Source organism: Enoplosus armatus, chromosome 19, assembly GCF_043641665.1.
Source record: "Enoplosus armatus isolate fEnoArm2 chromosome 19, fEnoArm2.hap1, whole genome shotgun sequence".
Taxonomy (NCBI): domain Eukaryota; kingdom Metazoa; phylum Chordata; class Actinopteri; order Centrarchiformes; family Enoplosidae; genus Enoplosus; species Enoplosus armatus.
Genome location: NC_092198.1, coordinates 5,430,397 through 5,718,754, shown reverse-complemented (window position 1 = coordinate 5,718,754; position 288,358 = coordinate 5,430,397). Strand labels below are relative to the sequence as shown.

Here is a 288,358-nt window from a genome sequence, read left to right as displayed (position 1 = left end):
CAAGGAAACGACACGAAGCATGTTGTTGAAATGAGGTGTCCTTTCCTCACAGCACAGATGGCGCACAGCTGGATCAGCTGCCAGACGGCTTCAACTGCTCTGCAGCGTCTTTTGATGCCTTGGAGTCTGTATTTGCACAGATAATGTGATAATGCTGTCCAAATAATAATAAGGGGCGCACAGTAACACACAGCCTGTGCTATTAGCTTTTTAAAAATATATATATATTGATGTCCTCCCACATGACTTAACAAAATGTGAAGCCTCTGCAAGCATCCACACATGCATGAAAAAACTCCTATATTTATTCGACGATCAGTGCTCAGCCGTTGAATGCACAGGAGCCATTTCTACTGACATGTTTTTTAACTTATCGATTATTTGTATCTGCATGTATGGCTGTTGTGTTTGTAAAATCAGGATTTAATAATCCAGGTTGTCTTATAATTTGTAGATTTCTCAGTCTAAATATTTTAGAGAAATGTTAATATATCTCACATAAAAATATAGTTACCCGGGGCACAGTGAATTCAGCATGTGAGTGAAAAGAAAGGACGCCGATGGACAGTTTGTTAGTTGCTGAATAACAAAAACACCTCCCCCTCTGTCTGACTATAATATTATCCACGTGACAGAGACAAAACATGCACTTTTGCCTCTTGCTGCTTGTTGCATATTATTTGTGTTTATGAATAATTAGGGTCTCGTCCGGCCCGGCAGGCTCAGCCCTCTGCTATATAACCTTTAACTAAGTACAAAAAAAAAAAAGAGTGCTGCATCCTTGTGACTCAGCAGGTTAAAAAGCGCACAAGTCATGTGGCCGGTCGAGGCAGAGGACCTCCCACCCAGGGCCCGATTCTGTTCAAGGTTTCTGCCTGTTAAAAAGAAGTTTTTCCTTGCCACAAGTGCTTGCTCATGGTGGGAACTGTTGGGTCTCTGTGAATAACATAACAAAGAGTACGGTCTGCTCTATATGAAAAGTTCCCTCTTATTCGCATCATTGCAGAGAGTTGAGAGATGAGAAGATCAATACCACTCTCATGTCTGTATGCTAAATACGCTGGTACGCTGATTCTGTTACCTTCGACCAGGCTAGCTGTTTCCCCTGTTGTCAGGCTCAATGTTCAGCATACAGACCTGAGAGAGGTATCGATGTTCTCATCGAACTCATACCAAGAAAGGCAATAAAGTTATCTCCCAGAACATCAAACTATTCCTTTAAAAAATAATGATGATGATCAAAAAAGATTACTAATTCTTTTAAGAGGTCTCGCTGTGAATACAAATTTGAGAATCCATTTAGCTTTATTCCAAGATTACCTCGATGATCTCCAGCATCTCCACCCGTGTGATCTTGCCGTCTCCGTCCAGGTCGTACATGTTGAAGGCCCAGTTGAGTTTCTGCTCGAAGCTGCCTCGTGATGTGATGGACAACGCACAGATGAACTCTCTGAAGTCGATGGTGCCGTCGCTGTTCTTGTCGAAGGTCCTGAAGGCGTGCTGGGCGAACTTGGACGCGTCGCCGTAAGGAAAGAACTGTAGCGAGAAAAGAAGATAAACATGAGTATAGTCTTCCAAAGTTAGCTTGTTTTAATAATAAATAAAACATTTCACTTTGCCAGCAGTTTTAGGTCAGTAAAACCCGTCTCCCACCCTCCCACCCTCCATTTGAGTGATTCATTGGGGATTAGAGCCTCAGATTTCTGGTGCGGCAAAAACCATCAAAGATCATGTTTCATATATAAAACCTTAATAAAAATGAGTGAGGCCACTACCAGATTTTGCTAGATTGGTGTGGTAATTTGCACTGAAAGGGCAGATGAATTAAAACAGATGGTGTTATTTGGGATCATAATGACAAAGAATGATTTTCATTTAAAATCGTTGGACATTCGTTACCTGCAGTAATTGAGAGAAGAGATTCTCATTCAGTGCTATTAAGCTCCACCTTTGCAAACGTTATCACTTGTCTGTGTGTTCATGTGTTCGCCATACCATCCATACTGCAAGGTGGATTAAAGTCTTTGCCTTATGGTTTACAGTTGCCTTGGGAACCCGTCTACAGTCTGCCCTTATAGATGCATATGAAATTCTAGTTACTAGTCTATTACATTGTGGTCTTTATTGATCCCTGAAGGGACGTTGTCTATTCCTTCAGGCCCATACACAGGAAGGTCAGGGTCACTGACACACAGCAGCCAGGAGCTGGTGGAGCCATTCATTTGCTCCGAGAAACTTTAACACACCAGTCGCGTCCTGACACGTGACTTGAATGTCCCCCAGTCCTCCAGTTACAGGACATCCTCCCTCACAACTTCACTTTGCAGTAATTTCCTGCTGCGTCCGTATGCAGATCTGAATCATTTTATATCCCTTCAAAACTGTTAAAAATATTTTCTGACACTTACACGGGTGTCACCTTGAGGCTAAATAAACTCTCGGCTTTAATGGGTCCTGTGGGTCTTAGCAGCCCATATTCTCACAGCGTTGCTTACTTTCATCTAGTGCCATCACCAGGTCAAATTTTCCATTTGTCCAGTACTTTGGTTTATGACCAAATGCCTGCAAAACGAATGACATTCACCTCAGCCTCAGCTGTACTTTGTGTCAATTAGCAAATGTTAGTAGTAAACTAAGATGGCGAACATGGTTAACATCATACCTGCTTAACATCATCATTTTAGCACTGTCATTTTGAGCATGTTAGCATGTTAGCTTTCTACTCAAAGCACAGCTGTGCCACAGAGCTGCTAGCAAGGCTAAAGACTTGGCTCTTGTCACATTTATTTTTAATTCAAGTAAACACGAGATTTTGCCAAGCATAGCAAATACTCATGATAAAATACATATTCCCTGTGATGTGATTCGCCAGACCAATACCAGGATTTAATAGGACAGCAGTTCTGGTGAAACAAGAAGCTAAAATCAAGCCTAAACCATGTAACAACTGTCACAGATTAACAGTGAAAAAGGTAAAGGTAAAACTTTTTTCCCCTTTGCACATGTAGAAGGATGTTGCCAAAATGGATTGTACTCGACCTTAATCTTTTTTTGTCCAACGACGCCAAAGTCTACGGCCCTGCGACTCTGTATAATGTGCTAAATACTATGGATCAGCTCTTTTCTTGGTATTGGCTAAAACTTAAAGCCCCTCTGCGTGTCGGCACTCCAAGCCATCCATGTCATCACTGCATCACTGCGCTACATGTACACAAGGTCAGAGGTTAATGCAGTGGATGACCGCTGAGCCCCCGCTTGGCTCGTCATCTACTGTAGACCGTGAACCCAATTGTTAGCCGTGAGAAGCTGAGCGATTCATTAGACATAACCTTCCACTTGACCTCTCTGGTAAAAACTCGATGGGTAATCCAAGCTGAGCGAGGCCGCTCTCCGAGGACTTGTGTAAACAAAAGAGGGCTGGTGTTGCAGTCGCAGCCGTCATTAAGGAAAAGGAACAAACTGGAAGAAATATTCCACCCTGTTTTATTATTGGAGGGAATATTTTGTAGTTTATTTTGTGCAGTTCTGATGCTGATCTCACAAAAATAACTGGTTGGATCTATATGAAATATAAATTCAGACAGAAGCAAAAGTATCACTGAAAAAAAAGAGTCAGATACTCTTGACCTTTTTCGTTAGCTCTTTGGCTTTTGTTTGCTCATATTCAGTGAACGCTACACTGCATGAATAAAGGTTAATCAACTCAGAAGAATTGTACCCTCACACTTAAAATATTCATTTACTGACATCTGCGGGGCTAAATGATTAAAAGTAGTGTACTCTTTCAGAAGAAAGCCACGTTTTAGGAGTAAGACAGGCTGAAGGTTTAAACCTGCAATAACTTATATTTTTGGCCACTTGGGGGCAGCGGAAACAAGTTGTGAACAAAACATTGACAAAACATATCATCACCTTTTAAGTATGTCCAACATTTACTCTCTTTTAGCTCCGTCTCCACCAACTCCTGAGGGAAATATCTGGCTCCTTATTTGCTAAATGCTACACTATGTTCACAACAGTTAGCTAGCTGCTAACTTTGTTTGTCTGCTGTTTAGTACTGAACAGGTAACGTAGAATGAGCTTTTTAGAACTTTTTTTGCTGCCTGCTAGAGGCGACGTTGACGAGAGCGGTGAGAATGAATCAAAACAGAACGTTTGCTGGCTGTAAAACCAAAACAATGAGTTTAAAGACGCTAAAAAAACGTTGGTAAAGCTGAGTCATTTCATCCATTATTAATATGAAAAAAATGTGATTTTAGCAGCTTTAAAGTTTCAAAGCAGTTGGGGAAAAAAAATGCTGCAGTTTCACACGGCAAGAGATCAGGAGACACGTGTACTTTTCGTTCTACACTGTGTCCTTGCCCATGTGCGCTGCACATAGTTATACAGATGGGAAGAAAAAGACGAGGACGCTGCCCTGGCCTCTACTGAGAGTAACCACCCCAGCACGCACAAACTGTCTGGAGTCACGGGGGGGTGTAAGTCGAGGCCGTGAATCCTAATGAGAGAGATAAAAAGAGAGAGGAGGGAGGGAGAGAAAGAAACAGAGAAGAAAAAGAGGAGGAGGATAACTAAAGACGGGGTTTGACAGTGAGAATCATGTCAATTTTTACTGCAGCAGCAAACTGATCAGACTGCAGTGAGAAGTTAACAGACAGAAGAGGGTGGGGAATGTCAACGAGCAAAGAGAAGAGGAGAGTCAGGAGAAAACAGGGAAGAAAAGATGGAGGAGAAGACTAAAATGAGTGTGACAGCCATAGAGTCCGCTCCCCGCCCTCTGATCCAGGTCCCTATCTGCCCTTCTGCTCCAGAGAAGCCAAACTAATTTGAGGAAGGAAGCCCCCTCGGGACAGGGGGCTGCCAGAATGAACGCCAGCCTGGCGCTTTCTGCACAAACACGGCGTGGCTTCCCTTCCCACGAGCGCTGCCTCCTGCCCCCGTATGGCCCCGCCTCGGCTCGTCTGCCCAGGCCCTGGAGGAACAGGGTGCGGCACGTGGATGGACGGGACGGTGTGGGAAGGAAGAGAAGAGTTGAGGGAGGGGAGGGAGAGGGAAAGCGAGAGAGAAGGAGGAAAGGTGTCGGGGAAGCGATGCGGGAGAGATGATGATGGGGAGGAGGTGGGGGAGAGAAAGCCACTGCGGCTCCTCGACAATCTGGCAAGTTATGAAACACTTTGTTATGTAAAAACTGGAGAAAAGAAAGAAACTGGGACAGGGTGATGAGGCTGTGAAATTCCTCCAGTTTCTCTGGTCCATCTTATCAGTCTTTGTCTTTGACGTCAGGCGAAAAACAAAACCTTCACTAGATGGCACACAATTACCAACGTGACCCAGTCAGGACTTGAAGCGACTGTTCCCTCACCTTTTACAGCTATGGATATTAGGCTGTTAACATTTCCATTAAGTCTTATTCCGGTCCTGATTTGGCGCCCATTTGCCGTCACGGCTGTTTGATACGGCTGTTTGAAGTCGGCCATCAAAGGACAGGCTGAATGCCAGACAGTTTCTGTCCACTCAGGGAAGAGCCAGGCGGACGGCCACAGCTGGCTTAATAAAGGCTAATGTCGTCGTGTTAGCGTGTGTCAATGAGTGTGCGTGGCGAGGCCCATTCTGTGAAATGGATACCTTACCCTTACACCCAACCTCCACACACACATACACACAACCCAAAACATGCTGCTGTTAAATGGAACATTAAAGCCTTCATAATCAGCCTGCAAGCTGGCACTGGTGCCGATCCAAAAACCCGGAGAGGGAAAGCCAGAGAGGTAGGGGGGGAGAAGGGAGGATAGAAACACAGGAAGAGGGAGGAAAGAGAAAGAGAGAGAGAGCATGAAACTCCAATGAAGGCCGCTTCACACTAACCGAACAGTGACTGACTGATCACAGATGAATAATACAGCTCAAAACACCGAAACAGCACAAGGAAGTGACTCAGCAGCGATCCTCAAATGAGAAAGCGACAAATGACTTTGTGTTGGGTTTGAAAATAACTTCAGAGTTAGGTAACAGCAACGTTCGATCCAGATCCACCCCCCCCCCCTCCGAGCTCTTCAGATAACAGCTAAGCTGGACAGACATCTTGTAGCTTAAAAGCTTCCAGTGATGAGCTCTGCGAGGGTCAGGATTTAAATGCGATGAAGATTTATTTATTTACTATATGCACATTCTGTTGCTGTTTGGGGAGCGGCAGATTGCATGTAACTGGATTACCGTTATCTGAGTACTAAAAAAATATTAAAACATTGTAAATGTAAGCCTTTATAAGTGTAACTGATCTGAGGCAGCCTACAGTAAGTAGTTCTGGGATCTTTCTGGCTCTCTGCAGCATCACATCGATGTAGTTTGAGGACATCCCCCCACCTACAGGGACCCTGCTGTCATAAAGCATTTATATACTCTTTGGACCATTAACTGAGATTTACTGTCACTTGATATGTTGATTGTTTTATCAGTTAATTCACTTGACACTTAGTTATATAACATCAATGTCAAAACTTAGCTTAGCCATAAGGTTTATGTAGACATGTCTTCCGTCAAGGTCCACTTACTAGCTTTTTCCAAAGCTTTCAACTACATTTCACAGTCTTCCTAATGGAGGTACCTAGATTATTCCCAAATATCTGTTTCCAAGGGCAAGAATGAACTTTCACTCCAAAAGACTTTATTACGTAATGAGACAGAAGCAAACTATCTATTGTCTATTGTAAAAGTCTTATTTTGATCATTTTCACAGGATTCCTATTCCCATTGTGTCTTCTGATGCTAGTGGTAAACATGTATGGACAAAGATGGACCACTTCCTCCTACACCCAGCGGTGCAGGAAGAAGGCCAAGAGGATAATCAAAGACCCCGACCACCGCAGCCACAAACTGTTCTGCCTGCTGCCGTCCGGCGACGGTACCACAGCATCCAGACCCCTGGGGTTCAGGGACAGTTTCATCCCTCAGGCAGTAAGACTGTTTAACTCTTGAGCTCTCAAGCTCATTACTGACACTTAACTCGCACCTTATTGACAGATGTCACTTTGCTTTATGATATACCGTATATACATTAAGCCTTATACATACTGTTTGAGCATTGTTGGAGGGAGAATTAAGAATTTCATTGCCGTGACTGCTTCACTGTTGCATGACAATAAAGAGCTTGAACTTGGGAGACTCTTTGTATTAGAAAGAGGAAGAAACTCTACTTTTTGGAAGCCTTGCTAGCTTAGTCTTTTGTTTTTCAACAGACAAAATTATGTTTTTATTTGGTTTGTACAAAGTTGTATAATCCCCTGTGCGTGGGTATACAGTTTTATTGCCACACAGGAAAGGCGGACTCCGCCAGTAACGAATGTAACTACTATACAGAGAGGCAATTGTAAATGTAAATACACTGAATCGCTATTGCTGAAAAAAATGATCCAAAATTGGGTTTGATGTCATATTAAATCTTAAGTATCGTAACTTTTATTGTAAGTTTTGATCCATTTATTCTATCTTGATCAAATAATAAATTTAAGACCCAGAGCCTCCTCCGTATATGTCGGCTGCAGTTAATCACACCGGACAAAGCCAGTAGAAAGGAAAGCTGACAAGCTGCCAAAACAGACCTCTCCCTGTCCACACTATCTCCCAGAAGATGACCCAACGGGTGATCATTCATGCACTCGCTGTCCCATAATGCCTGCCCTGGACTGCTGCCATGGCGATGCCATGCTCGGTCGTGTGTACCTCTATTTTCCACTGACAGGGTCTGATTCAAGATCTATCTGTCTCCACATCTTTCTGCTCTCCTTGCTGCTTCCATAGTCCAGAGACACATGCTAACAGGGCACACACACACTCACATGTACACACTTTTGGGAGCCTCGGAGCTCATTTGTGTTCGGGTTCCCTCTCCCTAAGCAATAAGGATGGCTCAATATCATTTTTCTCCATGGATAAATGTTATCATTACCTGCAGGACTGGGACCAAAAGAAAAATGAATCCCTCACTGTAACTGCTCAGTGACCACCTAAATTGGAACATCAGAGAATAGAATACAATAGATCTGAGCTGCTCATATGATAAGACTTTATGGTCTAAAACCTATTAATATTTCCATGCAGCTTTCACGAAGCCCACAAGGTCATCTCTCCTCGCTTAAGGGTCCTACAGGAACTGCCTCTAATGTTATCAATAATATGTAGCAGGTTTGCCATTGGCTATTTTATCTCCCCAGCATACAAGCACAGGTTTTAGAGGTCAGTCTGAGACTGTAATTTGCCCTTCAAAGCACTTGAGATCTGTATTTTCCCGTTAGTGATACACTCAAAAATGAGGCTTTAGCTTTGACTTGTTTCTTATGGTTTCCGTCATTCCACTGTGGCACCAGAGGGCTACGTAAATAATGCCTCATGTTTCATGCAGCCCCTTTTGCTAACATTATCACATGCAGCCTAGCCTATCTGGAGAGACTAGCAGGACCTTGGCTTGACATCACTGGCTGTTGCTGCATATGGCTGTTTACATTGCTTCATCCAAGCATCGCTTAGATGCTTCTTCACTGAGCACAACGCAATGGCTTGAGAAGGAGAGAGAAAATACATGCATAATCCATCGCAGGGGTATTTACAGTGTGTGTGTGTGTGTGTGTGTTTGTCTGCATGAGACGGAGCCTGCGTGTGCTCTTACATAAACCCTCAGTGACATGCCAGGCAGCAACAGAAACTCAGCTAGTGCTGTAGCTGCTACTGCTTCCAAGCCTCCAGGGTCTGCACAGATAGAAAACACACACACACACACACACACACACCCACCCACGCACGCACGCACGCACAGTCTCAATCCCCTCTGCTCTGTAAAAAACATTTTTAATCATCCTCTTGTTACTATCAGATGGGTGTCTGCTGTGATATCAGTGTCACCAAAGGAAAACAAGTTAGCAGTAATTCTTCCCTGAGAATATTTTTAACAATAACTGCTGAAATAAGCACTTCAGTTTGCTCTAATCTTATTAAAACCATAATCCTTAAAATTCCATGAAGTCAAACCCCATTTTTGATATAATTTATGGCATTTTTTCCTGCAGTAGCCATTCAGTGCGTTTACATTCTGTAATTATTCTGCCTTTCCCGCACTGGATTGAAATTGCCTCCACATGCGCAGGGGATTCACAGGGAATGATGCATGTGTGCAATCCAATCTCATTGATAGAGCTGTATTAAGTTACTAGCTAATGCTAACCCGCACTTCCTACTGCCGCTGCATCACATTAAAAGCACTGAACTGACGAAACAGTGGTTGGTTTTTATTGTAAAGCAGCCACAGGAAACGTGATGTGTTCGCTGACCGTGATTGTTCATCAAAAATACAGCTACGGTAATTTTTTCATCAGCGAATCACTTTTTATGTATTTTTTTGCAAAGCAGTAATGAACTGTCAGAATTCAGAGTCAGCGCAGCCACAGTGAGTAAGATGAAGAGCTGCACACCTCCAACTCCTCAGCAAGGGGACAAACTTCACTGTGTCCTGCTGCTGTGCGGAAAACTACTCCCGCTGTGTGCAGCATGAAATCAGATTGCTGTTGCTCATGGCATGATGGAAAAAGACAGACTGTAAACAGATACACTAGTTGCTCTCCTGCTGTATTTCTGACAACGTCGCTGACCAATATTTGCTGTAGTATTAAACTGCACTTGCTGTTACCACAGTAACCATGGGTATGTGTGTGTATGGGTGCGAATGCATTTTTTTGAATATGTGAAGGACACGTTGTTCAAGATCTTGATGAGATTTGCTTGCTCGTCCATGTCTGATGCTGCATTCAGACAATGTCGGCAGAATGAGAAAGAACAGGAAACACCCCTTATTCCCACTTGGGAGTGTTCACGCATTATTCCAAGGTGGTAGTTCCACCTATTTGTAGCAGTTTGATACCAAATGAAACCTGATACAAACAAACTGTGTATAGCTCCTATAAAAATTAGCCGATTGTATGAGCGTTAATATTGAATTATATTTTGATGTGACTGCCAACAGTTTGTTGACATGTCTATAATCTTTTCACCAAAGGGCAGAAATTCCAGATCTCTCTGACTCGGACGTACATGTTGAGGGCTGATATGAAAGGTTTTAGTCACTCGACTGCTCGTAATTTTAAACAATATACCGTGAAAGCGACATGACTGCAGACACAATCAAGATGGCAGGCATCTATCTCTGGCTACGGCGGTGTAATCAGACTGCATTATTACATGTGTGACCTGTGTTTGTGGTCAGTGTTTGTAAGATTGCTTTGGTCTTGTGGGACGAGCCTTTGATTCAGTGAGACAATAGGCTTTCAAGAAGAGGGGCCACTTGAGTAAAACATGAACATCCGGATGAGAAGTACAACGAGTACTGGCTGTGTATGTTGAAGGTGGGGAGCAGATATTTAATGGTCTGACACCACATGCAAAACCATGTGTAGATTGAAGGATAGGAGGATATTTAACCTGCTCTGAATGAACCTGACTGGATGTCCAGGAATCAGACTGCACACAATCATTCAGCTTGTGATTTAAGAGGAATTTGGAACAGACCTGTCCCTGACCCTGGTTTATCTGTGGTTACAAAACACCCATCTGGCAGCACTAACTCGCATTAGGGGTGTAAGTGACAGCACAACAGCAGATGGCACTATTGAGTGTGAAAATGTATTTCATGCCTCAGGGGGACGGTGAGGAGAATAGTTATTGGCGGAGTGGGAAGGCTGCAGTGAGGGGTAAATACATAAATACACAGCGATACCCCCTACCAATAGCCCCAGATCAGTAACTATCCATTCTGATGCTAAAATAGGCTTAAAAAAGGTATTTATCAACCTATCAGCGCAAAAAAAATGTCATGTCTCGTGCATTCCACCAGTGCCGTTTTTCTGCCTGTTCGGTACCGACTCTGATCTAAATCAGATACAGAGAAGCAGCCAAGCAGGGCAGGAAGCAGAGTGTGACTCACTGCTGGCTGCCAGGTTTGGCAGGTAGACCTGAGGGCTACCCTCTGCTCCTTGTGACGCAATTCAACGCGAGGCAGAATAACAGAGAGAGAGGGAGGAGGACTCGCTCGCTTTATCTTCACTTGCCAGTGGTGCGTCCAGAATGGCCAGCCTCTAAAGTGCTTGGCAAGATAAATCCACAGCAGCTTGTGCAGTTTGAAGCCACCTTTTAAAAAGCTCATAATCGGCCCGCAAAGCTTCTGTGGCTCAGCCACAGAAGAAAGACAGCACCACAGGAAAAGGGAGGAAGAGGAAAAAGAAGAACAACACACATCCTCTTCCCCGTTTGCTCTAGATGTCTACAGTATGCTTCATTATTTACACCGTGCCTCCGTTCTACATGACTCATCAAACCTTCTTGGCAACCCCTCCTCAAGCATGAATTCATCACTGATGGCTGCTCAATCATGTCTGAGTCTGTGCGTGTGACGTGCATGTGCATGAAAAACCCTCATGCGTCTGAATCTGCATGCAAACATTCATGTGTTTGTACTCCGTGCTGCCTCAAAATGATTTCCATCTGACTTAGAGAGAGCTAAAATACCCACAAGGTGTCTGAAAGGTTTATATAATCTCCCTCATATTTGAGTCAATTTGATTAAAATCAAGGATCTAAATTTAATACGCATTTATTCCAGCCCTGAGGTGCATGCAAATATAGATGCTAGCTGTATTCCCATGACACGGGGACTCAAAGGTAACCGACAGGCCTGTGACCCATTTAAAGAGCAGACAGCTGACTGCTGCAAGTAACTGGCAGTGCTCTGGTTTTTGGAGAACAGTGTATTAATGTGTTGCATTAACATGAACAGCACCAACCTGTCTCTTGCCCTTCCTCTCTATCCACTTGTCACAGGTATCGGCACCTTGCCCACTCTCTGGTGACTGTTTGAGTTTGCCTGAGGGGGTAACTGGGCACAAAATGCTTCTCTTTTCCCATAACCTCCTCGTCTCTTTCACTTTAGATTTCTCATTTTTGATTTTTAAGTCCAGTCAAATGCTTTCTCACTTGCACTAAGCATTTATGACACCATTTTTGACATTAAGATGATAAAAAAAAGAATGTATTCACTAATCACTGAAAAGTTAAACCTCTTCAGTTCGTGATGTATTTTTAGCCATGCAAGCTGCATGGCTCTAGAGATGGCAAAGTCGGCCGGTCACTGTCCTGCCATAAAATGTTGTACAGACATTCATGGTCCTTCTCCTCTAGCACCACGAGCAGATCAGAATTTCACTGTGTCCAATACTTTGATTTATGGCCAAATATCTGCAAAACTATTGACGTTCTCATCAATCTCAGCTGCTGATTAGCTAATGTTAGCATGCTAAGATGACGAACATCATACATGCTAAATATCAGCACTTTAGCATGGTCGTTTTGTCAAATCGCGCCTACCTCAGGAGCCCAACACCAGCTTTCTCTGACCAACATTTAACACGGCGAACAGATAGAAATGGCCATAAATTTAGATATTGGACTACACAAAACACACCCAATTTAAAATAAGTCAATTCTTCCATCAGATTCTTTCATTGAGGTGCAAGGAACTCAATAATAACTGCTACTCTCGTAGATTGGTGCTTGAGTGGGCATCTGTGCATTAACAAGGAGGGTCCTTGCATTTGCATGAAGAGAAAAATGCCCCCATCTATCTCCTTGAACATTTTAAATGCTTGTTTGGTGATCAGGTTAACAGTGAGAAACTACAACAACTTAAGAAATCCAGTCTTTTCTCTAATCGTCCACACTAAAATGAGGTAAATGTATTTATTGATTATCTCATAGGTTATCTGTTCTGATCTTCACAAAGCTCTCGGGAAGTGTTGAATGGTAAAATGTCTCTATAGGTATGTATACATTTCAAGTTGCTCCAGTTGTTACAACATACAGCCTTATAAAATAATAAATAATGTTACCAAAGTCATATTTTTCAATGCTGATGCAGTTCACAACACTTGTTTTTTCAAAGGTGGTTGTGTTCAGATTAGCCTCCATAATTAAATGTTTTTGATCAACTGCATTTGGAAAAACAAGCTCCCTGTATAACTTCATTTCGGGAATCTGGCAGCCATATTAGCTGACACACTGTACCCATGGGGAATGAAATTCAGATGCCGCTGATTAAGAGACACTCTCTACACAACCACGAATGGCTTTACACAACTTTACTAATGCGTTTATCTAACTGTTCAAATCATATAGATGCAATTACGACACTATCTCAACCGTAACAAGAACTGTAATGTTGTTAGTATCATTTTGTGGCAGAACAAGCGTTTGGCTCTCGTCTCTCTAATGGTTTCGCCTCCATAGCGGTCCTGCTTTCCTGTCCTTCAGTTTTGAGAATAGTTTCACACTGTTAAGCAGTTAAGTCATGTTAAGTTATGCTGATCAGACAGCTGGGTCAGTGAGGACAAATGACAAGACTGCAAAGGACAAAATATCTGAACAAAATCTGAACAAAATCAGCACCCTGTGCCTGTTGTTAATGTGCACATGTAAATATAGCAGGATCTGGTTCCCCAAAAATTGGAATAAGTGAGAGGTTTAACTGATTTATTTCCTTTGTCTCTCAGAGTGTCAAAACACAAACATTACTTGGCTTTGGTGAACGGGCCTGATGCAACGTTTAAATGACTCCCTGACTCCCAAGAGTCAATCTCTCTCGTTTAAACATGAGACAGGATCAGAACGGCAGAAGCACAGACGTTTACAATCCTGGGGCATGAAAGTCAAAATAAGAGTGGACCCAAAGCTGAACCCTGATGAACACCTAAATATAACAGTCAGAGGTGTAACTACGTAGAATACCTTAGCGAGTATTGGTGGGATCTAAGTGAAACCAGTCAAAAGTAATGCTGTAAACATTTTTAACCCTAACCCTTATTCTAATTCCCTTTAAAGGACTAGTTCCACAGTTTGGAAAATAATGATACCACTCCCCTGTCTGTACTCTAAATATGAAGCTACAACCAGAAGGTGGTTGGCTTAGCCTAGCATAGAGAGTTGAAACAGGGGGGAAAACAGCTAGCCTGGCTCTGTCTGAAAGTCGGCCCAACAGCATCTTAGTTTTACCAATTAAGAAGTTATGTCTAATTTGTTTCATCTTAATTGGTGTCCCCAGGAGGTCAGTGGTTGGCCAAGAAGCAGTTCCAGCTCTTAACTCCCCGTAAAACCACAACCGCAACTCGACACTAACTCATTTTTACATTTCTGTTTGTATACAGATTAAACAGACAAGATCTAACTTGTTAATTAGTAATATTTAGAGGTGCTGAGAGGTGGATATTTTTAAACTTTGGACAGAGCCAGGCTAGCTGTTTCCAGTCCTTATGCTAAGCTTGGCTGTGGATTGGCGTTGATATTCTCATCTAACTCCAAATTTCCCAAAAATGTCAAGCCATTCCTTTGACTGTCCACATGTTGGGACATACGTTAGATCGAAAATACAACAGAATATTAGACAGCGAGGAAGACAAGAGAGACAAGGAATTAACAGCAAACAAATGAGAATGATTACAAATGGCAAGACACAGAGAGAGAGAAACCAAGGGAGTAAATATGACACACGAGATAAGGGGAGCGGGAGGGAAAGAAAGGGAAAGCCAGGCTCCTAACCTAATAATGTCCTACTCCACAGCACTGCAAGCTGGGAAGAGGAGGGCCACTCCATTGATTAACAAGGCCCATTTTATTTACAAAGTACTTTGACGAATGCAAGACAGCCTGACTTGACCTTGAGTGCATATCTGAATCCACAACACAACAATATCTTGGCATCATTTATTTTCAATAAAACTTTTTTTGTCATAATCTTTCTGTTCATACGTAATAGAAATGGAAATGATATACGGCTAGTCATCAGATTCCTGTGGGGGCTATCCTCTCCTTGCTTGTCTCCCTCCACATGAAGGTCAGAAGTCAGACTGATGGGGGCTCAGGGTCTTTGTCATGGGTGGATGCTTGCTGGCCTGAACCCTTCTTAACCAGCTGAAGGTCATTCTCACTACCACCCCTCTGCATGGTCATAGCTTTGTGGCCTGCTGCCTCCATCATTCGACCAAGATAACTGATTTATCCAAGCAGAGGCTGTGCTAATGGTTTCACAGCTCAATCTGAATAAGATTTCCCCCCCAAGAACAGGCCCAATTATCTTACTTTCTGCATCTAAAGGCATTCACTAGCTTCCGTTTTCCTCTTCTCGCTGAAAGTTGCAGAATAATTCAATTACAACTTCACGGTCCGTGAAGTGAGACATTGCAGAGAGGCCAGAGAGCAGCTGATAGGTCAAAAGCAATTCATTATTAGAAATGTTTCCCTCTCTCTGTCTCTTATGTGTCTATCGTTCTGCCTTCCTTTCGGCCTCTCCGCATGTATTTATGTGTCAGTTTCCTACCTTACAGCTCACTCCGGATGCATCTCATCCGCAAACACTGACACAAACGCTCTCGGCAATTAACACCAATTTTCTGTTCCGAAAGACTGGAGAGAATTCACAGTGGAAAAGAAACTACTGTTTGTCTTTGTGAAAATTACAGTCTGCTAAGTCAGTGTCAGATTCCCCTCCCTCTGCGCTTTCTAAACATTGTAAACGACTCACTATCATAATGAGTGAGTCATTTTGTCCAGAGTTTATCGTCACCATTCATGGGACGGGAATTTGGGATTAGAACAAAGAGTCGGGATCGTTTCTATATTTGAGCACAGTGCAGCCCATAAAAAGAGGTCTTTTCAAGTGAACACAAAGCGTTTCTTGTTGCTAAACCATATAAACAGAATTTTCCTGCCCTTCAGGAGTCGTCGTGTGCAGCGTTCAGCTCCGTGTGTGTGTGTTGTGACAGCAATGGAGGATGGCATAAGAGCTTCTGAGATGACAAAAGCTATTTTTAGTGTGTGGCAGCCACAAGCCCACTTGGACGAAGAGGAAGGGAGATGAGAGAGGAAGTGGGTAAAGGGAGAGACGAGAAAGGAGGTTGGGAAGAGGAAGAGTGACATATAGTGAGAGAGAAGAGGGAGAGGAACCGATGTTAGGAAATATTATGAGGGCATTAGCAGTTATACGCAAGCTTTGCCGTGCATGTACACAGACACCATGAGCTGCCTCGTATCCGTGTAAAAGGGAAAACCCTAGCTTGCCACGTTATTACGCCACTTTTCAGACAGTAAAGAGAGAGACAGGGAAGGCAGGGGAGAGAGAGTGTGCTACCGGGGTGCCCCCTATATTGTGTACTGTTAATGGGATTGGAACATTAAGTCAGTAATGGACCAGTCTGAAATGTCGCTCTACGATGGGAGCCATGCACCATGATGTTGTGATCTGGATCTTTAAGTAAAGCCCTCATTTGACCTTTTTCCTGCCTAAGTAGCTTTCATATTTGGAATACAGTAAAACTGCAAATATGACGTACATATCAAGTATTGTTTCACAAGATTCTGTTGTACAATTTAGTAATTCCAAGCACCTTGTATTTAATAAATGGGCAAAATTTGATAATTCATTATTCGTTTTCAAGTAGAGCCCAAACAATATATTAAATTGCAGTTAGGAAATGTCAAAATGATGTTGGAGTAAATTTACAAATGTTTCACAATTACATAGTTTGCTTCCCCAAGAGTTTTTTACCATAACCATATTGCCCAGCTCTAAACTGTGTGGGAGTCAATGATATTAGCATACGCACCAAACTTTCTTTCATCTGTATTTCATGTGGCAGCCACTGCAGAGGCCTGGCTCCACTGTGTGTCTCACCTATCCAAATTATCACAAAAGGATTTTCCAAACAACACCTCCTGTAAAAATGCAGGCGTTTGCAGCCAGCGTTCCAGTCAATCTAACGCTGCATCTCCATCTCTATCCTGTCTGTCTTTGTCTCCTGTGATAAGGCGACATATGTTTCCTCACAGAAACAGGCTGTTGGCCAGATGATGTCAGTGTCCGTCTGTCGCTCCATTTACCTTCCTATCTGTCTGTCTGTCTGTCTGGGGAGGCGATAGGGAGTCTCGCAGTCAGCGCTACTGAATGGTCAGTGATGCACACACACACACACACACTCACACACACACTCCACACCCGTCAACAGGAAAAGCCTTCAGGCTATGAAAGCGAGACGCAACAGAGCGGAATCCATCCATACAGTGCATCTATATTCAGGTCAGCATCTGTGTGTGTGCGCACGTTGGCCAGTGTCACAACAAAGCTTCCAATCAACAGCACGGCTTTCCTCTTTCCCCTTCATATTGCCTCTCATCTAAAGCAACAAAACCTGGACTTAAATATTCACATGTTTCATTTCAAAATGTCATATTCTTTCCCAGCTTTATGTACGACGGTGACAACTAAATAAAACACATTTTCCAAACATTTCAAGTTCAAAATATAAAGTTGAAATATCAGCTGGTTTCTCTTTGTTTGTTTTTTCTCCATAGAAACAATAACAGAGTGCTGTGAGTAGAAGAGACAGAGACAGAGACAGAGAGTTGCTGTGTAGCAGGAACCATAATGAAGTCCATTATAACGTTGAATGCTACGTCATCAAAATAACAACAGAACACCAACTGGCAGGAGACCAACAGCATTGATGCTCATTTCATGTTACTGTCAACCAACACACGAACACACTGGATAGACAGACACAGAACATATACGACAGGATGCTAACAGGATTTCAATTCTAACAGTGATTTCCTGCTTTACAGAGCGAAATAAAAGAGCGAATTATGTGTTGCGGATGTGTGTATGGATCACTGTTAAACGTATGTGTGTGTTGGTGGCTGTCTCTGCATGCATCAAGCGCAAGAAAAAAAGAAAAAAAAACATCTAGTGACAGAATCTATCACCTTAACATCTCAGGGAGTGTCGTTACCCTGTTACAAATGGCTCCCAGAGCGGCTGCCGTGTCAGGGATGAGAAATTTCACACGCCGTGGCATGCGAGCGCTTGAGTGTGAACTGTCACGCAAGCCTGTCTTCCATTTTTATATCACTGTCTGGCTTTGGCAATGCAACTAAACGTGAAAATTCACTGGGAACAAAACAACCTGCGGGAGGTCAATTTAATGATCCGACGTAGTTTGACCAGGATTTATGAGTAGTGACACTCAAAAACGAGACGGACGAGGAGCCGTCACACTGAACTTGAGCGTGTCAAGTGACATTTTCTTGTTTTGAACTCCGTATTACAATGAAATCATGCCTGTATATAAACTAGAAACAATTAGTCCATTAATCAGTCCATCGATTGACAGAAAATGAACTATACACTTGATGACTGAAGCCTTTTATCAAGATCAGAAGTATGTATATCTGTATAAGGTATATCTGAATATCTGAATATTTAGACTGTTGGTAAAACAATACAAGCAATCCGAAAACGTACCTAAATACCTTACATACCTTATGACACGGTCACAAAAGAATGTAAAACAATGACATTTTGTGGTGAAGTGAATTGATATTAATGGAAATGATGCCATTAGTGGACTCCCAAGTAACTCTGTGAAAAATCCTCACACTGACATCATCTTTACTGACATTTAAATTGTGCTGTTATCATCTGGAAACCATTTCAGCTTTTTCTAATTTCATAAACTTCATTTCTTTATCAATACTAGTACTAGTACTTTTGAATCCAGCAATTGATATAGAAGCAATCTGACTGTTTGAAAGAACTGAGATTCATTACTTTTAATGAGTTATTTCATAATGATATACCAAGTAATTCATGACCCCCCACCCCCCAGCCACGATCAAATGAAACTGGTTACGGTATGCAAAGAAACTCTGTAGATGATATACCACAGCACAGCATCGGATGTGAATATCACAGACTGCCCTGAGATACGCACACCTATTATTTCCAGCCGACATGCTGCACCTGCTTTCTCTGCCTGTTTCTTCCTCTCTTCCCCCTCAGCTCTCCCTCTTCCTCACCCCCCCCCCCCTGCTTTTCACAGCCTAAAAGATGATTACCTCCACAAAGCCAGTGGGAATTAAAGGGGTGAGAGACAGAGTGCAAAAGGAGAAAGAAGCAGGAGAACAGCTCGTCTATGTCTAACCAAGAACAGTACATTAAGTCCAGACGGGCAGCCGGGTGGAGGTAACACTGCATTTAGCACCCTGGAAGGGAGCTCTTCTGGACAACTGTCGCAGGTGCAGATCTGTGCAAATACGGGGGTGCAGGAGTGTAGAAAAATAAAGATCTTGGAGCTCAGCTGTAAGTCGAACCCTGCCTATCTCATGCATGCATGCACAGCGAGGACACGGGCTCACACACACACACATTCACACACAACTCTTATCGTACATTTCTCATGTCTCTGTTGCATGACTCCATCAGAGCTAATGACTAATACATAATGTATACACACTTTCGTTCACTCGCTTACTTTTTGCCCATCTCCGCCCCTCTCTGTTTCTCGCTTTCAACTGACGCAAACACACTGTTCTGTCTCCCTCTCCCTCCCACTAAACATATGAGCCCCCCACCACACACACACACACACACACACGCACACACACACACACACACACACACAGACACACACACACACAGACTTACAGACACACACACACACACACACACAGAGTCACTCTTCACAGGAACAATCTGTCCCGTTAATGTGAGGTCGCAGCAGACCGTTTTTCTACTTATCAGCCCTCTGGATTTAAATAAAGCCCCTATCACTGTTGCCTGGAAACACAATAGGATGCATCAATAATAGGATTTACCCAGAAGCCTACAAGACCCCTTTGGATGTGAGCTGTGTTGCCCCCTTTGTGCAGCTGCAGATTTCCCTGCCACTGTTGCCCGTCTGCCATCACATTGTGCTGCGAAGAGATTTAGGGGATATTCCATCCGATTTCTTTTGTGTTCGTATCCCCCCCCTCTCCCCCATCAGAGCTGCCAACTTTACCTTATTTCCCAGGAGCCCAGGTTATTTCTGTAGTTCAATCTTAAAAGGATTTTGATGCTTCTGAGTAGGTCTGAACGGCACAAATTGGGAATGTAATTTTGCTTTGTTCAGATTCTTTAAATCACGGCAGACATACCTTCACTACTTTCTCCTCTAGTCTCAGCGGATGCATGAGCTCCGATGGCATTTAGAGGAAGTGCACCCATGACCTTAGTGCCCAGGCGTATCTTATGTAAGACACCCCCCTCACACACACACACATCCCTCTGGTTATGAGGCATTTCCTGGCATCACTGATAAAAGATTAATGCCTATTCTTGCACTACTCAGAGCGCTCTCTTCCATGAGAACTCTTAGGATAAGATGCTGAGATAAGCCTCATAGGAAAATAGGGACATGTAGTATTATCATGTACACAGTATTATGAATCAGACTTCACAGCACTGATAGTACATAGGACCTGCCACATGTGTACATTTATTTTTCTATAAAAAATAAATATATTAGGTTCACAGTCACAGCTCAGGTATAACATTTACCTCATTTTGAGCCAGGAAAACCCTCCATCCACTTGATCTATTCCTTTATTATTAGCAGCAGACAGTAGTATTAGTTATAGTAGTAGAAACACTCCTAATAGTAGTGAATATTTGTCTATACAAGTCTATATTTATAGCCACTTATTGCGCTATTTTATCACTAGTTCTCTCTCATCGTGAGATCATCATTGTTTCCATGAATGTGTTCCTGCTGGTTTTATAAGACTAAATGAATAAATCATGGAATAAATTCACACTGCTCTGTCAGAGGTAATGAGATACGGTAGGCTACATATTAGCATGAGAAGATAATCATCTAAGTGCCTCCGATATCTGCCTCTCTGTTGGTTTTCTGCCCAGATACAGGAGCGGCGAATGGGAACGTGGCAGGATGCCTGCTAAACTCTTGCAGGGTTTATGATGGGAATGCAGTTTCCCTCACTGATTCACAATGTATTCATGTGACCCCCCAACCAACCCTGCTAATTTAAAAAGTGAAATTAACAAACAGCTAATAACTGACACTGATGCCTCTGCTGGTGATGCTAAGACACCATTACTAATGCTACTAATGCATCTTCTGCTATTACTTCTACAGCTACTACTAGTGTTACTACTACCACTATGACTATTACTCTGGTTACAAATACTACTACTGGAGGCTGTCCTCATGTACAATTTGTATTAGTGCTATAAGGAAATGTGAATTGTATGACAGCTACACTAATCAACATTTTTATATTAACAATGGATTGATAAAGTGGAAGGGGTCACTTGTAGTGACAAACCCATGTAACTATGTAGTTTTAGCATCTTTTACCGTTTCGGTTCACTCTCACTGCGCTCATCAACCTTGTTTTGTTTTCATTGAAAAAGGTCTAATGTACCTACTGTACGTTACCTGCCCAACACCAAAAAGCAGACAGACAAAGCTAATAACTAGCTAGCCAACATAGCGTAGCATTTAGCCCATAAAAGAGCCAGATATTTCCCTCCAGAGTTGGAGAGTTAAAAGGAGAGTGAATATTGGACTTATATTTGTCAGGCGCCCTGAGAAACACAACTTTAAATGAACGCTAATGCTTCTCTGCGTCTGCTGGATGTCTAATATTTTCTGTTCTCGGACCACTTTCTCCTGTTTTTCTCCTCTGCTGAACTCTTAACAAGCTTAACCCGCTCTATTGAACTCCTCTCTGCTTTGTTCTATTCATAATGTACCATTTAATCTATCCATCCTCATGGTTAGCTGCTGAACATCTATTGCTTTATGGAACTCTGCTCTACTCAAATTCAGATGTACTCAGAGGTGGCGAGCACATACAAATGAGTGTGAGTGTTGAAGCATTCAACAGTGTGTGAAAGTAAGTCAGTGGAGTCTCACCTTGACGTAGAGCTGCTGGAACTCCTCCAGGTTGAGTCGGCCGGTGGGACAGTCCTTCAGGAAACCCTTGTACCACTGCTTCAGCTCATGTTCGTTAAACTCTGTGTTCTTCACCAGGTCCTCCATCACTTCAGGGGTCAGCTTGCTGTTCTGTTTCCCCATTTTGCCTGGAAAAAAAGCATGCACACACACACACACACACACACATACACACACACACATACAAAATGAATGATCTTGAGCGTCTTTCAATTAATGCAGAACACAAAGAAGTGCCTCTTTATAAAGTGCAAGTCAAGAACCTAAAAGTCTGAGGGGCGTTTGGGAGAGTGATTTATCAAGGCTGAAGAGATTTCCAGAGAAATGTGAGAGTGCAAACCAAAGCTCCATCTAAAAATACGCTTTTAAACAAATGGAGTGTAAAATGAGGAAGTGGAATAGTGTCACATGTTTGTCACAAATTTGTCCTGCGCTTTTTTTTTTCTTTTTTTAATGGGGTCAGTTTGTAAGGCGAGCAACTTTTCTTTTCTGTCTTTCCTTTGAGCAGCTGCTTGTCCTAGTTTTCTTTTTTTTTTTTTGGTTTCATTTTTAGAGGAACTCTGAACCCTTCCAGAGTTTTTGCTTTACAATAATAAACTGTCTTATCTCCAAAATATGGACTGAGGGATGATGGTAGGTTTTCATCCTACCCTGTTGAATCCGAAAAGAACCTCCACTAAAAGTAAAAATGAGAAATGATTTCCTGCCCTTCCTTAGCCACATCCTATTAAAATGTTATTTTTCCAAAAAGGTTTTTAGCTATTTACTCTCCAAATGCTATCTCACTTTCAACTGAGACTCTTTGGGTTTTGAAAAGGGTAATAATGACATCTTAAAGTAGTTGGCCCTCTGTGAATTGTTAGGAAAACTCAAGTGTGTTTTTTATGTGTTTAATGTCCCATAATCTCTCCACTGTAGCTGTTTGCACTCGGCTGCCTCTGTAGATAGCTGATGTATCTGCACAGTGCTGATGCTGCCACTTTACTGCCTTGATTAGTTCATTAACCAACCCGCAATTATCATAATTTGCAAAAGATGGTTAGAGTTTTGGAACATTTCTACCCTTACTCTCTGCTGAGATGTTTCATTAGACCTCTTTAGCTTGAAAAGACCGACGGAGGAACGAGGCAGCAACAGTGTGTGTGCTGCCAATCTGTCTCTGTGTGCACAGGGTCGAGGAAAGGAAACTCAGGCAAGCGTCCAAGAGGTGCTGCAGTCGAATGCCGAGGCCTGCCGTGCTGCATTGGTTCTTGCAAAGCTCCGTTTAAGGGTGGTTCTTTAAAGTGACCATTTTTCAAAAGCATACCATAAGTTTTTAGATTGGGTTGCAACTGGTTTATTTCATTTATTTCAATACGCTGTGAAAATCTACAACGCAGAGGCCTGAAGCTCACCTGGGACTGACAACGCAACACTTTACTGCCTTTTCTGAATGCCAAAATGACATTACTGATGTGTGGTAACACCCTTGCGAGCAGGGACTATTTTCAAAAACTCTCTCTGTGGTGCTTTCGAAGAAGCTCTCTAAAGTTGGCTGCCAAACAGCAACCTCTTTACTGCAAGCAGCTACTTAAGTCACATTTTCTTTTTCAAAGCGTCCAAGTTTGCTGATGGTTCATTTTCTGGCCTTGAGTGTGTCACAGGCTCAGGAATGCAGTGCATTTCAGCAGCCAACTATCATACCCTAGACGTCAGATTGTCTTGAACGCACCACCAAGGCAAGTTTACAAAATGGTTCATGCTGAAATAAATGGAAACCAAAGGATATCAAAATAAAATCAAGAGTAAAATGTATCATATGCTATTTGTCATTTGTCATTAATTAGCTATAACATGCAATACCACTACTCTGGTGCTTTAAAGGAAGAGTTCGACATTTTGGGAAGTACCCTTACTCGCTTTCTTGATGAAGAATGGAAGATCAAAACCACTGTCATGTCTGTACACTATATGAAGCTAACCAGCAGTCTTTATGTTTAGCATACAGACTGGAAACAGAGGGAAAGAGTTAGCTTGGCTCTGTCCAAATGTAAACAAAAACAAACCCTCTAAAGCTCACTAATGAACACATTATATATTTAGTCAGTTAAAAATCCAAGTTTAAAAATAACACAGGGTCTTAAGCTAAGCTAACTTGCTGCTGGCGTTATATCTAATGTACAGATATGACAGTGGTATCAATTTTCTCATCTAATGAAAGAACGCAAATAAGTGTATTTCCCAAAATGCAGAACCATTTCTTTAAGGGTTCGTATTGGTTTATTATGACAGCGAGATGTGTACGTCTTTTTCCATTCAGGCCTCGATATACACAGGGGTCAAATTATTTTAGGAAGTTGTGAAAAGGAGGAGTGAGGAAGGTCTGTGTGTATCTATGTACGTGTGTGTTGATCTGATTTGGGTGTTGACGTTGTTGACGGAGAGGGAGAACAGTGGAGAGAGAGACACATCGATCAGACAAGATATTCTTAGTGAATTGAGAAAGAAGTCCCCTCAGAACCAGAACCCAGCAGCTCAGGCGGTCCCTGCACCACAATTTGGAAATCATTTGTCTGAGGAAGATAGATGTACTTTGCCCAGAAATCCGATTTGGAAAAATGCTTTCAGCCAAGCTCAGCATGACCCAAGTTCACCAGGAACTCGTTGTTCCAAAGTGAAATTCAAGTTATGACTAATCATGCTCCCACACTGCCTGTAAATTAAACACAACAAGTAAATTAATTTATTACAAATTAAACTCCTGCAGGTATGACAAAGGCTACACTGCCCATATGGTAATAGGACACGAAGTTAGTTAATGACAGTAAACAGAAGATGCTATATAATTATTGAAACACTGCAACGATATCATAAAAAGAAGAAACAATAACAGCGTATAAAGCTCAATAGCTTATGTGAGGTGGAAATGAGAATCCACACTTCCACAACCAAAATGTCACACACACACACACACACACACACACAGCGGCCCAACATGGCTGATGCTCTCTGTGAAATGTCACTTCTGGCAGATCCTTGATGAATTCGTTAGGGATAGGCAGCATTTTGGACCTGTGTTTGGCTGAATGCCACATCAGCTACTCATCATTAGTTTTCAAAAAGGCTATTTGATCACCTGCGTTTGTGCAAATCAACAGCCTACTCTTTTTGCTTTGTGACTCCCAAATACAGGAAAATGGAGGGAGGGTGGGGGGGGGCAGTCTCAGGCAGTGACTCCATTTAGGATCCTAGTGGCCTGAGGGTAGAAGCTCTCCCTGAGCCTCTAAGTGTACCTTCTTTCCCACCGCAGCAGGGAGAAAGGGCCATGCAACTCAAAGGAATCTTTTCTTTACGTCCAACTGAAATCACATTCATTCATCCCTTCTTGTTGTAAAAAAATGTATTGTTAATAGTTTTTTTATTATTAAAAGGAAGAAAAAAGGTCTATCAGAATACAAATATCAGAAATCTATTGGCTGGCGGGCATCAACCCAATGATGCCCAGAAATGTCCCGAACACAGCAAAATAAGAACAGACAGGCAGTGGTACCACACATTGTTTCTTAGGAAAATACTTCTCATTCAAATTGTTGACAGATATTTTGTTACTACAGTGAGCGCAACAGAAACAGCACATTTCTAAAGAAAGAAATGTCCATGCGCATTGTGTGCACTTTGCATCCCAGGACCACAGATATCATTAACAATTATGCTTAATAAGTGCAGCACTTCAGGGCGTCACGAGCACATGATGAGCATGCTGTCAGCATATATGACGCTGCAGCACACACAGCACATGGAAAACCTTCTGGGGAATTAATACACGTTCAATGAAAGATACAAACTTCTGATGTGACACTAATTGTTCGTTCACCTCCAGTATGCTCACAGTGTGTTTACAATGGCTCACACCGCATCATAATGCAAGTGTTACTCATTACTCTGAACGTCTCCCTTCATTCATGCAACAAGCAGCAGAGCTAAATCTGCATCTGCGTCAGTGTGTTGCCCTTCTTTACATCCCACCGTGAGCTCTTTTTCTATATCATACAGTAATATATCTATTAATCAATGCCAGAAAGTTAGCTAATGTCAAATCAGCCGCAGGAAAGAATTTATCTGTTTAATTTATGGTGTACAAAAAACTATCACACATCACAAATCACACCTTTTTTAATACTGCCCCCTCAGCTCACTTTATATAAAACCTGCAACTGCACAACCTTTAAAGTGACGCAAGTGGCAACATGGTGTGCAATTTCAAAACATCATCTTCCTACATATTTTTAAATAGACTTTTTAAAGACCTCCGTTCTGTGCTGTGAGTTATATGACAGTCCATCTGGCCATAAGAAAACACACATTTCTGTGCAGTTTTGCCACATACCAGGGATTTATGATCACATTTGTCCTCCATACCTGTCATTCTCATGTCAACGCCTCCACTAATTGTCATTTCCCAGCACTGTGCTAAGAGCCTTGTCACCCTTTCGTCTGTTCCGTTAATGTTCACCGTCAACCTTGCACTGCAATCAAAGAGGCATGGAATGAAAACTATCTTTAAATGTCAGATAACCGAGCGAAACAAAAAGTCATAATGATGAAATTCCCTCTACATTCTCAGCTACATTTTAACTCTCTACAACAGATAAACGCAGGAGGGAAGTGCATCAGCAGCGATGGCATAACACACAGTAAAAAGGACAAATGCAAGGAAAGTGCTACAGAAGTAATCAGGGTGCAATTAGAGACGGATACAGAGGCATGACACCCTTGTTAGCACAAAACACTGAACACACCCCGCCCCCCCTGTTAGCTCTCGTCTATGCATGGTAATGTTTTTCACCCGTTACTCATGTCTATGGGGAAAAAAAGGCTGCATGGTGCATAATCAGCAAATGTCAGTGCTTTATTTTAGCTGGGACCCAGTCTGGGACAAGACGCTCTGGGTCAGTCTGCATTGCAATGCAGAGCATGAGCACCATGCTGACTCCAAACCTGAGTCATAGCCCCTTTGTCTTCTGGTCCAACGGGGCCCTCGTCGGAGCCAAAGAAAAAATCATAGCTGTGGTTACACATCAGCAAACAGGTACAGACTGACACAGAGATATATTGTCACATTAGTCATTTTACAGTCCTGTGGCAACCAGCAGACCTGCCCCGGAGCCAGGCGGTGTAGGCTATTACATAACACTGTCCCTTTACCATCATTTGCCAACAGGGAATGACCTTGAGAGGCAGGCAGAGCCCCAGCCAAGAGAAAGCAACACCAGATAGGAACAATGCGGTTCAAGCTGTTTGATTCAGGCAAATCTGCTAGATTTCTGTGTAATCCTGCTGCACCTATTGTTTAGAAATCTGTGAGAGCGTGTGGCACGGTGTGGTGTGATGTATCCTGGTGTAGTTTGGCACTGGTGCTGATGTTGCAAGGGTGTGTGTGTGTGTGTGTGTGCAGGAGAGGTGGGGGTTACAATAAGCATAGAGGGGCTGGTGGATGAGATGTGGTACATGCCTGCATTGATTTGCAAAAAAAAGTAGCTTCATGGTGAGGATTAAGGAGACACACCACACCCCCAGCTTCCTCTTGCACACACACACACACACACCCTTGCAACATCAGCACCAGTGCCAAACTACACCAGGATACATCACACCACACCGTGCCACGTCGTGCCAAGCGCAGACATCCCACGCAAAGTCACAATTGTAATCGACAAAATTCACACAGTCTGCATTGATCAGGAGGGTTGCATAAACCGGTCGTCACCGGTGCTGATTTGTCTCCGTCTTCACACTTTTGTTGTTGAATCGAAAGCCTGGTGTGTGTGTGTGTGTGTGTGTGTGTGTGTGTGTGTGTGTAGGCAGTCAGAGTAAATCCAAGCAAGACACAACCATGTTAATCTGATGCTGACAAGTAGCGGGGTTTGCGTGAAAAACATACAAACGACATCGATAAAACAGCTGTGGGGGCTATATTGCCATCTCATTAATATGGACCTAACTCGCCAATAAATCCATAAATTAGTCTCGTGAAGCCCAAAGGATGACGCACCGGGTTGCATCATGTGGGTCAACGTGCAAAAACAGTATATATAATTTTCTCCTTGCACAAAATGAATCCTTCAACACATGACGCTGAACAGACATCCTACCTTGCGAGAGTCAACGGGAGAAGTCCGGTCTGATGTCTGGGCTGGTCAAAGAAAACCCTGCGAGGACGGAGGGAGAGGGGGGGGAGAAAACGTCTGAAGCTGCTCTTCTGTCGAGCCGCTGGTACCGTAAGATTTCTGTCGTGCGATTTTGTTTTGTTCTATGACGTTTTAATATTATTATTCTTTTTTTTTTTTTGCGGGAGTAAAGTCAGCCTCGAAGGAAAGTAAGCGGTGCGGGTCCGTAGGTTGATGCTGCTGAACGCACTGCTGCTGATGGACTGAGAGGAGGAGGCAGATGCCCGCACAGAGAGAGAGAGAGAGAGAGGGAGAGGGAGAGAGAGAGAGCCGCACATCTCTGTCTCTCTTGCTCACAGTGCGTGTGTGTGGTTGGGTGTTATTATGGGGTGATTCTGCGAACAATAAAGAAAGATAAAGGCAGCAAGAAATTACAAACACAAGCACGAGTTTTCATATTTGATATTAAAGTTAAGCTATTTCTCAACGCGACGAACTAGTTAAGTAACGTATTTCTAACGTTATAATCTGGTAAAAACGAGACGCAAATCCACGCAATGTATTTTAGCTAGCTAGTTAGCTAAACCAGTAACGTAAAGTTACGTTTCGCGCCACTCACAGAAAACAGGAAATGACGGTAACATTAGCTAGCTATCCAACAACCCCCCCCCCCCCAAAAAAAATGGCTAGGTCTGCCAGACTTGATGTTTAAATAGGTAAACAAGAAGGTGAGTAACTTGGGAGTAACTAATCATATCTGGATAGAGAAGTAAAAGATATTATAAGTCAATGGTGGAAAGTAAGATACTGAGACTGGCCAAAGCTACCATGCAATGTCAAGTAAAGCTAACAGCAGCTAGCTAGCTAACTTCAAACCTTAGCTAGTAATTTAAAGTCTAGTCTGCTGCAAAGCATAGATATGACAGCGGGAACATCATGGTTTTGTTTGGTGTATTATCTTTGTTATGTTATACTGTATAGTGCTTGATTGATCCATTATCTATTACCGCTTATCCTTAGAGGGTTGAGGGGGGCTGGAGTCCATCCTATTTGACATTGGGCGAGAGGTGGGGTACACCCTAGACAGGTCGCCAGTCAATCACAGGGCTTCTGCAAATCTCATACTGTAAATAAAAAATATAGTATTTGAACATGAATAAACATGCCTGTATATGACAGGGTTTATCAATCACATATTTGATGCTAGCACCTTGGTGTCCTAAAATCCCTCCCTCTAATGTTTTTTTTTATTTGAACAGAACAGAGCCATCGTTAATGTTAAGAGTAACACGTGCTCTTTTCCTACTACGACAAGTCAAAATGTCTGCTGTGAAAAAGGCCTATTGTGTTCATTGTAACAGTGCTAGCATTGTAAGAGACTGATGCACAGCAGTTCCTGATTTGGGTGTTAAAGTAGGGGAGCAGCAGAACCGACAGTGCTATAGTGCCATTTCTGTATTCTGTACAGTGAATCAGCATCATGCTGTGTAACAATCTGTTCTGGTATAGGAAACCCACTCACTGAGTATTGTGTTTGTCTGTATATTTTCTTCAAAGGTTTGCTGTGGGATTACGTCCATGTGTTTTGAACTGCAGGTACTGTAACTTTCATACAACAGAACACTCGTAATACAGACGAAAATATAGACCTATAGTACAGATTTACAAGGCCATCATCTACCAACCTGTTTTGAATCACTAGATTGAGTCTGTATTTATCTACCAAAATTTTCCTTTTGATAGAGTAACAATTTTATTGATCTGAGCATTGTGGCCTTCAGGTGCAGTGTTCACACTCAAGCTGTTTTTATTTTAGGTTTAGTTGTTCGCAGAAAATGGATAAAATCACACTAGAAGATATCATCCCACAAACTGAGAGAGAGCTACCGTCACCACTCTCCCCCAAACGGCCAAGGACAGATTGTACAATGACAAACAATCGCTGTGGGGAAGGCAGGTTGGACTTTCCAGAGCTTTTGAGATTTCGGAAAGCCAATGGCTCCCCATCACCAACAAATACGTTGCAGAAGAATGCGGGCCTAGCATGCACAGCAGAATGTCAGGATACAGAAGATGAAAAACCTCATGAGCAACTGCAAGACACTAAATTAATTGTCAGCCCTATTACTAAGTTGACTGCTTCACACACTGACGATGCAATCACAGGATCATCTGAAGTCTGTTTCATCGCTGCTGAGAGACGCTTTCTGCTTCTGGTGAAAGATGAGCAGCCTCCAATTACTGAAACTGACAAGCTCAGCTCGTACCCAGTAGATGATGCAGGTGGGGCATTAGCAGAGTCTCACACTTCAAAAGACGCCAGCAGTGACATGTCCAGCCATCCTGATTGTGAACGGCTGGGGAAATCACTTGAAGACGAGCCCCCTGGTGGCTGCAATCTTCCCGCTGGAGATGATGAAGATGGGAGACAGGTGCAAAATAGTGTCAGTCAAATCCAAGCATTCACCCTTAGTTCCTGTGATGAGGAGGTCAGGTGTTGGTCTGATTGCACTTGCGAAGATACGCAACATGACACAGGTTTCCGGAATACGTGGAGCCAATCTGCTGAAGTTGAAGAGAGTAATCAGAGGAGGGATGAGCGTGGATTTAGTGAGAATATCCTTTTAGGCAATGAGGCAACTGGGAATTTAGAAGGTGTAAAAAGTGAGGGAAAAGTATTAGAATTGCAGATTTGCGAGAATGAAAATGTTGTCTGTGATGGGGAAACAAAAGGCCAAGTTAATGAGAAAGGCATGAGCACAAACTTCATCCCTTCTGCTGCTGAATGCGCTGAGGGATCAATTGTTTCTTATGATGCGGTCTTAGCCAGAAATATTTCTATTGAGAATGTGAGTCTTGAAGCTGATGACTTCTGTGGGGCAAAAGGAGAGCACACTGCATGCAAGATGATAGCCCAAGTTTGGAGTGAAACGGCTCATCACACAACAGAGACTCCAATGCCTGCAAGAATCAGTCAAAAGCCTGCTGAAGTAGATAATGATGCAGGCCCTTTCAGTGTAATTGACCCTGCAATCTGGAGTGAAACTGACAGGGAGGCTGAAGAGAAACGCTGTCACTTAGAGAGCACTGCAGGTGTAAAATTAAATCCATCAGTAAAAGTCTGTGAGATGGAAATGCGTTGTCCTCTCTGTTCTGACGTCAGGCCATCGTGGGAGGTCTCAGCTCCCTACCAGACCAGGCAGTTTAATCACCAAAGCACAACACAGCGGTGCAAAGATGAAAAAGAGGACTTTCCGGTTTGTCAGTCATACACAGAACGACAGGCTAGTTCCATCATTACCAACGAAACACACGACAAGACTGGCAATGAGGGCAGCTGTCACTGGAAATCCAGTCCCAGCAGCAGTCCGCGCAGGCCTGCAAAGCCTCCTCCTGCTGGGGATGGAAGACAAGAAAGCCATGATACTGTGGGACATCAGTTGAAAGAGGAGGATCAGTCTGGCTGTTTTCCTGTCAGTCTTGACCACCTGCAGACACAGGAGGTTGAATATTTACAAACTGAAATCGCCAGAATGGATGGGGCAAGTGCGATAAAAGGAGAAATGAGAACTGATGAACGTGGGGAATCAGAAAACCCAATGGACTTAGAGGAAGAACTTGTGCAACAAAATGAAAAACACAAAGAAGACACAACTGAAATATCAACTGGTGATTGCGTCAATGACTGGGCAGAGGACAAAATAAGTAAATATGGCAACGAATTAACACATATTGAGGAATTGGGAAACAACCTCAAATGCTTGTCTGATCATCCATACAGTGCTGTAATTCCAACGATGGAAGGGACAACAGAGGGAAAGGAAAGAAAAGAAGAAGCAAGTGTTGGAGAAGTAGCTGATGTGCATGGTAACTCAGAGATATTAGTGAAATCAGAGGTTGGTCACCAGCAACATGAATGGATGGAGGGCAACTTTAGTAAAAGTGGCAACACATTAACCCTAGTTAGTCAACATGAACAAGGAAGCAAGATCAGTTTGTTCTCTGATTACCAACACAGCGCCGAGACATTCATGGTTGAAAACAAAGATGACCTTTTGACTTTCACTTTTCCTCCAACTAGTGATGCAGTTGTTCCAGGTCCACATGAATTCATTCTTTCACAAAATGCCGACAACAACCCCACAGCCCTAAACTGTAGTGACAGATTTTCCCCAGTGCCATCTGCCTTCACTTTCTACGCCCGTGTGCCGGGGGCTTTTGACACTTTCGAAAAGATGCAGCTCTCACTACATGATGAGGATGATGATGAGGATGATGCTGGCCTGAGCAACAGCCCTCTCCTTACCAGCCTGCCCGGGCAGCTGTTGAAAACACCCCAGCGACAACTTTACCACCCCAAGCCAGAGGCAGAGAGCAATGAGCATGAGGAGGTACCAGAAGAGGAGGAGGAGGAGGAGGAGGAAATGGAAAGATTTGAGTCTCACAGTGAGAACATGGCAAATGGATTTTTAAGCAGCGATTACAGTTATAATGAACTCCCAAACTTTATCTCAGCTCACGTTATTGCTCTTGGATGGCCAGAGCAACAGCCGAACTGTGAATCAGCCTGTAATTCCTCCGAGTGCTTCCAGGGTGACTTAAACCCACAGTCAATGTCCTCCGCTGTTTCCTCTGAGAGCGACAGTCCAGCCTCAAATGTGAACGACAGCCTTAAGTTCGAGATGAAAGAACAATTCGACATGGTACTGAAAGAGCTGAGCTTGTATTTTGACATCAGTATAAGTGATTTTGCAAGAGGCAGTAGAGAATCGTCACCGGAGCGGTGTAGTGGTACAACTGAGGCCTTGGAGAGCAACGCTTCAAACTGCAAAGAACATGTCAGCAGCCCAGATCTAGGACGCCATAGAGACACATCATCAGGTAACTACAATTAATACATTCAGTCACTTGATGTTATTAGTAAAAGACTGGTTCCTGTAGGATTGACATCTCCCAATGTTCCTCCTAATCTATACAGTTTAGTACTTATAATAGGCAATAGGTACTGAAACTGAAAAAGTTCTTTGAGCAAGTCACTTATTTGCTTTCTCCTCTGGTTGCATAGCAACCTCACGGTCACGACAAGTCACAGGAAGCGACTGACCAAAAAATATTCCAGCAAATAACCCCCCAGAAAACCCACCAATTATTTTTATTTACACTTGTTTGAATGGAAAAAGATACAAGGTGTTCATTAGTGAGCCCAAGAGGTGTTTTTAGGCTGATGGTTATCACAGCTCTTTCTCCCTGCCACCTGTGTCAACGCTAAAATAAGCTAATGGGCTGCTGGCTGTAGCCTCGTATGTAGCAAACAGATAGGAGAGTGGTATCTACCTTGTCATCTAATTCGCAGCAAGAAAGTGAATAAGCGTGTTTTCCAAAAAAATATTCTTTTAACCATCTGAGCTATGTAAACTATTCTATCTCTACACCATGCTGCTAAGAAAAAGTGCATTTTAAATTCAGTCAATGCAGGATTTTTCTTCAGATTTCCAAATATTGAAAAACAGTTTAGACAGAGACTGAGAAGTCAGTTTTTAAATAATCTTTATTGACACCATGATTATGTTCAAACAATGATGCCAAAAAAAAAACAAAGACCAAACACAGCTAGTAATATATTCTGACTGCATTGTGTGTTGTATGTCTATTATTTTGATGATGCTGATGAAGACCGCAGCCTGGATATGTGTGGAGGTGATCCAGTGGTTTCTTGTACCTCTGTCAGTGGTGACGGCGAGCAGGAGGTGCCCCACGGTAGCCACCTGTGCCAGGGAGCATTAATGAACGCTGCAGAGAAACACAAAGGTACATAGTTTTCTTTTTAAAAAGGCAACAAAAAAGCTTATTATTATCATGAGGAACAAAAGAACCAAACACCAACAAAGTGCCCCGGTAAACAGTGTTGATAACAAGGGTGAAACTCAATTTGAATTAAAATTATGGTTTGCTCAACCTGAAAACTTCTTCAGAAGCAACATTTTCAACAACTAAGATGATGCGTCTGAAAAACATTACATGGAAATAATTCCATTGTTCTTAGTGTTGCATGGTTTACACTGTTTTTCCAGAGCGTTGGGTGATAGACTAAGAGGTCAGCTAAGTTAATTCATTGAGAAAATGCAATTACTTTTATTGATTTGTCTTTTCAAATTGACAGCTTCCTCTCATGAATGCTCAAATATTCGTTTCCCTTTCCTAATAAGCAGCAGTGGAGCGATAACACCACCATGAATGCAAAAACGTTGTTTAAGGGTAAACAGAGCAACAAATAAGGCAGAATTAGCCTGTCGCTCCTGGCTGTCTCTGACTGTCAATATGTTCTTTTCAGAGACCCGGGAAACGGAGCAGAAAAGGAAAATGTGGTCTCCATCCTTCATTTGTCGACCATTCTTGGAACATCTGAGCCAGAGTGAGTGTCGTATTGTAATGGCAGATAAAAGACACATTACACATTGTCATGAGTGGTGTACAATAGCATGGATCAGTCATTTTGTTTTAGACTAATTGTGAATCATTTTTGGCTTCATTTTTTACCACATAAGAGCAACTGAAAATGACATCGAAAAAACAAACAAAGAATAAAGAAAAAGACAAACAGTATAAGCATAGAAGTGTGACACTTTATCCCGCTGCACCTAGTCTCACCCTTTCTTTCCCCCTCCTCATTTTGCTGGTCTCCACTGCATTACGAACCCAAGTGTGTCTGCTGGCCTTCAAATACTAAGAAGAGAGTCAGTCTAACAACCTGCCTAGCTGGACATGCAACGTGTTCACCTTGTCAGTTTGAGGGGGAAAGTCTAATAGCAATGCTACTCTCTCTGCACATTGAGAAGCATTATGTTAATCTTGTCAGCTTTGGTTAAATGAAAAAAAGCTGAAAACAGCAGGAAAGGCAATATGTCAATTTTTTTGTGCTCACTGTGGTGTCTTTGCAACCATTAACAGAAAACAAAAGCCAGAATGTTCTGTGGAGCTTTTGGCCTGAACAAATGCATACCCAATGCACAATATAGAAAAAGTATATAGGGCTTGCGGGACTGGTGCATACTGTGTTGTTATATTTTTGTATTGTGTTGTTGTGCGCAGGACCACCAGAGCAGCACAGGAGACTGCAGCCTCTGAGAACATGCACACGGCCACTACGGGTTGGACTTTCAAAGAGAGCCAAGACCAAACACCTACACCGTCCTCACCCCTACAAATGAACATCGCAATCAAGGTGATGTGCATGACTGTTAATGTAGCTCTTAAAAGCCTTCTGTGTTGCCACGTTCGATAACTGAAATGTTGTTGTCTGATTAGTGTATCGTTCATAGTTTTCTTGAGCTTCTTCTCTTTCTTGGTGTTTGCTGGTTGGCGAGTGGTTCTGGTTCCTGCTCATTTTAACTGCCCCCTTTATCCAGGGAAGGCTGAATCCACAAAATGTCCTGTTACATTTGCATGCATGCTGTCACTGGAGGTTCCCATGTAATCACAGTCTGCTGCTGTTTGCCTACTGAGCAGCTCAGCTGCAGCAGCTGGGGAGTAAGTGCCTTGCCTAAGGACACCTTGACAGCATTTGTTGATAAAAGAAAACCTGCTTCCTGTCCACATTTGCCCAGCTGGAAAAATATTCTGGTTTTTAAGATATTTTCCCCAATATTTATTTATTTATTTATTTATTTATTTGCTTCTTTCCAACAAAATGAATACATTCTTGCTGGTCTTGGTTTGTTACATATAATTGGTCCTTATGTGTTTCACTGTAGGTGTACTGATGCAGTATGCTACTCGTTCCTGTTATGTGTGGGTGTATTCAGTGAGGGTAAATGAGCGGAGTATGTTCTGTTACTGTTGTGCTCTGTTTTATACCATTAAATGGGTTCACGTGTACTGTATGCAATATATCCGTGAGCAGTCCTGTGGGAGGTTAGCTGGAGTTTAGATTTAAAAATCGCCAGATCACCATTTAATTAAATAATATAACTGCATATAAAATGTGTTTTTCTTGTATATGCATCACTCTACCTTTAGGCAAAACATGCTCATTATTGTGACAAACATGGAGCATGTACTTACTTTTCTTTACAATTTTAGTAACATCCTGCAACTACTGGAACACAACATAACAATAAATAATAATGAGCGGATTACAAATTCATTCCTCCATATCTCTCTGATAAGACTATTGGCTGTATTAGAGTGTTTGCTGAAAAACTGCTAGTGTCACAGAAATGCAGTTTAGCTCATTAATGCTTAACGGGTTTCCAGATCCAACAGGTAGTCACATACCGAATTGATTTCAACATGGACTCAGCACTTGCCGTAGTGGCTGTAGGCGGTGGAAGTGATACCTCTGCTCAAGTTATAACGAAGGTATCAGGGGAGCTGTTTGTTTTTTTTTACCTGCCATCCGCAGCTCTCTAAATGTGAAGTGAATAGGGTTGTTTTCAGTCTTAAGGCAGGCTGTTTTTTCTACGATATGGAGTGCATGTTGGAGACGGATCCAGTGGGTAGAGGCAAGGAAAACAATGACTGCACCTGCTTAAATTAATATCATAGCCATATTGACAGCGCTTACGTTTCTTCACTGTGTACTGTTCAATGCAGCATTGTTCCAAACTGTTAAAACAAAAGTTAAAACAGAATTAAGGACAATTTGCCTTACTGGCCAACTGGCTTCAGTTGCGAGTAGCCTGCTTGCTGTTTTGTGATCTGAAACTTACTTTGGTTCATTCCCTTAAGTCCTCTTTGCAAATGAGCAGAATGAAAAAATAGAAATTACATGACACATTTTTTAAATAAAAGATTTTTCTCTTAAATCTGGCTACAATTGTTCCTTTGGAGTTGATTCCCCTCGGCATATTTTATCAAAGCAATTTGACCAATATTGTATTCACTGATGTTTTTCAGGACTTTGGAATAACATTTTTTTTTCATGTTCTGATCACATCTCTGAATCAAAATGGTATGATTTGTTGTCAGTAAATATAAGAGTTTTTTGGGGGAGCATTTTGTTTCAATGAGCAAGGTGCCTCAGCTGGCAGACAGGCAAGTGCAAATCAAAAAGAAACAATGCCACGGTATGGCTTTCCAAAAATAATTGGATTCAGACGCTACACATTCAATCTGCCTTTTTAATCAGGCACAGTCTGTGAAGGCTGGAGGAGTTGAATTAGATTTTTTTTCCGATTGATAATGACTTTGTCAGTGCTAGTTGTGTCTGAGCTGTATTTGTTGAGTTTGTTTACTGATTTGCTGCAGGGCTTAATCTTCACATGGATATTGATATTTTTTCCCCCTTTAGCTGAAAACGTATTCTCCTCAGTCGTTGGTAATGACAGTTCTTTATTCCTACAAACTGCCAACTTCTTCATACATTATTAATGTATGAAATTCTATTATTCTAACAACTTAATGTTCCATTCATCGTCTTTAATGAGATCAAGTTTCCATCTGCAGTTGCTGGAACAGTATTTCATCCATTGTTATTTCTTAATGATTGCACACAGGTTGGTAATCTTCTGGTTTTAGTTATACTTCACTTGAAGTGTAGTGGACTGTGTTACCTATGTACTATTCTTACATAATTGTCACATTTCAAAATGAAAGCATGATGAGCATTGTAATGAGGGTGGGGAATTAATTCCAGACAGTTTTACAGTTAATGAACCAGACTATTATTATTAGGAAGGCTGTTCTGTTCTAAAAATGCATTTGGCCTACATACTGTAGGTACATTTGAAAATAGACTTTTGTGAATTTGGAAACACACCAACTGCTGCAGCTACCGGATGAAAAAATGTGTCTATAATAGGATTTATGATAAAAGTTTTTTATGAGATCACATATATGGTTGTTTTATAAAGCATATTATTATCAGTCCTCGTGTGTAATGTTGACCATGTTCACCATCTTAGTTTAGGATGTCAGCTTGCTAACATTTGCTAATTTGCGCTAAGTAGGGCCAGAAGAAAAGTTGGGGGATCACCAGAGTCATTCGGATTCATCCTCTGGGGACCACGACAGTTTTACAAAATTTCATGACAAAGCCATCCAATAGTGGTTGAGATATTTCATACTGGGGCCAAGTGGCTGACCTACAGGCCGGCGGGCTGACATAAAGTCTAAGTAGTAAAAATACAACAATGTGCTTGAATATTTAATATTTGAATATTTAATTTAATATTTAGATATGTTTTATTATTATATGTATGTGTTCCATGTGTTGTCTTAAGGCAACATTGTGCAGTTAGGCTGCTTGTTAGGATAATATTAAGCTCAACTATGGAGATGTATTATGATGTAAAATGATAGCTCTGGTTTATATTCTAGTTATCTACTAATACTGACTGACAATAATAGAAACAGAAATAGAAACCTGAGCAAGTGGTATGAGGTTGATCAGTTTTTTGATTGAAGACCCCAATTATCGAGAAAAAATATCATATTTCCCAATATATTTTTTTTTCCCTTTTACATTAGATGTGATGTTAGGTTTCCTTAATAAACTTGTATCGGCTGCCTCTCTATGTTAACATGAAAGAGACATTACAGTTTTAGAAACAGCGAGGAGACTTCAAAGGCTGCAGCGGAACCAGAAGTTATCTCTTTTTTTTCTTTTAAATTCTTACAAAATTACTCCTCCCCCTTCTCACAAAAGCTTCACTGCATAATTTACTTACCACAAATGATGATCTCCTAGCGTAACCCAGGGATCCAAGATGTCAGACAATAGCAGAAATGAAACCTGGCAGTGATTTACATTCCCGTGTTTTTAATTCCCTCCCCACCACCAAAATTAAAGGGATTAGGCATGCACACATTTGTTTATTTTCATTAGGCGGAATGGAAGACGGGCATTATCCCAGCGTGAGGGTCCAAGTGACGTTATTATGCTCGTGGAGAGACCTTGAAAATGTGGAATACACACACTTCCGCCTCCCTTTATGCCCTTTGCATAGTTCTTCGGTGTAGGAAGAACCACTGAGGCCTATACTTAGAAAGCTTATTACTGGAAAGCTAGAGGATAATTAATGGGCATCAGCCAATATGCCTTCAATATTTCAACGGCTAGTGAAAGCAGTTATTATACAGCTCTGAAATTACTTCTTCTTTGGCTCGGGCTGCTCGCACATTGTGAATAAAGAGAAAATGTGAGTGGTGCAAAGATTAACAAGCAAAAAATTTGGAAATGAAGGCTTGTTTCTCCTGTGCAAGCAAAACATTGCGGCTTTATTTTTTTCTTATTTTCACTGTTATATGGAGTACACACTGGGCCCTTAAGGTACCTGTCTGTATCAAAGGCTTGTTTACATTGTTGACTGTGTTACAGTACAGCAGCTGATGCATCTATGCGTTATTATCAAAGGAGAAGCTGTGGTGTCAAACTATCTGCAGCAGACTACAGCATCTCTCCAAAGCAAACAAGCAGGGCTTAAGCTAGGGGTTTGCCTTTCACACACATTACAGCACTGTACTCACTCACACACTCTCACACAAACTAAGCCTGCATGTATTTGTTGCCTTTTTCAGATCAATAGCAATCACTGGGCCACAGTAGCAGAATCAGATGATCGACTCGGAGACTAAAAATACACTGGAATATCCATTGCCTCTGCACACTATTGAGTTCACTGCTGGACAGTAATGCCATGAAAGTGACCAGAACTAAACACTTTTGTCATGTCATTTAATGGATACTTACTATCATAAGTGCATGATACACCACATTTTTAATCAGATGGTGATATCACTGAAAAGCAACTCTGGCACAGAGCCTGTAGTGGACCAGGACAAAAATAGTGTTCAGGGGAGATTTCATAAATTTAAAGTAGTTGAATGTCACTTGATTTATCTCGCCCCAACATCTAAATATCCTCAAAAGTGGACCATTTGTGAACACTCGAAATATATCCCAGTGCCGTTTTCGCTCAGGTCAACCCGCACAGTAATCTCTACTTTGGAACAGAGCAGAATGAAGGGTAGCGGGCCGAGAGAAAGGACAATAAGAGGATTTCACAGTCGAGTGTTATGACACAACTTTGCATTATTGTTTTGTCCGCTCCTGAAAAGCTCTAATTAAATTGCCTGGACAGGAGACCTGTCTGAGCGCCACAAACAGCAGTGTCGGGTTGAATACACAGAATCCTCGCTGACTTATGACAGAGCCAAGAAGAACTAAAACCACACACAGAATGGTAAACAACACAGCTTTACGAATGCTTCACACATGTCAATGCAAACAAATTTCACACCATATGGTGCCTGGAGATTTAAGAGATTACTGTAACCTTTAAACTATGCTGTGTCCGTAATCACTACTATGTTTCCTCATTTAGTACTCCATATATAAAAGACCCTGAATAGTTCACTCTATAGTGAGCAGTAAATTGAATCTTCGTGTACTTAATTATCATCCTTTTGCGTCATCACTGACGAATGTTAAGACCCATAACGGAAATTGTTGCATCTCTAAAATGTGACGCATTGTATAGGGGGATTGTTGGCAGAAACTACTATACTATACTATACTACTATATAGTGGATAAACTGACACACTCAGAAGTTAGACACCCAAATAAAATGGCGGACAGAAAATATAGGTCACTATATAGTAAATAAGAACTTTGGACATAAAGTTAGTGCCTGATACATTAAGACAAAGTGAGTGGCAAAACATTTTCCCCAAACCATCCAGATGAGTGACAAAAAAGAAAAAACAACATAAAGTGTCTTAGTGCACCTTGTTGTGTAATAACATTTTCACTGTATTAGTTCATTGCATGTCAGACTTTGGGAGATGGCGCTTGCAGAGTCTTGGTCACAATTTGTGTGATATCTGTGTGCGATATCAGTTTTAAAGCATTTCAGATGCTGACATGAATGCCTGGAGAACCGTAGCTCTACGATATAAATAGAAAAAGAACAAGCAGAGGCTTGTCATCATTTTGCGACATCAATCAGCGCCACTCTCATGTTTTGAAAATGTAGTGCAAAAATAACAAAGCTTTGGCCATAGCCCTGGCACTTCTGTGCAGTGAAAAACCTCAAAATAGAAGGACAAAAAATGTAGAAGCCAGCCACGGACAGGAAAACGAAGGGCAACATGATGTTTTTAACAGTACTATTATGCTAGCTCCCCAGTGTATCCTGCGTCATTTCAATAGCTATTTTGATATGTTGGTTTGTACATTTTTTATTTTATTCAATCTTTATTTAATCAGACAGTGTCATTAAGATCTCTTTTCCAAGAGAGACCTGAGAACAAGAAACATTCACAAGAACACAATCAGTAAAACAGACACAACACAACTAAACAAGGAATTAATAAAATCAGTTACAAGAATCATGAAAAACATCAAATAATGAAGCTTTAAAATCTCCAAGGGGAACGTAAGACTCTAGTTTGAGGGCAGTTTGTAGTTCATTCCATTTAAAAGGTGCATAGTACCTGAAACCTGTTCTGCCATCATTAGTACGTACAGGAGGGATATCTAAGGTTAAGTAGTTACTGGACTGTGTACTAGAATTAAATGAGAGAAGAGATGTGAGGTAGTTTGGAGGCTTCAACAGTAGATCTTTATAAATGAATAACATGAGATGGAAGAAGGACAGACATGAAGGTTGACTGCACAATAGCTTTACGGTTGGAAGAAGACAGACATCCTTTAATTAAATACAAGAAGCCTATTGAGTCTTGGAAGCCAGATTCCTGAGTATCTGTATCTGTAAGAGTAGTATGGGTGCCATTTAAAGTTTTAATGGCAGGATAGTCCTAGTCACTGGTGGAGGGTTAGAATACCATGCACTTGGTCTTTACCGCATTTAAAACTAGTCTGTGATTAAGGAGTGGTGATCGGAAAGCATCAAAGGCAGACTGAAGACGTGTCAGGGCCTGGCCTGGAGTGGAGCCTGAGGCATATAAAATTGTATCATCAGCAAAACAAAAATGGACATGACCAATGATTCTAGGATTTTTGCTAAGAAAGCAAGTTTAGATATTAAATGGTAGTTGTTGAGATCGGAGACATCACCACTTTTGTGTAAGGGGCTTTTCCCGAAGCTGGAATCATGCCTGTTAAAAAGGTTTGGTTAAAAGTATGTGCTAAATGTGGACAGATTAAGGGGACACTTAGATGAAGAAGATATGGATCAAAATAATCTGCAATCTGTGTTTTTGCATGCTTTTAACCTAAGCAGAGCTTTGTAAACATCTGCACTGCTGACCAAACTAAGAGAATATTTGCAGTCAGAAGAAGCTGAGGCACTGGGGACTCCCTCTGGTGGACAGATATGGTAATTGTCTACGGTGGAGTCGAGGAAATGGTGATTAAAACCTTAAACCGTGGATGATTCGTAATATGACGTGATACCAGTTTGATTTGAGGTGGGAGGTGTGACCGTGATGAGTTCTTATATTTCAGTTAGAACAAGGACGTCTGGGGAGGTCTCATGTATCAAAACGTGGATATAGCCAATTTTTGGGAGCAGGCTTCTTTAATTGCCTTGAATGACAGATGTTGGCTGATATGAGTTGCTGGGTTTTCAGACACGTTTCACAGTCGTAAATATGACTTTGATATTGACGTGAATGCTATTTATAAGATGGAAACTGGTAATAACAACTCTGATATGAGGTGAAAGTGGCACAAGGCAGCTTGTAATTCACGTCACTTTTATTCTCAACAAATCGTTCAGAGAGCCCTCTTTCCCTGTATGGAAACATCTACATTTGTTTTGTTTCTTCAGTTTTTACCATTAATTTACCTGTCTGTAATTTGCTGATGCAAAATTGTATTATATGAAAGTAATTTGCTAGAAATGCGGTTGCCAATCATGCAGTTGTAGATGGTAATGACATGAAAAGAATTAGACTAGTTTTACCTGCATCTGAAGCCAATGTAAGAGACACACCTGCCAAACTGTAGTGCTTATTCAGTCAAGCGAGTGGCTAAAATGTCAAAGGTCATGACTAGTGTTAAGATTTCCTTCTGTGCCGCTAAAATCACTGCTATAACTGCTATTAAGTTATATACCTTACCTCAGGAGTTAAATTGTGACTTATCTCTCACAGTTACAGTGTTTTGACTTTGTAGGTCAAACAGAACAGCTTCTGCCACACAATAAATCATCATTAGGGTCCATAACATCAAGTGCTGTTGTGGGCATTGGTAAAATCTGCTGCTGAGCGATGAGGCGGATGGTTATTTTAGTGAGGCAAAGTCCAGATGAGTGTGTGCAGCCCGAATCAGGGCCGGGGCCTATCAGCTAAAACAACGTAGGTGGGGCCATTTAGTGATTGCCTGAATAAACAAGTGCCAAAATCTCTCATAATTCCATTATGGTACTTCATTACGTCCATGCTGCAGTACCATTTTAATCCACCCACACTCTGAACACTGGCCTTTTGTATCCCAGCTGTCTCCAGAGTTCAGGTTTGAGGCTAAATACTGCACATTTTGCTGTTCCCATATGCAAAATGTAAAAATAATCATGCTGTTATACATTAGCATTTGTAAGGATTCAAAAAGGAAGTCATGGCTTCGATTGGCATTTAAGGTCTGCAAACTACGCAAATATAGATTTTATAACACGCTCACATTGGGCTGATTGAACAAGACGATATTCAAAGTGTGTGTTAGCGCTAAAGCACAGTCACTGAGCTGACATGAAAATGAGGGGCTGTCATAAATTCACCGCACCCTGTGACTAATCGCTGTCAGCCCTCTCCGCTAACCCCACAGGCATGATGGGAGAGGGCATTAATCTGCAGAGGACTAGCCGGGGAATTTGTTCCCTCATCTTAGATAACTGCAGTTTGTGCCCGTTAACCTGTTTAAAACGAACAACTGTTTTAATGAGCTGCCGATATTAAATGATATTAAAAGAGAAGTCACTTATGATAAATAAAACAGGGACACATCCTGGAGAGTCAATCTGTTTCACAACAGCTCCTGTGGACTGACTGCCATAGAAATTTGACAATGTTTTAAATGGGATGAGCTTTGCTTCTTCTTCGTTCGGCACAACTGCGACCGGATTGAACAGAAAACGGAGGCTTTTTCTAAGCAGATATGCCAGCTTTCTGAACATCATGCACTGTAGCAATGAACATTTCCAAGACAGTATTAACAAATATTTCATGGCTGCCATTTCACTGTACCAGTCAAATGACAATTAATCTGTTTATTGTAGTTCTGAAGAAATGCTGCAGAGCAGAAGCTTAGCAGTGCAAGCAAAGACAGAAGACGTGTTGTTTTCTTTCAGCACTTAATCAGATTTATGATTTGTCTCCTCAGACACTGGGAAGCATTATTTTTTTCCAAGTGGATACTCTTTGAAATGGCTCAGCACTGTCCTCATGAATATGCCAAGCACGCTCCACATTTCTGCTGAACAGTGTTGGGACTTTTTGTGTTCATGACCCTAACAGCACTCAGCTGTGTGCTGTGGCCTCTGTGATAGAGGAAATTACAGTATTTGGTCTGAATTCAAACTCTTGTGCACTTTTTTGGGGGACATTAGGTCATTCCAGCGATAAAATGGTAATAGGCTTCAGCAGGAAACAAATATAAGATAACAGAAAAAAGTACCCAAAATAAAATAATATATAAATAAAGCAAGAAAACCAGTCAAGAGAAGTTCAACTCCCTTTGCAGCTTTAATGTGGGATTTTTAGCCATGCTAGTGGTTGGACTGTAGGGGTGCCAATGTTGGTCCACCAATTTGGTGCAGAGTGAAATCTCTTGACAATTGGAACAAATATTCATGGTTCCCAGACAATGAATCCTAATGATGTTGTGACTTCATCTAGCGCCACAACAAACTGTGCAGTTCACGTTGAATTCATGGGAATACAACCGGATTAAATCGAAGATTAAATGACAATCAATGTATGGTCAAATGGTTTGCTTTGGTGGGTTAATGCAAAGCCAAAATCCACACAACAGGCATTTTGACATGTAACAGCAGGTAAAGCACAAGTGTGAGTAATAAAATTGAATAATGACTGAACTCTTATTTAGTGGCTTCAGTTTCAGGGTCCTGGTGTTGTGGATGATGGCTCATTGTCACACTCTCATGGCTCACTTGAATTGAACAGAGCCCTTGTTAATGTTATTAGCAACACCTGTGCTTTCCCTCCTATGACGAGACAAAATGTTGTGAAAAAGGACCAAATGCAGGTAGAAACAAGATGATTCTGTCAATGTACAAAATCGAAAATATTCAGCGTTAAGGTGTATATATGAAAGCATCAAGTGTATTAAGTAGGAAATCTAGACCTCGAGGGACAGACATTTAACAAGTATTAGAGGGGTGATTGACTGTAAAAGTGTTTCGTAACGTTTCTAGATGTGGCCTCTGCTGATAGGCTGTCAGGACATGCTGCTTACACTCAACAGTAGAAGCAGAATAGATGCCTTGCTGCCATCAGTGTCGCTGCATGAGTCACGTCAAAGAAAAGTTACCTTCTCTTATTTTTCGGTGGCATCAGTGCTGAGGTAGCACAAGTAAGAAACACGTGCTAAAGCAGCGAAACAGTATTGATCTGAATCAATGATTTGTTCAGACCTATACTACACAGTATCTGTTGCTCTGTTTAAATGTGTCTGGCTGGGGGTCTTGGAGTCAGCGTTCCCTCTGGTGCTTAATTAGGTGTATTTATTTCAGCTGTGGGAGGGGGGGGGGGTGGCTGCGGGTGTTGTCAGTGAAATTGTTTATAGCGCATTGATCCTCCAGACTAATTCTCATTCCACACAACCCCCCCTGATTCGCATGACGCTGATTCCATCATTGATCTCCAGGGTGCTGTTCCACCAGCAGTCATGATGAAATGACTCTGGACACTGCTGCAGTTGTTGCTGCTGCTTGCTGCTTTTTCTACCATTGACAACACAGAAAAATGATGCATGTATTTTCCCGCAAACTGCTGGGTGATTGGTGGTGGCAAGCGGAGACGGATGAGATAGAGGTGGAAATGACCGATTGCATGTAAGAATAGGGACATTGCTGATGTGTTATTGGATCAGTCTGGGAGATCTTTTTCGTCTGACACCAAGAATAAATCTATGCACTGAGTGGATAATTTAACATTTGCACTGCAGAATTTATAACTGAAGTGTTATCTCTGGCTGCTGCACAAACTGATGCTGCCTTTTATTTGAGGGACAGACAATTGGGCAATACAGCTGGATCACACTTTCCATAACCAGGCTATTTCACTAAAATCCCAAAGGTCTAAGCTGCTCTGCAAGGCCTGATCCAGACTGTCTCTTGTCTTTTGATTATGACAAAGCACTTTGCAGCATCCTGACAGCCTAGAACCAACATCAAGACATCCAAGCCCTTCATTTACAGACTGAGGCTGTTGTCAGTGTCCAGTTTGGATCATTATTTCTGCAGCTGCATTTACATTACATATTTTTTTCTTTTGATGTATATTGATTGATGGTAAAACATAATGACAATAAAATGATTTGGCAGAGGTAAAAACAAATACAAGCTATATTAAAGGCTACAAGTAATAAAAACACTAGAGCCAATATGCAGAGTGGAAAAAATTACTTTTCAGTCGTCAGAGCTGGAATTTGAAGTTAGTTCATATTGTTACCAGTGGTCACAATTTTGGGACTTATCCGCTCTCTTGCAGAGAGTTAGATGAGAACATTGATACCACACTTACGTCTGTGCATTACGTATGGAACAACCTAGGAGACAGTTAGCTTAGCTTAGCATAATGACAGAGGGTAAGGGGAAACAGCTAGCATAGCTCTGTCCAAAGTTAAAAGATCTGCCTACCAACACCTCTAAAGCTCATGAATTAACATTGTATTTAAAAAAAATTAACCATAAGAATTTGCTGTAATGTGCGAACTAGCAAGCTTTAAAGAAGTTATTACGTGTATATTAGAACTTTGGACAGAGCCAGGCTAGCTGTTTCCCTATGCTTCCAGTCTCTATGCTAAGCTAGGCTAACTGCCTCCTAGCTCTAGCTCTGTACTTAATGCACAGACGTGAGAGTGGTATCAATCTTCTCATCTAACTCGCACAAATCAGTTTATTTCCCAAAATGTCACCTTCCACAGAATAATATTGATGTTTTTGAAATAGATGTCTGTGTTGGCACAGAGGCTAATAAATGGCTTTGATCTGGTCAGAGAAATGAAAGTGGTGTTAGTGCTACTGATGAAATAATGAGAAATAAGGAAGGTTTTATTGATTGGAAATCATTAAAATATGAAAGATAAAACAAAAGATGGATGAGAGTTGATGGATGAGCAGAAAAGCAGCCTCTTTTGCAACCCAGCGAGAGCAAAAAACAAAGCAACAACTGTGGGATCATCTCAACGTTTGTATTTCTTCAGAATGAGAACAACAGATCAATCCAGCTTTAGAGAGCAAGAGAGTGATGTGTTTTAATGCGAGGAGTTGAACTGAGATTTAGACTGCCATGTTTTCTTTTTCTTTTTTTTTTAAACTCTCCCTCCTTTCCAGAGAGAGGGCCAAGAGGGAACCACTGCTGCAATGCAGCAAAACAAATCGCGAGAATCTATTAAGTGTGTGTGATTGCGAGACGTAGCCTCTCCCTTGTTTCGCTTTCTCATTTTCACTTTGATCCCTCTCTGGCTGGCTCTCTTCTGTGGTCAGACATTAAAAATAAATGAACTCTCTTGTTAAATAAGAAGATTGGAAGATAAAATAAAAACTATTTATCTGTGTTTATGGATGATGAGGGACCTGTAGATTGTAATTGATTTAAAAAACACACTAGAAAATCAATTTTGCCACTTCATGTTATCACGTATCTTTGTAGCTTCCTTATTTTTTTCTATTATATAAGGAACTGATTTTAGAAACAAAGAGTAACATCGGGGTACATTCAAAAGCCCATTATTGACATATAGAATTGACCTTGACACCATTTCAAATCACTGCACTGTTGCGCTGATGTATAGTACAGCCTAAGCTGCGGTACAGATTGTGGTTGTCCTTTGTTCCCTTCAAGGTTCAAGCTTTACATCTGCCACCTACAGAACTCACTTCCAGAGGTATTGTACAAACACAACCTTCTCTGATGCTTTCAAATGCACTGTGCATACAAAATACAACCATAGTTTACTTTATCCACAGGCCAAGCTAAAATGCTGAATGCATACCTCATATTGTAAACTATGTCATGATGAGAAGCGTAAAGCAGATTTAGGTATGTAAATCAGGTTCTTATAAGGTGGAAAAAACATGCTTTTCTGAATAAATACCAGACCTTGAGTTGGATTAGCGGCTGTTTGCCTCATGATGATCACTGAGCAGAAAGCATAGCTTCCTAATTTCTTTATTTTCTGCTTGGTCGCTGCCTAAGCCATTCTACTGTCTATTGTATAAAATAATACAATCTGCTATAAACACGTCACGCTAGACTATGGGATAATGAAACACGTGCGCGTCCTGCCCCTCAGTCCTCAATCCGTAAAACATTTGAGCTTGCTAAAGACTCCAAAACAACCTCCTCTCCACAAACTAGGCTGACATTTCCAGCAGTTAGGAGGGCGGGAGAATTAGACCGCATGTAAAAATCAGTTGCTCTTTCCTTGACCCCAGTCAGCTGAGGCTGCTGCGCCTACATGTGCCACGCAGAGATAGTCAATATTTCTCTCCTCCTGCTCAACGTTCGCTGTTGCATCAGTCCACACGGCGATGGCAAGCAGAGATTAGAAACACCCAGAGTTGTAGTGGTGCATACACACAGTATACTCACCTCTGGCCAGGGGGATTTACTGTATACACTCTGAAAAATAGCTATGCTGTATATGTGTGTCCATCCTTATATATATAAAAATACCAACTTGAGGAACAAAATTGTTTTGTTTGAAAAAGCGACAACTCAATTGTTCTACTGCACATATCCTGTATATCATGTCCTGATATACAGTCGTCTTATCGTCAAGACTGACGGCTGAGGAATTGTCTGTCTACAATTTGGTGCTGTGGTCTGCCTTTGTGTCCCTCTTTCTCTGTCTCCTTGTTCCTCGCCACCTGCAGAGGTCTTTCATCTCCTAAACATCGGCATCAATTTTTCACCACCATAAATCACAGCCACCAACCTGTCAGACACATCAAGGCGCATTATGCAATGGAAATCTTGTCAGCACGTTTTTAACAGCGCCGAAACAAGTTTCTTCCAACAGTACAGGATCCTACTTTGTGTCTATGAGCATAAGTTACAGCAGTATGAATATAAATGAGTGCTATGACTAAGCGTTATCTCACTGTCGGCATACAGTATACAGCAGATCTCAAAGCGTTGTTGTTCCTATTATTTGGCAGCATAAATCCGCCTCACTAAGCGGGTGAGAGGTCCAGGATGACAAAGATGAGCGACTAAGAAGAGCCGCAGAGAGAGGAGAGAGGAATTTTCATGTCAAACCACAAGAAAAACTGGAATTAATTTATGATCTGCAGGTCGACATGGGACTCATTGCCATGGTAACAGGCCATGTGCCACACCACCTTCCATCTCCACCTCCTCCCTCTCTCCCTCTCCTCTTTCCTACTCCCCTCCCGCAGCCATCACTCGTCTAAGGGAGATGACACTAGTTCCTTCTCATCCGTCACCGCTGCTGTCGGAAAATTAGCCCAATTGGATGTTGAAAATTCACAAGGTGACAGACCCGCTCGGCCCTCCCACCACCCACCACAACATCCAGGGGACACGTCACACTCTCCTCCGTCTCTCTATTTGTCTCACTTTTTATCCACCCCTCACTTGTTATCTGCCACGGTATCTCTCTCTTTCTCACCCTCTTTCAGCAAAAACAAACTATGTGTTGACACAGGGAGGAAACAGGGCCGAGCTGAACTGCGCTGCGCTGGATGCTTATTTCCCCACTGGGTACTTGAATGATCACAGTGTGGTTTGTTGATTATTTGGCCTGTTTGCCTCTAAAGCATCTAATAAAACCGTCAGGGGGAGTGCTTCTAATTTCAACAGGATGGATTTGATAGGATGTGGTTTCCAGAAACCGTGTGAGTTAATGTGGGCTCAGAGTAATTGCTAGTAGTCACAATTATTTTCACATTTTGTCTCTGGTGACCAGTGTAAACAAGGCATGACATACATGAATATATGGTCAAGGAGTTTCTGTGGGAAACTGTGGGAACTACAGTATCAGAAGACATTCCTTTGAAGGCACTGACACTTTGATCTGAAAAAGAAAAGACATATGATAAAGAATTAAATCAACATATGTACTTGTTCTCATTTATATAGAGGCATTTCCAGCAAAATGATGTAACAGCAGTAGAATATGCTTATATTCCTGCACTGACATCAAAATTGCTCAGCCTGAGGAATTTAAAGGTCACCATGAAGCTTTTTCGGACCAAACTGTTCTGGGGACTCCCTGAGAGGAACTGCCCACTGGGGAGCTCCCCCAAGAACTACATACCTCCAACTCTGAATGTTGTGTATACAACCCGCAACCGACAGATCCTAGTTATTCTGCCTTTAAGAGAGAAAGGAGTACGGAAAATCGTGTGTTTGAAACCATTATTATAGGTATGCCAAAAATAATAGTTGTGTCACATTGTCGCCATGGTCACAGTGGGCTGTCGAGCAAAAATATTTGAATTGAATTTATTTTACGCTCTGCAGGGTTTCAAGGTTTTTTAATAGAAGTAGGCACAAAAGGTAGACACAAAATAAATTCCCCATGTCCCTCATTATGCTGCATATCCTGTGTTACAAATGTAACATCTAATTTAAAGTTAACCATCAGAAGGAAACATCACTGTAGTGCTACGAGTAGTAACAGCATTATTAGCAGAATATAACAGAGTGCATACGGCAGTGAAAAGCAAAATCAACACATAATAATCAAATATAATGAAATAAAGGCTTTCACTGCCAACTTCACTGACAGCAAGTAAAAAAAGGCACTTAAAAATAGAGCAGTGAATCTCTTGATGCTTGACTTAACTGCAGCTTCAAAAGCTATGATACACTGGGCAAGTAAAAACAATAACACTTTCAGGAGAGAGAAATATTGACACCTGGTTCAAAATTACTGCAAACAATAAACGTGATCTCATAAAAAAACGTTTGCTGAAATATGGCGAGCAAAATATGCCCTGCTCCTGCTCCCGAAAATCTCCCAGTAGCTGCTGTTGACTCAGAGGATATTCAGCGGCTGAAATAAAACCCCATTTGCAGCAAATGCACACAGAGAGTGAGCAGCTATATAAACCCTCTGCTACAAATCCAGCCACAAGCAAGCCCAATTGATTCCAGACTGCATTTACCAAAGGATCCTTTCAAGGCCATCGACAGATTGACTTGGTGCATACACACCCACTGCTGGGAAGCTCCAGAAAAAAGCTGCAGTGGCGCTAATGTCGTACTCAGGGAATGTCACACAAGATAAAAGCATCAGATGACTGCCTAAATCTAAAATGTGGTTCTTCCCCTATACATGTCCTCAGCTGAATTTCTAAAGGCAAAGAAAGAAAGGTCTCTTACTCTGGTATATGTTCTCAGTATGGCGATAACTGCTTGCTTCATGTGTTCCTTACATTTCTCTCCTTAATGGCAACTCAAATACCAGAAGAGACAGCTATAAGTGAGCAAGTGAGTCCTCTGGCCCATCTGCTCAACCACGGGCTTAAAGGCAAATCTCAGGGGGCTCCATGTTATTTAACAAGCGCTCGGCTTGACCAGAGAGGAAAGCAAGACGGAGAGACGAAGAGAGTCTGAGGAAGAGAGGAGTGAGTCAGAGAGAGGAGCGCTTGTACTCCCAGTCAGCGGTTGCACGCAGGCAGGCAGCTTAGAGCTCCCGTCAAGCTTGCTCCAAGACACAATGAAACTTTAATGAAGTTATGCTGCTGCCGCATGGCTATGCACAGTCTCAGGGGGCTCGGAGATAGGGATTGGCTGGAGCATGCCTGGAGGTGTGCGTTTCAACTGTCAGTCAGCTAACGCAGAGAAACAGCAGAGAAGTGGGCCCTGGTCACACAGTTTAAACTCGTGGCCTTTAGCAGCCCGTGTAGTCCACGCTCAAACCAAGGGTCTCGTTTCCTAGTGGAGCCGAAGATAAAGCAAGGTGCCATGTCAGATTTGTCCCCGTCTTGATTTAACTGATGAGCTTGTCGTTTGCTGGTTAAATAATTTAGTGAGGGAGGAAGAGGAAGGGCAGCGCACTGTTAACCTCTGTCTTCTGCAGAGCTCCTGGAACTGCGAGCCAAACCTTTATCTAAGAGTAAGATGCAAGAGTGCTGGAAACATGCAATGAGAAAGGCAGAGGGGGGAAATTTTAATTTAGATGATGCAAGAGGGGAAACAAGTGCTGTCTAAAGTTTAGAAGAATGTCTTAATGAGAAAAACAACCTATGTTCAAGGTTTCCTGACAAGGGACCTCTTGTTGATGGGGATGGGTCCACATGGGTAGTATCTATCAGTTAGTCATATCAACATTTTAAGCCAAGCCAAGTACACCAACTAGCCCACGAGTCCACATCAACAAGTTTGCAGCTTCCACATGCACCATATTCATATGCGTTCCACGACACCAATGCTGTAAATCATCATAATTTCTCCTCATCGCTGACGGGTGAAGTGTCACATAACTGTAATTTTTTTACATCTATAAAATCCAACAGATTGTATTGTTATATTATTAGCACAAAGTAGTGTACATGCCATGGACACTACTTTTTGTTCCATTGTGGAGGCACTCTTTAGAGTATACATTTTACATTTAGCATTTGGACACTCAAATGAAATGGTAGAAGGTAAACATAGCACACTATATACTAACTAATTAGCGATTTCGGACAGCCCAAGCCACAAAATGTCTTAGGAAAGGGTGGATATCTGAAAGCGTGGCTTTAAGATGGTAGACGTTTAGCAAAGAAGGGGACTTCTTTGAACATCATCTTTTACATTAATGCTGCCATGAAATGAATTCAGTTCATCAACTGACCAAAGTTTTTCACCTGTAACTCAACCAGACGCCCTTGGAAAGATGTGGAGAGAGATTGTAGCGCCTAAAGGTCTTTGTCAGCTCTTGTCTCCTCTCCATTACTTCCCCCTTTAGCGTTCACCTTTCTTCCACTGTCTTTGCTCTCCTTTCTCCTTTCTTTTTTTCTTCTGTAGAGGTATTCTTGGCTTGTGCTCAGAGGTCACCTCTTGATCTGTTTGTTAGGGTCGGCTAACCATCGATCCGTCCCCCTCCTGCTCCCTCTTTCGTCTTCACTCTCTTCCAGCAATCCCTCTGGGCCGGCACAAGATCGTCAGTCAGCTCGCAGCCTAAAGAAACACAATCGCCTTGCATCTCTAGGCTCTGATCTTCAGCCAGAAGTTGAGGCAAATGAGCTTCTCCACTTAACAGAAAGTCTCAGTGGTACACTTGTTGGGGAAGAAAGGCGCTGATGGCTTCAAGCCTTTTCAGCTATTTCTGCAAGAAACGCATAAACTATTGAATTTTTCCTGCTAGAACGGCCTGATTGACTCGTCTGTCCATCGCATGGGTAATTGTGAATGTGACTTGCTGAAAAGAGTCCACACAGATGTTTATAAACCGTGGAATATCCTTCGAAGCCCATGTAACATATTTGTCATTTCCATGCCCCTATACAAGTAGTCAAACAATCAGCATTTGTTTCATGGCCAATTTGCTTTGCATCGTGCATTTCTACCAAACAACTTTTTAAACTTATCTCACGAGCCAGAGCCTGGGAACTTCTCACAGAGAAATTACATTCACTGTATTCACTTCGACAGTACTTGAAACCCAGAATGTAACATCAAAACACACCAGTAAAAGTCTGATAGGAGGGTCAATTTATCTGACATGATACACTGAACATATTGTACAGCAGAGGTTGCTGAACTGGAATCTCCAGATAATGGGCTTTTTCTGCCCGGCACAGTAGCTGCTGTGAAAAGATTTAAACTCACAGTTAATGGGTTTTACACTCCGAACTGCTGCTATCACTCTGCAGCATAGTGCTCAGTTGAATTTAGGGATATGCCTGAGAAAAAAAACATTGAGTTCATTTAATTTCAAACACGTAACAAATAATAAGAAACATGGCAAGAAAGACTAAGTTTTACTTGTGTGGAATAGAAACTAAAAACGTATTCATGTTACTTCTTGTTCTTTCAGGAATAGTTCAACATTTTGAGAGACATGCTCATATGCGTTCTTGCTGAAAATTTGATTAAAAGATTGATACCACTCTCATGTCTGTGCATTAAGTACAGAGCTGGGGCCAGGAGCAAATTAGCTTAGCTTAAAGACGAAGCGCTGAAAGCTAGCAAAAAAATATGTCTACTAGCACCTCTAAAGCTGATTGAGAACACATTATATAACGTTTGTGAAATGTAAAAAAAACAAACAAACAAATAAAAAACAATATGTGGTTTTATGTTGTAGTTCAAGAAATAGATCCACCACGTAACTAGCTTTCAGTTTGTGTACGGATTTAAACATGTGAGACACAACGTGTTAATTAATGCATTTTGAAGAGAGCCAAACTTGGTATCATCAGCATTTATATGCATATACCATATGTATATATGTATTTTACCATGTACCCGTTCAGCATTCACTCCGTGACTAAAAGTATTTAAATCTTCAGCCCTTTTGCAATCACTTTTTCAGCTTAGTCTGAATATAATTGAGACAAATGAGCAAATATCGTAGCAGCAGCTTTTTTTCCAGAGATTTATTTGCCTCTGTGTCTTGAGAATATAACATAATGCTACCTGAGGGACATTTGCAACGTATTATCTCATTACACTGTGAGTGCAAATAGTCTTAATATGGAGTTAATGTTCAGTTTATTCCATTCAGACACAAGTTATTTTACATATACTGTGAATAAAAATAATACATTTACAGTGGTTTATTTTGCAGCTGTATTCAGATCCAACAATCTAAGTACATATGAATGCAGGGTCAAGGGACTGACAGGCCCATTGGCAGCAGTACAGCTGGATTTATTTTGTTACGTTTAGTTAAAGCCTAATTACAGTGTAACAGCAGGAAGACGGAGCCAAGATGAGTCAATCACACCCGAAAACACAACAGCATTTTAAAATGTGGTAGAGCTGTTGCCATGGATCCCACACCCCATCTGGGCAAGGCAACCATTCATCTTGGATGGCTGACAGTTGTTAGGGAGGCACAGTTGAGGCACAAACAATTTACAATTTGCACTGTGGCTGTATTTGTGATCAGTGTGGGCTTTTGTACTTAGGTTGTTATCTGTGCTTTTTGTGGCAGTATGCACTGAGGAGTGATAGTAAAGGTGGATGGGGGCTAATTAGACTGAAGTCATGGGGTGGACTTGATGTAGCAATGTACACAGTATACACACTTCAGCACACTGAGATGCTTAGCTGTTGCCTTTTATTCAACATAATGCTGTTTTCAAAAGCTGGTAGAGTGGAATTGTGGATTTTTAAAGGACGAAATTATCCTTAAAAAAGTAATAGTTAATAAATATAATAGTTTTTTCATCTGCCCTTAAAAATAATGACATGCACACAGAAAGTTACCTTACCTGAGGCATGTTTCCAGATAACCAGAGAAGCAAAGGCTGGTTTTGTTGGTATTACATTCAAATCCAAAGCAAAATGTGACTTGAATGAAAAATTACTTTCGAGTGATACTTTTACTGGTACGCACTGCCTCCAGGAAATAGGCATATGCGCGCACTCTAAAATGTGACACAGACAAAGGCTAATGGAAGCATATGCAACCTTAAATAGCATTACAAAGTCACTTGTACTGTGTGACACAGTTTAACTTGCTTTAAGCAGTGCAAGAGGTGATAGACGGATACATGTGTTCCCCTTGGGGCTTTCCATAGTATTTTCTTCTGTAAACATATCACTTTTTGTGCAGCAGAGAAAAGATAAACCTATTTCATAGGTGTCAAGAACAACACCCTTACTGCTGGCTTTCATGAACCTGCTTTTCCTGGAAGTTGTATCACTGCTGATTGGTGTCAGTCAGGGATAAAGAGTAGAAAAACAGACATTTATTCATATGAAGATTGAAGATTTATAATCACAACAACGACGTGCTAAGGGGTTGTGAAATGGTTCGTCCAGCTCTTTGGATCATTTTCCTCTGTGCGTCACGTGTGACTTTCCAACAAGTGCTCTTTTGAATATAACGCATGCTGATTACGTGATGCATCTTATAGCTGAAACATCATTGCCAACATCACATTTACAGCTCTGTTTTCTCGATGACGCTTGGTGGAGCGGCGTGGCTTTGCATTTTCATCTGTCACACGTGTTTCTCTCTTGCCTGCGTCAGTTTCATATTTGGATGACTCACCGTGAACTGGACAACACCGAAGTGGGAGGAGAGAGGGAGTGATTTAGCCTGTGTAAATAATGATACTTCTTCTTACCTCCAGTTATAATGTTTGTTCCTTCTGAGGCATGTTTTCTCACGTCTCTCAAAAAGAGTGAGACAGCACAATCCACTACACCTCCTGACCTGCAGCCTGTCAGCCAAGCTCCCAGCGCTATTTTCATCGCCTAACTGTCCAAACCTCACTTTTGAAACTTTTGCATGTATGTAAAAATACTACATTTTTGTGGTTTTTGGAAATATTTCCTTTTGGTTAATTAGTAAACATTGTATTCAGCAAGTTAGTTACTGACATCCCGGAATGCAGAAACAACACTAAAATGATCAAGAAAGTAGAGAAGTTTCTACCAACTTCCAACTTCCTGTAAGATTTCCAATAGAAATAGAAATGATCCAAGCTGTAGTTAACTAGAATTTTCTCTTAACTTTTGATTTGTTTACAATATGGGATGAATATGCCTCCCAGTCAAATATGCAGAGATGCTGTACCTCATTGTTTTGGGAGCAGTGCTGTAATTTAATAATCCCATATAAGCTTTGCAGTGTTCAGTGGAGTGAACCACATTTGAGTGCTATGAAAAGCAGACAAATCAGAAAAGCAGCAAAAAACCTCAAACATGGAGACAAATACACCAGTGCACACACAAAGATACAGACACCCATATAATATGAATGTATAGACTGCGGTGCAGAGACAGGATGACGCCAAAGCAAATTACGAGTCAGCCAGCGTTCACAGTGCTAGTGGAAATTTATGACAGCCGAGTAGGCAAACTTCTTCCCTGCCTTCTGTTCTTCCTCTCAAAGCATAAAATCCCCTCTGGTCCGTGTTCACAGCTTTTGGCAGCAGGTGAGTTTGCCCAAGGCCAGCGCTTCATCAGATCTAGCAGCGAATCAGTGGGTGCTGTTGTGGGTGGCAGACTGGTAGCCTGCTAGGCCGAGCATCTTCCGTCAGTTACAGCCTCAGATTAAAGACCAGGAGGGAAGTTGACAGAATCGAAGTGGATACAAATACATTTCTCCAATTTTCAGCTCAGACATTGCCAACTACCTGGGTTTATTCTGACATGTTAGAGATTTTCCCATTAAAAGACTTTCTCCTGACACACATACAGTGAGCAAATTAGATCTGATGTGAGTTTCCGGTAATATTACTAATCTGGATAAAATGTGAGCACAGATTGCAAACAGCTCTGACAGCATATTACTCATGTAAATGAAGGCAGGGATATCTCCTGGGACCACTAAATTAAAAGTGCACTAATGGTAATCAATAGCAAAGGAGGAATTTGTGTGAAAAATCAATTAGTCATTCAGGCCCTCCAGCAAGGCCCCCAGTGCCATTTCCATCAATGGCTAATGCATGCATACTTTACGACAAACTTCATTAGGAACCAACTCGTCTGCCGGGCTCATACGTTTCCTTTTAGTTACAAGCTCACATCCTCGCCTGATGAGCTTTTAATGATCAGTGATGATGTTGTGCTACGCTGGCGGATGTCAAACATACAAACACTGTGTTGGACGCTGGTGACTAAAGCTCACACGAGTGTTTGATCTGAGCTGGGATCAGCTCCTAAACAGTTTGAATTGCAAAGGCTGATGCGGAGATATTTTTAGGCTGAAGTTGCTGCTTTCCAATAATTTTCAATATCTTTAAATTTGACAGTTTACAAGCCATTACGATATGTCTCTGAAAGAACTGTTAAATGGAGCCATGTCATGTTTATTAACAAGGAGGGACTGGAGCTGCCTAATGTTCCTCATAATCACTGTAATATATTAAACATAATCAGTAGTGCTGATGAGGCCTTTAATTGCACGAATTAGTGTGCTAATTACCAAATATTTCTATGTCAGTGTCCTGGTTACTCTGGATAATCCACAAACCTTGCTGTGATCAGTTTTTATTGGAACTACTGTATACTGAGCAAATACTCCCAATGAAATCTGTTGTGTGTTTATTAAGCAGGCACCTGGCCGGAGGCCCAAAACCTTCAAGGCCCTAAAGGTCCTGGATTCACTGCGTGCCACATGGTTTGTGGTTATTTCATTAATCGCAAATTTGTTTGAGAATACGTATCACAAAAAGCACAATGTCAAATGAAATGATCGTGGCCTTGAAGCTGCACTTATTAATATTAGTGCCTGTGATAACATTTGCATGGTGCTGATTCCTAAATATATTTGTGTGTCAGTAAATTACCACAAATTGCCACAAACAGGGGGTCAGTAACCCACCCCCTGGTGGGTTAAACAGGCCATGGTGTGCTGTGGATTTCAGAAAGTCTGATGATACATTGCTGCTGAATTTTTTAAATGTAATTTTTCAATCATGTGAGCACCACAAATAATCTATCTCAATACTTGGGCAAATAAAACCAAAACTATCTGCACAGCTAGAAATCACTAGGGTAGGTGAGAAAATATGATGGAAGATATGGAAGATTTTGAAACATCACTAGCATGTCAGTCTCCATGCTGTCTTCTCTTTGCCACAGCCGCATGACTACACTAGGTAATAGTCTTGAGTTCTCTGTTTCAGCCTGCTCTCATGTCCTTTTCTCAAGGGGTATTGAACAGGCTTAGCATAATACCTTGACGTGGACTCAGCAGTCATTTATATTCTGAGCCGCTTCACTGAATATTGCTGCATAAAAGTCTGTTGGGGCCTTTTCTTCTTAAGGGAAATCAGGTTAAGGTCCAACAACAATTCAGTATGAAAAAGATTTGCAGCCCATTTTCACAATAAAAGGAGAAATTTTATGTTTGGCCCCCTGGCAGCAAACACAAACCTGGGGGATACACACGTAAATAGCATTAAATGGACGATAGATGAAAACAATGTATCTTAATTAAGTCACATTTTCTGGAATAAAGAAGTCTTTTATTGCTTAAATGGATGTACAGACATGAAAGCAAAATGGACTGGTATCCTCTGACTGCAGTGGATGGAGTACTCTTCAGAATTTTGCAGAGAGGAAAGCTGTTGTCTAGATATTATACGATATGAGATCACACACACACACACTCATATATATATATATATATATATATATATATATATATATATATACACACACAGTAAAGAAAGTCTCTCTTCTCTGATAAGGCAGAAAAGCACTGCTGTATACCAGGTATACCAGGAGTGCTGAACTAAGAGGACAAGACTTTGAAGTGAAGAATCTTTCAGGCTACCAGTACAGCTGCTCCCTGCTCAGTGAAGCTGAGTTACTGCAGTTTGAAATGAAGGGAGTAGAGAAGCCAAGCTGATACTCTGCAATGAAGGAATAACAGCACATATTGTGTCACAGTTCAGTTTGATTCTTACTCTTTTTTTCCTGTGGCCAAAATGCCATTGTGAGGCTGCAGCGACTGAGGAGGTTTGCTGAGCTAAGCTGTAATGAAAGCGAAGTACTAGCAATCAGATCTGCATGTGAAATGACTCCAGAGATTTGTGAGGTGAAATAACATGATCACAACTCCACGCTTGCTGAAACAGGAGATTCTCGGGTACGACGGGACATCTTTTGTCATCAAGAGGTTGTAATTGCTTGAGTTAGGATAGTTGGGTTCGTGACACACTGGCTTTGGATTTCCAATTAAAATGCAGAAGAAAAGACACACGCAGAGATGTAGCGGGGTTTAGATAGATAGACCATGAAGATTATGTCATGTAAAACTGAGACACATGATGATTAAAGATGTTAACTAGAGCTGCAAAATAGTGTTGTAATTAACCACAGTACAGATGACTATGGTGGCCTTGAGTAAAACACAAAAGCGTTTCTGAAAACAGAAACATATATTATGTTTTTTTATGATGATTCTCTGAAGTGTTGTTTTGGTCATTTGGTTATTTTCTGCTTTGTAAAATGTTTTGTTTTGTACTTCAGTTTAAGCCAATGTTGTGCTATGGACATGCATGGACTCAAAAATCTTCCAGTAGAGACTAATGAAAACCTGTGGAGCACCCCAGGGAACAATGCTGGGGCACTGCTTCTTTCTTGTACAATTATATTTGCCAAACAGAAATACAGTACATGTGGCATTTTTTTCTGTTGTGAAATGTTAGTTAGATTTTTTGTTTTCTGTTCTGTTTTGACTTTTGGTTTCTGTTCTTTAAAACCCCGGGTTCTCCTACCAGTTGGACGTGCCCAGAAAACCTCCAAACCACTCCAACTACTGTTTCCACATCATGATTATTGTACATGTTGGCACACAGATAAATACACAGACCTGTGCACCATTGAAAGGAAGTTACAACCTTTCTCTTCCGTTTTCATTGGCTGAACAGAACCCTTATAAATCTAAAAAGAGAGAAATTCTCTTCATACCATAAAACAATAAAGCAGAGACTGACTTACCTATAATTGGGACGACAACGTTTTTGCCAGCTCAGCGAGGTTCTGGTGATTATACTTCAACAGACTTCAACCCAAAGGAAGAGCACTTCCTGCTATCTGAGCCATGCTTGGCTAAAAGCGGACTTTGAACTGGGACAGTGCTTGGGCTGTGACTGTTTTACAAGTCCACGAGAACACAAGTACAGACAAGAACACAGATTGAGAAAACCCTCTAGCGAACAGAAGGGCTTAAATAAGGGAGAGTGAGAAAGAACTGTGAGTGAGAGGACAAGAATATTGATGAGACAGGCAAAAACAATCTCCACATATAAATTGTTTAATATGATATGAAGGCCATGATGTATCTATCGAATGTATTCTCTTATTGAATTCACACCCACCTTTCTTCACCCTACGGACAGACCAGCAGTGCAGGTTGAACTGAAATCACGATACAAGGCCCCCAGCTGGATCCACTCACATATAAATCTAAGTACTGAAGAGTAACATAGACTCTGTTGTCCTTCTGAATAAAAACACAGCGGCCTATAGCCCCAGTATGGATCTACTTCACCGCCTGTGTTCATGTCCTTCATGTAAATTTATGATTGAGATTCATTTTTTTTACCACTCCAGTCAGGGTTGTCTTTTGTATGTGATGTGTTCAATGAATATTAATGATCTCCTGGAGATCTCGGCGTGATCGTTGCTGTTGTGCGAGGTAATTTCCATCCCCTCGCTAACATCAGCCCTGTCAGGCACCTCTCCGGCACTGCCCACCCACAACCCCATTACAGCCCTACAAGTAATAAAAATAAGCGCCCTGCCAATTACATACAAGGGCATCTTGGAGAAAACAGAGGGGTGATGCATAAACAAACAATGTTTTGCAGAGACCTCTTCAAAGGTGCATTATATCGCCCACCTCCTGTAAGACGTGACATAAAAAATGCGAGAAAAATGTTTTATTTTGGGCAGTGAACAAGCCCCAGGTTTATAAAGTGTTGTGTGTGTGAAGAAAAAAAAATCACTGAGTTTATTTTGTCTTTAACTTGCCTTGACTAAAAGTCTATTTGAAGGTGCAGCAGGGAGAATTTATTAGGCTTTCAGTAATCTGAAGTATGTGAAAGAAGCCAAGTCCATACTTTTGACAGCTGTAATGTATCATAATAATGTGTAAAGAAAATAGGGCCACACAACCTACTTCAGTGCTGCCGGGTCCCTCAGCAAATCCTTCAGTTTTTACTCAAACTATAATGTCTTGACGCCTTCATGGATATTGATTAAGCCACATCTTTTATTAAAGTATATCTAAGTCCATCTTAATACAGTCATTCAGTCATTCCTCCTCTCCATATTAACCGTGAAGTTCAGCTAGATTACGCACTACTCTAAAACAAGACCCAAATTCACCCAATCCGAATGACCCCGACAGGGGCTGCCAAATTTGAGACCCAAACCCAACCCAAAAAACCCTAATCTATATTTTTTTCCTTTATTCGGTCCATTACTGTTAGCTTGCAAGCAGCTAGCTTGTTAGCTTGCATGCTATTAACTTTCCCTCTTCCTGCCAGGCATCGCGTATCTACTTGTGACACGGATGACACACATGGCTGCAGATGATTGGCACAGTCAGATAGAGAAACAGGGACATTTCTTGACAAATTAGATGTGAAAGCAAACCCAAACCCAACTCGAGCCAGAAGCTTTCACAACAAAATGGGTAGCTGAAGTCTACTGTGGGAGGAGATCTCTTCACAGCCAGTATGGACAAGAGGAATGATTAAAGCAACCAATAACTCTTTCAATGTACATATTGCATGTGAGTATTGTATTAAAACAGACTTGAAAGAATCATTTATAATCCTATAACGAGGTTTTCTTGTGTAATTTTAATGAAATAAGTCACACTTGTGAAAAACTCCCCCATCTTCTTAGTTTGTGTTAGTAGGTGTTGACAGTCAATACAAAACATACAGTCACATACTCATATTGATTTGAGTAACAGCATGATAGATTAAGGACCATCTTAAAATACAGTAATACAGAGGCACAATTCGGTGCTAACATGCAATATCTGCATTACTCTTTGCAGTCCACTGGTGGTGGCACCTTTCGTCACACCGCATATATGGTCATGCTTGCAACTCTTGTTTTCCTTTGGTCAAATTGCAGTAGCTGCAGCCACAAAGCAGAAGACGCATCACTGCTTGTACTGTGGAGGATTATGAAACTTTGTGCTTGGAATAGCAAATGTTCAAGCTTTAATGAACTCAGGATACAGCAGGATGAATCATGATTGTGTAACATCAATCAGCAGCAGAGTATGAAAAATGGACATTTATTTTTGAAGATGTGTTTTGGAATTTTGGATTCATAGTGGAGAGAAGGATTTAGAAAGAGAGAGTGGAGGATGACAACCCAAAACACTGTTTACATCTGTTTACATCTGCCGTAACATGTGACTTGGATACAGATAACACTTGCAACAGTACTTGCACTTGAGTAGTGAACTGAGATGAGCGAGTGGTTATGGAAGTATTTTTAAAATGTTATTAAGATATGGTGAAGGTTGTTGTTGCTGGGTCTTCATGATTAAAGGCACCCGGCATTGACTGTTGGTAGAAGGCTGGACACAAACCCTAGTCTACAAGTCCAAAGCTTTGTACACCCACCTACCACCCCAACATCCTCCCTGTACCTTCCACTGTGCATGTGATTGCTGTGAATATGAATATGTGAACAATAAATATTAGATTAATGATAAATATGTTTTTTCCATCAGTGTGGCAGCACTAAGACAATACTAAGACAACCACGAACCAATGCTTTGTCGTTGAAATTGGGAACAAAAATAATGCACCAAAATATCTGAATTCATCCAAAAGTAATACAGAATCAGAAAATGATTTCATGTAAGCTGCTGAATATGAGGTTTCTAAAATAACTAATGCATTGCCAGAATTTAGAGCTTGGTGATGGGATGTTTCTTACCAAAATGCACATTGGGAGTTGTAGTTTACGTCACCCCTTACATTTTTACGTATACAAGCCTGCAACTTTGACTTCTGAATATTTTCTGACACAGGTGCTCAACTTTTGTACTGATGATTAATCCAGGGAGAGTTTCATGTTGTTTTAATTAATACACGAAACAAACATAAATGCCTTGTTTCCACCATGTTTTCCACCATTTGAGGTTTGACTGGCACTCTTTTAATTTACGTCATCTTGCAGAGCCCTCATCTTTAACAATGGCACCCAACTGAAGAATCAGAGCCACCAGCTGTCTATCTTCATGCACCCAACTCCTAATATTCGCATAACAGTAGTAAATGGAAATGTGCATTAATTTGCATTGTCTTTTGACAGATTTTCTGGAGATTTGTTAAAATTTGTGCTACATTTGGATAGAAACCTAAGTAATTACCTGGCTGGCTAAAGGTAAAGCACTGTGTAATGTAGTGGGAAAAACAGAAGATATTGTCACATACTTGGTATTTTTTAGCATCTTCCATCATAATAAATTTCTTTTCTTGCTTCATCTGTCAATGAGACTGTGACATTTTGAAAAAGTACACTGGCAAACAAGGCGATGAAAGAAAGAAAGTTGGGGGTGGGGGTGGGGGTGGCGGCGGTGCACAGCTGCTCCTGGCTGTTTGCACATGGTTATGAAACATGGCTGAAACCTACAAGGACACACAGAGACGCTGTGCTCTTTACTGTGAGCTGCTGACAGCCTCACAGTTGTGCCCATAATCACAATAACAAATGCCCTCGCAGGTATTATTTTTTATATCATATCTTCCTATTTCAATAAAAAAATAATGCTCCAGAGCAAACAGGAAGACTGATCAGCAGGGAGATTAGAAAGACAATATAAATATGCTTAAACACAACAACAGGTGGTACAGTAGGAGTGACTAAGTAAATGACTATGTAGTAGTGAGCCCCTATTTGTTCAGCTTAATAATGCTGCAGCAGAATAATCTGGAACATCAAAAGCCAAAATGGCTAATCATTTATGGTGTAAAACTAATTACAGCGAATTCTGGTTTTCCCCAAAATGTTTAAATATTACTAGAACAAAGCAGACAAATGTACATATCACACACAAAACCCAGCAGAATTGAGTCATCACTGTATGGATTTTTCTGTTAAATGTCACTTCCAGTATTTCTCCTTGGGTGCTGCAGCTATGGGTCTAAAAACAAACCCCAAACCACCAATAAGAATGTGTTCCTCACTGACTCATGTATTTAAGTAACTTAAATCAACTGTAAAAGTGCCACCCACTGGTGGCCGTGCCAGCTTCCTGGGTGTCTGCTACTGTAGACTTTTCAGAATAAACAGTGTGTTATTAAAGGGGTCAAATCGATGAGAGCTATTTTAAATGTGTCTTGTCTGGGGAAAAAGGGCCCCACTGTGTGGCCTTCACACTGAGGTGAGGTATTATTCTTGGGCCTTTTGGACGGCAGAGCCAGGGGACAGGTGTTAAGGGTAAATGAAAAAAAGAGTCTTGATGCTGACATAGTCTAATGTCTAACGATGTCTGCAGAAATGACAGCGTCTGTCACCAGAGACATTGGCAAAACATAAAGTCTCTTTTAGTACACAAGACATGAAGGAGGAGTAGAGGGTTGTGAAAGTTCTCAAAGCCAATGTAGACCATGACGACCCAAAACTGATGACTTTGTTTTTGTAGACGGTCTTCTATTTTACAAGCCAGAAAAGCACAGTTGTACTTAAGTGGGGTTATATAAGAGACTTTATTTTCATATTAATTATTTTGCTATAAACCGGAGCCCCTGAAAAAAGTAATTCATTCCCACGTTTTTGTGAAATATTTTAAATCCTGTTGATCAACCATTGTGCTCAAGTTTTCAATTGCATTCTGCTGATTTTGACCTGTTGGTGGTGCTAGATGTAAAATCAAGTGGTCTCTAAAGTAATTATTAGAGGTGTACAGAGACGTCATTATCTGTATTTATATTCGGATTGAAGACCAGAAGTGGACGTGGTTTATACCAGAAGTCACATTAAATCAGGCAAATGTTGTATTTTCTAACCTAATATTCATTGGCAATACAATTGTTGTGCCTTCAAAGCATCAAATTGATTTAATATTGGCATGTAATTCATTCTGAAATATATTTCCACATGCTCATACTCTACTTTTCATCTCTCCCCCTCTCTTTTTTCCAAATAATAATGAGCAACTTATTACTTACTTTCCAAAATTTCATGGCAGTCCCTCACATAATTGTTGAGATATTTCAGTCTGGACCAAAGTGGTGACCCACTGATGAACCGACCGACCTACATTTCCATCCTAATAAAAGAGGAGGGGCCCCAGGAGCATTCCCTGGGGTTCTCCACATTTTGTCATTAGTCTCTAATGGAATTTTTTTGGGTCCTGCCCTTTTGCCTTGAACAGGAATATTTCTTGACTGGAGTTAGTACTTTCGTTTGTACTCAAGAACAACCTGATTATTGTGATAACACCTGGGAAATCAATATGGACCTGAACAGGTGACCCCTACATTGTCCCTCACAAATCTGGCAGGAATCTTCAGAACATCCAACAGTTTTATCACCATTTCCTCAGTCAATGGAGGATTCAGATGAAATGTACTAAAATTCCATGTGGTTGATTGATTTTGACTGTATGTTATAGCATTTAAATAATAGTGAAACTTTGCTTCATCCACTTTGCATTTGACTTGATTTCTCAGCTTTATAAACCCATTCTAGTCACAAAATAGAGGGTTCTTTTGAACTTTTCAGCTTGTTGAAAAACTGATCCATCATCAGTTCAAAACTTTCACTATTGCTATCATGCTGTGGATCCTCACTTGTTTTAATAGGGCAACCCGTGAAAAACAAAGATGAAACCTCACTTTAAAAAGACTTAATGGTGCGTTAACAACATCATGCTCCAATATGTCAGAGCAGTTTTCATCAGTGGAGTTTGTGTGAAAAGTTTGGCTTGTGTATCTTTCCACACATCCCACTTGTACAAAGTCTTTACTCGGATTAACGAGGTACTTTGGTTTGCTTGTACAATTAATCCTTTCCATATAATTAATTCTAACATTTCATACCAGTCTGAGCTCCTTTCTCGAGTTCAAACACAAAAAATGTAATCTTGTATTGATTACCTCTTTGGGCATGCCCTTGTTCTTGGTTGTACAATGAGATGTTTCCAGCCCAGTATACTGTTAACGTGCTGTAGCCTTCAATTGCAACTTTGTTTGCATCTCCACGTCTGTATCAGAATCAGAGAGACATTTCACATTTCATAAAATCAGCATGACAGTTTTTAAAGGGTTATATAACTGACAGCACCAGCAGCTGGTTATGTGGGAACATATCATGTGGAGCTTTTAAACTGCAAGTAACCTCTCCTGCGTTCATATGGGCCTGTCAGGTTGTACAATATTCTGCAAGATCAATCTCCAGCCAGGCTTTCCACCACTGCAGACACAGCTGAAACTGCTGTTAATAATTCTTATCTATTTAGGGAAGGTTATATCAGATCTACTTTTCAGTAGCATAGCACACAGTAGGGTTTCAGCCATGCAGGGAAATTGTGTAACCATTAGATATTCCAGTGGTTGATGAGCCAAGTTGCATTTGGTCAAATTGTTAAAAATGTAACTTTAATTCCAATGCTGTTATTTCTACACTTATTTTTTTTAAGTTTAGGTCTGCATCAAACCCTCATTTTCATTACAAATTTATTTGTTTATCATGTTTGATTCAACATTTTACTGTCAAATGTCAAATAATAATGGCCACATCCTACTCAGACTTTACTTAGCATGAGCAGCAGCCAAAAGTATTTAATTTAGCTACAGAATAATTAAATATTGGGCTGCTGGTTATCACACACAAGTTAAACCAAAGCTGGTGGTAAATGTTCAACCTGTAATAATCTGTATAAAGGCAGCAGAGGCACAATATTAATAGTCAGACCAGATTACACCAGGCGAAATGTACTCACATGCTGAGGCAAAAAGCAGGGACAGGAAATTCAGGCTAACAGGAAAAGCATAAGTTGCGGGAGCTAGCATGGCTAACGTGCTAACAAAATAAAAATAACATTCAACAAGTGGAAAATTATACACTCTATTGTCATTACCTTTAATTGATGTCCTTGTTCAGTCAATCATTGTGTTTGCACACTGCAGCCAACTTTGTTTCTACAGTCTAGCTGTAGCTTTAGAACTCAACCAACCTGCAACCTGCTCATTAAAGTCACTCAGCGGTGGATTTTCCATCGTAATTGTCTTTCAGAGCCCATATGGTTTTAACAAGAGATCTGGATAATTCACGACATAAATACTGCTCCCTATCTTTTTATGTCTCTGTCTCTCTCTTTCTGTCAAACACATACCAAACATAAAATACACACTTTGTGTTATAACACAGCCGCATGCCGAGAAGGCCAGGCATCACTGTGATTGATCCTGACAACTAGTGTGTGCAGCGCCTCACCACCATCATTGCCACATCTAATCACACACGAGTCTAATTTGACGAGGGGATGTGAATGAGGGCTCTCACGAGAGTCAGATCTACCAGGGGAACGTTTGCTGTAATTACAGCCGGACAAAGAGGAACGATAGCGAGAGGAAGAGCTTGCAGGTGAAATGTAGACTTCATGATGGGAAGGCCACAGGTTGGCGAGGCTGGCTCTATATCCAGCCACACAATTTATCCATCATTCAGCTTGCTGGTAGCATTTTCTGTTCATTCATTACTTCATTTTCACAACCACACAAAACCGCGAGGGAAAGTTACAACCGTGAATATTACAGCATTGAAAGCTGCTGTTTGTTGACCAACCGTTCATCAACCGTTAAATTCTGCTGGCTAAATGACAATTGTTAGCCTGGGAACCAGACAAATCTGCGAGCTCATGTTTTCCATTCGGCCTGATTCAGGTCGGGCCAATCACAACCGTTTTAAGCGGCATTGAGCCATTTTTCCGTAAACAACCAAGATGGCTGCCGCTGATGTGGAACGTTCTGAATCTGCTATCACTTCAGAATGTGTTGAACTAGAGGCCTTATGAATTGGATGTTGGAACCAGCTACCTAGCCTAGCAGCCTACAGCTACGTCACATGTTTTGTTGCTCTGATTGTTTGTAGCGTCCAGAGGAGTTTTGGTTTGTGCCTGTTGATAACACACCTTGGAAATCAAAAATGGTTCCAGACTAATTTGCATTTGCGATGCCACGGTAAATCCAAAAGCAAGCTACTAATTGTCACTGTCATCATCCATATTGCTGTTGGCATGATTTAGTCAGCTAAAACTACCAAAAATGAAGTAAAAGGAAGACAGACATACTGTCATGTAAATATTTAGCGTCTTGGCTCGTCACATTTACACGAATTGGCTGTGACCGTCTTGTCATAAGTCTCTGATTTACAGGCGTTCTAATTTTTAATGCGCCCTGGAATTGTGTGCATGAGTCATAAGCCAATATTCATTTTAGAGATGTCACTGCAGTTCAAAGTACAGTATAAAGACTGGGGTAATACTATTCTACTGGTCCACAATTTTATAATAATTTGCTAATTTCAAGTTTTTTCCAGGAAAGAACCATGTAATATGACACTAATTATAGAAAATAGAGACAGTGTTCAATTCTATCAATTGCTGGCATAATCCAGTGAGTTACACGTAGGATTTCTATATAAAAATACCCTGTGAAAATAAAATTCTTGTACGGACTCTGTTATGGCAAGCCCTCTCTTTGTCCAGAAAAGATTTGCCAAATGTTTTTGCGTCCATTTTCCTTTAGACATAAAGAGATCACTGACCTTGTGCTGTTATTCTTTTGACTCTAAGTAAATTGTGTTAATGCGTTTGCTGACATGAATATGGATTTGGCGTAGCAGCTGAAGAGTCAGCACTCCAAATCCTCCCTCATAGCTGTTTGCTAATATGTTCATTTCTGTGATGCAGCATTTTGCATCCTTGTCAATAAAACTGCAATTCAGATAAAGTCATAATTGGTCATACACGCTAACTGGGCTGCCAGAAGCCATATGAATCACTGTGTGTATGCATTGTCAATAAATGACAGCCCCCTTCTAAGTCTTCCTCATGGGGTAGTATTAGAAACTGCAAACATTACAGAACTCCCTTATAGAAATTCAAATGCTGTGCTGTGTCCTTTAATGGCTCTAATTGATCAACATTATAATGCAAGAATACAGCCTATCAAACCTCGCCTATCATCTCATTCTCTCCAGTAACAATTCAGCCCCTCAGGCCGCTGCAGCATTTATTTTCATTGCGTCTGTGTGTGCGCGTGTTTATGTATGAGTGCATGCATCTATCACCCCATGGATGTGTGTATTCAGTAAACACAAGAAGAAGAATCCAAGTGACCACGGTGCAGAACAGAGAGTTTACCAACCAGCGTTTGATTGCCTGACCTCCATTGCTTCAGCGGTGCTCCCGTCCATGACCTCCCTCCAATACAACACACAAGCATAAACACACCCTCCCTGTATGATCTTCTATATACAAGAGGGTAGCGAATATACTGTATGTTTCTCTCTTTATTTACTTCAGTGGCATGACAATAACAAACAACATGTAGCATGGAAGAGAATAGAAAAGTGTTCTGAGTGAGTGTTGCATCTTTTCTTTTCCCTCCCTCTCTTTCTTTCTCTTTGCTGCTCATATTAAAATTATGAGCGTGCCTCGCCGTGTGATGGTTTATTTTCAGCACAGGAGCAGAAGGGCACACACACTCAATGAAAGAAAAAAAAACAGCATGTTCCTCCACTCAGCAGCTTGTTTGGTGCTGAACGTCAAAGCGAAATGCCAGAGAGGAAAGCTTTGTCACTCTAGTCTCAGCAAAGTGGAGGGACATGACGGCTGCCTACACAAAATCTCGAGGGATGAAATAAATAAAAAAATAAATGTGTTTTTAAACCTTGACAGGCGTGTTCCAGCAAATGAAACAACTTGCTGCCGTATACGTAACTGGCCTTGGCGACACGTTTCCACATACACCGAGCCTCTTCAAAGTGGGTGATTCACCTGAACAGCTATGTGTTTAACGAAAGAAATCATCACTAATTGCTCTCAACTGCTATGTTTCATCAATCTGTGACGCTCTGTTCATTTCAGGACTTACTTTGCTTTTCAGCTGTTGGCTGTACCTGTAGGTGGAGGGAGCGATAGCAGTAGCATGGTAACAGCTGAGAAAAGAAGTCACACTGGACAGTGCAACTAATGTTGCGGTTGCATTGCATTCATATCTGTTTTGTCCTCTGACAGCGGAGAGATTGGTGTCTCCGACTCTTCTGCTGTGAGTGTCATTACGCTTGTAGAGAGCAGATGTAGGAAGAGGTCCATTTTCTTGGATTCCAAGGGACTGATGTTCATAGTTTTAGATGTCAAACAAATACCGTCATGTCAAAGTGAATTGCTGCTAATGAGAGGACATATCTATGTTTGGCAAATTAGCCGTTAACGCGCTGCTCACGCTACGCCTCCGAAGACACGGTTTAGGTGTTCACCTCATGGCCGTGCAGATCCCTTTTTTAGCGTACGCCAACACCCCAACTGGCTTAACACAATACAAAGTTTAACATAAAACCCACTTCAATGCATACTGCTCTTTCTTCTCTGCAGAAGTGGAATTGGAAATGACTGTGTGTCATATCCATTGTGCAGCTGCTCTGCCTGTTTCTTTGTTGTTGTTTTTTCATTATGCTAATGCTGTAGCATTTAGCTATGTGTGTGTGTGTGTGTGTGTGTGTGTGTGTGTGTGTGTGTGTGTGTGTGTGTGTGTAGGCCAACAGCACAACAGACCTCCTGTGCTGTTTGACTGCAAAGCTGCTGCCGCTTAAAGTTCCTGCTTCGCTGAGCATGTTGGGTGCAGGTAGCTCATTTACAAGTCAGAAGAATCCCCTGATGTCTTCTGGCAAGAAAAAGTGAATATGCAGAATATTTCACTCCTTTTGGCTGTTGTTGGTTTAGCATATATCAGCAATACACAGAGGCTTTCTGAAACTACTTGAGGTTTCACAGGTGGAAGCACACTGAGGGAGGAGAAAGCAAAAACATCTGTAACTTTTAATATATTTCAGTGGTGTTTTTTTGCTGATGTAGGTGTAAAGAAATGTTAATGTTAAGTTAAAGCTGCACTAATCCATACAAAATGGATCAAATGGTATGTGTAAATGTGTAATGTCACTCGTACTAACAATCCCACATGAAATTATAAACCCAACTCTCAAGTGTCTCTCGGCTTGCAGGGTTTTAGCCTATTTTAGCCAATTGTTTTGGTTTTCAGGCTCTCAAACTCAAGCAGCTGTTTTCAGCAAAAAAGCTTAAAAAATACACCTGTACCGTACCTGCCTAGCCCCAAACCACAGACAGTTAGCAACAACCTGATGAACGAAGTGGAGAATTTCGCAGCTCAGGAGCTGGTGGAGGCCAAAACACAGATAAATATTGGACAAAACACAACTTCAAATGTGTCTGATGGGCAACTGTTTGCTAACATGTTTACCATATCAACTTTAAAAGGAGATAATATGTCAATGTTGTGTTTACAGCTTGATCCACTGCCCCCAGGTGGCCAACAACATCAATTAATGCTGCTGTAAAGCTGCGCTAGCTATTACCATTAACATTAAATGGATATATGTCGTTTGTAGTGACAAATCCACAGATAATTATCACCTGACTATTCAGTGCCCCTCACCTCAGAAAATGGTTTTGGTTTGCAACTAGCAAGTGAAGAAAGTTGAACAACTAGCACCTAAAGACCAAAGACTATTCTCAGGTGTTGGTGGAGACAAAAGTTGGAAAAAAAAGTTGTTTTGGTAAAACAATGTTCACCGAGCAAAAAGTTCAAGCGACACTGATAAGAACAGGAAACAAACAGATAAGTGCTCATTAATAGTTTTACCCTGTTGGGACAGGTTGGTTTCCTTTCATGGTTTATTTCCCATAGCTCCATTATTTATAGATGGCAAATGCCACAGCTCTGCACCGAAACTTTTTTTAATGATTTAATACATTTCGACTAAATTCCTTTTTGGAGTGGCAGGGAGTCCCAGTGTTCAATGGCAGCAGGAATATGAATGTGCTTTTCCTGAGGCTTTGGCCTGAATGGAAGAGTAGAAAGATCTGTGCCAGAGTCTTATGTAACTCTGCACTGATGCTGCAGCTACTTTAGTGCTGTATTATTATTCTCCGCTGTGCAGTCAACTACAGCCGCTTCTGCTCTCCGCCTGGAAAACATCAAAAGTAGCCTCTCTCTTTCTGTGTTTTTTCTCTCTCTGACCCTCCCAATCTTATTGTCTATTTCCTATATTTTTTCTTTCATCTCTTTATTTCTGTCAGTCTCACTTTTTTTTTTTTTTCCTCTCTTTCATTCATCCTCTCTGGTTTTTTAACATCAGATGAAACATGGATGGGCTAGATTGCCTTTGACAAGATAGGACAGGGGTGAATTTCACTAGATGGAACGCAACAAACACACGCACATACACACATTGTACACACTATTTCACACCTAAATAAAAAATTCTAACATAAATATTTAACACCATCAATACCGCTGTGTGTGTTGGTATTTCATCCTTTCTGTTTCCCTGCAGGAAAGCGACAGGTTTTTCCATTTCAAACACAAAGCTTGAGACGCTGCCTCAACAAAGCGGGCTGTGTTCACAGCTGGATGCCACAGCTGGATGGGTCCACTGTGAACTCAGTCGGTGATGACTGCAGCAGCGGGCAGATCTCGTACAGGTCGACATTAAAATTCACCTTCCATGGCTTGCTGGTCGTCCGTGATTCACTACCTGCTTTGCTCGCTCGCTTGCTCACCCACTCACTTCCCTTCCTATTCTTTCTGTTGCCTCTCCTGACTCACTCGCTCACTTGTTTCAGTCACTTTTTAAGTCATTCACTTACCAACTCATTCACTCTCCTAACCCACTCATGTCAAAACTCACTCTCTCGTTTTAAAAGTAGATATTAGTAAGATGATCTACTCCCATTTTAATTTGCTGTTGATGCTTTTTCCTCCATGTTGATCTGTCGTCTTGATAAATTCAGGATATGGTACATATCCACAGCACCAATTCCAATACTACAACATTAGAGTTATATCATGTTTACCTCTCTTCTTCTGAGTCTCTCATTTTAAACAGAAATGCAGTTCAGACTCACACATTACCTGCAACGGTTCTATCTTTTTCAGTGTTAAACTACTTTCAATACTTCCTGCACATTAAAAGCCTTCCAGCAGCTCTAAAGGTGTAGATAAGAAGTGAAACATCTGCAGAAAGCATCATCAGGGACAGAAGCTTAACTCTGAACTCTGACCATAAAAAGTTTGTAGTTGAAAAACACGGAACAGAAATAGTGCTGTGAAATGTACATAATACTGACTTAACCATGTGAGCCATTACTTTGAAAATGTCAGTGATTGAGTCGCCCACCGACTCATTCATTAACTCACAAATTAAATCACTCACTCGCTCACTCTCCAATTGTATCATTCACTCATCCTCTCACATCACTTGCTCACTAATCGCATCACCCACTCACTCTGTAATTGCATCACTCACTTATGCCTTTGCACTCAGCTTCTTGATGCTTTTCCTCGGCCACCACACAAGTTCCTGCACACTGTGTGGCAACAAGTTGAGGTGAAAGAATTTGTTGTTATTGATTGTGTTTATTATTTCAAGATAACATTTTCTTACCACTGCTGTTACAGTAACTGATGAAATGTTGTTTTTTCCAGCAACACCTCAAAGAGAGCTAATTAAGAAGTCACTTCCAACACATGAAACAGCAGCAATAACACTAATGAGATGGTGATGCAGGGATACAGTGACACTGTAATCTGTAATTACAGTTTGGATCATGTCAGAAATGCTGTTATTCATCAAAATCTGTCTGAAAAGTAAAAAAAAAAAATTTCAACCTCTTCCTCTCATGTACGCACACACATTTGATACACCTCTAAGCAAACAAACATATTAGCAGAGACAAACAGGACACGTGTAATAAGACCTCACAGTGAAATCAATACTGTACCTCTCCTCGTACTGACACAACTCTACTGTCTAAACAGCCGGGTCATTTTAAAATCAGTCTGTTGACTCACTGATAGTTTGGTCTTAATTTACCAGAAAAAAAAAATCAATGAGGCAAATTAAAAACCTTTTAAAGGTGAACTGAACTTTGAATTCTGCCCTCACTTTTTTTTTTAAAGAAATATTAACTATAATGACACAGAAGCTATTGTACCGATTTTGACATTTTTTAAAAGAGGAAAAGGACATATTTGTGGAAACAAATCTGTGGCTTCTGGGTGGGTGTTTCCCACCCACTGTCAACATCTGTGGTATGCTACTGACTGCAGCACGTCATATGCTATATGTTCACTTATTATTACAAGTTTGTTACCCGACTGTTAGCTTTGGAGATTTATTGTGGAGGTGGTTTGTTAAAAAGTGACACCAGATATGAACAAGAAGTGTATGGTACAGTAGATTTTATTTAGATGTAATTGCCAGTAATGGCGATTTTGCAGCCATTTTGCCACAGGTTTGTCGACACTTCTCTAGTTTCAGCAAGTGGAAGATGTCGCTGTGAACAACTCTGAGGCTGACATGAATATTTTTTCTCCTCTCAGCTACTTGTAGTTATGTTCCAAACGATATGACGCAACTGCAGCATTGATTGAATTTTTCCAATTGGTTATGTGCTGCTAGTGATTTAAAACGTCTGACCCTTTACAATATTCAGGATTTGGGAGGACCTATTGTGCTGTTAGATTTCTATTTCCCTTGGAACCGGAAGCTAGCAAGCTAGGCTAAGTGGCTTGCACTCAGAAAGTGGAAACTAGTTAACCTAGCTTGTTAGCACTGATTCCCACTGAGCGTTGTTTTGAGTTCATGTTATTTTAGCGCACGCTGAGTCAGTCAAAGGAGCTAGCATTAGCCGTCTCTCTTTTATGGGTCCAGACATAGTGACCGGAAAATGACCCGACTATCAAAACTCACTGCATTGAGTAGTCGTGTTACCGCAGCACTCTGTACATTACCCTGTAATTCAAGTCACAACACGGTGGAATTACAAAGTAACTCAAATCACAGATGGGACTAAGCTACAGATAACGTTAGCCTCCCAGCTGTAAAACCGCCTGAGTGGCCGTTGGAATATTATTATTATATTATTATATATTACAAAACCATTTTTAGTGCAGATACAGATATTACCACAATCAAAGTACCAGTACTGACATTGTCAGTTGGAAAACAAAGAAATATCACGCCCCCCTGGAGAACACTCATGTAGCAACAGCAACAGTCTCGTGTCGTTTCTAAGGTGTTTGCATGGGTATGTAGATGCTTTTGTTGTTGTTGTTTTTAGCTGAGCTAGCCAGAGCTGGCATGGACTTAATAGACCTGCTTTTGTCTCTTTCTGTGGCCCGGCCAGTGTCTCCCGTCCCCGGGGTTCGCATGGCCGCGTGCAGGTCCCGGTGGCCCTGGAAGCCGGGCCCTCAGCCAGCTGCACTGAAATAAATAGAGCTGCAAATTCACCAGAACAGGTTGTCCTGGAGGATGAAGCTGTGTGTATGGCCGCGTGTGTGTCTTTTGTGTGCGATTGTGTAAATGGAGAATGTATACTTACTGAGGCTGGTTTCCCTACACACATTTATACCATGACAGCGCGGGTACACAGCATACACTCTCATACATCTGTCACATGAGTTAATGGCAGTAATCCCCGGTCATGTCAAGGTTGAGTTATGGCTTTAAATGCAGATCTAGACAATTGAAATTGACTGTGGCTACCTGACTTATGACGATTGAGCACCTTTTTCCTGTGTAGGCAAATTAACTTAAAAGGTTTGATCAATCAGAGAGGAAAATATATCACTCACTGACATACACCAGCCTGTGTTCAGGCTACACATGCATAGTTATGTGATTAAAGGGCCCGCTCCGTAGCATTGTGTTTCAAAACAGCTGAATTTTGCCTCTCTTTCATGAAACGATTGTCTCCAACCTCAGTACAAACTGTTTCCAGAGAGGCAGTATTTAATTTAGAGCCTTCAGTCATGCTGCCTTCTCCCTGCTATGAAAGATGAGGACAATAACACAGTGCACTTAATTTAATTTGCATAATGAATTTTTGATTTATCGGTTAAGGGAGTATAAAACAAAAGAGATGATTGCAAATTATCCTCCCAGTCTCACATGGTTGTCCAAAAGGAAAAATGGCTTATGCTTCCCGAGTCCCAGAGCAGGCAATTAGGCCTGCAGTGAGGAAAATCTATACAAGATGAAATATAAGATCTTCTCCTTAACACAAGATGTATATGTATTGTATATGAAGCAGCATATGGAGAAAAAACGAGAGAGACAGAACTACTCGTTCATTTTTGGCCAACGCTACCACAGTGCTGCACTTGATTTCATGTCGATAGCTCATTCCCACGGTATTGAATCTCAAGATTTAAACATACCAAATACACACAGAGTGACTGAAAAACACAGTGACAGTCACACAGTCAGTGGTTCAACAGGAAAATATGCCTTTATGTGCCTAAAACTGTTGTGTTCCTCACGAGATTTCTGACCAAAAGTAAAGGTGTGCAAATTCAAAGGATTGTGACCACTTACTATTATGTTGGAAGCGATGTGAGCCAGTAACTTTGGTCTGATGCCTGATGGTGGAAAAAGGAAGCTGTGAGCACACTGCAGTCTTCCCATTGAACATAAATCCTCCCTCTCGTCTTTGTAACTAACTCCATTAATTCCAAGTGAGCAGTGTTGCCATTTAAAGTCCTCTCATAGCAGAGGCCCTAATGTAGACCCACTTCACTCCATTTGGCTTTTAGTGTTTGGGCTCTACAGTATCTCTTACATAAATGCGGCTTTTGCAGAGGGAGCGATGAAAGGAGTGATGAATGATGAATGGATGGATGGCAGAAGAGGGAGGATGGAGATGGAGGAGGAATCGCTCAGTGAACCATCTCCATCCATCCTAACCAGCGAGAGAAGTACACGTGTGTGCACTTTTGTTGCTCATTGCTCACAGAAATGCCCACACATGTAAATACAGGCACAAACAATATCTATCTGTACTGTTGTATCATTAAGTCAAGACAGACAAATGCAGGAGTGTGTGATTGTATGGAGCCTGGAGTTTGGCACGGAAATAGTTATACAGTCAAATGTTCCGTATGCGGTCCATTTTTTTAATCCTTCCACCTCCCCAGCCTCCTCCCGCATTAGCATTTAGATTTATGTGATTTTTTTCAGCATGTTCCTCCCTTTGTGTGCTCATATCCATTTAAATGGTGTGTATGTCAGCCTCTATCAGGAGGGTTTCATCGGCTCAGGAACAGTCTGTGTCCAGCTTGTACAGATTTGTCTCACAGCATTACACCAGCTGAGTAATGGGGCCAAACTCAAATGCAATAGATGGTCGATGTGATGTACTCTACTAGTAAGCCTTATAAACCCGTATAAAATGATTTTTTTTTTTTTTGCAACTTGGGGGAAAATGACATATAAAGTTGATATGACCAACGTGTGTTAGCAAATAGTTGCTTATTTATACATCCAGCAAATACAGAGCAGCATTAGCATTTATTTGAAGAAGTCAGGTTTCTGGCAGGTAGCATGCAGTGTGTTTATTAGAGCTTTGTTTGCTGCACAACCGCAAAGTTAGTCAAAAAACAAATACAATTTGCTGAAAGCAGCGTCAAATGACATTTCTTGTAAGACATAAAACGTGTCAAATTGGGTGTAACTAATTAATGACGGCTAACATTCATTAAGTTGACCGAGTAAACCATATAATATTAGGGTCTTGGAGATGGCACTCCTATATGGAATCCCAAAGTGTTCAATATTAAATAAATAAACATATGCATAAATGAATAGTGAAACATTTGAAGAAAGTATACAAACTTAACTGTTGTAATAATAACTGAGTTTTAATCATTTTAATATCATTAAAGCAGCAGTTGGTTGATTTGGAATTACTTTCCTACTCTAGCTAACTGGCTAAATGCGGTAGCAGTTGCAGGGGGGCATATGATTGGCTGAAAAGTGAGAGGGCGGTGACAACATCACTGACATGAAATAAAAGCGGGGAAAAAATTGTTTAGAAATAAAAATGCATTTTATGAAATAAAAAAACTACAAAAGTTGTTTCTATGAAAATAAGAATGAGTTCAGTTTCAATTTCTGAAATTATTTGACACATGTTTTATTTATATATTTTACACAATTTATTGATGTGGTTATTTATTTCATAATTTATAACTTATATAACTTTATTATAATTTATTTAACAGTGAACACTGGGGCTTCATAGTCCTATGAATGCAGAATGAGGTTATGAGGTTATTAGTGATACTTGTGCTTTTCCGACACGTCCAAACATCAGCATCACTGCACGCCCACACAGGTGTTTTCAGGGCTTCTCATTAGACGTCTGTCACATTTAAAGTGCAACAAAACTAACAGGGGAGTGAGGAAGATCTCAGTCCAGCATCGTCTGTACACGTCTACACAGTCCTGTGGAGAAGTCTAATTCGTTAAAAAGAAAATAACAACACCTGTGGGGGTGTGTGGGGGCTTTAAATGCACCAACCCTCCGATTCTAATCAAAACCACAGCGATGCAAGTCAAAGCCTTTTAAATTCTGACCTTACTGCACCAAGTCAGTCACTTTATGTCTTTTCTTTTTTGGCAGGTGAGGCTTTATGAGCATTACAAAAAGATGAGAGAGCGTGAGTGAGCTGTGTGAGTTGTTTGCGGTCTCCAAACTTAAAAATCTTGCTGTCGTCCCCCATTGATAAGATGCTCTGTCTGCTTTGCTCTGCCAACCCCCTCTCTGTCGTTATGTAACTAGCTCTCCATGTTCTACAGTGCACTCTGTGTGTGTGTGTGTGTGTGTGTGTGTGTGTGTGCGCTGATTCCCTTTATACACAGAGAAGCTCTAACCTAAACAGAAGCTTCCCTGGAAAACAGAGGTAATTATTATTTAAACAGGGATCCGTTGAACAGAAGACACTTGTCCCTTTCAGTAAAACCTGCCTGAGGCACTTTATGGAAAACGATGAAAAAGCCAGACTCCAACTTGATGCAATATTACACAGGTTAAAAAGAAATACTGAACAATGGGAAACAGCAGTGTGATACTCAACAGATAGAGAAGAACAGTTAACATGCCCTTGGAAAACGATGCAGTTTGTGTTCCCTGAGGGCTGAGGAGTCCACCACTCATTCAGAAGTGTAATTAAACCTTTCTGCCCCACATATAACCCTCACATTAACCACCTATTCTTTAACTCAATCAGGACTTTTAAGAAGTCATCATATCACAAATTGTGCCACGAAGAATGAAACCATTAGCGTCCAGCAATAGTTTGAGATACGCATCAATCTTGTCATCTAAGTTTTATAACCAGGGTCAGGAACAAAGAACACAACCTATTTCCACACAGTATTTAAGCACACCTCATCTGTTCTTTTCTTCTTGACTCTTCTTCTTCACATCCCCCATGAAGAGATGGCTCCCCCACTCAGAGTCTCAACTCCCCCTGGTTCCCTCCTGTCTTCCCGCCAACAGCCGATACACCGGTACATCATCATACTCCTCCATCCATCCGCCCAAGACCCCGATTTCTGCCCTCATCCCTTCATCCCTCTCCCTCCTTCCCCTTATCCCTTCATCCCTCATCCCTCATCCCTCCCTCCAGACCCTTTATCCATTTCTCATACATCATCCTCGTAATGGCTCAAGGCAGGACAGAGACTCAGGCGCAGAGAAACACACAGCACGTGGCAGAGTTCAAAAAAGGCAAAATCTTTACTACGTCACACACAGGAGATCAGTCCAGTAGGCAAACAAACCAGGCAGGGAGCAGGCAAAATCCAAAAACCAGAGAAGTAAACACTAAGAAATAGCTGGAAAGCGATGAACACACTAAGGAAACGAAGACAATCTGGCAAGTGAGCAGTAAACCTAGGGGCGTATATAACGGGGTTGACTGAGGGCAAGACCAGGGGCATGTAAGTGGATGCAAGCGTGGATAATCAGGGGCTGGAGAAACACTGGGGCAGGAACTGAAACGACAGGAGAGGTTAATGTCAAAATAAAACAAGAAGTGCAACAGACAAAGACTAACGTATGTTACAATCTCGGCTCTCCATAATTTGCAAACAATTCTAAATCCATATCTTTACTGCAGCAGTCTTTGTTAGTGAAATGACGGTTAAGAGAAAAAAACAAACCCAAACGTCGCGCTAATCCCTGACATTATTAATGTGCTGTACAGCAATGTGTGAAGAGGAGATCACTGCAGAGATTGCTGAGCAATGTGCGCCAGCAAAATGAACCCACTCTTGGTTTCTGAGGAGCATCTAAGAGATTGACAGACTAGAGAGCAAATCCTGTTCACCAGCAGTGCCCCCACTTTGAGTCCAGAAATACAGGCTGGAGACAGAGACAGAGCAGGTGTAGATGTAGTAAAAGGTTGATTGCAAAATGCTTAAGAATTGAATTCAGAAGAACAGAATATGGTACTTTTGAAGTTTATCACATACAGCTGGTACTATGATGTAATATAAGGCAATGTGCTGATGTTGGATCTTCAGCTACCCTTAAAAATAAACACTATATATCACAATTGCACCAAATAATGAATTTCAAGCGAATGTGCTTTGCATACACACCCACAGAATATAGAACGCGCCTTCGGGAAGATTAAAGTGTCTTTGATTAGGCGGTAAAAGCAGCAGTGAGTCAGCCTGTGAATCACTTTCAGTTCAGCAGTAACCTTGTATTAAAAATCGCCATAAAACACAAAGTGCCTCCTCCTCTCTGGTGTGTTGTCTGGGGTGTTCCCATGTGAGTCCAGAGCTCTCTGTCTGCTGGCGCTCCTCTCTGATAGCATCAGGGGCCGCAGCACCAACCCCCGGTCGCTGCGGAGAGTAACACACTGCCACAGAACACACACGCAGCGAGCGACGCAACACGCTCAAACATGGGCGTGGAGGGCACCTGAGCCATCTGTCTCTGGAGCGTCTGTTTGAAAGTATGCTTGCATGCACACACACATGCATAGATACACATGGACGCACACTTGCTTGCACACATACGCAGTTTAGTGAAATTACAGGAGTCCATATATATGCAAATTCATGCATGAAGCACATCGTGGCACATATACCTTAATTTGCAATTTGTTTATAATTACATATAATGCAGGCATACATGCATGAGAATATCAGCCATGAATACAAGCATGCACGCACACCTCACATGCATCAGCATGCACTCTAGACACAGACAAACCAAGGACAATTTATAGCAAATGGTTATACGGTTAAATCACCAAAATTATAACACGAAATGAGGGGGAGGAGGAGGAGGTGGTGGTGGTGGATGGAGCTGCTGCAGAACACTGTGTCCCATGATCAGAGGAATAATATTGAAAAGGATCAGGTTACATCGGCCTGTATGAATATGATTGGTTGTTACTAGTCAGGTGATGGCCACACAGCTGTGAATAAGCCAATGATTGTGGAGCATGAATTAAACAGCTGATCAGTTAAAGGATAGGAATAAATTATGTTTATATATTACTATTCTGTTTACTTAATTATTATTATTTTAAAACAAACAAGTTCTACCTTGATTGAGTTGTTAATACAGTAAATACATTGTGACTCGTGCTTCGAGTATTGACCAACCACCATCTTTCTCTAACCTTATCTAAGTGCCTTGTGTGCCTCATCATGCTTTAGTTGTTACAAGCAGATATTCCAGAAGAGTGGAAACAAACAAATGACATACGTTCACTGCTGTATCCACATTATGTTTCTTTCATTTGCTGTTGCAAATTAGTTGTTTGAATAATTCCTCGAGGACGGGGTTGATATTTATGACCTGTTTTTGACGATTGATGTGACCCACAGTTTTGGTCTTTTAATGGGATTTGTTGACAATGAGACTAATATATAATATCACCGGCCTTTATCCTGTAATGCAAGTGCAAATTTAGTGTTCTGCCTGAACGCTGGTAATATGCGCACACATATAACCTCAAGTTTATGCCCATTTCCAATACCTACGCTGACGTTAATAATCAGATGAACGAGGGGAGCAGGTATACTTGAGATCTTTCATGAGTGAAGTTATTACCCCGCCAAATGACAAAGCCCACAGGCCTAGTTAGGATGTCTAACGTCCTCGCATCATTTCTCTTCAGTGGACTCCGGGCTCTCATAAATGTGGCTAATTAAATCAATTTAAATCTACTCTGTGGCAACATTGCGCGGTAGGCGTTGTTTGACTATACTTTCTATCCAAACCTGTCGTTCATCCTGATTGGAAAATAAAAAATAAAAAAGGGAGCAAGGTCTTTGATTGCTCGCTTGGCTGTTTGATTGTAGGTCAAGTGCTGGGCGTTTGGCTGTGGCTGAGCTTGATTGGGGTTTTATTATTCAAAATCAGACCTTTTCATGAAGAGATTTAAGACTCAAGGGGGGGGGGGGGCTGACATTGTGTGAAATTAGAGCCTGAGTTCCAAGCTGTGGTAAAAATTTGGCAGTTTATGCTTTCCCTCTCTTCTCCGTCATTACAGATCCCAAAGAAGAAAGCCTTTTTTTTTTCTCCCCACAGAGTTTGACGGGACGACAAGCTGGTCAGGACCACGCAAAACTTTAAATTATTTCCCCAGCTGGGCGTCTTTGATAGCTCAGTGTGGGGGCAGACGCATCAACCGATGACTGACACAGACCAAAACAAGTGTTTCCTTTCAGCTGTTAGCTTCTCTCGCTCTCTATCTGCCTCTCATAAACACACATACATGCATACATCAAGAACAAACATACATGTACAGTACAGACACACACACACACACACACACACACACACTGTGTTGCAGATGAGAACAGAAGAAGTGCGCTTTGAATTATTGAGCCAAGCTGATAAAAATAGCCGTTCAAAAGAGGCCCTATTAAATATTCAGAGCCGTATCTTAAGCAATTCATGGCTGATAGCGGAGAGCAGTTTCTGTGCATCATTCTGCACGCTGATTACAGAGCTGGGAGGCTTGAATGAAGAAACTCCCCCAGGAGGAATACGATTTACATTACAAATTATGTTTCTTTTTGCCCAAAATGAGAAACTGATACTACACGGATACTCTGACCAAAACAAGTTTTAAGTTGGTTGTTCGGGAGGCTGCGTCAAATAAAGAATGTAAATGGATAAACAAAACTGCCAGTTGGTTCGGATCATGTTTTTTTGCTTTCTGATCACATCAACATCCACATAAATATTGGAAAGGTTTTATTGTTTAGAGAGATATCCATCATTCTTTTAAAGTCCCTATAAACTTTGTTTTTCTATATAACATTAAAAAGGCGTATATTTTTCCATAGCCAAAGTATACTGTACTAATAGCATATAAAGTGTGTTAAATGTTTGATCCAGTATATTTCTTGCAGCCATGTTAAAGTACCTTTTTATTTGTTACATGATGTAGTATATTAACACAGCAATACTCAAGTCTTACATTTGTACATTTATTAAAAGTACACTATTTTGGAACACATTGCTAATTGTGAAGAAAGTGTATTTTCCACGAGTGTAACACTTGTATTAAGGTAAAACTTTTATTTAAGCACTGATTCTTACATTTTGTTTATTAATTAATTAATTTGTGTGTTATATGTAATATACAGCATATTTCTAGGGAGGATCATTTAATTTGCATTTAATTTAAGATGTATTTTAGGATACCTGAATTAAATGTGTATAAATAGGTATGTGTATTTTCCACAAGTACAATAGTACCTGTACTAATGTAAAGTTAATTTAAGTGCTACTTTAAGTGAATTCTTAATTTGTGTATTGTATGTATTTTTGCAACATACTAATTAAGATTATAATTACATTTGTATTTAACTTAAGATGTATTTTAGTATTAAGTAGTACTAGTAGTACTTTGGCAAGCAAAATACATTACCGGCCCAGCAGCAGACAGACAATGTTAGCAACTAGCTGGTGAACATAGTGGAGCATTTAGGCAAAGGTAAATTCATTTATATAGTATAATTCATTATATTTCATACCCAAAGGCAACCCAAAAGCTTTACAGAGTACACAGCAACAGATTTGCATTTGCCAGAAACACTCCAAATGAACAATATTGTTGCTTGGAGTCTGTTGGATGTGTAAATTGGCAACTGTTTGCTCCCAGTTGGCACAAAAGGGTTGTGTCAGTGTTTTGTTTGCAGCTTGCTTCTGCTGCCCCCAAGTGGCCACAAAATCTGTTATTGCTGCTTTAACACACAGTTAATCTGCGTCATCGGGACTGTGTGGGTGTGGCTCGATCAGCTTTGACTGACACTGGCCTGGCAACATGAGCAAACAACCCCACAACCGTGATCAGTTAAGCCCCGTCCACCTCAAACCAGTGCGAAAAGCTCAGATAAAACAAAACAAAAAATACAGAAATCTGTCACATAAAAATATAACCAAAAGAGTTCTAACTTGTCAAAACAAAAAACTCATTGCTCATTGCAAGCTGATTGAGAAAATGTGTTTTCAGGACCTTTAAACTAAAGCTTGCCCTTATCAACAGATTTGACTTCTGATAGAGTAGATTGCTCTATAAAGGTAAATGCAGTCATTGCATGTGCACAGCGACAGTATATCACAGTAAAATACAGTATGTTGGGCTTGAAGGCCAAGCGTAAATGATGGTATTCTACTCGAACACATGCTGACGTCAGGGTAGTTCACGCTGCTGGAGGGCCAAGGTTCTGACCTGATTATGTAGCTACGGCTTAAGACTGCTTACAATATGTGTGACACATGGAGCAGCACAGCCTCGAAACCATGAGTCACGTAAAGCACATCTCGTGCATCATCCAGTTCATTACATTTTTTTTTAATCTTTCTTCGACTTCCGTCCAAACACCAGGGGAGCTCACCTATTTAGATTTATTGACAACCAGCATAATATATTCAAACTTGTAATGACTTTACCTGCTTTGCATGACATTGGCGTGACCAAAATGACTAACGTCTCAGAATGTCAGATCAATTATCTCTTCCTCTTGGTCCCTTTAGAAATGTCACACTGGGACCTGACCAACAGTTGACAGCTCTGACCCTCAAGAAAAGCTACTAGGCTGCGTTTGAAGAGCGAGTGCAACAGGCAGCAGCTGGTGAAGACGGCTGTGTGCTGCTGCAGAGATACTGTAGCAGCCATTCTGCACTGTAATAATTTGGGGTTCAGGTACAGGTGGGCACTACTAAATAAAGATGATCTTAAGGTCAAAATATATTTAAAATGAGCATTGGGAGGAAGCGCCATCGGTAAGAATATTATTAATGAGTGCAGAGTGCCCACAGAAGTTAGAACTTTTCATTGCTTAAGCATTAACCTTCAATTTGACCTCGACAACCAAACTCATAATGGCGCCCTTTCATGAGCTCTGTCAGTGCTGTTGTTCATTTTGAACATCTGTTTGCATTTGAAGAGAATAATCAGTAAGATAAAAAAAAACAAGGCTCATGCTTCAGGGCACCAGCAGCCACAGCACAGAGGAAACTACTGTACCTTCTCTGAACTAACAACACCCACGGCTTCACTGACGTGTCACATAGACACAACAACAGCAACAACAACAACAGTGCTAACTCTGTTAGACAGAGTTAGCACTGCGGAATATGAACCCCTGCCCTTCTCCATGTGCACATGTGCGAGTTGCCTCAGAGAAGTCATGAACACACCAGGGTGATTCTCAAAAAGATGTCTGTGCAATCTTAACATACAGATGGAGTCACTGCAGAGATTTTTATTAATTTTTTTTACTGCGCTTAATTACTGAACTACTGCAGTGTTTCTGCTTCGTCTCATATTATCAGGTTTTGCTCTCTTGTCAGTTGCAAGAAGGTACAAAGGTGCAGCAAGCTGAGTTTTGTGTTAAAAATTTGGCAATACCACTAACCCCCTACTTCAATTAATAAGTCTGTTTACAATTAACCCGCACACGGAATATAAAAAAAACGTATTAACTTTTTCTCTTTCTTTTTATCTTCAAATAAGAGATTATCAGCCTTTGAGACTGAAACAAGATCAGTTACAGTCTTTACAGCAATTCAACGTGCTACACAGACTCCGCTACAATCTACACAAAATCTATCTCCCATATGTGATAGACACCAGTCCTCAGAAGCAACTTTCAGCCATAGTTTTAAACTATATTTTAAATGTAGCCCTTTCGGTTCAGCATTTTTGACACTATTTCTTTATCATTAGCTCTGGAACCAGATCCTTTATACTTATTATCCTCGGCTCATCTGAATCAACAGTGAACCTTCCTTAAGCTCAGAAACTCTTTCTTTCCTGTTCCCTCACCGCAGTAATACTCACACACTGGAAGAAAACTACGTTCCCAACCATACGAATGTGGCCGATCAACATAATTAATACCCTCCGATATTCTTTATTTGAAATAATTTGGCGAGTATACCCTTGAAATCAGATGACAATTTACATCGTCCTCCTTTTTTAACATTTCAGAGTCTCATACAGACATGAGTGATAGATATAGAGGGAACAAGGGTCTTTGATGCCTTCAAGGTACATTGATTAGTCATTCAACAACACGGGGCCACACAATGAATTAAAGCTAATTTTGTTGTTTCTGTGTTTTGTTTTTTTACTTACTGATCAGCAGGTACTTTGTTTAAACGTCCTTTGGCTTGAAATTGAGCCACAACTGAATTGCTGTTATGCTTGAAGTCAAATCGACCTAATTTTGCTCTCCTGCATAATTGCCTCAACAGTCATGTTCAACCGTAACGCAGGATAGGTGCAAGATGAGTGCAATAAGGAGAGTTATTATGCAACTGCTTAACTACTTAACCTTACGCAGTACCCCTATGTACAGCTCATTCTGCATTTATTAGCATGTAAATATAGCTACTGTGGCTGAGAGAATAAGGCTAATTTATGCTGACACCACATTTACAGCTACCCCAAATGCTCCTTCTACCACCTCTACACTCACTATTACTAACAACCAAGGCAGTATATTATTACAGAAGAAAATCCCATCATCAGGTCATTAATTAATACTGTTGGAAAAAAAGCATATTCATCTGTAGGTGGACAAATTGTATTAAAATAAATGAGTTATTTCATTAGCGGCTGTCCTTGCATCAACCACAGGAACCTGACACACCCTCCATGTGTACTGCAGCGTCACAGCGGGTGAAAATGTTCCTTCATGTTCTCTGCAATATTCTGACCAACTTGGAAAACGCCAGCATGGAGAGGAGGGAGGAGGAGAGATGTGGGAAGGCTGCATGGTGATAGATGTGTGTGTGTGTGTGTGTGTGTGTGTGTGACAAAGACGAATGATGGAGTATAATAGAAGAAGAGGAGTGTCGTGGGACACATAGAAGAAAACAAGGAGGCTATGATGAGATGATGGCGGGAGAAAGGTCTGGGGTGACACGGCGAAGGGAGGAAAGGAAGGAAAGACATGCAGGCGATAGATGGGAGGGGATGGGAGAGATGAAGGTCACAGGGAGAGCGGTGTAATAAGAGAGTGAGGGAGCATTAGAGGGAGCGGGGGATGATAAAGAGCAAGAGAAACTTGAGAGAGAGAAAAAAAAAAGATGAAGGGGTGAGAGACAGAAGAGAGAAAACACGTGATAGATTTATAAACTGAGAGAAGAAAAAGGCAAAGAGGGAATGATCGAAGAGAAAGGAAGGAATAAGTAGAGTGAAAGAGGGAGGGACAGACGAGGACGAGAGACTGTGTTCGTGTGTGTGTGTTGCAGAGGAAAGAGAGAGAGAGAGAGAGAGGGGGGAAGCCCGGCAGATCTTGTCTAGAGGGGAAATTGCATTGCTAAGGATTTATTGCTTCAAGTGTAATTGGGTTCAACCAGCGCCAGGAGAGAAAATCCATTGAAGTCTCCTCTCTCGGTGCAGTGGAGAGCAGGTTGTTGATCGGCTGCGACTCCCACTTCCCTGCTGCTGCTGCTGCTGCAGAGCGAGGTGATACCGCACAGACGAAGCAGCCCAATCATCTCCCCTGAAATGAACACCTAAATAGCATAATAGCAGCGGGGGGGGGGGGGGGGTGCTAATAAAGAAGCCCCGTCATTTTTATATACCTAGCAGCTCAGTTCACCATCTCTCTCAATAGACTCTGAGCTGCTTTGTCTCTGGTTTGATTCCACTGAGTGCATTCTGGTATTATGGGCTGTAATATTAGCTCCATTGTTGAAGCATATTCTTCCCAGTACAGACGAATCCGGGTCGTAGGTGGAGGAAGACAAGCTGCTATAATGCATGTAAAAGATTTCCCTTTTTAAGTGCTTTTTGCCAAGAAATCTGTACTGCAGATCCTCTTGAACTGGTTGAAAATATGGTTGTCACGCCTTGAAAATTTGCTACAATACTGTAACTTGTGTGTAAAAGATATACAAAGTGAAATAAAAGTAGTGAAATGTTCAAATATTACTGGGCAAAATTTCTTCAGTCTTTCATTAAGACATTTGTTACTAACATAAGCATTTTAAGCAGAGTAGCTGAGTAAGAAGAGTCGGATCTAACTGCTAATGCTAACATTAAACAGTAGTCGGCTAAAGTGCTGTTAAAGATTAGCTTGTTGTATTTGATGATTATGTGTTTATCAGTGATGTAACAGTACAGTGACCTTTTTTTATCCTGAGCAGGACAGAGTTAAAAATATGTTTTGTAGTTTCTGTATTTGATGTATACGTTTTGAAGGCACATATAATTCAGTAAAATCAAACCGTCACTAACAACACAAGAGAGCTTTATATTTCTTTTTCCAGAGGATATAATGTATAGAATCTATTTCACGGGGTTTCACAGGGCTAACACAACTGTTAGCTTCTCCAGCAGGCTAACATGCACTTTATGTATCGTCAGCCATGTATGTTTTTTGGTAATTTGGCACAGTATTTCTTTCACTCTTATCAGTTTTTTTTTTCCTGACAAAAAACATAATTATAATGGTTAAATCTGGTTAAATAAAGGGGAAGTCTCACTTCTAGGGACTCAAGAGGAAGTGACGCACCTCTTGCCCGAGACCCTACTCTCCTCCCATTAGCTTGCAGACTTGGGGTGCATAGACGTACATGCTGTTCAAGCAGTATCTCTCCATGCCACTCTAACAATAGCTTTCTGTGCATATAGCATGCAGATGCATTTTACAGTAATGTAGAAGGAGGTGACATTCTACACTATCGTATTGGAAATTAGACCGCATACTGTAGCAGAACATCTACCATAAAAATACAGTAATCGATACACGCTCTATTTCAGTACGGGCAACAAGAGACATGCAGATCTTTCATTTGAATGACAACAGAAGCGTGACACCGTCAGTCCAAAAGGGGTTTCCTGGTGCAGCACAGGAGGGGTTTTCTGTATGTGTGTGTGTGTGCTCGCTCCACCCGCCACTGCAGTGCGATTCCCGTCTCTCCCTGACATGCAGCAGCGTTCACAAACCCACACTGCAGAACAGAGCGGGCCTGGCTCTGCATACTAATCAGGGAGGGAGGCAAGGAGACAGACAGCAAGTGAGCGAGCGAGGAAGACGGAGAGCGAGGAAGAGAGAGAGAGAGATGGTGTAACGCAGAGAGACAAAGAGCAAGAGATGAAAGAGAAGAAGCACCTCTCCCCCTCTCTCCGTCACTCCTCGTTTTCACCTCTGCAGTCAGCTTGTCATCCCGCCTGGCCGAGCAGGTTACAGCTCTGCAGTTCATACAAAGGGATTCTCCTTTCCAGGCTTTCCCTGCTGAGGAAGGAGGAGGAGGAGGAGGAGGAGGAGGAGTTGGGCAGGTAGCTGCAGACGCCTGGCAGTCAGGTGGTGCAGCAGAGGCTCTGGGCTTTGTCTTGATAGCGGTATTGACTGCTTCTAAAAATGGAAGACGCATTGATTGAAGCTCAGGGAGTGTGTCTGATGTGAAGGGCTGGGGACTGGTGCTCAGGGCACAAAGCGTATTCAGAGCGGAGCTGGAATAACAATTTTTCTTAATTCATTTCATTTGACCATGTGAGAACAATGATGTTTTAACTTTAAACACAGGTTTAATATAGTTTAAGGTGAGCTGCAGTGCAGTAGGAGTGAAAACGTAACCAACACCAGGTTTTATGAGCAGAAGGAGATGAGTGTTGACATTTGATAGCCAGCAGTTATTCATGCTTGGAAAGCCTGGAACAATAATCAGTCGAGGGAAAACTGCAGTCTGGACTGCTGCAGATATTTCTTCTGTTTTTGGTATAAAAACCAGAGAAGGTGGATGCACGTCCATCACGCTTAGCTGAAGAACTGCTTTGACCACAGCCGTCAAAATCTTTAACCTGACAGGATGAAGGGTCACACAAATAGATTCCAATGAATATCCAACTTAAGAGTTCATGTAACTTTTGTTTACAAGCCTCTGTTGGCTCGTGCACAATGAATGCCACAGTATCCTCCCTCCACTGGGTCCGTTATTTTCTTATATTGGCACACATTGGAGTCCATTATTGTGTTTATAATATGGCCACTGACAATGTTTTTTAACAGCGTTTAACTGGCAACATAGAAGCATAGCAACTATTGTTGCTACGGTTACATGTGGTTTAACTGCCCATTATCTTTGGACCCAACCTGGGTGTCGGGACGCCCACAGGGAGGCCCCAGGCCGCAAGAAGATCAACAGAATAGAAAAGAAAGACATAATTCTGCTTATTTCTTTCAGACTTTTCTCTAATTCTTGATTTTGTTTTGTTGTTTCGTTAAATTACTTTTTGTTCTACAAATGTTATAAATAAAAGACATTTTTTGAACTGGTCACAGCTGGCAGACATGCAACAGGTGATAAGGGGCCGCATGCAGACATCGCTTTGCTTTAAGGGGTCACAAGCTGGAAAAATATGGGACCCACTACCTGCACTGCAGTCGTTTAGGTCAAGGAGTTTCGGCACATATATACGTATTTATCATTTCTGCTCCTAAAGTGACCCAAGCACATTAAGGTAAGTACACTCTTGAATGATACATACAGAAATGGTTAAAAAATTAAAAATGAACATAATTTTACACAATTTACAAATATCCAGCCACTTTCCTGATATCTCTAATGCAAGTTGTGATGTGATGATTCTGTCTACAAAACCTAGGGAATCAAACCAGGAACAGATGAGACTGTGTCATACTTTTGTCACCTCACTCTAATGGTGTTTCCCAGACCAAATCAGCACTGTGGAAACAGGTCCAACTGGACTAAACTCTAACCAGTAGAACACAGCTGAAGCCGGACCACATTTGCTCACTGTCACACCTGTGTTTAAACACTTTCTACAGGTAAAATCCTACCTGCAAGTCAGGTTCACCAGTGTCCTAATAAATAGTTGCACAGTTATAAATGGAGGAAATGGAGAGAAAGGTGTTGGGTACATACTAAGCCACTGGTTCAGATATATATATATAATGTAATTTTGATTCTTACTGCAATAAATTGCCTTCATTTCCCACAAGATCCTAATTCACACCAGACTTCAGACTCATCACTATTCATGCTTTGGAGTTGTCCTGCCCTGCCCAGCACAGCCAGTCTTTTAGATTTAACCTTGACAACAAGCACAGAGACATTTCCACGTGGAGACATTTCCCAGTGACAGTGTCTCATAAAGACGCATGAAAAGGAGAGTGCTGCACTGTGTGTCCAAGAGGAAAGAGAGTGCTTCTGTTGGGGTTTGGTGTCAAGAGGAATTAGCAGAAGGTGCGCTTTAGTTTCAGTTTAGTTTGGGGGTTTCATATAATGAAATAGAGGCTGTTTTCAGAGAGAATGCTTTGGCATTCATCAGACCAAACTGTATGAACATTTAAGATGAACAGATCTCTCTAAGTTCAGCTACTCACCCTGGCATAAAAATGTTCAGCTGTCATACAGACTACAAATGGCACAATACATTCACAATAAAAGGTACATCAGTACGAGTGACTGAGGACATATAAAGATTATTCTCTTTGTCTGTTAAACCTGCCTTCAAAGCAAAAAACATCTTGCTCTCTTCGGGATGTATTTTTGTCACCAGGTGCGATTGAGAGCCTTTTCTAAGACGGCTGAATGGGGCAATCACACTTTGTCCAGTCGCTGGTGTAGTGAGTGTAGTGAGTGTAGTTCAGCAGCAGACTGACCCTCCTTTCCAAGACGGACTTGAAACGACTTGAGTGTGACTGGTGAGCGCCAATTGGACAGTCCACAGCACAACAATGGACATCCTCTCCTCAGCACAGGAGAAATCCCATCCCAAAATAACTGGTTAAGTTTTAAATTATATTTGAACCCACAGCCGATTTCAGCTCATTAACACCCATTTTCTCTAGGTTGCTGAAAAGCGTTTTGGGATATGCAGGAAATCACTGAATACATTAAAAGTAGGCCAAGCTGCTTGGGGGAAAATGGGAATTAACAACAATGCGAAGAGTCTACAGCCAGTAGCTACTATAGTGTCTCTGTGAGGCAGCGCTTTGAGCTAAATGCTAACTTCACCAATGCTAATATAATGGTGTTTAGCCGGTATAATGTTCACCACCTCAGATTGTTAGCATGCTAACAAGTTAGCACTGAACACAAAGTATAGCTGAGGCTGAGTGTCGTTAGTTTTGCAGGTATTTGTTGGTGGCTTTGCTCATTGATTTGTAACATTGCCAACAATGGTCGATTACACCAAGAGGCATTAAAGTAAAAGCTATCACAGTATAAACTGTGCAGTAAAATCTGGGAAGACTGACAAACATATATTGTCTCTGTAGCTCTACATTTACAGCACTTCTTACCAAAATAACTCTGTTTGATGATACATACCACTATAACATCTGAGGAGGGATCTTTTCCTCCACCCACCAGGGGTTTGGCTCTGGGTCCATACTGAGATTGTCACTGAGGGTAAGATAATGGGACAGCCTATCTAAACACGTAGCTGTCACTGACAGACATGTCAACTACAGGCATGTTTTCTGCAGTGCTGCAGCAGTCTCTCCACTCTCAGGAAGACTTCTTTGTAAAATGCTGGACCTGTAATATTGGTTCAATGCAGAGTGAGGACACATCTGCTGTGGCTTCCATTGTAAGTGCTGGAAACAGAAACAGGGGTGTAACTAAAGCATTATCTCCCCCTTGTGAGGGGATGGAAACTGGGTGTGGCACAGCACAAACAAAACCATGCGCGGTGTGTATCATCCTTTGCCAATCATGCGTCTGCCCTTGGAATAAGGCGATAAATCTGCGGGGATCCTCTCTGATAGGAGATAACACTGTCACACGTTAGACGGCGAGGTGGAAAATGAGGCAAGATAAAAAAAAGAAACGCAGCGTTCCAATTCATTTGCCCTGTCGGCCAGAAAGCTGCACCCTGGATAATTCGACTAAGCGCGGCTCAAATGGAGGGGGGGTGCGTGATTTAAACGGCCTTGGCGCTGAGATCATTCTGTCGTTTTAGCTGTAAAAATGGTCATCCTCACTTAGCATCAGAAGGGTGAATCATTGTCACAGCAAAGATTCTGGGAAACCACCGTCAGAGCAGATGAAATGTGTGCTGTTACTGCTTCTGCTGGTGCTTTTATGGCATTTAAAACTGCCTTCGAGTTACTCGGGAGAAAAAGGTTAACAGTAATTCAAATCCTTTAGACTGAGCTCCATCATCAATTATCCCCAGCAATTCTGCCATCCACTGTGTGTGGTGAATCTGTATGTTTTGCTCTTTTATTTGAGACCAGGCCTTAAAAAAGGCAAAAGAAATACAGTAGCTTGATGGAAGCCATTCTGTATATCCAGGATGCTGGAAGACGTTAAAACACAAGCGGCAGAATTACTCTTAAACAGACAAATGAAAACACAAGCTTAATTATGTATTTGTCTTGATGCAAATGTGCCCCTCCACGTCCCATCAGCGCGGGCAGCAAACCACCACGGTGCAGCAAACAAAATCCAGTGCTTCCGACCACTGATTGCACGTCAGTCCATGTCAAGCTAAACTCAAGGCAATCAGCGGCATCTGTCTCATTTTGCTAAGCAGCCTGTGTGTGCATGAGTGCATGTGGGGGTGTGCAGAAAGAAAAGAACAACAGAGAGAACAGAGACAGGGAATTGCAATTATCTGTTTTTATATAATATGGTAACAGCTGCCACTGTTAAAAGCAAGGGAATGTCGTTTGTTTTAAGCAGAAATAATGATGCCCCAAGGTCTTTGACTTCCATCTTGAGTGTTATGCAACTCCAACTCTGACTGGGATTGGGAGACGTTTGATGCACAGAGCCTTGGATTGCATAATTCAAGGGCAGAGTGGAGACTTTCATGAATACTATTTCAGAGAATATCCATTATTTACTAAAGGCTTTCTCTTCCGATCTTTCTCTCATTCTGATTTCATTTTTTGGGCGGGGTTTTAATGAGGAGAACATCTTCTCTGAGAAAGTGAACAGAATTTCCCCATGGCATTACAGGATTGATCCTCCCAGTACAGTATTTGTCTTGAAAGACTATTGTGTGTGAAGACAAATAACAACTGTTGTCAGAGCTCCAGTCAGAAGATCATACTTTCTTCCTCTGCAAACAGCTAATCAACAGTCAGGAAACGGTGAGGTCACCGCTACAAAGCAGCAGCATTGGCATATGTGTACAAGAGAAATCCATTTTTTTCCCCACTGCTTCTTTTTTTTTGTTGTTTCACGCTTGAGTTCAAACAAACTGACGGAGCAACCGGGCTCCCGAGGGGCCAACACCGTTGAATTAAATTCAGAGCCATGCAAGAGTGAAGGGGACAAGAGACTACAAACACGCCTGTGAGGGAGGAAGGAGCTTACCACTTAGGAAGCTAAAGTCAGAGATTACAGTGAGGAAAAGCATCTGTGAACTGTAACAAACGGGTGTGCACTACACACTGTGTTAATATCAAATCTGTTCCAGGATGGAAATACTTGTAGCTGCTTAATGTCGTCCTTTAAATGCAAATGTGACCCAGTAATATAAGTCAGAGAAACACACTTTCCCACCACAAAGGGATTATGCGAAGGAGGAAAGACTAGAAGTACAGTAGAAGTAACATTTGTCTTTTCAATTCCAGACCCATGTGAAGTAGAGTTCTCATCATCAACCCTGTTTCCAGTCAAAGCAGGCAGATATTAAACATTAAAAGCTCTGATAAACCCACTTTACTCTACCTGCCCAGCATAATATGTTGAACGTGTGTCAAGAAAACTGATTAGTGCTGCTTTACCCATGAAAAACTGCCTTTCCCAAACCAACTGTTATTGCATAGCCCTGAAAAATGACTGAATTATAATAGTCTCTATCAACAGATATCTGCATATGAATGCAGAATCTGTGGGCGAGGGACAATAGTTTGGTATCGGAAGAGTTCTGGTTTCCGTTTGTAGTCCGAGTAGTATTGACCAATCACATTTGAGCTGGCTTTGGTTGCATGCAGGTAAACAGTCTGTGTGGAGAGTGAAAGAGGCAGAACGCATTGGCCGAAAAGCAATCTCAGAACCCATCGGCTAACGACGAGTTTGCTTTTTGTCAGTCTCGGAACCCTAGAGATTAGCTTTTTATTAGCTTATACCTTTTTAAAAATGTATCTGCATTCAAATTGTCGTGAGATGATAGCCGATGGGTTCTGAGGTTGCTAATTGGACTGTAAACAATGACCGCCGCACAGAAGAGGAAGTCTTGGCCCAGATATCTGAATAACGGATACACTGGACGCCCCAAAACATTGGGCGTTGACCCAAGAGGCAAAATCATCGTCAGACAATAGCTAATGGGTTCTAAGACTGGCAAAACCCGAACTGTTAGCTATTGTCACATAATGGTAGATAATGATGATAGATATTGTCTTTCAAGTCTTAAATCTGAGTATGTGGTTACTGCAGCTGAGGATTGCTTGGAGTGGAAGAGTTAAACTTTCAAGGTTTCTCTTCTTTCACACATCGTGAGCCTCCCATCAGCCCCTATCTCTCTCTCTCCATCTGCCTCCCTATTTAAGTTTCCTTACTTCATTTGCTTCTTCACTATTTGTCTCCCTCTTCTGTTCTTTCTCTCGTCTGTCTGTCTTTCCATCCCCCTCTATACTTTCAAAGCATGCATAGGAGGCTATATATAGATTCACAGCATCATTACCAGCAGCCAGTAAGCCGAGCAGCAACACCACCAAGATGACAAAACGAGAGGAGAGCCCTGTAGCAGCACACAGTGTCTGTGATAGATAGCATAAAGATGAGGGTTGTTAGCCTCATATGGAAAATCAGCGTCAGCCATGTTAGTTCAGGGCTGCAGCACTGAGAGAGCATGTATGACTGCTGACAAAATACTGAACTGAGGTCAGTTCTTGCTTTGTTTTAGAAATTGTCGCCATTTCTGTCCTCTTTACAGGTTTTCTGAAGGTTCATCCTTGATAGGGCCGGCTAAAATTAACATTAAAACCCCCATACACATCAAGGGGGTTTCTGTAATCTGACAACTTCATTGTAATCCTCAAGGCGGGGGAAGCAATTGAGTGAGTAGGGAGGCTGCTATGGTTCTGTATCCACTGACAACTAGCTGTGAAAAGAAAGAGCTTTCAGGCTAGGGTGGTAAATTCATTTTAATGACACATATAAAAGCCTGACTGGATATTTTATGGGACTGATGAATCTTTTGGAACTACACTGCCAGAGGACGTGAACAAAGTCAGTTTTTGTAGTGATCTTTCATCATTAGCTTCACTAATCTTGAATCTTGAAGGCAAAATTTCCTGAGTTATATTTGTGTGTGCTAGCTACTTAAGTTGGACTTGCACTTTGGATTTAGACTGACTTAATACTGAAAGGAGATGAAGTTGCAGTTGCTAAAAGAAGATGTAATGGCAGTTAAAATGGAAGGACTAAAAGAAGTTGACGTTTTGGTTGAATGAGGTTGACATGTCAATTTAAGTGCTGAGTGAAAATGTCAGTTGAAGTGTAAGCAACAAATTAAGCTGAAATTGTCTCGTTGAAGACGAGGTCCTGAAAGAAATAAGTGCCAGTTCAAGTATATGAACTGAAAAAAGAACTCAGTTGTCAGCTGAAGCGGAACCACTAAAAGCTGTTGTGGGAGTTTGAAGATTTTTTTCTTTTTCAAAAGTAAAGACAAGTGACCTGAAAGGGCTTGAAGTGTCAGTTGAAGTGTAAGCATTGAAATGAGCTGGGGTATCAGTTGTGTAGTCAGTGTAATCACTGAAAGCAGATGAATGGATGCTGGATTAAGAGATGAAAGCAGTAAAAGTGTCAATTGATCTAACCCTAAGCTCTGAGGCAGTTGAAGAGAAAAGCAATTGAAGTCTAAAGAAAGACACTATTGAGTTGCATTGTGGGAAATGTAGGACCCAGCTTGCCTGGAGTCTTGATCCATTGGGACTGAAAGTCACGATATCTTTGCATCTGCTGCATCTATTTTGACCATCCTTTTTTTTAACTGTCTGTCGTGAGTATCCCAACTTCATGGAAGTGCAACACTAAATCACTTAAGCACCCCTCTGAGTACTGAGGTTTCTACTACCTACAGAATGAATGCACATTTTGGATTGCCAAAAGGTGTACATTTTGAATGATTTTGACCATGAACACTGGATGTACTGCATGCCAGAGTAAGAAAAGCACCTCCAAGTGCTCCAACATTTTGTTTTTTCTTTTTAGCTTCAAGTCTCTGTTCTTTCTATCAAACAGACTATACCTGCAGAACATGTAATAGTGCTAATAAGCAGAACCAATTCACAATGGGGAATTTTGTGAGGATGTAATGTCATTCTGCAGTGTTCTGCCCTCACAGTTTTTATGGTCCAGCTTCACTAGCAAGTAGTCTGTAGGTCCTCTGGTACACAGAACCATGGGAGTAGAAACAGCAGAGGGTCAATACTTTGATGTAAAGTATTATAGTATTATATAGTATAAGAGTGTCACCCCATTTACATCTCTGCAATATTCTGTTGCTACTTGTGGGTTTACGTCCATTGCACCGTGTGTGTGTGTGGTAAGTAGATACATTCCCTGTACAGATGAAGTTAAGGGTTTTACCATCATTATGGACGTTTAATTAAGGCATAAATCAAAAGGCGCTGTGTTGCTGGACAGAGCGAGAGTGATGAAGGCAGGAGTGAGTGCCGCAGTGTGTTAGTGCCGACTCTCTGAGACTCTGTGGCCCTGCCAGACGTCTGCACTGAGCCGTTCAGACAGCAGCATCCCTCACAGGCTCCGTCTCCCTCTTTCCACTCATCCATCTGTTTCTGATCTCCTGTTTCCTTTTCCCTCATTCATCCCTTTTATTTGATTATCATGTGTTATATCCCTACTCCCTGTCTCATTCTCCGTGTCCTCTTCCCCTCTCTGTTCCTTCTTGTTTCCTTCACCTCCTTTTCAGTCTTTCCTCCCTCCGTCCATCCCTGCCTCTTTTCTCACATGGCATTGACAGGAGTGTTTCTGAGTTGTTTTTATCAGATCTACTGTCCCCTCCCGCACTTGGTCGCTCTCGCTGGCACCCCGCAGTCCCTCGCGCCTTCTCGATAGTCATGCTCTGATGCCTCGGCTGATTGCATAAGGACGTGGTGTCAAACGGCCACTCAGTCCTCACAAGTGGAGAGGGGTGGGGTGGACACCAACGCCACTGACCACATCAAAACAGCGCATTTGCGGGGGGGGGGGGTCTCTAGTGCTGATTCAACTTTAGGACATTTCATTATGTGAAACAGTAGTTTGTTTTCTGTGTCATAGTCGCCTTCTGTTCAATACGTAACGCAACCATCTTGACAATAGGTCAAAAATACGTTTTATCATTAAAGCTGAGTTAATTGATTTTTGGCCACTTGGGGGCAGCAAAACAACCCGAAAGCACAATATTGGCACATTATCACTTTTTTTCAGTTGAGACGTTGTTGTATCTTGACATCTTAAAATCAATGTCAGTAGCAACGTTTGCATCCAAAATGCCGCCTAATGTTGATGTGTGTGCTCGCGTTTGAACGTGTGTATAGGATTGTGGATGCATAGTATTGGTATTACTACAGTAGGACGGATTTGTGTGATAACTTCAGGCTTGTATTTTTTTCACATCAGCTGCTTATCTGATCTATTTCTTTGTATTATTCTTATTTCGCTGGTTCCAAGTTCATTGGCGCTGACTTGATGTGCCCAGACTGAAGTGAGAAATGGGAAGTGATGGGGAAGAAATAGGCCACAAATACCCCTCCGGTAAAAACAACCATCAGCATTTTAGAATTAAAGTTTATACCCAAAGCTTATGGGATCCGACTGAGCCTATAGGATTCAAGTTGACTCAAGCCAAATTTCTCATATATGCTTTTCATTGCATTCATTTCTGTAGTAGATCGTAGATCAGTATTACAATGATTTTGTTCCGGCCAGAACACAATTGCAGGTATACACTCAGACGAGACTTGAATATTCAAGCACAGAGTCGAGCTCCAGGGCGAACACAGACTCTCTTTCAATTTCAGAGCGAGCAACAAATGCTCGTCTACCTACACTGCCTGAGTCCACACCGCCCCCGTTAATGTCTGACACTAATCTGATGACAAAGCCTGGGATGTAGATGCACAATAGCTTGAGAATGCAGTGGGTTTTTTAGGTGTTTACTCTGCTACTCTCTTATGAATGATTTCTCTAATTCTTTCCGTCTCGCAAATGCACTCACACTCGCACTAATCAGCCGGTACCCCCATGGCTGCTGCTATTCAGTTTCCTGACATGTCTCCACGCCTATAATTCCACTGTGGACCTCCGAGCCATCGATCGGAAAACAAAGGGAGACGTTGTTGCCGTCAATAATCCTGAAATCCTTTGCAGAGAGCCACCCAGTGATACTGAGATGCAGAAAGAAAAATATGCACATACACAATTAGCAGCAGCATCAAACTGCTATCAGTGCAACGAAAGGTCTGGAGGCAGCAGCTTTGATAATGATTCAGCGAGCTGCAAAGAAACATGCAGAAAGGATGAGACGAGAATAGTGGAAGGGGGTTACGACCAAGTTAATTAGATCAAAATGCTCAGAAAGATCCAACAAGTGCTCCAAAGTCCGGAGAGCCTGGCAGATCTGAGAAAGGCTGTTTACTGTATTCTGTCAAGATGTGTGTGTGTGTTTGTGTGTGTGACTGCACAACAGAAGCCAATTAGCGTGACAGCACCGCGAGGCACATGGATGTTGCGGATCGGCAGAGCATTTTGCCTGCTTTTAGGGCAGGTGGAATTCAAACAGCATCTCATTTCAAGACGCCTCAGAGCCTTTTCGGTGGTGTTTCCTAAACATTCAGGCAGACAGGCTGCAGAAGGGGCCAAACTGGATGTCAGAAAATTGCCTGGACCAAGCAAGGCGGCCTCCGGCAAGGCCAGCAACTTCCCCATGGCTGAATTCCAGTGAGGTTTCACTTAGTTTTCTTTAAGCTGATACATCCCTCCCTGTGGTGGTTTTCACAAATATGAAACACTTGAAAGTGCAAACAAGGAGGAGCAGTTTAGTCGAGTGTCACCAGACTGGAGAAAAATGGAAGAAAAAGAGGCAGATTTAATTCTGTTTGTCCTCTCTGCTCAACTTGCAGCACAAGTGTTTCCATGACCAGGATGAGGGGAAACGGGGGGGCTGACATTTGGATGGTTCGGAGGTTGTGAGGAAGTAGCAATGACACTTCAATGCACCTGGTCCACTGGGCAACAAAAAGCCCCGTCATCAAACAGCCGCGGTGGCATTTAGAATCGGTGCATACTCACATCTGTTCTGACAGCATTTCCATTCTGACCCACAAAAACATGGAAATGTTGACATATCACTTAATATTCCCCCGGCCTCTGTTTTAAACCAGCGTATTTGAAAGGATCAATCAACAAGCTTGAACACAGTATTTTAGGCTCGGAATATGCATAATGTTCATATATCAAATCTATTTTCTCATGTCCCTTTTTTATATAAGCGTACTGTTGAACAAACAAAGTCCATGCAGCCGTTAGCAACAGTGCCCCGGCACCCTGCCAAGTATGGACGTTGGGAGATGAAAGAGTGGAAACTGTTGTTGTGCTCTGCCCAACACCAAGGGCAAACAGAGAAGGGAGCGCTAACATAGCATTTGTTTTTGCATTTGTGTCCACCTCCAGGGCCTGAATGTTAATATCAGTGTACGTATTATTTTGTGCTCTCGGTATGTGCATCTGAAATCCCCTCTCGGAAACAACAGCCAATTGCCTTATGTCACCATATTAAGCTCATTTTCAATCCACGTCCTGGGAGTAGATTAGTGCCGACTCTAAACAAGGTTCGGGTGTCCTTGCTCAGGGCCACTACCAGGCCTCGCTGGCCACGGTTTGCTCCAACAGGCCTTTGACTTCTAGAATCGCTTTCTAATGTACCTACTGATACACTCACAGGCATTAAAATCACTGGAAAGTATTTTTCTGTATCGTGCCTCTGACTGGCTTAAGAGAGAGCCTAGTTGTACATACCCCCCACCTCTTACCGTCATTAACATGGTCTTCAGGGGATTATGGGATTCCATGTCATCTTGGTCATGTCACCATAAAGGAGACGTCATACTGTACAGGGTAACATTTAACATATATTTTGCAGTATTACAGCTGCATGATGCCGTCTGCCTGTGGCTTACATGAAGGATGGATTCAGGGTTTTTGGTTTTTTTTTACATTATCCTACAGCTAATATGATACAGCATAAAGCGCTTGTAATCCTGTAACATAGTAGGTGTGTGCTAGCAAACTGCACCCACATCATAAATCATATCATATGGAGCAGGTATGGATGAGAAGGCACTTTAAGCTTAAAAAAAAGATACCAGTAAAAATGTAAAGACTGCACTAACTGTAGATGTTCTATACAGATGGATTTGCTGTTGTGCATTATATTAAATTCAGTTTTGTTATCTGTGCAGATACAGAGACACAGAGCTAGCCGAGTCAGAAGTGTGGTGAGTTACTGCCACCCAGAGGATGATGAGTTTTTCATGTTAATTGCAGTAATAATTGACCTTAATTTGAAGTCAATTTTAAATATGCACGATTTTAGGATACAGATCACAACTCTGATTCTCTCTTTCATAATTTCTGAGAGCAGTTTACCTTGAATAAAATCATTGTAAATAGGGAGGTTTTCTTGCTGTTACAGACAACTGAACGTAAATATGTTGCAGTAGGCATCAGTGTCAAGTTGGCTGATGATGATTTAATGATTTAAATTTCATGAGTCAAACTTCCTTCAACCTGTCAATAAATAAACAAAAAAAGAAAAAGAGGAAGGAGTGAAAACTTACTACTGCAACAGTTATGACGACACTACAAGCAGTCGCCACCAGGTGTCACTTTTGGGCAGTTTTACTCAATTGGACTATATGTATGGCCATTTATTATGTGACAAACTGATATTCGGCCTGGCAGCAGACAGATCAGAGGACAGCACTCACAGTGTCATTAAAGGTCAAAGAACAAACAACTGGACCAAAACCTTCAGTATTTAGGTTTCTTATGTCCTAGTTGGTTGACCTGTGAACATGTCTGCTTTATCACACGCATTTCTGTCATTCAACTTTTCAATTACTGTCTCTAAGTAGAGTATATATATATTTCCTATGGTTGTAACTCTGTAATGTCACCTTCTTTGAGAACTTCTGTAGTGATACAAGCAGCGATAGCATCAGAAATGTGTCATGTCACATGATATAACACATCAGTGGATAATCATAACGTGTAGTGTACTTGCTGGACAGAGTAATAAACACACATGCTGACATGTTTCTCGATGTGTGTGGGTGTGTGTAAAGTTGCTGTAAAGGAAACTTAACTCCATGACAACCAGCGGTTGTGGTAGTGGAAGACGTGGGTGTACTCTGACCCCCATCATCTAACCTAACTGGCCCTTATAGTCTTTTGGAGGTGTGTTTACCCTGTGCATACCTCCAACCACACTGCTGACAACAATGAGCCTCAACCCTTTCCCACAGTCACACACTCAAGGCTCCAGCATGCGTCGTGGCAACCCGGTATGGCAACACGCACACACAGGAATAGCATCAGTGAGCTACATGTGGCCCTGCGCTGAAAAGACTATGTTTTGATTGTAGAGCCTTGACATTTTAAAGGCTCTGTATGTGTTTGTGTGTGTGTGTGTGTGTGTGTTCCTGTTGCTTTGCATTGCAGCCCTCAGGGCCAAGTATGCAAGACCTCCATTCTATAGACCCACTAATGTTCAAACATGCCTTCGACATCAATCTTGATGCTGTCTGAGGCCAGCCATTACAAGCATTAAGTTTACTATGATGTGAGCTCCAATTTACCTCAAAAGAAAAGTAGTTTGGTTGGATAACATGAACAAGTACACAAGTTATGATAAGTTCTTCAAATTCAAAATAGCATACACTTACTTTCATTATCGATTAATCTGTCCTTTATTTTCTCTAATAATTGACTAATATTTTAAAAAAGTGAAATATGCCCATTGTAATTTCTATGGGCCCATGATGACATCTTGAAATTGCTTGTTTCGTCCGGCCATCAGAGCCCAAAGATATTCAGTTTACTTGCAATAAAAATCCTCACATTTGAGAAACTGGTACCAGCAGAAATGGCTGACAAGATTAATCAACATTGCTGCTGATTACTTTTCTGACTAACTACTCAACTATTAAACTAATAGTTTCACCCCTACACTTATTCACTAGATTTATAGATGATATGCTTTACACATGAAACACTGGCCAGGGTGAGATGACGCTTATAGGACATGCAACTAGCAGGAATCCAAAAAGAAAGTATTATAATTTGCAAATTCTAAATAGCATGAAGGGTGGTCAAAACTATAGTAATGTTTTATTCCTTAAAGAAATTATGAACTATCTTAAATTAAAGCACTGCAACCATATAAAACATATCATAAAATTAATTTTCAGCTTGAATTTAGAGACAGAAAATCTTTGCCAAGAAACAAAAAAACAATAGCGGATTTAATTGGCTCGTTTCGCACTGTCCCTAATATTGACCAATTACAAATGGGAATGGGAGGGGCTTGAGACTCAAGTTTTTTTTCTCCTTCGTTTTTCTGGTGGCAGAGGGAGGGGTACGTGGTGAGGGTGTTGTTGTGTGTGTTGCTGCTGGGGACAGGCAGAGCTGCCAAGGTCGGTGAAAGTACTGCACAGACCAAGACTTCGGTTCATAACATCCCAAAAAGTAGTACCCCGAGAGACATACAGGTGAGTTTATGGGTGTAACCAACTTTTATTCGTGTTTAGTGGGCGCTAAGTTGGATTTACTTCACCTGGTGTAGTGCCAAATTGCGTATCCCCGTCAAATCAGTGACTGTCAAATGAGTTCACATGGGAAGAGATGCCGGGGAGGAAGCGCTAACTTGCTAGCTAACCGTAGCCGCTTTTGAGCGCTGAAGTGAGTTATGTGGTGGCGTTAAACGTCGAACAAGCGTGACTAGACTTTCATTATTATCGCCGCGTGTGCCCTATTCAGTCTCCCAGACTATTTTATTGAGGAAGTACCCATTCCTGGGCTTGCTTGTTAGTGGTGCCGGCTAACGGGCGGGCTGGCTAGCAAGCCAGCAAACTTAGCCCTGCGAGTAGCAGCCGAATTCGAGCCACGTTTCATTTGAGTTTTCCCGTTGTCAGTTTACCGAGTGATTTGGTTGTTGCTTTAATTTGATTCTTAATCTCCTGAATGGGTGAATGAATGAAGTTAAATGCTTTGGGACCCCGGTTTGTTATAAGTTATAACAATTTAACAACTCTTTCCATCCGCAATCACTGCCTTCTAACAACTGTATGGAGTCCACCACGAACTGGCATCAACGCACTGTACTTTTTATATACTGGCAGGTGGTTGGAACAAGATATGAGTTGTTTCTTGTTAATGTTCTCTCAGTAGAAGAGCTCAATTATCCTCCTTTAGTTGCATGTTTTTTGGTCTCAGGCTGCAGTTGTAAATGCCAGACAACAGCAGCTGTTTCTGTCTCTTCTCTTGACGGGAGCTGCCAATGAGTGACTCTATTTTGTTATTTTAATACATACTTCATTACATGCAACGACAACAATACATTCATTCAGTCCAACATTATGAGTCATTGCAGTGTTGAGGTGTAGGTGGTGGTACCTAGCAAAATTCAGTATGTGCTGGGGGGGCTTACACAGTTACATGGTTGGTATTGATTGTTTGGTAAATGAGTCATGACTAAGGACTTTCTAAGAAGAGTGCAAATTGGTTCACAGTCTGAAACACAGCAACACTGAATTGTGCAAACCTCTTAAAAAGTGTTGGGACTCAAAAGTAGTTACATATTTGTAGCCAGCTTTTACATTTGAAACCAGCTTGAGATACCAACTTGTGGAAGTTTGTGAGAGGAATGCGCTTTATCATGGCTCTCAATGCACTGAAATGGCGCTCTTTTGTTGGAGAGGACATGCGGCAACAGCTGCACTCGTCAACAACAGTGTGTGTGTGTGTGTCTGAGTATATGTGTTTTGTTTCAGTCGGTATGCCAGCCTGTAACTGCAGCATTAATGGAATGCTGGTTGGATTCTGTGACTTCAACACACGGGACAATGGCTGTTGTGGATGAACCTGATCTCTCGTGCAAGAAGTTGAAATGCTTTGCATGTTCTTTGCATGGCCTCACTTTTACACAGTGTGGACAAGTGAGGGCACGCAGGGCTTTATATAGCCCCAAAAGGAAGATGTTAAGTCATTACTATAGGTAGCACGGTATAAAAAGAATCCCATATGATGTGGCACTTGGTTTACAACCATGTATACACCAAGTCTTGTTCTGTGTGGCTCTACAGAGGTATCAGACCTTTGCTTTCAAATGGCCAGCATAAGACGCAAGACCTCTCTTAAGCACTATTACCCCCAGAATATTTATATGGATGCTAACAAGAGAATGTTTCTTTCGTTAATCAGTTCTTGTTGGGTTTTTGTGTGCCGATGTAAAGGTTTCAGATGCCTTGCTGATGATATGTGGTGCAGCAAATGGTAGAACACCGTAAAGAGCAAAAGATATGTCAGACTTTACAAATGTCTGAATGCAGGTGTGTGTGTGTGTGTGTGTGTGTGTGTGTGTGTGTGTGTGTGTGTGTGTGTGTGGCTGAAACTCTGCTCGACCATCGCTCTGGCAGAGCAGTAGCTGTTAGATTGCAGTTTAAAGTCTCGTAGTTTCGTCCTCTCACCGCTCAGTGATCGCGTCTGTGACAGAAAAACAGGATACGACACCTCACACCCTCTCGAGCAGTGGCATTTTTTCACATTGCGGCTTTTAACCTGCTGTTGCATTACAGGTTGCCTGAGGCAAGCCTTTGTGTTGCACTGCAGTGTTTCTTGTGCTTATTTAGCACTGCTAGGCTGCCACAACAAGAGCACTGACACTACTTCTGAAGAAAATACAATAACAAAGGAATGCATAAATACTAACCATAGCAAGTACATGGAAGATGTTTAGCATTATTATTTTTAGCATGTCAAAGCAGCCAGGTATTACGTTTTACCACTGCAAGCTCCACAATAATCAAAACAGCATGCAATACATCACCTTTGGGTTGAATGTGTGTTGTCATGAGAGAAATACAGTATCCACCTGAAACACGGTTAGCAAGCTGGTATTGATGCTACCCTCAGATGTGTGAAATATGATGACTACAGTCATATCACAAAGAGGCATCCAGCTACTGAAATGTGCTGCTTTAAACTCTCACCAGGCCGGATAAAGGTAATGTGATATTTGCAGATTAGTTGTTCTCCAACTCCAGATGCTTGCAGCAGCAGTTTCCGTTTGTTAGAGTCCAGCTATGAATCACAAGTTGCTTTGTGACACTAAATGAGAAATCCTAAAGGATTTCCTTCCAGCACTGCACCACCGTGCCCGTGCCAAGTCTAATATCTGATTTTAGGTTTTAGCTGAACAAGCAGTGTGAAGTGTTCTTATATCTCTTGTTTCACTGTTGATGCCAACTGAGGTTAGCCTGCAGCACTACAAGACTATCTCTGGCGCTCATTCAACTGAAGAGAAAACAAATAGAAAGCAAACAGCCTTACCGTTGGTTAAGGTATACATATATTAGTTATTATTGAGCGAAGGCAGGTATGGCAACTGTTTACAGGTTTACATGACCTGGCCAAAGCCATTTTCGTCAAAACTAAATTGACTAAAGTAAAATATTTGTGGCCTTACTCAACTTGATTTTGTTTATTCTTTTAGTTCAAGGCAGCACGTTGAGCACATCCTTTCAGGAGGAGCTGAACACTTGTTACACTTGTTTAAGTCATTATTTCATTAAAACAGAACAAACTGGTTAAGAAGTCCCTCGGCTCCTGTCTCTTAGCGCTAGGCTCTCCTCCTGTTGTCAACGACTAATCATCCAGTTTACTGAGGACCACCAGCCACCGCTGACTCAGCCAAATGCTGCCATCTGGGCTGGAACAGAAAACACAACAGACTTCTCATTGGCTCTAGAGCCTCAGATGCTCAGCTAACAGATTGTGTGTGTTTTATGAGTGTGTGTTTTGTGTTACAGTAAAAAAGTGAAAGAGAGAAATTAAAGTGTATACAGAAATGTAAAGACGCAAGGGGGATAAAATTTGATACTTCGAAAGAGTTTGAAAAACAGTTGAACAGTTTATGTTCCCATTTCAGTTTTCATCAAATGTTATTGCAACAGTATTTAGTCATTTAATATGAAGGCGTTTTCACTTACTCTGACTAGTCGTCTGTTCAGGTTAAAGTTGGTTGGATCTATGCTACGGTGTACTACTTTTCTTTTTCATAGTTTATTTGTAATATATGTACCCAGGACTCTCTGGAAAGCAGCTGAGAATGCACTTTACTCTGCGGCTCGTTTCTATTCCTTTACCACACATTTTTAAACAGTCAATACTTAATGAATGACATGTCAGTCCCAACCTCTCTCTCAAACTGACAACAGAGAGTCCCACTATTTTGCAGGTCAAAAATCGATCAGATACAACTTAACACGCGGCAAATAAGACGGGCAACTATTTTAATAATCAAATAGTTTTCTGTCAATTATCTCATCCATTAACTGACTAATTGTTTTAACTCTACAAATGTGTCTCCCTTCCTGATTTAAATGAAGGGGGAGAAAATGTGTGGATGGACTAGTCATCACTCATCAATAATGGGAAATATATAAGAAATGTTGACATGTCACAGCAAGAAAAGCACAGGTGTAAATAATAAAATAAATGATGGCTGAATTCCATTTAGCTGCTTTGTCATGGCTCACTGGGACACACGAAAAGAACAGAGGCATTGTTATTCGTAACACCTGTGCTTTTCCTGCTATGACGAGACAAAATATGTGCTGCGTAGGCCCGTGAATCAGGGTTATCATATTTAATTTGTGTACCCGCTCACACAAGGAGCCTTTTCAGTCTCACTATTTGGCAAAGCAGGATTAATAAAGCTCAGCTGTTAGAACAGCTTATCTCTTAAAAGCTTAAAGTGTTTTAACACTTAAGCCACCAGCGTTCAATGTTCACCAGGAATTATGTCCTCCAGTCAAGATTCTCCAATATTTTCATTCACTGCTGGCTGTCCTCGATCCCCTCCTGTTTTTATTACTCTCCGGAAATTAGTTATTTGTTTGTAGTCAGCCATGGCTGTGTCCCAGTAAAACTGTCCGCTCCAAGTCCCTGTTTTACCCCAAACTACCTGTCTGTCTGTCTGTCTGTCTGTGAGAATAAGTGTGTGTCGAACTGCACTGCACACTTCCCGCTCACGTTTCACTTTTTATACTCACATCCTGTCAGCGGGGACAGCCGCTGTCTGCGAGTCCGTTTGTTGTGCAGTTTCAGTTTGGTGTTGCGCTCGTTTTTGTCAGCTCTGTTATGTTTATTACCCCTCAAGTGCTACAATTGTATTGTGAATGTGTTTTCTTTGGTTTGTTGTAATGTTGTTCACTCATGTAACATCATAGACTATAAACAGGAATCATTAAACTTTTATGATAGGAAGCAGAATTTTCTTTGGTTTACTAAGGGGGTTTCAAATACTCCACCTTTCAATATTCATGTTTAAGGATGTTAAACATTGCCAGTTAACTCTTACCTGCTTTGATTATTGTTGTGATGAGAAATGTTTGTCTCCCTGTTTTCCTTCTTTTTTTATATAACTTTTATTTTGGCCTTATTTAACCCTGTAAGGTTTCATGCTGCGTCATATCAGATAAGTAACCTGTTGTTTTTTGAAACCTGAGTGGTGCTACGACGGGGTCATTTAAAATGCACACCATCTGTCCTATCGATTTACTGCAAACTACTTTCAACTACGGGCTTCTTTGCTTTGGCAGTTTATTTATGCACAAATGCCCAAAGCATCATACTTTCTAGGCCACTGGAAAATTGGAAAGCCTTGGGAAATGTGTTACAGTACAGAGTTAGGTTGAAAGTTGGGGAAACTACAAGATCCAAAAAAAAGAGGTACTCAGACTGGATTATCCTCATCTTTTCATTCTTCACCACCTGTCGTATTTATGCTGCACAGGTGCAACTCAAGCTAAGGATGTATGCACATATCACATAGTTGTGATCATGAGCCTTCTGATTTATGAAGTGAAATTACCTGCAAGCCACTTCTCTTTTGCTGGCACAATGCCACTGCCAGATCTGTGAGTGTGAAAGCATATTCAGTTGGCATGTTAACAGGTTGGGGATACAATTATGAGAGTGCACCACTAGCTGAATGTATAGAACATTAGAATATTGAACTGTGACCGAGATCAGCGAGCTAACTGTTGGCTGCAGCGCCACCTGTTTTTCTGCATTTCTGCAGCTGGCAGAAGGATCTTGGCCTCTGCTTGACTGGCTTTTTTTTTTTGCAATTCAGCAGCATTCTCACTGATCTCAGCAGGTGCAGGAATATAGAGATTTATGGCTGGTTATTGTTCATGACAAGCTAACAGTCTGTGAAAGCAGAAATGTTAGGATGTTGAAGAAGACAGCCATCACACTTTAGTGAGGAGGGTGTATCTGCACAGAAACCCAGTGGAGTGACCAAAACAACAGCAGTTAGGTCAGGGCAGGGCACTGACTGTGTCAAAACTGATTTAGTGTGTGTGTGTGTGTGTGTGTGTGTGTGTCTGTGTGTGTGTTGCAAAGTAATGGCTTAAACTCTGATCCTGATTACTGTATTGTGATGATTAATGCTGGTTATTCGTCTTGATAATTCGATTACATAATTATTTGAATGTCCAGAGGGTGTTGCAAGAAAAAAAAAATCTTTCTGCGGCATACATGCTGCAGTCCTACCAAAACTACAGTATTCACCTTTGCACGGTTCATTAATTGTGCAACCTGTGTGTGTAAAGATAAATGGCCAGTTGTTCCTGAAACTAGTCACGTCTTAATTTGGCAAAGGTTAACATATAACAAAGCACTATTATCACTTTCGGCAGCCAGAGTTCCTTTTCTTTTTGACATTGTGTTCTGCTTGTGCTTTGCACAGGCTGCTTTATCTATAATTGACTGTGTGTTGAGCTAGACTTCCAGTTAGGGATACATGATATACGGCATGCAGACTCAGAGCACAGGTAACAAAGTGAAAGTAAGGAGTAAAAAAAAAAAAAAGATAATTTGCATAGACATGTTTCATGACTAACGGAGCAAGTGCACTTGATCTCGGCCTCGGTCAAGCCAAACAGACTTGTCTGGTGACAGAGACCAAAGGCCTGTAAAGGTCAAATATCGTCTGCTGTTCCATTCTGAAGTGATTAGCACTGAGCCGTCCCTGCAGAGCCAGCGATCACGGAAAGCCATAAATAGGTTTGTTTTCATAAGGAACACCCCTGCGACCCACTCCCTGCGTTGGTATAGCCTGTTTTTGCAGAAATTAACCAGGGACCATTTCTCTTCACTGTGAACAGTAATCTCAGCATTTTGTACCGTCTAGCTCTGTGTGTCGAAAGATTAGCAGTAAGTGGTTCACTTTAAGGCTGGACAATATTAGCTAAATCTAATATGTATGTTAAATATTTAGGCTTTTGAAAATTTACTGCTTAGCTTCATACAGTATAGTAAAATAACCTAAATCATAGACATTGTCACAAAATCACTATACAGATAACCAACAATACATTGCTCAGCTCTGGTTCATTTCGACTATTCAACTACCTAGATTATCACAAGTGGCTTTGGATGAATTCATTTATCAAATTACTTTTTGTCTGAAAATGTCAAAGCAGACTTTAAGCATCTGCAATCAACAGGTCTGAGTCCGAATTTATTTTTCTATGGCAGCAGCACATCTGTTTGAGTATATTAGGGTCAAGGTAGCTTCTGTTAGCCTAGCATGGGTGCCTCCACCCAGCAGAGAAGGAGCCTGCGGCGGTGGCGGTGGCTTGATGTTCTTGCATACACACTCAGTAACACTAGTTTCACACAAGAGTCAGTCACACACAGACATGGTTCCCTTTGTATCTGCAGTGTTGTTAACATGCAGGGCTTGGCAGAACAGAAGTGGCATTGAGCAGAGACGTAGGAGGAATTTCTACGCCTGGAGTCCCACTAAGCAGTGATGGCTGCTAGTAGCCAGACAGCCACTCTGCCTCCTCCTCTCCAAATACCAAACGCCCTCCTTAACTTTCCTACTTGCTTTCTGCCTTGATTTCTTTTCCTCCTTCCATTGTTCTCTTCATGCACTCTGATGTGCCTTGGCAGTCTGTCTCTCTCTCTCTATCCCACTTTCTCTTTCTCAGCATTGACAGAATCCTCTCTTGGTTGTTTACTACCCCCCCCCCCCCCCCCTCCAGCTCTGTGAACAGAAAATGACCACAGAGAGTTTTTGTCTGTGTTGCCATAATCCGCGTCCCTCTCCCTCTCTCTACACCAGAGGCCAGATGTGGAGGAGGGATAGTGGTGAGTTTGTAATGAGCAAGTGTAAAATTAGGCAGCAGGCCCAGCTGACTGAACCACAGGGCACACAGAGCCAGCTGCTGAACAGAGCTGAGTACTGCTGCCGAGGATTAGACTCAGTACTGTGCTTCAGTGTCACTGACTCAACTGTGTTTGGATGTGATATGTGATGTGATGTATGGTTTCCGGGTGAGAGCATTTCAGAGAGCAACATTAGTACTTAAAAATGAACTGTACTCCATGTACGAGTCCTAACTGCTGAAGAGTTTTCCGGTGTGTACAGAGCGTTTAGGGCACAGTTAGCGGACCAAAACAGTTGAGTCCTGTGCTGGTATGTGAAGTGAGACTGTAAGAGGGAAGGATAAAGAGTGTCAATGATACAGCAGAGGGAAGCAAGGCTGCCATTGTGGTGGTGCTGGGCAGGTTTCCCCTTCACCACCCAGCCCACCCTCTACCCTGCCTTCCACCCCCCCCCCCCCCAACCGCCCCCCCCCCCCGCCCCCCCCGGTCTTTGTCCATATTAGGGCAAAACTCAGCCAACCTCCCCTCGAGCTGTGCTCAACCCCCCAACACGCCCTGCTGTCACATTTGCTCCAGCGAAGGGAGCCTGAGGGAGACGCAGCTCCCCTAACCCAATTTGAAGGGCTGTTTTTCTGGCCAGTCAAAACAGTAGAAGGATTTTAAAAATGGATGCCGAAAGCCAAGGCCAGTCTTGTTGTTTTTTGTTTTAGTGGCACGCTGGTGTGTTTTTAATGTTTTGTATTTTTGAGGACCTGTTGTTAATAGGCTTAACTTGAGAAGAGCTTGACCATATGCCACTTAGTGACCACTTTTCTCCAAAGTGCCTCGTAGTATCATATGTGCATACATCCTTAGTTTGAGTTGCCCCAAGATCCTGTCTGCGTTGGTGCCAAGCTGTACTTATTCTGCCATCATTAATATCATCAATTTTTATGACAATTGTGCTACTGACTAGCCAACTACTCTACTTGCTTTTTAATAGTTTTCCATAATGGTCACTTACTGTAGTGCTTCTTTCATGACTGTTTCAGGATACAGAGAGTAGAACAATGACACAACACACAGCAGGCACTGAGATAGTGTGTATGCACAGATTATACCAGGCCAAAGTCCAAGGGCTCATTTGTGTGGACATTCAGTGCCAACTTTATTAGAGTATTTTAGGGTCTAAATGCTCAGCAGTAAAAATGCGTAACTTTGGAAAAAACAGAATTAGTCTGCAAAAACTATGCTGTTAAGGTACTGTAAAGATAACACTGGTAGTGACAGACACTAGCTAAACAATTGGTTTGTGCTCGCCAGTCATTTTCCTAGAGCTTCCCAAACAGAAGTTATTTTGGGTCATTGGTGTTGATTTTGGTTTCCTTTGGTTTATACAAAGTCCCTCTCGAAGGAAATGGGTTGACTTAACAGAGAACTTCTGGGTTAGTACACAGACATTTTAGACCTAGAACAGTGTCGCTTGTTTAATTGTAACCTACCATCGAATCACACATGAACACACTAATTGAGCGGTTTGGATGGGTACACACTGGCCAAAGAGCTGTTGGGAGGGTTAAAACTGGGCATTCGAATTAAGGTTTTTTTTTTTTTTTTTCCCCCATTTATTTTGACAAACATCAACACTAAATGGAAGGTTATGGGCCATAAATCTTCAATAAATAAACTAAATGCACTATGTCACTACTTCATCATAAGAACAGAGTGTGCTCTGTAAAGTATGGTTGGCAAAGTATGGCTCCTGTGGCACTGATTATTGCTTTGACCTGGCCTAAATCTTCAATACTGAACATGCTAGCCTAGCATGTAGCATGTTTTAGCTAATAGTCAAGTGCTTGGGAGGAACAACCACTTTTGTATTTATGTATATAGCCTCTAATTAGATCACATTAGGCTATTAAATTGATTCATTTGGTTTAGTAAGACGTACTGCACAGAACGTTGTAGAACGTGAATATGCAAAAATGTTGATTTTAATACACAGAGAGCTCTGAAGCGTGTTTGCTTGATTGGCGGAGGTCTCAGCCTGTCACAGTCACAGTGTGGTGGTCGCTAGTTGCTTTCAAATTGTAGCTCCACTGAAGTTTTATCCCCTTTCCTAAGATTTGGATTTTGTTCCCCCAGAATGGTGGCAAGCAGTTAACTGAAATCCAGGCTTCAATAATAATGTCTTAACATAACTTTTTCTTAACTGGATACTGTATCTTCTTCATTTCATAATTAGTGCTGTCATTTTTCACTAGATACTGAGCTACATTTTCTTAACAAGAGCTCCATATCTGATTCATTGCCAAAATGGCTGGTAGATAAACTCCCAAACACAGCCAACATGTAGAAGCATTTGGCTGGTGGTCATTTTCCTCCGTCTGGGATTTACTGTGTTTGAACAGCACCACAACACCGCCTTTTTAAAATTTTATTTATTTTGTTATTGGCAGTTCTTTGGTCCTCAACATGAACAACACAGTGGGCTCTGACCCAACCCGGGTATGTGCTATTCACGATCAAAACTGTCAAAGACTGTCTTTTCGGTCTCATCGTGTTCCAGGTTCAGTGTTGTATAAGCATGGCTGTTTGAAATATGTGCACGAAGATACAGGAGAGGAAGTTGTTTCTCTTTACTACATTGGACCTTTCAAAGGGCTCATGTTTGACAGTGTTTTAGTCATCTGAGTGAGAGGAAGCAAACTGGAACCAGATTCCTTAAACTGCCAATCAGGTTCAGCTGGCTTGGAGTTTACCGAGTAGAGAGAAAAAGCAACAGCATTTCCTGTTACATCTCATAATTGCTTTTGTGTGTTCTAGTGTCATAAGTATTCAGAGACAATTATTTAATGTTTCTTACCCCTGTTTATGACCTTTATAGTAAATGAATAATGGTTGATATTGTGTTTCGAAGTATTATCAGGATTATTTAGATTTGAGGGACAAACCATTTTAACTTTTGTCATTTTATACCAGCATCTTGAATGTCTCAACTACAGAAAACATTCTAAAAATGTTGTTAAGGGGAATTATACTGTTTACAAGAATAGTAATATTGAATGTGATTATGCAGTTACACACATGAAGCTTTGCAGCTCTACCTGCATGAGAAAAAAGGAACTTAACGTAGTTTCCACAGTGCCTGTTCAGCCTGCTTTGTTTTCTTTTGTCTTTTTTTTGATATGAGAGTGAGCAGTCTGATGCATTTCCTGCTCAACCGAGTATCAGTTGATGAATGAAACGTTTAGCTCACAGGAGTGTGAAATCTAATGTTTTCCTGTTTTTCATTTGTTGTTCTTTTGAGGTCTGCGTGCGTTAACGTCAGGGTAGTACTGAAGGCTGGAGTGCTGCAAACCGACTCATTTGTTGTTGTCAGATGAATACAAAGTGAATGTAGGCACTTGCTCCCATACAACGCTGTCAAATTAATGCATCTTAATGGTTCGTGATGTCTGTGCCCCCCCCCCCCCCCCCCCCAAAAACCCCCAGAGCTCACTGGGCTGGTATGAATCCATCATCCATTCATAAGCTGTTGCCATGCAGAATGGAAGAAAGATGCTCCAGAGTTGTCTCACACAAACACACACATTCATTTACCCATGGGAGGGTTGCATCCTTCCAGTCCATTGAACCTGCATTGAGGGTTAACCCTTGTTTGAACCCTCAGAGGGTGTCTGCAGAAAGCAGATCATCCTGAGCCAGATGTGTCTCTCCTTTGCTTTTCACACAGCAGTAGGGAACAGGCTTTTGCCATCAAAGACACGTGCAGACGCCACATTGAAACACACACACACACATTTATCCACTTGCCTGAAACTGAGAGCCAGATTTGCAAACTAACTCCCCTCGCGTGACCGGGAGCAATGTCGGAAATATGCATTTTCCAGTGGTGGAGATGATGCTCATTCATGTAAATAATTAATTTACAGGTTCAATTCTGGATGTCTGTGAACATCAACAGCTGTCACGCTATCCAGGCTTTGTTTTTATGGAGTATGCAATGGAGCAGTAACAGCTGATGAGACTGGGAATGGTCATAAAGCGTGGTCGTTTTACACAAACCACACAAAGCTGCATTTGCAAAATTACAGCAAGTTCAAACTGTTGAAATTTCACATCCATTGTATATGTATTTTATTTTGTCTCATACTACAAATGGATAAGTGCGTATAAGACACTAACTTGCATGCATTTTTTTCTCCACAAGCTGGATGATTATTGAAACTGTTACATGTAATTTCCCATCTAATCAGCTCATAGTGGCTATTTTCTCTGCAATATTTAAAAATGATCCATTAGGGGAAAAGCATCAGAAAATGTCCATATTTTTATTAAACGTCGATTGTTACACACTTGTAACTGGTTGCCACGTAAAAAGCTTTAAGTTGAATTAGCAATGTTGTTTGCAGTAAGTAAACTGCAGCTCTGGAGTCGATGGAGTTGATTTGAGATTAGCGAGTGGTGTCGATACAAGACCAAAAAGTTATGTTTTCTCTCTGACCCTGTGCACTATAGGATGCTTATCATATTTGTAGCACAGGCTAAATTTGAAGTATGGCTCATTTTGATTGTGGAAGCATAAACGTAGCAATAAGAAAACAATCCAAAGTGGGTCATGGCCTGTTATTTCCCTCTGGACAAGAAAATGTTTTGACAGACTTCAGAAGAGAGACTACGGTTCAGTAGTTATGCATCTCTACATGCATTCTCTACTCTGTAAAAGTCAAGAAGCGTTGGTGTTTGGTTAGGTTGCCTTTTCGAGGAAGCATTGTATTGTGACAGTCTTTCTTGAGCTAGTTTTCTGAGTAGAGTTGTGTGGACAAAAGTCACTTCTGCTGTCGACCTTGACAAATGCTCTCTGACTGACTTTGTCTCTTTGTATCTCCGTGCTCATCACTCTCCCATCACTGCAAGCAAAAACGCACAGGATGTTACTTACTACGCTGAATTTGTCGTATTACATTGACTGATCATGACTGTAGTGGGAATATGTGAGCCCTTACCATACAATTCAATAGCCCGGCAGTTAAATCCAATTTGTTGATAAGGTTTTTTTTTTTTTTTAAGACATTTCCAGTTATGACATTGTATTATGTTCATGACTCATTCACCAGCAATTCCGGTGGCTACTGTCAATCACGGCTACAAAGGCAGCTACGTGGGTGAGTCATTTCAGGTTGACTGGCAATTAAAATTACAGCTGGCATTTATGAGTACATTTTCAAGTTAACGTCAGCAGCTTACAGGATACATTTAAAGAACACTCAAAACCTAAAGAAAGCATGAGATATGCCATGTTTGCGTACTGTTGTTGTGGCTTTATTGGTAAGAAAACGACACTTCAAACTGTGTTGGACAAATTTGCATTAGATTATAATATGTGTTTACTGATTTTATTGAGTACTCAGTGGTTTGAGAGGCTAATGTTGGGCCTGTAAACACACTGTAAAAGCACAGCTGATATGAGAGCCAGATAAGAGAGACTTGAGAATGCGCTCTATTATGGTCCATTTAACCCAGTGAACTGTGGGATATGAAGTCTTTTGTCTTCTTGTGTAAACTCTGTCACTGTCAAGTAGTGTGTGTGTCTGTCCATGTCACACACACACATTAATGCACTTCAAAGAGAGGCGCTATCTTTTCATTCACAAAGGTGGAAGATGTTGTTTCCTATTTACTTGTGCTCGAGCGTGAAAGTGTTTTTCAGTGCTGTTTAGTTTTGCTCTACTTTAGTCTTTCTACTTTCTTCAGTCACAGTTTCCCATGTTGCACATTCCCTTCAGGCACTGGCATGATAATGATACTCCCTTTCTTTAGGTTTTTACATTTTGTTTGGCTGCACAATTACTTTTTTAAAAAAAATGTCCTGCTTTTTCCCCTCAGAATTATTTCTGCCGTTTTTCTTCTCATCTTCATCACACACCTGCGGCCTGTCACTCTCCCTCTCTGTAACCAGTAGGTTTGGCATCTTCCTTGCCAGGCGCTCAACCAGAAGTGATGGCAGCTTTCATCAAACACCTTCCCCTTTTCAGTAAACCATTGAAGAACAAAGTGTGAATGTGTGTGTGTGTGTGTGTGTGTGTCCTCCGGGGGTTCCACTCTGTCATATTCGTGTGCTTCCCCTGTTTTAATGGACGTCTCTGCTGTCACCATGGAAACGGATCACTTTTAGACAAAGCATGTGCATGAAAGAGCCTGTTAATGTTTTCAGACTGTTTTATATCTTTGTTTGTGTGTGTGCTTATAAAGGATCCATAATTAATTGACAAATATAGCTAACTTTGTAGTCAAAGTATCAGACAGATTGGGAATTTTACTTTTTCCTTTGCTTTCATGACTCTTTGTTTGTACTGGCCATTGGTTGCCCAGGGTCTGGTGAAGCAGCCTTGAATTGCACACCAGACAGGTAAAATCTGTCTGGAGAAAGTGTGTTAGAAACAGTTGGGTCTCCGTCTGAAAATGCAACATCATGGTGTCCACAAGCAAGACATGCTGCCCAATGTGCTACGCTAAAAGATCGGTTGCTGTTGCTAGAGAAGAAATCGGTTGTTAAAAATACTTTAAGATTAGGGAAAGTTAGGTCCTTCAGAGCCTGCACACATTCTGTATCTGGTCAAAACCATAAGAAAGGACGCTGAAGTCATTTTCAATTACAGCCACAGCTAAATCCCGAAGAGTCATTATGTCATGACAACACTGATGTCCTTGAGGGCAAAGAACAATTCAGGCTGAGAGTTGGTGACAACAGACTTGACATGTTGGATGATGAAAGCTTCCCCCCTCTTTTTAGAGTTTGAGTCCAACATAATATAATCCACTGAGAGGAAAAAGTGACACAAACAAGGCAGATGCATCTGTTCTGTTTAAGTGTTTTAAGGTGATGGATAACTTGGTTTAAGTCTGGTTGACAAAACATTCGTTCTATTTTTTTTTCTCAAAATGAACTCTGCCAATATTCAAGTGCACTGCTCCTCTTAACAATAGATTATCGGGGTAAAATCAACCATACGGCAAACATATTGTCTAATAACTCACAATGGGACACAATGGGGCCTGTATTATTATTATTATTATGTGTGTGTTATTCCTGTGGGGTCACTGGAAAATTCCATTCTGGCTCTTGATTGATGTTTCCAGAAAAACATGTTTATTTTTTAGGAGTCTGCACACATCTCCCCCCTCTCTGTCTGGCTCCACCACCTGCTGGGATGATTGACAGATTTACTGTCTGTCTGACTGACTGACTGGCTGACTGCTGAACTGCTTACTGCCTGGCTAAGTGTGCAGCTAGTTTACTGAAAGGCTGGCTCATTGGGATAACTCACGGACTTAATGGCTATTTTTAAAAAATCTGGAATCATGTCTGCAGGCTGATTTTTGTAAATGGACTTCCTGACTAATTGCCACTGAATTTGATTAATTCATTGTGTTAATTAGTTGACTGCCTGGTGACACCTGTCTGTCTGACTGGCTGACTGGCTGGCTGGCTTGAAAAACAGAGAAAATCCAGCTCTGTGCCGCTGAAAGAGGAAGCAGAGACGTGAAAGGGAGAAAGAGAGTGCGTGGATAAAGAAGTTGAAGTGCAGAGAAAGAGAGAAGTTGGATGTATAATGGGCGAAGTGGGTGTGATGGTTAAGTGTCTGCTCTCATCAGCGCTCAGTCTGTGCTGTCCACATGGTGTTTTGGCAAGTGTTTGTGTAAGAGATCCAGAAGGGAAACATGAAGTGTGTGTGTGTGTGTGTGTGTGTGTGTGTGTGTGTGTGTGTGTGTGTGTGTGTGTGTGTGTGTGTGCGCCTAGCGTGATGTTGAGGTGAAGTCCACTCATGTGTCAGACCATGGGGAGTCACCATACACTACTATAGCCTTATAAGGAGTTGGTCTAGTGGCCATGTGGGGCCTCCATCCATCCATCCATCCATCCACAGCATCCCACCTCTTTTTCCCTCGCTCTGTTGCCGTGCAGGTTCTCCAGAGGAGGGATGGGGGTCAACAGAGACAGATGAGGACTATTTACTGTGACAGATGGGAATGTCTCAGTCTCGGTCTTCTCACTTGATAGTTTGCACTGTCTATGTTATCCAAATAAGAAAAGAGGCTTCATAACATTTTTTGTTGAATGCAGATTTTTGCATTTGAAGCAAAAGATTGCACAATTAGTATTTCTGTGCACTAAACACTTTGTGGAGAATATACACACACAGTAGGATGTATGAATAATTCTTCCTGTTGCCCGGATTGGTCAGTGCTTGTACTCGTGTATGTGGGTGAGTTCATTCAGCAAGAGTGCGTGTATGCTACGCTGTATGGATTATCGAGTACAAAGATTGCAGCCATTACAAAATGAAAACAGAAAGTAGTTTGAATTGTGGTTAATTAAAATGTAACTTTTACGCACTTATACATTTAAAAGTAAATATAAATGATGAGCTTCTGATAATCCTGCTTCTTCAGCTGGGTGATAAATGTCACATTGGATGTGTACTACCCTCGTTTTTGACTAAATGTGACAGTGCCGTCTATTTATTTATTTCCTGCTCTCATCCTGGAGGGAGTCGCAGTACAGTGCATCACAGTGACCATTAGCAGCCGCAGCTTGTCACAGGACATTTAATACTCCAGTGAACATGCTGCAGACAGAGCCTTAATCAGCCTTATTTGGGATATAACAGACACAGGTGTAGATTTCACTGTTGAATAATTCAGTGGAGTGTTTAGTGATGGGGGAGGTTTGTATTTGTTTGCTCAACGCTCGCATGTGTTGGGACAAAAGGAGAAGCCAGTTAATGTGGAAAGTTGATACTGCACCTGTCCGCCGCACAGATGTGTGATATGCACGTACGTTTTTAAAACATGCTGTGTGATTGTTTGTCTTTCCAGTATCATTTATTTGCGCTCAGTCCATATTGAATTTAACACATTCTTTCTTTTCTTTCAGAGACAAACAAAAAGTGGATGATATAGACAGCATCCCGAGGTCCTCCACCAGAGAAGGTACATGACACCGCACACATGCACACATACACTTAAAACAACAGTTTTTGGGGGCTAGTGTAGTCATGTTAGAGTAATACCACACTCTAAGCTGCCACGGAGGCACATCAGCCCAGCAACAATGCTGTGGTTTAGATGATTACAGCGGGATTAGTCGGTTGTATTAAGCCCAAAACGTTCTCCCTCGAAGGCTGTTGAACTGTTTGTCCTCAGGGCTGTTAAAGAGAAATACTGAACCTTTAGCTGGTATTTCTCAAGATATGGGCGGGTGGGAAAGATTCCCAAACTCTTTATGTCAGATGCCCAAAAGATATCCACATCACACTGTTGAAGTTTGCACTAACAATTGCCATCTGAAAAGACTGCTAGATGGCCCATATTCTTCATATTCTAGGTGGAAAGAGCCAAAATCAGAATGGTCTTCGCATTCTTTAAATGTCTAGTGAGCGAAATGGCTGTGAAAATAAGCAACATTCAAGCAATCATCAGTATTGAATTTAAAATCTACTGATGCCACTGAAAGGCTTCTGCTACCAACCCGTCAGTGACACATGGCCAAACACAATTTATAAGATTAAACATGATTTTGCAAATTGTACAATTGCCCAGTTTTACAAGCTTTTCTTAAGGACATATATCTGATTCTGGGCATTAGGCATTTCTATATAATTGAAAAGGGCTGTGAACTACAAATGCCACGCTATACTGGTAAATTCAAATGATTGGATCATGAGCATAACAAATAAAACACAAATGAGCAAAGTTGTCCAGGTGGGTTAGAAATATAATTGCCTCCTGCACAGCAGAAAAGAGATATATGTGTAAGTTTCATTTCAAATTAAAATGTGCTTTTAAGTAAACTTTGGAGATAAAAGCAACTTGGGAGAGAACAGCTGTAGGTATTTTCTGTCGATAAGGAGAATTTATAATTCGTCATGATTTTTGGCTTATTAAAGGTGCCCTGTGGAGTTTTCCTGTAAACAAACAAAAGTGTTTCTCAGCAAAACACATTGTGTGTGTGTGTGTGTGTGTGTGTGTGTGTGTGTGTGTGTATCCTTGAGGTCCAACAGACGCGTCGAGTGCATTTTCTTCCTCATTAAACATTTTTTACAAAAATCAATCAATCATGATTTGTTTACATCCATGTTTGCTAACTCGCGCTCTTCTTCTTTACTGCCTTTGTTTGCACATTGCTACTTTTCTTTGCGTTACTGCCACCAACTGTGGAGCATGAACCCTGAATTGTGCCATCTTCGTGCTTGTGCTTCCTTTTTTTACAAACACTGCTCCAGAGCAGCATTTACAGTCAAAAACTCCACAAGGGTACCTTTAATTAAGGACTTGCGCGAGAAATGGATCTCACTGATTCAAATCAATTCAAATACCAAAAAGTATTTGTTGTATTTGATCATTTGGATGCCTCTCTGTCCCTGTTGTGTATTGTAGGTTAATAGCACAAACACTCTGATATTAGATGTCAAAGTACATCTGATAATTGTACTGCTAAATTACATTCACTACTCTACTAATCATTTGGTTTGTATGTTGGCTCAGAGCGTGACTTCTCTCTCAACTCGTTTGTTTCAGATTGTTTGAGACCGCAGGGAAGGCAATTTAAACGTAGCACTCAATTTGGTGCTTCAAATGCAAAGACTTTGCTTTAATCATGAAGCACAAATAGCCTTGAGACTGCTGCACAGCTTCACAAGCACATTTTTGAAGCAAGAGGAATGTTTAAATTGAGGTTAAAGGAGGACAGTGGTGCTGTTGGGGGAGTTTCTGTCCGTCACTAAGAACACAACTTGCGGCACTACATGAGAATAATGGACAGGCAGGTCATTGATCAAGGCCGACAAGTTGACTGACAGGGTAATATAAAGTTCCCCGGTCACACAAATCTGTGACATTCGTTTTAACACCATTTATTTTGAATGGATTTAGTTGCAACCTCAGCAAATTCTGCACAAAAAAAAAATCCCTTTTTGTATATGGTATTCTACATGTGCTATTCCCCTTTAATTTAACCCACGTCAGCTGATGGTAAATACTATGGGAAAGAGGAAAGTCGAAGTTTCCAGGCCATATAGAAAAGTGGTTATGAAAGAGGAACCGAGTAGACGAGAAAATTCCCTGCATAGTTTTTCCTTCCCTGTCTGGTGTTAAGACTGAAGGGCGAAGAAGGGAAAGTCTCCTGTAGCAGAGAGCAGTTCATGGTGCTGTGAAGTGTGGCTTACACTTTGCATTTTAGACATGTACTTAAGATGGTGCAGGTTTACTGTGTACTGTGTGTGTGTACTGTAGATACCATTCAAAGCCTTTCTGCAACTGTAGTCTCATACACATCACTGCTAAAGCACTGAATTACACAGAATTACATTACATAAGTTCCAAATGAAGTTTCAGGTCTCTCTGCACTCTCATGTGCTATCAGGTCTTTCTTGTTTTCCTTTTGTCTAGTCAGTTTTTGATCATCACAGCTCAGACTTACAGACGGCGTGTAAAGTTTCTGTGGAATATTTTATGCATTTATAAACCTTTCTGAAAGGTAAATACCTGTTTAGACCTTGTCTGTTACGCTATTAGAGTCCTGACTTATAAGCATTACCAGTGCTTGTTCTTTATTCTTTACTATAGAGCTGTTTTCATTTTGGCATTTGATGAGCACAGGTGTAGTTAATAACATTAATTAATAACTACTGCATTTCATTTAGGTGAGCCAGCTCCAGGTTCTTGGTATTGTGCTCACTGTCACGGCATACTACATAATAGAACTGAGCCATTGTTAACGTTATTGGTTACACCTGCACTTTCCCTGTTACAAGCAGTGAAAAGGGGCTATTCACTTTGTAAAGTTGAATCAAAAAATCTGCCTTCAGTTGCTCTAGCTAGCCGGTATTGTTATATTGAAACACACCATATATGTCAACTTTTACGACGTGTTTTTGTCATGGTTTCCATGTTTTACCCAATTACCATAAAAAGGCTGACTGGGATCAAGTTTCAAGCTTCATTTTGTCTTCTTTTACTATACCTTTCTCTGAGTATATGTCTATATTTTCAGCTTGTTTGGAGCGGCTGCTTGTTTCATTTCCGCCTGGGTTTTTTGAGAGACAGGGAATCGTAGAGAAAGCTTCTGGAGCTGGTTTGTTTACCTCAGGGGGGAAGTGAAGCACACACCTAACTGCTAGTTAAGTTAACTGGCACAGGGTATTGTTGGAGGCTTGAATTTGCACACACATTGGCATCTTTTACTTGCTTAGAATTATAGTTACATTGTTTTTGTAAATCGGGTTTCTGTGCAGTTGAGACTTGTACTTTTTTAGCTCTTGGCTGTACTAGAATCACCGTTATGCTGTATGACAGGTGGCCTTACATGTAGGATGTTTAGGATGTAGCTTGCACAAAAACGATGGACAGTGGCAATTTGTTATATCCTACTATCATTCTCCCCTGTTGTCTTTTCATTTCATTTCAATGGAAGTTGCATCTTACATTTGTCAGTGGAAAAGTTGGAAACTTAATGTTTGTACTGCGTATTCATCAGATCTGGAGACAGATATCACAAGTGTTGCTCTGAAGCCGAGGCATACCAGAATGCAACGCAGCTACATTTTGAGTGACATCACCGCAATCATAGACACTCCCAAGTGTTCACAAACTAGGTGGTTTGCTAGCAATGTAAATATGCAAACACACACATGCACACACACACACACACACCTATGACTCAAAGCCATGACTAATTAACGATATCCAGCAGTGCAACAATACATGAGAGATTTTCCTTAAGGCATCTCTCTTAAAAGCTTAAATTCTGATGTTTTTATTCTCTGACACACTTTTTATAGTGAATGAAAAGGCATGTAAAAGCCAATTATATTAGCTTTCACTGGACCTTTTTATTGTCACGTTGGCCTCAGAAAAAGGCACAGTCCCTTTTTTAGATGCTGCTGAGAAGGATAGGTGTCTCTGACGGAACGGGCTGTCAGTTTTAGTGGCTAACTGGTACCTGAGGGGAGCATAACCAGAGTTTGGCTGGAGATGAAGGCAAGTGAGTCTGTTGAGAAACTTGTCGTAGCCGCAGGTCAGGATTGTTCTAGAAATATAAGACTACTGCAGCACATGTACCAGCATGTCACCATTATAGTACAACTTTAATCCCTGTCGTGAAATGCAAACGTGAACCAGCACTGCCCCCTTCTGGTACAACCTCGAATTTCAACACCAGATTCCATCATGGCTGCAAGAAATTGTTCATCACAGTCTATATAGTTTATTGCCAAGAGGTTTACACATACAAGGATTTTGCTTTGGTATAGTGGTGCATAACGATAAACATAGTAAGCAGAATAAGTACTGTGAGTCAAGAAGCATGTAAAATAGAAAAGCGACGGTAAGATATCTAAAAAAGAATAAAAAATGTGATTTAAATGAAAGAGCTGTACAGTTTGTGCAGGGAATGTGCCAAATTTCACAGTATGAAGTTTGATCAGACGCATACGATTTATAATTTCTTATCTGGATTGTCTCTCTTGTGTATGAATTTTTGAGGAGTGCAAGAAGAGGAATGAATACCGTGATTGAAAATAGTCGACAGCTTGCTGGAGGCTGTGCTGAGAAACGCAGTGTGATTATCATGCGCACGCTGCAGCACAGTGTCTCTTTTGTTGTCACTTCACACTATGACTTCAAAAAATCCAGAGCAGTTGGATGTGTGTGTGTGTGTGTGAGAAGAAAAGACTGTGTGCTCTTATAGTTTCTTTCTACGGTGTGAATCTGCAGCTTCATGTCCTTAATAGACTGGAAACAACAGAATCTTTTAAGGACTTTAAGTCAGTTCTGCATTTAAATTTTTTCAACTGACCTTCAGATCACAACTTTTGTTTCCCACCCAGTGTGAATGTAACATCTGGTTAAATCTTTTGAACCCAGCAAGGTTAAACTGTTCCCATTAGCATCCCCTTAATGTACTGTGACGTTCTCCCTTTTACCGTAACCAGTACGATGGCCTCGTACTATGCTACTGTAAGTTTGAGGCCTGCTGTGATTACAGAGTTTGTGACCACCCTCCATGGCTGACGAGGTAGACTTTTCCCTGGAAATTGCTACCTACCCTTTGCCTTTTGCCTCCAATAAAACCTTTATGGGGTGTAACTGCCATTTAGGACCACATCCTTGTGTTTGGCCACGTTTAGAAAGGCCTGAATCCAGAAGAGCAAAGAAGTGGGTTCAGAACCTCCAGAGGTTTAGTCCAACGAAGGTGGGAGGAAATTTAGCTTTCTCAGCCTCTTTACTGACCGGGAAACACTAATTCCATTCGTATAGATACATGTTATAAATGAAAAAATTTGTATTTAACCTTTTTGACCAAATTCTTACCATGCTTTTAAATCCACACAAATCGTTAGCGATTACTTTAAAAGGTGATGTCATTGATTGAGCTCTACAGTTTACTTTTAACAATTTGTCAAGTAAACAAGTAGTCGATTAAATGAATTAGGTGAATATTTGCTGGTTTACTTAGTTCTTCTATGATTTTAAGCTGAATATCTTTTGAGTTTTGAACCGTTGGTCGGACAAAACAAAACATTTGAAGAGAGCAGTTGAAGAGCACGGGCTCTAGGAACTTGTGATGGCAAATTTTCAACATTTTCTGACCATTTATAGACCAAACAAGTGGTCGATTCATTGAGAAAATAATCAGCAGATTAATTGATAATAAAAAAATTATTGTAAGTTTGACTGAATGAAAAATCCTACTTTCAGGACTACTTTGACTTGCATTTAGAACTGGAGTCCATCCTCCAGTTTTTACACTGGGTCACGCTTGAATTCTGTTTCAGTAAATCAGTCTCAGTGTAGTCATTTGCATCTAAAACACAACACAAACTGCAAGTGAAAGCATCAACTTGAAACCCCCCTCCCCAAACAAAACGCGCTTAGTGCAGCAGCTTTGTGGCTGACATGTGTCGTATTTTTCTTCTTCTGTGCTGCCTTACAATGATTCTGGCAGCTAATCACGGACTACTACTACAAAGCACAAAACTGTTAGTGAAGAATGTAGTGACAGTTTAAAGCCTTGGCTTACGGTTCGCTTTGCTGCAAATGTCTTCATGAAGGGTCTTAATTAACATCCAGATTAGCTACACTTAACTGGGCTTTTCAACTCAAGTTACCCTGAATGTCTCTGTCATGTCACTCAGTTAACTACACATTTATTGTATCTTGTATAAAAAGAAATGTCTGTTTTTTTTATGTCTGTTTTTCACTGCTGTATTTTGACCATCAGGTTTGCTGGAATGGGTAACCTGCTAAAAGTCCTAACAAGGGAAATAGAGAACTATCCACACTTTTTCCTGGACTTTGAAAGTAAGTCTGGCACAGGAGTGGAAAGGGAGAAAAAAGATGGATGGAGAAAGAGATGTGGGGAGTGGGTGACGGTGTAACCAGCTCCGCCGTTTCCTTTCTGTCAGCAGGCCTCTGCTCCGGATGACGAAGCCCTAAAGCAGTCTGCTTACGCTCCTCTCTTTTTTTTCTCCTTTTCTCCTTTTTACTTTCACTGGGTCGTGACCTCCTGCTCCTTCAGCTCCGATCTGCCGTCTCTCCCATCTTTTGTTCAAATAACTTATTGATGACTTTTTTAACATCACACGTGCAATTCTTCCTCTCTCTTTCTCTTTCTCTTTTTTTCTCTCTCTTGCAGAAACCAAATGGGGAATCTGTTAAAAGTGCTCACTTGCACAGAGCTTGAACAGGGGCCAAACTTTTTCCTTGACTTTGAAAGTGAGCACAGCTTCTGCCTGTCCTGTCTGCTAGGCCAAACCCTCCCTCTACATCCCTAACTCATTTTTCCTTTAACCTCTCTTGAGCTGCTCTGACTGGTCAGGGGTCAGCCTATTCTACTATTGAATTGTCAACCATCCACCTTTTGAATTTATTATAATTCATGATTGATTTCAGTACGGTTTTAAAATCCATTCACTCCATGCCGAGTCGAAGAAGAATGGAGCTGACCCTTGACCTTCGCTGTCTGCTTTAACTAACTTGTCTACATGCATGTCCCTGTATGCGCACTTATAATAGGTCACATTTGATACATACGTATGTTATCAGGTATTAAACAGTGTTTTGTCTTCATTTAGCCTTGTTTCCCTTCCTGCATAATCCTGTTATCAGTATTAGTTCAATACATGAACTACATCAATAGAAAACATTCCTCCACATTCAGTAAAATCTTACATTACTGCTCTGCCTCCTCATGTTGACCTAAAAGACAAATTAGCTAATTTTTTTAACTCAAATAAATCGGCTTTTGGCCTTTTTGTAAAACTTCCTGCAGGAAAAAAAAAACGCCTCCACAGTGGCATTTTAGCCATTCTCACTTGGTAACCAACCTCAGGCTTTGTTTATTCAGCGAGGAAATGATGGGAGTGGAAGGGTTTTGAAATGCAAAACAGACCCCAGACAAGAGTTTTAATGTCACCGATGCTCTATATTTAGAGCTGCTCTTCTCTCTGTGGTCGTGATGGGCAAAGCTTGTTACCTTAGAATCTTTAGTTTCCTTCTTGTATTTTAGACTTCACATTGGCTTTGCCGTCCTTATCGAGACACATTCAGTGTATTCTTGCTGTAAACAAGCAGGAAATATGACACAAAACAGTAAAATCCCATGAATGAGAGAATTGTGATGCAGACTTTTAAAACATCTTGCACCTTAACATTAACCAGGTTCCACTGTTTCATGTCTATCCAAGAGCTAGCTCCAGCATGCTTTGGATTAGACTGCCCTGCAAACACACTTAAAGATGTTTCACTGTAGTAGAACACTTACAGTTTTTCAGCACCTCCATACTAGTCAACCTCCAAATATTACTTCCTTGAAATGCACTCTTCTTTTTATTGTTTTATTTTTTGTGTTGACTTCTTCAAGCTTATGGCAGGATGCAGTAAATGCATCTTACAAAGGTTTAGATACATAATGGATACTTGATTATGAAACTGGTGTGGAGCCAGTCGGTCTACAGGAGAGTGCTTTCATTCTTGTATACACAATTCCAGTCTTACCAGTGTAGTCCACAAATAACGTGTGGCATTTGCATTTCAAACTAAAGGCAGTACATTTTGGTGGCTGACTGTTGATGGACTCATATGTGGATATGCTGTGTGTGCTAAAAGCTGAAACTGCTTCACTGTTACACTTCATTGTGCTGAATGTTTCTGTGCTCATCATCTAAAAGAAGAGTTGCAGATAGAAATGATGAGACAAAAACACTCAGCACACATGCCCATGTTCCCCCAGTGAGTGTTTTATCACGATTAAAAACATCAGTAGTGTTTATTCAATAAAAGCCCTTCCACATCAAGTTACAGTGTAAACTGACGACTTAAATTTGCTGAAATGGATGATTCTTGATGTGAAAAGGCAGGAATTGTTTCAGTTTTGAAATGTGTTTGTGTTGACTGTTACAGAAGCTTAGCTAATGATTGTCCTGGTGTGTGTGTGTGTGTGCGCTTTGTGTGTTAGATGCACAGCCGACAGGGGGAGAGCGCGAGGTGTGGAACCAGGTGAACTCCGTCCTCCAGGACTCCGAGAGCATCCTGTCTGGCCTGCAGGCATACAAAGGAGCCGGCCAGGAGATCAGAGATGTAAGGAATACACACACAAACACTGTACATGTCTTGACACAAGTAAAATAAAAAAATAAATACATTCTGAGCAGGGATGTTGACGTATCTTCAAATCTATTTCCTGTTCTTTTCCTTCAACAACACCTAATGATTAAGAACCACACAATACAGTATATACGTTTCTACATGTCAAATCTGATGAAGCGCTTGCAGTACTCTTGATGTTGATGATCATTATGGCCCTAATAATGGATGATATGTTCTGCTGTGTTGTTCTTTCCAGGCAATTCAGAACCCCAACGACTTCATGCTGCAGGAGCGAGCCTGGAACTCAGTCTGCCCGCTGGTCATCAAACTCAAGAAGTTCTACAGCTTCTCTCTCAGACTAGGTATGGTCATGGGGATCGAGGGCATTGACTTCCATCACTCAGGTTGTCTTTAAATCAGTCATTTTGTTATTTTAATAAGGCTTTTCTTGTAATTTTGTAAATATTTTCTTGAAAATGTACTTTATATGCAGAAGTCCAGTGAATTTCACAGTGTACTTGAAGTTAAGTTTCAGAGGAACAAAACTGTTATATATTCAGGACTGCACATGCATGCCCAAGTAAATTCTGAAGTAGAACTGGAAGAGGTTTTCAGGGGTAGCAGGGACTTGACACAGCAGCTGACATCTTGTGTTTGTGTGTGTGTCTGCAGAGGAGGCTCTGCAGAGTTTGTTGGAGTGCCTGACATGTCCGCCCTTCACGCCCACTCAGCACCTGGAGAGGGAGCAGGCGCTAGCCAAACAGTTTGCTGAGATCCTCCACTTCACTCTGCGCTTTGACGAGCTGAAGGTCTGTGGAAACACTGACACACACACATACTCATTACCGTACTCGGCACCACACACGGTACACATGTATGAAATAATATGTTATATATAAAAGTGGTAGCTAGTGGCTTTACTGTTTTCTTGTTTGCCTTCAGATGAGAATTCCTGCCATCCAGAACGACTTCAGCTACTACAGGAGAACCATCAGTCGAAACCGGATAAACAACATGAATGTGAGTCGTCCAGAAGCTGTTATGTCAGTTTAGATCTACATTAGCTGGCACTAGGATTTTGGGGTTCTCAAATCCACACATTTACATCTTACTGCAGTCTTTCTGCAGTGTTTTGTCTCAAAGAGGAAACCTAAAATGGCACAAGAAAGGCTTACATGTTCACTGTTTGCTGGCAGCGTAGCGATGCTGCCTGCTGCCTCTGTACGGTAAATATGAGGGACACCTCTTGTTTATCTGTGTTGTTTGTTTCTGCAGCTGGACATTGAGAGTGAAGTCAACAATGAGATGGCCAACAGGATGTCTCTGTTCTACGCCGAAGCCACGCCCATGCTGAAGACACTCAGCAACGCAACCACAAACTTTGTGACGGAGGTGAGAGCGCTCACACTACGTCACTGATGTTACTGTCGGTGTGACAAACTAGCCACTCAGTTTTCTAACTCAGTAAATCTCTGTCATACTTTATAATTTACATATATAACATCAATAACCTGTCGTTGTTTTATGTGTTTTGTTTGCGTCTTCTGTAGAACAAGACTCTTCCACTAGAGAACACGACAGACTGTCTCAGCACCATGGCCAGCGTCTGTAAAGTCATGCTGGAGACGCCGTGAGTCTACACACACACACACACACACACACACACACACACACGACCATGAGGGTTCACAGGTCTTTAGTAGAGTATACTTTCATTGGTATTCCTATGTTCTCTCAGCATTACTATTTTACCAATGTATTGCTTGATAGATTGTCAGCAAGAAGTGAGACAGTAAATGAAACTTACTTACTCATGCGTAAAGCATGACGTGTTGAGTCCTTGAATTTCAACACTGCCCTGGTAGGTGAACCGTGTACAGGACACAGCTCAGCCACACATCCAGTCTTTCTAATGTCACACCTCTTTCCTTTTCTCGTCCTCTTCCCGTGTGTTTAGGGAGTATTCGAGTCGTTTCAGCAGCGAGGACACGCTCTTGTTTTGCATGAGGGTCATGGTGGGAGTCATCATTCTTTATGACCACGTCCACCCCAACGGCGCCTTCAACAAGTCCTCCAAGATAGACGTAAGACACACACATAATGTAGCAGCATGGCTGTGGATCATGGATCTGTTTTGTGATGCAGCTCTCGAGTTGCTGACTCTGTTTGTTTCTCCTCAGATGAAAGGCTGCATAAAAGTCCTGAAGGACCAGCCGGCAGACAACGTGGAAGGCCTCCTGAATGCCCTCAAGTAGGTTTCACTCACTTAACCTTTCATATTTCTATGTTGTCTGCCACTATTAGACTTCCATTAAATGCAAGGTACTGCAATCTCATCCACTAGTCTGAAAACGCATTTTATTGTGTTTGATTATTATTATTGTGTATTTTCTCATGTATTCCAGGTCCTTAAATATATATTTTTTTAATCTTTAATTTTACTTTATTCTTTGTCATAATTTTCAGACATTAAATATTGTCACAGACTTTGGGCCACTGGCAGCTTCAAAAAACTATGAAAAACTAGTTCCTCTTCCACTGTTGTGTTTTTTGGAGGACCTTTTGAACACATGTAAGGCCTCTGTTGTTCTGTACTGTCACCAAAGTGACCTGTAGACTCACTAGCATGTCAACAATGTAAAAATACAGCCACACTTAACGTGTGTGGTGCTGCACGGTTTTGGCTCTTCAGACTGCCTTCGTTGTCTTCGTTGTTAAAAGTGTTCGTTTCTCCTCAGATTCACCACAAAACACCTGAACGACGAGTCCACTCCGAAGAACATCCGGACGATGCTCCAGTAATGTTTGTTCTTGTTTTGTTTTTGTTTTTTTTATATATATAAATAGATATGAAGAGGATCAATGTTCTGACCTCAAATAAGATGTATATGTTTACATTATTTAAAAAAGACTCGATGTTAATACTCGTGTGTATTTGCATAGTCAGTCCCTCAAAGCTATTGAAACCTGCAGAACATGTACCTTCGACACATCTGAAAGCATCACATGAATTGCCTCTACTGTTAACAGCTGTCGAAGCACAAATGATGGATACCTATCAGCCTTATATAACTGAGCTTTGCAAGCAGCACTTGGAAATAAACGAACAAGGCAGCAGAAAAATGTCCTTTTCAATCTTTGATTTGACAATGGAATCACTTTAGTGTGCAGGTTTTAGTCAAATTCAACCTGTTTTTTCTTTTTGAAGCAAAATAAATCATGAACATTTTAAATTATGATAAAGGTTCTCATTTATATCGCAATGAAAGTTCGACATGTATTAAAACAAGTGAAATTGTTTCTGTGTTTTCACTTGATCTGCAGAGAATGTGATTTAATGACAGAATATGAAGTCAATGTTAAGATGGACGTTAATGCGACAGTGAAGGGCTAAATATTGAACGCAGATAAGGGATTGATTGGTTTGATGTACGTATTGCTACGAGCATTAAGGTGTTTCTCTTTTTTTTTTTTATAGTCCACTGTTGTATTTGTCTTTCTTTATTTCCAAACTTTAACCTTTTGCAACTGTTAAAATAAATCCACTGTGAACGTAAAACTTACTTTTCACATGCAGTAAGATCCAGTATGTCAAAGTCTGCTTTAACTTGAGGTTTCTGCTGATTGAAAAGGCCGTGATAATGAAACACGAAATCAAATCAAACCCACCAAATGTTTTATTTAATTGTTTTGTAGCAAATGCTCTGAATGATAGTTGTGTGTTTTGCCATGTTTTTAAGTGACTTTTTTGTGGCTTTTGTATTAAACAGAAAATGCATCTAAAAGAGAGGCCAAAAAATCTTTCATTCTGAATAAATGATGTGTACTTCTTAGCTGAGCAAGTTTCTAAAAAGAAAGCTTTTTTTTTTTTTTTTTTATCTCTTTCCTTAAAGGTTTCCATTCTCTTTTTAAAAAAAAAAAATAATATTTCAGTTTAACCCTCTGGATCTATTCCCGGATGGGTTAAAGGAATAATTCACCTTGTCTCAACTGGTGAGACCACTGTGACCAGGTTCATTTTTAAAATATGAATTCTGATATTGTTTGACATGTTTAAAACCACATTTGAGTTTATGAAGCCCTTGTAAACTCTGTTTATTGTCTTCTGTACATCAGACTATGCTCAGGATCATTTCATAGCCTGAGAAATGAAGGTTTCAAGTTATTTACGCTTCAAAATTTGCCTTAAATTGGACTGCTGACATAAGAGTTAATAACTTTCAGTTGTCTGTTTTCCTCCTCCTTTTGTGAGTATGATCATTTGAAATATAGGAATCTGTGTATTACTAATATCCTATACAATAACGTTACAACATTGATATTCCTGATTGTCGTTTCTTTCCTACAGCAGCTCCTAACGTACTCAAACTAACCTTCTCACGAGGTCGGACAATCTTATCATCCCTGACTATTGTACAGCGCTTTAAGTTAAGTCGTTTTTTTTTTTTACTCTGAAGGCAAATGGATAAGACGGAGTGTGTATTAAAGGATGCGCCTAATAAATACTTTGATCAGTTGTTAAGACACACTTTATTTTTGGGTGATGCTGTTCTACCTTCTACTTTCACTTCTTCCAGAAGAATAACTGGGCATATTTCTTCATCTAACATATTATTATAATAACTATATGGCTCGCCCACACTACACCATCATCAGCCCTGTGAACTTACAATATGGAAGCATGCGTGTGTGTCTTATCATGGAGCACAACATTGCCTTAAACACTGTAAAGACAATATTTTTCCTCCACAACACAGAATGACTTATTTTATGTCATCCATAAGCCATACATATGTACTGACCCATACACATTAACACGTTAACATTCAGTTGAGTAACAGTGTCGACCAATCATTAAGTCTGTTTGTTTTTTGTTTTTTTTGATCCTCTTGTATTTAGTAATATATACGTGTGTGTGAGCCATACTTTGAATGCAATGTTTTACATGCAATGAGTGGAAATTGTACGTGGACAAGACTTGGAGCGAGGCGTACGTATGATACTGATATTTCATATCGGACTGAAGTGGCGTTTTTAAAAAATAAAATCCCATCTTCTGTCATGATTGATGTACACAAAGCTCCCCTCTTCTGCCCAAGATATGCTACTGTGTGTTGAATGCAAGGTGTTGTTTTTGAATACTGAGACTGTTTTTTTTGGGGTGGTCTTAAACTGACAGTTATTGTTTAATGTTTTTGGAGTTCAGACTCACTGTTTATATAAATTGCTTTGGCTTTGTAATGCATATTGAATGGGACATGTGGATTGGATAATAAAGGTGGTACATTTCTTAAACAGACTATGTTTCCTTTGGCTTTCTTATTTGCAATATGTGATACACAGCTAGCTCTAGCTTGAAATCAAACAACTATGTTATGTTACATTATTCTAAAACTTAAAGGCACCCTGTGAAGTTTTCTTCGAAACAAAGAAAGTTTATATGGTCAGAAGGACTCTGTGGGGGGAACCTCATGCACGCAAAATATAAACAAAACGGGGGCCCACTCATCAAAACATTGCTAGTGGTGGAAAACTCCACAGGGTTTAAGGAATCACATCTGTAAAAAGTTATTAAAAACGAGCACCGTTTTATGTTTAAATCTAAAATATGAGAATACATATGAGACTACAAATACGAGAAACATTTCCTGCTCTTGTTTTTCTCCTTTCAGTGGCTTTTTGTTCCAAGTGTCAAGCCCTGGTAGAAATGATCGAGACCTTCGAGTCATTTCTGCAGTCATTTTCGCACTTTGTAAAAATACTTATATGTAAATGTAAAATCTCCATCCAGTGCCGGGTTTAGTGACGGCAGTTTGCAGAACGCCCTCTCACAACGGCTGAATCTTGTCCTGAAAGCTGCAGTAGTGACGTCCTCCTGGCGTTGGCGCTGTGCTTCACTTCGTAGCTCACGTGTGTGACGCAGGCACAGTCCAGGGCTGGACCTCGAACAGTGGTGTACCTGGCATTGATAGAGATATTCACCCCATTAGTCATGGTTCCACTTTAGGTTCAGATTGCTAAACAAAATCATTATCATGTGAAAGAATATTCTTATTCAGTATCAGACATCTGATTGGTCAACATGTTTGAGGATGCAGATCGTTACACCTTCTTAACCTTCATATTTTAAAGGGTCAGTTCACCCAAATTACAGAACTCCTCAGATGTCACTGTGAACAGTTTTTAAAGGGACTATTCAGTAGAAAATAGTTCATTTCATTCCTCTGGAACTGTCAAATTTGGCCAATTTTGGATAACCCAGGGGTTAATAAAGATTAAAGATGACGCATGTTGATGTCTAACTTTTGAGACTGCAATAACTCACATTTCTTACCACAGTAATTATGGAAATTGAGGGAATTAAATCATGACTAAAGGTCTGTCCAGACCTGTTGAACCTGAACACAGTTCAACTTACTTTTTAAGTCAGCTCTGGAAAAAGAATCATCCTGAAATTTCAAGAACTAAAACTTGTATTTTCTCTTTCTCTTTAGGTTGAGAGAGCTGTCATATCCAACACCAAGATGTGTTATTAAGAAAGACTTTATGTTGCAGTTTCTACCAGCGGTGCCCCACCTCACCCTGCTAATGATGTATATTTGACTAAAATAAAGCTATAATAGAGCTGTTTTATTTCATACAAGAGTTCAGTACAGTTCAGCCTGGTGAAGATGTTTGTGAGAGAAAAGCATTCAAAGTTATCTTTTAGGTTATAACCAACCAAATCCTATTTTTTTTTTAATTTTGTGTTTATTTGTGTTAGTTATATACCGCTTACAATAACTTCTAAGGCTTTGCTTTTAAAAAAAAACTAAAATGTTCATGAATCAATCATTAAGCTTCAAAACATTTCTAATAGGGTCACAAACTGCACAGCCTGCGACTTTCTTGCAGAATCAGTCATTTTAAACCCATAACTTGTCCTGGATACGTTTCTTGCTGTGTGGTTACATCATATTGAGCCCAGAGGAGCTGCGACTACGTACTGGGAGCGCTCCGGTGTGAGCGCTGGGACGCCCTGAGCGCCTCCACACTCAGCCGGGGCACCGCCGGCCTCGCTGGCCCCGGACGGATCCCGGCGTTCCAGCGGGCCAGGGACAGCATGCTCTTGACGGTCTCCTTGGTGACGGGGTAGTCAGGTGGGGGTCGAGGTTGGTTCTCGTGATGATGATGATGATGATGATGAGGATGCTGGGGTCTGCAGTTGGAGCTGAGGAACATCTGAAGGAGGAGAGAATTCAACCTGATTCCAAGAGTTATATTTCTACACATGACTTCCTGTTTCCCGGCAGTAAAATAAACTGGTGGTGATTTCACCAAAGCCTGACTATTCAACGCCTCACTGTCCTCTATCTCACCCTCTCCTCCCCCCTCCCTCAAACCCCATCATCAGCATCATTTACCCCCCCATGTCACCCCCTCTCTGGGCAGCTCATCATTAACATGTATCTCTGTGTAAACGCTGCTCCATAATGCATGATGCCTGCTGGTTGCACAGTCTCCAGAGAATCCTCCACGTTTATCTGCCTCCCTTTTATTCAAGACAAGGAGGTCACAGTCACGGCGGGGTTATGGCGGTGATGATGAATGTGAGCGCGTTTTACCAGAGATTTGGCTTTGCGTAGTTTGTAACTGGCCTCAGACAGCGTTTTCTTGCCCCCATCGTCTGGCTTCCAGGTGTTACTGCGGCAGGTGGAGGCTCTGCAGAGACACACAGTCGAGTCAGCGAGCAGGTGGAGCATCGCTGACAGACACTTCAGTGAATCTGCAGCGCTCTGACATATCAATCATTGATTATCTGGCTAGGAGGGTCAAACAGCAAAATATGGCTGCTCTGCAAATAATGAATAAAAGAATGCATTTAACTGAGGATGCACCCTGATGTTTGATATTTAGCCTGTGTGTCTCTGCATACAAGATACTGTAAATATCCAAGATGGCACCAGGTCTATTTCTTCTACTGAGTACTTTGTTTTTATTTGTTGTTTTATTCCCACTTCCTGTTGGTGCCAGATAGTTGAGTTACATTATTACTGTACAGTGTGTGTATATGACATATACAGCACATATATTATATATAATGTTATATACTTTATTATTATTATAGTATTATGTATATTGTACTTATTATTCACACCTGTATTTATACAGTATATATACAGTATATAGTTCACACATTATGGCTTCTCCAGAGTTGCATTACTGAACCTCTTTTGCACAAATATTCACAATTCACTTATATAGTCTAAGGTAGAAGCTCGATGACTGAACTGAACACAAGAGTCTTCTGCTCACAACAACTGATGAAGAGAAATCTGTCTCTTGTGTGTGTGCTCATTCTCTTCTGTGTGAGAATATGCAGGTGGTGTCTCCATAATCAGTATGTAAAAATGTTGTTTACCCAGTTTGCTAAAGAAACACAAAGGGAGAGGAAATGCAGCTGTGGTGTAGGGGTATGTAAATGTAAGGTGGGGAAATATATGCCAGCGCAGTTTTTCTCCTCCTCCATGGAAACAATGCAGTGCTGCTCTCTCGAGTGAGGAGTATTTTCTTTTCAGACGTATTAAATGTGATTATGATTGTATGTCTTTTTCTAACAAGGCTTCAGTGCAAAATACACAAGGTTTATTTGTCCAATTTCTCTTGTTAGTAGAAACTGACTCTTTGTGTACTTTTGGCTAAAGGAAGCGTTTATGATATTCAATTCTCTGAGTGCTAATGTAATGCCCATAAATTAAATCATCTACTTAATAATAATGTTGATCATCAAGTCCCATTAATGACACGATGAAATTCACTAGTTATAATGGCCTGTTCAAGATCCTGACCAGCCCTACTCGTGTCCCCTGCAGTCTTACGCTTGTTCGGCGGGCTCCAGGTTGTCCAAGTAGTTGAAGCGTACTGTGTCTTTGGGACGTCTGTCAGAATCTCTCCACGGCGGCGGTGCGGTCGGCTGCTTCTCCTTCCTTAATCCCGTCCTGGAGGTGCTTCCCGGACGCTGGGTGCTGGATGCTGCACGCCGCTCACTGAGGAAGGCCGGTTCTGATACATGTGGAACCACAAACTGCTGCTGGGGCGAGGCAGTCTGGTGGTGGACAGTAGACCTTTTATGCATTTTCATGTTGAGCTGGATATTTGAGAACAGAGTCATGAGAACTGAAAAGTGCTTGACCACTGAGCTAATTCTGGATCTGGTCTCCAGACCTGCAGTGAGGTGAGTCGCAGCTCCTGCACTGTCTGGATGTAGTGCCTCTTCCAGACCCCCTGCTCGAACGGTGTGAGGGAGAAGTTGATGCACCAGCCGAGCCTCAGACACTTTGGCATCCACAGCTGGTCCAGCTCCACTATGCTCTTCCAGTGCCAGCTCACCTGCACACAGAGGATAAAAGCCAGAATCCTGAGCTGGATCAGTAATAGTTTAGTCACCCCTACATCAGTCATGTATGACGGTCAGTGTGTGTACCCGGGCACATCGACAGAGGCTGCGTGGGTCCAGGAAGGAGAAGAGGTAGAGGCTGAGGGCTCTGGGCAGCAGGCAGGTGAAGTCTGCGGCCTGCAGGGGGAGCCGTCCGCTCACACTGAGGCTCAGGAAACTCAGCTGCTCCACCGAGCAGCTCAGCACAAAGTCCTGCAGCACCGCCCTCCTCTGGCTGTCAGACCACCTGTCAAACTGACAAAGAGATGAAAGAGCCTCCACATGCACTGTTTCAGCCGAACGGAGCTGCATGGAAAATGGACTCCACAGAGCACAGAGAGTGGTTTCTAATGCCTGCCAGCATCAGAGCATTCAGTGTGTCTGTGTTCGTCTGCGTTAAACTTACCCACTTTGCCAGAAGGTTTCGCCTCTCTCCAAACACCTGAAAAAAGAAGAGAGCAGTGAAAAGTTAGTGACCACATCAGACTGCATCATCAGGAAGAACAATGACTGCTTCAAACTTATTGACTTTTTCCTACATTTGACACTGCGTGATGATTTCTTTCTTGGCTTTGAGGACGCAAAGAGCTTACTGTCTATATCTATATAGGATGTTCAAGTTTTCACAAGTAGAAATGTGTGAATATATCTCCAGTGGTGGAATGTAACCTTGAGCATTTCCATTTTATGCTACTTTACACTTCTTCTCCACTACATTTCAGAGGGAAATATTGTACTTTTTACTGCGCTACTTTTATCTGACAGCTGTAGTTTCTAGTTGTCTTTGAAATCAAGGTTGTATGTAAAAACCACATCACATCGCATCTCAGGACATTTCCCCTCTAAACTTCTCAGGGGTAAAATTATGTTTATATAATTTTTTTAAATAATATTTTATTCACAAAAAAAATAAACTACATCATTTCATATAAAGCAGTTAAAACCAGCTCCACCTCGAGCAGCTACACCAGTAAAATGCTGCTTACACATTCATGTATCAGTATTAACCATCTAATAATGTCATCTATAATAATATCACTCACACGGGACATTTTACTGCAGATTCAGTACTTTTACTTTTGATACTTTCATATTTAGCTGAAGTCCTCTGTACCTTTTGTTATGTAGGATTTTGAATGCAGGACTTTTGCATGTAAGTACATGAGTATTTATATGCTGTGGTATTGCTACTTACTAAGAATCTGAGTGCTTTTTTTCCAGCAGTCACCAAATAAAAACTGTATTCTGACTATGAATAACTTGTTTTTGGCTGATCGTACTGTGTCAGAGTAGTAGGTCTGACCTTGCTGTTGGACAGCGGGTGGTTGAGAGGAGTCCAGGTGCTCAGCCTGGTCTGCATTGTGGCGCAGCTAGCAGATGGCCTCGGTGCAAGTGGCATCTTTGAGTGACAGCTAGGTGAAGGTGATGTACTAAAATACACAAAAATAAAACTTTATTCACATGCTCGGTGCTTATGTTTAGCCTCCTCCTAAAATATTACGTTACATAACAAACCAGCTTTCATCTCACTTCAAACAAATAAAGTTAAAGTTAGGGAAGACAGTTCCAAAGTCAAAACTGAAATCCAACCGGACACTTAACCCTGCAGTGTTATAAGAGTTAACTGTGCAACACACTCCTCTGGTGTTTAACTCACCATCAGTTCTCCTCTGCTGGCAGAAGGAAATAAATCCAACTCCTAAACACACTCTCTCTCTCTCAATGTGTAAACTCCTGATGGTCTTTATGTCCGAACACCCGACATTTCTTCTTCTCCCCACTTCCCTGTGCACAGTTTACTTGTTTCCATAGTAACAGTGAGTGTACTCTCCTTACATGGACTGGCTGTCACAGCTTGTCACACACAGGGAGGGGGGCAAAAGCAAAGCAAACCACAGTGGAGTGTGAGCAGTGTGCAGGCTCAATGGCACTAATGATGACAAATGTAGTGCAGAAGGCCTGACGCTGCAACTGCTGTAAAGACAATCTGCCTCTGATACACTGGTTCTGCAAAGAAATATGTTTTACAGTACATGTTTGCAGCCATTTGTGTGCTTTGTACATGTAGATATAAGTTTGGAATATCATTTTTACACTGGAAATATATAATTATCTTGTGCACTATTGATAACATAAAAAAACATGAGTGCAACCTTGTAATTGATCAAATATAAGCTATTTATATTCTAAAACATGAAATATATGTGACAAGTAAGCATTCAAGATTCAATTATCATTATTATTTGTAGCAGGAGTAATAGTAGTAGTAGTATAACTGTGTGTAACTGACTTGGGTAACTAATGTAGGCGTTGGCTCAGTATTGTTCTGTGCGATAATACGCCTGTTGTGTGAGTTAAATTAAAACCGCTGCTGATAAAACTGATAAAACAGTTCGTGCCTACTTTGCAGGCGACCAGCTGAAACACTCCCACCAGTCGGAGAAGTTTTTCATTCAAAAGCAGAAAGCCTGCTCGTCCTCGGATGGGCGGTCGCGCGCAACGAAGACAGAAAACCTGCTGTGAAGAAAGAGGGAGAGCCGAGTCAAGTTAGACTAGACACACACTGAGCATGACCGGAAACTAGCCAGCGGGCCTTCAAAATAATTTTGTAAACATTTTTCAGACAGCATTTAACTTGTCTTTTTGTTATACATCACCATATCAACATATTATATAACACATAATAGTCATTCGGATTTATATTCATCTGCTATATTTCGCATTTATGATCACTGACAGCAAAAGTACATATACATATGTATCAACAAAATGTACGTAAAGTATCAAAGTAAAAGTACTTGTTTAGCAAGAAAATATTCCCTGCAAGTGATTATTTATTAACATTACTACAGTGTCAATACTGATGCATCAGTTCATATTAAGTACCATTTTACTGTTGTAGCTGGTTGAGGTGGAGTTAATTTAACTACTTTTTTTATAGCATACGTAGGTAGTTTAAGGTATGCCAATGCACTGTGCACTTTCATAAACTTATTATGTTATAATGTAACGTTAATCTGAAAAATAACTAGTAGCTATAACTGACTAATTAATGTAAAAGCGTGAAAAGTACAATATTTACCTCTGAAATTTAGTGGAGTAGATTTTAGAGCAGCATAAGTGTGTTTTGTGCTGGGTTTTGTGGCTCTTGTGTCTTCTGCACATCCATTTTAATCACGGCCTCCGGAGGGTTCGTCGATGAGGCTTTTATTTTGGTAGTTTTGACTGGAAGCCATTTTTAAAAACTTGCGCCCTTGACGCTCGGCAGAGAGGAGGGACACGGAAGGGGGGAGGAGGAGGAGGAGGAGGACAGAGGAGGAGGAGGACAGGAGGGTGCTTGGTAGAGGGACACTCACTCATTGTTACCAACTCGAGGAGCGGCGGAGACCCCGTCACTACACGTGAATTTTCGGCACAACATTCAGGTAAAGTTGCCTTAAATTAACCAGGTTAGCTTACATAGCTGCAACGTTATAACCGGAGTGTTCCTCTTGAACGATCCCTACCGTTGCCGCCCGGCTCGGTGCGGTGAATTATAACACCGGCGCCCAGGCTACATATGCCACGGTTACTACCATTTAGGATGAACTAACCGTCATCTTTTGTCTCCGGCTGCGTTGCTTGACATTTCTATCTGTTTTTTATCCAGCCATGTTTCTGTAGTGAGTCACTTGCGGCGGGGCAGAGACAAACGCACAACCGCGACCCGGTTACGTTAGTTAGCTACACTCACATTTAAGAGGAGCAATTAATTTCTGAATTCCCTGCTAGGAGCTATAGGAGGAGCCCGTTAACACTGACGCTCAGGTAGGCTAACGGACGCTCTAATGTCGCATTTACCTTTTTAAACCTTTAAAAGACAGCGGGGCTTGTTTGACATTTAGACAGGTAGACACAGGTGTAAAAATAAAGTATTATTTGTGTTTTGCGTGTCAGTGAATAGAAAGGTATTGGGTTATTATGGGTGTGTGCCGTCTTGTGAATGTATCAATTTCCGTTGTGAAAATAAATGGCTAAATTGGAAAAAAAAAGAGGCTGAAATAATCGCATTAACTGTTTCTGAACTGTAGTTCATTTACAAATTAAGGTTTCACCACTAAAATTACACCAAAAGGTTACCAGAAATATTAACATGCCTCAAATTATAAGAAGTCTCTTCAATAAACTGCCATAAAAAAAGATGTAAATACCCACGTAAACGTTTAAATATAGTAATGACTCTGATATTTGCCCTGTATGTGAATGTTTTGCTGTTATTCTTAGTCTCTAGCATGATATATTGGCTGTATGATAATGTTCATCATTCATCTACAACCCGCCCACCACAGTTAGTGACCTGAAAAGCAATTACCAACCCTCTTGAAACAGTCTTTTGTGTGTCTGTAATTAGTCTAATTTTCATTTTTTTTTTAAAAACCTGGATTGCCATTTTCAAGACATACTAGAGATTAGTAACCTGCTACTGGTGTCCTGATACCAAATGTATGTTTTAAAATTGTGTGTTTTATTTTTTCAGATTGCAAGCCGAACATCATCTTTGTCAGTGGTTGTCATCGATATTTTCTCCGAAGCGTCATCGCCATCCGTCGAGGCAGGAGAGGGAGGAGTGTGAGCCGTTCGGTCACAGCAGCAGCATCTTAAAGGACCACAGCATCTCTCAGGTGATGGAGGTCTTGTGACACGCTGCTGCTGACTGGAATCCCCTCAGTGATGGATGCAGCCAGCTTCAGCCATGGCCTTGTCGGATTACGCTCCCAGGCTGTTTCCCTGTGAGCTGAAGAGGAGACTACCAGACAGTCCTGGACGCTCCTTAAGCCTTGCGTTTTCACTTTCCTGGTGAGTGAGCCAGATGCTGACGTGGCTCAACCCCTCTTTCCTAACCAGCCGCCCCCTGGGTCTTTCTTCTTTCCTACTGTACGGACCAGTCATGGATCTCCTGTGGGTGCTGTCGGTGTCCATGTTGACAGCGTGCGTAGCCATCCCCATGGATGCGGCGGCAGGGAGTCACAGCATGTTCACCTGTGAGCCCATCACCCTGCGCATGTGCCAGGGGCTGCCCTACAACTCCACCTTCATGCCCAACATACTGAACCATTACGACCAGCAGACTGCCGCCCTCGCCATGGAGGTACAGTACACCGCTGACATGTGAAAGATGTGATAAGCTTTAACGCTCCAGTTTGTGTTACTCCAAAATGAGGTTGGGAGGGAGAGTACAGATATTTGCGGATATATTGTGCTGATATTTTTGTTCCACGGAACCTTTTGAAATACTATAACAGACCATTGAGACCATAGCAGGACTCACTGAAACATAGCAGCTTTGTGATCTGCCACACCTATTCCGTGGAAGGGGAATATCTGGGAAACATTAGGCCTTTTATCATACTAATGGTTAAAAAAAGAATTTGAGTGAGTTTTATATTTGAGTGATATATGGTTAAAGGCAGAGAGGATTTCAGGTCCATTCTGTTTTGAGCAATTCTTTTCTCTTATTCACAATGTGCTGTGTGTCATTCAGAAGTGCTAGCCAGTTGTGTAGCAGTTGTCTGTATATCCCCCTCAAAACCGAGCAAGGTTTATATGGAAAATAGCATATTACATCTTATATTTTACACTGTGACCTTTTATGTTTTATTCTCTTTCTTCCTGACGCTGACCTTTTCTGAGCATTTTCCCCTGGTTCTTTCTAGAGCTGAAACTATTAGCCAATCAATCAATCGGTCAGTTCATAGACAAAAGATGAATTGACAAATATTATTATAATAATAGAATAGAATAGAATAAAATATCTTTGGATTGACATTTGAATATGTCACCTTGGGTTCTGAGAAATTGTGATGGACAATGTTTCACAACTCCCTGATATGGATCATGAACCTTGAATTGAACACAACTAATTCGTATCGGATTAAAGAGTAAATTTTCTGCTGGATATTGATTTTAGCTTACTTAGATTTTTGGGAATACAAACAGGTAAGGGCCTGTATAAAATGGGCTTTCACCTGGCATACATTTAGGAAATGTCCGTATCACCGTTGTCTTAGAAGATGGTCAAAAACGTATTGGGTTTTGTTCAAAAGTGCCTCAAAAATTCATCTTCCGGAGATATCAAGGTTTATATGGAAAATCATGTACTTTTAATTTTTGTTTTTGATATCCCTCCCACTTTGTTCCTGTCTCTAACCTTTTCTGAGCATTTTCTGGTCATTTCAATCTTTTTTTGTCTGTTGTGAAGTGAAATTGACACACATATTTTTTACAAACAAGAGTGAGGCACACAGACAGCATTCCTATTTACATGTATGTATTGTCAGGTCAGGACAGGGGTGTGTGATATAATTAGTCTTCCTCACATGTTGATAAGTGGTTCAGTGTGTGTCTGCTGCACTGCCTGCCCCATGGACATCAGTAGCCTAGATAGTTATCACCACGGCTAACTGGGTATGTGCTGAGAGTTGGTAATATCAAAGTGCTAGCCTACTTTTAATTTGGCTCCTTTAGCTCCAGGGACTGGGAGTGTATTACCAAAACATTAAGCAGAAAATTAAGTTTTAATACTTGTCCCTGGGGGCCATGAGAACAGTGCATTATTAAACGCCACTGATTTAACAGGGTGTGTTGTCCTAAAATGGTTTTTGGCTGCACATCTGGCATGTTGACAGACAGCGATTTCATCACAACATGTAGGGACTCTTCACATCATTTGTTTTGCACCAAAGCCATTTTACATAACAGGCTTTTGAGTTAGTCAAGTCTGGGAGTGAAGATGCCAAACTGTTCTCTGTTTGGTTCAGCTGGATTAAAGCTCAGATTCTAATGTTAAATCCATGTTTTATTGTTTCCACCCCTTAGATTATCTATAGATTTACCAGCCGCAACATCTGACTGTTGTGGCTGTGCTATCCTCTTTTGAAATGGTGAGTTAGGCATTTAAACACAATCATGGAGCAGATGCATCACCTCGTTAAGTTAATCCCATCCTTTATGTAGGCTGATCCCTCTGGAAGCTCAATCTATCGAGCAATTACTGGCCCAACTGCACCAAAACATTAGACTGGATGCTCTGTTGACTGAACCTATCTGCCTATCTGTGTGTGTGTGTGTGTGTGTGTGTATATTAGTCCATCCATCTATATTTCCCTCAGTCTATCCATTCTCTGCGTCATGTCCCATTGGCTCCCCTGCCCTCTATCACTTTTACCCCTCGACACCCACCCCGCCCTGCCCGGCGCCGCAATGATGTCCATGAGTGGAGCCCTGCCGACCATCTGTGCCTGCTCCACTTCGCTGTACTCAGCGTAGACTCTTTTGAGTGCGAGAGAGATGGAGGGCGGGAGGAGTTGTGTGCCATGGAAATCCCGGGTTATGTAACCTCTGAACATGCCCGACTGTGGGAGCACACAGCATCGCATCACATCGAACCACATCACAGCTGCACTCGCATTTGGATGCAAAAGATGCAAACACTCCCACCTCTCCCGCCTCGCCTGCCTGCTAACACTCGCGCTGTGTCCTTTCTTGTCATTGTTGAAAAATTCACTCTCATCTTCTGGGTTTAGTCACTCTGCCATGTTTTTTGTTTCCTAAGATCTTCACATAGTGATTTTTGATGCTTTGAATTTTAATGTGTAAAGCAGATAGATGTATGTGGTTTCTGTTATAACTCAGTGCTGTGTTGTTCTGAGGCCAGGTTAGCTTTTTACACCAAATGCCACAGTGTGTGGGTTGAAGGGAACAGAGAGAGAGGCACTCCTGGTTTAGACGGTGTTCACTTTGATTGGTCATGGATCCACAATTAAGTCTCTTTTAGTGCTCAGAAATGTTCGTTGGGTTTGGAAAACACACGGTAACCCAATAGGTTCCAAATAAGGGAGACTACGCCTCTGTTTGGCTCTTGTTTTCCAGATAACTCGCCCCAGATCCAGCTCATGGGAGAATTCAAAGCCTATAAGATGTTGAGGGCAGCCAAATGAGAATTGACAGTTGATTTTAAAGGGAATTAGGTCCGCTGAATAGCCATGATAATGATGATGAATGCCTTGCACCGTGGAGAAACTGGGAGTTGGATGAGAACCAACGCCTGCCGTTCTTGCAGTTTTTGTCCAAACCCCCTGAAATGGTCTTTCTCGATTTCTTTTTTTCTTGTCTCGCTTTTCAAGGTCTTTTCAAGGTTTTTGTTTTTTGGGAAAGTGAGCGCAATTTATCATGATATCGTTAATAACTTCCCTGTTGCTTTATCTTGTGCGATATATCGGTAATATTAACGTTTTAAAACTATGGTACTAGTGATGTTCACTTTACCATATTTCATCTGAGGCTGGCGCACACTGTGGTGTATGGGAAATGAGCCGCAAACCACATTAGCAGACTGGATTTACACACAGACAAAAGACAGGTTTTTTTTTTACTTTATTGCCCAAATACATATTTTATGGCTGTCTGAACAGGAAACGAGACAAACAAGATGATTTCTAAAATCAGGATTTTCTGTTTTGGTGTTTATCCTCGCTCAGTCAGTCATCGCTGACCGCTGAATGACCTCGCAGCTGAAGTGGGACAGCGGCCTCAGGGCTGGGAATCGGCTATTTCTGTGCCACAATGATACTATGCCACTCTCACATGAGATAAGTGGGAGCGTGGCGGATTTGACTGGCATTATAAAAAGACAAAAAAGAAACGCGCTGAAATCCCCTTTTTTGGAGATAGATACTCACTGTAGCTACAGGATGAATGTAAAGCCGCGTGGGTTCATCGCAGTAAATCCATTAGAAACTGTCCTTGGCATCCGAAGCAGATGGCATTTGGTGATGATGTACAGTATGATATCAAGACTGCTCTTTCTTTAATGGAGGTACTTCTCCGCTACACATCCTTTAAGGATTTTTTTGATGTAAAGTAGAGGGAAACTCTCATGATATTTTTATAAACCGTCCCGTTACTTTGTCTTTTTGGGAAATAATATTTCTAACAACTACCGTGTAGTGATGTTTACAATATTGTTTTACATCTAAGGATGGCGCTTTATGTGTTGACAGATAACTGTTGGCTGTATGAGAAATGCGCTGCTAACCACACTACCAATGCAAATTTACTGGATTTACATATCCTGCTACAAAGAACAGAATGAGATACTAAATCTTAAAATGCAGATATCTTACAATACCTATGTTAAAAGGAAAAATGGCTCCTTTTTCTCATCTGGTAGGCTTCTCAGGTATTTAGCAGGACAAAGAAGTGATGCCCTCATGAGGAGGAGAGACTGGTTGATGGAAGTGATTTTCAGGTTGGAGGCACGTGACTGTTTATGGTAAAAGTAATGAGAACAGGGAGTGCTTGAACGTTTCGTCAAGGCCAGATGGGAGAAGCGAGGGCCCAGGCCAACTGAAGATGTTAATTCAATTAGATTTATAAGAGGGGTTTGTTTACATGAAGCCAAAGCCAAGCCAGCAAATCATTTTTAATGACTGCACGATAAAAAAAGAAAAGGCGAATGTTGTCTTGGTGGAAATTCAGTGACAATGATATGTCTTATTTTGTGACCAGGTTGTTCTGCCTGTGTAGGCACAAAGCCCATCCTCGGTAGTAATTTGACATTCATTCAAGACATTCATTCAAGTCTTTTCTTGGTCATCTTGATTTCAGCTTTTTCGTGGTATTTGTCGCGTTTTGTTTTGTGTGACGGGTGTGCAGTGACACAGAGACTAATCAGTGGTCTGTTTTTAATCTGCTCAGTCCCACTTCCACTCATTTCCTCCTCCTTTCAGGTCGTTAAATCAGCCTCTTGTCTCAGGTTTACAACACATTCAGACAAACTGTGTCATGTTACAGCTGCTGCGTAGAATAACCCAGATACTCCACCCAGGCTGTGTGAATGGATTTGTAAAGGAGAGGTGAGGTGTGTGTGTGTGTGTGTGTGTGTGTGTGTGTGAGAGAGAGAGAGAGTTTCTGTAAAATGCTGATAAAGCTCTCTGATGGCTGCAGAATCTGTTTGTTAAAATGTGCTGCAGTGAACTAAAAGGTACATTAACATGCTTATCGTGTTAGCTAGTAAAGATGTATCCCAGCTAAACACACACACACACACACACACACACACACACACACACACACACACACACACACACAGACACTACATGGTCTGATAAATCCTACCCAGCGTGACCCAGGCTTTAAAAGAGCCTCTTGTTTTATTTAATGTCCAACACCGTGTTTATTGGCAGTGGACTGAAAGAGAAGCACATCCAGAGAGCAAGTCGCTGGTCCACAACAACCCTTCTGTGAGAGAGAGAGAGAGAGAGAGAGAGAGAGAGAGAGTGTGTGTGTGTGTGTGTGTACACGGACATTACACATTGTCAGCATTTCTTAGTTGTGAATGACACGGCTGACTCGGATCGACCCATCCCTCCTCTCTCTCTCCCCCACTCTCTCAACCCCCCCTCACCCATCTCTTTTGTCCTCCCCCTCCCCCTACGCAGGGCTCACCCGTTGCCCAGGAAACAGTCCCAATTGTGCTGTTAACAAAGGGAGCAGAGGCTTTCTTGCCTCCCGGGAGGTGGTCCCCTCCGCCCCGCACCCTGACCTCCTCGAACCCTGCTCTCCTCCCTCTTCCTCCTCCTCCTCATCCTCCTCCTCCTCCTCCTCCCTGGTGATGCATCACTCGTCACCATGGCGCCGAGCATGGAAATTTGGAGAATTGGAATGGCAGCAGAGGAGAAAGGAGGATAAAGGGGGGAGAGAAAATGCAGGAGGAAAAGGGGCTGAAGGAGGGAGGGGGAGGTGACGGGAAGAGAGGTGACGGGGAGGTATTTATAAAAGCGCAAATCAACACAGACCAGTTGGCCACGGTGGGCTTCTTTGTCAGCAATTCATCAGTCACAGCATCTTAGCAGCTGACTCGGAGCCCTCATTAAAAACGAATTACTTTAGCATTAGGAAGGTACATACAGCCACCCTCGGATGCACTTCATTGGACTAGGCCGTATTAATATTTAATATCACGGCAATCTTGATCTGATTCAAAACAAGCTGGATAATCTCCGAAATGTATGGAGGTGAAACTAAGGTCAAGGCTGTTTTTCTTATTCCTTCAAAGGCTGACAGTCTGGAGATTAGACAAAAATATGCAGAAATATGCAAAATCGCATGTAAAGTAAACAAACAGGGTCATTTGAAATATTATCATTTAAAATAATATTCCCCAGTTTTTTCACAAGTCTATACACTGAGACTAGTAGTTTTCAGTCTCAGAACATAGCTGATATTTGCCATTTAATAAAAGATGATTTACATCTGTGGGAATGTGATATTATTAATACCTGTAATCTTTTGCCACTATGACAAGTTAAAATGTCTTCTGTGAAAAAGGACTAATGATGTCTGCTTGAAATTTTAGAAATGAAATTCAGTAGTTTCATTTTATGGCAGGATGATTAACAAAATGTATAAAATTGCCAAAATTGTGGATCTCTTACTGACTTAAATTGACTGAATCCTTAATCTGAGTCCAATATGATTTAATCAAAGAATAGCTACGACAACGAATGACTATTCTTCCGACAAGACGTTCAACCTACCAGTTAGCTTAAAGTCAGTGTCTCCCACCAGGTTCTCTGGGTCCAGGGTCTGACTTGGGCCATGTTGGTTTTTCTTCGGTTTCGTCTTCTCCATCTCTTGACTTTTGTGTTGTTTAATGATATTTTTTAAAGCATTCCCATAGACAATTCATTGTGATATAAATTCGAGATAATATTGAATTCAAAAACGTTTAATAAATTGCATTTTAGAATCCCAGAATCCACTTCTTTTCTATCTGACTGTGTGCGGGCCCGCTATTTCCACATTTTCAGAGATCAAAAATCCCCTAACAAACTCTCATGAATACGTAATGACTGTAGCAGCGGGATTGAAACTGAAATTACATTAGCATACCACCCCCCCCCTCCAGGCCTGCACCATTCCACAGAGTTGTGTATTACACACTTGACTCTCCTTAACACGGCTGGCTCTGGGGTGGAAAGCGCCATGACAAACCCCTGGCCATTCATCGGACCAGCGGTTCACCAGCTGTTTCCAGCGTAACATCATATCCCCATGGAGAGTGTAGAGGCTCCTCGGGGCCTCGAGATGTTGGTGTTTGGAGTTGTTTGAGCTGTTGACTGTGTGGGTAAAACTGTGACCAGTCATATGTCCCATCCACCACCAGTTTGGTCCTGCCCAAACAGGCTCACATGATGGTTTGACTGTTACAAAATGGCTGAATGGAGATACTGAAGAGGTGGAGGAGGGGTAAGAAGGGTAGGAGAGGGGTGGATGATGGAGGAGTATAAAAATAGAAAAATAGGAGGCATAATAGGAAGAGGGAGGAATATGAAGTGAAGTTTTTTTCCGCTAGTATATCATCACTCCTCGTAGCCTATATATTTATTCAACCGTTTCCCATGGCATCTCGGCTCGTAGTACAGTACAGTGTTGCACATTGTGTTCTGTGGAGCACGTCAGTAGCCTGCGGGAATCAAAACGGAGTGGAGGAGCGAAGATGCAAGCTCACTTTAGCTGCATTAGATCATGTTTGAGTGGTTAGCCAACGCTGACAGGGCGCCACTGATGAAGTAATAGACGTCACAGGACCGCACACTGGCAACAAAAAGCAAAGGGAGTCACAGGGAGGATCACCAGTTCAGTAGCATTACATTATTTCCCAGGACTGGCAGGGTGGGCTGAAATTCAGGATTTTCTGCTTTTCTGTGTTATTTCTCCAGAGATTGTCGAACAACATACTCCAGTTTCTTTGACCCCGTAGTGCCTTACTGTAGCTGTAATGTGATCTATCTCTTTCAAGTATTTCATTTAAAGACAAGTCATTATTGTGAATTTTGTCTTTTCATAATAGATGTAAATTCACAGGATCCTATTACACAGCTCTGTCAATGTGTGTCCACAGTTCTGTCATGTCTGCTTACTTTTAAATTGGGGTTTCAGTTGGGGTTCAGGTCATTATATGGATTATTTTACGATTAGCCGATTAATAGATTGGTTGGGTTGATTGACAGCATTTTGCTTGTCATATTTAAAGCAAAAATGCCCACACTTTACTGTTTCTTAGCTTCTTAAATGTGAATACTGGCTGGTTTTCTTGATTTTCTCTATTATATTGATACTGAATATTTTTGAGTTTTGGACTGTTGATCGGACAAAACAAGATATTTGAATATGTCAGCTTGGATATTTTTCACTACTTTCTGATATTTAACATGAATATTAATTTATAATATAATTGTTAAAAATAATTGTTACTGGCAGCCTGAATAATTGATTAAAGCTGTAAGAAGTCAGCTAGAGAGGAAAAGGGTTTTGAGACATTGGTACACACTGAATATCTAATATATAACAATTTGTTGGGGTTAATTGGGAAAATAATAAGCTTTAAAGTTGGATTTTTGGGATAAATCTGACAGGCCAGGATGAGAAAACTTTAATGTAAGACTTAAAGGTTAGATTCTGTGCAGGCTGCCTACACTATTGGAAGACATTACAGCTTGATTGATGACACACATCTGCAGTAATAGACCCATTTCAAGGTGGATCACTCAGCAGCAGTTCTTAGATAACTGGCTCATAGCATTCTACGAGTGCTTGTGTTATTGTGTCATCGTACTGTGGTGCTCAATGAAACGTGATGACTCCATTTGTACAGAAATTACACGATCGACCGGTTGATTGATCTCAGTTATGACAGGCGTGTAAGTCACCTAAATTGATCCTCTGCATTTTAGAGTGCATATGAATACTCTGCAGAGTTAAAGCTCACGTTATGGATTCTGCGTGTGAACATAAATCCTCACCATCACCCATCCATCCCTCATCCCTCATCCCTCCCAGTGGAAGTGACTAACCAGTCTGATTGCTTTCCGTCTCCTCCACAGTAGCTTAATGTCGTCTTGTTAGAAAGGTGATATGAACGAGGCGATGACAAAGGCTGCGTGGATGTGGCTGCTTTGTGCTTTAAGGGCCAAGCCTAACACCCATTATAATCCTTTTTACATAATGACATCTAATGTGGGTGGCAGGCAAACATGCTGTCAGGAGTAGAAACATGTACCGATTGTGTAGACATATGGTTGGAACACATTACAATAGTCTGCTCAAATCTGATTGCAGTTAAGGTATCAAACAATTGAGAGGATCAGAGCAAAATCCTGCGTCACTGGTTCTCTAACATGATTTATTGCTGCATTCTGAGCTAGATTAGGAATAGGATTAAAGGGAATGAGTTGTGTTTCATCTGTTTTCATCCAAATATCCACGTTCGGTCTAAATGATCGGTTATATAACAGTAGCCTCTAATTTTCAGGTTTCAATTAAAAAAATAAAAATCCAATCTAGAGATTTCTGGGTATGTGACTCAGATGTGTTGTAATGTGTTTTTATGCGTACATCTGCGTCAGAAAATAATAATAATATAAGACTCACTGATCTGTGTAAACGGAGCTTTATATGCTGTTGTATGAACTACTCGGTGTAACAGTCAACCCCAGCTGCTCCTCCTTTCACTCTGTCAGTGTAGCAGCTTTTGATTGTGGCAGGATGGCCTCTTTAATTCAACCGTATCTCTCATGAAAAATATACAGTTTGACCAGGCTTTATATATATATATATATATATATATATATATATATATCTATCCAGCATACTTTCTTCAACAAACACCAGTGGACAGTGTGCATATCCTTCTCTCTGTTTAATATACACAGAAGAAGCAGAACAAACTGTTTAACATGTCCTCCTTAATATCCACCCCTCTAACAAACACAGAGACAAATTGCCCCCTGCCTGTCCTCTCCTCACCCCACCCCTCTCTCCCCCCTCCCTGTCCCTGTCTGTCATACAGACCTCTGTCTTTAAATTTTGGGGGGAGGGCGGGCAGCATGTGTCTGACTGACTTGGGTGTGGCTGGAGGCCTTTCTGTAACACACAGAAACACAGAGGTATATGCAAATCCATGCATACAGAAACCATTGGCTCTTGGACACATAGATTTGTATATAGGCTTTCCCACTCACTCAATTACACACACTCTCACACACACACACACACGCTCCTCTAGGAATTTGCATATTAACACCATGCCCCGCAGATGCTTCCTGCACTCACAACGCCTCTTGGCTCAGTCTATATGTGAGACCATTATTGTTGCTGGTACGTGGGTGTGTTAGCATGTAAATAATATACTTCCGTTGGTACTTTGGCTGATGAGTGAGTGTATGCACGTTACCACAGAGTGTCAGTCAGTCACAGCGTGGTCCTCCCTGTAACACAAAGGCCCTGTCAGGAGCAGCCCTGTGTGTGTGTGTGTGTGTGTGTGTGTGGTGGGGGTTGCCCAGCTTGTTGTGCTCCCCAAATCTGGAGGTTGGAGGGAAGGAACAGAGGGGAGATGGAGGAAGAGGGGGGCTCAGGGGGTGGAGGGGGATTATTAGGAAACAGGCCAGAGTTGTTTTTATGGATTCCGTCAGAGACATGCTCCACTGATCTCTTTGTGCCTCTCATTGTGAAGTTGTTGAAGAGCAACTCTCTGGCTGTGTTGAGTTTCATTATTTTGTGGTGTGTTTTTTTTAAAACGCTGTCTCTCTGTCTGTCCCTGCAGCCGTTCCATCCCATGGTGAACCTGCAGTGCTCTTCAGAGCTCAGGATGTTCCTGTGCGCGCTCTACGCGCCTGTGTGTACCGAGTACGGGCGGATGACTCTGCCCTGCCGCCGCCTCTGTTTGCAGGCCAAGAGCGACTGCTACAAACTGATGGACATGTTTGGTGTCAGCTGGCCGCAGGAGATGGACTGCAACAGGTTGGTACAACAGTGATCAGTCTTTTCCTTTGGATTTATGTGAGCGGTAACGACCCTGCTGCATCAGTCATTTAGGCAGATTTTCCTTTCTGTGAGAGGAGTAACGGTGCAGCAGCAGACCAGCGAGCATGTAAAAAGCAGCCAGATAAATGAATCGGTCAACCACACATCAAATTACAGACATCAGCAGCAACACAGACACAGCCGACACAGACTTGCCGTACCAAAAAAAAGTTTAAAAAAAAGAGCTCTACATTTTGTAAAACTTACTGATTTTTGAGTGGTGTAACTCATTTGTTTCCAGTTTCAAACAGCATCATGTCCCTGATCCAGTGGGAATGAGAGGGAGGGGAGTAGTATAGTTATTGAGTCAGTAAGGAGGTGTATTCAGCTGCTTGACAACGCAGTGATAATGTAACTTTGAAAATAAAGACAGTAAATGCTCACACGAACGGATTATCAGTCTCATACACGTTTCAAGTCTCTGCAAGTTGAGTTTCTTCTCCTTTATGCTGCACTGATATGACCTGCCAGCTGCCTGGAAGGTATAAAACTGTGTTCATCAATCTTAAAAAGAGCTTTTGAAGGTGTTTGGCAGAGACATAAAAATGGCAGTTCAAGTAATCTGTTGTTAAAGCCTTGAGAGCTGAAATTACCCCAATCTCCCACCAGGTTCCCAGACTGTGACGAGCCCTACCCCCGTCCCGTAGACCTCCTGTCCAGCTCGGACACGACCGAAACCCCCGTTTCCGTCCAGCGGGACTACGGCTTCTGGTGTCCAAGAGAGCTGAAAATCGACCCCGAGCTTGGCTACTCCTTCATGGGGGTCCGCGACTGCTCCCCCCCTTGTCCCAACATGTACTTCACACGCGAGGAACTGGCGTTCGCCCGCTACTTCATTGGGGTGGTGTCCATCGTCTGCCTGTCCGCCACCCTCTTCACCTTCCTGACTTTCCTCATCGATGTGTCGCGCTTCCGCTACCCAGAGCGCCCAATCATATTCTATGCTGTGTGCTACATGATGGTGTCCCTGGTGTTTTTCCTGGGGTTCCTATTGGAGGACAAGGTTTCCTGTAACGCAGCGAGTCCTGGGAGGTTTAGGGCCTCAACAGTGACCCAAGGCTCCCATAACAAGGTAAGAAAGTCTTTCCTTGACTGTGTGTTTTTTTGCTGGTTTTGTGTTGCCTAGTTATTGGTATTGATCCTCCACCTGTACGTTCTCCCTCCATCCCAGGCTTGCACTCTTCTCTTCATGGTGCTTTATTTCTTCACCATGGCCGGCAGCGTCTGGTGGGTCATCCTGACCATCACCTGGTTCCTGGCTGCCGTTCCCAAGTGGGGCAGCGAGGCAATAGAGAAGAAGGCCCTCCTCTTCCACGCCTGCGCCTGGGGCATCCCCGGTGTCCTCACAGTTACCCTGCTCGCCATGAACAAGATAGAGGGAGACAGCGTCAGTGGCGTTTGCTTCGTTGGGCTGTACAACTTGACGGCCCTGCGTTGGTTCCTGCTGGCCCCACTGGGACTGGATGTAGTGGTGAGCCAGAGATACTGTAAAAACATACAGACTGTCATGTTTTCACCGTTACACAGAACAACTAAAAACCATAACCCCGCCCCTCTCTCACATGGTCCCAGGTTGGTGTGGCGCTGCTGCTGGCAGGCATAGCTGCGCTAAACCGAGTCCGCATGGAGATTCCTCTGGAGAAGGAGAACCAGGAGAAACTGGTGAAGTTCATGATCCGCATCGCCGTGTTCTCCGTGCTCTACCTGGTCCCTCTGCTGGCCGTCCTGGCTTGCTACCTTTATGAGAACAGCTACCGATCCATCTGGGAGACGACCTGGGTCCAGGAGAAGTGCAGAGACTACCACATCCCCTGCCCCTACCAGGTAATATACCTGACTCTGTATGTTGACATTAATCATGAATCATTTGCAGCATGTACTGGTTTTGACTAATAATTCCCAGTATAGTTTGGTCCCTCCACGTTGAGGTTTTCATGAAATCTGCTTAAGGCACAAAGCAGAGAATGTTTGTACTTCAATACATATTTGTAGTTTCTTTGTCACAGGCTAATAATAGCTAAGCGTGTCTGCATGCATATTTGCTGTCATCTGGTGCTGTTGTCAGATCTTACCTTCTTCTTCAACACAAATACACAGTGTAGTGAAGGAGGACAAGTGAAAACCCAGATGAACCCTCACTACTACTTAAGAAACACATATGGAGTCACTAGGTACTGACAGTAGCTGAGATACTGATGCATTTATTCATTGATGTTCATCACTGTTTGATGTTGCTGCTCATTAAATGTACAACAAGGAAGCAGGAGGCAACAGCTGGGAGATGGCTAATAACTGCCAGATGTGTTTGCATACAGAGACGTCAGAGAGCGGGACACTCAGTCACAGTGTGTGTCCTGAACATGGCTGGATACTGTGTGCATTTCAACACAGACCAAAGTGTGCACACACACACACACACTCGTAGTGAGATAATTATAACTCACGTCAGTGGCTTCACAGAGCTGCAGCAGCCTCCAGCATCAGTACACACTCTGCATCTCACCTGATGGAGCTGTTAATAATTCAAACAGCTCACTCTGCAAGTGTGCAGCGGTGCAGAGTATTAGCTTGTGTGTGTGTGTTGTTTTTAGTCCAAGTCCTACCTCATTCAGTATTGTGTTGTATTCGGTATTTTGTTTTACTTTAGTTAGTATCTTAATCTGGATCTCACTTTTATTTAACTGCCCCCGTTTAAACCAATAGTAGAATGGATGATGACATCTGGTTTCATTTCTCTGCAGCCCTGGACTCTGGTGAACTCATCTCACCTGTACAAACGACAGGAAATAGTCGGCAACCTGAGAGTTGCAGAACTGATGATATAGAGTTACAGCTGTGGGAAGAGAGGCATGAGACGAAAGAGTCGTGCTCTTAATCTGTCACGTAAACACTGCATTGTGTGAGCGAGCAGTGCAGTAATCCTGTGTGTGTGTGTGTTTCTGCTGGAGAGGACGGGGTCAGTGAGGTCGAGCTGCACATCATAGTTATAGCAGATCTGAGCTGAGTGCTGTGCTGTTATCACACACTATACAGCAGTGTACTGAAGAGATGCTTCAAGGTGTAAAATCACATAAAGATTCAACTCCCCCCCCCCCCCCCCCAACCCCACTATGTTCATGAAAGCACACACATGTATAGCATGCATTCGCACACAGACTAAGTCAATAACGTGCATCAATAGGTAGCTTAGACTCAAAGTGCCTTACTATATTTATCTTAAAAGCCCTGCCTGAGGCTCGGACCTCCACTCTGCTGAACAGCTCCTGAGTGATGCTCGACTCTTCCTCTCCACAGCACACGCACACAGTCAGAGTGATACTTGACTCACGCCACATGAGATTGGTCAAAGGAGACGAAGGCTGTGTTTTCAGTCTTACGACTACTTTTAGTTACTGGATATCGGAGCCGTAAGCTGCTGAACTTCTGTCTCCCAGTCAGTAACGAGGATGTTGGTCGTAGTCATTCAGTCTCTCATCGCTCCGCTGTAATGAGCGTATCTGTGGATGGCTGAGCCTTGGGGGCTCTCCGCCTGGCCCACTCCTAATGAGGCCATCATGACTACATCTGTGTGTAACTGCATGAGTGCGTGTGTGTGTGTGTGCATATGACAGGGAGAGGGTGGGAGATAGTGTTTCTGTGGTTGTAGTGCTGTTGCTATGGCAGAAAGCATCTGTGTGGTGACTCGTCCTGCTCTGTCGTCTTCTATTCAACATATTTAATACCTTTTTTTTTATCCACAGTGACTTATAATGTGACAATAATCTCAATCTTACACTCACTCATTACCACAAATATTATCAGCCATTAGATAAAAATCAGATTTGTTAGGTTTTTCTCCATGTAAAAAAAAAAACGGTGAGTATTTTGTGTCAGAAACATACAGATACCTCAAATCTGCTGTTATGATATTCTTCCTAATACCAGGAAATGACCATGAAAGAGAGAAGCGATAAGCACATAAATAATATGCTTTCTTTTCATGCTAATGCACAGTAGATGAGGAGGAACATTCATTATCAGCTGTCATGTCAGAGATTGATGACAGTGTGTTGGCTGCTGTGGTGTTTATGCCTCCAGCAAAGCTGTCAGTGATGATATAGAGTATACACACAGGGAATGAATGAACACACTTAATGAGATACTGATGTTTACATGCAGGACTCCGTGGAAGTCCATCACTGTGTAAAGCCCTGCAGTGCAGCAGACACGGCGTCTGCTGTGTTTTCTCAGCTACAGTTTGGTTACTAACAGAAAACGGCATATTCACGTGCATGTTTGTATATTTCTGGGTACAAATGTGAGAGATTGTAACTTTGACATTAGGTTTGGAGGTAGGTTGAGATCGCCACGCAACCCACCATAAGTCGGCCCCTCCCCTGAAGCTTCCCTCCACACACACTCAGCTGTCTCAGTCACACACACACAAATGTAGACATCTCAAACAATAACCACATCCTCTCTCTCTCTGCGTGTGTGTGTCCTACAGGTGGAGAGTACCAGTCGCCCTGACCTGGCCTTGTTCCTGATCAAGTACCTGATGATGCTGATCGTAGGAATCCCCTCTGTGTTCTGGGTGGGCAGTAAGAAGACCTGCTTCGAGTGGGCCAGCTTCTTCCACGGCAAGAGACGCAAAGAGTACGTACTTTATACACACTGATGGTGTTTCCTATCGCTGCGCTGTACACACAGCTCTACAGAAACTGCTTTTAAATATACGATGCTAAATATTTTAGTGGCAAACTGTCTTTAAAACATCTTTAAAAGGTTTCTTACATAAGTTTTGCCCCACTATTTTTTTCTTCAGTATTCTTTTTCAAGCAGAATGCAAAGCATCTAATTTCTTTGAAGTGATAAGGTTGGGATGCTGTCGGGAATGACAAAACAATGTTAACCAGCTTATAGCAAGAAAAAAAGAAGAGTGTCCAACATCAAAACAACAACTGCCTCCACAGTGTATTGATTTTTTTATTGAGTTATTTTATGTCGTGCTGTGTGTGCCACTGAATCCATTTTGATTATTTACCATTAATGGCGGGTCCTGCCGATGGTAACAGTTACGGGCAATGTCCCGACACAGACGGCTAGCAAGCAAACAGATTCAACAACGCTGCTATCAAATTCCTCCAAAACTCTCTCTACAGGTATAGACAGGAAATGCAACAGTGAATATAAAGAGTCAGCTGTTAGCTAACACACATCACATACTGTACAGTACATTTACACAGATAATAAACCAGCTCTCTCAGATCAACACTTACAGTTACCTACAGTTGTAGGTTTCGGGCTTTTTTGTAAAACCAGACTTTATCGCCTTTTTATATGACGTCATGAAATCTGCTGTTAATAATCTATTCAGTTAAAATGTAATGAAATGTCTTTAAGCACCGACCAATGAGGAGACAAATATGATACTGCTGTCCACTGTGCTTCTTCACACTGATGCTGAGTCTTTTCACAGTTAAAGAAGTCTTAAGGTGTGTGTGTTGACATGAGTATAGTTGTAGCGCTGTGTGTGTTTGTGTGTTTGTGTGTTTGTGTGTGTGTGTGGCTTGGTGGTGAACACAGGCCCTTCTCTGCACTCACTCACCTCCCCTCCAAACTCAGAGCATTAACCCCCTCTCCCACCGCCTGCTCCACACACTCCTCCATCCTCTTCTACCACACCCACCACCCCTCTACCTTCCCCCTCTCCCTCCCCTCCCTCCTGCGTCTCTCCCTGCCCTCCCTGCCTCCACTCTCCTCCTCCTCCACACCATCCCTGCCCTCTCCCCTCCCCCACTGCAGCAGGATGGTCAACGAGAGCCGACAGGTCCTCCAGGAGCCCGACTTCGCCCAGCTGCTCCTCAGGGACCCCAACACGCCCATCGTGAGGAAGTCACGGGGCACGTCCACCCAGGGGACCTCCACCCACGCCTCGTCTACCCACCTGGCCATGTTAGATGAGCCGCCCAGCGCCAGCACCAGCCGGGCCGGCTCGGTCCGCAGCGCACGCTCCAAGATGAGCAGCTACCACGGCAGCTTGCACCGCTCCCGAGACGGCAGGTGGGTGTTGTCTCTCAGATGTAGCCACGGTGCTGTTTTGTCTTTGTACGCTGCATTCACACAAAGTCCCGCTCCTGATGCTTGTTGTCTTTCTTCGTCACAGATACACAGCCTCCAATTTCCGGGCCGCAGACGACCGGCTGCCCTACGGAAGCCTGCCTCGCCTGAATGACCAATCGCAGTCCAGACACTGCAGCACCAATCGCCTGGACAGCCTGTCGCGGCACGGCTCCACCCAGCGACTAGAGAGCCAATCGCGGCACAGCAGCGTCAGGGACCTCAGCAGCACCACCCAAGCTGCTCTTGTTGTCCCTGGAAACGGGATCCACAGGGTCCTGGAGGAGGACGGAGCTACGGCCTGACCACCGAACTGTGATCTCGTTGTCCTGGATACTTCAGAAGAAGATGCGACAGGACGGGTAGAAGTGAAAAGTGGGAAAGATGACTTTTCTTCCTTTTTTCTAGAAAGTTAAAGAATGTGTGAGGAGCCACTGTGGGATCCACTCCCGTTGAATTTGGGAGCTCAGAGCTGAAGCGCAGTGATGCTCCAGTTTACTGACGACGTTAGCTAGAATAGGGCTCCATCCAGCCAAATAAAGAGGACCGAGTGTGGATCGATGCCTTAACATGTCCTCTCAGCTTTACTCGACCTTCAAGCTGATCCCAAAAACTGAAGTTCAGAAGGATTTTTGTCCGGTTTACAAAAGTACGATGGATGTTGTGGTCCTGTGGATAGCCAATACTGGAAAATGACGACAAGGGGTCACAGTTGGACCTCTGTTACTGAGCCAAGAACAAAATGTGACCGACACAGACAGACTGCACTGGATTGTTTTTTACTTGTTTGTATAAAAGGACTCTTAACATCCGTCATTCAGATCCTGTTCAGACATTACGAGCTTTCTCTTCTAGTCTGGGGAGCAGGGTATTTTTTATTTTACCTGCTACATTTGAACTCTTTTGCACCTCTTCAGCTCTTCACCTTATTTATAAAGGCAGTTTTTTCAAACCCAATTTGAAACTCCACATGAAAAGTAACAAACCACCTCTGGGAAGAACTCTCTACAAATGCTGTACATGACTCCTGAACTTAACAAAAGCCTTGTCTCATTTTATATATATATATAGATACACTTCTGTGTAATGACGTATGTAATGATAAGAAGAAAAACATCCGGAGTGCAAGGGCTGAAATACAGGCTAAAAAGCTGAATCCAAACTCCTGCCTTATGACTGTGTGTTCAGACAGAGCGCCCAAGTGAATTCTTTTTCGCAAGTAAAAATTTGGACGGTTGAATAAGTTTCATTCATGTTTATGAAGAGGATAAACTTCAGAGTTCAGTCAGAGGCTGAGCTGCTAGCGTAGCTAAGGAGACGCTTTCTGTCTGAATACACCTTTACAGTTTGAACAGGTGACAGTTGGCCCTTAAATTAGAGTCAAATTCAAAAGTAGTTTGTCCCGTTTTTGAAATGTGTCCTTACTCGTATAGCTACTGTAAAATGTTAGACCAACATTTCCTCTAGTGGCAAAACTGTATAAATGTAAAAACTGAACTTTTGTTGTTCATTTGTAATAAAGTTTTTTTTTTTAAAGAATGGACCGAGAGGTAATGACCACACAGCAACACACTGGGGTTGTATTTGTAACAGCCCTCCGCTTTATTGAAATACATCGGAGTCAGGTTAATATAATGAGTTCTCCACATAAGTGTGGCAGCCAGTTCCATACATTATTTTTTGTTTTGACCTTACACCTTAAATATTTTTTTTGTGCAAAAAAGAATCTACATCACCTGTAGTGGGTTATCCTCAGTAAAACGCCCAAACCGTTCAAAAAAAAAAAAAAAAAAAAAAAAAAGGAGCAAGTCCAAGTAAAACAACAAACCGAAAACAAAAATGATTACATCTATAACATGCAAAACTGTACAAATTATTACAAAGCAATCCTAGAAAACAAAAAAACAAAGTGTAATATGATATGAAAGAGCAAAATAATATAGAAGGTACTGTAGATAAGACCTCACTGAAATGCAAAGGCGTTTTGAATTTTTTTATTTTAGATTTTCTTTAATGTTTCCACTGTGGCACCTCGGCCATCGAAGCACCTGTCACCCTTCACCCCTGAAAATCAGCTTTTTACATTTTCTAGTCCGCACCACCATTTCCTCCTGCTGTCTCCACCCGGGCCACATCTACTGTACGCTACAGCCAGATCCATCTCTCCCTCCCTCGCTCGCTCGCTCGCTCCTGACATCCATCCATCAAACACACTCATTTTCATCGAAATGAAAACGATTCATTGGTTCTGACATTTCCTGAGTTTCTCTTCCCCTCTCCTTTTTAAACTGGGATATCTAGGATCAGTGTTTCTGTACAATATTGGCCAATAATAAAACACCTGGCTCCACTCCCCCCCCACCCCAATACATTCTACAGATAAACTCCAGCAGGAAGTAAGGAGACTCACTAGCTTAAAAAGTTTCTAAGAGGTGATTGTTTGGAATAAAACCAGCAAACCGCTCCCTCTCTCTTCATATAAAATGGAATACTAAAAAAAACAAAAACAAAAAAAACACTTGGAATGGGTTATTTAGAGCGACTTTGTAGTGTTTCAACAGGGGGGTCGGCAGGAATGACCACCAGAGTACTTGCTTGTGTTTCCTTTTCAAACAAACAAGACAAGTGGAATAAACTGTACGATACATGAATCATTCAGCCTGATCCTGAAGAGCGCCGTCACCAACAACAGGCCAGTGGTGTAAGAGTACAGGTTGTGCATTCTCCTTTACAGATAAATACCACAGTATAGCTTAGTGTTGAATGTCAGGGCAGTTTCGGCTCCGTGCACATTGTTCCCTTACAGTTCTGCCCCATGAGCGAGTAAAATGCCTTTCCATCTGTCTGTAAACTGAAGGAGATGAACAGAGGTAACAGGTTTTTGGCTGTGAATGCCCTATTCTGCAGCCAGGAGCCGCCACACCGTCAAAATGCTCTTTCAGAGGCCTTTCCACCCTGCCAAAGAAAACCCGCCTGGAGGGGGTTTAGAGATCCAGCCCTGTTCATTTCACAGACAACAACAGCAGGTTACTTTATCTGCGACAAACGGAAACCCAAGTGCTGACTTTCTCTCCGCTTGTAAGTGTATACATTCTCATTTTTGTGTTTTATCTTTAATCAAGAGCTCTTACAAACGTCGCTTTGTAATGAACAGATCAACCAAACCTTCTTCAGAATACACAAAGGCTGTCGGAAAAGACTAAACAACGTCACGAAGTCTCCCTCTTTTTGTTCCATTTGTTTTGGTTAAATCGAGCTCAGCGGAAGGACTGATCTTAACACCCGGGTACCACAGCAAATTTAGAGACACACACACACACACATACACACGATAACTGTTGATTAAATGATCAGAGCCACTTCACCTCTTTACAGTCAGGAGGTGGAGCAGGACAAGGCATAAAAACACCACCTCAGTACGTGTGTGTGCGTAGATAACATGTGAGATAGGAGGTTTGTGATAAATGCACGTGTTCACTCTACAGTACGGGCAGTAGTGTCGATCCATACATGAGTTTTCTTCACTCAAACAGAGTGTGGGGGGGGGGGGGGGGGGGGGGGGGGGGGGGAAGAAAAAACAAACACAATGCGTGTCATACATACAATATAAAACAAACAAACCTAAAATCAAATCGGTAAAAAAAAGAAGAAAACTGGAAAGTGGTTTAAAATGGCTTTCTGTGTGAATACAACCCCAAAATCACTCAAAACAAAGAGAAGGAAAATAAAAGTCAAAGAGGATTTATTTTTCTTTCCCGTGTAGTTCTCTATAGTATTTTCCTTATCATATATTACTCTCTACTTTTGAACCTATGTACATTATTGTGATGGGGAACCTGTGAGTTGGTCGGTTTGGTTGTACAGCTAAGTGGAACGTCTACACTACAACGGGAGGACACGCGGCCAGGGCTGCTGGGGTGATGTCACTCGTGCCGGACCAATGAGGAAGAAGAGAGTAGCTGCGAAGATGTCGTTACGAGCCGGCGCAGTTAACTGCTGCGTGTAGCTTTTTGCTGATGATCCAAAATAATAATAATAAAAAAAAAAGATTATAAAGTCACTGCACTTAGTATCATGAGCAAAAGGAAAACCGCTTTCCTTCTTCTCGCTTTTTTTATTTTTATTTTTTATTTTTACATTTTAAATTTTCGCAGCACCCAAAGAGAAAGCAACCAAGGGAAGAGAGGAGGGGTTTAAACTCCACCCGTCTGATTCAGGCCATGAAGCAAACCTCCCTTTCCTTGTCTAAGATTGATAAATAAATTAAAATATTGTCCCCTAAAACCCAAAAGGGTCCTATGTACAAGTACAAATCATTTTCTCTCAGTAAGAATCCTCTTCTTTTTGTTGCACTGTGAGTCTCTGAATGAGTCGGGGGCCGTGGACAGAGCGCTGTCGACGCTTCGCTTTGATTAGCAAAAAAAGAGCCGAGACGGGAGGTTTTCATTCCTATATCATATGCCCTTTCTGAATAAACACATGCACACACGCTGGCAAGCGCATACAGCTTCTCTCAAATACACACACACACACACACACACACACACACATTTGCACCCTCAAACATCAGCACCCACGTGTACGCTACCGCTAACCTCTCCCTCAGAGAGACGGCTTTCTTAGTGTTTCTGTCCCCGTCTTGGAAGTACGATGAGAGACAAACTGAGGCTGTGAAGTGGGACACATTGTTCATCAGGAGGTGCAGTTCTCTGGGCAGTGAGGGGGAATATTCAGAAAGCGGTCGGAGGAGGAAGAAGAAGAGGGGGGTTTGGAGTCCTGTGCTGTCGGTCGGTCGGTGTTGAACGGTTGGTTGGGGTCGTGCGGGCGAGAGGCTGCCGGAGGCTCATGTGTCCCAGCCCATCCGGTCTGTGCTCTCCAGGGACAGGGACTTGGTCTTGTGTGGGGAGGCCGGACTCGGGGGGCTGCTGAAGGTGGAGCTGTTGGAGGCCGTGGAGTGACGGGGGGAGTCCGAGTCCTGGAGGAGAGGAAGCAAATGAAGGAACAGGGGGGAAAAGAGCACAAATTAGATGATGTAAGTCGTACCTCCTGACAAATATTACAGTGTTTATAATTCAGGAAAATGGAGACTACGTTTCTGTCTGGGGGCTGTAAAATATATTTATTTTTAAATGACTTCTTCTGGCAGGACTGTCAGATGATGGCTCACTGCTCTACGCTCGGTGAGCATGCACCTTCTCAGTCTCTCTGCTCGTTATTAATCTGTTTACGGCTCCTCTTCCACTACAGTCCACATCATCAGCAGATGAACAGCTCAATTGACCAGAAATGATCAGCTGAAGGAAAACAAACATGCAGGCAGGCCACATGGGGTGGGGGGGCAGGGTGGGGGGATGAGGGTTAAACCTTCATACTGTATGACACATACAGTATGGCCTGCTGCATCGGCCTTCTGTGAGGTCATTTAACCCAAATAAAACAGACATGATAGCTGCCGCTCTGTGTGGTACATGGTATGTGTGATTTTCTTTCCAGTTCAGTGATCATGTCCTCAGGTCAGGGGGTTTATAATCATCTCATCTGCTGTATGAATGCATCTTTTTTTTCTAGTTGAGTGACTCTCTCGTCTCCTGTTTGGATCCAATCTAAACTTGGACAAACACATCTGGCCTATAAGCACAGTCATCCTACGGTCTCGTTTCTACCATCTATGGCTGCAGTCAAACACTACACACAAAATCCTACAACAGCGCACACACACAAGTCAATGTAGATGGGCAGTTTGTGTGTTTTCATACATTTAAAACTGACACATATATAACTAATCAGTCATTAGAACCACACGTGTGCATCAGAGTTCACTCCAAACCATGCAGCTTTTGTGACGTAGTCCAACCCAGGTGATTTATTTGATCATTACAGAGTAACATCCTGCAGGGTCCTGGTGGAGCCCCTTGGTGCAGACTACACTCAGTGTTAGCAGCAGACATGCTCTGTGATTGGCCGGGGTGGGCAGCGGTGGGAAGAAGTATGCAAAATGGCCCGAGCAGCGTTGCACCATTTAAGTCAGCAGCCAAAAAAAAAAGAAAAAAAAAGGTACAGTCCGGGAGCGAGGGGTCGGACTGATGGTGCAGGCTGATGCTCCAGTGAAAGATGTGACCGACCAATCAGATGCTGCAGACATGATGGGGCTGAGATGGTGCAGCGAGGGGCTGTGGGGCGCCAACAACATGTGACTGTATGTTTGTGTTGTAAATGCACCTCATGCTAATGTGTGTGTGTGTGTGTGTGTGTGTGTGTGTGTGTGTGTGTGTGTGTGTGTTGTGTGTTGCGTGTTCAGTGACAAGGTGCTCTCGGTTGTGTGTTGTTGGTGCAGTCGTTTGCAGCTGTTGACATTACCTTCATCTTACTAAGCAGGGTCCTTAAGGCCCTTTTCAGATCGGGGGTCTTCTCCGACGGTGAGACTGCCTGCCACTGCAGAGGAGAGTTCACACTCAGCGCCCGGCCCACAGACAACATGCTGGGGTTGGGGAGGGTGGGAGGAGGCGGGGCACAGCTGGGTGAGAGGGTGAAGGGGGGAGGAGGCAAGGAATGGGGCAAAATGGAGCTGACGGCGTCCAGGCTTATGGGCCATGAGGATGGGGAGCCACAGGAAAGATGGCAGGCGGTTTGAGGGTGGGGTGGGGTTGGTTGGATGGGGGTAGAAGTTGCCCAAAACCGCAAAAGCTACTGTTTGATCCTAGTCAACACTGTTGGAAATATTTATATATAACCATTGTTTTATGACAATGAACCGACACAGGTGATGATTCTAACAAAACGTCACCACTGCCTGACTCAAGTTAGGTCTTTAACATGTGTACAAACTGTTAACGGGACATAATAAAGCTAAACCTACTGCAAGCATCATGGGAAGGCATTAACAGTCTATGCTGGGAGAGAGGAGCGAGCTAACCAGTCGATCAGAGAGGTGGGATGAGGTGAGAGGCCTGCACCCAGAGGCCGGGATGTTTGTGACAGATGGGACGGAGGGAGTTCTTTCAATGGGGGACAATGTGTTTCATGTCTAGCTTCTACAAATCGCATGGCAAACAGTCATGATCTGCATTCGGACTTGTTCATACAAAGCTGATGTTGGGTTGACATTAACTCTGTACTCAGATCCATAAAGTGGCTACACAACGATCCGGCCAATCAGATGAGGCCCGATCAGAAGCAACAGTTAGTAGAATCTGAAGTATGCGATTAAGACAAGGTTAGTTGTTTAGGCTCCAGACTGTAAGTCCCTCTCTTACAGAAACAGTATTTTACATCTTTTAATGTTTACAGTCAACCGCACATGAAGCTGTATGTTCAGTTTCGGTGTATTTACTGACCTCTCTGTCGAACTGTGAGAGCGGAGCATCACCGCAGTCCATGCCTCCACCAGAGGACAGGGAGCTCTCAGAGGGGGAGGTCATGGTCTGCCGCTTGGATCCGTAGCTCCCTCCCGACAGCTCTCTGCGTAGAGCGCTGCCGTTCTGGGAGGACGAACCTGGAGGGGACAGAGAGGAGGAAGTCAGCTTGAAGAAAAAAAAAAGAAGAAAAAAAAAAAAAAGGGTGCACTAAAGTGGATCTGGTTCTGAGGGGAGCTATGAGCCGCCGTTACTCACGTATGCCCAGTCCGCTGCTGGCGCTCATGGAACGGCCCGGCTCGCCCCGGTTCTTGGTGATGGAGGGGATGCTGACCGACCCGCTGAAGCCCGCACGGCTCTCCTGAACACGGACGTTCTGGTTTAAAAACACGCAACAGAGCAAACACACACACACACACACAAGACAGTGCGGGGGACAGGAGTGAGGAGGGTGCAGTCATAAACACTACATGCTCATACAACTGAACACAGATGTGGCCCACATGTGATTGGCCACTGAGGTCTGGGCAGATACACACACACATGCTCGGTAAAAAACATAAAAACGCACCAACCTGAACTTAAAAAATATGAGGGTGAGGAGGTTCAGCATGTGATCAACTAAGACTTTCAGCTTAATTTAGAAAATAGGGAATGAAATGGAAACTGTGCAACTTCCTCTGCTCAAATCCCAGTGATGGCATGCTGCAGTGGACACCAAAGGATAGAGGGCAAGGGGGGGTGCTGGGTCTATAGAAGCAGGTCTACAAACACACACATCTTGAACAATCCAAGTGTGTCTGGTTTTATGTATGTCTTTAAGGATGCTGTGTGTACACCTGTATGTATCTATGTAAGTGTGCGCGTGTACCATGGGCAGGTCTTTAAGGATCTGGATCCCGTCTCCTGGTCCCATGTGGGCCACGTGGTTGAAGTTGGTGGGGTTGGAGATGAGCTTGTTCCTCATCTCTGGATCTCGCAGCATCTCTCTGGAACCACGAACACACAAACAAAAGATGAGCAGAGGCACAAAGAGGTTCAGAGAAACGAAGGGACCGACTGAGTCCAGCAGAGAGCCGGACTGAGTGAAACTAGAATGTGGCTTCAGTCGCCCCCTCAGCTACTACCTCCATTAAACATGAACTGTACCTTGAGGGCAACAAGCGCAGTGTTGCTGTGAATGCTTTACCATTTGTTTCCTCCAACAATATAATGTTGGCTTTGGTTCCCGTGCGTGTTCTTCAATGAGAAGTTGTATATATTTGGTGTTTTTAGTGTTGCATGATGAATCTGCTCATGTTGCAGTCTTAAAACATAGTGATGATGAGGAGAATAATGCTAATTGGTCCAGGGGAAATACAATTTTAAAAAAAGTTATAAACTTCCACATGAAAACACACACAGGACAGAAAGTCAGGATAAAAAAAACCTGACAACAAAATTGCAAAAGAAAGAAAAAATGTGAAAAATAATAATTCTGAAATCACAGAGAAAAAGGCTGAAAGCTGCTCTGGCGATACGCAGTTAGTATAAATCTCTGTGTGCAGTGAGGAGCGCTGCCTCCTGCTGCAGGTGGTCTACCTCCTCTGCTGAAGTCGCTCTTCCTCGGGCACCCTGAAGGAGAAGCGTCTCTTGTTGTTCATGCTGCGCACCATCTGCTTCCTGCTGTTGTCTGACGTCTCCGGGACGACCAGCTCATCCCCCTCTGGAAGATCACAACAAAGCCACAGGCGTGTTTACATGAACGACACGTCAAACTTTCTACTGTCACTGAAGTTGCGTTGTACAAAACATATTATACAAGACAGAAGACGGCATCCTTGACATTTTTGTAGTCTTTAGCTGTGTGAAGATTCACCCCGCGCACTTTCTTACCGGCCATCTTGTTTCTGAAGTAGATGAGCCGGACTGTTTCCAGTCCCAGCAGGTTCAGAGAGCCGTCAACGTTCAGAGGTCGCACCTGAAGGGGAAGCACAGAAATCTATCATCAATCAATTTGTAACAAATTATTTCTGATTATTAATCCTCTGTTTAATCTAGAAAATCACTCTATTAAAGCAAACTTCAAAGTCTGGATATTCCTCTGTTAATTGTGGCAGGGTGGCGATCAGAAGAACGAGGTCAGGTTACTATGGTGACAGGGCAAATTCATTCATGTAATCCACCAGGTGGAGCCAGAGGTGCCTCCAGTCGTCTGATTTACGTGACACATTTCTGCTGAAGCTTCACATTCAGTCCACAGCACTGACCTTCTTGAGAGGGATGGTCTGAATCCACTCCATGGTGTTGACATCAAACACATCGACAGCGTTCTCACTGTACACCGACAGGTAGGGGGCGTTGTAGCCTGGATGAAAGGAAACACAAGTTTTGTAGTCTGTCTTTGCACCAGTTTAGTCCCTTTTTACTGTCAATAACTTTTAACTATCTATACGTTTCTGTGGTTAATGTTTTATCATGATGTGAATATTTGTATTGATGTATATTACAGTAAATACATTGTAGCAACACCACACCTTTCGTGTTAATTATATACAGGCACATGGTGAATACAATGACTATCCATCTACCCTCTTGTAACTGTCCCTGTGGTATGATGTGACCCATGATATTGTGTTTTTAAACATGTCTCTTTTATCACAGTATAAATTAACATTCATTCCCGCACTCACAGGCAGCGTTGGGAACAGCTGGCCACATCAGCTCCTGCTGACGTGACCTGCGGCCCTGGGAGTCCACATATACCCCTATGGCGCTGAAGCACAGCAGCAGCTCCTTGCTGGAAATCTCCACGGCACAAAGGGCGTCCAGGCCCTGCTGGGGGATGAAGGCCAGGGTGTGGTCCTCGTGGTGGAGCAGGTTGACGGGGGACATGTCACCATGGACGCTGCGAAGTACATCAGAAACATTGCATTAGGATTGCCATTTAATACGAAAATAAATACATTTATACACAATGTATGGTTATTTCAGCAGGTAGAGTACCTGTAGCGGGTGAAGCCAGACTGATATCCTACATAGAGACGCTCGCTGAGCAGACCCATCCACTGAACGGGCCCCGGGGCCTGCACCTCTCGCAGCCGACGGTGACGTGCTTTATTCTTGTTCACCTGGAGTGCAAATTAGACACCGATATGAATCAGATAAAAAAAGAACAAAATAACACAGCACTCGAGCTACCTTGAAAGGAATAATAATTTGTGTTAGTCTGTGTTTTCTCACCTCGTAGCATATGATTTGCCTCTTCATGGCCACGCAGAGGCAGGTGAGCGAGCCGTTGCGGACGGGGCCGGAGACGATGGTCTGGCAGCCCTTTGTCTCAGCCAGCTTGTAGGACTCGGTCTCACGGCCGTCCAGGGCCTGCGTGGGGAAGAGGCGGACGTGGCGGTTCCTGCCGGAGATCACCGCCAGCAGCTGCTCCTGGGGAATCAGATCGATGTGGTGCACCTTCTTGTTGTCCCCCATCCGGATTATTTCTGAGGATGGAGGGAAGACGGGAGTGAATGAAGGAGTGCGGATAAAGGATGAAGAGGGGTAGAGGGTAGTGACAAAAAAAACAGGTCATCAATGCACCTACTCCACTAATGCCAACACATTTGAAATAATAATGATCTTACCATCTTTGGTGACATGGATGACGAAAAGGCCTTCCTCGTTGCCCAGGGCGACACGCTCGTGATCTGAGGGCAAAGCAAATGAAGCGAATGTTTCTATTTTAATCACACCATGAAAACCAAACTGCCTGATTGAGTGGAACAACTACACTCTGCTGCAAATACACAAATATATAGAATTGGTATTTTTTTAGATAACCTGGATCCTGTTTAGCAGTGACGTAATTGAATTGCTTCCTATAAACCTCCTGTAGTCCTAGTCCGTTCAGTACTCTGTGAGCAGGAATTTGGGTGCTGAAGGCCCACCTATGATAGCAGCAGACTGTGTCGTCTTGATGAGCGGCAGGGTGCTGTCGTAAGCCTCCTTGGGCACATAGACGAAGCGCTCCTTGAGCTTGTTCTTCTTGAGGATGCGGTGGAGCTCGTTGAGGAGCCCCACCCACTTGTTCCGCTCCTGATCGCTGTCGGCCAGGATCAGGATGGAGGGCTTGTGGCTGCTGGATGGGGAGAGCTGGGACGCCGTCACCTGAGGAGAGGAGAGGAGAGGGTTAAAAGGTCACGTTAGAGGTTGAATCGTATTGAGTGGTATTTAGATTATTTTGAATCTTTTTGGTTGCAGACAATCAAAGAGAACTTACTCTGAATATACAGGGGATGTCTTTGCGGCTGGCGTGGATGACGTCAGAGGCCAGAACAGAACTGACAGAAAACTCTTCATCCCTGGACGACAGGAGTGAGACCAGAGGTTAGTCATGCACGTAGAGCTGCAACGACTAGTTTATTATTCCATTAGCTGATCGACATCGTTCAAGTACAGTCATTAAAGATAAAAACAGTTTTTACACTTCTCTTACCTCATATCTATAACTTGGCTGACTACTACACTTGGTTGCGTGGCTTTTCCTTCTCCTAGTTCGTAGAGGAACAATTTGAAGTCACACACCACAGCCATCGCCCTCTGCCAGCCCTTCTTCACCCCTGTGGGTTTGGGCACCTAAAGACAGACACAAAGACAAGGTTTAGAGATATATTGTGTCCACAAAAAGCTCTTTTTCATGTTTGCCTTTGTGTGGAGGAGGAAAGCAGGGAGTGTGAAAGCCAAAGTGTATTTGGTTTCAGATGAAGTAAACAACTCAGACACCAGGGCTTGTCCAAATGTCTCCAAACATCTGCATTGTTTTCAACTGATTATTCAATTCACAGAGTCACTGTCTGGGGCCAAAGACAACCGACGCCGACGCCAGTCTCACTCACCCTGACGTGCCCTTCGTAGGCGGTACCAATACCCCTCTGAGGGTCGATACCCAGCGGGCCCTTGGTCTGGTCCTGAGGCACGGGACACACAGCCGGAGCTTTGTCCGCACATGTTACATGGCAGGAGAAGTTACACACTGGACGTGGGAGACAAGATGGAGACAAATGAGATGTTTGACTGGTCAAGTAACAAGTTTTGTAGTTCTAATCTTTAAGTTCCATGGATACATTAAACTTTAACTGTATTTTCCTTCACCTTCCGCTACTCCTGTCTTACCTTCACAGGTACAACCTTGACGTATGAGCCCCACCATGAGGGAAGTGCACTGGTTACACTTAGTGGGTGTGTTGAATGACTTCACCACAAACTGATGTGCTTTGGGCTGTGGAGTGCAAGAATGAATGAGCATGAATGAGCATGATTGAGCAAGAGGAGACATAATCAGTGGTTAGAACATAAAATTAGGTATTTTTCTGTGTGACCCTACAGAAAAAAGAAACATCTAACCTTAGGTGAGGAGCGTCCAATACTGCCGTACCCTCCTGAGCGCATGGTGGGGGTCTGGACAGTGCGAGGAGGATGGTCTATCAACTGCATGACAGAACACACAATTTAATAAACGCTCATATTGGCAGAATACCTGGTTGGTTCACATCCATATCTGCTCCCAATGTGATTTACAAGCATTTTCATCTGTTGTAAACACTATTAAAAAATGTTTTTTTAAAAACAGACCACGAGTCCCAATTAGGACACTGGTATTTCCTTGCAGCACCATATTCATCAACAGTCTGAGAACCACCGAGTCTACTGCTGGGTTCAATGTTCAGCTTCTTTTCCTGGTACTGCTTCGCATTTCTCCGTAATTGAGTTACTTGCAATTCACAACGGCTGACCTATTTGACAAGCTCAGTATTGTGAGCTGCTCTGAGCAAGTAAATCGTCAACTGAATTGGTATCGGGAATATTTGGACTAATTTCTTTCTTGTTCCTCGACATACCAGACATACAGATGCCATGTATGGAGAGAGGCTCCTGAACAGGATTTCTAACAGGTGACCACAGCATGGGAAATCTTTACAAAAGCAAGTGAGTTTCTTGCCCAGACCGAGGGATTGTCTGACCTCTATGGGCTCCATGTCACTAGCCATGGAGGGTGAACGTGAGCGAGACTTGAGGTGGGACTTGGGGTCATCTTCCCGCGATGGAGTGTTGGAGGTGAAGTTGGGGGTGAAGTTATCCATAGAGTCCACCTGAGGAGAGAGAGGCAGGATGGAGGGGGGCAGGAGAGGACACAGGGACAAGTAAGACAGGATAAGTGAGAAAAGGAGGACAAAAAGAGGGCGGTGGAAGTATAAGAGAAGAGGATGAGGATGGGAGCAAGAAAGGAGGATGAGGGATGGAGAGGAATGAGGTGGTGATGAGGCAGATGGACAGAGGATGATGATGAGAGGAGGAAAGGAAGGAGACAGAGGGAAAGAGTGTTAGTTAAACAAAACAAACCAGAGAACAATATGCAGCATCCATGCTTCGAGAGAAGGGCGGGTGCCATAATACACAAATGGAAAACAGATATTGTGGTCAAGATATGTGGACTTTCAAAGCTACAGAGGAAGACTGACCACAACTTTATTGCACCCCACCTATTATAACACATGGGAACACATCACAGCCCAATGACCATGCTAATTTGAGACACCACAAGTGTTCACCATACACCATGCATGACCATTCACAAAGCTACAGTGAAGAATAAAAAGAAAAAAAACACACCAATGCACGCAGGCAGCACACATAGCTATACCCCATGTAATCAAAATATGCACAATCCAAGAACACACTCCGACAACACAAATATGAAAAAACATTTTTCAGAACCCCTGCCATGCAATCAGACAGCCACAGTATACATACACAGGAAATGCACACACAAATTAAACATCGACAAGACAGCACATTTAGAAAGGCTCAGTGAGATCACAGAGCAGAGTGATGGTGCTTACACGTCTGCCTTTGCTAGCTGGGCCAATGGATGGCGAGCGCTTCAGTGGCAGGAGAGGCAGAGAGTGGCAGAGACACAGACATGAGTGAATATCAGACAGTCTGTCTAACAGAGCTGAAAACACACATTTAAAAACAGACTGAGGGAGAAACATGAAAATGGTCATATAAGCCTGTATTACATTAGACAAGTGGTTCCCAACCCTTTCCATAGTTCGATGGAGGGTTACTCCTACAGCCCATCAGATGAGCTCAAGTACCTCTCTATCAGCGCCAAGCATCCTGGATTATAAACGGGAAGTTTATTTAGGACTACTAATGATGTACAAAGTGGATATTGTTCCAATATTTTTGGAGCTAACTATTTCGACTATTTATGTATTACTTTTAGCTAATTATTTATTCATTAACTTTAGCTAACTATTTAAACTGTTCATTTATTACTTTTAGCTAACTATTTCAACTGTTTATCTTACTTGTAGCTGATTATTTATTCAATACCTTTAGCTAACTATTTCAACTGTTCATTCATTACTTTTAGCTTACTATTTATTTATCTCTGTATTTCTTTAATTAAATAACAATTTCTATGTTTTAGTTGAGTTAGTTTAGTTCAGCTGAGTTAATCAGCTAAGCTTTCCACAAGTACCATGCCCGGTATAAGTACTCCTGGTTGGGAATCACTGCGTTAGACTACTGTATGTCCACCAGGGTTGAATTGAGGACAGAGGCTGGAGAGGGCGGATGGGTGCAAATGAAAAGAGATACACATGATGATGGGAAGGGAGCAGCTGGGAAAGTCAGTATGGAGCACAATGACGACTCAAGTTCTCTTTCTGGCTAAAAAACTCTGATTAACAGAAAATATAAAAGTATATGAAGAATAAAAAAAATATGTACTGAGTACTTTGTGGTTCTGTTCAACCAATGTTCTAACACTAGAAAGCCAATGTAGAGCTATTCAAGTATCCCACTAGCCTACAAGTACTAACAAGCAACTGAATACAAGGGAAGCACACTGCAAAAAGTATCAATCTTAACAAGTATATGCACTAGCAGCAAATTAATTCATCTCATCCCGTGTATTTTTCCATTTATTTTAAGCAGGATAAGATTTAGATCTTGTTAAAATGACAGGATTGACATTTTTGCAGTGGTTCTGCTCTCCTTCACAGTTACACTGATGCACAGGCACAAAACAATATGTATACACAGATCTTTCTCCGCTAGTTAAAGTCCTACAGCACACAGCTTACTGTTGCATACACACACGGACCTCCGCCTAACCAAGAGAAACTTACGTCTTCCCAAAACTCAATTAAAGAAGATGAGGATGAGGAATAAGAGTCCTGATGTATCACAGAATGAAGCAAGGAAACAACCAAAAAGATAAAACAAAAATAAAGACATTGGAAAATTCATGTGAACAAAAAACAAACAAACATAAAAGCATGAAGAAAAAGCACAGATATAACTTAATGAACTGCAGATTTATGAGATTTATGATTTCCAAGTTAGTCATGATCATAGATTTCAAATCATTAATTCCAGAAAGATATATAGTTGCTCACATAACATATATTTAAATCAGCCCCTGTGAAGATTTCTTTCTTGAATACTTACATCAAACTGGTCGAGCGCTGAGGTGGGGGCGTTGAGAAAAGCCAAGAAGGAATTCTGGGAATCCTGGTGCTTGACACCTACAGACACAGAACAAATAACACAACCGTGGTTAAGTACTTGATATTAAAACATCAAAGGGTGACTTAAACAAAATGAGTCACAGGACTGTTTCTAAGAAGTGGGGAGGGTGTTTCATATGACCTAAGTAACAATACATTTTCATGTACATAGCACATGATTTTATTTCTCAAATATGGATGCTGACGTAAAACCTTCCCTGGTTGTAGTTATCCCTCTTTTGCAAAGATAATCTCTCACGAAAAGTTTCACAGTGTCCATTCAGCCATCAGCACGCAATGCACAAAGAGAAACTGCACATTTAAATAATCGTATTACCCCATATATTTTCGAAGAATGCAAACTTGTATTTGAAGTTCTATAAGACCACTGTGTTTGTGAAATGAATTAATAGCAATGGCAAGAGTGTCTTTATATCTGCAGTAATGTGCAATTAGCACTTTAGGGGTCACAGTACAGATTAAAAAGAAGGCCGAAAGGTAATTTGATATATTTTTACCCCTCCGTAGCCGCAGCTCCTCCGTCTCTTTCTTCAGCCTGTCGATCTCAGCCAGCAGCTCCTGGTTTTTACTTTCCACGTCCTGCAGTTTACTGGTGGATCAGAGACAGTAATGCATCAAATATTATCCAGAGGTTTGTTAAGATTGTCTTCAGAAATCCCTGAAAACGTGCATTCAAATTTAAATTTAACTATAACTGTTGTTGTATCCATACCATTCTGTGGAGATATTGTTGGCCTTGACCTTGTTCAGTTCATCCTGGATGCCCTGCTTGGCTCTGATCTCAGCGTCCAGGGCCGACTGCAGCTCCAGACGGGCCGACATGTCCAGCTTGGCGAAGCGCCGCATTTTCCAAGGCATGTCCTGGAGCAGAGAGAGGAAAAGTTAGTAAATGCAAAACAGTGAAAGATGGAGATCAATGGAGAAATGAGAGACAGGCACAGAAAGGGAAGAGGAGTGAACTACTTGTGGTGATGCTGATTTATTACCACTGTTTCTATAGTTTAGACACATTTTATAATCATCTTAATAATGCAGAGGAATTGTGTATTTCACCGTGGCTCTCGCTCCCAGACTGGTATTTCTCAGTCCCTCCAGCTCTTCTGTCATCTTAGTGGCCAGAGCTTGCAGGTATCCCCGAGCATCCTTCTCATCACTCACCCTGCAGCAAACACACACAAATATGCATATTTGCAGTAGTATACATGCAAAGACATTCCAAAGACTTACTTTCACCCACACCCATAAATACCAAAGGCCTAAAACAGAAGCTAAAAACTGTGACGTTAACTGTATATTAAGTAAAGTTATTTCAGTAGAATGCCACATTTATACAACAACCGGTTTTTATGAGTTTATTTCAACCTTTCTATAAATACACACGGAGGAAACGTGACACCAATTTTCATATTCAAATCTCAGAACCAACAATAAATTAATGATCCTATTTCCTAGTTTATCCACTGCAGTAGTACAACATCTCCAGCAGGGGGCAACATCAATCCCTAATTCTTCTAAAAATGCATTCCAGACTCGACATTTGTATGTGCATGTTTGGAATGTGAGTGTGTGCATTGGTGTGTGTGTGTTTCTTCGTCTGGATGGAAGTATTGCAAGTAGTGTGCGTGTGTGTGTGTGTGTGTGTGTGTGTGTGTGGTATGGGTGCTATGTGAGGACTGCGGGCTTGTCCAACAGAGGGAAGCCGAGCAGCTGGCGAGGTGTCAGCTGCAATGGGAAGTGATCTGAGAGGAAGGGAGGGTCAAGTAGCTCCAAGATCTTCAGAAGCATCTGAGAAATGCTGCATACTGTGTGGAGGAACCCAATACACTACTAGACTGAATATAGCCGTCTTTCAGTTCGTGCTACAGCATCAATGGGAAAGCACATGCCTCAGCAAGTATTGAGGACATTTGAGAAGGCTACTGTGCGCATATGTGTATGTGATCATTTGTGTGTGTGTGTGTGTGTGTGTGTGCATCTCACCACTGGATGATTTCTGTGATCTGGGCCTCCCAGTGAGCCACGCTCTCCTTTTTGTCAGCCAGCTCCCTCATCTCGTCCTCCAGCTGCCTGTTGGAGCTGCTCACCTTCTCGAATATGCTGGTCAGCTGAGGGAATAAGCGCACACACACACACAAAGAAAACAGATCATATTAAACACGACACTAAAAAGCAAAGAGCTGTCATTAGGGAGTATGACACGTGGTAAAAAAAAAAAAATATATATATATATATATATAGTGATATATTTTATTGTTATATTGTGTTGTTATATTTTATCTTATGATTCAACTCCCAGATGCTCATAACCCCACTCGACTACAGTGCTGCCAAGGAGGTGTGTGGACTCGCACACACCTACACAGAAACAAGGAGGGTGATTCATCTCAAAAAGTTTTCCTGAATCCTTTAATATGAGAGGTGTGTGAGGACGTAACCATGGTGACATCATTACAAGTCTCAAACTGCCCTATTGTTTACTGAGATACCTCACTTTGTGGGCACATTTTTGGTGCCTTGTAACTGTCAAGGCGCGTGATGTAACGTGCAAGCTAAGACAGTCATTTAATGTTGTTTTGCGATCCTGCAGCTGGTTGCCAGCAAATGTTTGTCTGTGAGGGCAGTCGAGGTCATAAAATAATGTCAGTGTTGTAAGAAAAGGCTTCGAGTTGCTGGATTTTTTTGGCATGTACTGTGAATCTTTGGATAGAGGCCCACGAAATGACATATGCTTTATTCTCCAATGAGCTCCCAGTGATGAAATCCCTTCATATGTGACAAAATGTGGGCGGGGCAGCAGTCTGGGGTTGCTAATAGCAACACAAACACCACACCTCTTGTTTGAAATATATAAAATCATCCAAGCTGACGTTTTAACAACAATTGAAACACCTCTCGCACAATAAACTAAGAGCCTCTTGACTTTATTCCAAAGTTAGACAACTCAGAGTATTTCGTCATGTCAACTTTTACAGTTCAACAGCTGCCTCAGATGTATACCCTCCGTTTTAACACTCAACAGTTTCTTATTTATCTCAACAATTCAATATTGACAACTATTGTCTTTTTTTTTCCAGGTCCTCTAATTTAACCATTGACACTGTTAAATGTATGTTTTCATCTGCTTATTTTCAACTGCAGGACTTGAAGCTCTGCAGTGTGAAATTCTTCTTTTAACTCTTAAATGTTTATGAATGGAGCAGAACACGTAGCCTTACTTGGGAGGGGGGGGGTCAGTTATGCTAATGATCACATCTCATGAACACACATCTCCTCATTAACAGGTGGCATTCATCGAGTGAATACAAGCCATTTATGTTACATTTAAGTTGTGAAGTTAAGAGGGTTTGGTGAATCCGAATTGAAAGACTTGTACAAACAAGCCTTACAGAAAAGTGAGAGATTTATTAGTAGAATATGAATCTGTTCATTTCTAAACACGCAGTAAAACAGTCTCTCATGTCCTTCTGAACTACTGTTAGCAGAGCTCGTCTCTCTGCATTATTACGCCACACTAGTCACCAGTTTGAGCTTGTCAACAGAGGGAATTAAACTTCAGAGGTTTGCCTGCTAACTCTCCTTTACTGAAAACACACACAAAAAAGATGGACTGGCTTGATTTTGCTACAAAGCAAACAGTGTTTGAAATTCGGTGCGTCCTTGAAAGATGAGACTAGTCAAACAATAATATTTTCACACACTCCAAATGTATTGAAGAACTATTTAGTGCAAAGACATATCTAATCCATCCTGAGTGTTTTAGCTTTTAAAAATATAATTTTTCAATGTGTGAAACAACAAAACAATACATTAAATAACTGCAGTGACACGTGCTATCGTTCAAGTGGCACCCCCATCCATATTCAAGATATTTTCTATTTTATCAGTTGCAGACTTTTAAAATAACACTCTGACATTTTATTCCATATGTCAAAATTCCTCCCACTTCTGAGACATTGTTTAAATTAGGAGCCTTTTTGAACTTCCAAGAGCTATTTCCAAAGTCAACAGAGCGTAATCCAGAGACTCATTCCATCCGACTGTGTAGGAGGCTACAGGGTGTTTTTATGGGGGATATTGAACAGTGATTTCTTTGGCATAGCTGGGAGAGAGGGGGTGGAGGGAGGAATGTGATGACAGACTTTGGGCCGGCCAAATGGGGTTACCTGGGGTTAGGGAATTGTGAGTTTTTTTTGCCTGTGCATGTACAGTGGGGTCCAAAGGTCTGAGACCACATTGAAAACCTCAAATATTTTCACGTAAACCTGGAAATAATCACAAAGTTTGAGGATTCTGAAACATTTAAAAACACAAGAAGTTATGACGTGTAAAATGAAGAAGAAATATTTTGATTCTGCACTATTTTTAGCTCAGAAATCAAATTTAAGTAAATTTGTGGCATTGACCAACTTAACTCCTTCGTACAAAAGGTCAGATTTCATTGAGTTGTATCCCTTCCATCGAAGCATGCGTTCAGATGACACTCAGGTGCACTTGATCTACTCATCTGAGGCTTGTTCAATTAACTCAGCTTGCAGCCAGTGTTATAAATATGGCTGTGCCTCAAGTTTCCAGCAGATCATTGCTTCCTAAGTAGCATTGTGATAGTGGGAAACACGGCATCCAAACTATGTGAAATTGTTAGAAGTCAAATTGTTATTCTGAGCAAAGAGGGCTTCTGAGCTTTCTCAGTGTCAAATCATGGCTAGACTAAAAGGTTTCTAAGGGGGCAGTGCATGGATCTCTAACACGCTTTGCAGAAATGGGATCAGTTGCATCCAAAGCACAATCTGGCAGACCAAAAGTGACCACACCATCAGAAGATCAATACATCAAGCTTAGTTCCCTGAGAGAGAAAAAAAGCAACTTCATCACAGATACAGAATCTGCTAAATAAAGAACGCCAGACTCCAATCAGCAAAAGTCCAGTCAAAAGAAGGCTGTCTTGTCGTGGTCTCAGAGGACGAGTAGCAGTTTCTAAACCACTTCTCAGAAGGGGAAACAAGGCCAAACACTTGGGGTGGGCTAAGAAATACCAGCATTTTACTGTGGATGACGAAAAGTCCTATTTACTGATGAATCCAAATTAGAGAATATGTATGGCAGTAACAGAAGGGTGTCTGTAAGGAGATGAACAGGAGAGAGAATGATACCGCAGTGTATCAAACCAACAGTGGAACATGGTGGTGGGTATATTCAAGTCTGGGGGTGTTTTGCCTACTCTGGAGTTGGACCCCTGCACCGAATCGACTACACCGTGACCAAGGAGAAGTACCACTCCATTCAGAGACATGCTAGACCCTCTGGTTTGCATATTTGTGGAGAGGGATTCATACTACAGCAGGATAATGACCCCAAACACACCTCAAAGCTTTCCAAGAACCACTTGAAGACCAAAGAATACCAAGGAGTCATGGACTTTCCTCCACAGTCACCTGACCTCAATCCCATTGAACTATTTATGGGGGCACTTGAAGACTCAGAAAGCCAAACACTCTGTGATATCACAAGAAGCTCTTTGTAACACTGTCAAATCCTGCGGGGATAACATGGGGCATCAGGTTTTGCACAAACTTGTGGAACAAATATTTTACCTTATCCAGCTCGCTGGACAGCTTCTTATTTTCTTCAGTAAGCAGGACTCTCTCCCTCTCGTACTTCTCCTTGTACTCGGTCTCAAACTCTTCCCGCTCGCTTTGGCTGAAAGAAACACACACAAATTGTTAAACTTAAGACATTGTATAAACTTACATTTATTCCCTAACCATAATTCACAGCTGCAAATCCTATCTTGACTCTTGACTTTGTCATTTTAGCATGAATACTAACTGTATCTTTCAAAAACAAGATTTAACCTACTAGTTAATGTAGTGCAGTGGTTTTATAACGTAAATATAAACAAATCAAAAATACAATCAAATGTTCTTGTTCTCACAGTCAACCTCCCTCAGAATGCCTCATCTATCCCTCCTACCTTTGTTCGTGTGTGGGCCTTAAGTCTCACACACATTTCCTAAAAACCTAAATCAAAGGCTCGGTACTAAGACCAGGTACACATTATTCAGCCCAAACACATTAATGCAGTTAGAATCTGATACAGCGGTGTGTTTAAAAATGAATTAGAAAGTAGTGAGAATAATATGACGGTAACACCAGGCAGGAAGGTTAGGCTACAGGGTACAAAAACAAAGCTCTAAAGCTTTCTCCTCGAAAACAAGATTTTTATTAAAATTTGATTAAACCAGCGGTTCTCAAAATGGGATCAGGTGCCCCTGAGTACCTACCAGGGGGTCTGCAGCAGAAAAACTTACTTCTTTTCATTTCTTGGTTTTCAATATCCGAGTTGGCACATTTTGACAGAATATTTTTACTAATTCAACCATTTTCGCCCTCACTCTACCATTCAGAACTACAGTATAGTCTAGTCTTGCCACTTCAAGTCACAATAAGGGAGTTTTATAAGTGGACATGTTGTTTTGATTTGCTTTCAACTTCAATTTTATGACTTAAGAATTTGACCAACTGAAGTAAACATCTCATTCAAGCCTTGAAAAGAGCACTATTTTAAAAAGGAACTGCAATAAGATCACTTTTACCAGCAACTATTTCATAAAGTAAGTAAAGTAAAGTTGTAATGAAACTCCTGATATTCATGCATCTCTTGTAAAACAGGGGTCAATATGGAGTGATGGAATTACCTGAGAACCCCTGGAAGGAGGTTACCTGCATAAAGGGTTATTCTCTGGTTGGGTTAGGGGCAACATAACTATTCAATTCTGAAGTTTCAATCTAACAGATTAACTATTCGACCACTTCACAGTTACGACACATTTATACCAGTTATTTTCAATAGAACTAATTACCTCATGCAATCATCACTGGAAAAGACAATGAAGAAGACAAAAAATAACATCATGATTGGCAGGACATTGGACATAGACAGTGCAGCAACACCACTAACTCCACTACACTCGCATTGCACCAACAATACAGAAGTAAAAAGAACATTTGTCTTGATCAGATGAGGAAAAAAAGAAGAAAAACAGATAAAATACCTCTCACGGCGAGTCTTGTCCAGCTTGTCTTTGAGCATCAGGATCTCTTTCTGCAGGGCGAGGTGTTGGCTCTCTGCGTCCCGCAGCTCCTTGCGCAGGGCCTTCAGCTCGGTGCTGTGCTGTGCCTCCCTGCGCGCCAACTCCTCCTCGTACAGGAGTGTTTTCTTCTCCAGGTCTCCACGCAGGCGTCCCACCTCCTGGGTCTGGTCTGCCGAGGCCGGGGTGGCAGAGGAGCCGGCCTGCTTCAACTGGGTGGTGGAGATATGCAGAAGAGCAGCGTTTTGGTGAGGTTGAGCGGCAGAGATGAGGATTAGTTCAGTAGAGCCTTCTGGTCTGAACTATTTGTCTTTTAACTTTTTAAGGATGTGCAGAGACTCATCTAGACTAGATGGATAGGTTCATGTTCAGCTGTGTGTGTTTGCACTCTTACCTTAAGCCCTTCCAACTCCTCCTCCAGCTGTCGGCTGTACTGCTCATTACGCTCTCTCAGCTTCCTCTCCTTCTGAGCCTCTGCTGCATGCTCCTCCGCCTGCGCCTCCATCTGATAAATAAACTCCAGTGACTGGATGCAAGCGTAGATCATACACCACTTTTCTCCTCATGCACCCTTTTCAACCCATCTTTTTTTATACAATCATAACCTATGAAAACGTATTCAAAAACATGCACAAGCTAAACATGACAACTGCATCCTACATCCACTACAACACTGTTTCTAATCTACTGTATAAATATTCAGGGAGATCTACAAATACTTCTAAAAAGGTGATACGAGTGCAACACACAGCAATAGAAGTTTGAATTGTGCACCAACCAGTGACTTGAGACTGAACAGGGTGTGCTAGCAACCACAGGGGAGACTACTCTACCTCCTTCTTGGACCTCTCTGCCTTTCGCACCTCAAGGCGGAGAGCCTCAACCTTCTGACTCTGGCTCTCCATCTCCTCCTCCTTGTCGCGCAACTGGCGAGCCAGGCGCTGCTTCGACGACCTGGGCGAAAAAGTTCAGTCATAACAGGGTGGAAAAATGTTGCTGATGAACATTAATCAACATTAATCAACTATTATTACAGGAAGCTGTGATTGTGAGGAAACTAGGAAGTCCTACACCTCCTAGTTTCTTCACAATCACAGCTTGTCTTGGTTTTTGACAAATGGTTCTAGAGCAGAGATCCTACCTGAGGTCTGTGAGTCTCTCGTTAAGCTCAGAAAACTCCTGCATGGCCAGTTTTCTCTGGCTGTGGGCTTCCTTCAGGTCTTTTGACTGAGACTTCATCTTCTCGTTGGCCTCCACAAAATCCTGGCCAGAAACGGGAGAGTGTAGATAAACATTAAGATTCTCACAGCGACTTGAGGGAAAATTCAAACTCAATATAAGCAAGGGGTTTATTAGACTTATTTTTTTTTGACACCAGAATCAAAGATGAGTAATCTGGTTGCAGTGTGGTGTGCAAGGCCACCTTTCTCATGATCATGATATTCGTATAGCCATTATACATTATCCTACACTGGGGCACAGCATCTAAATCAATATAAAGAAATTACAAATCCATACAAACACACACACGCATTCAATCCCCATACAACACGGGTTGTACCTTGTGCAAGTCATCCCTCTCCTGTGCAACACTCTTCATCTGTTTCTCCAGATTCTTGATGTGTTTAGATGAGTCCTCCAGGTCCCTGCGGGCCAACGTCACGTCCTCCAGCTGCTTCTCAAGTTGGCCTGAGTCTGACACACACACACACGAAAAGGTTTAATATTTAATAAAATGGTAGTTAAACTTACAAATACTCCTATAATCCTAAACTTCATATTTGGCTGGTAGGTCAGTTTAAGTAGCTGGTGAAGCCCTATGGTTGTCCTGAGTACTCCTGATCTGAACTAAATATGAACAAAAAATAAATCCTGACCAGCGATTTGCTTCTTGAGGATGTCGATCTCGTTCTTCAGACTCCTGATCTCCACCTCCTTGTTGGCACTGGGGGGGCCCTCGCCTGTCGCATGCTGCAGGGCCTGCACCGTCTGAGTCGACTCTGCAACAGGTCAGGAATCAGTTGTGTAATGTGCTTTGTTATGCTTTTGTGAGGGGAAAATACTTAATGAAAGTAATCAAAAAGAAATCCCAATATGATAAATGTATTTAAATGTTATTTAACTTCTGCATTTTGTCAGGCCTTCTCGTAAGACCACTGAATGTACAGTGGGTATATATATATATATATATATATATATATATATATATATATGTGCGTATGTCTTAACAAATGTACGATGAGATGAATGCACTAATGTGTCTCCTCTCATGTGGCGGACTCTTTCATAAGTCTAACCTTGCAGTTTGCGGCTCAGCTCCAGTTTCTCCTGCTCAAGGCGGCGGATCCTCCTCTCGTAGGCCTCGGTGGCCAGACTGTCCTCCAGGCTACGCTGGACATCCAGGTCCAACTGGTCCTGACCTGCCTTACCCGGCTGCACTGCCAGCTGTCGCAGGCAACCCCGGTCAGATAGGGTACTACAGGGGAGGAGGACGGGAGAAAAAAGTTAGGTATTGAAAAGAGAGGTGTAGGAGGCATGACAACAGCACCTACGAGAATCAGTGATAAAAAGAGTGAGGCATTAAATGATAAGGGATAATGTGGGCTTAATGGTGTTAAACAGTAACAGAACTTTCGATATTAAAGTGTTTGTTTAAGGGAGAGAAAGAGGCCAGAAGGAAATGACAGAAAAACATCAGGGGAGGGGAAACAGGAAAGAGAAGTGGATGACAAAGATAAGGATGAGTTGAAAGATGAGAGGATGTTGAGTCATGGAAGAAAGAGGGAGGGTGGAGAAGGAATGACGGTGATATTAAGGAAGATGGGGAGTGGGGGAGAGAGAGAGAGCAAGAGGGGAGACAGAGTGAGGGAAAGAGGAAAGAAAGAAAGACCATTATCACTGAGCCTTGAAGAGATAAGAAATTAAGTGGGGGGTTTGTTGCTTTCTCACGGGTAGCCTTCAGTGCGAAGATCTACAGCAAGCCATGAACATCACCTTATTAGGGAGGGAAGCTAATTTAATACTCCTACGCTTCTTGATGGAGTGATAACAAAGCTATGCAGTGACAAGGCTGGTCTGGGAAATCTCCCCATGTATAACGACTAATTACAAATGAAGCCAGATAACGACGTGGTGCCACACATTTTTTATCTCTCTTAAATAAAAAGGTGAAAATGGATAACAATCAACTGAATTTTGCCAACTGGAAAATAGTGCCTTCGCTTCACTTCATTCACTTCCATTCACCTGTCCACTAAAGACCCACTGATCACAGTCATGATAATGAGTGTGAAGGAAGACTTTCAGAAAAATGACCAAGTCCCAAGTCTAAATTTAGGCAGGGGCTAAACTTAATTATTCATATATAAAAGTATGTATTATATAAATGTATGTATCTGTTTCTCATGGTAGCACTTACCATTTACTTGTGTAGGTGAAACCCACAAAGGGCAGGTGGTGGCCAGAGAAGGCAGTGTGAGAGGGGGGCGGCATGGTCTCCTGAAAAATGATGACAGACATCACAAAGTGAGTGAGTGAGATTTTCACATCTAATACAAGTGATTCAAAAAATGAATACATTTATAGGTATACAACAAGTAGAGAGTACGGTGTTTGTCTATTTCTGTTGATCCCTAACTAAAAATCCCCTTACCGAGTTCTTTAGGCAGTCATCATCCACATCAAAGTTGGAGGTGTCTGTAGGACTGCTGACCTCTGGGATGTAGGGGGCCTCACATGAAAGAACGTTTTCCCAATTAATGCCTGAACATGAGAGAGGTCGCACTTAGAACACAGGGTGATCCATAATGCATTTATTAAAAAGCATGCAATATAGAGGCACAAATCTTCGTTATGCTAGCACTGTCATTCTCCAATACACTACAATATATGCAGTATATAATGTTTAGTTTTAGTTTAAATAACAAGACACAAGCAAAACATAATGCATTAAAAGAGTAAAAAGGTGAGATGCTGGTGAGATAAAAGAAAAAAAGAACGAAAAACGAAATCCTGCTGCTACACATATGTGTCGATAAAGAATACATTTATATTGGCAATAGAGAGAACGTTCAAATCATGGAGGACATCATGACATCTGTGACGCTGGACTGTACCAGTGAAGAAGGGGTGGTGCTTGAAGTCCTCAATGCCGTTCTGGCCTAATCTGTGCTCTCGACTGCAGATGAGCCGACGAATCAAATCCTTTGCATCCTCTGACACGTCAGTTATCTGCTGCGGGAACTGGAACCGCTCCTGCGCAACAGGCGATGGTATGCATTAGAGGCGACAGATTACAGCACAGATTCATTGTTATTTGTACAGACTGTAAATCAACTTCAAACTCTGTATACTCACCTTGTGGTTCATGATCTTCCCATAGGTTTCCACCAGGGACTCTGCATAGAAAGGAGTCTCGCCGTACAGCATTTCATACATGCAGACGCCCAGGGACCACCAGTCGCACTCGGGTCCATACTTGCCTTTCCCATCTTCCATAGCCTGGAGGATCTCTGGGGAGATGTAGTCTGGAGTCCCCACCGCCACGGAAGACTGGACCTAGCAGAGGGACAAAACTAAACTAACAAGAACTGATCCCCCGAAACAATCCTTGGAGACAAAATCTCACATAAAAAGAAGCACAGAGCTGAAAGTACTCAGATTCAGCCTGCATGCTAATGAAAGTAACGATGATGATGAGTTACAGGCTTAAGTCTTGGAAACGCACAAGATGAATACCACCGCTACAGCAAACAACCAAACAAAGAGCATATTGAACTTTCAGACCCCCACTACAGGATGAATTCCCTCGTCTACACAGTTTTTTTGGAGCTCTGTTTTGACTTATTTCAAAGCTATTTTGAGAATGCACATTTGATTCTTAATCCTGAATTCAAATCAAAGCAGCAAATTAGTCAGTTTCTTAAATGTAAAATGTAAAAATAAGAATTTTACTAGTTCCACAAGTTCCATAGCGGAAGAGAAAAAGCAGATGTTGGAATTTGGATCCATCACATGTTGGCATCATCTCTCTTTATTTTTCAGGAAGTTGAAATACACGGTTATCGTGATTCAAAGCTTCAATCTAGACGTTTTAGTCTAAGACGATGTTCCAAGAAGTGTGCAACAATACCTGCATTTATTTTTTCAAGCGCTCATATAACCTCATCTCTATATTAACATTGGAGAAACAAACTCAGGCACCGCTTTGATCATCTATCTCTTCCTGTCACTTTTCTTTTACATAACACCTGAGGGGAATGTTTTCTTTTTCCTTCTTTCTTTCTTTTTTTGCTAGGAGAATTGTCTGAATCACAAACTGCAGGCACAGCCAAGCCGCTGAACCACACACACTCCTCCTGGGAGACCCCTGGGGGTTGACAAGGAGGTCAGTAAAGCTCTGGTATGTTTGCTTTGGACCGGAGGAGGCATCAGCAGCAGTGTGGTAAAAACTCACCGTCCCGTCCTCCATGAGTTTGAGGCAGGAGCCGAAGTCGGCCAGGCGGATGTGGCCGTTCATATCCAACAGAATGTTGTCGGGCTTAATGTCCCTGAAAGAAGACGAGAGAAAAAAGGCAAGGGGTGGGGGGGGGTGAGACAAGTTGAGCAAGCGATTCCTCAGAGTAGACTAGAACAAGACATTCTTCCAAACAAAACAATACCTATAGGACATTCAAAACACACACACACACAAGCCTGATCTCATATTACGGTGCAATTATCATCTAATTAAATTACATGACCTGGGGAAATTCAACTGTCTTAACTTGCTTGTGAAGCTAGTGTGCAATAATTCAGATATATTTGCGATTCAATTAAGTGTAATTTCCCCTTGCTCATTTATCAGCAGCGTGACAACTCTAAATTGACCAAAAGAAAGAATATACACAACAATAGTTCCACTTGTGTTGTTGGGAATTAGCTGTACAGAAAGTGTGTGTGTGAGCGAGACACAGCTTTTAAAAACACACCCAAACATGCAATCTGCTTGAGGAAATATGCAACACACAAACACACTCCCACTCTCAAAAAAAAGACCCTGTGTCCTAAACAGACACACTCCCCTGTTCACTTTTCCAACAATATTTGTGTTTGTGAACAGAGACAGACTTGGTGGGTCGTGGGGGGGTTACTGACAACACATTCTTTCACAGATGTGTACACGGTGGACACTGGAGAATTTCTTCTCAACCTGCATCTGTTCTGCATTACTACTGCTGATGATATGTTTATAATATAGATACAGACTGTGGCTTGATTCCAGTTGGTAGGATTCATCGCTACACAGAACTTTTCTGTCTATCAGCGACACCAGCTGGACCATCTCAATATTCACCAGCTACTTTCGCTATTTAACTAGCAAACTAGGTTTTTAGTGGAAGTGCAGAAAAGCGATGGTAACTTAAACTTCTGGGTGCCCACAAACTATTAGGAATGTCTCCTCAAGGGAATAAGGTGCAGGAGATCTTTATGTTTAACAGGTGGTCGCTGACAGGTGGTTTGTGCTGGGCTGCTGGTGCTATTGTCTTACAATGCAGTGTAAGTGTGCTAATGTAGATCCCAGGCCTGGTCTACTTCAGTCTCTAAGGCCATGGTGAGTGATTTTTAGCTTGTGTTTGTTGACAAGTTTCAGTAACAATTCATTTGCTTCATGTTTCATGTGTGACCTTCAGGTGTCAGTGTTAATAATTTGAATTATGTGTGTATTTGGTTGAAATCCATCATAAAAAACATACTAAATAACCCCAATGACTGCTGGCCTGGACTGGCATGAAGCAGGGATGTCACTGTATCCCACCATCATGGCTAAATATAGCCTCCGTCCTTGTCTGACCATTCCAGTGATTTCCCTTGAGGGCAGACCCTGTCGAGCCCTGTGTCTGAGGCCCCCTTATCAACACAGTGAACCACGACACGGCTCAATACACATGACATGGAGGGCACATAAAAGCTTTTTCAAGTAGTGTCAAAAGCACACATACACACAGTACATGCAGAAACACACAAAGGACACTGGTAACGTCAGTTTAAACACTCAATGTCACAGGTTACAGAACTGAGCTGGTGCTATTTTTGGGCAGTGATGTGAGCATGACTCTGCTTAATATAAAGTCACATATCCACCAAACACTTTCGGTATAGTACCCATGAAACCTGTACCTACATGTACCTGAACTCTAGATCCGTTTCAACAGCAGACGGTGCTCTTAAATGTAGGCAGGCTTTTTGCCACATGGTAATAGCCGTGTCAACCACGCAAGTAGTGCGACATCATATCTAACGTGACACAGTAAACAAAAGGAATTCAATAAAAATAATTTGCGTTGAGTGTTTAAAGTCTCTGTTGCAGTCGATGGAACATTTACAAATGACTGGTTTGTGCATTGAGTCCTTTACATTACAGTGTGCATTTTCAGATTTGATGTCAAACAGACCTGAAATAAGAGCTGTATCTAATAAAAGTTACTCTGTGGTCACAAACAAATTCCAGGGCCTTCTGATATCAAATGACAATATCCAAATAATCAAGTTTTTCAAGATAACAAGTAGGAGCTAATCAGTTAAAGCTCATAAAATTCCCACATTCCACTTCAAATTTTCCCTAAATTCTTCTTAACTACTCAATAGATACATGAAACTATTGCCCAAGCCTGAGAGATTTTTTTTTCTTTTAATAGCGAGCAGACATAAATTGCCTCTGAAGATGCCTTTGATGTTTCTGTCTTCAGCTACAGATCTCTTCAAAGCCAGATGTGAAAGCCCCTGTCATTTTCCAGTAGTGTTAATAGTCCCATCTCATGGAGCTGGAGCGGGGGCTAGCTATCTCTCTGCCTCACATACGCCACTACAATCACCAACCTATAAAACCATGGAGTAAAGTAATATGTGCACATATGTGGCTTGTATAGACACATAAAAGACAGCTCACTTTTACCAAATCACTGTTTGCGTCAAGTGTTTTTTAAGGATCTTGACTGCTCACAGATGAGTTCCAGATTGGACATCACTTTCCAAAGTGGATAGTGTGTACAGCATTTTGGATGGAAACCACATACTGTACCCAAGTGCATACATTCACGCAACCAGTCTGGAGTAACATGAACTTGGCAGGCACAAACACACATAAACAACTGACGCGATGTATACTCGAGGTCACACTATCAAAGAGAGTTTAAGACTTGGAGACGGGGATTAAGAGGTCTTTTAAAGTCTTTAAGAGGACATTTATCTTGGACTTCTACACTGCTCTGTTATATCTGAACCTTCACCTTAACTTTAACAACTCGAAACCTAGATATAATGGAAGGCCTGAGCAAGAGGACACAAACTTGGGCATAATGACTGGAAAAAAAGATGTGGCTTTCGGCTTGCAGTTGTATAATGTTATAAACAGAACTTAAGGAACATTCTTAACCTTTAGAAGAGCTGTCAATTCTGTTTCCCTAAACTGGAACAACAATAACTTAAAGGTGCCCTGTACAAATATGTACGCGCAGGAGCATGCTGGTGACGCGATACACTTTTACTGCCAATAGTTTCACACTATGCCTCTGACCTTTAGGTGGTGGTAATGTGCCAAGAAACACAGAAATACACCAGCAAAGACAAGGGAGAAGAAGACTGAAAAAAAAACTTTCAATAAATCAGCTTTGCAAATGTTTCATGAGGAAGGAAATGCACATTTGCTATTCCACAAGGATACATTCAGTGTTTTGGTGAGAAACACTGAATGTTAAAACTTTGTTTACAAGAAAACTCCACAGAGGGCCTTTAAATGGCAAATCTATCAAAAGCTATCAAAGCCATCACAGTTGAAATTTCTTGATGAATATCACCCTTTAAATAGGGAGTATGGTATACACCTTAAGTAAAATTGAATAATAAGTTTAACTTTCACAGCAGAAATCCAACATGACAGTAACATTTTTCAGTTGGTGGATATAATTTCTAACGTCTTGAATAAATTTGTACCCACTTCACACAAGACTGTGTGATCACCGGTGTGGCTATCTATCACCCTTACAGGCACACAACCTCTGCACACCTGGATTACCTTGACGGGAAGTATAGACCTTACAAATCATGAATGATCCCTGTAACACTTGGACTAGACTGTGAACATGTGAATCTGGGGGGGGTATGTAAATACTCAGGTGCTTCAATTGCTGGAAGGCCTTAATCTGCTCCAGAGACTTCTGGTCTGCCAAAAAGCAGACAGCATGAGTTGACCCTTGCCTGTCCATGTGTGTGCGTAAATGTGTGTGGCAGACAAACAGCACAGTGGGGGTAAGGGAGGGGGGTATTGGTGCTGCCACTGATAAACCATTTAGTACTCAGCAAAGCCCCCGTCTGCCCACTCCCCTCTCTTCCTCTCTCTTAGCAGAAATTGTCTCTCTACCACCCTCCTCCTTTCCCAAATCTCCCTGACCTCTCTTTCTCTCTCAGACATCAAAAGTCAACATTACTTGTTATTATCTTTTCTTTAACGGTCTGTCTCACTCTGGCTGGTGAGCCCCCTGATGGTCAGCTAACACCACTGGAGGCCAACAGCACAAGAGCTGACTCACATTTGGCCTTCCACACATGAACAAACCTAGAGAGGTGGTGGTGCTAAGCTCGTGCTAGGCTACGCTAGTTAGCATAGCTAATTGGGCTACTGTGTCACAGGGCTCCTGCAGTCTTAAGGAGCAGTGCAGAGACGAGAATAGAGGGAGGTAATCTCTTATAAGACCACAGCATCCATCTGTGAGGGCCATCTGGACACCACCTCACAATACACACACAAACACACACACACACACACACACACACACACACACAATGTGGCCTGCAGCAACACAGGTCCACATGTCTCTAGCCACGCATTTGATAACTAATGCTTCAAAGAACTGCTGCTTGTGTGACTTCTGGCATCACTTGGTCCTGACACACACACACTTATCACAGGCTCACTATTAAAATATTTTTCCATAAGTGTCCATTTAAATCAAATTGGAAAATACCTCTAACATCCAAGAAGTCATTTATACAGTATATATACAGTTATCAATGTGAATGAAGCTCTTTGATAAATGATGGTTAAGTGTGTGTGTGTATGTGTTTGTAAGAGAAGAAGAGGGAGCCCTGCTCTCTCTTAGATCACTGGGCTGTGGAGAGACACATGGCCCTGATCAATAATAAAACAAAGAGTGCAATCAATGGGAAAAAAACACACACACCATCGCACACACATACACCCAATTACACAGCACTCTACAGTAGTAAGACCCCACTCAGAACAGATGTTAACTGTCACACCTTCGCATAACATCTTATTTCATGTGAGTGTGTGTCATCTGTCTTCCTCTTCTGCATGATCACAACAAATCTCCCCTGTCTATCAACACACACACACACACACCGCTGTCCTTCATGAACCAACCCCCACCTCAACTCTCACTCTATCAGGCACTGTCACACACACACACACACACACACACACACACACACACACACACACACACACACACACACACACACACACACACACACACACACACACACACACACACACACACACACACACACCACACACACTCCCGTGGCAGGCAGATGTGGTGCTAGGCAGCACAAAGCCATGCTGAGATGGCCTATTGAAACGTTTGTCAGGCCCCTCTGGGAGGCCACGCAGATCACTGACCACTGAATAAATGAACACACCGACACACACACCGACACACACACACACACACACACACACACTCCCTTTGCGTCCGACTCTAACACACGCTGCCTCCCGTGGGACTCGGCCGAGGGGGACAGAAGGCTGACCTCAAGGCTCTTTGCTCTTCATTTCTTTCATCTGGGCTCTTTTCAACTTCATCAGTGTCCACAGGACTGCAACTATTAATTTTAAATGGGCCGACATTGTGGCAAGGTCAACTATTCAAAAGAAAAAGCACACATTATGAGCTGTGCCATAATTTAGACTACAGGCTAATAACCTTATTAGTACAAATAATATAAGTTAGGGTTGGGCAATATGGTGACATATACCATGAGACTATATACATTTTCTACACTTTGCCATACTGTTTCTACCAAGGTAGCCATTCCTTTAATATATTTATTAATAATAATTAATATCATAATTTCTAGTAAAAACACAGACAATGGAGTGCCACATATGTAGACACATAACATGCAAACTAAAACAGCCGTTCCAGCCCTACAAAGCAGCAAAAGGCACAAGATGAGGCAGTGATATAAACATATTGAAGCAGCACGTCTTGTGTACCATGTTTGAGTCCTCTAAAAAGCCATGGGTTGTTTGTAGCCTTAATGCTGCTAGGCTACTGAGTGTCTCCATGTTAATGTGCGAGTCCGTTGGAGCTAGTCGGCCCTAAAAGTGTTTAGTTAGCCCAGTCTATCATACAGGAGCTTCTCATGGCTTATGTAGCGTGTTTTGCTGCTACGGAGGAAATACATTTATAGCGAGTAAAAACAGCTGAAACAGTGTGTGTGAGACAGAATCATCTATCACACAGCCAAGAATTTCCAGTGTAACTGAATGTCGTGATGAGGAACTCAAAAAGAAAAAATGCTAACTTCCAGAAAAATACATTCTGACTTCCTCCAGCGAGTGTTTCAATATAATGATGAACAGAATGAATGTCTGCTAACGGCACAGATACGGGATTTATACTGACTACCTTATCATCGGACTGGGAAAACTCTCCTTACAGGACAAGTCTGGCTGATATTGTAGTTGCTATCAAGATGCTGATTCTCTTTGAAATTATAAATGCCAAGTGACTATAGTTTGACATATTTGTGGGTTATTTTCTTGTAATTGGCTTCTATGTGACGTCATGTAAAAGATGTTCCTACTGTCTTTTATTCAAAATAAAAAAAATAAAAAAAAGTATTTTCCCAAAAACAGGTGGTGGAGCTAATATGGTATTTTTAAAAAGGACTGTGCTAATAAATCTCTTGCTGTTTTTAAACTCAGGATCGGGACTTGAAGGTGGGTCACAGTAGCATTAGTAAGAGACCTCAAATTAAAATTGTGATTCCCAAGGGAAAAAGCAGGGAAACCATTGCACTGCAGTTTAGCCACAACCTGCCCATTTATATTCCCGACAGTGGCCTGGTTGTGTGTGTGTGTGTGTGTGTGTGTGTGTGTGTGTGTGTGTGTGTGTGTGTGTGTGTGTGTGTGTTTGGTGTAACTGAAAGTGAGCCATGAATAGAGGGTGGTTGGTTTTCTGTTTAATGGACATCAGAGCCTTTCAATTACAGGGTTAATGCATTGTACTCTAACTTAGTCATGAGAATAGGAAACACACCAAACTCACACATACACACCATCACTGAGATACACACACCCTTATACATGTGCACCCAAACACACACTCATCAGACGGGACCAGCCAGCAGGACACGCCCTCCTCGGGGGACAGGCCTGGCCGTCTCCACCCTCTACAAAGCAAGCTTTCAAATCTCCCACGAGTGTGTGCGAGAAGAGAGAGAGCAAAGGGAGGAGTTGGGGGGTTGGTACATGGGGGGGGGGGTAACAGCACCACACCCCCACCCACACACCTCCCATACCCTATCATTACTGTCCCAAAGCGTCCACAAGGGGACTCAAAGAGAAACAGTGCTGTCCCCTCCTCCCTGTCCCTTTTTCCTTCCATCCACTTCCCCCGTCTCCGCTGCCACCGCCAACCCCAACCCACGGCCCCCAGATAACACCATACAATTAGTGGCTCCCTGCTCTCTTCTCATTCACTCCCTTTCTTTACTTATACATTTATATCTACATCTCTCTATAACTCCGTCGTCTCTCAGTACACGTCTTGCTGTCTGACTTTCCAGTGGCGTTATTAGAGATCAGAGCAACTACGGACACACCCAAAACGTTATCCCACCAAGCCGCCTGGCTTTATCGTTCCCTTTGACTGACCCTCCCTTGTTCCCTATCCATCTCTCATCTTTCCCTCTGTCTATCCGTCCTTCCCTCACCCCTTGAACAAAATTGCTGTGACGAGCCCCCGGCGAAAGCAACGCTGTAATTGTGTTAACATGCCAACGTGACCACTTCCGGTCTGGCAGAGTCTAACTTCCTGCTCCCCAGGGTATCTTCTATTGGCTGAAACATTCTTTTGGCATCTATGTTACAGAAGAAAACGGTTTTAAGTGCCAGGGGGTGTGAGCAGTCTGCTTTTAGGCTGTTTGTTTTTAGTTCAGCGAAATGAGTGAATGAGTGAAAGTGTCTGTAACTGGAAACATATGGAATGAATATCGTGTCATATTTCGAAACTGGAAAAAAAATTTGAAATCAAATTAAAAAGGTTTTGTGAGAGTTTTGAAGGCTTGCATAATGTTTTGATAAAATCGCTGCAAACATTATTTTGTATTTGAGCATTTGCTCTTAACCTATTGCTTGCTCGCTGCTGAAGTACAGTCTAATCACATGTCGTATTGCCAGACCCCTAAGATGGGAACCACTGGACTAAACTACCTGACTGAATATAAAGTAGTTACAAATGGCTCCACCTCGAAAAGCTTCAACAGGATTAGGGTATTATCAATCTAATAAACTCATATATAGTACTATTTCATACAGGGGCCATTTTCTGCAGAACAAATACTTATTTTTGATACATTAAGCCTGCAATAAGAGATTATTTCTTCCACTTTCCTGAAACAAGTTGTGAACACAACATCAACATATCATGGCCTTTTAAGTTCATATAGCAAACATGTCAGAAAACTGTTGCTTATTTACACATCCAACAGTCGAGTAACATCATCCTTCACTTGGAGTCTCGTCTCTTCCCACGTGGCTAATGTCTTTGACTCAGTCCAATACTCACTCTTCTATAGCTCTGTTTTTGGTCTCTATCAGCTCCTGGGGGAAACATCTGGCTCTTTAGCTGCTAAATGCTCCACTGTGTTCACCAGCTCATCTCTAACTATGTCTGTCTGCCATTTGGTGCTGAGCAGGTAGTATACAGTGGGTTTTTAGAGCTTTTTCCCTGAAAACAGCTGCCTGCTGCAGCTGAAAAAGACGCTATGAGAGTGGTGAGAGTGAACCAAAACAGTAAAGTTGAGGGTCGGACAGCTCAATGAGCTGAAAGTCATGATAAAGCTCTGTAAAGCTGAGGGGAGATAAAGATTCAGGGGATAATTCTCTGTAGGTTCATCACTATGAGCGACACCTTTCACATTGTCACATTGTTTTCACTTTTATTATCATAAAAACACAGATTACAGCCGCTTTAAGTACATTTTGCTGATAGTACTTCTGCACTTTTACTTAAGTAGGATTTTGGACATGTTGTATCGATACTTTTAATTAATTAAAAGAATCGGAGTACTTCTTCCAGCACTGCATTTATTTTCTTAAGCACTGACATCCTGCCTTTGAAACACACTCACACAGAAACCTCAAATGGGGAATGTTGTGTGAAATAATAACACACACAGGAACACAAACTAATATATCCTATAATTAGTCAGCGGTATTGACTACCTTCAGTGATGATGACTGAACATGTGCACACACGTGCTCTCCAATATTTTCATTTAGCTGCAGTGGCTCCCCACAGCAGGAAAATTGCCCACGCAGCGAGAATAATGTAAATACACTAAACATCCATCATCAGGACTTATTGCTCAGTCTGTTGCTCTCCAAGACAAATAATTACAGAGACACACATTCACACCTTCGAACAGGCACACACACATTCTGCCTGCACCTCACCTGTGGACGTAGTGTAGCTGGTGAACAGAGTCAATGGCCAGCACCATCTCAGCCAGGTAGAACTTGGCCATCTCCTCTGGCAGCCGGTCCTCAAACTTACTGAGCAGAGTCAGCAGGTCACCGCCCACATAGTAGTCCATGACCAGGTACTAGAGAGAAAAGAGACGGACAGAGAGAAAGAAAATGAAAGATAATTGTCAATGACAGGTACTGGAAATGAACAAAGGTGCAGAACAGAATAACTCACAATAGAAAAGAAATATATCAGTATAGTGTGAAACAGTGAGATGATTTATGTAGAAAACAAAGCAAGAAAGTCACACAAGAAAGTCAAAAATACACAGTCCTCCTTTCCCCCACCCTCCTCTCCCTTTTTTCTCACAGTATCATTACTACAGAGGGGCACTGAGGCAGCGAGCGCCTAAACGCTTCTTAACTTTTGAGGCTTTTCCTAAAAATAGAAGGCTGGACGAGCAGCGGGGTATATTTTTAAAGCCTTGGGGAGTGTCCAGGGTAAAGCATTTGTTGTGAGAATGTGGGAAATGGAATGACAAGCAGTCCTGGCATTTGAACTCAGGGTCACACAGAGAGGACAGACTGTCAGGTTAGAGAGAGAGCGATTGCCTCCAGCAGCCAATGGCAGCGAGGAAGAGCTTGGCCCACAACAAGTCAGCAAGCTCCAAAGTCATTCTTTTGGTCTTTTATATAAACGTTTTTTTGGCCGTGTTAACTTCTGTTGCCCAATTTCCTACAATTCCAAGTCATGTTGTGCTTTTTGTGGCGAGAAGTGAATGTGCTGGTCAGCGTCCAGCAGGTCACCAGCCGATTATGCAGAGGTGGTACTGTTTCCTATAACTGAACCGGCCAGAGAAATGGTGGAAGTGGCAGGTGGCCCTACACAGTAGAAGACTGTGGTTGTTACTTTGGAAAGTACCAACGTTTGAATGTGCTGAGATGTATGAAGTAAGCAGATACATCAGATAAGACAAGGTTAAAAGTTCCCTGAGAAAAATGAAAGAATTTCTGGAAACACACTTTCGGTGGAAAAAAAACAAACACATTTCCTGTTCATGAATATTCAAATATACAAAGAGAAGAAGAAAGAGAGTGTTATATTACCAGATTATTGTCGTCCTGGAAGGCATAGTGCAGGGTGGTGATCCACTGGCAGTCCCCGTTTACCAACACATCCCTCTCCTCCCGAAAACACGCCGTCTAAAGAAAGATGCAGCAAACCTCGTGCTTAAGATTTCGTGCTTAAGAAGCAGTTCAGTCCATATTTATAACTATGTCACACTTACACCACTTTACCTTCTATTTTCCTGAACAAGTCATCAAATTTAATGTTGCAACTTGAGTGACATAAAATATTTAACTAAAGCAGAAGGAACGTAAACTGGGATGGTTTTCTTATGTCCAACATATTTCTATTCAAATTCTGACAAAATAAAACAAGCTCAGCTTTGTTTTTGTAAAAGTCAAACACATGCACACACTGCAAAAAATGTGTGATGTCTCAAAACACACCGTGGCCTCTCTCTGTTCTGCCAGTCCAAAAGAACCAGAATAAAACTCCTCAAGTTACAGTTAACAGTTAACTTCAAATATGGCTGTCTTGGTTCAAAAATACAGTACAAAATAAGAGGAGAAATCTGATTACCGATCATCTTCACGTAAAACAAAGGTTTCATAATAACCAGGTTATTTCAGATTACCTGCCTTGACATGATGATTGTTGTGAAAATGGATCACTTTATGTTATCAATCAACACATCCAATGTTGCACTGCGAATGTCAGTAGTTAAAATACTTGATGTTCTCTGTCTACGACGACAATTACATCCTTAGTGTGCACTGTCTACAGTACATCTGTTGCTCTGCATTGTTTCCCATGTCCAGGCGTTTGCGCCACACACACACACACAGAGCAGGGACCAGTTTTGGCCTGTGACGTATGAGGCATGGAGATTGAAGACCCGGGGGATCAACAGGAATGTCAGACTGTCAGGAAGAAGTCGATGAGAAAAACATGCAGCTCAAGCGGCAACATGCTCTGCATGCATTTATCAAAAAGGCCTGATTCGAGTGTGGATGAATGAGGGTTGTGGCTTCTCTTGACAGCAGGCACTCTTTTTGAGATTAATCATCAGTCTTCATTATTAGTTTGTTTAAAGATCCCCCCCCCCACTAATATTGCTGCAATGGCCCAGTATCCAAAACCAGTACCAGGACTGGCGCACTCCAGCAAAAGCTTTTTAAAGCCAGCGGGTTGATGCTCACCTCAGCTCGCTTCAGCATCTCCCACTTGTTGAGAATCTTCATGGCGAATACCTTGTCGGTGTTTCTCACTTTCACGACTGCAACCTGCAAGAAGGAAAGAAGAGTCGGAGTGTTAAAAAGTTGTTCATTTAATTATTTGTGTGTTGTTTGAATACCAGACAGATTTAATATCTTAACCCTGAAGCAACAGGAAAAAGAACAAATGCAAGAACTGCACAATGATAATTAATTCCTTAACTAATTAATTAACTCCTTATGGCCTAATGATAAATTTATCTTACGAAATGATAATGATTACAATTTTAGCCATCATTTTCCTTCTTACATTGTGTTGTGGCAGAACAATAAAAGAACAAGTTAAAGTTGAAAAGGAAGAGGAAAAGAGAGGATGATCGAAGGACAGGAGGGGGCAAAATGAGATAGAAGGAGGGAGAGGAGGAGGTGAAGAAAAGGAGAGAATGTAGAGAACAAGGGAGGGCGGAGTGGAGCCAAGGAGAAGGGAAGGGAAAAGCAGGGGCAGGAAGTGATCATAGATACTAAAGTGCTGACCTAAAAGGCCAACAGATGCACTCCACCTGGACCCACACTCACACTCTTTACACTCACACACAGCTGGGCACTTAAACTGCAGACTTTGCTAGTAGGAAGCATGAATCATGTTTAAGTTTGAAAGAAAAAGAACACTCCTCTAATCGCTGTGTCCAATGATTTGTAAATGGGCACAAATCAATAGTGAATGGACAGATTTATGCAGATGTGATGTTTGGAAGTCTCTGATCATCACAGATTATTGATGTGGTCTTCACTATTAAAAATAACAAACATACCACCTAACATTATTTAAATTCCCAGATATATTCCTCCATCATTTTAGATCATGAACACACACAAAAACAAATGACATACAGTTGTCATCGCACTCCATACATTGAACACCTTTAAACTCTGAATAACGAGGCCCTGCACTGTCCAGCTTTTCTACTACAATCTCACACACTAAATCCGATATCTAAACCAAATCAGCCCCCATGAGTGAGCGATGCAATGGGTTTGAAAAGTAAATAAAACAGCGACACGTGTTAGCCTGCCAGCTCACCTTCACCACCTTACACTGCTCAGCTTTTCACACTCTCCCATTGTGTTTCTCATAACCCTCTCGTGCCGCCTTAGCAACATAACATGTGCCAGCTTTCTCTTCGCTGATAATTGCTGAACGTTACCGTGACATAACTTCCCCCCCGCTCTGGCTTCATATTTTGCCAAAAAAGGAGCTGCACAAGCTGCTGTGACAAACCACTGCGAGCTGACAGGCAAAGCACACGTCCATGCAAACTTAACAATAATGGCTGATTTCTCTTAGCCTTCTTTATAATTTTCTGATACTCTATTAATTCAAAATATGCATAAATGGATATAAAATACATGCAAATAAACAGACAGACAGGAATCCATAAGTGCGCACACACACACACACACACACACACACACACGGATGAGCAGTGAAACAAACACAGACACCCTATGCAACAGAGGGGGTCTGTAGTCTATTAAATGAGCCGGGGAATGCTGCTAATGCAATACAATGATAACATTCCTGCAGTGTTTGGATTTCCCCTAGTGATCCCTCACCAGAGAAGAGGAGGAACGGAGGAGGAAGAGAGGAGGACATGGGGAGGGGGGTGCACTGTTCTTGGCAACGCCTTGCTGTTTTTGTCCTTTTGCTCCATCTCTCCCTTTCTTCTCTCCACTGTTCCTTCCTTTATCACGTCCACCCTGTCACGCCTGGTGTCCACCGCAGGGCCCAGGAAATGTACTGTAGGTGTTTTCTACTTTGTGATTTGTTAGCTGAGAGTGTCAACTGAGTCTTTAAATGTGGTTTTATCAGTTTGGACGGGCATGAAACAATCCACAGCAGTTAATCTAATTATTCCTCAGCCAATATACTTTTTAAAGTGGCAAAGAAAGACTGAAAATACACCGGTTATCTGCCAAAATGGCCACAGAACTGACAGACTTAACAACCAAGGCCATATTTACAAGCATTTGGCTGCTGACTAGTGTTTTGACCCAATGCAACAACCAGTACAACAATGTAACACTGGCTGATGGCCCATGACATACATCTTAAGCAAGGCAAGCCGTTGAGAGCAGAACCTCTAACCCTGGCACAAACACTTTCCACTGAGCTCCACCAGACTGAGCATCATTTGGCCCGTTTGTGTCGGTGAAGAGGCAACTGAGTCCTAATGGGAGCATTCTCAGAGGCAGGAGGCCAGTACACACACTGGTCCATTCATCAGATGAGCTCCACAACGTCACACACCCGCACCATTTCTCTGCCCACTGCCGACAATGGGAGGATGAAATCAAAACATCCTGCACTCAAGCTCTCTCGCCTCCCTTTCTGACTCTCTAGCATGTATTTCTTTACTTTGTTTTCCTGCGTCTGTCTCTGTCTCCATCTGTGTCTTTTCAACTCTGTTCCTATCTCCAGTTTTCTTAAAAATCTCCTTACTTGTGATGACAAAAAGAAAAAGAAAAAAATCATACCCCTTTATACTTTTCAGGAGGCCTTCCCAAAATACACATTTTCCATGTTTGCTTGGTCTGACCTCAGGTCACAGGGCTGTCATTACAGCCCTCCATCTAGAATATAGTATGACTTCCTAACTTTGTGATGCCAACAGCCACAAAGGCAAATTGGCAAAGGTGCTTGTTGGTTTGCCGCACAGGTGCCTTAAGGTAGCAGCACTTACAGACTTGCAGAAGAATGTGTTGTGATGCTGCTGCTGAGAACATTGCCTAGGGTACATATGTCTGTATATTCAGTGCCTTTTAACTTCTGTTTATTTTATGAACGTATAACAGAAAATGACACACCTTGTTTATAGTTCCCGATTAGCACAGTAATTTAAACGAGTGCAAAGTCCTGCTTTAATATTTAAAATGAGCAAAGGAAAGAGCTAGTCCTGTGCTAGTGGTGGCCAATTGCAGACAATGGTGAAATGGGGCACACTATCAAAAGCCGTGCAAAAATTTCAACAACTTCGACCCTGAGCCAGCATGACATCTAGCTTTGGTCACAAGTCCCTCATTCCACCAGAGTTCTTTTACATACTGCTACATTTCCACATTTCTGTGTGCTACACCATTACATTCACGTTACAACACGCTTTTTAATCAGGTGACTTTAAGAGTGGAGCCATGAGACAATCATGATGTCTCTCAAGCTAATTCAATTTGATCTGTCATGTAAAACTTGCACTAGCGCAGCTGATTTAGGGAAAAGAGGCACTGGAATGTCACCACAAGGTAGCACCAGACACACAGACACACAGACACACATAAACATGCACATACCAGCACTCCTTGCAAGTGGCTCAAGTGAGCACGTTAGTATTTTGTGGCAGTACCACAGCTACACGCTGGCAGGCGTGTCCAAATCTATATCCATCAATCTATCACGTTCTTTATTTCTCTCTGTCTCTATCCGCCTATCAGAGGTTAGGGTTTTTTCTAAAAGGAACTCAGGAATTCACAAACTTGTTTGTACAGATGTGGAATAACAGTTTCAGAGATGAAATACTTGGAAGTGCGTAGCATGGCTCAAGATGATCAATTCAGCGCTGAAACCCCGCATTTTATGATAATCGATCCATCTGATAATCTAATCTGTCAGTGTGAAGATGCAAGGTTTTTGCAGGACACTGACATTATGTAAGAGTCTTGGCTGAGGACCACACTACCTGTCCCTCCAACATTCCCCAGCTTTGACATCATTACCTGAAACCCAGTGACAAAAGTATTCCAACCTCCCAACAGGCGCACAGACAGGCAAAAACTAAACAAACAACTACATGTAAATGCACACTGGATGGTTTCACTGGCACTCTAATTCATTTATTGTTCACGGGTTAAGTGTGAAAGAAGTATTTGAACATTTTGTTCAAGCAGCAAGTAGAGTCATGCTCATGCAGCGGACCAATACTACGTACTGCTGCTGGAATGCAGCAGAAAGTAATCTACTATCAAACACAACAACACTCTTGCCTTTTATAACTCAGGTATTAAGGTATAAGGGTACAAAAGAATATAGCCTTTTACTGGAAGGTATTACTCAAAAATCTAACTGCAAAATCTTGGCCTCAAGGAATCGGATTTGGAGATGTGTCCTGTCAAAACAGACAGGTACACACAAAAAAAACATACGCTGCAGATGATGCATCTATAAAGGAAATGCTCCAAACTAACCTAGAACACCTGTTTCTTGCACAAAAGAGAAAAAAGGGGAAAACCAAATTGCAGGTTCTCAGCCTGTACGGTAATGGATTGCTGCATGGTTAAGTTGAGTGTGAAAACCAGAAGGTACATTACCTCTCCAAAGGCTCCTCGTCCAATCACTTTAAGGATCTCAAAGTCTTCCTTGTGCAGGCGCATCTGCTTCACTTTGGAAGTGAAGGGTTTAGCTGTAGAGAGAAGAAAGACAGACGAAAGGACTTTAAGTAAAGAGGACCGATGGTGTTTTTAAACTACATCTTCAGAACACAAAAGTAGGAGTCACTGAATGAATTGCAGAATAAGAAAAGCATATTTTTAGGATATATATGATATTAGGGTTATATTTAAAAAAGTGAGGAGATTGTTGACGACAGGATGAGATGCGTCAGGATCGGTATGATTCCGCTCAGCAGGTGAATGATCGATCACATCACATGTTGGCTTAGCAGTTAATCAAAGAAGCACAAAACACCCCAATCGTCACACTCAGGTGTTGATGTGTGAGAGAGAAAAAAAACCATACCGCTGCACTACAGCTCAGACACCAGGCTGAAGTTAGTTTGAAAATCACCAGTTGGATACATGTTTTACAAAATATAGCATCGAGTTGAAGTATGTTTAATGTGCGTATTGACCAACTGGACTTTATCAATGGCTGTGATCAGACAGGAGACATGGCCAGATGGAAAGGTTCAGACATTTTCTCACCCAAAATTAGAAAATGTACCCTTGTATACAACCCAGACTTATAGAAATATACCTGTGCTAGTCATATGGTAACCCACTAGGGACCCACAATATTCACATAACTCTAATAAATGTACTTTATCAAAGTGTTAGTGACCACCTGGACCTCTCTGTAGCGCATGACACCGGACACAGAGAGGCTGAATGATAAAGCTAGCTATTGTTAGGCCTGCAGTCGTGGTTCCTGGTGGAAAAATGGACCCGTGGGGGGATCTGCAAGAGTCGCCAGCGTTCTCTCACAAAGCTACACAGATTCCATCTATGGCTGACAAAGTCAGCATTTCCCTCATTTGTGGAGAGCTATTCAACCACTTCCTGGTTTACATGATCCTAGCATGCCAAGGATAACCTGGATTGGCTTGCAAGTTCACTAAGGTCAGCATACTGGTCACATTGATATACTGATTTTTGATAACATAGAGAGGTATAATAACTTTTATTTTGAAAGCCTCTCTATATTTAAGCAGCACTTCAGTGCTTTTTAACAACAACATTTGCTCAGTTTAACATTATTAGACAAGACAGACAGGCAAGCAATCACATACAAATACACTTCTATGTTTGACTTTTACCTACAGTAGCTCTTTTGGTTAACAAAAGACAAAATCTCCATTTACTATACAAACACATTTTTTGTTTTTGGCTGCGGCTTCTGTGTGTGTATGTGTGTGCACATGTGTGCGTGGGAGCTGACCACCGGCCAAGTTGACACTCTGGCCCGTCTGCTATCCCTCACTGGCAAAACATCATGCTAAACTCATCTGGTTGCCATGACTTTACAGAAGCTCCAGTGTTGAGGAGAAGGACATTCGCCCACTGTGAAACAGAGAAATGCCTGCCGAAATAAAACAATTGGGTCACTCATGGATCAACAACCTCACGCTCTCACACTCCCTCCTGACTCCCCTGACAGCTGGCCTGGCCTGCCATGACCGCAGGGAAGAGGGAAAGCAGGGGCCAGTGCATTTACTAAAGACCATGTACACACATAAATACACAAGCAACCCAGCCATTGCACTATGTAAGGCTGGGAACACCTGATGTGGGAAAAGTGTTTAGTCATTTCATTAATTTTCCTGCAGACCAGCTGCAGAGCAAGTAGACCAGAAACATTAAAACTGCACAGTGGTGGATCAACCCTTTTATATTTGGGAGTGTGATACAGCTTCAGGCAATTGGCCAGGACATCGCCACAAGTCTGCAAAAATGATACCAAGGCTGTGACAAAGTCTTCCTCACAAAGTGTTCTTGTGCATCCTTGCTTCCCTTCATTCATGCATTATCTAACAGCTCCAACAAAAACACAAAGTCTAGGACAGAGAATGATACATGGCATGCTGACCTGGAAAGGCCAAAGATTCACTGCTAGAAATAACGTATCACATCCAAACAGCAGTCAGGACTATGGTGCAGATAGTTGGCTGGCAAAATACACTCTAAATTGAAATTACTGCACAACGTCAACCACAAAACCCATCTAAATCTATCTATTAGGCAATGTAAAGATAATACCTAGCAACTAAATCCCTTTGAATTCATATGAATTCATGTATCAAAGCCACACAACTATCAAACAAGAGATTCAATCTATCCAATACGGCTGTTCTTCACTATTTAAGCACAGATTCTCCTAAGATGTGCGCGTACATAGCTTCAGAGTGAAGAGCAAATCTTTACATTCAAATGACTTGGTCATGCACAACCAAAAAAAACCTATAGCACATACTGGGTTCTTACATTTCACTTCAGCTAATGTGTAAATAATAAAACCATTTATGAGCGTTGTGACGCAAGTGTGAAATTCATCTGATTTTCATCATGAGCATTGTCACAAGTATTTTTTATCTATCGTTAATGGCCAAAATGTCTTAAATATGATGACAAAGCCTCGCTAAGCTAACTGCATTATAAGATCTATAGAGATCTTTCATTGTGGAAAGCCATATCAATAAATGCTACTGTCTAATAGTAATTCAGCACTGTACTATCCCCCTCCCTATCAACACAAAGGCCATTATCTGGCCCTACAGGGTTACATTAACCGATGTAGACTACTCTACATTTTAGAGCACATCTTTGGACACTGCTGGTGCTTCCCATTCAGCTGTCATCCTGATTCAAAAGTGTTTATACTCATTGTCTTCAACAACAAAAGGCCAGTGCAGTTGGGAAGACATCTCTCGGTAATCTTAATTTCCTTGCTTCGTCACCCTGTCTTCTTCATCTAAACTGATCTGACAAGGTAGGATTGGTCACTGGTAGTTTTAAACTACACAGCTAAAGCATAACATACGTGTATCTGATTCCCCTCTGGTTTAACTAGACTCAGGGCTAACAGGGTGGTAGGGCAGAAAGTAGGGGAGGGGGGCAGAGTCGGGCTAGCTGAGAGGGAGAAAACACTGATTAGTAGCTGCATGCTGACTCAGGAGCTCCACTAAACCAGCCACATGAGAAATGTCTTTCATCTCTGAGCCAGGAGCCCAAAGGCCCTGTCCACAACAAAGCACACATACAAACATGGACACATACAAATATGTGTGCACACACACACACACACACACACACACACACACACACACACACACACACACACACACACACACAGCTAGATCTAGTTCCCCAGATCTACATCTGACACATAATTGGTGACTATGTCTTGCTCCGGTCTTTGTAGAAATACCACGGCCAAACAGATTATACAAATTGCTTTTCTGGAGAAAATCATTGGCCATCACTCCAACAGCAGGTGGTTTATTGACGCACGCAGCAGCTATCAACTTGTTATTCTGGCCTGTAATTTATAAATGGAATTCAATTGTGTGTGAGTGTTTTGGAAATACTAGGCCCATATGTCAGTATGCAGGGTCAACATGTAAAGCACCCAGACTCGAACAAGAACTGACTGTACTCGCTAAGCTCACCCACATTTACCCAGGGATCAATGTGTCTGTGCTTTTTCCGTAGCGGAGATGGATTCACAGCGACATACGGCATCCCTTTTTACAACAGAGAAAAAAAAATACCATACAGTTTGGTCATACATCTTAACTCGCTGCCAAAATATAGAGGTAGACCTAAACATAGCAACTGTTGCTATGACGAGGTGTGGTAGGAAGCCCTGGCAACGCTTGGGAAGGTGACTATCCAAGCTTTAGCATGACTGGGGCTCTTTGTTTTCAGAGGGTTTTGCAATGTGTAGGGCATGTGAGGCAAGATTGGTAAAAGATGACATGTCAGTCACGTTAATGTACTGTGTGCTTTGTGGGGAAGACACACTATGAGCACATAGAAAAACAAAAACATTACAAGACACACTTGCAGCCTGTACTGTGCAAAATGCACACATGTTCAGTGTGTGAAGGCCTTAGGATGCAGTGAAACTGGAAAAACATGAGTGATGCCAGCTAATCCACATAGCCAGACTGGTTTAGCCCAAAATGCTGAATGCTTATCAGGCCCATCTTGCTCCATACCGACAAGAGAAGTCAGAGCCATTTTTGTGTGAAACTTGGTAACTACATGCAAGTGTGTTCACTTAGCAGCCGGCCCACAAATGATATGCTCAGTGCTCACAACCGGCCTCAGCCTGGGTCTCTTCCATGCTATGTCTCCAGGGTGTGTTCATGTGAAATCTGTCTTTGTGTGTGTGTGTGTCATGAGTGTAGCGAGTATTACAATGTCTGTTATACACGCATAGTTTCTGTGTGTGAGTCAACGCTGGGTGTAACTACATTCATTTTTTGTAATAAAAGTAACTATATTTATTTTATATATATATATATATATATATATATCATTTCTTTTACAAACTCACATTGCATGTTGTTCTATTTGATTTTTAGAATTGTAAAAATAAAAATAAAAATATTTGTATTTGTAAGTATTGCACTACATTGCAAGTATGCTGACCGTTGAGGGACTGTCGTGGGTGTGCTTCATGTCTGTGTTCTTTAGTGCAGAATGGCACACCCACCACTTCGGTCAATATTCCAGGAAAACAAACATATACAGTCACCTGACACATACAGTCTAATACTTTCCTTACGTCCCAGGGTGGATGTGTGTGACACCCTGCAGAGGATTGAAAACTCTCCAAAAGGCTTCATATATGTTACAAGGAATTTAAATGTTTTCTAAAAGAGAAAATTGTAGTTCTAACTTCAGAATTACTCAAGTAAATGACCCACAAGACATGTTCAACAGTAACGTTTCCCGACACTGGTGTACCTGTGTACATGTTATATACTGTACATATGTTAAAGAGGAATTGTTTGTATGTTCCAAGTATCTACATATTGCCAATATAACTGTTTGCATTTCCCACAATAGTTGATGCATGTTCAGCTTCAGCAGACAGTGAATCCGTGAAAATTTGAAGAGAAGAGAAATTAATTAAAAAGAGGGGAGCTACACAGGGCATCAGAGAAAGAATGATGATCCAGGTGGACAAAAAAAACAGAGACAAAGGAGGCTAAAGGGCAATCCACACCCACATTGTTTTTTAAGTATTTGAAGCATTTTAGACGTCTGTCGCTTATCCATCAGACTTCTTTCTTTTTTTTTTATAAATGTTATCAATCCACTCCAACTCTGAGATGCAGATGAAACAACAATACACAACCCCTCCTGTTTTTTGCAGCAATTATACCAACATATATATATATAAAATCGATTGATTGATATAATAATATATCTGTGAAATGTAAACCCCATTAGCTGCCATTGAAGTGACACAAGTCTCATCATTTCTAGGGATGTCCCGATCAAGTTTTGTTGGCCCTAATCCCAATCCCAGTCCTTACATACTGGGTATCTGCAGATACAGAGTCCAACTGATACTGATATTTACCTAAATGTCGATTAAATGTGAACACACTGAAATAACAGTGTAGCCTTCTAAACTCGGACCAAATTATTTTCCAGAAGACTAGACAGAATCTTTCAAAACATCTAGTGAAAGTGCATCACATACAGGAGAAACCTGCAGTTTCCGACAGCCTAGCTCATAGTTCATCTCTTGTGCCCCATCCACCTCATTTATGTTATGTACACTAGCAGCCTAGAGTCCACACAGAGTGAACTTAATAATACAAACATGGGTAAATGATTAAAAGTAACTACTAGCCAGTTGATTGTTAAGCTGTAAATATGGGCGCATTCATAACAAAAGGAACAGAGTACTGAATCGATAAGCAGTATCGGTAAGAGTAGTAGTACCATTAAAATCTTAATGACACCCATCCCTAAGTATGACAGACATTTGAAGGACAGAGGAGAATTGTGGGATGAAAAGAATGAGAGAAAAAAAACTATGAGAAATAGAAACAGAAGAGAGGAGAATGGAAAAAGCAATCAAGTTGAGCTTGTGGGAGAAAGTGGGACTGGGCAGGACAGAGAGAACGTGAGAGACAGAGAAGGAGACACATACTCAGGCCTAGTCAGCAGCTGAGCCAGTTACAGTAAGTGTCCAACCCTTACACCCGCACCGCGCTCCAACCCCATCCCCAATTCCAGAGTGGGACGGAGGGACATCTGGAAGCCATAACGGGGATTATTTACAACCACAGTGAGGTAACGACACAAAAATGCCGCTTGCAGGAGAGACAGGGGAGATGGAGATGGAGAGAGAGAGAGAGAGAGAGAGACTTTCCAGGATGTGACATGAAGACAGATAATGGCAGAGAGAAGAGAGGAAGAGACCCAGGGATGGCCTTTGCTTGCATCTGACCGTGGCAGGACCGCTTGGGGGGGGGGGGGGGGGTCTTATCACACCTCATAAGCAGGCTGGGAGTTTTCCTAGACTGTGTAAACCTTTGCTGAGGAAATACTCTGCGTCATAAAAAGGAGAAAATGATAGGTCTGAATAACGCTGGCCTATGACTGTGCCAGGGTCATAAATGACCAGTCATGACTATGGGCCCAGTGATTTTTTTTCTGATTTAGCGGTGATAGCAATGAATACATCTGGTGGGAAAATGTGAAGTCGCCATCTCTAGAAATCTGGCATTTAATGATCACAAAATATGTTTCCCTTTATTTTTCATAAAAGTCAAGTAAAGCTGGTACAGCTTGTGGTTTCCTGTGGTCACATGGTCACACCGGCTTTTCTTAAATTACTCTGCCGGTCCGGCTGTCGTATGTGACATTTCAATGCCACTGTGTCAGCAGATACCCCAAAGCCTCAACTCAAGCTGGGCCAACCAGCTCCTGTATCACTGTCCTGCTGCAGTTCTGCCCCAGAAATCAGCCCATCATCCCATCATTCCTGACACAACGTGCAATAGGTTCAGGGTTTATACCATTCCAAAACTTGTCTATTAAAACTACTTAGCTGCCACATAAGGGAATTAAGTATTCATTGGCTGTTTTTAGAAAAAATACCATAGCCAAAACTGTTCCAGGCCCACCGTGCCCTAATTTTTATAAATACAAGGCTTTGGTCTCCTGGAAATAACAGCTGCCTTATTACAAAAGTACTTCCTGGTTAAATAAAGGCCAAATAAATACAACTAAGTGAGGGCTGAATAAATAGCACACCAAGGTCATCAAAGGAAATATTAAAGCAGTGTGATTCTAATAACCTAGTCCTTAAAAGGGAAAGTGACTCTGTGCGAGAGGCACTTCAAAAACAGAGCCCTTTTAGCAATTCAATTGCAAGTAGCTTAAAAACATCCAGGAAATTACCTAAATTACAGATGGAAATAGAACCAGGCCCCTTTATGTCACAGCCAGAGGTTCTCCCAACAGATGTTTGTAGGGAGGCACGACCAACCCCAATAAAAAGTTTTTTCCCCGTGTCTCGCTCTCTCATATGACACATGCACAGCTGTCTGATCCCTACAGGCGGTGCCAGGGGGCACTGACAGCGCCCCAACACATATTTTGCCACATATGATGCATGTCAGCTATCAGAGAGGTGGGGGTACCCCCATTAAATCATTGATAAGCACCGGAAATTCATAAAGGGCAAACAGGGAATCACTTACATAGCACGTAAACATGCCATGGAGCATTAAATTGCATTTAATGCTAGGCTGCACACCAGCGACACCAGAATTCCCAATGCTGTCTGTCTGCAATAACCCTCCCAGCCCCCTCCACTCCACCACAGCCAACCTCAAGTTCCCCTCGATGCCATTTTCCTTTCCCTGCCATCCCTAACAATTTCTCTCTCTTTCCACCGCTTCATCTCTTTTCCTTCGCTTCCACTCTTCACTTCTCCAATTTGACCACTCTCCTCAGACCCTCCTCTCTCTGTGTCTCTTGTTCCTGGTCTTTTCCTCTTCTGCTTCAGTCCGTCTTTCTTGTCCTGTCACACTAATAAGAGGGCAGGAATGGTCTGAGGCCTTAAACTAAACAATCTGTGCCCCACGGCATTAAACACACAAACAGGATGTTCCCAAAATATTAAGAAACCACAAACACCAAGGAAAAGGAGGGAGGCAGGGCTTGACAAAACAATAGGTCAGATCTAGTGTGTGTTGCAGTGCGAAGACTGCTGCAGTGAGCATATAACCAGAGCAGCAACGTGAGAAAAACTGCCTTGAAGGGGCTGGGCCACATCAGTTTCTGCTGTCTGTACAGGAAGTGTTCCCAGTACTTCAAAGAATCCTCCGAGCCTGCACATCGACCTGCTCAACCCACATCGCAAACAAGTTGATTTACACAATTCTGTGTCAACACAGCCTCCCGATACCATCTGCAGATAAAGAGAGAATATGAAAGGAGCCTGCCAGGCCATGTTACCCAGGCTTGGCTGGGTTTCCTTACTGTCTGCCACCCCGTTGGTGGTAGAAGCACCAGGTGCTGCATTGTTCCTGTGCTGGGTATTGATAGTAACAGAACGATGGCTGTGATAAGACAGCAGGATGTCAAGCAAAGGATAGTGCCACACAGATCATCCTGATTGTATTACAAGATATTACGATAACTGAATCACAAATTATTATATTCTGGGAAATAGAATCACCATCATTATTTGCCATATTTGGCTCTCATGTCATTATCTCACATTTTTCATTACAGTGGACATGTGAAGGTGTAGTGAGCTACATCTCCTGTTCAGCTGGAGTTGGAGGATTGTGTTTAGAAAAGTGAGATGGGCCTGGACGACATGTTCTACTCAAACTTAAAACTCTTCAATGTTTTCACTGGGTGTCACAGAAGTCAACCAAATGAGGCTGGAGTTGCAGGCTCTGGGAGGTGGCCACCTGAGAAACAGTCACTGACAGCTGTATGAATCTTCTGCTTTTACTGCCAGCAGAAACACTTGCTGCTAAATCCCAGGAACAAATGACTTTATGGCAACCTCCTAGTTCCTTCACAAGCCAGAGCTCCCACATCAAGCCCGAAAGGAAAAAAACCCTACAGGGTGGTTACAAGAGCCAGAGCTAGGAATACCGGGCATGAGCTGTGGGAATGTTCAGCAACCAAGACAATATTTTCCAAGGCCGAGTGCGTAAAAATCTGAGTTGGCACAGTGCGCATATGAGAATGCAGCCGTACTGTGGTACCTCATCAACTTCCAGCAGCACCTTATAACTTTCAAGATCAGTCAAATTAAAGTCACCAATCACTTAAACAAAAGTAAGACTTTACTGTGGTGTTCCAGCACCGACATGTCACAACATCCTGACAGATATTACAGCACAAGTTTCCTACTGCCTTTTCTGGGCTCATCTTTTCTCTGAGCCCCCCCCCCCCCCCCCCCCCCTGGAAAATGAGGGGGGTTGTTACTATGCTACGGCCCTCTGCGATTCGACTGGTACAGCCCAGCAATGACATTGCACCATTTAAGGGTTTGATTCCCATTGGGACCACCCATACTATAAATGGGTCCACCCAAATAAATGAAAGCATCCACAAGGCATCTGTTAAGGCCTTTAAAACAATAGTGAGGTGGGTGGTAATAATAAGGACATTTAGATGGAACTGGCATAGATGGAAAGGGAATTTCAGGTCTGAGGTAAAGGAGATGGAGAAAGGTCAAAAGAGAAGAGAGAGAATGGACATTTAGGTAAAAAGGCGAACAGAGTGGGTGAGAAAATGGATGAGAAAGGAAGGAGAGGTAGGAAAAGACAAGACAACAGAGGAGGAGGAAAGGGGGGGTGGGAAAGGAAAAGGGAATAAAGGAGGAGGAGAAAAGAGACGAGTTGCAAGAGGAAAGAAAATAAAAGATCAGGGAGGAGTGGAAAGAGGGATACTTCAGAAAACACTGAGATGTCCGTGACAGTAAAATTACACTTTCTACTTGTACGCATGCAAACGTAAACTATTCACAGACTGACACGCACATACACCTCCCCCCCTGCTGCCAATGGAGAAAACAACCAGAGTACTTTACAGATGGCCTGGGTCTTTTCTATTCAACAGTAAGATGTTCGGCTGCGGGCTCCCTGTGGCGATGTGTGTCATGATGGAGGTAACCTAAGCTCCCTTTCATTCCCTGGAAACCTGGCCAGCGAGGTGTGCTCAAGATTGGGCTGACAGGAAGGACCCAAAGCTATGGCCAACATGGAGGAGACGGTCATAGACAGAAAACCGGGCCAAGACCATACATTTCAAAGATGAATGTTTAAATGAGTGCTGAATAATAATAATGATCATAAATGAGATAGTGCAGTTAAAAATTGTTTTTATAATTAACTTTGTCCCAGTGTGGTACACCTCACAATTACCCACCAATTATGTGTGACGAATCAAAACCCTGAAATGACCATGAGTTATTACTCACTCTACTTTTGCTAGTTGTAAAGTGGTTAAACTCCTGCCTCTTACATGTGGCATATCTAGACTTTGAGAATAGCATGGGCTCGTGTGCCAACTGTCTTATTAGCATCCATTCTGTAGGCTACCAGCGTCATCGTATCAAACCTGCCCCATATTGATTAACGGTTGTGATCGGTCATCTAGAAATCTGTCTGAACGGGTGGAGGACCAGATGCATCCCAGGCCATTCTGTTTCATTATGTGAAATGATGATGATGGAAATTGAGGAAATAAGTGATTCATAGTCACATGTTTATGATTAAAAAATAAATCGTGCCAATCATGGCTAAATCTAAGCCTCTAAAATGTACCTGTATTTTTCTGTATCAGATCATGGACTGTGCATCTAGATACATATGGAATCATCAGAGACAGCAATAGACACATTTGTTTTAAAGGGTTATTACATAAAGCAAGCGCTTCCTTGTCTGTCTACACACACAGGGATGAGATCAGAGCAAAAACAAAATCCAAAAATACAGGATCAGGTAGAAAAACTTAGCAAATCATCGGCATGTTATATAACCCAAAAATAATTTTGAAAAACGCCTCGCTAATACCACAACACTGCCACAAAGTCCACTTCCAATGTAGGTGGTGACCTCTCCTGTTACAAAAGAATAATGGTCAGGCTGTGAAGTTAACTGACACTGAAATCTGGAGAAAACCACTAAATTACCATTTGCTGCTCCCAAAATAAATGGAGGGGACTGAAGTGCTACAGCTATATATACACTTCCCCTTCTGCTGCAGCCATGCACAACAGACACTTTCTAGGCCACAACCAGTCCCTGTTGCTGCAAAAGAAAAAGTCTAACTTGGCTACTAATTATAACCTCCAGAAGTAAGGTGTCAGTGCTGGGACTTGTAACCAAAAGCATCCTGAAAATATGCATCTGGCAACAGCTGGGCGCGTTAGGACAGGCCTCCCGTTCAGAGAAGGATGAAGCTACACGTGTGACCACTACAGAAAAAAATTATTATATTTCAAAGCGAGGATACAGCGGTAAGGCTAGGTCAAGTAGCAGATAGAGTGGCAGAAATCAGATCAGGGCAGGACCTGGGTCTTCTACATGTTGTTATCATAGAGAAACTATCTATGTTTATATCACAAACATGGAACATAAACACAGAAGATGCTCTGTCTTCTTCCCTACACAAGTACTGGTAGTGCAATGAGCTTCTAAAAAGCACAAAAACAACTTCCAGAACAAACAAGACTACTGGTATCCATTCATTAATTGACACGGCACTGCATTCAGACATTTTCATTTAATTCAATTAACTTGCTGACCAATTAAAGAGCCCATCCAAGAGTTAACCAGGCAGGGGAAAACTCAAGACTTATCCATTTAGGACTTATCCATGAGCTCAGGCGCAACAGTGTAAGCTGCGAGAACAAACAGCAGCCGTGCAGTAGCAGGCGGACACCTAGATAACAGTTACGAGACTAATGACCTCACTGATAAGCAGATTGAGTCAGTGTGGGAGGCTACAGCAGGACGGGCCCTTGTTTTGACGAGAACGTGAGACATCTAGGTGATCACACTCACAGACTCTCTCAACAGGCCGATAAACCACAGGCTGCACTTTGTCTGCATCCACAGTGGACATAATGTAGAGTAGCACCAAGCACCTACGACAACTGTGCTGTCACCACACACACTTAAGCCATATCACCTCCACAGCCTCTCGTTTTATTGCTGGACGAATCAGTGAGCAGAAGGAGTATAACTGAGAGCTTCACTCAAGGTAGGCCATCCAATTTACTTTGGCAGAAAGTATTTGGAGCATGAAGGACCCCATCACTCATAGTACACCCATTGAGAAAGCAGGTTTTCAGGTCCTTTCATCTAAAAATCCAAAGTTAGTTTACGCCTCCCACAAAATCAAGCAACGTAACTGAAACCAAAATCACTGGGCACATGCAAACCATGTAAGGAATGTTATGTGCAATGGGAAAACCCTCATTGCACTGATTACTGCACTTCTTTTAGTGTGGTGGGCGATACTCAATCAAGCTAACAAGTTCCCCGGCTAAGTTGTTTGCCGACCTTGGGAATATCATTATAATAACAAATGGAAATGCCTCATTTACGGTATTTCCTTATCAGAAGAGGACTGGAGGGAAACAGATTGGCACAAATAAGGCATTTTAAAAAACAGATGGGGAAACCCGACAAAGCAATTAAGGCTCAGTATCTAGCTATAGGGGCTGAAGCATGTAGAGCATATGAAAAGTAATTATTACCTAATATCAGTAAATTTAAGTGTTTTGGACAGAAAATTGCATCAAACCCTAATCATATTTAACCCTAGGTTCAGCATTACCGAGTCAACGTTTGTTACTGAAAAATATTAGGGCTATCAGCAAGAAAGAAGGGGAAAAGGAGTGCGTGATTCTGTAATTCACAAAGGGTAGTGCTATGCGTAGTAATGATAGTAAGAAAGTTGGTACCACAAAGCCGTGTGATATAATCCACACATAATTCTACATTAGGCTATATGTAACATTTGCTTTTCCAAAGGAAATTAAGCTATGCTAAATTGATTCCCAATTAAACCCCCATCCCTACTATAAAATATGAGCAATCAATAAACAGGAAGGGAGAAAAATAAATCAAGTAACTATGGCACTGATTAGTCTTATTTCAAATGCCTGAGGGGTGGGGGAAAAATTGGATTTGGGGGTGATGAAATGTACTCATCAGCAGCGTGTCAAATTGTTGTGTCTGTATCATGACCTTCAGCACAGGGAGGAAACAGTGTGAGGCAGCTCTCTATATATAGAGGTGAATAACAGAGACGACTCAGTGGAAGACAATTGAGATGACAATCAGAGCCACCACAGGATTTCCCCCACCAGAGAGTGGGCTGTGGGCTGGTCAAACCACACAAAATTCACTGAAACATAACTGGGGAACTTTCAAAATATCCACTTATAGTCACACACAAATAGGTCTTGAGCACTCTTTCAGTTGTGCACATAACCAGTCACAAACTCGCTCTCACACACTTCCACACAACCCACAAAACCCCTTTCAGAGCCGATACCACAAAGCCGCTAAATCACTGTCAGAATGTAACAACGCTGAGGGGGAAACATGCTCACGAGTGAATGTGTAAACACATTGCCGGGCGCCTCGCGGGGGCTTCGTTTTATCACTGGAAAATCTACGCAGACAACACAGCGATTCAGACCTAAGCCGAACGACTGAGGGACGATCAGATCAGTTGCATGTGAGAGCCACCGGCGTGAAAGCCCGCCATTCAGGTGGAAGACGGATGAATGGTGCTGACAAACTGCTCGCCCATATAACATTATTCGAGTCATGCGCCTCCACTATAAAGACGGGGGGGGGGTCGGAAGAGTGAGTACAAGAGACACGCACGCATGCAGCGGTGTGGATATATAGACGGGCCTTAAAATAGATCAGGTCACCGTCAAATTCGCCACCACACCATGAGCCAAGGTCAATGCTCCATCAGTGTCAGCTACTGCAAGCAGTGCTGAGGCAGAGGAACAAAGAGTACGACTGATAGATGAACTGGCTTCACATGATATCTTCTTCAGCAAATCCAAGCCAACAGTGTGGGCTCCTCAAATCTATTTCAACTATTTCAATTTGTCAGACTCATATTCTTTGCCTAATTTCTCACATCTCTTCTCTCATTATCCAATTAGGAAGACTGAGGAGAAATGCCATAAAATACAAGTTTGAATGCTAATGTGTCCAGAGAAGTTGGTTAGTGTTGGGGGTATGAAATTAATTCACAAATGTCAAAAAGTCATCTTGTATTCATCTTCAAAAGCAAGGGTTTGGGCGCATTTTGGAAAGCAGCACCGAACTCCAGAGAGCACCAACAAACGAGACCAGCTGACCAACCAACACTGCAAAACTCCCGACCGACTCTGGTCTGTTCAAGAAAGTAAGTCGATCCCCCATCTGTTTCATTTCGCTGGATATTATGGTGGATAGTATGGATAGTAATGGCTGTTCCTGGTACTAACGTTGCAGCTGCTGGAGTAACAATGTTAAAAACAACACAGGGGAGCGCTAAATCATATCTGGACTTTATATAATTGAAATAACAAGTGCAAACGGGGCCTTTGATATCAGTGTTAAACTATTATTAGTGCTGATATTTGCCAGATTGTGGACTTGACATTTTAGTGAGGCGTACGTCTGTTGCTGTGCTCTCAAAACAGCAACATGAAAAAAATGATCCACTTAAAAACAGCAAACAGTAATGTCTTGATCAGCTTAACCTCTTTTGAATCTCACAAAAATGCATATCAATATTAACTGATTCTGTTAATCTGGATGTCTGTATCTGATTTATAAACTGCATCACTACTGATGAGGCGTGGGGCATTCTGGGATTCAAAGAGCCTGCTTGTAACCTGTAGGCTGCAGCAGCACTCCAATAGCCTTGCTAAGCAGCTACTTTAGCCACCGGAGCGTGCGGTCCTAATTTAGCCTAAGCAAATTCAAAGGGCAAATACCTGTCCTTTTCATTGGCCATGAAGTTCCCTTTCCAAGTATGACAGCATGAGATGGAGGATAAAAGCCTATGCGTGTGTGTGTGTGTGTGTGTGTGTGTGTGTGTGTGTGTGTGTGTGGACGCAGCAGAGGAGCTTTCTTAGGGATGCAGCTCAGCTCTGTGCTGGACGCTGGCTGGACTGACGGCACTGTCTGATCGACTCAGCCTCTGCACATGTGCCTCTCTTGCACACGGCAACACAATGTACACACATGCAAGCATACCCCCCCCCCCCCAAAAAAAAAAAATCACACATGAACAATGCACGATAATGCTGGTACATGCCCTACACAGCCAGACACACACACCGACCCAGCCTTCCCTGTCACTAGGCAAAGCTGGGATACAGCAGTCTGGGAGGGAGTGTGTGGTGGGGGGGGGGGCTGCAAGCGGTGGGGAGGGGGAGGGGGAGGACGGGAGGAGAGAGCAAACAGAGGAAATAAGGAGGGAGAGAGACAGAATAGAGAAGAGAAGAGAAACTGTGATATTGAGACAAAGGCGGCCAAATAACCAAGAAGATGGGTGCAGCATTACAGTACAGACCTAAACAATGACAGCAAGAGACACGCCAGGAGCTGAAGGACAGACAGACAGGGAGAGGGAATGGGGCAGGTTGGCACGGGTGGACAAAGAGGCAAACCTGGCCTCATCTAAACAGCTGCTGTTCTCCCTAACATTGCACCTCTGCTCCAAATTCCACAGGCAGCCTGGCTATGGAGGGGCTGCGGCCTGAGTCAGCGCTTTTTACCCACACAGCTGAGCCCTCTGCTCAAAGCGTCCAGGGGGGATGCGCTGGCTACGGCACGTGCCGAGGGACATAATAAAGCAGCCATGGCCAAAAGTTTGGAGTTCTGCCATGGCCTTTTCAGACTTCTGCACCTAAATCATAAGCTGTGTTCATCAAATATGCAACTACATTTTACGGGCTCCTGGAATTGATGCAGTAAAGGTGATGCAGTATGATGATGCAAACTCTAACAAGGCAACAAATGATACATCTAAGTGAAAGGGAGTCAAGGCATAATAGCAGACGAAGAACAACATCCTCATCAATAAAGTGTAACAGGAGCACTGTTAGCGCTGACTAACTGGTTGAAATGAGAATCTTAAATTAAAGTCAATTTTCTCAGTCAAGTTACATTCACACGCACGCACGCACGCACACGCAACAGGACCAACAGAAAATAGATGAAAAGTAGGAACAGCTTCCTCATGGCAACCACAACAACCAGAAGTCCAGAAAACGCATAAAACATAAATAAATGAAACACATAAACATAATGTACGTGCTAAAACGCCCTGCAAGTAGAAGCCTAAAGCAGAGACAAGTGGAGGTGAATTCCCTGGCATCTCCCAACACTACCACAGCTGGGGTTTCGTGCCAAACTGCCTCGCTGTTTCCCTGCGTGTCAGAGAAACATCCTGTGATGGAAACGAGTGAGGGGAGGAGGAGGAGGAGGAACCAAAGAGCCAGAGAAGATCACATGCTGCAGTCTTCTTCCATGTTATTTATGAACTTGTGCCCCGACGAGGCTCCTGAGGGCTCTGGTTTTTAAGAGCAGCTAATGGGTTTTATCCTGGGGTCGGAGACACTGGAGGGTCGGGCAGCAGGCGCGCTCCCACGCTGATAGATTTATACGTGTGAAAACGCTGTGCTGAACTTACATTGTGTTTTACCTTTTTTAAAATATCCACCATTAACCCTCTTCTTTGATGGATTGGTATCACAAATAAAATCCATCCTATTCAGAAATACCACACAAATAACATAATAGTGTGTACACACAGTTTGAATCGGCTCTAGTAGAAACTGTATGGAGGCCAAATTGTGTCTATGGCTGCTGCCCAAAAAGTCTTAGATTCCCTAATCCCTAGATTTAACAGTGGTTTAACATGACGTTTTCTCCAAACTGGGGAAGTTTCTTCCTTCCACATCAAAAGTGGATCACAATACATAGAAGAAGAAATACGCTACTGGTGGGACATTGAGATTAAACATGAGAAAGTATCATCATTGGATGCTTTGTGTTATAATGAGAATAAAGATCAACTATAAATACGTAGATTATGCTGCAGTGGAGGTTTGAATGCTATGACTCCATGTGGTCCCCATTTGAATCTATTTAAACGTTGTGAATCCGGGCTGTCATCCTAAAAAGACACAAACTTTCAGAGCAACCTTTCAAGCCTGTAGGCAATGAGTATTTAATACTCAACTTACAGCAAGCTTGTTAGCACACAGTTGCCTTTTTAGACAACCAGGTATGAAGCCATTGTCTGCCATTTGGCGCTGGGCAGTGGGTTTTTTTTAAAACGTTTTCATTCCCTGATGCAGCTGGAGATGCTGGCATGATAGTGATAAGAGTGAATCATAACAGTAAGGCCACAGGCCGGAAATCCAAAACAATGATTTGAAATGTGAGTTGAGAGGAACTGCAGAGTCTTGTGACAATTATCTGTGGGTTTGTCATTTTGAGCGACATCTTCTGTATTACAAATAGTCATGTATTATCCATTGTTATGAAAAAATAATATTGATGATAGCACTTTAAAAGATAGATTTTCAGTGGAGTAGTCCTTTAATCTGCTGTATCTGCAGTAGTCTGTCATTTCTATGGATTCCACACAGTTTTATGAATGAAGAAAGGCAGGAATGTGTGAGTTACGTATTTTTCCACTGTCAATTGAATTGGCTTTTGCTTACATCTTGTTCAGTGAGACCAGCGTGGATGCACTCCCCTTTACTGACACACACCCCCAGTTCAGTGAGTATGGGAAGAGACGAAACTATGCAAGCCGGCGGCTTCGCCAGTTGGCTGTGGGACCATTTCGGCTGAACGGGCGGAGGGGGCGAGCAGCTTTCCCAAATTCATCCTTTGACAACATAAAAAAATCTTGCGAGAAAACAATGTCGCTCTGTCTGTAGCGTTTGTGTGTGTGTGTGTGTGTGTGTGTGTGTGTGTGTGTGTGTGTGTGTGTCACTGGTGTAGATTTAGCTGGCAGACGAAAAGGAAGACTTGCTAATTGCTCCTCTGAGCTGAAGAGTCATTACAGGGAGAGCAGACCGACATCTTTCCTTCAGTGTGTACAGACATGGCACACTTACAAATGATTAAAAGTGTTAGAAGAAGCACTAAAGCCTCTTGTAATTTCCCAGAAATCAAACTCATCTTGCATGCTAATGCCAGGAGCTTGATATCCCCTACACTAATTTGAGTAAAAGCAGCAGTTGAGGTTAAGAGTAATATCAGTAAAGATGACAGTGTACAAAAATTGATTCATGACACAACTTGTGCTAATGCATCTTTTACTAAGCATGTGGCTTGAGTTTCATGCTAAAATAGGTCTATCTAGAGAAGGACTTATTTTGAAAAGCTGCAGTAGAAATTATAATTATAATAATTATAATGAGCCAAATGCATCCAACTGAGCAGCTTCACTTTCATTTGGTCTGTAAACACTGGCTGGTGATGTGAAGTGATGGACGGACAGCTGAGCAGCTAAGGTCAGCCAAACCCAGCTAACAGGCACTGCAGGGGGAAGAAAATGTAGAAAAAGAAAAGAGAAAGAAAGAAAGAAAGAAAGAAAGAAAGAGAGAGATGGGAGGATGAGAAGAAGTGAAGGTGAAGAAAAGATGGAAGGGGGACGGGGGAGGTGAGGCCATTTGCAGTCAGATCCAGAGGGCCCTGAAAGGCTGGCTAATGACCTGCGCCACAGTGTGTCCTCTGGGAGACGGAGAAAGGAAGCCAACCCTTGCCCTGCCACTTTCTGATGACACATCACAATTAGCAGCAGGCATTTCTCTGCCTACAAAGCTCCCAGACAGACTGACGAAGTGTTTTCAAAGGCCATCTGTGAGATCCAGATGCTGAAAATGCCATGCACGATTTCACATGTGTTACCCTGGTAAAAAAAAAAAAAAGGTCCACGTAATCCTCCTCATGATGGACTGCAGCAATGCCATCTTTGCAACCACAGACAAAGCGATCTATCCCCTTAATTACCTCACTAGTGGTCCCATTGGAACTTTATACCCAACCAAGCAGACTACTCTTAGCAATACTTGACATCACTGCAGTAAGTTAATTGTTAATAACCTCGCATGAAATTACTGACAGCTCAAAGTTACAAGAAATGATGGTAGTTGTTCGCCAGCCCGAGGTAGCAGACCTTTGAAAAGCATATCATTTGCACACTGGATCCCCAACATTTCATAACACAACTTTTGAATTTTTGGAAAAGAGCTAATGGCACGCGTTGCTCATGCTGGGGCAATTCATTCAACAAGTTGATCATTTAAATTTTTCTCCTTCTTTTTGCAGGATCATTTGAACACTGCCGAATTAATTTAGAGTAAATGAAATGTAGAGGCCAAAAAGAGCATAATAAAGTGGAAGTGGCTGCTAGACTGCTCCCTTTGGGATACTAAACTCTGGTGAGAAGTGGCGGACACCAGGAGAGGAGGAGGATCTACATGGGCCCCTCTGCTATGTCTGTCCATTCAGGACAATGGGAAAGCTGTGTGTGTGTGTGTGTGTGTGTGTGTGTGTGTGTCTGTGCCGCAGAGAGGGAGAAAGCAACTGTAAGTGTGAAAGAGTGACTGAAAGACTCAAAGAGCTTATGAGTGTTCAAGTGAGCAAACAGACTGAATGTGAGTCGATGTGTGGAAGAGGAATCCACCAGAAAGGAAGTAAACACGCTTGTGGCCTTGCACCTCCCAAACAACACCAAAATATTGGACACAAGTGAGCCACAGAGTACACAATGACACAATGCGATACAGCTGTCCCACTTCCTCGTATGACATCATGTGCCCGTCGGGTCCGGACTAGCTCAGTCCTTGTGGTTCCTTCCTGTTCCCGGACAGCCAGACAGGAAACGGCAGAACAACCAGAGGGGTAACAAGGACGTCCTGATAGAGACCCGTATAGAATTTTAAAGTCCCGTACTAATATTGACATTCTGGATATTAATGATAGATTCTTCTGCTGATTTGAAACAGACTGCCAGTGATGCGAACATGGATTTTACCGGCATCGTTCACATTTTGACAGTCAAACCTTTTAATACCGAGTTGTCTGAACAACAAATGTCTTCATGGATTTATTCTTATCTCAAAACACCTAGTCCTGACCATGACCTAAACACAATAAAACACTTCTTCACAATCAACTCTGCATTCTGTCTTTATTATCCACCACAGGTTGCCAAAAATAAAAGCACTAGAGTACATTTCCTGCCTGGTTTTACCTCTACCTAACAGGGCAGAGGCTTATCAAACTGTGCAAGATCACTCACTGATGTTTCTGCAGCTGCAATCCATTGGCCTAGACCGATTTCAATGCATGTTTATTACTGCACAATGCACAATGGGTATGCACAATGTATATGAAGCCAGTTTAAAGTGCTAGCCTTGCATACAGCCCCATTTGTTCATGGTGGAATGGACTCTGAGCAGAATTTAAAACCATGTGACACAAAAATTTGTTTTTGGAACCAACACAACTCAAATTCTTACAGGCATAGTGGCAGCTCCTCTGGAATAACAGGGAGGGAATCTAGTCTGTGCACTTTGAGATAGCCTAGTTAGGCAAAACCACAATAATTAGTGTGTGTATGTGTGTGTGAGGCATGCTGCCAATGAAAGCCTTGCAGGGTGGAGCACACATCAGCTGCAGCTAAACAGCTGGTCACTGCAGGCTAACATTGAGTCTGGATTGAGGAAAGGTGAAGCTGCCTCCCACATGTTTGCCTACTGCAGGCTGGCATGGCTGCCCGTTTTCACTCAGGTGCCCGGCAATCAGTTTCCCAAAACAGGGAAGGAGATCGGGACAAAAACAAAGAAAAGCAGGAAATGATGGGAGAAATAAGAAATGAAAGCAAGTGAGGCGTCCACAGACACAAATTCCTGAAGACATAACACTGCACAAAACACTCAACCTTAGGGTTAACTCTACATATTTCACTGTAACTGATTGTAAACTTATTTGATTACATGAGACAAATAAACTTGATTGATGATATTTGCAGTAATCAACGACACAGAAACACTGATAATCATTTCATTTAAAACGCCTGATTACAATACCAATATGGGAGATGTTGACATAAGTGCCTGGCTTACATTGAATTTCACAAGCCTGGTTGTAAGAGAACAAACATAAGCACAGGCTGGAGCTAGAGAACCTGGTAGACACAGTGAATGCTGTGGTATATGCGAGGAGTCAGGATACAGCGTACTTTCCCCGTGTTCATTTCCCCTGTGGCTGCAGGTCATGTAGGGGTCTCTATTTCAGCTGAAATGAGGTCACCAAACAAGAAGAAAAGCAAACCCAATACAAATGTTTGTCTTCTTCTCTGGCTCACACACATTCTCCGGAAGAAAAGGGGGGACATCGCGGCACCTTTGTCACCGCTGTGCCACTGTAGCAAAAAAAAAAAGGTACACAGGCCCAATGAGTGAGCTATGATGGAGTGTCTTTTCTGTAGCTGCAGAGGCAGCCTCTGAGTGGCTAACATAGGCAGATTACTCACAAGTTGAAGAGGTCTTAGGTTTCATGGGGCCCATCTTGAACCATTTTTCTGTATGTAGGATTAAACTGTGTTTTGAGTGTGTGTTAACGCCATCTGTCTGATCCAATCTGTTTCTTATAGGTTAAAATCAGTCATGTGCAAGTATGAAAAGGGAGCTGTAATGGCATTACATCACTTTTTCAGCCAACAGTTAGCTAGTAATCCAAATACTACAAAAGGTGTTGCATGTATAATAGGTGTGCTTTTTCCTTTGACCCTGTGGCTGGGTGTTCTGCCAAGAAAGAGGAAACATGGGAGTGGTGACACCCCTAAAACTTTAGAGAAGAAGACAAGACTGGACCTCAATTATACCATATTTTTGTTTGGTGGCTACACCAGAAAGGTGTGGTCTGCAGTCCTGTGGACGCGCAATATCACAATGCTAAAACCACGCTAAAGCAAGTCATTTCATCACTTCCCATAAGATGAAAATCTACTCTTTAGTATTGTCTGCTGCCACTGCCCTAACATCCAGTAGTCTATACCTCAATGTTTGCATAACTGCCATATCCCAAAATGCTTGACTGTGACACTGCATCACAAAAACTTAAAGCAATATTGACATTTTGAGAAGTTAGATTAGAAGATTGATACTACTGTCATGTGAGCACTCAGTTAATTTATCTTAGCATAAAGACTGGAAACTGGGCAAAACAACTAGCCTGGCTCTCCTCTAAAGCTCACTAATTCACATGTAATATCTTGTTTGTTTAATCCATACAAAAACAGAAGCGTAAAAACAAGTTTTAAAAAGGGGGGGGGGGGTTATCATGTACCGATGCCTGGCTGGTAGCAAGGACTTCCTGAAGTCTCTGCTGGTTGCCTGGCAACCGGCAACCTCATGGCGATGGAGACACACATAAGCCCTGAAAAACCGCAAGTTGTTGTATTTACATTTCTGTTTTTGAGCAGATTAAACAAATAAGGCATAACATGTTAATCTTGTGAGTCTTTGCTCACATTAGTTTTTAACTTGGTCCTGTGCTACTCAGTACTCTTTTGGGAGAAGACAATTGCTGATATTAAGACTCTCTTAGGGCTACCCGATTAGGATAATCAATTAATTGTGTTTACCTAACTCCGGCTTCATTGACTTCTAGGTACAAAACCTAATCATAGAAGCGGGATCCCTCTGGAGTGGAACACAATAACAAGCAGCAACATGGGACCTCGACAGGACTATGACAGCTTGGATACATCTGCATGTTGTGTGTTTTGTCTGGCTGAGCTCAGTCAGAGTTTCTAGCGTCAACACAGGGAAATGTCACTTGGCGCCCAAGCACAGGGCACCTTCTCCTTAAAGGCCAGAGCACACCGGCATTGTTGCAAGGCCAGCTAGATGCAGCAGATGGGCTAAGGACCAACAACAGGGGGAAAAAATAGGATGCTCTAAAAAGGAAACGATACATGGGTAATGAATAAACAGATGGATATGGCTTTTAGACCTCTAAAGTACCTCTTTATTCCTTTGCAGGCACAAAAATCACCTAAATCCAGCCACTTCCAGTATTTTACCAGCCAGCATAGCTCCATTTATAGCACAGAATAGGTTGTCCAGATGGTGGCTGGTGGAGGAAACCAACTTAGCAGCCACAGCCAAAATGTACCACCATTTGACTGATTTAACTGCCATCCTGTCTGTCTTTGACACTGCCAAACTGCAGCCTCTTCAACATTGTAGTTTAAATTGTTTCAGAAATTAAGAAAAAGGTGCCAGCAATTATGCCAAAGTGCACTTTCTTTCCATTGTACTTTTGTTTCTCATTGCCTGCTTTATTATTCATTTGTCTCCATCCAGGGCAATGATTTGTTCCTGCACGGCCTCAAACGGCTGCAGCACTTCTTTCAGGGCTTTAAAAAGACAAGCAGGCCAGCCAGGCATGCTCCGGCAGCTAGCTGGGCATCTGCGCCAGATAAAAAAGGTGAGTTGTTCACATTCCTGCTTCATGCACAAACCAAACCCCCGAAGTCACACACACACACACACACACACACACACACACACACACACACACACAGTCCTTCTGCACAAATGATTGCGTTGTTTGTGTGTGGTCCTCCTGTCTCCTGTGTGTTGTTTTTCCCCAACCTTGCTTTAACCAGGGGAGTGGGAACATTATAAGACTGCAAACTTGTCACCAAAAGCTCTTTCCTGATCATCAACTAATAAAATCTTTTAGCGTATGCAACAGTGATCTCTACACCGCGACGACAACAAAAGACCACTCTTTACTTTATTGCAACAACATCTATCTGATAAGAGACAGCCAGGTAAGCTATCACCTACACGCCCATACAAAAGGAAAACAAACTGGCATGCAAAGTAGTCCTGAAAACTAAGTTGAACCAAAGAGGGCTGGTGCAATGACAACTACTTTATGTAAGAGTAAGAATAAATGGTGGCCTGGGGGATAGGACATCTTTATGAGATCTTTCCTGGATTCATATCAAACCTCTGAGAGGGCCTGTTAAAGATCATCCTCACTATAGTTAATGTCCTTCTGTGTATTTGGTTCTCCTCCTTCTCACTGTCAACTTGGTACCACCTTTCTTTTTTTATAACATATCTGTTTTTGGTCATAAGCCATGTCTTCTGTTTAATGTGTGTTCTTGTGACATCAACATGCTGTCATGCAGAATTCTTTCACAAAACATTTAATTAAACAAGAATAAAGTGGCCTGACTTTTAGTTTTAGGGAGGGTTCTGAGTGAGAAAGGAACAGGCCAACTGAGCCCCACTACTACTATAAAAGGAATGTGATGGGGAAGGGAGGGCCACTGCACCACCAACATTATTAGCCTATCATCTTACCAAAACGGCAGGGAGGCTGGATGCACAGGCCAAATAAGACAGGAAATAAAAAAAAGGCTTGCTTACCCCACTCCAAAAACTCCAGGATATTTTTCTCTCTTCTGAGCGGGGAGTTGTTGCACTCATCATAGAGGCAGACCAGGATATCCAGCAGCGTTTCCACACTCAGGCACTGGCCATTAGACTGAGCTGGCCCGTCCAGGATCACCTTCTCCAGCTTCTTCAAACGCACCTCTCCCGACATGATTATTCCGGCTTGTTGGTTTCTGAAGTAATGATGATGAAGGAGGTGGGGAGGGGAATGAGCAAACACCTCCTCGGCCTGTTAGTTAGCGCAGATTGGGGCCTGTAAAGAAGTTCTGTCACCTTGAATAGGTCCCGAAAATAATAAAAACTTTGAGTTGAGGGCTAGCCGGGGCTAATTCCGCGTTAAAACCGACCTACTCATGATCTCCCTCCCGAGATCCAGTATCTAAGAGGTGGATAGGACGTGTAGCACTTCCCCATTGTATAATACCTATCCCCACAGGGCACATACGAAAAAGAAGTAACGTTAGTCACAATTACAGACCCTGGCTGCCCCGGGCCGGCTGATTTTTTGATGAAATCCCAACGCTAGCTGGCAGTTTTCTGGTCTTCTCTGTGTAGTAAACGTTAGAAAAAATCGAGTCGATGCGGTTCATCAGATCCCCCTGAGTTGTTGTGGCAGATGTTTGGGATTCTCCATTCTTGCAGCAACCCAAAAATGCAAGGCAGATCTGCAATGCTACAAAGCCCCAGCGCCCCTCCTCTGCTCCAGGAATGGAAGGGCGACACAGGCTTAGTTAGCAGCCTGCTAGGTTAGCTGTTTAGCTAGCCAGCGAGCTAACGTTAACGTTACTTTTCTTCGTTCTTAAATACCATCGTTGCCCTCTTTTTCCCCCAGGAGTTGACATACAATATGGAAAGTGTTCACAGATCTTAACGGAATTTGGCCCCTTTCGACTGTGTGGTTATTTTTCATCCAACTGGAAAATATTCCCTTGTTTTCACAACTCAATGTTGGCAGATATGTTCTTTAAATCCCATTCTTCGTCCAGAAACCAAATGTCTCTTTAGTTTCTCCACAGTTCAAAACGACGGTTAGCTAGTTCAAGAGTTCCAACAGCACGTTAAGTTAGCCGTCAAAAAATGCGGGTCCTTTTTGAAGGTTACAGAGGAGCTCGTTTCACGTCAAGAGGAAAGCTGTAGTCTAGTCTTGCTTATTCCAAATACGGGACACAGCCTAAATTCCCCCTGTCCTTTCCTTTGCCTTGCCTGCCTCCCCCGCCGGTCGGTCGCTTCTTGCCGTCTTTGCACAGTCAAACTACCAGCAGCCTGCTGCCAGAGACTCTCGACAGAAAAGACAGCCAAGTAGACAGCTCTATCCGCAACGTCGCGCTGGATTATGGGAAGTAGGACTCGGTCGTAAATCATGAATGACTTACAAATGGACGCTTAGCTCGCGGCGCTGCTTGTACACTTTGAGAACGCAAATTATAAACTCTCATAGCATACTTTACCTCTTTCTTACTCAATGAAGAATGTATTAGCTGCAACGCGATACATTTCGAGACCGTCACGCGTCTCAGTTTTACGGAAAAAATGTCGATATTAGCCAAGTTACACGCATGCGTAGAGCGCTGAATCCTCAAATCGGCCATCTTTGATGTGCCATGGCGTGAATCCGTCCATTCCTTTACAGCTAGCAGCCCATCTCTCAGCATCGAAGCATCTCTGGGTGCTGCTGCAGGCAAAATCCCAGATCATCATCATGGCGCCCGTCACAGCATCTGCTGTGCGGAAGGGGTGGGGGTGTTTGGTGGTGGTGGTGGTGGGGGCTGTCAATATTGTGAATGGAAACTGCGGGCCGTCTGTCAGTCTGCCGGTGACGTGGTGCGGAGAGGACACATTTTCTTCAGACTGGAATAACAGTGACTGCTGTCCCTTTAACTTGCTGCAAAACACCACGCAATGGTGTGTTCTGCGCCAATATAACCTGTGCAGAGACCTGATAGCTGTTGCAGTGAGCTACATTCACACAACCTTCAGACAAGACATGGCAGCCTGTGTGTGTTGGGTCCATGCAAATGCCTAACCTTTCCAAATACTGACATTTTAAGGGGGTATATGGCACCCTGGCTACAACTGGCACATCTCAGAATGGTGCAGAATGCAATTCATAAATGACATCAGAAATGGCAACCACTATGTGTGGTCTCGACAGGCCTTTGAATGGGCCTCATGTTCCCAAAAGAAGGCATTGACATATGAAAGTAATGCAATATTATTGCAATTGTCGTACTTTGACTGCTTTCCCCTTCTCTCAACGTCAAGGTGTGTCAAGTTTGTCCCGGATCTCCTGCCTCTTGGACTGTTCTCACGGTCGAGAGAAGCTTAATGCTGAGAGCAAACTCTCTAAGATCAACAGGCCTGTAGGTTAAGAGTCGGATATAATGGTGACCCTGAGCTCTGCTGAGTGACTCAGACCTTTCATATGCACAGATCCCTGAATGAGAATGAAGCACATACAGTAGGAAAATCACACAGTATCTGCAAGTGGTTACTTATTTGCACTTATTTGTCTGTTCTAACCTGTTGGAGTGGCCATCATACTCACATTACTGGCTAATAATATATTGTATGAAAGCAATAATAGTCATGCCTTAAAAGTCGTCACATAGATCATGAAAGTATGGAGTAAAAAGTGGACAAAACACCTTTTATCCTCTGAACTATCATCCCTTGTTGGGAAATGTCCCATCCTTTTGAAGTGAGGTGCTTATCGCTGCTCAAAGTACATCTATTAATGATTAACAGCCAACACAGCAACTGAATCTTAGGGGGTAGGGAGAAAGACATTGTGTTTTTGTGCTGCACACACACACACACACACACACACACACCAGCAAATGCCTGCATAAAAAAATACACTTCTATATTTTAAAATGGATTTCTTGCCGCAAGCCTTTGCAGTGCCAGCGAGAAGAAAGGCACAAAGAAGCGCTCTGATGAAATGAACACACACACACACACACACACACACACACACAGACACACACACACACACACACAGAACAATCCAGCATGCAAGATGTGTCCAATAAAACAGATTTCTGATGGTGACCAAGTGTAATTTGAAGCATACTGCTTTGGCGTGACTGTTTATCAGAAACAGCCAAACAGCAGTTTATATATTCTACAGCGTGTAACCACTCCGAGATGATTTATCGTCTTTGGTTTGGAAATATATTCTGGGTAAAAGTCCACAAGCAGCAGTATATATAACAGCATAGTAACAACAATACTGAAGAAACGTCTTTGCTCTCTCCCTTTCTTTCACAACATTCATGACTCTCTCAGAACCAGGTCACCTTATCAAAGGGAAAATCCACTCTGATATGGAATTCACATACAAGATATATATTGTATTGTGTTATTTTAATGTTTCCTTTTGTGTAACTCACAACTATTTGGATATTTTTTGTTATATTTTAGACGTACTTGATATATTTGATGTATTATTGTCTCTGTAGCGCCCAGCATCCCAGCTCAGTTCTCCAATTGTGAATTGTTTGGAGATGTTGATCACCGTGGGTAGGTTAAATACTACCCACTATAAATAAATACCCTAGCTATCCTAGCCTAGTTTGACTGACAGCAGGAAGCAATACATTAAACAACATGTAACATCTTCAACTATATAATAAATGTAAATTACATTCATTTGTTTTGTCTTAGACACAGATAGTGTCTTAAAGGCAAAGAAATGCATTAGAACAACATCTTAAAGCGCAATAAAAGGGAAACTTAAATCAACTAAAATAGAATAAAAATTAAATAAGATAAATAATGAAATAAAATGCAAAGATGCAAAAATAGATGCAGTTATAGTGGAGTTATGGTGCATATAAGTGCCCTAGATTCAATGAAGAAAATAAAAGTGCAGTAGAGAAATAAATCAGCCAATATTGATAGGGGCTTCCTGCTTGGGAAGACATCTATTTGTGTAAATACTGTTTTTAGGGTGGATGTTCCCTTTAAAGTCACTATCTGCTTGTAGTGTAACCACAGCGCCCTCTGTTGTACAAACAGCCTTCATGCAGCTGTTAAACTGGGGTGTTTTATTGTAGGTAAGTTACTGCAGCTGTCTTGTATTTATTGTGAATGTTTTTTTTGTCGTGTTTTTCTTAGTTTTATATATTATATCATATTCATCCCTACTGCTTACAGACTGCAGCATATTTTCGTTCAGTGCATTTGCAGCCACAGAAATGTTCGTCCACCAGAGTCCATAAAACTGTATCATTTTTTGGTTTGATCGGGCTCGTGATTAAGTGTCCTGCACACTAAAAGTCTCCCCTGTGTCGATTAATTAAAAGTTAATGAAAATATTTATTGTTAGTCCTATCTAATCATGTCTGATCCTATTTGGTTAAGTCTACGCTGGGATTAAACCCTCTTGTCTCTGCGCTGATTGAGCCGTCATTAGCTGTGTGAAATGCAATTAGACTGCTCTGTACTCTGTCTAGATGTGGAGGCCATTGGGCAATAATTGTATTGTCCCGTGCACGGGTCTGGCGCTTTCTCTCTGACAGACTGATCAATGATTATTGGCAGCCAGCTCGATGGATTGGACTCTATCTTTGACGCCTGCAGCCGCAGTAAAAAGGGGCTCTTTGGGCCATTAAGGTGCAAACTAGAGCGGCTCATGTCCCCAAATATTTGATATTAAGATAAAGCAGGCAATGGCAGATCAGGAAGTCGGTGACAATGCAGTGCACGTGAATAATGAGGAATTTGCGCTGACCACCAACACAAGTTCAATATTGACTCTCTGGCAGCGGCTCCGCCTCGCTCCCAGGGAGACCCCCCAAATGAGATGCCTATACATAATGTGTCTAACCTGAAAACACCAAGTCTTCCTCCTGAAGGGGCCCTCTGTAATATTTTCTCCCATACAAGCATTCAAACCTTGGGCCTTATACAAACAGCAGTTTCTGCAAGCAAAGGGGATTCCATGTTTCACAAATGGAAGGGGATGACCTATAAACTGGACTGCTTTTGAATGCAAATGTCTGGATGTTAATTAACACCTGCGTTGTGGATTGTGGGAGCTTGTTGGCCTTTGATTGAAAAGAAATGGCACCTAGAGGCATCAGATGCAGCTTTGAACTACAGCAACTTGTCTTTGATTGGCATGGGAAGGAAGAAGGACTGAGAAATATCACACAAAGGCCATCTTAATTTCCCGAATTAGGGGTTGTAATGTGAGGGACAGAGGAGCACAGCACAGGTCCATGGGTTTCAGGATCTGGACAGCAGCCACTTAGACTTTGGCTGGACTGGACAATGGATGTGAATCTGAATTTACATGTCTGCACTGATGATTCTGACATCAGGGAATCTGATAGACCGGCTTGGACCTCAATGCCTGTGGGCTTTGTGGGAGAGGACTTACTGGTCATATTCTAGTCCTGTCTCATCCTTTTTTATTTGGAAATAAATGTTGCCTTTTTTCATTTCTCAGCACATGAAAAACACAGATTGAGTCTTCAAAAACAAAACTTTACTAAGTACAACTGTGGCATTATTTACTGATGATACTGTTTTATGCATATTTAGTATGTGTAATATGAATTTTATAAAATGTGTAGTTTTATTTTGTTTTTTTCTAACATCTGGCCCGGGGTCACGGATCATTTACAGTATTTCCTCTGTTGATCGATGCCTAATTAATGAGCACCGTTCCCATCGAATAAGCTAATAAAATAAATAAATAGTGTCTCGTGATTTAAGTTCTGCACTCATTTTTATACGAGCAGAATAAATGTTTTCAAATGGCAAATGTCCCAACTTGAAAAAAGAAAAGATAGAAAAACTAATAATATATGTGAGACCAGTGTTGTTATACTACATATGCACTACTGAAGTTCACTCAGTCACTGAATCACACAAAAACGTTCAACAAAAGAGAAAATCTTGCCATGAATTAATTAGGTTAAAACACGAATGCAACAGCATCAATATCATAATGATCTCACTATTATAACTCTAACATTATAACCTGCGATTGTTCCGTACATGTGGCTTCAGCTCCGCAGCACTAATTAATAATTTGTCTTGCTTGTAAACTGCAGACACTAGCTGGAGTGAGCGGGTCTGGCAGTCATCTGTCATTTGCTCTTCCTGTGTGCCCCTTCAGTCTGTCTGACATCTCTGAGCAAACACCGGCCAATACACAACCCCAGGCGAGGGCCCTCTGGGCAGCCAGTGAGAGCACCCCTCTTCTAATGTTTGTGTGACAAAAAAGGCAAGGCAAATCCTCGCAATGGAATCAGATAATCACCAACCTGTGAAGAGCCTGCCCCAATCCACATCCACGCCGGCCCCCCCAGCCCCTGGATTAACTGTCTGTTTGGCTAATAATTTTAATCTGCTGGAGAGGGCCAAGAATGGGTGACAGGGCTCGGAATAAACATCTAATCCTCTGGTCCCCCTCCTCCCCTCGAAGCCCTGCACTACTTCCTCCTCGACCCCTTGTTATACACTTGTACCACGATGAACAGGCTGGATTTGGCTGCTGTCCTGATCCAGGTCCACCTTTTGCTGGACAAATTTGCTTTCTAGCCACCCAGACAGAAATAAGCCCGCTGTGTGACAGACTGTTGCCAGACTTGCCCCGGCCTGACATCGTCCAGTGGAATGTACACGCCAGAGTGTGTGTGTGTGTGTGTGTGTGTGTGTGTGTGTGTGTAGACAAGGGTGCTACTGAAGAGAGGGCACTTCAGGTTCACAGGGTCAAGAGATGTCTGTCTGGGACGCATGTGTAGCAGCAGAGAACACACTTCGGAGTGGACCCCGGGGGGAGACAAGCTTTTTAAATCTGGAGACATAATTGAGTGTCAAGACACAAAGAGAAGTTGTGAAATAAACACTAGCTCATAAGCTACAACAGCGAAAACACTATTCAGGCAGGAGTTTACACTTCCATCGGTACTCACTGGGCTTCTTTATGTAATACTAATACTCACGTAGTTACTTATATTTTGTGTTGACATTCAACATTTTAAATCTGCCATCTATTCAATGTTTCCTCTTGAATGTAAACTGAAAGAGCATTTTAATCATCGTGACACCCATTTAATCTCTGACACACAATTGTTTTTCAAAAGAAATATACTATATAAATGCTATAAAATCCTCAAAGATTTTGTAATTTGATTGTCTGCTTTGCCACAATCAAGACTAAACTAAATGACTGTGTTTATTTACACCATAAAGAGCGGATTTTAGATCCTCATTCTGGCATCAAATGCAACACAGGCCCCGACATCAAGCCCAGTTTTAGTGGAACTATGGTGAAATTATACCTCCACAATACGGATGGCACTCGAGTCTAATTGTTGCTGTTTGAAGTATGGCCACTTAGATATCCTGTTTAGGATGGGGCTGTATTGTCGCACCTTTGTTCTGATAAGGGTCCCTGCCCCCATTGACAAAGTGCGAACGACTGGGAGGGCCGCAACAATATAAGGGGCCAGAGGAGTGTCAGAGGGACACTGTCTATCTCTGGGTGACTTGTGCTACCGTGCTGCTGTTTACCAAACTGAACTTTTGTACTCATGGATTTCCTCCGCGCTTGTGTCCTCTGCTCCGCTCTCTTCGGTCTCGCCAAGGCTTTTACGCACCAGGATATGAAGAACGCGCTGCTGCAGAAACTTGGGTTGGATGAAGTGCCTAAGATCCACAAGAGGGATTTGGAAAATCTGGTTATTCCGGCGCATATCAGAAATAAATACATGTCCATGCTGAAGATGCACCACAGCAGGAGACGCAGATCTCTGCCAAGCCTGGCGGGCATCCTGCGGGGAATCCCTGGCAATGCAGGTAAATACCATCCCCATTTTTACAATATATAACATGTAATTTGTAGGGATTCATATGAAAATCGCTTTGACACTGATGCCAGTTGAAGTAAACGGTTACTTCCGTGCGTAATTGTGACAATTGGTGCGCAAAAACTATTTTACGCACCAATTTTACCAAACTTGCCTTTACTTGAGAGAAACAATCGGCTAAAATGCTCTGTGCTTTTAGATATTTCCGGGGAGTACGTGTATTCTGACACCACTCGGCATCGCATGGTGTTCGACATGGAGGCGAGGATCCCGGAGAACAGCGAGGTGACCATGGCGGAGCTGAAGCTCTACCAGCGGGCCTCCTACCACAAACGCTTCGCGGTGGAGAGGAAGAACCATCGGCCCGTCAACAACGCCCGCGTCAGCATCTACTGGGTGGAGGTGCTGCCGAACGGATCCAACCGGACGTCGCTGGTAGATTCACGGTAAGGGATCATTTTCTCACGGGCAGAGCAATTAAGAGGCGACATCATCATAGCCTCAGCGGGTTAATCTTATAATAATAATTCAATTGTATCCTTCTCCAGGAAAGTTCCGTTTTATCTCCTTTTAATTAATCGCCCATGTCTCTCGATGTTCACAGGTTGATCCCCATTCACGAGACCGGCTGGAAGAGCTTTGATGTGACACAGGCGGTGCACTATTGGTCCAAGACCCAGCAGAAGACACCTATGCACCTGGAGGTGTGGATCGAGGGCGAGAGACCTGGCAGCTACGCGGCAGAGATGGCCAAGAGTGTCCGCTTTACCACCCAGGAGCAGACGGACAACACCTTGGGGAAGCCCGAGCTCATCCTCTACACACTCAACCTCGAAGAGTACGGGTAAGGGCGCGAGCTTTTGATATACAGGATATTGTGTCAGTGTGATAATTAGCCCACAGCCTCTTTTTTTTTTTACCTGTCAAATTTGCATTCATTAGTAGATGTATAGTGGTGTGACACAGGGGCGTCAGTCCATCGTTGTGATCCCATGTGGCTTTTAAAGTTATTGGCTCTAAAAAGATCTTAATCAGGCCTGTATACAGTATGTAGATCCACCATGGCCTATCTAAAAAACATAAATATCATAATTAGATAATCATGACAAGCAGGGGTGTAGCTAAGAGATCCTGGGCCCCCTGGGTCCCCATGCTTGGCCCTTTGCAACAATAGTCATCTAACAACTTCACCCTTTCTTCCTCAGTTCTCGCGGCGACTGTGATGTCAACGAGAACAAAGACACCTGCTGCAGGGAACAGTACTTTGTCAACTTCCGCGCCCTCACCTGGACGCAGTACTGGATCATCGAGCCCGCAGGCTACCAGGCCTTCAGGTGCACTGGAGGCTGCAAGCAGCCAAAGCGCAACTACGGCTACGGGGAGAGGCGGTGTACGGTGTCCGAGAGTGCCCCCTTACCCATCATGTACCTGGTGAAGAAGGGCGACTACACGGAGATAGAAGTGGCTGAATTCCCCAATATGATTGTAGAGAGGTGTGCGTGCACAATGGACAATGTCTCCAAGGTATGACGTCATGGGACACATGCTTTTCCAATGGGGTGTTGATATATTTAATGGTTTTAAACAACACGTCTAGTACTTTCTATTTAAATAGACATTTATTGGGAGTTTCACACACAACAGGCAGCTCCACCTCCCTCCACAAGCACTTTTATATATTTTGTAAATTTTTATATCTCTTTTTTTTTTATTCGAATTTGTATGCGTTGTGTTGAACCTGCAGCAAACATTCAAATTCTGTCCGATGTGTTATATTTTCAAGCTGTACATAATATGGATGAGTTTATGTTTGGAAAATAAAAATATTTTGTTTCACTTAAAGAGTTTCTGGTCTTCCTCTCCCCTGCTGTCTGGTCCCCATTCACATTCATGACCACGTTTGCATGCGGTTCCATGCAGCTGCCGGCCTCCTCTTTCACCTCTTTATTTACACTTATAGGAAATTGTGGAGCAGAGCAAATCATTTGCCTAATGACTTACAACATTTGCTGCACTGAGGGCACACTGTCATTGACAATGGCAGCCAAACCTACTTGTAATGCTTTATTTGCAGTGGGAAGGAGCTACACGGCCACATACAGAGAAACACCAAGTCAATTCAAATTCAGCTAGAACGGGCTCTTCATGTGTTTACATCAGACTTAGACCAGGCCAAACGTTGCTAATCAGGGCCAATACTTAATGCACTGTTTGCCGTCTGAGTGGGGGGTCTTGTCATTCACTAATATGCTGCTGATGGAGGTAAACGTGCTGCCCTGCCAAAGGCAAGCAGCTGTCTGTCTGGGAGAGGGAAGTGGATTCCCAACATGCACCTCCAGCAACACCAGGAGAAACACAGGTGGTGCTGTAAAGAATGAATGCCATACACACTCTGCTGCTCTGTGTTGCAGTATTCGCCCCCCCTTAAGTGTTTCCATGTTTTATAACATTAAATCAAAGCAGAAGTAATGTGGCTCTTTTGACACTGATCGACGGTATCTCTCCTGATAAAAATCAATTACAAACGCGAAACACAAAAATACATGTTTGTATTCACCTTGAAAAAGACACAGCTCAACCATTAATGTAGTGTTAATGTAGTATTTGTAGTATAAATACACCTGTATCTGTAGTATAAATATAAGTATATCTGGATGCTCCAACTTTTGGGAGGTCAGTATGTGTGCCAGATGTTTATCAGGTGTAATGTTTACCATGTTCACCATCCCAGTTTAATGTGTTAGCATGCTAATATTTGCTAGCACAGCTGAGGCTGATGGGAATTCAGTTAATTTAGCAGGTTTTTGGACATAAACCAAATAAAGTTGGACTTGGTGATGACGCTATAGGTCAAAGGTCAGGGGATCAAAGTTAATACAATTCATCCCCTGGGGACCATGAACCAAATTTCACAGCAATCCACCCAATAGTCATGGATTATATTACAACAACCAAAAATGTCAACCTCCTGGTGGTGCTAGATGAAAGGTCTCACCAAGGTCGATAGGATTCATCCTGTGGTGACCATCAATGTCTGTACAACATTTCATGGCAATCCATCCAGTAGTTCAGTCTGGACCAAAGTGGTGGACTGACTGACATGGCTTAAAAAACCATGTGACATCTCAGCTACAGCTTTTCCCAGAGCTGGAAGAAGGTTCAGTGGTCTGATGAGACCAAAATATTAAGCACCGTGTTGCACAGCACACCATCATAAATACACCATCCAGACTGGACGCCTTGTGAGGGCAGGGGGTCAAATCAATCCAGTAAAATACAGAGAATTCCTGGAGGAAAACTTGACACTCTCTGGAAGAAACCTGTGATTTGAGATATTTGTTGTCCAGCAAGACAATGAGCATGAGAATAAAGCCAAAGCTACACGTTAGTGGCTTTAAAAACAATGTTGACGTCCTGGAATGGCTGAGTCAAAGTCGACAACTCAATCCAATTGAGAATTTGTGGACTCACAGATTTAAGGCTGTAATTACTGCCGAAAGTGCATCTACTGAAAATCTACTCGCAAATAAGTATTTTGTAATTCTTTGTAATTAACCTAGATCACTGGGTAGAGATGTGTTTTCACTTTCACATTCTGTTGATCAGTGTGTCCAAAAAAGCCACATTAAATCTACTCAGATTCAAAGTTGTAAGACAATAAAGACCTGAAAACGTCACTGTAACAAACCACAAGGCCATCGTATACCAGCTTCTTAACTTTAATAGAGTTGAGACAAATTAAAAAAGAAAATACAATCCCAAATTTATTTTTAAACACAAATATCAAAAAACTGTCAGATAGAAAAGACAACAAATCTCAAAAGTCTCAAAACTTTTGCGTTGTTGGATTTAATCATAAAAGACCTGATATACAACCTGCAACATAAAGCGATAAAAATATAGTGTCTGTTGTATTATAGATTATACTGTAAACTCAAAGCTTGCATTCTGCTAGATTTATGGATCCAGTACAATAAAACAGGAGGGCACAAGCTCTCCAGACATTTAAATATAGTTGACAAGTCATCACACAGCAGTACTCGGGCAAACTAACACTTTCTTAATCACATTACAGTTATTACTCAAAGTCAATTAATTAATGAACATTCGTGCATGGTTGAAATAGTGGTGACGTATTTACATGTTTGTTAAATAACATGGGCAGGTAAAGAATAAAAAAAACAATGGAAACACACGCGGCCACATTTTGTCTGATCTACTGTAACGGTGTTTCCCAGCTCTGATGTTGTTCTAGCGTTGAAACACAAGCCGGGTGTCCTCTGCCAGGGTAACAGGGCGGGACACACTGCGAGCATTAAGGATGAGGAGCTGCCATTAATAGCCGGGCCACACAGTCACCAACATGAACTCTGGAAACGTTACGCTCTCTCTGCTTCTTGTCCCGTCAGTCTGATTAGGTCTTCATGAGCTGTTGGTGGTGTTAGTAGTGGATGTGTTGCAACACTGTGTAGCCCTTTAGGTTTGCTGGTGAACATGAGAAACCCCCCCACCCCTCGCCTGCTTTCAATCACTTTTTGTGCTTAGCTAGCATCAGAAATTTGTTCAAAATTGAAAGTGGCATCAATATAAAAAGAAATACAAAGTAAAATGCTATTATGGTTCTGGTTTGTAATTAGACTGATCAGTGCTGTTTTTCAGAAGTCTACCGCACTAAAAGGAACCATTAAAGAATCTAGGAACCACGTTTCCGATCAAGCGTAGTCAGTGCCCCAATTTTCCCCCAAATATAAATTAAAACATTTAAAAACAAGAGTTTAAAAAAAAAAAAAGGCATAATGTAGTACTACAAATGGCTTACTTATATCCTTAAAATGGCTTGGCCAAAATACTGTCTCGAACAAATGTACATTAGAATAGCTAAAAGGGTTGGAAAAGACGTATCAAAGGGAACATTTCACTAATGAGGTGTAAACTGGGGCTTGTAGTGGGGCTGATGTCCGCTCTGTTTGAAGTAGCAAACTGGGACATGGCCCATTCAAAGGTCTTTTACACACCTTTGAAGTGAATCAAAAGTCATAAGCCAGGAAGAATGTAAAAAAGCCAACGAGTCGTTTATTGTAGGTCTATGGAGTTTAGGTTACAGGTTTGATGCTGGGAACAAAAGACAAAATGTAATTAACTTGTTGCTTCAGTTTAACTGTTTGACAGTGGACTATATTGACATTACAGTCTAACAATATGATCACCTACCATGCTTCTCGCTAATAAGCCAAGGTTCCTTTCAATCATTACGGTTTCTTAAACTTGTCATACAAACTACGCAAAAAAAACAAAATATTTACAATTTGTAAAAAAAAAAAGAAAAAAAAAAAAGAAAGAAAAAGAAATCAAATCACAGCACAGATAAAATGCACAACCCTGAAAAATAACAAAACAAAAACACTTTAACATCTGCCGGGCGGGCAAAATGTTTCTGGTTCCTGATATTACAAACATGATTCTTTAAAAGCACGTCATTTAAAAGTGGTGAAATAAAGATAATGAAATATACAACAAAAGAAATAAAAACAGATGATTGAATGAGACTGAACCCACGTCGTACATGTGTATATAGATATATATATATATATATAAAGCTTCAGTTACACTCCTGGTCTCCTCTGATGTGGAATGTTGTTGATCCATATCGCTTTAGTCTTCAGTTGGTGGGTTTTAGATTATTAAAAGTGGGTTCTAGGAAAAAAAAAATCAAAAAAATCAAAAAGCGGGGTGGAGGGATGTTCCGTGGCTAGCGGTGGGTTCTCAGTGTTGGCCACCAGTCCGTTAGAACAAGTGTCTTAGTAATATCCAGGCTGATACTGCTGGCTCCATGGCTTCTGGTTCCAGAACTGCACAGGACACATGAAACGCAAGGTGAGCAATTAGTACGCCATCACAACCAACTTGGCAAATAAATAAATTAAATAAATATTGTTGATTTTGTTTGTTACATAATAATGCAGTGACAGGCAGGGGCTGTTCCTTGTTGAAAAATCAACCCCAGATCGCAGTATATAAAGCTGAATCATGTGAGGAAAACAGGAAATTCTAAATCTAAAACGACTTTGTGATGGAACATCGTCAGTCTGTGTGAAGTCTAATGTGATGTGCCAACAGAGAATCACAACTGCAGAAATACTGACCCCTTGCTGCCAGCTTTGGTTGAAGGCTTGAGCCTTGTCCATGCCGTTCCTGTTGCCAAAGTTGCCACTGTTCCTGTTGTTGCCGCCAAAGTTGCCGTTCTTGTTGCCAAAGTTGCCACGGTGACCGCCTCTCGGCTGAAACTGTAGGAGGGGGAGAGAGGCAGGAAAATGAGCATGAAGTAGCCCACAAACTTGAATCTATATCAGATTAAAAGTGTTACTATAAATGTGAATATTAAGGCTTCAGCCATTTTAGGAGCTATTGCAGATATATTTAGTTTAAAACTCATTGCAAACTGGATACCAGGATGTACCAGTGTCATTATCAAACCCACCTGGCTGGGATGTCCCCTGTTCCCACCACGGTTCATGCTGGCTCCACCTCCTCTGTTCATGTTGCCTCTGTGCATTGGGCCACCTCTGTTCATGCCTCCCCCTCTGGGTCCCATGTTACCCCTCATTGGGCCCCTGGGGGATCCACCCAGGCTGGGGATGGGGCCGCCCCGGTTGAAGTTTCCACGGTTCGGGAACCCTCCTCTGAAGGCTGGGGGGGGCAGGAAGCCGCGAGGTGGACGGTTGAAGCTGCCACGAGGGCCGGGAGCTGCAGAAAGATCAGAAACAGCTTAAAATGTGATCGACACAATAAACACACTTTTTTTCCCCCACATTTTCTAATAAAATGACATTAATTACATCCCCAAATGTCAATCCCACCTCCTCTAAAGTTGCCTCTGTTCTGGAAGCCTCCGCGGCCACCTCCTCTCTGTCCGGGTCCACCGCCACGGCCAAACTGGTTCTTGCCTCCCCGGCCACCACCACGCAGGCCACCGCCTCTTTTTGGTGTCGTGCTTCCCTGGTTGGGTTTCTTCTCTGCCGGCAGAGCCGTCTTGCTTTCCTCTTTGTACTGTTCCAGCAGCTTGGCAGCGTCCTCCTTCTGCAGCTCAGCATAGATGACCTCACTAAAGCTCTCTCCCTCCTCAGGCAGAGAGTAGAAGCCTGTATGGACAAAGAGAACATGATTAGAGACGCAAAAAAGAAAAGACTGAATTTGAGAGAAGAAGGGGGGAAAAAAAGGACTCATTAGGAGGTACACTTTATGGCCCAAGCATCTTCTTACTTTTCATTTTGAGGACAGCGTGCTCCGGCACTTCTTTGCCATCACTCTCAACCTTCTGCTGGACTCTCTGCTTGTAGTCATCGTCAGAGGGGCAGACCACCACAGCCTTGCGCTGGAAGCCTGCAAACAAGCACATCTTCCTCTTCTGGCCTGGGGCAGACAGGTTAGTCTGGGGGGGGGATGGGGGAGAAAGAGGATCAATTATACTGAGATTTACAATGTCATATCTTCTGTAGAATATTGGAAACAGCCACTTACATGATCCAGGATATAGTTCCTCTTCTTGCGGGCAGCGATCTCAATAAACTTTCCCAAGAAGAGTGGTGCTCTCTGGGAAATGGCGGTCAGTTTTGTAATGTCCTTTGACTGGCGTTTCAGGCTGTTGATCTGTATTAAAATGGTAGGTTAAAATACATGACAAAACATCTAGAATAGCAAACAGACTGTAAGACACAGTATGTCCAGATTTTCCATACTGACCATCATCTTGTCCACAATGGTGTCACTGCCCAGGATATAGTATTTCCCAGGGTTCTCCTGGACATGGTTCTTCACCCATGTAGTCTTCCCTGAGCCTGGCAGGCCGACCATCACTATGATCTACATAACATGAAATGCAAAAGATTTCTTTTTACTTCAAACACTGAAACACTCCTGAATATTAGTTATGATTCTCAATAAAGAAAAACATAATTAGAAATATTATATTATATTATATATATCTCCACTGCACAACTAATCCAAAGAACATCTACACATTATTGTGCTTACCTCACAGTCCGCCTTGGTCTGTGGCCCCTTGAGACCCCGGACTCGCTCACCCACAGGGATCTGCTGCAGGAAGGTGTAGCCCTGGGGCTGAGGGAAGTATGGAGTCTCCATCTGGCCAAAGTTGAACTCCACAGCACAATTGTGGCAGATGATGTGGGGGAAGAGGGCCTGGCCGTTCAGAGAGTCCTTGTTGACCTGGAAAGCGACAGATGGCTCCCCGCCGTTCTTGGTGAAGGACAACACTAACTCGTCACCGTCAAAGTCCTAAGCAGAGAAAGAAAGATGCAAAGTTGTTTGTGCGATAGACGAAAGTTATAAAGTTCATTGTCATGTGTGGCTTTTTCTGATCTTGATGTCATTACATGGAGGCTCCCGTTTCTGAAATACATTAAATGAGGGAATATATAGTTAACTTATTCTACAAAGAATAATCCTGTAGGCATCTGAGACATTTTAATTCTAATCTTACGTTGGCTTGGTATTCATCTACTTTAATGAACTGATAAATATAAGTAGCATTTATGTCTTACAATAAGGCAGCAGATGACATCATTTTCCTCATAGGTCTCTCCAAAGTCCTCAGTCACACAGTTGGTGGTCTTCTTGCCTTTCCCAGAGTATGCGTAAGAATGTTCCTCCTCACCTAGACATTAATGGGAGAATACATTAATTGACTAAAACATTTTTTTCCTGAATTAAAAAAACACCACAGCTCAGTCACTGGGACTCTGTAATGGTGTATCTCCATGTTGGCAATAGGCCAGCCACCATTACTATGATGCAGCCAGAGCTGGAGCCATTTTATATTAAAATGCAATGCTGCTTATGAACCACTAGATGGCCCTCTCAGGACAGACTGCCTTTCATAGAGGATTACAGCAGCCTCAGTTTTTAAGTGTCATCTTATCTGGCAGACCTTCATCCAAAAACATACATTCAGTTCAGTTTGTTTTGTCAAAGATTTAATACATGGTGCCCTTTCTTCGCATCCAAAGAAAAAAAACTGTAAAGTCCATCCAAAATACTGCACAGTATTATGGACCCTTCAGTATTCTGCATGAAGGAATCACAGCAAATGGCTGCATTGGCTTGGTCACCATTTGGTGCATCAGAGAGGTAATGACATCTCGTAGTGTTTAGATAATTATAGACATAACAGCTTTCTGTACACCGCATATGTGATGTGACCAAGTAGAAACTATTCTGGCAACGAGCGGAACAAACGTTGCCAAGAGTAAATGGAAAGTTACTGCTGGACTCAATACATCATTCCACTGATACTGAATGCCCGAACGACACAGCCAACAGTATAATAAACATGTATATAAAAGACACTGACCAAGGAGTAGGGTGCCAGTAGACAGGGACCAGCCGACCTGCACATCATGAATATCCATGTTCTTGCTGGAAATGTGCTTCACAGGAATCTTCTCTGTGATCTGTTGACATGAAGCAAAACAAACAAAATGCATCAGGAAACATTTCCACTTGTCCATTATGTGTCTTACTACCATTTCACACCTAGAGTTCTACATAAGCTTATAAACATTTGGAGATGTAATTAAGAATAAAAGTATGTGGTGGTATGGCAGGAAAAGGTGAAACATGTCAGCACTGTTACTGTACCTTCATCTCAAAGCATGCCTTGCCTTTGTTCACACCGTAGGTGCCCTTGCCTCCGGACCACAGGTAAGCAAAACTCTCCATTGTGAGAGATGAGGCGCTGTAACGGTCCCGAGACACCTTAAAGTGCAGGTCGCAGTTGTCTAGAGCACAAAAAAAATAAACAAAGAACAAACAATCAATATCTGTATCCATGTAAATAGGTCTCTGACAAACAAAGTGTGGTTAATACTCTAGTCATTTAAGTCTCCTTGGAGACATCTTCTTTGTAATTATAATTGTTGATTAAGTTGGCTATTAAAAAAATCCTTTAATGTCATCATTTCATGTTAAAAATCACTTACAGGCATCCAGGCAGACTTTTGTGTCATCAAACTCTTCATCTTCTTCCTCCAGGGGTGGCACAGGAGACTTAAATGAGGCCCTGAAAAGAGATACGTGCCAGTCAATTAGATGATTCACTTGTCAGTGAAACTGCATGGAACATATAGATGCCTTGGGTACGACTTGCTGAAAAATATTTGGGGAGAGAAGTGGAAAGATGGACTAGGGGAAACAATACAAAATAGAGAAAAATTGGACAAGCGAGCCTCCAAACTTTTTGGGATAGTCGGCAGTATTGTGGGCCTTGGCAGACAACACTTACCTTGCAGTATCCAGCGAAATCTAAAAACGTGAGAGATACACAGAAAGAAAGCACCTCTGCTAGCCTCAACATGCAGGGCTATCCATTGGTAAAAGTGATCAAATCTACAATCTCCCCTTTGAGATCAGTGTGTTTATGATCTCCAGGATTGCTGTGGGGTCAGTCAAAGCGATGGCAGTTATATTAACTTCCCATGTGTGGAACTCTAAATGAAAAGGTCATGACTAGCTCACACAGGTCTGTATGTGTGTGTAACTATGGAGTACAAGTTGCCACCATGCTTGGCTGCTTGAAATGACCAATCACGGTGTACTGAGAGCTACAGCAACTTACCAACTCTGTAGCTTGAGATTAGGTACCCAACTCTCTTATGGGACGTTTCAAGAAACTACTCAAAATGTTGTTAAGAAGGTAAACATTTCAATTGTGCTTAAGCATTGTTCCACCTGAAGCACTGATCCAAGTCCAGTGGAGTTACTATTTAGTAGGCAGAAACAGATTTGGGGTTCATCATCTGCAGCTGTCTTAACATCTCCAGAGACATCTGTCATTGTTTTTGTCCTCAAACAGTATGTGGGGAGATTTATGGTGGCTCTGGAGAACACACTGTCTGGAGTTGGAACATATGGTAAATGCAGGCGGCTAGTGGGTCACACATGGCTGCTGCTGTATAGGCATGTGGCCGCCCTGGGGTCCCTGGTTTCACATAGGTTAGATTAAAAAAGGTCTACAAAATTGTTGGGGAAAATATGGTGATGGAAAACGAAGGACAAACTGGACTTCCAAATTTGACATTAACGGACGCTTGCAAAAAAATATATTGGCGTCCAATTAGAAGGGGAAAGGGGGGGGGGCACCTGTAGCAGCAGCAATACTATCGCATTACAACAATTCTGGCGCCCTGAAGAGTCCTAGACTTCCCAAAATAATTTTTTTTTAAATGGCTGAATCAAAAAGCGATTCCACTTTTTACCAGTTGATCCTTACAGTGTGTCAACAGCGCAATGAAAACAAAACACTGACCAAGAAATAGGTACATGTATGCACACACATACACTCACAAACACCCATGCACACCATGCATGATGTCACCTGCGCAGGAGTAGAAAAGAGCCTTGCAAACTCACACATCCATACTCTCACACCATGATAACATACACACAAGACATGATACATGAGACAGAAATAGCATTTTGACATCATACAACCAAACAAAACGGGGGAGGAGAAAAAAAAAAAGAAGACCTTTGCGAGGCAAAACGATGGACGTTCAATAGCGAGCTCCTCTGTGGACGTTCCAAACACTGTGGGAATTTTGCTACATCCTTGTGTGCTACCCTGCAGCTGTGGTCCCCTCCTCCCACGCATCTCAGCTATTCCTCCCCACCCTCCTCTCCATTCAAAAAGTGCACATCTGCTACCTTCCTCAGGGTTTGTTCTCTTTGAGCAGCCTCGATTCACCTTGACACAATGGGCTCTCCAAAACAATAAGTGGCATGAGGAACAGATGTGAAAATTCATAGAGACTTGATAGTTGCACTTCTGCTACAGAATGCAGGCCATTAAAGACACAAATGTGAGTGGGCACTGTAAAAAGGTAAATGGTAAGGCTCTTTAAGTAGTCAGGGATGACCCTCAAAACATGTGTGAAAGTAAGGATATCAATAAATAGTATATTATTTGAAAATGAGGGTTTTTCTCTTGCTAGTTATATGTGCATTGGCACTTAAAGCCAATACAGTTCAACAAAGCTATGGATGGCGCTTCAGGGATGCTGAAGGCCATTTTTGCTCTGTCCCATCCTTACCAGCTGTATTTGTTCTCTTCAATAAATTCAAAGTAGCCCCTTCCATGTTCCTCCCGGCGTCTCTTAACACCCTTCTTATTCTTCTGATCAGCATTCGTGTCTTTGTCCGCATCCCCTTTGAAAATAGAACAAAGATATAGAATGAGGTGCTCCTTTTTAATGTGAGAGAGAGGTCGGACTGGCAGTGGGGTTCTGGCCCACATAGCCCGTTCATTAGTTACATTGAGTCGACCATAATCATCAATATTTAAAAAAAAAAAAAAAAAAGGTAACTTAGGTAACACCTCATGATTACACTTAAAACAACACAATCATACTGCATAAAGTGTTAAATGACTAATGACCAGATAGTAATTACAATGTAAGCTGGTCCAAATGCACATTGTGAACAGTGTTTGCCGGGGCTGGAAAAAAACAAGTCTCTGAAAAGTAAAGGGACATTAACCCTGCAATAAAGGGCTTATAATATACTGTTTAAAATAATAATAAGTCTATCAATAAGAGGACAATCTACTGCGGTCTGGGACAAAAGCATCATGCAGGGAAATAGTGAAACCTACATAGATCTGGACTGCCCCCCCCCATATCGTACCCTGAATTACCTACGTTTTCATTGAAAACCAAAATGTTCTATATTCATTCCCACATGATGACACTTTCTATTCAAACCACGTACAAACTAACCCACGTGCTAGACAAGCAGCGCCTGCCCCATCTTCCGTACAGCCTTGGGTCAGCTAGTTCAGGTGTTCCTGGCCCCTTTTTAGTTAAATACACTTGGGCTTATACACGATCACCCCATGTGTAAAGATTTAGTCTAGTCATTCCCAAGGACTTCAAAATTAGAGTTTAATTAGTGTTTTTTTTTTTAAATAAAAAAAGCTTCTCATCTGTCCCCTTTGAGCTTAGGGTAATTAACAGGGCAGAAACGGAGGAAAGGCACCCTACAATCACTGCAGTAATCAAACACGTTGCTTAAAATGTATGCCATTTAACAAAAATGAAGATTACAGAGCGATTGTCTTGGCGCACCTCCGCCCAACCACCTCATTCGTAGTGAAACGTCAATATGGGAACCAATGAACTAGCTAACCGGCTGATCAGCTAGTTAGCACTGCAACACAGACAAAGAAAATGACGTTAGCTGGCAAGCTAACACGCTAACCAAGCGAAACGAAAATCCAGACTAAGCTAAATTAAAGGCTTCTTTCTCACTTCCTTCACGTAGTAATTGTAGCTTACGACATCCAATCGTGAATAAATAATGCTAAAGATGAAGTTTGTGGACTGGACTATCGATACTTGACATTACCAAATTATTAACGGTGACGCTAGCTAACCAAGGTGGTGACCGATGCTAACGGTACATTAGCATGCCGGCTAACTGTTTCGGTTTGCGGCTATAACGCTTGCTAGTCTAGTGAAGTCACGCTATCTAGCTCAACATGGACGCTCTGTTGTGTGGTTACGCATTCAAATTTGGTCATTCCCAGCCGGCTCCCTCCCGCGGGTAGCAATACCGCTATAACGTTAGCAAAAAACCGACACCCAGCCACAGTCCATCCAGCCAGTCACATTTTCAAAACCAATCCGGTCGACTCACCCTCAGCAGCCTGATCCCCGGGCTCACCATCCTCTGCCTCGATTTTCTCCATGTCGTCCACATCTCCCTTGAGCATTGGATCCATCTCATCCTCCTCGTCCCCGTCCTCTTCCCCCTCACCCATCTCTTCGTCCACGGCAACGGCAACGCCACCGCCGTCGCCCCCATTTTCCGGCTGTTCTACTTCTTCTTCTTCCTCCTCCTCCTCCTCGTCCGCCTCCTCGTCCTCGTTGGCCTCCATGCTTTCTTCTATCGGGCCGTCGCCCTCTTCTTCCTCTCCCATGCCCTCCTGGTCGGCGGCCTGGCTAAAACCCTCGTCCGCCGCAGCTTCTTGGTCCAGTGGGGAGTATCCGGCAAGGGCCTCCTCGTCCAGCGCGGCCTGCAGACGGTCCATCAGCTCGGCCTTCAACCCCTTGTCGGAAAGATTACGCTTTTTCAGCTCGTCCTTCAGCTCGTTAACTTTCAGCTTTTTAACGTTGATTGCGCTCATTGTGAATGTTTGACGGCAAAATGGATTAAATAAAATTCACAAATATGGCAATAAATAAATAACTAGACGCCCTTTGTTAACGGATGTAGCTCAAAACTGCGCCAAATGGCACCCGCGCTGTCCGACCAATCTTTCACCGGCAAAAGAGCTGTGCTGAGCCTGCGGTGTGGGGGAGGGGGATGACGTCCCCTACCGTAATTACCCAGAGAGCAACGCAGCTTGGTTATATAGCCCGCTGACCATCTGTCACTGCCGTAAACCAATCCCACAGAAAGCGCTGCTGAGGAAAAAGTGGGACAAAATGTGGAGGAAAAGACAAGTAAAACCCAGGATATTACTCATCTTATCGTCATTTACAAAACCCATTTGAATTAGGAAAGAAGTAAAGATATTTCATAGTGAATTTTCAGAAGGGAATTGTTATAATGGGAGTTTAAAATAGGCCAACGTCGTGATTTAACAAGAGTAGGCCTATATCAGAATCAGAAATACTTTATTGATCCCCGGGGGGAAATTGTACAGTACTGGCATAGATTTAGAAATAAAAGTATGTAGAAAATATAAAAATAAGAAATAGAAAATAAAAATATACACATTTACAATATTTAAGTGAAAAATAAAAGTAAAAAATATGTACAATAATATGTTGTGTCAGACTATATATGTATTGCACTGAAATATTTACAGAATAAATAATAATGAGGTAGTATGTGTAGAAGCAGGTCCAGATTTCCAGCCTTGAGTGTCTGACACTCAGAGGGAGGAGTTGAACAGTTTGATGGCTACAGGCAGGAATTATTTCCTGTGGCGCTCAGTTGTACATTTGGGAGGAATGAGTCTCCCACTGAATGTGGTCTTGTGCCTGACCAGTACCTCATGGAGAGGATGTGAGACATTGTCCAAGATGACCCGCAGCTTGGACAGCATCCTCCTCTCCGCCACCACCGTCATAGGATCATAATGTATATTTTGTAAAACTATATAATGTATATTCCAAGAGAAAGTAGACATAGAAGTGCTTGATAATAAAAACAGAATGTTTCATATGTATTCCCAACTCCAACACAGCTACTTTTAACATTAAATCTATTAGTGGGATCTATCGTCCAAGACAAGCCAATCAAGTAAAGGATGTCCCCTTTAAAAGACTGCATAACTTTTAGTTTATTTTTCTGAATGCATGATTTTACTTTTATTTGCTCACTCTAATAACAGAAGGGTTGGCGACTGTATAAAACGTCTTGTCTGCTACAGAAATACCAAATTCATAAATCAAGAACGACAAATGCAGTCATTTTCAGACGTCTGTCAGTTGATGTGGAACATGTTTCTGCATGAGACCATCTCTCTGCTGGAAGACACCATGAAGCTCACTGGATGTTCTTTGTCATTATTTTAAGTTCATAATTCACTCAACTGACTTTACTCATGACATTCAGTTTCTCGTCCTGGTAAGTCTGAGAAAATAGAAGTGTAGGCTCCTGCTTTTTTTTTTTTTTTTTTGACTTGACCCATACTAGGGACTGAAAGTCAGGATATTTCGGCCTCTGCGGCATCAATGTTGACCATTCTGTGTTTAACCTGTCTCTTGTGAATCATTCAACTTTATGGAAGTGCAGTACTAAATTGATGGAGGAAGCCTTTAATCTAATTTCTTTCCTGTCTCTGGCTTGTGTTATGATTCTAGGACTGCATGTCTGATGTTCCCCTGTTCTGCATAGTTCAATTAAGTTGTTTTTTTTTAAAAAAAACCTTCCTTATACGAGCTATATTTCTATTTTCATTTTCACTACAAAGGTGGCTTCAATTGATACTAAACAATAACATCTTCAGGAGGAATATCATAGTGGATATATTGACATCAAATATAGTCTTTATCTGACTATTCTGCTGCAAGAAGGTGCACAGTACCATTACATAGGCTACGAGGAACTGCTATGCAGGAGATTGTTTGCATGAATGATGTTTTTTAAAAGAAACAGATATCAAGTGAGCCCCATTAAAAAACTGTGCAACAGCCTGTTCTTTACGACTGTTTGTCTGAGCACTTGCTCCATACCGCCTCCCCGAGGAGGTTACAATAAATAACCGGGTGAATTCATGAAGTGTTCTCCGGTGCGCTCACTCCTTCTCCACTGTGCCCCTGTCATCACTCGGGCTCTGAGACACCATCCAGCCTCTTAGTTTGTCTTATTTTACATTTAAACCTACCATGACTGAAATATTTTTACTTTATATCCACGGAGCTCTGGCAAAATTAACTAAAAGTGCGCCCTGCCTTTGTTCGGATATCTTTTTAAATATTAACAAGTTGTCATGTCATCTCTGACTGGAAGGGGAGAGAGATTTCCTGCCTCGGTCAGAGGGACACACTGGGTAAGTCAGATTTATTCATTATAAGCGGGATTTGTTCGCATGTGTAAAGCCTTGCATGGTCTTTACAGAGTTTCACATTAGAATAATCTTGTTGCACTGCAAAAAACAACAACATTTGGGTGTGGTTACAGTTGTCCACGTCGATTGACATCTAATTTCCCGCTGCCAAAGCCCACATACATCCTTCTCATGATGATTTGTTTCTCAGAGCTCAGAAGTGCCGCATCACTGTGAGTCCGCCGGCTTTTCTCCAAGTATTAAACGGAAAGACTGCCAGCCCAAGGAGCGCCCCGCTCCTGAGGGTGCCGGGGGGACCAGAGGCGACCCACATCGGAATATGTGCCAGAGAGCAGACGCTGTCCCGTCGTACAAGTCCCTCCCTGGAACCGTAGGAGACCGCATCAGGAGTACTATGTTCTTCGGAAGCGGGACTATATGCAGAGGCTCCATGTCGGCGAGTCCCGGCTTTGGGAGGTCTGAGAGGAAAGTTGCGTGTTGTGAGAAGTGCTCGGCGACCCTCGTTGCTCTCAAGAAACAGGCTCTGAGCCTGGCGGTCCACCACCACTTCTCCTGCAAGGTCAGTAACCATGGTGCTCTGATGGAGCTGGTCAGGGATGCTGGTGCACCATCAGTCTGCTCACTCTTAGGTCGACACAATGAGGAAAAAAATATTGTTCATTGTTTTCAGCAGGTGGTGGTATATGGTTATAATGACAGATAATAAAACTTATATAATGATACCACTTGGTACTCTTCAGGCTAAAACTACACTAATATAATGATATATGTGTACAGCCGATTTATACTGTGTAATCAAGAGCTTAATAATTAGTCAATTAATCAATTAGTTGATTGACAGAAAAATAAACAGCAGTAATTCTGACTGATTCAGCATTCAAGTCTTTTTTTAAAAAGCAAAAATAACCAAAATGTTCTGGTTCCAGCATCTTAAATGTCAATATTTGCTGTTTTTTTTTAATTGTCTGCTGTGATAGTGAGTTGGAAATCTTTAAGGGTATGAAATAATACTGAATATGTCAGCTTGGGCTCTGGGAAATTGCAATGGACATTTTTTATTTTCAGACATTTTGCACACCAAAGGATTAACCAGTTAATATTAGGCTCAGCCCTGATTGACTCACTTTTCACACATTTTCTGACTGTATGTGTGAGTGCTGTATGTTTAAATCCATTAGAAAGTGTTTTAATGTTCATGTGGGTCCATCAGTCTTTACAGTGCTGCCTCTGGGAGGTATGCACACACCAGCCATCTGTACATTTGTCACCACTAACATCCATCAAGCACACTCCAATCGACAAAGTAAACCCGTGCCATTCCTGCGCGAGCGGTTTCAGATGGGCATGAATATTTCATCTCGACATCCATGTGTCATCTCCGCAGTCCTCTCCATTGAGGGAAGACTATTTATTTTTGTCCTCTTAAGTGGGATGGGGCCCAGCTAGCGTCATGTTGTTTTAGAGAGAGACCACAGGCCAGAGGAGCACACAGAGTGAGCAGGAGAGAGAGAGAGAGATGGTATCTTGTGGCCACAGAAATGGTCAGAAGAAATCTGATAAGCCAGCCAGCTCCTTGCAGGTTTATTGATCTGAGCATGATTTCTCAAAAGCATCATGTCTCTGTAATGTCATCTTTTTTAGATGGGCTTGCAATCTGGCTTAAATGGGAAATCCAGTCGCCCATCTGGCTACAACAGCACATTTCTTCCCTCATGTATCTGCCATCATTTCTGTAAGACACCCAAATCTGAAACTGAAATCTGCAGGTGGTAGATTGTTTATTTTGCCAATTTCATGTAGAATAAAGAGAATATCAGGACATACATGTGGCTTAATTACCCCTGGATATTATTTTATGCAAGATACATTTAGTCCCTGATGTTTCAGCACTTTTGGAGTTTTAAGGACTTTGTTTTACATAATTATTGAGAGCTCCTACAGTACTCCTCTGGGGGAATATGGGTCACTGGCAATGCGCTGGCAGCATGCAAGGATGGATGGGATGGAGGAGGGGGTGAGTGTGTTGGATGTCGGTAGGTGTCAAGGGCAGATCAAACAGGATGCGACGGTTGATGTTTTGATGTTCACTTTGTTAGCTTTGACAGCCTGGGTCCATGCTTGGGACTCAGATGTCAAAAAGGATTTAAACTTTTACAAACCTCATGTTGTCAGAGTTTTCTAAATTAAATGTGATTACTATAGTAACACGCTCTCATTAAATTATCATGACATGATTCTGCAAAATGATAAGACTGAAAGGCTGCCCGGCACTCATTCACAGAAAGAGACTTGTTCTATTGTTGGGATCCTTTTATAGCAGCACTTTACCACCTGTGTTGAGGCCAGGAAACATTTTTTTCAGTTTCAATAAGAAAATATTTTCTTCAGCGGGGAAAATCAAAATAAAATGCTCCTTTAACCATTGTGTGGTAGCATGTTGCTCTCCGTGAACTGGTGGATAACAACAGAGATCCATCACGCTTTTAGTAGTTTATTTTAAAAGTGCAGTAAGTGCGTTTTCTTTGCTTACTGCACTTTTAAAGTTGTCAGGGGTATTATTAATCAATACTCCTGCCTCCATGATTACTTTGCTGAGTGCTATGATTGCTTTCACTGCCTCAATTTCCATATGCTCATTCTGATCATTCATATAATTCTCAAGTCAGAAATCAAACAAAGCAAATTAGTTTCGTGATTATGTCTTCACTTGAAGCTTGGGCTGATTCTCTGATCTCAGTAGGTCAGTCTCTTTTGTGAGAATAGAGCTTATGTCAGTTACGGGTAAGTAACGGCCAAGTTTGTTTGCAAATGTAAAATGATTTCTTCCACTTCTTTGTAATTTTTGCAGGACTCTAGTGACCTGTCTGTATTTCTTCATGACAACCTTCGCGTCCATAGTCGGTCCACCAATGAGTCCAGGGACAGAGAGAGGGAGCAGGGTGAGTGTGGAGCCTGCGGTGTAAACCTGAACCAGCTCAAACAAGAGGCTGTCCACTTGGCTCTGAGCAGGGGTCAGTCATTAGCTAAGCCTCCCTTTGAACCCAGCTTTAGCACCGGTACACTGCTGGGACAAAGTGAGACAAAGCATGGAGACAGAGCTCCAAGGGAGGCTGCCACGGCTGTGCATCAACCACGCAGTCGCACCCACAGTCCTCACAGCCCGAGAAGCCCGAGGACGCCTCAGAGGACCCCTCAAACCCTCAGACGGAGGGGGCCCAAGCTCCCCAACCCCGATATGGACCGCTGGGTAGAGGAGCAGCAGCAGCTCGTCACTTCTAAACCTGCGGCCAACACTGATGGTGTCACCATCTACTCTCACCATCAGGTACCCCTAAAAGCCTTCTCTTACCACTAAATCACACGTAACACATCCCCTAGCGTGCATTCCCCTTTTAATGAGCTATATGGGTGAAGTACGTCTTTACGGGTGCATGTGTCAGCAAAGTAATGATTCATAGTGCCTAATCAGAGCCTATTTAGATCCTGTGGCTGAGGACATTGTTTAAAAGTACTTTTGCTAATGGAATGGAATTGGGTCATGATTTACCCCTGTCATAAAAGCCAGCCAGTCAAAAAGCACTCGTGATCAATAGGGGGATGGTCATATTTAACAGGGCGGCTGGTGAAATATGCATTACTGTGATGGAAGCCATACTAGATTGACCCCTCCCCCCCAAGTCCCCCATGAAAAAGGTTATAAGCCTGCACAAGGTGAGTGAGAGCATTTTAGATGGTTTGTACAATGTTGTTGTTTCAACTATGGTGGGTTTTTACTCTTGATCCATATGGACAAAAGGTAAATATTAATATCCTACCTTTGACGAACTACTTCTAGATATCATGTGACCTGGTTGACAGAGAATCTTCATAGACATCACAATTCACGATATAATAAGGAGGTAGTGTTCATAGAGCTGCAGTGAGAGTGAGACTAACCCTTATATAAAGAGTTTGAAGGATGATATCTTTTTTCCCAAAACGTGACAGCCAATGTGCAAAGAATTGATGAAACAGTGTGCTTATCTGCTGTAATGTAAGCTCCAAACGTTAGCATGCATCCAGCTTTCTACCTACAGTAGCAACCTAACCTAACATTACTTCTGAGGGCAAGGAGAATTTCATACTACAGTATTTTCTGTTAAAAAACTGTCATGCTCTGTCATGCTCTTTATTGGATTCGCAGAAATCTATACTCCAACATCTCTAGCCAAAGCAGCGTTATGCTTGCCAATGATCCAATAAATATATAGGAACATTACAGATATTATTGTAAATCACAGTAAATCAATCTAGTGTATGTCACTTCACTGTTTTGGCTCACTCGCGCCTACAGAGCGACGGCACGAGCAACAGTATGCTGACTGCTGTTCACTTAACTCCATATATAACCGATAACGTTAGTCCTCATCATAAAACTTTTTCCTCTTGTAACATAAGACATGGACTTTAAAAATATGGACAATAAAGGATAAGTCTAATCCCCCTCTTGTTAGAATTAATGAGTCTGATCTTGCATTTTTCCTTATCATACTTATAGTACTAGGGCTAACTAATACAAGAACAGTGCTGTTTCTTTATTTCTATGTCTCCTACATGTATCAGCAACTGGTGAGGTTGATGACTTTTTTTCCAGCTTTAGCTTCATTCATATTTTAGCACGATATCATATACTGTATGTAGCCTTCATGTGCATATTTACTTTACAGGATTCTTGTTTTTTGTTGTTGAGCCATTGTTTCAAAAATGACTATAAAAATTGTAAGTGGTAAAGTGCCCACCGTTATCAGTATTGCTGCGTGAGAGCAGAAAGCTGGACACGCATAGCAACAGTGAACAACTGAAGGGGGTGGGGCTTAGCGCATGGTCAATTGGACCTGTAATCAACCTGTTATCCTTAATCGACTTGTCTAATCACATTTAACAACAACAATGAAACATCTTACTCAAACGAAACTGTCCTGGGCTTTGCAAGACTGCATGAGAAATTAGCCAAGCGGGTCCAGTATGAGAGCAAATCAATACAGGTTTATGTGGCTGAGGTGAAGCAACATGAGAGGAGTGAGGACGGAGAGTAGGGATGCAGAGGAAGAGAAAGTGTTTAAGACGGGAGGCAGGAGAATGGACTGGGGAGAAATGACGAGAGATGGAGAGGAGGGCAGGAAAACAAGAGATAATAAAAGACTGTATGAGAGCAAATACAGAGCAGAGAGAAAGAGAAAGCAAAGATAAAGGAGAGTATACATTATCCATGTTACCTTTGGCTACATACATTAACTTAGCCCTGTCTTTGTCCTCCTCTCAGTCTCCTTCTGCGGTTCCTCTATGGCACTAATTGGCAGTTTATGGTCGGACATTATTAGAAGAAAAAAAACTGAGCTGACATTGTTATTTTGCCCTAAAAAAGGCAGAGACACTGATGAGATGTGGAGCTTGAGAGCGGTACATGAGAGCACTGAGATGTTGGCTCGCTGGCCTGCGGCGAGGCTTGGTGACTTCATGTTGAGCAGTGGCATGCTGAATAGCTCATGTTGCATATGCGCGGCACAGTCATGAATGAGCGCAAAACACACCTTGGAGCCACAGCTGTGTAAGTGTTGGAGTTGCTTTACATAAGGCTGCTTGACTGAGGGTGTGTGTGTGTGTGTCTTCAACTCTGAGTCATGTTTTACAGTCAGACAGCAGTCACTACAGCCATCACAAACTATTCCTCACACTTCACATGCATCTAGCAAGAGCCGTAATTTAAAATGGTGTATGCTTAACCCACTGTGCTCTCAGCCTAGATGCCCTACTTAGACAGACGCACCCTACACTTGTCCCCAGAGTAATTCCCGTGATAATAGCCCCTTTTGGAGTGGGTGCAGGAGTGCAATTACAGATTTGGATTTTTATAATGAGCTTCTTCCTGCCAGCAGGCTGCAGATGATGCTTCGCTGGGCTGCGGTGACGCTGGGATCGTACAGACTAGCTCAAAGATCCCTCATATATCCAGAGTGGTGACCATCGCCAACACGGCTGCTATGTCCCTTTTAGCCAGGTAAATAAATCTATGTGTGTAAAAAAAATGTGATCTGCTTTATCTGCTAAATTTGTCCTGATCACACCACAAGTTTCACCCCCCCCCCCTCTTCCCTGCAGGGCAGCCGAGAAGCTCAACCTGACATCTAGGAAAAAAGGCCAGGCTTCTGATCCAGCTCCCGCTCATCTCTCCACCTGCTTCAGGGAGATGATCCAGAAAAACCCACCGCCTGTCCCCTCCTGCCTGCTCCAAGCTGCCACTAGAACCAAAGACTCGCCCAATGTTGGCAAGGTAGACCACAGGGCTTCAGATTCCAGTAGATTTACAGGAGACGCAGATTTTTCTGTTTTTCAGAGAACCACACTTGGTGTGGCTGCCATTTGGTAATAATTCCAACAATTCTTCACATTACAGTATTTGCAAGACTTAAAGTTTGGTTGTCATAGATTGATTTACTGACATCAACCTTCATACACAGTGTTAAGCTGTGTTCACATGTACGTATATTATAGCGTCTGCTGCTTTCCTCGGCACGTTTGGGAGATCTGTAGGCGATAACTTATTGGCATATATGAAATCCTAAAAGGAATAGTTTGACACTTATTTACTTTTCATCATTTTCATCATTTCATCATTTTCTTGCAGAGAGTTAGATGAGAAGAATTTTTATTTGAAGTTCGGATAGAACAAAGTTAGCTAGTTCCCCCTGGTTCCAGTCTTTATGCTAAACTAATCTCCTACAGTCTCTATCTTCATATTTAGCGTACAGACATGAGATCGGTATCGAGCTTGTCTTCACTGTTTGCTAGGTGTCGCTACAACAGTAGTTACATCACTACGACTATGACTCGAACAGCATTTCTGTAACAAACCTGAAAGTTAACATTTCACCCTATAACAGTTTTTTTTGTTTGGTCTCAATAACAAATGATAATTTATTAGTCACCTGGATAGTTATGTTCAGAAACACACCTTATTCATTCATCCTCCATCTTTAATCACAGCACACGCGGTAGCCTTCAGCCATTAGCTGCACTCACGAATATCACTGCAGCTTGGGTTCAAAGTTCAACAAATCTGAACTCTTGACTCTGCGCGGCTCTTTGCAGCACATACATCAGCGCGGGACAGTAGCAAGGACAAAATTACACCACATGCTCATAAATGGAAGAGGTACGCCACCTGTTTTTCCTCTATAATGTGTGTTGTAAAGACGTATCCATACAAATACTTCCCATATTCTAACATTAAATAATTAAGAGTCATCTTAGGTGTCTGCTGAGTTTGTGTACATGTAATATCAGAAGACGATGGCATTCACTTGATGAAGATCCTGTGTTACCTGGTTACCTTTGTATCTTATACTGGGATGTGTAAATATATAGAATAGGTCTGTATAAGTATATACTACCATCCTCGCCCACAACCACCACCTTGGAAGTGTTTTTACCACCCCTGTTGCAGAGTAAAGAGATCACAGTCAATTTGGAAGAGATCCTATATCACCCCTTCTTTTTTGATACACTGTAATGTGGCGCTAATGTCTCCATCTTGTTCCTCCCCCTCCCCTCACCACCTCTGGGAGAAACCGGGTAGATCAATATGGCTGCCTGCCCTCCCCTTGTCTCAGATAGATGGACTCTTGGGTTTAGTCTAGAGTTACAGATAAGGGCTCAGATAGACCCCACCGCCGGCCACACCTGCCCGAGCACTCAGCTCCGTGTGCATCTGCGTGCCAGAATTTATATGTGTGTGCGAGCGGAGGAGGATTTTCTCCGCTTGTAAATGGGTCCCTTGAATAATTTAACCCTCATAAATAGAGTTTGACACATGTTCAATAGGGTTAGGGAGCCACTTCTTGCATAAGGCATTACAATTATGAGCAGGGGAGAGGCATAAAATCCTTCACAACACTGGGAACTTATCACGTGGCGGATGGAGTACGGCTTGCAGATTTTCAAATTGAAGGATGATGTCATCGTGGTTTAATGCAGTCTGGGCAATTTCAAGAAAACCACATTCGACTGGGTGTCAAGGTGCACGGGGCTTCTTGCAATCTTGCAGATGCGAATCCTGATTAAGAATCATTTCATAATTGGTTTATAAACCTTATTAGAGCTTATTGTCTTTTGTGAGGTAAATGTTGCCTTGTCTTCCTGCAGACTAAGACCTAGTATGAGCCTTGTTAAATGGCTGTCAGAGTCAGGATCTAACTTAATTTAAGACCGTAAAGCCTCTAAATCCTGAGGCTTCCTGTAGAGAACTGCATTAAGGAATTAATGTCATGACATGCGGAGATATGGCAGGAGAGGTATGCCTAGCCATGTAGTTGTAAGTGCACGTATGGTTTCTGGATTAACTGGCTGTCTACCTTACCCTAAAGAACACATATTTTTTACCTCAATTTAACATCAATCATACTGCTCATTTTTGTATTTATACCATCAGTTGATAGCTATGAAGCAAAATAACAGATTGCCAGATGTGTTAAAGGGTACAAATGTGCCTCTCTGAAGGGATGTTGGTTGGAAACATTTACAACAGCAAAGTACGCCATCGTTAGGCTCACCATCCCAGTGCTCAACCCTAATCCGTTTTGACATTTGCTGCTTTGTTCTGCCTAGGTTTCCCTTTTCCAACCGAGGTGTCCCGCAACCTACGTTGCATAAAATAGTATCTTAGCCTCCCATGGCTGAGCAGCAGGGGCTCAGAGCTGAAGTCTGACTGTTATTTTCCTCTCTCGCAGCTACGTTTGATGTCAGTTAAACCCCCTGTATGGTAAACATAAAGCCTTAAAAAAAACACTTTTTTAAAAGCAATGCATAAATAGAAGTTTATGGTATAAGGTGTTCTCAGATTTCGAGATTGCAAAGACCCTGTGATGGCTAAAACTCGCTGAATTTGATATGAAGATATTTTTTAACCTCACTCTTTCGAAACTCATTCTTTTTTCATAACTTTCCGTTTGCTGCAGGTATTATTTCCAAAAGTTACATATGTGCTGTGCGCTGGCTTCTTCTGAAATCACTTACATACATGTTGCTCTGTAAAAGCTACTCACTCCTTGCATTTAATAAATAATGGAATTTTCTTCTCAAGGTGTCTCAGTAGTTTAACATGTTTAGCACTTTCATACATATATGTATACAGTATGTATGTCATCTCTCTGCAGCAGCTCTCCAGCTGACTTAGTGGTAGCTGGTTGCACTATTATGCTAGTAGTAAGCTAGTAAATAGGATAGCATTAGCCTTGGTAGATTGGACAGTGTCTATTTATTTTTCTTTACATAATACATGGGTGCCATACCATACAACATTAAAGAGTCAGTTCACCCAAATTACAAAAAAACATAACCTCTAGCCACGCAGACAGTTTCAGTTGTACTTGTCCAAGTTTTGAGATGTCCGTCTCTGTCGCCTCCCAATTATAATGGTGATTTGGTGATTTGAATTTAGTTTGTGGTGCTTACAGCATTGAAAATCTACATTTAAACAAGACTAAGAGTCACAGCCATGCTAGCAGCTCTGTGAGGCTGCACAGAGGTGCTTTGAGCTAAATGCTAACATGCTCGCAATGACAATGCTGGCATGCTGATATATAATCATGTATAATCATGTTCGCCATTTTAGTTTAGTGTTACCGGCACCAGACCTAGGGGAAATCTAGGCCGGTAGCAAAGGATACACAAGCTGAGGAGGCCTGTGTAGCCTAATATCAGCTGTGGATTAATGAGAGAGAGGACTAAAGTTAGCTTTTTGCTCCAGCCACAGCGTGTTTATTACTGACTGCAACCTATATTATTCATGCAATCAAATCTTTCCAAGTGCATAGAAAAAAATAAATAACACAATCCATAAATCGGAGTAAATAGTAAATTCTGTAAAGCAATAGAAAATGTAAATCAAATGAAAAGTAAATGTACATAGACTCAAAAGACTTAAAGCATATCACAAATAAACTCAAAATATTAACGTGCATCAAAAATAAAATAACTCTAAACACATACACCTAACTCCTGTGCTGATTCTCCCAGAACAGTGATAATCATTTAAGATTAGCTAAATACACATTTACTTATTTTCAGCACTATCGCATGTGCTCACTAACAGTGCATGCTAACATGCTAACATTTGCTAATTAGCACTAAACACAAAGTATATCTGAGACTGATGGAATGTCATTAGGTTTGCAGGTATCTGGTGGAAAAACAAACTGTTGGACAATTAACATTTTTTTTACCTGATGATGACGCTAGACGAAAAGCTGAGGGTCCACCAAAAATGTACGACCATAAAAGTGTGTACGAATTTCATGGTAATCCATCTAAAAGTTGTTGAGACATTCCAGACAGTGGTAGAACCAAAGACAGACCGAGATTGCCATCCCTAAATCCAAGCCGCTGCGGTTTACCCCGTCAAATTTAAAATTTCAGTGGGAATTCAACAGTTCATAACGTACTGTAATTTTCAACATGCTTCCATCTCCCTTGCTGTATGTGCAGGTCAAAGTCGTGCTGAGGGTGAGCCCAACACTGTCAGAGGGCCAAGGCCAACCACCTGTTCTCCGGATTGACCCATCCAAGAAAAGAGTCACCATAATGGAGCCGGTCAGCAAAAGCCAGCCACACTCTACGATGACGCTGGGCAGGGACGGCAAAAATCTTCTGAAGACCTTAAACTTTGACGCTGCCTATCCTCAAGAGTCAAGCCAGGTTTGGTTCTTCATCCTGATTACTGGTGAACATAATTCAAATATGGTTTTAAATGTTTCCATTTGCTTAATACTGACCTATCTTGATGGATTTGTTTTGATAATGTTACATTAGCCTGGCACATGTGTTTTCAGTGCATACCCCCACCCCCCCCTCTGTACACCAGGGTTGGTTTGCTCTCTCTGTCTGATGACCTGAAAGATGATAGGGCCTGGATAGCCACCACAATTACACAGTCCATCAATTATATTCAAGCTTTTCCAAGCTCTGCTTACGGTATCTGAGCCCAAGGGAATCTACAGAATCAGTATGCAGCCCCCCCCCCACCCCTTGCTTCAGTTCTTTCGTTTCATTGGATGTACTTTATCAGTGTGGAGATGAATCATAAGATGCTCGCTGTCCTTTGTTCTCTCTGACCAGGCTGAGGTGTGTGCCGGCGTCTTGGCTGATGTCATCCGCTGCGTGCTCAGCGGCAGCGATGGATGTGTTCTGGGTTTGGGATGTGCTGATGTGGGTGAGTAATCGGTCACTGTGAGAGGCCACGGGTTAAAATCTTAAGATGAGAGTGGGACGCTTTTATCTGTACTCAGGGGCCATCAACCCCCGCCCCCCCCCCTTCCTGCTTCTCTGTCCCATTCCTGCTATCATTCACTCTTTCTATCACTGTCTCCGTTTTCTCTCTCTGTCTTCTTATCAATCTTGATACACATTTCCAACCTACCTTGTTCTTTTGCTTTCTCTCCTGCTCCTTTTGTCTTTCCCTGTTTTCTTTTTTTTCCCACACTAGCGACAGAAAAGTGTTGCCATTTCAACTCTCTCCTTCTCGGTCATTCATCTTTCACCTGTTACTTTGTAAATAAAAGCCTATTCATCAATTATACAACTCGTATGCTTTTTTAAAAGCTCCCCGTTGCCTGATAGACATGTCAGCATACTGCACAAAAAGGCACAAACAGGGGACTGCAGACAAAATGGACTGTAATACGTCGCTATTAGAGAGATGGAACCCTGCACTTAGCGTCGGTGAATGGGTTTAATAGATTTGCAGGACACACACACACACACACACACACACGGTAAGGACAGGGTCTCCTTGGAGCTGCTTTTTCACATGACGCCACTCTCCGTGAATCTGATTGAATTAGTTGGCCAATACAAACTACATGTGGCCCACAGCCAGGGGATATCAATCTCCTCCACAGAATACTATTCTCCCTGAATAACGGCAGGCAGCTCGGCCTTTAATTGGAGTAAACCAATTCTCTTATCCTCATTCAATTAGAGTTTGGATAAGACAAGAGAAGGTAAAACAGCCCCTTAACCCAAAACTAATGTGGGGCAAAAGTGCACTTGGAGATACAGTGTGGCAGCAGTCCAGTTATTTGCGCATTTTTGTGAGTTTATGTACGGTGTCTTGTGATTTGCGTAAGCTAGTGCACTACCTTGGAGTGTATAATGTATGTGCTGATGGGGTTCCCATGTGTTTAAAGGGTAGCATGTGCAAGTGTTTGTGTGTCTGTATGTAGCATGCATACATCTGTGTGCTCTGTTTATCATCCTCAGGCTCCTGGTCCAGCATGGTGGGGAGTGGTGAGAGCATCCAGAAGCTCGGGCTGATTCCCTGTGCCATCTCCTGGCTGTACAGTGCCATCGAGCGGCGGAGGGAGAAGACCTGGACCGATCTGACTGTATCCGTGTCTGCTGTAGAACTCTGCTGCGGAGACGAGGACACGCTGAGGGATCTGCTGGGGGAGGTCGTCCCCTCATTAGGCGGTATCCAGGACAGCCCAAAAGCCCATATTAGACTCCAAGAGGACCCCGTCTATGGGATACAGGTATAAAAAAACGTATTATTATATATTTATTTTATATATAAAAAAAAGAGTTATTGTTATTGGTATGACTATGTACAGTCTAATCAATCTTTGGAAACATATACAAGACTGTCCCAAATCTGGAAACCAGAGAGCCAAGACTATATTTTATGTTGGTGCCACTTCACTGGCAATGCATCAAAGACTCAATTTGAGTATTCACACACAAATAAGCATTATTTTAAAGCTGTTTTAACAGCTGTGTACCAGACAATGAAACCATATTCTTAGAAAAATGGGTATTTTCATTGCCCACAAAGGAATTGTTTCATTCATTTTCAGTTGGAGGTGGCAGTGATATTACAGATAATGTTTTAGTGTTCTTGTTTGTTCAATTCTCTAAATTTGTTATTTTAATAGTAGGGTATCCGGATCTGCATCAAAACACAGTGGTAGACAATAGTGGGATAAACGTCAGATGGTTTTCACTTAAGTCGTTTATGAAGAGATTCTCTCCACATGAGATTTTATGACCATCTTCTCCCCTCCATCCAGCTACGTAACCACAACCGGGTGAAGGCCCCCACTGCTGAGCGGGCTGCTTCCCTCCTGGATGCGGCCATTGCGGCGCGCCGGCACAGTGACTTTGTTACGTACCTGTCCCACAGCTCGATAATGTTCTTCACTCTCCATGTTCAACCCCCTCGTACAGAAAGCAGCACCATTGGGAAAGGTTGTAATGAATTATTCAATTACCAGGGCGGCTTGAATTTGTTGAATTCACTGCTGATTTAATGCTTTAACGAATTTTTGCATATTTGAAAACATGTAAAGCTTTTTGCATTTACACTCTCCTCTGCTATCTGATTTCCATGCTTAGGCTCACGTGGCCCCACTAAGTTGACCATGATTGATGTGTGTAGTGGTATGAGGGGTATGAGCAAAAACAAACCTCCATTTTCTGAACTGGGCCCTGTCGTCTTGTCTCTACTAAGTGGACATAAAACCACCCACAACAAGTAAGAATGTAACTCCAAAACATTACAGGTGTAAACATTTTCACATACTTTGTCGAGAAATCAACTGCATTAATGTTCTGACAGTGAGTTGAAGTTGATAGTCAGATTTTTGCGTGTAAACCCATTTTATACTTTCTGAAAAGCTAAGTGACTACAATAATAGCTACATAAAATTTTGGAAATTGATATATTTGGCTGTTTGGAGATTAAAAGGACTGATATGTTAATGTCTGGACATTTACACTGTCTCTGCATAGGGCAAGTAAGTTGACTATGCTCCTTCGAGAGTCCTTGGGCCATGTAAATTGCCATACCACAGTGATCGCTCAGGTTGCTGATTCACTGGCACACCTTCAAGAGACCTTATCCACCATCCAGCTGGCTGCTCGCATCCGCAGGACGCAGAAGAGGACGAAGGTACCGAACATGCCCTGTAGCGTCTTTCTAGCAATTTACCACCTTTTAATGGCATCACTGTGTTGGTGCTGTTTTTGTAAAGGAAGTGAGAGTTTTATGATTTCATTTGTTTTAAAACTTGCTGTACGTACTGTTTTACCATGTGATTGTTTCCAAGGCACGCCAATGATTTATTCGTTGATTTATGTTTTGGGTAGTCCGGTTCTTGAACTAACTCCATAATCTATCTTTATCCAACAGCAGTCCACGTCATGTTCTCCTTGTGGGAGGAGTTTGACTAAAGATTATGAGAGAGGGCCTCAGTCTTTGTCCCTGAGGGCATTCCACTCCACCGATGAGGTCGATGTCGACATCCCTCGTTTACGCTTGCGTGGTGAACTGGATGAGCGCTCCAGTAGTGACCAGTCCTGTGACACAGTCATCCAACTAGACTCAGATGGCTTGGTCCAGTCCAAAGGCACCTCAAGGCTGGCACAACCTGAATTTGTGCCCATCATACCATCTTTGCATCCTAACAAGGCTGACATGGACGACCCGGAGTTTACCGCTCTGCTCCAAGAGCTTCTGAGAATTCCTCAGCTGCAGGGAGAGAAGAAGAACGAGGAAACTATTCAAGGGAATATTGAAGTGCTGAAACCAGACACGAAGGAGTCAGGGAGGGACTGTCTTAAATGTGACACATTTGCTGAACTTCAAGAGCGCTTGGGCTGTATCGATGGAAGCGAGATAACAATGGATGTGCTTAAGTCTTCCTCAAAAGGGCCACCTGTTAACAATGTCACAGCCAAATCGCAACCCCAGAAACAAACAGGGAAACAGACAGACAACGAATCATCAGAAACATCACAGACGTTATTGAAACAAGGGTTAGGCTGCAGTCAGACCTCTGTCGGTGAAAAGCAAACAGATGGTGCCTTCCCTGGAGACAGTTTTCAGAGAGAGGATTCAGGTCTGTATGACTGCGAGGAGTGCAGTGCAACCAGTTCCAGCGAGGAACTGCTGAATCAAACTCTCAGTCTTAACATGACCTGTCGCTCTGAGCTGCCCAAAAATGGAACTCTCAAGTCAGATGACAAACTCTCTTATCAGGACTTTGATGCTCAGGGCACGGCCGTCACCAGTTCCCTCGCACTTCAGCCTAAAGGTAAACAGGAGAGCCCCGAAGCTGCTGATTGGTTCAAACCAGACAAAAGGACCTCACCAGTTGGCAAGAGCTCCCCAATATCTCCTTCCTCCTCCTGCTCCTCTTCACACTCATTGGCTACCAGTGTTATACTTGGAGATGTCTTACCTAATCGACCCACAGAGGACATTAAGGAAATGAAGGCCACTATCACAGTAACTGTTCAACAGCCACTGGACCTAAAAGGTCAAGATGAACTTGTTTTCTCTATGGTGGAGGAGGTGACTATCAGTGGTGCATTGAACAGAGGGAGGACAGGTGGAAACATTATTTGTATTAAAGACACTGCCCAATCACAGGCACCTGTTCAAGGCTCTGCCAGCTCTCAACCAATCAGGATAATCAGCAATATCAGCGAAGAATGTGTAGCCGCTGGCTCCTCTAACACAAACAAAAGCTCCGTAGTTCAATCTGTTGCTACAGAGGATAGCACTGAAAAGTCCCAATATCAATTCAGAAGGGAAAAAAGGTTCTTACCTTCATTTATAAATCCCATGCTGATTAATACAGATATGGATTGTGAGTTGGATGGTGCAAAAGCTTTTACAGAGGTCAAGTCGCGGTCTGAGCTCAGAGGGAATAATGTCAAATGTCCAGAAGATAGGAAGGCTTTTGAGAAGAGGAGTGGGGCTTTTGCTTCTGAGACACATACTAAAAAGTCTGACAAAGGATGTGACTCACCTTTTAGCCAAACTTCTTATAACCCAGTGGTTTTGGAAGATTCGGCTTTCTGCGATGAAACTGCAGAAAAGAGAGAGATTGGAAAGAGACTGAGAAATACAGACAAGAGCTACCCGAGAGACAGGGAGCATGTTTATTCCACTAACACTCCAAGGGGTTCAGAGGGTGGAGAAATCGGTTCCAGACGTGTTGGGAATGCCCCCAAGAGAATTGGTGTTTCACCTGGTTGCCGAGAAACCGCCCCTGCTTTCTTTAAAACAGGTAGTTTGCCTAGAGGCTGGCAAAATGCCAGCTACCAGGACAGCTACCATGGCTTTCACATGGCAGACGACCACAGAGACCCAAGGGGGGTGACATCATCCTCCCCGTGTAGCCCAGGGGTAACTCTGGAGAGGAGGCAGGGCAGACATCAATCCCCAGCAAACCACAACCCCCATGTCTCTTCTGCTCGGAAATATGGAACAGAGTACAAACAGCATGCTAGTAGTGCTCCCAGAAAGGGTGTTGAGTCTTTGTTTGAGACCTCAAGTCCAAGTATGAAACTTGATAATATGAGTGGGAGGCTGAAGTCACCCATTGAGGACAGTAGCAGACTTTTCAGTGCCAAACTGGAGCAGCTGGCTACCAGGACTAATTCCCTTGGGAGAACCCCAAGGGACTTCCCAACTCTGGATAGAGGCAGTAGTAACACCTCCATGAGCTCTAAGGGCAGCTCCAAGGGAAGCTCCAAGGGAAGTGCTGAAGGGGCTTGTAAGGGACGTTCTAAAGGAAATAATGAAGGTGATTGTACCTTACCAAGGGCTAGCAGGAGCCCCAGGAAAAATCCTCGGTCTGACCAGAGTCGTCACTTCTTTTCTTCTGAAAACCCTGTAACTCAATCTGCTAGGCATAGCCATTCCAAGCTCTCTGCTGTGGGGAAACTGAAGATGGCTAGCCCCAAAGTCCGTCGACTGTCTGCCCCCAGCATCAAGAACCTCAGTCTCCCACACAAAGGCCTGCGGCAGTCCATCAACCGGAGCGCCAGTCTTTCCCCAGACAGTAAAACTGTTAGCTTTGAGCGGACATCCTCCTTTCTCTCCTCTTCCCCTCCACGGTCTTTTCACTCCATCAGTCGGACTCCGAGCCAGAGCTCCACATGCTCATCCACAAAATCTGCCTTCCAGGGGTTTGTCAATGGCCGGATCTCAGACCTCTTCAAGGAAAGGGCCTCTAGCCCCACTTCAGGAGGGCTGGACCAAATGACCACACTTCCTTCGCCATACAGCCGGGTGACTGCTCCGCGCATGCCCGATCACCTGAGTGGGCACGCGAGTGACACCACCAGTGTGTTGAGTGGAGATTTGCCCCCAGCCATGGGGAAGACATCCCTGCATTTCTCTAACAGGAACAGCATGGTGAGCAGTGGATATGACAGCATGGTGAGAGACAGTGAAGCCACAGGCAGCAGCACCTCAAACAGAGATTCTGTCAGCGACAGGAGTGGCTCTGTCCTCAGTGTGGCTCGCAGCAGCCGATCATCTCGGAGGAGAGGCAACGCAGGTAAAAACACCTGGAATAACTGGCCTTTTATGAACTGAACCTGATGACGTTCTCTTCTGGAAAGATCAGAACCTAATTCAGTGCAGAGTGTGTTGTTGGTGTTAGGTGTTAGTTTGTACTCTCAAAAAAGTCTAAAGTTAGCATGCACATTGAGCATCTTAATGATAACCCATGCCATGTTTTATTTTACTTTCGTCAATTTTTTATTATTGTTGCACGGTAAGTGGTGTGCTGGCACATTCACACCAATCCAATTACATGCAATAGTAAAGTGTCAAGTGCTGAATCATATTTCATTTGAAAAGTTCTGGTGTTAAATCTTATAGGAATTTCAATCAAGTCCAGAAAGAAAAGTAAATAAGGTTTAACGTCCCGCTCTGAGAACATGCGGTTTCCAAACCATAAACAACAACATTTTTATGAATTATAGTTCCTCCATCTTATTTTTTGGATTGTAATCTGGCCACATAAAATATTAATGTGACATTAATTGGAGATGACACACATCTGTAGAATGCAGTCAGACCTAGTTTCCTCACTGGCATTAAAAGCCTAATTGTGTAGGAGGTCACATCATTAATATATGAACCCTGTGACGATACACTTACTAACGGCAGCACAAATGCAGAAAATGAAGAGTGTTTGGCCGATAAAGTAAATTATAAAGATGGGTGTATGCACACTAACAATACTTGCTAATGGATAGACAGTGAGAAGCTCTTAATATCATTTTATTGAAAACATGGTTAACTCAGTAAAAACTGCTAATGGAGCAATTAAAACAGGAGACAAAGCTTTTGCTGGATATGAAGTCCCCTAACATAATCTACCGTTAATTTGATGATTCAATTCTGTCTGTGCTTAATTTCTCCTTAAGTGTCCTGTTACATAATTAACTCATCTACATTCTGATGAAAGCTGTACCCATACAGTATCATTAGAGTTAAAACATATTCTTAATATCTTAGGATAAAGTATCTTTTCCTGTACTGGCAAACTCAGTCAATCCAGAGAGAGTTACAGAAATCGTGTCTCCTGTCTAGACTTATAATGAATAATATGGTAGCCCTGGCAAGCTGCATTTGCCCTCAGGCAAAATTACGGTACAATGTTTTGGTCTGTCTGCCGATGGCTGGTAAACTGAAAACAATTACCGGCTACAATATTTTTCAACTGGCCATAAAACGCCATATGATACTATATTATTAAAAACAATGTAATTACTATTTGAGTCTTTAATCAATTCTATTTTCATACATCGTGCTCTTCATTTTTCCTTTTAGGTTGATCTACTCTGGCAATGTGCCGCCACATACTTGCAGTCTCTGTTTGCAGTTAGCACTAAATTCTCGTCTGTGGTTCTGCTCTGTCCCTAGCTAGCTACATAAAGCAAGCGTAACCGTAGCGACGGTGAACAGGGAGGGTCAATCGAAGAAGTGCGATACAATTACTGACAGTCACACGTTGCGTGCCGCCACCATTGTGCAGTCGATGCAAAACAAAACACGGTCAATCAACTTATGTGTTGTAGTGATGAGAGTTTGAAGTGAAGTAGGCCTATTTCATTATTTCATTTGCCAATGTAGACTTTTACTTGCATTTGGCACGTGGTGGGTGCTAATCTTTGACCCTGGGAAAGTTCCCCATTAGAGCACATGGCCTGGGCTTTGAAGGCCCCTAAGGCAGACCTGTTGTAAGAGAAAGTTGCGACACACTTATATCTTGCCGCCACGTGGACAGACAGCAGCAGCAGCAACTATATTAACGCGTAATGTGCATTGATTACTATGATGACTGTTCTTATATTCCATATAAATATAATTACATATTTTCTGGTGAGTGCTGGAGAGACAGCATTAATCTTAACTCGTTTTTCTGTGTTTAATTTTGAAGGGAAGGGGGGCTGTTACCATAACGTAGCACATTCACAGCATATGTTCATTAATGTTTTTCTATCATCATAATTACTCACATCCACGCCACATCAATGCCAGCAACTGCTCAATATGTCCAGGGAAAGGGCACATTTTTCCATGAATGGGCAGTCTTCAACAAAACTGATTCGACCTCCTAAAGGGAGAGGAAGGCGGCAGAAAGCAGCAATATGAACTGAGAACAAAAGAACATAATCTTTACAAATAGAGCAGGTCTAGACCGACTCTTTATAATGTTATTACAGAGACCCAACAGTTCCCACCATGAGCAAGCACTTTGGCGACAGTGGCAAGGAAAAACTTCCTTTTAAGAGGCAGAAACCTCGAGCAGAACCAGACTCTGCTTTGACCACACTAAACGTAAAAGATTCAAAATCTGACTAAAATACAATACTACCTCAAATTCAGTTTCATTAGGAAGAATATCCCAACACTTTCACTGCATATTTACAGTTGAAAGCTTCAGAAACAGGAGAAGGGAAAAGAAAGTTGAGATACAGCATCTCACTGCGCTTTCTGCCTCACCCTGCTGTAGGTACTCACCAGCGTCGTCTTTCTCATGATACACCCCTGTCCCTGAGACGCTCGGCTAGTGGTCTGCGGTCTCGCTGGGTGGATCGGGGAATCCCAGAGGCCTACGAGATCAAGGTCTATGAGATCGACAATGTGCAGAGGATGCAGAAAAGAGCAGGTGCTGGCAAACAGGTGCTGGGTTTATTTTGATTTTTTTTAGGAGGTTAAAGGGCATTATGTAAAATATGACCTTTATCAACCTCTATTGGCAACCAGCGGGAATAACTACATTGGTAGAATGTCCACCCAACCTCTTCTAGGGTCTCCCAAGCCCTGTCTCTATGGTTGGGCTCCGACAGCTGGTTCCACTCTGGACCCTGGATTCGCTAAGCTCTGATGCTCGGTCATCTCTTATCAAACCTTTGGACTATCCTCACACAAGAACGACACAGCCAGCAGATTATACTAGCTTTACCTAATTAATGGCTGTGATAAAACCATTGGCTGTTATAAAAAGGTATATTCAGGTATTTTTCAACCCTCTCATACTTTTTATTTTAACTATGGGTCATTCGATCGCCACCTCTGATGTGGAGATTCTGTACACGCGACTCGGACAAAACAAGTATTTTGAGCCTCCTACAGCTTTCCAAATACTTAATACTTACATAAACCTGTACATGAACCATTTTAAATGTTTGACAGACATTAGCCGTCTGGATTAGCTATTGTAGCTAATCGCATAGGGAACTACTACAGGGGCAAGTTGCAGGCTAATCAAAGCAAGCTTATGAACTTAAACAACTCCAGTATTTAGAGCATGTACTGTAGTTTGTAAAAAATAAGGTGTAAAAGTAAGTAGACCACACCTTTTATTTCAGTGCGTCATATACATTTAATCAACATTTCATACTCATGCTCATCTCATTTTTAGGTTGTAGCTACAGGTTGTAAACATACGTTAAACCTCCACTGCAAACTAAACTGTTATTTATATCTTAAGTTACATACATGTATGTGCCAGCTAAACCTATTTTGATTCGACAAGGAATTTGAAAGGATTTAGATTCAATAAGTTCTGTGTGTTCCACAGGATGTAAGTAGACAAGCCAATGCATTGCTTTGCTTTAGTTTGGTAGTGGCTTCCTCTCAGCAATTTATTTTGGGTTAGTGACCTTGGGATGAAGAGTTTGTCTTGTTTGATCACTCGGGAAAAATCAGGGTGGGGAAGTGAATGACTGACACTTACCCTCTATCACACTGTCCTTGAAGAAGGTACAACTACTGCAGTGGCCACAAATAAAGACTGTGGCTGTACTTGCCTGCTACCAGGTGTCGTGTGAGTTTATTATAGTAAAAGCAGCATGAAAAATAGCATGCTCGGTGAACTGACCCCAGGCCAGCAAAGGTTGAATAAAAGATTCAACCTTGCATTTAGTTCAAAAACAAAATGCTCCGCATGTGGTGACATAATGTCCCCATGACGAGAGGTCTGGCCTCATGAGACTATTCCCCCGCCTCCACCAGTCTCAGGGACGGCAACTTTGATGCAATTTTAATGACCACATGGGGGGAAATTGGGTCAACGCTGCCGCAAAGGACAAAGAAGAAGGCTGGAAGTAAAATAAATAGAACATGAAGATTTGTAAAAGAAATAGCACATATTCAGGAAAATATTAATTGAAGTTATTTTGTTTCCCTTTAAAATGTGCATGTCTTGACCTTCCCTTCATGGTCCCTGACACCTCCTAATGTTAGTATAATAAGTAATTCTATTTAGTAGCCAACAGACCTGTCTTGTCTCACTCCCCAGAGGTGTCGTCCCTGCCCTAACATGGTGTTTATGAGAGAGAGAGAGAGAGTAAGGGGGGGTTGCTGTTGTTCATCCAACCTCTATAACTGTGTGTGTCTGTGTAGAAGATAACAAGCAAACAAACACAGTATCCTACAGGGTGTATTTGCACGTGTTCATTCATTAAAAATAGAACTAAAAGTAGTGAAACGTGTGTGTCTGTGTTTGTGTTTTCAGGGGCCTACATGCTTCAGTGCCAAGCTGAAGTTTCTGGAGCACCGTCAGCAGCGGATCTCAGAGGTCCGAGCCAAATACAACAACCTGAGGAGAGAGCTCGAGCAGGCCAAAGACAACCTCATGCTGGAGCCCGCCAAGTGGAACCAAGAGTGTCAGTCAAATGATTCTTTCTCTGAAGACATACGCATGCGAGATAATATTTTTCTTCTTTTGAAAATTACAGTAAATCAGTATAGACTGGTTTTTACCACATTCGTTAATACATTTTACATATGTACTGCCACAAAATCTTACCCCAGGAACAATCATCAATTAGGGCAACTAATTATATATTTTATCAATTCATTAAATAATTGTTTTGTCTATGAAATGAAAACAGTGAGTAGACTTTTTCTTAGGGCCCATGGTAGCATCTTCAAATAGATATAACCCCAAATATAATGTATTAACCAGCGTGACAAAGAAAAACAGCAGAACACACTCTCAAGAAGATGGAACCAGATAATGGTTGTCATTTTTGCTTTAAAACTGACTGAAATGAATAGATGATCAAAATAGCTGATCGATTAATTGATCATTTAAACTCTACTTTTAGTGAGTGAGCAAATAATGAGCTTGTAGTATGAACGTATTTCAACAGGGGGCAGCATCCTGCTACTGCAGGGAATGTATACAGAGTCCTCTCTGCCATCATTAATATTATCTTTAGCACTATTTGTAATTTCTTACGGCACGTTATATTTTTTACTCTGTACACAAAGTACATGGTGCTGTTACGTAAGATTGGAGTGTCTCGAAATACCAATAATTGAGGTGGGTTCGCGTCAAAACTGCAATGTTGTGATTTTTAAATGAAGAAATCCCAGCACCCTGTGAAGTATTTCTTAAAGTAGTTGGTATTGTTCAATAACCCGGTCACACCCTGCAGATATATTATGGCTAATCTGGGCTATGGGGCAGTAAAAATCACCCCCAAAAAATCAAATTCCCCTTTAACCTCATTGTAATATTGTCAACATACAATAACCCCACACAGTAATACCTTGATTAGCATGCTTTACCTCACAAACTGCTTCAGTGTCACCTCCCTGTCCCCCTCCAGTCGACCTGTGGCAGACCTTCGAGGTGGACTCCCTGGAGCATCTGGAGGCCCTTGAAGTGGTGACGGCCCGGCTGGAGGACCGGCTCAACCTCTGCAAGGCCAACGTCATGATGGTCACCTGCTTCGATGCCGCCACCAGGAGACGGCATAAGAAGCGGCGTCGAAAAGCACCAGAGCAGAGAGCCCTGAAGGGAATCTGAGTTGACGCCTGGCTACCTATCACTGAATTATTTTGGATGATCCACTCAAAATGTGTACATCTGCCACACACTTTAAGTCAATGCACACTTTATCTTTTTCTCAACTACCACATTGCCTCTGGTCCCTTTGAATTAACCAGGTGCTACAGATTCTATAACATCTTGCCTTCACAGGGAGGTCAACGGTCAGACACCTACAAAGGGCTTATACTTCCTACAGTGCGATTTGTAACCACTCTGTCAGGCATATTTCACACTCACACTTTTCTGTGATCCGTCAATAATCACACTACAGACATGCAAGTTCTCTATTTGTCCTTAAAAAACATTTTTTAGCATGGTACAGTTCAGCCCAGTGCAGCATCTCATGCTAACAGAACCTTTTAGTGTGGCTAAAGGACAAATGTAACCTTTGCTCTCCTGGCAAAGACTTTGCTGGGAGTTCAAAACTTTTGCTTTAAGATGATTAAGGTGCAGAGACTCTGCATTATTGGACATTTGATGTAACTACTATAGATACATTCGTGCAGGGTTACTCATCGAGCACTTCTGTCAGTTTGTTAAAAGTCTGATTTCATTCTTTTGATGCAGTTTCTGGAACATTTCATGCGTACCTCGACGTCTTTTTAACACGCGTCTTTCACTGCTGGAGTGAAAGTAGAATACATTTCACCACATACGCTTTTCTGTGATCGTTGTATTTTTTGTTTCTTATATGTTGAAATGATTTGGTGGCCAAACTTTAAGCAGACTAATGAACTGATTATTGTAGCTCTTTGATCAAGAGGAGGTTTGGCCATCACGGTTATTTTCCAATGAGTTTTCAAAAGGGAATATGCCATTTTGTACATAGATTTTGGTGCTGAATACAATTATGATAGTAAGTGTGCGTAAACTAATGTAAAAATGCTTCCAATGATTAAAAAGCTGCTGGTGGACGAGGCTTCGGTTCCTTCAAGCGACTGCCAACAGAAATACCGTTGTGAATTTTTGACTATCTTCAGAGGATGGGTGGACAGTGATCAATAAACGGGCTGCTAAAGCACATTAGTAAATGATTAGTGGCTGAAGAAAAATTTGGATTCTACTCCCAGCGTAATGGAGGAGTAATTACATTAAAGGAATAACGTCATTGTGTCTGAGGAGCCTCGTGGTCTGAAGTCACTGAGCCAATAAGAGCGGATGGACTGATGCATAGTAATCAATGGGCAATGCTAGGTATTCTACTTAGATAAATGCATTTAAATGTACAGGGAAGACACACACACACACACTGGACGTCTGTTTTGTGAATCCTATTAATCAGCATGTTGTACGTCACTCTTAATAAACGACCACAGCTCTCAGTTACTGTCTGTGTTTTGTGGGCAAACTGTGCATCCTTTGATTTGCAAAAATTAAAAGTCATTATGCAGTGCCTGCTCGTGTTTCCATCCCATTTGTTTGTCTGCGTGTAGTGATCAGAGTGTGCGTTTAATTTATAGGCGTGCATGTGTGTGTGCGCAAAGAGAGAGAGAGAGAGAGAGAGAGTGATGATAGAGATAGTTATGTCGTGATCAGGATGACTTTTCATCCACAGAAAGTGAAAAGGTAATGAGAGCAAGCAGAGTTGAGCCCTACAGCGGCCCAATTATAACACACACACACACACACACACACACACAAATATGCTTCCTTCCCTGACTTTGCCTTTCCTCTCTTTCTGCTCCACTTCCTCATTGTTTAGCCTCAATTCAAGTCCCACAAACATGTACGCAGAAGTGAAAATCACAGTCTTTCCATTCATGCTCTGTGTGTCTTCAGATTTAGAAAAGAGGGAATGCGGATGAATGCCTCAATTTAGGGATTCGATTGTACAATTTTGAGGGGAATAAACTAAAAGCCTCGTGGCAACTGATAATGTAAACTTGTTAAAATACATTAAAAAGCCAGGTGTTAAGGTGCCAACACACATCCTTTTTTTTTTTTACAGTAATCATTACTTAACAAGCTGTATTATTAATTGATTTTGCAATAATGTAGCATATCAATTTAGTAAACCTTTCTAATTCTTTCCAATGTCTATATATTAAAAAGAAAGTGGTGTTGTATCCTTTGATGTCCGTTACAAGCTCAGGGTATATAGACTTGAATAGTGAGTGCATGATGACAATGAAGAAGAGGAGGGCCACAATTATCATAATGATTGTCTGACATCTCCCTCATCACTCTGAACAATCTAATGCATGTACATGTATATTCTGGCTATGTAATCGTAACAATACAACGCAAAGACAATGTATATTTTCACTATTTCCCTTGTAATCCGGAGCACAGTTTATCGGCTTAACACCCCATCATATGACCGCTTCATCTGCTCTTACGTAACCCGCTGACACACAGCCAGCAGCCAGTGTGACACATCTGCCGGAAGATGGCAGCCTCCGCCACATGGTTAAATAAATAAATAAACATGGCATGCAGGGAATAGAGGTTTTGCAATGAGGGGCAGCCGAAAAAAAATCCCCGGATTGGACCGTAAACAAGAAGCATGAGAGAGAGTCTCAGAGGCGGACAGATGACAGCGTGAGGGTTGCGAGGATCCTGCTGTGGGCCGACACGGACAAACACCGCGACGCCGTTTCAGGGCGTTGATGTTCATCCAGCGGTGAGTTCGTCTCTCCATCATATCTCCTCTGCTGTGCATCCCGTGTAATTATGTGACATTAACTTGCATGGGCTGTGGCACAGGGAGGCTGGGGTGTTTTTCTACCTAACCAGAAGGAACTATAACAACCCGAGAACGGATTTAAGGTGGATGTCGCAGCAGAAAGTACCGACTGTTACAGCAATATAACAAATAAAGGGACTAGATAATAAAAGGAGAGAAAACACAGTAAACTCGACACTTCTCTCGCGCTATCACGAGGATGCTGTGGTGTTTTTTTTTTTTTTTTTGAACTCAACACCTTTCTACCGTTTATGTCCACGTGATGTTAAAAAAACAACAAGAATCGAAATAGGAAATGAATAAAAAATGATATATTAATTGAGCGCGAGGTTTCGTAGGGCAAGAAAGCGTCAGCGGCACGCGCCTCCCGATGCACATGTTCACTTTGCGCAACGCAGACACGTGCACACGCACGCACGCACACTCTGCCACCCACTTGTGCGACCCCCCCCCCCCCCCCATGTCTCATTGAAACCAGACAGTCAACTGTAGAAACTGCAGCAGAAACAAAAAGCTAGCTATGTTTTTCACAGCAGTTGTGATTTAGTGTTCGCATGTTGCACATTTCAGAGTACCAGACAGGGTGTGAATACATTTAAAGTGTACACAGTAGTGGTAAATGTTGAAGGAATAATATATCATTTGTTTCAGTGCAGTTTGAAACTAGATACAAGACTTCAAACTTGAAATCCGTCGTGGTGAACCTCTGTCTGCTTTTATTTTTGACACAGTTAATGAATGTTATGTGGTTATGGAGTGAAGATTTTTCAAATTAAAAGCATTAATAAAAAAGAATAAAATAAAAGGAAACTTGATGGACAAGCAAGTTTTAAAGGTTACGCGACGCTTATACGAAGCACTCTCACATGTGTACTGAAAATATCTCAGTCGGTTAGCCTAGCATATATACTGGAAACAGCTAGCCTCGAGTGTACTAAACAACACGTCACATTTCGTTTTTTTAACATGTAAAAAAGCCAAAGTGTAGCAAAGAACGACAAGTTGTGGTTTTATGGGGTGGTTATGTCCCGGACTATTTCTTAGCTGAGCGGTGCAGCCAGGCTAGCTGTTTCCCACTATTTCCAGTCTTTAGCTAAGCTAAGCTAACCAACTCCTGGCCCAGACATGAGAGTGGTATCTATCTTCTCACCTAACTCTTGAGCGTATTTAGCTAGGAAAAAAACATTTAACCTGAATCACCTCTTTGGAAAATGGTCAGCAGTAATGTTAAATATATGTCATTTGTAGTAAACAGGCTGAAAAAAAAGGTAAAGGGCATAAAACAATAAAGTCTACATAGGAGGAAACCTCAGGAGAAACCTCACAATGTAGAAGCAAACCCAGAGCTGTCATAATGTGTTTTAGTAAAATTGACACAGATTTTCATCTTTAGCCTCCCCCTGCATCATTCTTAATTTTATGCTACACATTTCATGAGTCAGCTTTCGCTCCCAGCATTTGTGCTTTGTGTCACATTCCATGTTGCCGAATTCACAACGTTCATGTGACTGCTAACATGCTGTGTGAACACGTAGTATCACACAGCTTTCATGCCCTCAGACCATTTATGTGGAAAATGTAGGTTTCCTGAAGCGGAAATATATTCATCTACAGCATGTCAGCCATTGCCTATCCAACCAAGCCATTGTTTTTGCAAGCTTGTAGAGGAGCTTGTGTACACAATTGCACCACTTCTGCACACATTTGTGATGTGGTTCCCACTGGGGAGGATAAGACAGATGGACGCAGGTGTTTACCTGTAGCGTAAACACAGGCAGCCGTACAGGGGGGAAAAAAAGGAACTTAGGTTAAAAAAAAAAACAATAAATGAAAACAAAAGATGAGAAACACAAAGCCTTGACAATACTGTGTTTGGTACCTCTGGATAATAATGACAGTGACAGGACTGGTTAGAGGTTAGAGTGACTGCCCTGTAAAAGGTCATTCATCATGATAATGTTAGCCTTTTGTCAACACTTAAAGGTACACCCTTGTGAGTTTGCTGTGAAATCACCGTAGGCAAGAAACTAAAGGCTTACCATGTCAGGCATTGTTCAATTGGATAAAAACATCAGCTAAAGACCTGTAAATGGAGATGTTTACCTTCATACAGTCATACAATGAATGGTGAAGCGTCCAGAGTTTGAAAGTTTACCTTCTGCATCATTAGGTTCTGAAAATGGGGGAGATATGTAAATAGAGGGATTCTACAACATGCAGAGAAGACCAAGACCAGTGGTTTTCTATGAGGATTAAAAAAATAAATAGATTGAAAAACCAAAGGATTAGCCCGATGTAACTTACAATATGAATGAAGTCTTCACATATCAGGCTAGAAGAAAACTTATATTTAGGTCAATTTGCATTAATGGTTTGACTTTTCTAGCATCTAGCATCACCATCAGGTCAAACTTTCATTCGCTCCATACTTTAGTTTATAACCAAATACCGCCAAAGCTAATGACAGTCCCATCATCTAAACTTATATGGTGAGTAAGTAAACATTAGAGTCAACATTGTGATTGTGTGCATGTTAGCATTTAGCTCCAAACACTGCTTGTGCAGCCTCACAGAGGGGCTAGCATGGTTGTAGACTCTTGGTCTTGAATCTGTCTTTACAGCCAATGTTATTAACTTAAATCACATTCACACACACCTCTGTTCAGTTGAAAAACACTACAATATACTATAATGCTGGAAAAAATGTTGACCCTCACTTCTAAACCTGCCTGCCTGGTAGTGCAAGAATGAATTATTGATAGTATACAGTGTGCAGTCTGTCATACAGTAACATACTCATTGCTAACTATTGTACTCCACAAACTACTATGACGTTATTTTCAACCCGGGAGTCATTCAGAAAGAGCACTCTGCCATGCCTCAGTGGGCAGTCATGGTTTAGACACAAAGACGACCCTTTCAGTCAGTGACATAACTGCCATTTCTCCAGCAATGCTGCTTCACTTTGCATTCGACCCTCTCTTCTTTCTCTGTTTACGTGTCCTCTCCTTCTCAGAACATACTGCATGCATGAGGCATACATTACGCTCTCTTTTTAAAATGTACTTTCTGTTTTTGACAGCCAGACAAGGAACGGAGGCTGCAGTGAATTCTGCGTGTAAGAGCGAAGAGAAAAGGCACAATAAACCATACAGAGGACTACGGAAAAGTCTGCAAAAACAGAGAACATCGCCCTGCGCAGCACAGCCTTCACAGACTATGGTGGACATTTCAAATCTCCCTTTTCTTGACCACCCAGGAGAGTCGATGGAGGATTAACTCACATGATTAAGGGTGATCACAAACCAGACCTGCCGAGACCTCATTCTCCAGTGCTTGAGACGCCCTAGAGCAACACAAACTTTTCCCAAGTAATTTGCTTATCTCACTAGGTGCTCTGATAAAAGTCAGAAACAATTCATGTTTTTCCAGTGAGGGCCCACGGAAAAAAGAGACCCAGAGAGGCTTTTAGGGAACGCCGACTTGGAGGAGAAGATCGCTGCAGTGACGGAGGTGATGGGTAACAAGAACGCTATCCCGCAGAAGGGTCCAGACACCGGGACTACACAGAAAGAAGAAGGGGTGTGCATCAACAGTGCCACTGGTAAAATACTTTTCTCCATCTTATTTTTATCCAATATATGACTGCTGTGCGCTTTTGTATGTTTACACACATCAGGGAACGTTGCTTTTTCTGCAGTATCAGCTAATGTGGACAATAATGACACTATAAAATATGCTACTCCTTCATTAAAATGTATTTCAAAGATAGTTTACCATCTTTAAACGAGCCTAGACTGACTTTATTAACCTCAAAGCAACGACAGAGAGACACAGAAGAGACATGCGTTGTTCCACAGAGAACTGCTGATTGAAAGCTTTTCTGAAAAACTCAAAGCTTACCATCCATCTGTGGAGCGAGGTTTCCCACAAACTGCTGTTGTGTGCCGGAAAAAACAGAGCTTAAGATGATCAGGATGATACTAAGCTGTGAGGAAGCCACGGCCGATACTCTTGGATGTTTGTGATGTACTATACAGCTGGAGCTGATAAGCTATGTTATGTAAGAGTCGCACCATACAGCTACTGCTAATAGTGACTAATTGTCACAGTGATGGCTGCAGGCGAGGGGCTGACAGGCTGTCACAGATGGAAACCTGCTGAGGTAACAGCCAGTTTGTCAGTTAGTTTTCACGTCTTCTTGGGCTGCACATACAAGGTAAATACAAGCAGACTGACATAAAGGTTGTCAGTATCGTAACAATATTTGTTGGTCTTTGTAAGATTTGTAAGTTTAACATTTTGGGAAATAGGCTTATTCTTATAGGCAGTTTCTTGCCAAGAGTTAGATGAGAAGATCGATACCACTCTCATGTCTATACGCTAAATAAGCTGCATCCAGCAGCTGTTTTAGCTTATCTTAGCATTAAGACTGAAAACAGCTGGCCTGGCTCTGTCCAAAGGTAAAACAAAATCTGCCTCACAGCAGCTCTAAAGCTTACTAATTATGAATTAACACATTATGTCTCATTTGTTTAATCTGCACAAAAACCGAAGTGTAAAAATGACAGGTTTATGACTAATTCTTGGTCACTTCCTGGAGTCTTGTCATCACCGTGAGTCTTCCAGCAACCAGGGGAGAGTTCAGGAAGCGACTGCGCCTGGCCAAGAAATAGTTCTTGGATGCTAGCTGTTAACGCCCTGTTTCCAGTCTTTATGCTAAACTAAGCTAACTGGCTGTTGGTTGTGTCATATTTAGTCGTATCAATCTTCTCGTCCTTCCACTTATATACAGTGGAATACTGCAGTTATTTAGTATTGCACTTTTTTTATCCGAAAAAGACAGATTAAGGAAGAATGATCAAAACTGATGCAGCAGATATCGAGATACCAAGATATCTAGTCCCTAATAAAATGCTGGATCCTACATTTCCCATAATGCAACCAACAGCGTCAATGTTCAAGACTCAAGACCCAAATTCATATAACCCTGTCAAAGCTGAGTAGTACTCCTCATGACGAGTATACTGACCATAATGTGTTAAATAGGTGGCCTGCCCCTTTAAGTAATAATGTACAATATATTTTTTAGCTTTTATTAAGTTTATTTTTCTGTTCCTGATTGATTACATAAACCATTGAGACGCCACAGCAAAGATACTGCGTTCAAGGCTGTTGGAAGTTACCATAATGTTACTGAAACATCTGAAATATTAGGTATATTTCATTCTAGCGTTTGTTTGTGTTGTATGTTTCCAGGAAGTGTCTCCAGAGATGGACCGCCGGGCCCCAGCCCAGAGCTGCTGGCCTCCCTGCAGTCCCTCAGAGAAAACAGCGACTACACACTGCTGCCACACTCCCTGCACCAGGTGTGTGTGTGTGTGTGTGTTTGTGTGCGTGTAGGTGGATGTTTGAGAGAAAGCGTGAGCATTTTTTTTCTCCGAAATCCACAGGGAATATGTGCCTTTATTTAGTCAGAGGGAATGGCTCGGTGTGTGGGTGTATATGCATCTACATATGTTTGAGTTTCTGTATGACCTGATTCCATTGCCTGTGTTTTCTCATTTAGCTGAGACAAATATAACAAATCCCTGAGCTGGTGTTTCTCAAACGCATCAAAAAAGCTTGTTAGAGCCTGCAAATGTGCTTAGATAGCTTGGCTCATAATTTAAAAAAGGTCAACCGTCTGAAAATCTTTAGTAAAATGTTCCCTGTGAGACACCAGCAGTAGTTAGGGAAGCAGGTGCAGGGATCTGAGCTTTTGTTTGGTCTCCTGCCTCAGATCACAATTACAGCATTCAAACAGACATGCTAATTAGAGGCGTGATAAATATAGTTTGGTTCAGTCTCTGTGTTTAGTTGGAGAGGATCACGGCAGTGGTTTCTTTCTTCTTTGTATAGCACAACTTCTTAACAACACTTCACAACATGATTAATTTGTCTCAGCCACTCCAGCACATTGAGCAGCTTGTAGTTTACTTTGATTCACTGCCAACTCCAGCAATCATGGAACAAAGGAAAGAAAAGTACAATCAGGGTTAGCATCTTTTTATATATAAATACACCCCAATTACATCATCATTGATGATGAAAATGATCATGAGTTGCAGCCCTAAAACTACCTGGTGTCCTGGAATTGCAGGAGAATGTCTGAGGAGGTGAAATTTCCTATTCTCCAGAGTCACTAAACCCGTGTAGTCGACTGGTTGTGGAGAGGAAGGTAAAAAGTGGATGGGAAAAAAAAGCCCATAGAGACGTGTTAATCCAGACCATAATCAGTAGCATGTGACTTCATGTCTCACAGGGTGTCTGCATGGCTCTACCTCTTGGTATGACGCCTGTCATGTGATCTTCATCTTTGAAGGGATTTGGTGAATTTTCAAACAAAAACATCTACATTTGGTTGAACAGCCTTATTAGTGTTTGACGACATCATTTTCAGTGCACAGTTAAAGTGTGGGTTGAGGTCACAGTGCGCTTTGATGCTTCACACTGAAATGCTGTCACATGACTTGTTTCAGTGTTATTTCAAGTCACAGAGTAACACAAATGATGTCCAATGCTGTAAACTGCACTAGTATGCTTGAACTTCTGTGGGAATCAGCGTACTGTACCTCCTGTTTATTCAATTATCTTTTTTTTTTTTCAGATTGCGGAGGCCTATTCGCTCAAAGAGGACTGTATCCTTTCAAGTGCACAGTGACCTCATTTTCTTCCCTGTTTTTGTGCACTGTGACATTTGCCAATCACTAGTATTTTCCAGCTGAGTCGTGACTGAGCCAGACTGGCATATGTGATGATAAAAAAAAACACGTAAGAGTGCGATATCGGGATGCGATATAGCTTGAAGGGCTTCATGTTAGGTGAGGGTTGTTAAGCCGAGCAGATTTGGGGCTGTACAAGGTGTCATTTCTTCCATTAGAGGCCTGTGCTGGTCTGAGGAAGGCCAACACATGACACTGACACTATAGGGACAACAAAATCACTGGTCACTAATCAGTAGTCACTGGGTGTTCCCCATATTTTGGCTGGAAGCCCTGAAGGCTTGCAGTAGTAGTTTCCTCTGGCTCTGTTTGTGTTGTTGGCCTGAAAACAGCTGCTGTGCCTGTCTTGCTACAAGGAAGACGGTGTGTTTATGTGTTTATGTGTAAGGGGGGGGGGGTGATTCATTTATTACCTCATATTACCTTTAAAATCATTTTTTAAAAACCTGGTTTTATTTCTTGGTTTCTTTCTTACACAGTCATAACATGATGCGCTTGTTTAATCTATTATCGCTAGCTTAGACGGGATCACAGAGGATCAATTAAATGCCCCAAAATGTAAAAGGATGGAGTGAAGTACTTCATTTCAGTAACAAATCCAAAACCAGAATTGA

General features: G+C 42.2%; 8 protein-coding genes across 18 annotated transcripts in view; 4 read left to right on the top strand and 4 right to left on the bottom strand.

Moving 5' to 3' along the window:
* The window catches only part of vsnl1a (visinin-like 1a), a 22,295-nt gene extending 294 nt beyond the window's left edge, over positions 1-22,001 (bottom strand). Inside the window, exons 1-2 of one of the 2 annotated variants that reach the window (XM_070925509.1) lie at positions 21,840-22,001; positions 1,321-1,536 (exon numbers count right to left, since the gene is read on the bottom strand). In XM_070925509.1, the coding sequence (XP_070781610.1) occupies positions 1,321-1,536; positions 21,840-22,001 (378 nt within the window). The remainder of the gene's footprint in view (positions 1-1,320; positions 1,537-21,839) is intronic. The other variant, XM_070925510.1, reaches the window with a different exon arrangement.
* An 83,049-nt stretch (positions 22,002-105,050) lies between these two features.
* fam49a (family with sequence similarity 49 member A) lies at positions 105,051-134,231 on the top strand. 2 transcript variants are annotated; one of them, XM_070925487.1, is made up of 12 exons: positions 105,051-105,095; positions 121,709-121,764; positions 128,054-128,133; positions 130,289-130,410; positions 130,676-130,781; positions 131,092-131,228; positions 131,362-131,439; positions 131,695-131,811; positions 131,970-132,049; positions 132,377-132,503; positions 132,600-132,670; positions 133,158-134,231. In XM_070925487.1, the coding sequence occupies exons 3-12, from the start codon at positions 128,064-128,066 to the stop codon at positions 133,219-133,221; spliced, it is 972 nt and encodes a 323-aa protein (XP_070781588.1). In that variant the 5' UTR covers positions 105,051-105,095; positions 121,709-121,764; positions 128,054-128,063; the 3' UTR covers positions 133,222-134,231. The 2 variants fall into 2 exon arrangements, with proteins under 2 accessions (XP_070781588.1, XP_070781589.1); XM_070925488.1 differs by lacking the exons at positions 105,051-105,095; positions 121,709-121,764; positions 128,054-128,133 and adding an exon at positions 128,463-128,547.
* Positions 134,232-136,325: 2,094 nt separating this feature from the next.
* On the bottom strand, positions 136,326-141,233 carry fbxo16 (F-box protein 16). The gene is made up of 8 exons (XM_070926269.1): positions 141,138-141,233; positions 140,241-140,276; positions 139,883-140,089; positions 139,624-139,788; positions 139,278-139,504; positions 138,024-138,120; positions 137,406-137,640; positions 136,326-136,378 (listed from the first exon to the last, which is right to left on the bottom strand). The coding sequence occupies exons 1-8, from the start codon at positions 141,231-141,233 to the stop codon at positions 136,326-136,328; spliced, it is 1,116 nt and encodes a 371-aa protein (XP_070782370.1).
* A 3,528-nt stretch (positions 141,234-144,761) lies between these two features.
* fzd3a (frizzled class receptor 3a) lies at positions 144,762-162,141 on the top strand. Its single transcript, XM_070925524.1, has 8 exons — positions 144,762-144,962; positions 155,478-155,674; positions 156,347-156,809; positions 156,909-157,208; positions 157,310-157,561; positions 160,224-160,372; positions 161,525-161,779; positions 161,883-162,141. The coding sequence occupies exons 1-8, from the start codon at positions 144,762-144,764 to the stop codon at positions 162,139-162,141; spliced, it is 2,076 nt and encodes a 691-aa protein (XP_070781625.1).
* A 3,339-nt stretch (positions 162,142-165,480) lies between these two features.
* cdc42bpab (CDC42 binding protein kinase alpha (DMPK-like) b) lies at positions 165,481-230,839 on the bottom strand. 9 transcript variants are annotated; one of them, XM_070926415.1, is made up of 42 exons: positions 230,662-230,839; positions 206,247-206,338; positions 201,873-201,956; positions 200,712-200,807; positions 199,593-199,741; positions 190,305-190,398; positions 189,206-189,406; positions 188,965-189,103; positions 188,502-188,611; positions 188,268-188,347; positions 187,147-187,325; positions 186,727-186,849; positions 186,411-186,544; positions 185,991-186,112; positions 185,683-185,803; positions 185,244-185,354; positions 184,814-185,061; positions 183,353-183,458; positions 179,742-179,866; positions 178,815-178,920; positions 178,474-178,622; positions 178,259-178,350; positions 177,682-177,758; positions 176,137-176,164; positions 175,182-175,252; positions 174,565-174,648; positions 174,334-174,439; positions 174,057-174,193; positions 173,657-173,796; positions 173,441-173,522; positions 173,109-173,328; positions 172,806-172,868; positions 172,411-172,664; positions 172,174-172,298; positions 171,861-172,075; positions 171,438-171,535; positions 171,064-171,148; positions 170,770-170,893; positions 170,060-170,177; positions 169,447-169,564; positions 169,171-169,328; positions 165,481-166,811 (listed from the first exon to the last, which is right to left on the bottom strand). In XM_070926415.1, the coding sequence occupies exons 1-42, from the start codon at positions 230,837-230,839 to the stop codon at positions 166,680-166,682; spliced, it is 5,274 nt and encodes a 1,757-aa protein (XP_070782516.1). In that variant the 3' UTR covers positions 165,481-166,679. The 9 variants fall into 9 exon arrangements, with proteins under 9 accessions (XP_070782516.1, XP_070782513.1, XP_070782514.1 ...); XM_070926412.1 differs by lacking the exon at positions 176,137-176,164 and adding an exon at positions 176,061-176,099 and having other exon boundaries at positions 175,182-175,310; XM_070926413.1 differs by lacking the exon at positions 176,137-176,164 and adding an exon at positions 176,061-176,099 and having other exon boundaries at positions 169,447-169,549; positions 175,182-175,310.
* A 7,399-nt stretch (positions 230,840-238,238) lies between these two features.
* On the top strand, positions 238,239-240,044 carry lft1 (lefty1). Its single transcript, XM_070926271.1, has 4 exons — positions 238,239-238,503; positions 238,714-238,960; positions 239,119-239,358; positions 239,720-240,044. The coding sequence occupies exons 1-4, from the start codon at positions 238,239-238,241 to the stop codon at positions 240,042-240,044; spliced, it is 1,077 nt and encodes a 358-aa protein (XP_070782372.1).
* A 3,518-nt stretch (positions 240,045-243,562) lies between these two features.
* hnrnpub (heterogeneous nuclear ribonucleoprotein Ub) lies at positions 243,563-252,807 on the bottom strand. The gene is made up of 15 exons (XM_070925876.1): positions 252,252-252,807; positions 250,622-250,736; positions 248,513-248,592; positions 248,172-248,311; positions 247,885-247,984; positions 247,076-247,188; positions 246,546-246,809; positions 246,255-246,374; positions 246,033-246,161; positions 245,775-245,943; positions 245,372-245,653; positions 245,035-245,258; positions 244,989-244,996; positions 244,658-244,787; positions 243,563-244,363 (listed from the first exon to the last, which is right to left on the bottom strand). The coding sequence occupies exons 1-15, from the start codon at positions 252,712-252,714 to the stop codon at positions 244,313-244,315; spliced, it is 2,388 nt and encodes a 795-aa protein (XP_070781977.1). The 5' UTR covers positions 252,715-252,807; the 3' UTR covers positions 243,563-244,312.
* Positions 252,808-255,030: 2,223 nt separating this feature from the next.
* kif26bb (kinesin family member 26Bb) lies at positions 255,031-278,270 on the top strand. The gene is made up of 15 exons (XM_070925890.1): positions 255,031-255,090; positions 255,299-255,667; positions 257,957-258,433; positions 261,021-261,145; positions 261,247-261,418; positions 265,630-265,839; positions 266,260-266,353; positions 267,403-267,674; positions 268,209-268,386; positions 268,534-268,672; positions 268,930-269,089; positions 269,330-272,492; positions 274,962-275,131; positions 276,969-277,119; positions 278,071-278,270. The coding sequence occupies exons 1-15, from the start codon at positions 255,031-255,033 to the stop codon at positions 278,268-278,270; spliced, it is 5,940 nt and encodes a 1,979-aa protein (XP_070781991.1).
* The last annotated feature ends 10,088 nt before the right edge of the window (positions 278,271-288,358 follow it).

Coding starts and splice junctions, on each gene's coding strand:
- lft1 (XM_070926271.1), top strand. CDS start 238,239: ATGGATTTCCTCCGCGCTTGTGTCCTCTGCTCCGCTCTCTTCGGTCTC. Junction 238,504..238,713: donor GGGAATCCCTGGCAATGCAG/GTAAATACCATC, acceptor CTGTGCTTTTAG/ATATTTCCGGGGAGTACGTG. Junction 238,961..239,118: donor ACGTCGCTGGTAGATTCACG/GTAAGGGATCAT, acceptor CGATGTTCACAG/GTTGATCCCCATTCACGAGA.
- cdc42bpab (XM_070926412.1), bottom strand. CDS start 230,839: ATGTCGGGAGAGGTGCGTTTGAAGAAGCTGGAGAAGGTGATCCTGGAC. Junction 173,523..173,656: donor AGCCAAGTTATAGATATGAG/GTAAGAGAAGTG, acceptor CCTGTCGTCCAG/GGATGAAGAGTTTTCTGTCA. Junction 173,329..173,440: donor ACATCCCCTGTATATTCAGA/GTAAGTTCTCTT, acceptor TCCTCTCCTCAG/GTGACGGCGTCCCAGCTCTC.
- fam49a (XM_070925488.1), top strand. CDS start 128,475: ATGGGGAATCTGTTAAAAGTGCTCACTTGCACAGAGCTTGAACAGGGG. Junction 130,782..131,091: donor CAGCTTCTCTCTCAGACTAG/GTATGGTCATGG, acceptor GTGTGTCTGCAG/AGGAGGCTCTGCAGAGTTTG. Junction 131,440..131,694: donor ACCGGATAAACAACATGAAT/GTGAGTCGTCCA, acceptor TTGTTTCTGCAG/CTGGACATTGAGAGTGAAGT.
- fbxo16 (XM_070926269.1), bottom strand. CDS start 141,233: ATGCCACTTGCACCGAGGCCATCTGCTAGCTGCGCCACAATGCAGACC. Junction 140,277..141,137: donor ACCCGCTGTCCAACAGCAAG/GTCAGACCTACT, acceptor TTCTTTTTTCAG/GTGTTTGGAGAGAGGCGAAA. Junction 139,505..139,623: donor TGCGACTCACCTCACTGCAG/GTCTGGAGACCA, acceptor GTCCACCACCAG/ACTGCCTCGCCCCAGCAGCA.
- hnrnpub (XM_070925876.1), bottom strand. CDS start 252,714: ATGAGCGCAATCAACGTTAAAAAGCTGAAAGTTAACGAGCTGAAGGAC. Junction 250,737..252,251: donor GAAAATCGAGGCAGAGGATG/GTGAGCCCGGGG, acceptor CTATTTTCAAAG/GGGATGCGGACAAAGACACG. Junction 248,593..250,621: donor GAAGAGAACAAATACAGCTG/GTAAGGATGGGA, acceptor ATCTCTTTTCAG/GGCCTCATTTAAGTCTCCTG.
- fzd3a (XM_070925524.1), top strand. CDS start 144,762: ATGGATCTCCTGTGGGTGCTGTCGGTGTCCATGTTGACAGCGTGCGTA. Junction 144,963..155,477: donor CTGCCGCCCTCGCCATGGAG/GTACAGTACACC, acceptor CTGTCCCTGCAG/CCGTTCCATCCCATGGTGAA. Junction 157,209..157,309: donor CACTGGGACTGGATGTAGTG/GTGAGCCAGAGA, acceptor ACATGGTCCCAG/GTTGGTGTGGCGCTGCTGCT.
- kif26bb (XM_070925890.1), top strand. CDS start 255,031: ATGTCATCTCTGACTGGAAGGGGAGAGAGATTTCCTGCCTCGGTCAGA. Junction 261,419..265,629: donor ACTCGCCCAATGTTGGCAAG/GTAGACCACAGG, acceptor CTGTATGTGCAG/GTCAAAGTCGTGCTGAGGGT. Junction 265,840..266,259: donor ATCCTCAAGAGTCAAGCCAG/GTTTGGTTCTTC, acceptor CTCTCTGACCAG/GCTGAGGTGTGTGCCGGCGT.